At 42.0% G+C, this 273,359-nt stretch overlaps 3 protein-coding genes and 2 long non-coding RNA genes across 11 annotated transcripts in view; 1 reads left to right on the top strand and 4 right to left on the bottom strand.

Annotated features, from left to right (window-relative positions):
• Window positions 1-8,223: 8,223 nt before the first annotated feature.
• LOC125447077 (transcription factor Spi-B-like) lies at window positions 8,224-30,484 on the bottom strand. Of its 4 annotated transcripts, XM_048521172.2 has the most exons (7): window positions 30,282-30,484; window positions 27,206-27,349; window positions 19,636-19,660; window positions 15,922-16,015; window positions 14,153-14,349; window positions 12,264-12,429; window positions 8,224-10,494 (listed from the first exon to the last, which is right to left on the bottom strand). In XM_048521172.2, the coding sequence occupies exons 2-7, from the start codon at window positions 27,208-27,210 to the stop codon at window positions 10,175-10,177; spliced, it is 807 nt and encodes a 268-aa protein (XP_048377129.1). In that variant the 5' UTR covers window positions 27,211-27,349; window positions 30,282-30,484; the 3' UTR covers window positions 8,224-10,174. The 4 variants fall into 4 exon arrangements, with proteins under 4 accessions (XP_048377129.1, XP_048377130.1, XP_048377128.1 ...); XM_048521173.2 differs by lacking the exon at window positions 27,206-27,349 and having other exon boundaries at window positions 12,315-12,429; window positions 30,282-30,478; XM_048521171.2 differs by lacking the exon at window positions 27,206-27,349 and having other exon boundaries at window positions 12,264-12,426; window positions 30,282-30,478.
• A 31,356-nt stretch (window positions 30,485-61,840) lies between these two features.
• Window positions 61,841-202,352, bottom strand: pold1 (polymerase (DNA directed), delta 1, catalytic subunit). Of its 3 annotated transcripts, none has more exons than XM_048521169.2 (27): window positions 201,604-202,352; window positions 176,705-176,906; window positions 173,513-173,629; window positions 167,726-167,866; window positions 163,722-163,847; window positions 160,403-160,571; window positions 159,459-159,579; window positions 152,765-152,894; window positions 150,594-150,760; window positions 145,542-145,646; window positions 142,704-142,844; window positions 139,256-139,366; window positions 138,328-138,519; window positions 135,498-135,586; window positions 133,671-133,787; window positions 132,693-132,806; window positions 129,213-129,360; window positions 109,492-109,587; window positions 107,731-107,868; window positions 101,083-101,258; window positions 99,969-100,121; window positions 94,389-94,491; window positions 87,986-88,118; window positions 87,009-87,122; window positions 74,677-74,729; window positions 71,267-71,364; window positions 61,841-63,749 (listed from the first exon to the last, which is right to left on the bottom strand). In XM_048521169.2, the coding sequence occupies exons 2-27, from the start codon at window positions 176,904-176,906 to the stop codon at window positions 63,653-63,655; spliced, it is 3,351 nt and encodes a 1,116-aa protein (XP_048377126.1). In that variant the 5' UTR covers window positions 201,604-202,352; the 3' UTR covers window positions 61,841-63,652. The 3 variants fall into 3 exon arrangements, with proteins under 3 accessions (XP_048377126.1, XP_048377125.1, XP_048377124.1); XM_048521168.2 differs by lacking the exon at window positions 201,604-202,352 and adding an exon at window positions 181,699-181,789; XM_048521167.1 differs by lacking the exon at window positions 201,604-202,352 and adding an exon at window positions 181,424-181,468.
• An 11,427-nt stretch (window positions 202,353-213,779) lies between these two features.
• LOC125447120 (oxysterols receptor LXR-beta-like) lies at window positions 213,780-250,109 on the bottom strand. The gene is made up of 11 exons (XM_048521250.2): window positions 249,993-250,109; window positions 243,071-243,298; window positions 241,411-241,500; window positions 240,020-240,178; window positions 236,006-236,275; window positions 233,611-233,819; window positions 232,907-233,086; window positions 223,838-223,937; window positions 221,787-221,900; window positions 219,168-219,262; window positions 213,780-217,931 (listed from the first exon to the last, which is right to left on the bottom strand). Exons 3-11 carry the CDS (start codon window positions 241,448-241,450, stop codon window positions 217,785-217,787), a joined length of 1,314 nt encoding a protein of 437 aa, XP_048377207.1. The 5' UTR covers window positions 241,451-241,500; window positions 243,071-243,298; window positions 249,993-250,109; the 3' UTR covers window positions 213,780-217,784.
• Window positions 250,110-266,991: 16,882 nt separating this feature from the next.
• LOC125447130 (uncharacterized) lies at window positions 266,992-270,007 on the bottom strand. Its single transcript, XR_007246513.2, has 3 exons — window positions 269,526-270,007; window positions 268,457-268,498; window positions 266,992-267,307 (listed from the first exon to the last, which is right to left on the bottom strand). It is a non-coding gene; the product is annotated as an uncharacterized LOC125447130 (long non-coding RNA).
• An 86-nt stretch (window positions 270,008-270,093) lies between these two features.
• Window positions 270,094-273,359, top strand: part of LOC125447203 (uncharacterized) — a 3,527-nt gene continuing 261 nt past the window's right edge. The window contains exons 1-4 of one of the 2 annotated variants that reach the window (XR_007246519.1): window positions 270,094-270,274; window positions 270,785-270,958; window positions 271,455-271,582; window positions 272,869-273,359. The exon at window positions 272,869-273,359 is cut by the window's right edge and continues 261 nt beyond it. This is a non-coding gene — a long non-coding RNA (uncharacterized LOC125447203). Of the gene's footprint in view, window positions 270,275-270,784; window positions 271,583-272,868 lie in introns of both variants that reach the window. The other variant, XR_007246518.2, reaches the window with a different exon arrangement.

Raw genomic sequence — 273,359 nt, 5'->3', positions numbered from 1 at the left:
GAAGTCACAGGTTTGGAAGGCTCTGCCCCATGACCTTGGGTGAACTTCCACAGCATATCTTGCACATAGCTCACACTGCTGCTGCTGAGCATCGATGGTGGAGCCAGTTACAAACCTGTGTCGACCAAACAGGCTACTTTGTCCTGGGTGCTGTCGAGCTCCTCGAGTGCTGTTGGTGCTGCACTCATCCAGGCAAGTGGGGAACGTTCTATCACAGTTCCAACTTTGTAGATGGTGAAGAGGCTTCGGGGAGTTGAGAGGTGAGTTACCTGGAGCAGGGCTTCCACCTTCTGACCTGCTGTTGTAGCCAATATGTTTATATGGTGAGTCCAGTTTAGCTTCTGGTTAATGGTATGGTTTGATCAAGAATAGACTGATGGATAGTCCAGCTGTTTGAGATCTGTTCTGATTTTTTTTTCCAGAACGTGTGTGTAATAGTTCGTGTTGCTAGGTAGATACCAGTGCTGTAACTGTCTTGTTAGCTCAGAGCATGGCAAGTCCTGGAGCTCTGGTCTTCGGTACAATTTCAGGAAAGGTGGCAGGGAGGATTGTTGAATTAGGTACCACCATTCACAACAGAATGTGACAGGACTGCAGAGCCAGACCTGACCAATGTGTGTACACACGTGTTCATCCATGTAAAACTGAAAAAGCTGCAGAAGCTGTAAATCAGGAACAAAAACAGAAGTTGCTGGAAAAGCTGAGCAGGTCTGGCAGCATCCAGAAACGTTAACTCTGATTTTTCTTCACAGATGCTGCCAGACCTGCTGAGCTTTTCCAGCAACTTCTGCTTTTGTTGCCCATCCATGTACGTCACTGCATCTGAGGGCACGTCTGTCTGTGCGCGTGAGGGGGGGGGGGGGGCGGTGGGGATGGTATATGAGAGGGGTAGGGTTCACACAGGTGGGGAATGTCTCTTTTAGACAAAAGCAGCCCCAAGGTTTGTATCTCCATCACACTGACGGTGCTGCAGATGAGAACAAAAAAACAAACACTAGGCCCCTCAGCCCCTTAACTGAGGCCGTGAACAAACAGTCAAAATCCCTGAGTGTGCATATGCAAGCTCATGTTTGGAATTGTGTTAAATGTCTATGAGCTTGTGTATTTGTGTTTGTACGTGTAAACGTGTGAGTGGATGTTTATAAACCGTGTGTGTGTGTAAAGCTGTAGGTTAGGGTAACTCACCTGTGCAAGGCTATGGGGAAGAAAGCAGACAGTTGACACTAGGTAACGATGATCATTTGAAGAGCCAGTTCAGATACGATGGGCCTCTTTCTGCACTGGAACAATTCGGTGATTAAGTTCACACTAACATCAGGCCTTCACCAAGTCCTCAACACCTCTACAATGCCAAAGGCCTGGGTAATATTGCCCCCTGCTGGATAGCAACCTCAAATGACAGAGACAAAATCTGTCAAAAACCTTTTTCTGAAAATGCTTCCTCCCCAAGGGCGAAGATATTGTTTCAGTGAATCCCGATTTGGGAACAGTTGTTCAACTGAGATGTCTAAAGACATCCTCTGCCCTGAACTGAGCTGCCTCAGAACTTCAGCACATTGAAGGAAGTGAAAAACGGTCTTTCTGCACTGCTCAAGTTGATACTGCCAGCTCAGAAACACATTCCCTTCCATCTCACTATGTCACCCAGTCTCACCGCAGCCCTCCGTCATTAACCACAGCATGAATCCGAGGATGAGGAATATCAATACTATGGATATAGACTGGCAACACTGGGGCCTTGTTTTCTTGGGGAGGGTTGAGAGGAGATTTGAACAGGGTGTTCAAAATCATGGACAGTGTAGATAGGGAAATGCTGTTCCTGCTCGTGGAAGGATTGAGTAGAGCGCACAGACTGAATGTGACTGGCAAATGAAGAAATGTGCGAGAGTGGACAGGTGGAAGAATTTTGTTTTGTTAAGAGTAGCAAATCTTTGAAATTCTCCAGCCCGAAGGGCTGTGGAAGCTCAATCACTCAGCATGTTCAAGTCAGAAATCAATACATTTCTAGATACTCAAGTTATCGGGAATATGTGGATAGTGTGGGGAAAATAGCACAGGGATAGATGATGAGCTATAACCTAGAACGATGGAGCAGGCTTGAGGGGCCCAATAGCCTACTCCTGCTCCTAATTCCTATGTGACACAAGAGAAAAGCTTTCACACGGTGAGTGGTTAGGTTCTGGAATGCACTGCCCAAAAGTGTGGCACAATCAGCTTCAATCAAGGAATCCAAACAATTATCTAAGAGGAAGAATGTGCAGGTTTTGTTTATTTTTGAAAAGATTAGATTCCCTACAGTGTGGAAACAGGCCCTTTGGCCCAACAAGTCCACACAGCCCCTTGCAGCATCCCACCCAGGCCCATTCCCCTACAACCCACACACCCCTGAGCATTATGGGCGATTTAGCACGGCCAATCCACCTAGCCTGCACATCTTTGGACTGTAGGAGGAAACCGGAGTACCCGCACAAAACCCACACAGATGCAGGGAGAATGTGCAAATTCCGCACAAGTTGCCTGAGGCTGGAATTGAACCCAGGTCCCTGGTGCTGAGAGGCTGCAGTGCTAACCACTGAGCCACCGTGCCACCCACAATCTCACAGATTGGTTACAGGGAGAAAGCAGTGACTGGCACTAGGTGAATTGCTGGGAGAGTCAACGCAGGCTGTGCTGTAACAATTCAGTGATTCGGAGTGACCATTGCCAGGTACTCAACAATAAACCTCAATCTTACTTTAACTGTCCAATAATTAGCCCCCAAACCCCTATCATAACCTCAAATAAATTCCTTGATCCCAACAGAAATCCTAATAAACATCAGTGTCTTCCTGTAGCCTCTAATAAGTCCTTCATTCTGGGACAGATACCCTCTGCAGTGAAACTGTCATTGCACTAATTGTGGGTTCCATGCTGTTCAGAGACTGTCTCTCTCTGGTTTTCTTGAGCAACCTCTGTCCCAAATCCATTTCCCCTTTGCATGTAAAACTTTCCTGCTGACTTCGCTAATAAACCCCAACTTCCTCATTTTGAAACTTGTGATGCTTGGTTTCGGAGTCCTTGCATATCTTAAACCTATACGTTCCCATTGCCCCCACTGACTGCTTTCAACAAAACAAGATCCCTGGTGGGAAAGAGAGGGAGAGGAGGGAGACAGGAGGGAAGGGGAAAGAGGAGGAAATGGGAAAGTATGGGAAGAAATAGATAGGGAAGAGTGGGGAGGACTGGGGAAAGGCGGGGGGGAAGGATCAGATTGAGCTCTGATATTTGAAGGTCTGCAGAATTTATTAGATTAAACGCAGGGACAGCACATAAACCAAACTGCGCCTTGGTAAACAGACTCCAGCAAAAAATCAAAGATTAAAGATCATCTTCAGCCATCTTCCACGAGGGAGTTGAAGGCTGCAAACAAAATATGGAACTGTGACAGCGGCGTCGTGGTAATGTCACTGAGCACTGGGAGTGTGGGTTCAAATCCCACCAGGACAGATGGTGGACTTTAATTTCTTTAATAAAATCTGAAATATAAAAACTATCCTTATCCCACCTAGTCTGGCCGAAATGTATCTCCAGTCACATAGCAATGTGACTCCAAAATGGCCCAGTGTCCACTCAGTTCAAGTATTTACAAAGGGTCACCATGGGTCAGCTATGATCTCATCAAATGACAGTACAGTATCGAGGGGCCAAATACATTTCTGCTGCTCCTAATTCTTACATTTGCTAAACAAAGGAAGATTGATGTGCAGAGGAGCAAACAGTCTGTTTCATGTCTCCGAGTGACTTTCATTTGTAAGATAAAAGTTTACAAGATAACAGTGATCCTACCTTTGTGCGCTGAAAAGAATAACAAAGATCAGCTATGAAAATTTAGAGGAATTTTATTTTCCTTTTTAATTCTGTTCAACTGCCAAACGTCCCACAACATCTGGCCCTGATCTGTTCGTATCAACTAACTTTTCTTCTATTTACATTTATTTACATGAGGGGTTGTTGTGGGGATAACAGGTATGTGCAGTTGCTGGCACCCAGCACCACTGTAGCGCCAGGTGTCAATTAGCAGAACAGACTTGGACTGCAGACAGATATGCACACAATCGACACACATACCACACACATACCAACCACGTACACAACTCATGCACATGTACCACACAAACAGGTACTCATTCACAACTACCCCCCCACACACACACACCCACCCCCCCCTCCACCCACACACACACCCACACCCCTCCACCCACACCCACACCCCTCCACCACACCCCACACCCCTCCACCACACCCACACACACACACCCCTCCACCCCCCCACACACACACACCCACCCCCCCCTCCACCCACACACACACCCACACCCCTCCACCCACACCCACACCCCTCCACCCACACCCACACCCCTCCACCCACACCCACACCCCTCCACCCACACCCACACCCCTCCACCACAACCCACACACACACCCCTCCACCCCCCCACACACACACACCCACCCCCCCTCCACCCACACACACACCCACACCCCTCCACCCACACACACACCCACACCCCTCCACCCACACACACACCCACACCCCCTCCACCCACACACACACCCACACCCCACCACCCACACACACCCCTCCACCCACACACACACCCACACCCCTCCACCCACACACACACCCACACCCCTCCACCACACACACACCCACACCCCTCCACACACCCCCCCACCCACACACACCACCCCCCTCCACGCACACACCACACCCACACCCCTCCACGCACACACACCCACACCCCTCCACCCACACACACACCCACACCCCTCCACCCACACACACACCCACCCCCTCACCACACACACACCCACACCCCTCCACCCACACACACACCCACACCCCTCCACCACACACACACACACACACCCCTCCACCCACACACACACCCCTCCACCCACACACACACCCCTCCACCCACACACACCCCTCCACCCACACACACACCCCTCCACCCACACACACCCCTCCACCCACACACACCCCTCCACCCACACACACACCCCTCCACCCACACACACCCTCCACCCACACACACCCCTCCACCCACACACACACCCCTCCACCCACACACCCCGCCACCCACACACACACCACCTCCACCACACACACCCCTCCACCCACACACACACCCCTCCACCCACACACACACCCCTCCACCCACACACACACCCCTCCACACACCCCTCCACCCACACACACACCCCTCCACACACACACACACACACACACACCCCTCCACCCACCCACACACACACACACCCCCTCCACCCACCCACACACACACACACCCCTCCACCCACCCACACACACACACACCCCTCCACACACACACACACCCCTCCACACACACACACACCCCCTTCCACCCACACACACACCCCTCCACCCACACACACACCCCTCCACCCACACACACACACCCCTCCACCCCACACACACACCACCCCTCCACCCACACCACACACCCCCCTCCACCCACACACACACACACACACCCCTCCACCCACACACACACACACACCCCTCCACCCACACACACACACACACACCCCTCCACCCACACACACACACACCCCTCCACCCACACACACACACACACACACCCCTCCACCCACCCACACACACACACACCCCCCTCCACCCACCCACACACACACACACCCCTCCACACACACACACACCCCCTCCACACACACACACACCCCTCCACCCACACCCACACCCCTCCACCCACACACACACCCCTCCACCCACACACACACACCCCCCTCCACCCACACACACACACCCCCCTCCACCCACACACACACACACACACCCCTCCACCCACCACACACACACACACACCCCTCCACCCACACACACACACACACACCCTCCACCCACACACACACACACCCCTCCACCCACACACACACACACACACACCCCTCCACCCACCCACACACACACACACACCCCTCCACCCACACACACACACCCCTCCACCCACACACACACACCCCCCTCCACCCACACACACACACCCCCCTCCACCCACCACACACACACACCCCCCTCCACCCACACACACACACACACACCCCTCCACCCACACACACACACACACACCCCTCCACCCACACACACACACACCCCTCCACCCACACACACACACACACACACCCTCCACCCACCCACACACACACACACACCCCTCCACCCACCCACACACCCCTCCACCCACACACACACACACACCCCTCCACACACACACACACACACACCCCTCCACCACACACCACACACACACACACACACACACACACACACCCCTCCACACACACACACACACCCCTCCACACACACACCCACACACACACACACAACCCTCCACCCACACACACACACAACCTCCACCCACACACACACACCCCTCCACCCACACACACACACCCCCTCCACCCACACACACACAACCCTCCACCCACACACACCCACCCCTCCACCCACACACACACAACCCTCCACCCACACACACCCACACCCCTCCACCCACACACACCCACACCTCCCCCACCCACACACACCCACACCCCTCCACCCACACACACACACACACACCCACACCCCCCACCCACACACACACACACACACAACCCTCCACCCACACACACACACCCCTCCACCCACACACACACACACACACCCCTCCACCCACACACACACAACCCTCCACCCACCCACACACCCCTCCACCCACCCACACACCCCTCCACCCACACACACACACACACCCCTCCACACACCACACACACACACACACCCCTCCACACACACACACACACACACACACACACACACACCCCTCCACACACACACACACACCCCTCCACACACACACACACACCCCTCACACACACCCACCACACACACACACAACCCTCCACCCCCACACACACACAACCCTCCACCCACACACACACACCCCTCCACCCACACACACACACCCCCTCCACCCACACACACACACCCCTCCACCCACACACACCCACACCCCTCCACCCACACACACCCACACCCTCCACCCACACACACACACACACACCCACACCCCTCCACCCACACACACACACACACACAACCCTCCACCCACACACACACACCCCTCCACCCACACACACACACCCCTCCACCCACACACACACACCCCTCCACCCACACACACACAACCCTCCACCCACACACACACACAACCCTCCACCCACACACACCCACAACCCTCCACCCACACACACCCACACCCCTCCACCCACACACACCCACACCCCCTCCACCCACACACACCCACACCCTCACCCACACACACCCACACCCCTCCACCCACACACACCCACACCCCCCCCCTCCACCCACACACACACACACCCACACCCTCACCCACACCCCACACACACCCACCCCCCCCCCCCCCACACACACACACACACACCCACACCCCTCCACCCACACACACACACACCCCCTCCATCCCCACCCACACACCCCTCCACCCACACACACACCCACCCCTCCACCCACACACACACACACACCCACACACCCCTCCACCCACACCCACACCCCTCCACCCACACCCACACCCCTCCACCCACACCCACACCCCTCCACCCACACCCACACCCCTCCACCCACCCACACCCACACCCCTCCACCCACACCCACACCCCTCCACCCACACACACCACACCCCTCACCCACACACACCCACACCCCTCCACCCACACACACCCACCCCCTCACCCACACCCACACACACACACCCCTCCACCCACCCACCCCTCCACCCACACACACACACCCCTCCACCCACACACACACCCCTCCACCCCACACACACACACACCCTCCACCCCCACCCACACACCCCTCCCCCCCCACCCCCACACACCCCTCCACACACACACACACACCCCTCCCCACCCCACCGCCACCCCCCACACAGACATACCTCCTCTACCCCCCCCACCACACACCTCCACCTCCCCACACCTAGCATCTACCCCCGCCCCCCCCAAAAAACACACACACACACGCACTCTCTACAATGGCCACATCAGCCACACTGTCAGGCTGGACATCCCTGATGTCTGTAACAAAGTTTTCCAATTCATTGAATGGCGTTTAAAAAAGGAACAGACAAAAATACTTAGGCTTTATAACAACTCAATTCAGCACGCACAATCTTCACAAGATAAAACCCAAGGCCAGAAACGATGCAGGAATCTCCTCAGATTCTTTAGATTCTTCTCAAGCCCCACCGCGTTCCCCCCCGCAACCCTCTTACCAATTACAACCCGATCTTCCCTCCCTAACCCTCGCCTGCTTTGCTTTCAAAATATACACAGATACATCTCATTTTTTGAAATAAGGTGTTTAAAGAATTTAACCTTGCGTCCCCAAGTGCAGTAACCATTCCATTAATGCTTTCCCGTGGGGTGCAGCCTTTGATGTCACCATGGGAAAGAGAAATGCATCTTCTCACTGCAGCATGCAGGCACTAACCTGCTTCTTAATGACAAACAGTCTTTAACATAAAATTTACAATAAAAGCACGCTTTCGAAAATAAACAGAACACTGCAATGGGACAAAGCAGCCTCTACTTGTTTGTTACCCCACCTGCCAACTTAAACATCCACTCCCTGCACCACCAAAGCTTAGTAGCAGCAGTGCATACCCTCTACAAGGTGCACTGCAGTGACTCAGCAAAGCCCCTTTGGCAGCACCTTCCAAACACACAATCTCTACTATCTAAACAGACAAGGCAGCAGATTCACGGGAACCTGAGAGTACCCGACTTGGAATATCAAGATTGGCTGTTCATTCAGTGCTGTTGGGTCCAAATCCTGGAACTCCCTCTCTAATGGCACTGGGGCTGTAAATGAAACCAAATGAATTGCCACAGATCATGAAGGTGGCTCACCTCTACCTTCTCCAGGGCCATTAGAGATGGACAATAAATAAATGCTGGCCTGGCTAACAGTGCCATGTCCCATGAAAGAATAATTTAAAGAAAAGAACTTAGCAAAACCCTGGTAAGCTGTTTTTCCCCAAAAGTGCCGTGTGTTTGGGTCGTAGATACTCATTGCCTCCCCACCCATGACCTCCAGCCCTACAGCTCCAAGCAGCACTCAGTCACAACAGACTTGGACCAGGTCTGCAGATAGCACCTTCTATCAATGGGATACATAAAGCTCATGTCCTCCAACCTGAAGCAAGGGAAGTCTGAACACTTTAACTTGTCCAACAATGCCCTCAAAGCTCGAGCCCCATTCTGAAGTAGGGTTGATGCTGAGCACAGGCCAAAATACATTCAGCAAGATCATGGTGAATCTGTATCTGTAACTGCCTTGGCTCTGTATCTCATAATATCCTGAGTTAGCAAAACTCTGCCCATCTCTGATGAGGAGAGATAGTAAGAAGGGTCCAGGCCGTAACATCAGCCTTCCTGCTCCTCTGGTGCTGCTTGGCCTGCTGTGTTCATCCAGCTCTACACCTTGTTATCCCATCTCTGATGAACTGAGTTAGCATTGGCTGGTTTTGTATGAGAATAATTCGCATGGACATGATGCTGTTCCTAAATTCTGTCCTGGATGGCATAGTTCTGATCCTACTGATAAGTACCCCTGTCCTGGAAATTCCTCTCCCCAACCCAGCCCCAAACCCAAAGCAGTAGAAAAGGTTTCTCTCCAAAGTGTAGAGATTTTTAATGAACTCCCTTTTAAGAACTCCCATAAATGGCTAACCAGCCCTAGCCTAGTCGGGGGGGGGGGGGGAGCAGGGGCAAGTAAAGGGCATCTCCTTTTGACTAATCAATGGCCTTCAGAGGTTTTCTGGAGAAACCAAATGGGCTGCACAGCTCTATTCGAAAAACAGCAGGTAGCGTCCAGTTTGTGAGCCTCGGCATTTATCACATTGAGAAGCTATGGCATTGGCGACTTTCAACAGTGCTCTCGAAAACCAAGGCAGAAACACAACGCAAAATAAGGAAGTAAGTGCAGTGTCAAGACCAGCCTTCATGTCTTAATAAACATTGACAGTCCAAAACGGAAGAGTCCAAAACTAAAGTGAAAAGGGCCCCTCCTGTGACTTTATGGCAAATAGCTGGTTTTACATTCAGATTTCTTCTGAGACAACAGCATGCCATCAAATTGGTAGGTAAGTTTCTTCTTGATCTTGCGGATCTCACCAGTCTTGCCGTAGTTCCTCAGGGCCCGGGCCATCTTCTGGTAGGTCATCTTCTTGCGGTTGCCCTTCTGCATGCCCCAGCGATGGGCCAGCACCTCCTTGTGTTTGGAGGAGAACTGGAAAGTGCCCTTCTCACGGTCCACCCACCAGACGCAGTCCCGCATGTCCCCACTCTTCAGAAGCTCCAGCAGGAACTGGTAGAGACGCACCTTCTTCCGAACACCTGCACAAGTCAGTAAGTACATTAGTCACAGAAATTGCAACTCAAAAGGGCCTCCTGCATCCAGAGACAAATTAAGTAAATGCAGTCTGGGACTTAAGGGCGCATTCTGTAGCAAACAAGAGTCTTTCCTGCTCTTACCCGAACTGGAAGGGTGTATAAGTCATAATCTATCTGTTCGGTTGCACCAATGAACCCTCGTTGGCCAGCATGTCCTGGAGCGGGACTCAAAACATGAACTTTTAGTTCAGAGGCAAGGTTCATTACCCACTGTGCCACAGGACCTCCTTCGGGAGTAGTGAGGTGGCTTGACAGTCACAAGCTGAAGCATCAGCACAAAAGTGTCACATGTCCTGGTCCCTTGAGGAGGATCATGTAACAATGGCAAGAATATTGTGGGTGTGGGGGAAGGGAAGCTATTACCAACTGTGGTGACAGCATTAGGTTCAGCTGTGAGGTATCCCACTGCCAAACATCTTGGCCAAAAGGAATGGGCGAGGTGATGGTGCCATGATGGAAGGGAGGTAGTGAGATAAGAAGTTGAGCGTGGGTGGTTTGGCAAAGTAATGGCTAAGGGAAACTGGGGAAAGATCTTTGGAATCACAGTAACAGACTCAGCACCTTTAGGAACAATGGCTCCAGGCACAGTAACAAAGCCAGTAAAATCAATTATTTCCTTGAAAGCAAAAGGTGTTGGACTGCAGAAATGAATTTTCAAACAGCAGCACTGACCATTCATTTGTAAATAGCTTTCAATTAGTTGTGCTTCAATGGGAGACAGGGGAATAACGATAAAGTTACCCAGGTCAAGGCTAATGTCATGGGAACATAAGTTCAAATCCACCACAGCAGCTGGGAGAATTTAAATTCAATTAATAAAGCTACAGTTGGAAACTAGTTTCAGTAAAAGCCCAATGATCAATTGTTTCAAAAGCCCATTTGGATCATTAGGAAGGAAATCTGCTTCCTGACATAGTCTTGACTACTTGACTCCAGATCCATGCTAATGTGGATGACTCTTAAATGCCTTTGAAATGACTGATCAACCCACTCAGTTCAAGGGTAATTAGGAGATGGGCAACAAATGCTGACCTTGCTAAAGATGTTCACAAAGACCAAACCAATCCCACATTGGATTCCCACACTGACAAGAAGCTCAACTGGGCACAGACTCCCATTTTGACAAACCAACTAAATCTTCCTCACTCTGAGTCGAGCAAAGTCAACTCTGTCACTGCAGACTGCACCAAATGGTAAGAACTGTCAGTTTGCCTTTCCCAAAACCACCCCCAACCTCATCTCCTGGGCCAACCCAGCAAAACTGGCAGGAGCTGGATTTAACAATTTAGTTATCTGGGAGGTGGGGGGGGGGGGGGGGGGGGGGGGGGTGGTGGTGGTGGTGGTGGTCACGGACATGGAGACACACATCTTTGCAAGGAGACTGATGCCCAGCTCAGCGTGTGAACATTTTTGTCTGCAGCGTCCTACTTCATCACAGCATCATCACTCTCTTCCCTCCTCCGCACCCCCGTCTTTCCTTCTCTCTTCCCCTCCCCTCCTCCGCACCCCCGTCCTTCCTTCTCTCATCCCCTCCCCTCCCTGTCCTTCCTGCCTTCTCTCCTCTCCTCTCCTCCCCATCTTTCCTTCTCTCCTCCCTTCCCCCTCCTCTCTATACCGCTCCCCAGTCTCCCAGAAGTGAACACTAGACTCCATTCACTAACTAAGATCCTCTTAGATTTTCATGTCAATCTGTCATTGGGGCCTGCACTGACCTCCATCATGGGTGGATGACTCTCTGGGAGGGACATTCTCGTCAAACTCACTGTCAGAAACCTCCAGCACGGGGCTGCCCAGGTTATAGTCGTCATCTTCAGATATCGATGGGCTCGACAAATCAGTGGGCGTCTGGAAGGAAGGGTACAACATAGGGAAAACCTGCTGGGAGGGAAATGCAAAAGAAAATGGAAGAAATAAAATGCCTGTGCCAATAATTCTTTAGACAGTGCACTTTAAAAATTACAACTAATAGACATACAATATTAAAAAGCAAAAGACTGTGAAAGAGTTGAGAGAAAAGGTCAAAGAAAGAAAGAGAGAAAAGGAAAGTATTATTTATTTTAAATCACTGACAGCTTTAGAAATTTCTCACATCACTTATGCTTCTGTTGATTCCCAGTGGTGCAGGGTTTATCTCCCAACTACATCATTCCATTATAACAAAGTGTGGAGCTGGATAAACACAGCAGGCCAAGCATCTCAGGAGCACAAAAGCTGATGTTTTGGGCCTAGACCCTTCACCTGATGAAGGGTCTAGGCCCGAAACGTCAGCTTTTGTGCTCCTGAGATGCTGCTTGGCCTGCTGTGTTCATCCAGCTCCACACTTTGTTATCTTGGATTCTCCAGCATCTAAAGTTCCCATTATCTCTCCTACATCATTCCATTAGTCAGTCTGCAGTGGGAGCTTTCTCTGCAACACTGGGAGCAGAAATTGGTGTGAATGCTCTGGCAACTCCTTGAAAGATTTTTTACAGCTTCAGCTTAAACAAATATATTACATCATGGGGAAACAGGCATAAATGGTCCCTGCTGTCTCTCTCTCTCACACTCAAAACTTTTCTCTCTCTTGTAACACACTTTGCTGCCTTCTTTTCTCTTCCAAGGTGCTTGTTTCTTCAGTAAACTAAACCCCAAATCTAAAGATGAGACAATTATAGAGTTGGAAACAGATCCTCCCAACCAGTTCATGCCAACCATAAAGTCAAACTGAACTAGTTCTGTTCAAATTCCCTCCCAGCTTTCCCACTTTAACCAGCGAGAAACATGGTTCCTTTGCATGTGGATTGTCTCAAATCTGTCTTCCCTGTCCCCAAAAAGACAGAGGAAAACTAAAATAAAAGCTTGAGTTCTGAAACGAAAACAGAAATTGCCAGAGAAACTCAGCAGGGCTGATAGCATCTGCAGAGAGACAGAAACAGGGTTAGTGTTTCGAGTTAGATGTAATTCTTCTTCAGAACTGTGTCAGCAGCATTGTACATCCTTCAATTACGTAGAAGAATTGTATTGGACTCAAAACATCTTTGCTTCTTTATTCTCTAGCTGTCACCTATCCAGACCTTTTTAAGGTTCACCTTAGCAGCCCTGCATTTTTACTCAGTGCTCCTATTTATGATGCTCAAAATTCATTTGCTTTGCTAACCATTCTTTCACTATAGTATGTTGCCCTGCTCAGTTGACTGAGCTACTGGTTTGCAATGCAAAGTGACATCAACAGCACAGGTTCAATTCCTGCATCAGCTGAGGTTGCCACCTTCTCAACATCTCCCCTCAGCTGAGGTATGGTGACCCTCAGGTTAAACATATCAATTGCCTCTCACTCTCAAGGGTGATCCTACAGTGACTTTACACACCTGCCTTATGTTCTTTAAAGATCAATTGACAAGAATGCCCAGATCCTTCTTTCCCTCCAAACTCTTTAAAACTGTGCCATCGGTAGATATGGCCAGTCCCCTGTCCTTCTGTCAAAATGCATTAGTTAAACACCGTCTGCCACTTGTCTGCCCATCCTGCAGGCGTGTCTATGTCAATTTGCGGTCCAGTAGTAACATTGGCACTCTTTGCCACACAGCCAAGGTTGATACTATTGGCAGATTCTGAAATTTACCTGATTGTAGTCCTCCTCCAGTGGGCAGGTGGTATGGTTTGGCAGTGAGGGGTCTGGGGTGCTGACAACCTCCAGTGGGAACTGTGGGTACAAACTCTGCAGGTGGGAGACTGCCACATTCTGAAGCTGGGTGAACTGCCCACCATCAAAATGATCATAGCTCAGGCTGTGATGTTCAGAGCCCGTCCAGTAATGATCTAAACACAGAGAATCAGCTTGTTAGGAGTGACACCTTGAATATTTCCAGAACATTACTGTCCTTGGACCCTGTGCTTACTCTCTCCAGCTACCTCCAACATCAGTCAATAATTCAACATACAGGCTTCAATACAAACAGGATTAAACGGGGTATCTGAGAGGGTGAAGAAAACAGTGTATACACTTTGAAACAGAATTTGCAAGATATTATTTTTAATTTTTACAGGGTGTGGCCATCGCTGGCTAAGGTAGCATTTATTGCCCTTCCTAATTGCCCTCCAGAAGTTGGAGGACAGCTGCCTCCTTGAGCAGCTGCAGTCCATGTTGTTCAGTAACATTCTGTGTTCTGTTAAAAAAGGAGTGCCAGGATTCTGACCCAGTGAGAGTTAAAGAACAGTAATTTACTTTCAAGTCAGGGCGTTGGGTGACTTAGAGGGGAACTTGCAAATGGTGGCGTGCCCATGTGCCCTTCTCAATGGTAGTGGTCATCAGCTTGGAAGGAGAAGAAGGAGCCTTGGTGAGTTGCTGCAGTGTATCTTCTACACGTAACACACCACTACTACTGTGCATCGGTGGTGAAGGCATGAATGTCGAAGGTGGGGGATGGGATGACAATCAAGCAGGCTGCTTTGGCCTGGGTGGCATTGAGCTTGTGTGCTGTTGGAGCTGCAGTCATCCAGACAAGTGTATAGCACTCTGTCATCCTCCTAACCTGTGCCTTGTAGATGACAATCAGGCTTTGGGAAGTCTGGTAGTCAGTAACTTGCTGCAGAATACTCAGCCTCATCATCCTTCATGGCTATGTTATTTATGTGGCTGGTACGGGTAACTCTGATGGATCAAAAGGGTGCTGTGGGATATGGTGATGATAATGTTGTTGAAATACAATCTTCTTGAATATAGATATGGTGTAACTTGTTGCTTATAATGTGCAAAATATTGTTTCCCTGGATTATTAAACATTTAAATAAATAAGGAAGTCATATCAAATTTATAACAGAAACACAGGCCACTTGGATCAGGTCTGTGTCATTGTTCATGTCCAACTCAAGACTCGTCCCAGCCATCTTCATCTCACCCTATCAGTGAGCCTAGGACCTTAACTAGATAGATATGGGCAGCAGATTCTTAGGAACACGATCATTTGAAAGCTCCTTTCCAACTCACCATCCTTACTTGGCAGTATAACGTTACGCCATCCCTGTTACTGGGTTAAATTCCTGAAGCTCCCTCCATAACAACTCTGTGGATGTACTGAATCCATGGATTTCAGGGGCCCACCGCTACCTTCTCAAGGGACAGCTAGATACATGTAATATGTTAGATTTGGCAGTGATGCCCTAACTTCTGAAAATTGATTAAAAACAAGTAGCATTGAAGAGATCTTTGTGCTCCATTCATCAAGCATGCCATAACTGCAAAGTTTTGTATTAGTTCTGAGCTGGGCTGGGCTCTCAGTCCCAGTAATGAGACAGGAAGAGATGATGCTAGTGATTGGGAGAATCCAATCACTAACCATGAGATTTAAAAAGGGCCCTCCTTCAATATCTACCAACATCCAAATCACTGACCTGAGGGTTGTTCTGGTTCAGCAACATAGTAGGAGCAAAAAGGAGCTGGATGCTTGCTGTATGTATCTGTTTCATATGCCACTGCATCAGGATACTGCAGAGAAGAAAAGAACTGTCAGAATTATCCTAATTTTCATTTGATATTCCCATTCACTGCTTAGACTTCCTGTGACTTGCATCAACAGAGCACATTAACCTTTCCCACTCCAGAACCGACATGCAAATTGAAACATCATGTGTACCATCTCCATTTTCAGGGACTTCAAACAATGAGGTGTTTGCTGGACTACAGCGACTATCGCAATATGATCAATGGACAATTTGCTCACAGCCACCTCCCAGGGAGGTGATGGCCTCGTGGCATTATTGCTGGACCATTAAAACTCAGATTCTGGGGACCTGGGGTTGAATCCTGCCATGGCAGATGGTGAAATCTGAATTCCATAAAATATCTGGATTTAAAAATCTAATGATGACCATGAATGCACTGTCAATTTTTGGAAAAACCCATCTGGTTCACTAATATCCTTTAGGGAAGGTATCTGCTATCCTTACTGGTCTGGCCTCCTTGTGATTCCAGACCCACAGCAATGTGATTGACACTGAACTGCCCTCTGGGCAATCTGGGATAGGCAATAAATGCTACCTAGCCAGCGACACCTTCATCTGATTAATGAATAAAAATTAAATAACCAACTGAGGAATCTGTTTTCAATGACAAAAAAGCTTTGGGGAAAGCAAAGTGGATCTAGCAACATCCGGGGAGACAGAAATAGAGAACTGAATTTGAAGTAAAGTCCACCTGTAAAGTTTCTCCTTCTCTACAGATGCTGCAAGAGCTGCTGAGTTTCTCCAGTAATTTCTGTTGTGATTTCAGATCTCCAGCATCTGCACAGTTTTTGCTTTTATTTCTGTTTTTAGCTTTACGCTGGCCGAGGGGCTACTAGGAGGATATCCCCTGATCTCCATCACAATATTGGAGGTGGGACCCTTTGCATTGGGCTGAGAGAGCACACAAGGCATCCATCATTGTGTAATAACCCTAATAACACTGTGGGCAGCAGTAGCTCAAGGCAGCAGCTCACCACCACATACTCCAGTGTGATTAGGGATGGACGATAAATGCTGACCCAGCAGCAATGCTAATGTCCCATAAATGAATAATAAAAAATTATAATCTGACTGAAAGCTGCATTCACAGTGCTTTCAGTTCCACAGTGGGCCGTGTAAGCTAGTACCAAGGGCAATAACACACTGGCTTAGGAAAAAAAAAACAAATGAGGTGGATTTGCAAAACCTCAGCTCGTGTGTACAAGTATGCTATACAGTCAGCTTATTTGAATTTTTCCACAAGAGGTGTCAGCGTAATTTTTAATATGTCTGGAAAATCTTGGTTAATAAGTTAACTCAGGAGGCTGGCGGCCATGAGGGCTCAAGACCATAAGAAATAGCAGCAGTATGCTATTCGGCCCCTTGGGCCCACTCCACCATTCAATAAGATTGTGGCTAATTTGACACTTGTCACATCCACTTTTCTGCATTTTCTCCAAAACCCTTGATTCCCCGAACAATCAAGAATCTATCTATCTCAGCCTCAGTTCACTCATGCTCCCACCTGTTTCCTTTTTGTGTTCATGCATACAGCTCTTTAGACTGTTTATCTGTAACCCCAGGGACCCTCTGTACGGATGCACGTGGCCATGATGTGGAGGGAAAGGGGGTGGTTAATAACTGGAGTGTGTCAATGATTTGAATACAGAATTTAGCCTCACCGTTCAGTCTCTTGCCTCAATCCTGCACGTTTGCCAGTGGCCAGTTCACAGAAAGTTACAATTTACTCAACCATGTTTCGCACTCATTCCAGCAATGGCCTGAAGTGTGCTCAGCGGAGGCTAGCCTGGTAATTAGGTGGGACCCCAAGGTGAGAGTGTGTTGGTCGTGTTGCAGTGGAGGGTTCAAGGTTCAATCAATGTGATCTCATTCAAAACTCCCTGTGGTAACACTGCTGACTAAAAATTGGAGTGCACTCAGAACTGTAAAATAACACAGCACAGGAAGAGGCCATCCAGCCCATCACTCTGGTTGTTTGCACATGATTCTTTCAGGCAATGGAGCATATTCCAGTTTTGTATCTCTATATGCTCATAAGGAAATCAGGCAGACCAAAGAATCACAACAAAAACCAATGGAGCAATAGGCAGACCTTTGGAATGCACTGCTTAAAGTCAATTCAAAAGGAGCTTTCAAAAGGGACTTGCATCCATATTTGAAACAGCAATGGTTGCAGGGTTATGGGGAAACAGTCAGGAGGCTGGGCCTAACGTGGATAGCTCTTTTAAAGGGTCAGTGCTGCTATGATGGACTGATGGGTCTCCTCCAGCACTGTAGGGTCCTCGAGCATGTTCCAGGCTTCCTACAGCCTGACCAGAAGTAAGAAAGCAGGAGGGGGGGAGAAGGTGTCTGTTAAGATGTTTTTAAGATTGTGTATGGATTTTCATTAATTAAGTCCAAACAGCACTGCTGATAGTTCAGAGAGAAAGACTGGAGGAGGAGCTTCCCTCACTTGGTCTTAATTTGATAGTCCCTCTGTCTGTACTCACCCAAGGCATAACAGGATCAAAATTAACAAGAATAGGAGTGGTCAAGCTCCATGCTTTAAGAGGGTGCAGTGTTTAGCACAACTCGTTGTATTAACAGGGCATCTTCGGCGGATTGTTGAGAGTCAACAACATTGTTGTGGGTCTGAAGTCACATGTAGGCCAGGCTGGGTAAGAATGGCAGATTTCCTTCCCTATAGGAGTCTGTGAGTGAGCTAGAGGGTCCATTACTGGCACTAGCTCTCTATTCAGACTTATTTAGACTATCTTTCAGCAGCGTGTTCAGAGATGTTATGACGCAGTTCTGGGATTTGAACCTGGACCTCCTGCTTCAACGATAGGGTTACGATTGGTGCCCTACCATGACCACTGTGCCACAACAGCCCCGTTCAGACATATTTAATAAAGTAACAATATTAAAAGTGAGCATTATAAACCTTTTATGCTTTGCAGAATACGTAAAGAAATGACAGAGCTGAGCAGTTGCAGAGAGGTATATGAATTACAACAGTCAGTGCGCAGATCAAATCTCCAACCAGATGTTAGATAGTATATTAGTTTGTTTTCAGATCTAGCACATAATGAAACAGTGGCACAGAAGTAGTGACACCAGAATAGTAGTCAAGAGACCCAGGTTTTGGGTGTGGAACCTTGGGTTCAAATTCTACCACAGAGAGAGAGTGGGATTTAAATTTAATTAATAAATCTAGAAGTGAAAGGAAGTCATCACTGATTTAAAGAAAACTTGTCTGGTTCACTAATACCCTTCAGGGAAGAAAACCTTCTGTTCCTGCATGGTGTGGCCTACATGTGAGTCCAAACCCAGCAACATGTTTGCCTCTTAACTGCACTTTGAAATAGGCCTAGCAAGCCTCTCAGTTCAGAGGCAATTAGAGATAGGCAATAAATTGCCAATAATTGCCTATCTCTAAAAAAAAACAAAACAACAGTCAGATTTCTCAGACACTATCCAGTAGTTTATCTAACTCACATTTATTTTTGCTGAAATATGGCAATGTTGGCAAGTCTAAGCATATCAATTTAAGATAAAAATATGTAAACATTCAGTGGTTTGCAAAGAAAACACTTAAAACTTTTAAAGATGCATCATACTTACGAGAGAAATCTGTGACGGTTCAATCCTAGAGAGAAGGAATAAAATAAAAGACATTAAAATGTTAGCAAAAACAAGGATTCAGTACAGACCTATAGCTGGAATTAATGCCCAGTGATGTTTCAATTCCTTCAACAGCTTGTGGCAAAACTGCACTGTGACCTGCCACATGCCCCCAGAAAGAGTGGGAATGGGGTTTGAGGGGAAATCAGCAGGAAAGGTAGGTGGTGATGGTTGGAGGTGGGGTGGGGTGGGAAGTTTACGTATCCACAGCACATGATGCATTTCCCTATAATCTGGGAATCTGTGACATTCACATTTTGAACAATAACAATAACAAGGGATTTAGAAAAGTAAAGCAGCCCCCCTCACGCAACACTATGTATGTACGGAACGGCAAACAAATTGCATTTACATAAAAGCACGTGCCGACTCAGGACATTTTGAAGCACTTCTTGAAACGTAGTCAACTATTGTAGTGTAGGAAATATTGCCGTCAATTTGCTCAAAGCAAACTCCCAGGAGCAGCAGTGTGCTAAAAAGACCAGATAATATGATATGCAGTACTGTATGAATTGTAGTAAATATTGGCCAGGACATTTTGATAGTGGAGGAGTTCTGAAATAATGGCTGTGGAAACACCGATGTCTAAATGATGGGGAAAATTTAATACTTCTTCTGAAAATGGTTTGGTAGCAATGGTTTTTCAAAGCTAAGCTCGCTACAAACTCTATTGCACATAGGTAACTCAGGGGATAGTTTAATTTGGGAAGCCTAATGGAACACATGTACAGTCACCTGTTTTAATATATTCTGTCCCTAATGCCCCCGAAGAAAATAATTAGTTACGGTTTCCAGTTAATGCAACAATACATTGTCAATACAATTCCATTGAAGATTAGCAACAAATCTCCCAGAATGGTCCATAGCACATGGAAAACTTCCTCAGGCTCACCACTCTTCAGATGAAGAAGTTCTAAAGGGCCTAATTAGACCTTGTCACCTGCTCTTGCAATTCCCAGTCATCGGGAACATCCTTCAATTTGGATGCATATCTCACATTTTCTCCCCCTAACACTGTAAATGAATCTTTTTCACGTCAACACCCCTTCAAAGTGTTTTCACAGGTAATCCATTCCAGAGCCAAGTGAAACAAAAACTCTACCCATCTCCTTCTGCAATTACTTTAAATCTTGTACCTTGGTTACTGACCCACTTGCTAGAACAATATACCTTTCCTACTTGCTCAACTGGAACTCCTGGTAACCTTGAGCATTTCCATTAGGCCTCCCCATCAGATTCAATACCCACTTTACATTGCACTTGCTGGCCTAGGCCAGAATGATGGTAGGGATCACCATGCTCTCAAAGGCCAAAAAGCATCAATATTTAGTGCCCAGACTTGAAACAACAAGGCTGCCTTTGGCATCTGCTCATCAATGGCCATTCAGTCCATCGTTCCTGCATCCATTTTATTGCACAGCTACATTCTTTTTCTTGCTCCAACTCTAAGCCAGGAGACCTGGGTTCAAGTTACATTTGTCCTACTATCCATGAACAAGTCGATTAGAAAAGATCTATAACCAATTCTCTTTGGTAAATACATGTCTTCCTCTACAGTTTTTCTCTGGCAATGATGTTAAACCTGTATTCTCTGGTTGTTGATCCTCTTCTGTGTGAGAATCACTCCTCCATATTCGTGTGATCAGACCCTTTTGCGATTTTGTTTACCTTTACCACGACTTAGCCAATCTTAAAAAAAACCTCAGCTTCTCTACTCTCACCACATCAAATAAGAAGTCATTAGCTCATCAACTCAAAAGACAACGACTTTACGAATTAAAACCCTCACACAGACAGAATGTGTGAATGGGTCAAAACCATCTCCATTACTATTCGCGAGTCTCCTCCCTCCCAGTTGAAGAATGCTAGGTGAGGTTGGGAAGTGGGAAATATTTGATGGCACACATTTGTATATTACAGGCATTCCAGCCATTCCTCACCAGACTTGCTGGATTATTGGCAGCAAGATTGCAATAGCTCTCACCATTGAAATGGGACCCAACAGAGTAGCTCCTGCCTCAGAAAGTTCAAAGTATAGGAAGTGCGATTGGAATTGTGTACAATGAAAGGGATGGGATTAATCAACCTAATTAGGCATGATTTCCGATTAGCAGTTTTTAAAAGGGTTTCTTTAAACACGCTCATATTCAAACTAACAATTAGGAACACACTAACAGAAAAAGGGCATTCACACCTTAAAGCATATTCTGCCATTCATTTCAATCATCAATGATCTGCATTTTAATTTCAGCTACCTGCCTTGATCCTATAACCCTGACTTTACAAGTTTGGTGTCAGGATTCATACCTGTCAGGAATGATTGAACAGTCTCTCCAGACGACACAAGAGTGAGAAGCGACCCCCAATAGATAAAGATGGGATTCAACAAGGTCAGCAGCAGTGTATTTAATTGAACCATTTATCATGATAGCATTGAGAACGTGGGAATTGTTACAATGAACAGCATTGCAGCATTTACAGAAAGTTTAATAAGCATATGAGGAAGACTGAAATGAAAAGATATGCTGATAGGGTTAGTTGAAGAGGGGTGGGTGGAGCCTCTTGTGAAGCATTTACATGACAAGGAAACAGATTAGTAGAAATCCTAGTTCTGTAAATTTGACGAACAAATATAATCACTAACAAATGCAACAGGAAATTTAGGAGAAACCTAGAGAGTGGCAAGAATGTAAGACACACTTGCACTTGTTGAAATGGTGGCAGACCTTCTGGGCATCCTAAGCTCATGCAAGGCGCTATGTAAATGCCAGACTCCCATCCTTCCCTTATTTTAATAGGAAAACTTGTACATTTTTCCCTGCAATCCAAGCACACTTACTGTTTCTACTCCGGGAAGATTTAAAGGCAGAAAATCAGGTTGGAGGTCAGAGTCAAGAAACCCAAGCATCATGTGAACCTTTCCCTTGAGCCCCCACCCACTGTCCGAGAGATTTGTTGACTCACATACAGCAGAACTCTCAGATGATTAAGGTTCACATTGCAGATGTGCGCACGTGCGAAAATAACAGTCATACATTACAGAATGCCTCCACTTATAAGAAACCACAAAGATAAGTTCACATCACCTTAAAGATGAAAAAAAGCTGCAGGGGATGAGATTTTCGCTTTCTCTGTCTGCTGGCTTTCAGGATAATCTTGAGAAATGAAACTGGTCAGCTTGCAGGCTCCATTCCTGAGGGAAGCTGGCATCTGCCAGCTGAATTGTCCATCTCACTTAGGACTGTCCATGGGCAGAGTTGGGATGGGAAACAGGTAACTGCCAAACTGACAGGTGAGGCCCATCCACACTACAATTCTTGAGGTCACTAGTTTCAATGAGAGAAGGCGTGTTGTGTAGAAAAACACGTACAGTAATTGCCACTAGGATTAGCAATCATGGAAATTTCAACACAGCAGAATTTCACACAGAGGTTAGAGCAAACAAGGAAGCCACTTGGCTCATCATGTCAGCGCCAGTACTCGACATGAACAATTATAAGAATTTTTGTATAGGATGTGGGCATCGTTGTTGTTGCCAACATTTGTTGCCCATCCACTGTTTCCCTTGAATTAGGACAGTTAAGAGTCAACCACAGTTCTATAGGACTGGAGTCACTTGTAGACCAGACCACGTAAAGACAGCAGATATTGTTCCCTAAAAGAAATTAGTGAACTATTAAAACAATTGATGATAACAGCAATCAACAGTGGTTACATGATTGCCATTAGGCTAGCTTTGAATTCCAGACATTACAAATTCAAATTTCACTATCTGCCACAATGGGATTTGAACCATCTCCCCAGAACATTAGCCTGGACCTCTGTATCACTAGTCCATTGACATTACCACTATGTCACCAATTCACCCAATGCCATTCTTCCATCTTCTCCCTATAGCCCTGCACATTGTTCCTTTTCAGATATTAACCCATTTCCCTCATGAAAGCCTCAACTGAACCCGCCTCCATCACACTCTCAGGAACTGCATTCGAGACCCTAGCCACTTGCCACATGAAAAGGTTTCTCATGTCACGACTGCTTCTTTTTCCAATTACCATCAACCTATGTCTTCTTTATTCATCCTGATCTTTTCATGAGAGGCAGCTCTCTATCTACACTATTCAGAACCCTCATGACTTTGAAGACCTTTCTCTCAACCTTCTCTTCTTCAGTGAAACTGACCCAACTTCTTCAATCGATCTATTTAACTGAAGTAACTTAGTAATGCCCACTATGTTGGGCCAGAGTAGAGGAAGCCTACATTTTCAGTTTGAGCATCCAGAAGAGTTGGACAACAAAATAAAACTAATTACACTTGAATTCTACACAAAGCAAGTTGAACTCTTTCCATTGGCCTCTTGTATCCTGACTACACAGGCCCCTTTGAGAGTCTTGGCGTGGCCTAAAAATCAAAATGATCTGCTTTCACCTCCCCCAACTCCCTCTTCTTCCCTCAAAGACTTCAATCTCAAGCTCATTGCAATACTGAATTTGAGTGGTCAAGTTTGGTGCGCGAGCTCATGTAGCTGCTTATTCACAGCGAGAACACACTCTAGCTGACCCCCTTCCCTGCTGTCAACACTAATTACAATAGTCGCTAGTTAAGCGCTTCAAGGGCAGGAAGCCAGGCTGATTACGAGACACCAAAACCCAATTATAGCAACCTTACCAGTACTTCATGTGACCATATCAATTATTACCAAACCAGGCTCCCTATTGTTCTGAAAGTCAACACTGTAAACTCAGGGCTAAATTATGCTACTACAGCCCAGCTACAGCAAGGCCAAAATTCTAGCTATTCCTAATCTTAATTGCTAGTGTGCATTTTGATCTTGAAATTCCCATCCTTGTTTCAAATCCTCCCATGGCCTTTGCTCCTCCCTACCTATGATATCTCTTGTGCTTTTCCAATCATGAACATTTTACCATTGCCGGGCATTCGGCTGCCTAGACCAAAGCTCTTCCTTCCTTCCACGTACCTCTCTGCCTCCTTTAAGAGGCTTCTTAAAATTACCTCTTTGACTAAGCTTTTTGTCATCTGACCTAACATCTCCTTAGGAAGCTTGGTGTCAAATTTTGCTCTTAAGTCAAAAAGTCATGCATCACGGAATCAGACGCTTCAGTCCAACTACTCCATGCTGATCATAATCCCAAACCAAACTAGTCCCACCTGCCTGCTCCTAGTCCATATCCTTCCAAACCTTTCCTATTCATGGGATGTCGGACTCGCTGGCTGGCCAGCATTTATTGCTCATCTCTCAAGGTCTAAAGGACAGTTACAATTCAATCATATATGGGTCTGGAGTCACATGTAGGCCAGACTAGGTTAGGATGGCAGATCTTCTTCCTTAAAGGGCATTAGTGAATTATCAGATGGGTTTTTAACAATATTCACCTATGGTTACATGATCACCATTAGGCCAGCTCTATATTCCAGATATCTATTGAATTCATACCTCACCTTTAGGGACTGTCCAAAATGATAGCTTGCTGTTAGAACTTAGAACAGGCGCTTCGGCCCACCATCCCTGTGCCAACCACAATGCTATTCTAAACTAATCCTATATGCCTGTACATGCTCTGTATCCCTCCATACCCTGCCTGTTCATGTGTCTGTCTAAATGCCTCTTAAACGTAGCTAGCATCTGTTTCTACTGCCTCCCCAGGGAGTACATTCCGGACGTCACCTACCCTCTGTCTAAAAATGTGCCTCCTTTAAACTTTCCCCCTCTCACCTTAAACCTATGCCTCCTAGTATTTGAAATTTCCATCCTGGGAAAGAGTACCCAACTATCTACCTTAACCATGCTTCTTATGATTTTATATACTTCTATCGGGTCACATCTCAGCCTCCAAACCAGCTTCCAGCCTCTCTGGATTAGTAGTTATCTGACATTACCAATACACCACTTCTTCCCCATGAAGCACTTTGGACCATTTCATTTTATGCTAAGGATGCCGTACAAATCCAAGTTGTTGTTGTTTCTGATTTTTAGAAATGTCTTCTAGCCTGTTACGGGTAGCGACCTCCAAGACCATAAGAAAACAGCAGCCCACTGCACTATTAAAGATAGGGCAGGTATCAATGCCTCAGGTGCTGTGTCAGGAGGCTGCAGGGTCAAATATTTTCTCAGAGACTGCAGCAGATGCCTCCATTTAGCTAGATTAAGGTGCTAGGTTGAAACAGCAACGATCTTGTGGTCAACAGGGTATAGTACCGAGTATTTCCATGTCACACTCTGCCTCCACGATACACCCGCCTTATCAAACACCATCTCTCATACTCTCATTGTCTCTGGAACACTCCCTTTCAAATAGTGTCCCTCTCCTACACATTCCCTGTCAAATAATCTCTTTCACCTTCCCTAACAATAAGTGTGTTTTAACACAATTACATAGTGATTAATTTAGCTTTTCTCCCCATTGTTGTTTCATCCCAAATTATCCTTGAATAGGGATGGCTTGCTAGGGCCATTTCAGCAGACAGTTAAGGGTCAACCACATTGCCGTGGTCTGGAGTCACATGTAGGACATGAGTGAACCAGAGGGGTTTCAACAATTGTTGACAGTTGTCACAATTGCTGTTGCAGAGACTAGCTTCATATTCCAGATTTATTAATTCAATCTAAATTCCTTGTGGGGTGGGATTTGGACCACATCAGAGCATTAGCCTGCGTCTTTGGATTACAAGTCTGGTGACATTATGACTAACTCTCTCTCTTCCATTGCACTTTCCTCCAAACTACACAGTAAACCATCAAATTAAAAAAAAACAGAATGCTTTATCATTTTGGACAATGTAACCAAATTTATTTTAAGCTTCCAGGACTGTGACCAATTTTTTTTTTATTGGAAATTATTTTCTCCTGAGGGTTTGAATGTCACTAGTGGGGCCTGTCACTGCTCACCACTAGGTAGTGGCCTGAGGAGAGATAGTGATGGATTTTCTCTGAACCTCAGACAGGTCAACTCCCACAACATATAAGACATTAAAGACATAGGTGGGCTTTCATCCAGTTACCTGGAATTGCGTGTTATATTGGATAATACAGTGCGAAATGATACAGCTGTAGCAGGAGATCATAATATATATGGAGACATAACATGTTTTGTGGAGGCAGTTTTATACTGCTGCTGATGATGAATAATATTCAAAGCCCATTGCCACATTTGAGAAGTAATATTCTTGTCCAGCAGACCACAAAGACAGAGTGTGCAGTCATATGACAATTCCACCACTTCAGAAACTGCAATAAAGGGAAGTTTTACTAGTTGCAATATTCATTTGCACTTTCCAAATGGTGAATTTCCTGCTTGTTCAACCATCCTGGAGCCATGAGGAGTACCCCCATTCTCCCACCCAGTGGTAAACATTATCAATAGCAGGCCACATAAATAACTCAAAGACTAGAGCCAGTCAAGAACAATTTTATCCATCTCTATGAGCCAGTCCAAATGGCAATACACACAACACCATGAAACAGGAGAAAAGGAGGGCCATTACCACAACCTCATTTTAGTTTCCGAGTTCAGCAGCTCAAAGGCATGAAGCAAGGCCAAAAGTCTCCCTGAAATAGGAGTCACCCTTTAGTGCCTCCTGGTGGCGAGCTTGGTATGTTGTTGTTGGTCTGCAGGCCCTTTTGGCTGACCTACACTTGAAGGTGAGGAGGATCGAGAATTAGTTGAGGGTTCTTATACGTGACAACAAACAAATGCTTTGCACATTTCTTGAACTATCCTTCATAACATTCAGTTTTAGAATTGTCTGGAATAAAGTTAATTCGGTTGTGCAGTTAGCCAACTATTGTAACTGGGAGACGGACTGCAAATGAGAGATGTGGGGCTGCTTTTTATTCACACGTTTTCCCTTTCATTTTGTGACTGCAGATGGTCGGGGATGTTCAACGGATATAAACCAACAACTTGCAGTTTTACACACTGCCTTGGACATAGTAACATCTCTTCAGAGCAGTAATTATCAAAGAACACTCCACATCAAACCACATAAGGGGCAGGTTTCCATCAGCTTGACCAGAGATATTAAGCTGAATCTTAAAAGCGGGGAAGGATAGGTAGAGCAGGGAAAGAATGCCTCAGCTGGGGAAAGGGGGTGACACTGCCAATGGTGGAGTGATTAAAATCAGGGTAGCTCAAGACACTCAAATAAGAGGGGTGCAGGCTTCTCAGAGGATTGTGGGGCTGTAGACATTTGCAGAAGTATGGAGAGACACACAATTTGGTGACAAATCATGAAAGTATAATTCAAGGCAACTCCCAACATTCAACAACAAAATGAGATATATTTGATCTGTGAAAGATGCACAAAGCTATAACCAAAAGCATTGTTTTTACTGTCGAGAAAATACACTTGGATGGCACAGTGGCTCAGGGGTTAGCACTGCTGCCTCACAGTACCAGGGACCTGGGTTTGATTCCACCCTCGGGTGACTGTCTGTGTAGAGTTTGCACATTCTCCGCATGTCTGTGTGGGTTTCCTCTGGGTGCTTCAGTTTCCTCTGACAGTCCAAAGATGCGCAGGCTAGGTGGACTGGCCAAGGTAAATTGCCTGTAGTGTTCAGGGATGTGTAGATTAGGTGGGTTATGGGGGTTGGGTGTGGGTGGGATGTTCCAAGGGTCAGTGTAACTCGTTGGGCTGAAGGGCCTGCTTCCACACTGTAGAGATTCTATGAATTTACGACTGCTTTGAGCAGCTTGACTCATACCAAGCAACAGTGGAGTCAAAGCAGTAACATATGTACCTTTAGAACCTTACACAGCATGTCAGCGATCTGGTCATTATCCCATTGCTCTTCTGTGAGCTGAGTGTGGACAAACTGGCTGCTGACCTTCTTATACCACAACTATGGCTACACCTCAAAAGTCGTGCACTGGCTGTAAAGTGCTTTGGAATGTCTTGTAGTTGTCACAAATGCCACAAATAGTTCTCTCTTTGGAAACAACTGTCTTTGAGGGTCAATGGAGCATAGTGGCATCCTCATCCATTGTCCCTCTTCTCATGAGGGATTGCTGGATAGTGTGTGATTGGTGCCAACTGATTATGTACTGCGGCCAGGTACAACACCCCTAATTTGGCCCAGCTGAGGTTATGCCTTGAGCTAGAGACCTTGTCCGTAGAGCTCACTGGTCAATGCAGTTCCCAATTTACCCATGAGGTGGAGCTAGGAGAAAAACCCTCCCTCCACTGTTTTATGTTAATTCTGAATGTTTTTTGTCTTTTTTTAAAAACATTACAAAGCACTGTATAAAACAGAAACAAACCAGAAGTCCTGCTAAGTTGGATGGAAAAGCTGTACAACATATCTGTGACTGCAGAACAATCTTTTTGAGAAAGCAACTTCCACAAGAAACAAAAGCATATGCAAATACTTGTCTATTTATAATCACGAGCATTAATAATAAAACAAAACAGCTTATAAGAACACAATTCTCTCCCAACGATCCAGTTAGCATTTCCCCTTCAACAAACATCAGAAAGCAGATTAACAGGTCAACCTAGTTGCTATCTGTGGGAAGTTACTGGCAAAGAACAATTGTTATGTTTACTAACTTAAGTCCCTTTAATCCTCAAAATCATTAATTATTGTGAACATTTTGACACAGAACAATGTGTCAATTCGTAGGCTGTGTGAACAGATACTAACTTAATGTGTCTGTAGGTGACAGAAAACAGTCTTCTTGCCTTACACTGAACTTAACCTTCAGTCAGTTCTTGGCATAAACCCTGGCAGTCTAAGGAATGTGACTGCTCGTCACATTTGGTTATTTTCCTTCTCTTGCCGCCCCTTTAGTGCAAGAAAAGACATAGATTTTATTCAAATTGTACAGAATGGTGTTTCAGATGAGAATGTTTTCACCAATTTAAAACATGTTGAAAAATCAGCTTCTAACGTCCCAAAACTGCAGCTCCAGAACCAAAGCAGACAAATAGATCCTGTGACGCTGAGATAACAAACGTGAGTCGATTTATTTAGCCAGAACTCTTTCGGCCAAATTAACAACCATAGGCAACTCCGTACTGTACACATAAACACGCAGCTCAGGAGTGCAACTATCTAGAGCATCCTGTCAAAGGATCATAAACATTTTTTCCTTAACTCCTAATCGAATCAATTCGGTCTTCTAAGATCAAATGCGTTGGCTATCATTCTCTTGGCGCCCCACGAAACAAAACAGCAACTTCACTCTTGCTGAAACGCTATCAAATGATCCAATTGCAGTCATACTGACTGTAATCTGGGCACCCCAAGTCCATCTGCCAATAAAAAAAAGCCTTGCAGCGAGATTCCCCGCACCGATTAAAACTTTGCCATTCCAAAGAAAGTCTACAAATGTTTTTCGACTCTCCATGACAATTTTTGGGTGGAGGGAGGGATAAAATGTTTCAAAATCATCTCAGTTCAGTATTGGAGAAAAAAATTTAAAAGCAAGTCGTGAACTTTTATCTTTTAAAATGAGGTGTTTTGGGGTGTTTGGTTATCTTGGATAGGATAGTGAGTTGATGCAGTGTTTAGGGGGGAGGCGTTTTGAACAGATCTCAGCATTTCGGTGTGTTTACAAGTACTTACTGCGGTGTTTCCAGAGTGTGCATGTTGGACGGAGCGGCGCTTTACGAACACGATCTCTTATAGTCCCACTTCCTCTCTTGAGTCCAGGCTGGTGTCGCTACGTGCTTTTTAAATATCCATATGCAAGTGGGTGGAGCCTGCTGAGTTCATTGCAAAAATCCCCTTTTGCATTGCACAATCGACATTTCTGGGAGTTAAGAATCTTCTGTGTTTTGGAGAAAGAAAAACTAAAACAAAATTAAAGTGTGAATGTAAAAGCTCCCCGAGTCAGGAAGAGCAACAGAAAAGCTTACAATTGATTTAAAGTAGCGTAAAGTAGCCAGAATTGCAAACTAAGTCAAGGCTCGCAAATTGTATCGAAATCTGATTTCACTAGTTCCAAACGCATTGCTAACGGCTCCTGCACTTGTTTTTTCACCCTCGCCCAGATGTGAAAATTTTCCAGGGAATCCCTCTTGCAAATATTCAATACTGATACTACACCACACCCCCTCCCATACAAATAATGTCCCCGCCTCTCAGCATCCTCCCCCAACTCCCACCACCCCGTGCAAACCACACACTCACAGGAGCCTTCTGCCCATCCTAACTTTCAGTAGCTTCCATCATTGAAGTTTTTGTTCTTCACACACATAATGGGAGTGTGTTGTGACGCAGTGGCAGTGTCCCTACCTGAGAGTCTACGTTCGAATCCCACCTTGGGGCAAATATGCCACGGAGATCTGTCATAACACATCCAAATGGATTAGTTTAAAGAAGTATAAGGAACAGGAGTTGAATCCTCTGCTCTTGGAGCCTGGTCTACCTTTTGATAAGATGCTAACTGATTTGATTGTTCATTTTCCAGTCTGTACTTCTTGACCTCGTTCACTGCAGATTAAATACCTGTCAGAGGTTTTAGAGCTACACAGCACGGAAACCGACTCTTTGGTCCAACTCGTCCATGCCGACCAGGTACCCTGAACTTAACTGATCCCATTCGCAAGCATTTGGCCATACCACTATAAACCCTTCCTATTTTGTGTACCCATTCAAATGTCTTCTAACCAGTCTCCACCAATTCCTCTGGCAACACTCCCCAGGACTCTGCCATTAAATGTGTAAGTCCTGATTCACATCCAAATAATTTATATATAATTTATATATAAAGGTACTTAAGGGGCAAATTTTTAATGAAGAGGTTGATGTGTATGGAATGAGCTGCCAGAGGAATTGGTGGAGACTGGTTAGAAGACATTTGAATGGGTACACAAAATAGTACACCCAGCACAATCCTTGTGGCACACCAATGGTCACAGGCCTTCAATATGAAAAACAACCCTCCACCACCACCCTCTGTCCCACCTTTGAGCCAATTTTGTATCCAAATGGCTAGTTCTCCCTGGATTCTGTGTGATCTAACTTTGTTAACCAGCCTACCATGCAAAACCGTGTCATACAGCTTGCTAAAGTCCATATAGGCAATGTCTTCAATCTTCTTTGTTGCTTCTTCTAAAAACTCGACTGTGTTAGTGAGGCATGATTTTCCATGCATAAAGCCATGTTGACTATTGGTAATCAGTCCTTACCTTACCAAAGACATGTAGATCCTGTCTGTCAGAATTCTCTCCAACAACTTACTCACCAGTCTATAGTTCCCTGCCTTTTCTCTACCAGCTTTCTCGAATAATGGCACCACGCTACCCATCCTCCGGTCCTCCAGCACCTCATCTATGGCTATCAGTGGTAGAAATATCTCAGCAAGGGGCTCAGCAATCACTTCCCAGCTTCCCACAAAGTTCTGGGATACACTTAATCAGGTCTCTGGTATTTAACCACCTTTATACATTTTAAGACAACAAGCACCTCCTCCTCTGTAACATGAACACTTTTCAAAAAATCTGTTTATTTCTCCAAGTTCTGTAGCTTCCATATTCTGCTCCACAGTAAATATTGACACAAAATACTCACTTAGTATCTCATTGATCTCCTGCAGTTCCACACATAGACAGCTTTGTTGATCTTTAAAGGTACATATTCTCACCCTAGTTACTCTTTTATACTTAATGTATTTGTCGAATCTCTTTGAATTCTCCTTAACCCTATTGGCCAAAGCTATTTCATGTCCCCTTTTTGCATTCCTGACTTCCCTCGAATATACTCCTTCTGCCCTTATATTCCTCACAGGATTCACTTGATCCTAGCTGTCTATAACTATCATATGCCTCCTCCTTTTTCTTGATCAGTTTCTTTTTCATCTCACCCTTGATAATATTCAATGGTCCAGCCTTGGTTGCACTCTGCAATGGGAATTCCAAAGATTAACAACCCTCAGAAGAAATTTCCCCTCTGTCTTAACTGAGAGACCCCTAATTTTTAAACTGTGTCCCATAGACCATGTCTAGATCTTGCAACATCCTCTCAACATCTACACTGTAAAACTCTCAGGACCTAAAATATTTCAATAAGATCACCCCTCTTTCTTCTAAATTCCAGTAGTGTAGGCCCAATGTGTTAGACCTTTCCTCAGAAGACAAGTCCTTCATCCCAGTTTTCCAATGTACAGCAAAATTTGTCTTAACCAGCACCTTCTGACCTGGCACTCAATAAACTGGCAAAAATTATATATCTCAAATACCAGAGGTTGACTGTATTATCACAATCTTTGCAACATCTGAGTAGTCAGTTGAGGGTGCAAGTGAGAATGCTCTCTGCTGATAAGTTTTATTTAAGGCAAAATGATTTATGCTGTAATAAAATGTAACAGTGATGTGTATATCCCTGCATTACATTACTTTTACTTAGCATGTGTTTTTACACTGATTTTATAGACTTTTTGATAAACTGATATGTTTAATTAATCAGTACATCCCTGGTCCCATTGGTGCCAATTAACAAAAGGTTTGTTGGATTAAGAAGTCAACAAATTTGATACTCACATTTTGTTTAACTAGACCACAGTTATGAGAGGGCACCTTGTCTCACTGAAGTTCAGGAGTGACTGTTAGGCTTTTGCAACTACTTATAAGACCTGGCTCTGAGGACCAAACCCATATTTTAAGTGCTTTGCCAACAATCATTACATAGACACACATGCAAAGAATGGCCACTTAGAGAAAACTGATATTTCGGGGGTCATCCACAGAATCATACATCCACCCTAAAGGGTCAACAACTTCATAAAAGAAAGCATATAGCTTCTTTACAAAAAAAAAGGTATTGAATCCTGCTAAGTACTTCCAAGCAACAGAAAATGATTCGGACATAAAACCAAACTATTTGGCTTCAAGAACTAAACTATAATGTGTCAAAATTCGAATACCTTATCAGAGAAGATGATGAAATGTGTCAAGAGTCTATTAATTGGCAACTTTCTTATCATTCACTATCAGGCAAAAGAATTGTTGGAACAGGAAAAGGACCTTTAAGATAGCAACTGATGAACAAATGGAGAAACATCTTTACTCAGAGATGACAAGAATACAGAACTTGCTGCTGCATATAGTAGTTGATGTGAATGTGTGATGAGTGTGTATAAATGTATATTGTCCTTTTGAATTCTGATTTTGAAGTAGTAGGAAGTAGACTTTGGTTAGATCGGTGAACATTTTTTCCTTATAGGTCAGAAAATCAGTTTGGAACAGTGACTGGTATACATATTTTCTAACAAGGCATATGACTTCAGCCAACTTACGAGCACACTCTTGTGGTGTTCATGGATAAAGTATTTATGCCTTTGGGTTTTCAAAAGACAGTATAAACACATTAAGGCAATTGCTTTAATGTTGACTTCCAAACAGAAGCTTCAAAGCTTTAGCTTGGAAGAATCTGGACTTCAGTTCAGAAAGCAAAATAGTCTTTCCGATGGGGGAAACCAAGTTTTTTTTTATCCCCTGTTCAATTCAGTCACTTCAGCAGAAGTGGTTTCCATTCTTTGAAGCTTCCAAGCTGAAGAGTATGGAAGGAAATGTTCAAGTTATTAAAACTGAAAAGTTCTAGGCCTAAAAATTTGAGAGGTTCAGTAGACTTGGAAAATAATCCTCAAATTGTCTCTGTTGTTCAAGATAAAGGAATTAGGAAATGTTAATCAAGTAAAGATGTAAAACTTTGAAACAGGAATGATATTTCTTTGGGATTGAGTCTCTAATGGATGGTTAAAACCAGAAAGAATTGAGGATGCTGTAAATCAGAAGCAAAAACAGAAATCACTGGAAAAGATCAGTAGGTCTGGCAGCATCCGCGGAGAGAAATCAGAGTCAACATTTCAGGTCCAGTGATCCAAAACATTAACTCTGATTTCTCTCCACAGATGCTGACAGACCTAATGAGCTTTTCCAGCAATTTCTCTAATGGATGGTGTTGGCAAACAGGTTGAATCATCTATTTTGATATTTATACTAAGATCTTATTGTTTTTCATTTATATAGTATCCAGTCTTATCTATTTATTTCCTCATGTGTGTAACAAACTTATGTTTTGTTGTTAAAGCACGTCTGCAGCCTCATGTTCATATGTTTCTACGGCTAACCACTATTATGCTAAAAATTAAAATATGATTTTTAAATTTAAACATATGATTTATCAAGCCAAGTTTAATTATGGGATCTAACTTGTCAAATATTACCAAAAGCTGGGATAATAAAGTGGGGCCTCTTGAGGAGTGAGAATTCACTAAATCTAAGAGGCATCTGTGGCTCTTTTAAAAATAAAGGGTACTTGCAGGTACAGCACATAACACAGGAGTGTTGTAGTGAAGTTTATTGCATGGATTCAATTTTGAAAATGTTTTGAGTATTACTAAGATTCTTTTGGTAGTGAAAGACATACAATATTTGAAATCTTTGATAAAGACTAAACTGAGAGAGTTAGCAGATAAATTGACGATAGAAATAAAAGTGTGATCTCGTAAGGATTAGATGTCAAAAGTATTACCCAGCAATAAAATTAAATGGAAGGAAACCTGAACTCAATATGTATGGCTAAGAAATGGAATTACCCAAGTTTCAGCTGGAAATGATATAAAACTTGACTTAGAGATAGAAAGAGAAATTAAAAGGCTTGAATTGGAAGGAAAAGATAGAAAGCAATAATAATAAAAAAGAACAATAGAAAGGCTGTAGAAAGAAAATAACTGCAAATAAGGAAGGTTGAATTGAAATGTGAAAATAGAGAAAAGCAAAGCAAAGTGTATAGGAGAAAATCATCACAGAAACTGAATTTAAAAAGCTTAGGCTACAAAGAGATAAGGACAGCATGACGTAGCCAGAGAAGAGTTCAAAGTAAAGAGGAAAGAAAAGATAGTAGCCCAGATATTGATTCTGATTCCGTGAAGGATTTGATATAATTAGAAGTTTGTATTTCATGGCTAAATGTGCACATCATACTGTAGAAAGTCATTTTACTTTATTTGAGAAGGTAAAGTTGGCAAAAGACGTTTTTAACTTACGTTAGAGCATTTGACAATGTACAGCTATGAATATGTATGGCAGCTTGTCAAAAGAGCAATATGCAAATTATGAAATTGTTAAAAAGCAATAGTGAATGCATTTCAGCTTATCATACAGTCACAGAGTCATACAGCACGGAAACAGACCTTTTGATCCTACCAGACCATGCTTCCTATAATCCCAAACTAAACAAGTCGCACCTGCTTGAGCTTCATGTAATCATCTAAGTGTCTTTTAAACATTGCAACTGTACCTGCATCCACCACTTCCTCCAGACGTTCACTCCACACTTGAACCACTGTCTGTACAGAAAAAAAAACTGTTCCTCATTTTTTTAAAAAAAATCTTTCTCCTCTCACCTTAACAGTATGCCCTCTAGTCTTGGAATCCCCATCTGGGGAGAGGATACCCACTATTCACCTTATCTGTACCCTCATTACTTTATAAATCTCTATAAGGTTTCTAGCTAGGGCGGCATGGAGGATCAGTGGCTGGCACTGCTGCTTCACAGTGCCAGAAACCTGGACTCGATTCCACCCTTCGGCGATTACCTGTGTGGAGTTTGCAAATTCTTCCAGTGTCTGCATGGGTTTCTCTGGGTGCTCCAATTTGCTCCCACAGTCCAAAGATGTGCAGGTTAAGTGAATTGGCCATGCTAAATTGCCCATAGTGACCAGGGATGTGCAGACTAGGTGGATTAGTCACAGGAAATGCAGGGTGACAGGGATAGTGGGAGATGGGGGTGGTTGGGATGCTGGGTCAAAGTTGACTTAATGGACCGAATGGCCTGATTCTACAACTGTAGGGATTCTATGATTCTGTCCAGCTTCTCCTTATAATTGAAACCCTCCATTCTCAGCAATGTCCTTGTAAATTGCTTCTGAACACTCTCCGGCTTAATTACATCCTTCTTATAACAGAGCAACCAGAACTGGACAGAGTACTCCAGAAGAGGCCCCTTCGTCTGCCACTCTTCAGTCCATCAACTTAATTGATCAAGGTCCCTTTGTAATCTTAGATAACTTTCTTCACTGTCCATCACACTGATGTCATCCACAAACTTACTAACCAGGTCTTCCCTATACCCATCCAAATCATTTATAAATGGCAAAAAAAAGGGGACCCAGTACTGATCCCTGTGGGACACTGCTGGTCGCAAGCCTCCAGTCTGAAAAACAACACTCCACCATCATGCTGTGTCCTGCTGTTAAGCCAATTTAATATCCAGTTGGCAAGCTCACCCTGAATCCCAAGCAATCCAACTTTACTAATTAGTCTACCATGCAGAATCTTATCAAAGGCTTTACCAAATTCAAGAAAACAGCATCTATTGCTCTACCCTTATCAACCTTCTTGGTCATTTCCTCACAAAACTTAATCAAGTTTGTCAGACATGATTTTCCTCACACAAAACTGTGCTGACTATCCCAAATCGCTCCTTATCTCTCCAAAGGCATATAAATCCTACTTTTCAGAATCACCTCCAACACCTTACCCATCACCGAAGTCAGACTCACAGGATCCTCCTTGCATCTCTTTTTAAACAAAAGCACTCTCCAGTCATCTGGCACCTCACTCCTGAAGCCAAATAGTTTGGTTTTATGTACAAATATTTCTGCAAGTAGCTGTGCAATTTCCTCCCTAACTTCCCACAACCTCCTGGAATACACCTAATCAAGTCCCAGAGACTTATTCACTTTTATGTTTTTTAAGATCTCCAACACTTCCTCTTCTGTAATATGAACTGTTTTCAAAATATCAATATTTATTTCGAAGTTCTCTAGCCTCTATTTCTTTCTCCACCATAAAAACTGAAGCAAGTTATTCATTTAATATCTCTCCCATTTCTTGCTTTCAACACAAACTTTTTTGATCTTTAAGGGATCATACTCTTTTGCTCTTAAGTAAGAGTCATAGGGAAACATAGTACAGAAAGAGACCCTTTGGTCCAACTTTCCCGTGCCGACCAAATATTTCATGTAAATTTAGTCCCATTTGCCAGCATTTGGCTCATATGCCTCGAAACCCTTCAAATTCATGTACCCTTCCAGATGCCTTTTAAACGTTATAGTTGTACCAGCCTCTGCCCCTTCCTCTAGCAGCTCATTCCATATACGCACCATCTTCTGCATGAAAAAGTTGCTCCTTAGGTCCCTTTTATATCTTTCCCATCTCATCTTAAACCTATGCCCCTCTCGTTTTGGACTCCCCCCACCCCAGGGAAAAGATATTGTCCATTTACCCTATCCATGCCCCTCATGATTTTATAAACCTCTGTAAGGTCACCCCTTAGCTCCGACGCTTGTAGAATCTCTTGACCTTATTGGCCAAGGCCATCTCAGTTCTTCTTTGTCTTCCTTATCTCCCTCTTAAGAATGCCCCTACACTCGTTATACTGTTCAAAAGATTCATTTGAACCCAGTTGTCTATATGCTTTGATTCTTTTTTTAGTCTTCTCCAATCCTACCAGCCTTGTCTTGTACTAACAGGAACATAGTGACTCTGAACTCTAATTATGATACTTTTTGAAAGCCTCCCACTTATCAGAATCCCTTTGCCTGAGAACAGTCTACTCTAATCAACATTTAAAAGCTCTTGTCTCATATCATTAAAATTAGCCTTACTCCAATTAAAAACTTTTTTAATAGAAAGCTTATCATTTTCCATCACTACTTTAAAACCAATAGAATTATGATCACTAGACCCAAAGTGTTCCCCTACTATTACTTCAGTTAGTTGCCCTGCCTTATTACCCAAGAGAATGTCAACTTTTCCTCCTTCTCTGGTAGGAATATTTATATATTGATAAAGAAAATTTTCTTGAACACATTTAATGAATTCTTCACCATTCAAACCTTTAACACTATGGTAATCCCTGCCAATGTTTGGAAAATTAAAATCACTAACTATCACAATCTTATTATTCTGATATACATCTGACATCTCTCTACATATTTGGTTCTCAATTTCTCTCTGACAATTCCAGAGGGAGGGGTGTTATACTGTACAATCCCATCAAGATGATCATACTTTTCTAATTTCTAATTTCAACCCCTTTATTCTCACTTGACTAATTTTAAGAAATATCTTTTCTAGTTACAGCATTAATGTTTTCCTTAATCAAAAACACCATTCCCCCTCCTCTTTTGCCTCTCTTTCTATCCTTATTGCATTTACAACCTGGAATAGTGAGCTGCCAGTCCTATCCATCCCCCTGCCAGGTTTCTATAATGGTCATGATGTCACAATGATGCCCCAAGTTTATCATTATTACCTTGGAGACCCCTTGCATTGAAATAAATGCAGTTCAATTCTTCCATTACTTTGGTCTCTGAATTGCTTTTGTATGTCTTTTCTGATTTAACTTGTCCTTTTCAGATTCATAACCATCCTCTTCTATCCATTTACTCTGCTACTTAGGATCTCTCCACCTTGCTCTCTAATAGTTTACAGCCTCCGTTAATAGAATTAGCAAATCTTCCCACTAGGTTACTGGTTCCTTTCCAGCACACTACAAGTGAAACCTATTCTTTTTGGACAGGTCTTTTCTGCCCCAAAAATCCAAGAACCTGAATTCCTTAATATTATACCACCACGTCATCCACTGATTAATCTTCTTCATCCTTTGATTCTTTTCTTCATTCGAATTTCATCGCAGGAGTAAACCAGAGATTACTACTTTTGAAGTTCTGCTTTTTAATCTTCTACCTAACCTCTTGAATTCACTCTATAAAGCCTTAACCTTTTCCCTAACTATATCATTCCTACCGATGTGTAGGATAACGTTTCATTCCCTTTAACAATGTGTTTCAAACGTTTTGAGTTGTCTTTAATCCTGGTACCAGGAAAGCCACACACTACCCTAGATTTACACTCACTGCCGCAGAATCTCCTGTCTGTGTCCTTGACAGGACAGTCCCTTATAACGATTATTCTTTTAAATTTTATCAAACCCCACCTAACATAAGATTATCCCTGACGTTTTTCAATTAAAATGCATTACAAGAAAGAAACCTAATCCAACATTCATAGAATTTGAGAGACGGAAAGAGATGTTGTGGTATCAGTTATTTCGATCACTGAAGTTGGGGGGAAAAAAATTGAGAATACAGGGGGAGTCATGATTATGAACAGCTCAGAAGTAGCATTCCAGCAAACCTTAGGACTTAAATGACCATCAAATAGCAAAAATCTGAGAAGCAGTCGATTTAGCAAATACCTATGATATTTCAGACAGACAGTCACAGCTTGGGAGATGGTCATAGGGGCAACCACAAAGAAAATGAAGAAGAAGAAAAACTATGGAAGGAAGAGGTTTAAAAAAACACCAAGATAATACAGGAGCACGGCTAGAACCTCAAAGTGTTGTAAATAAAATAAATTGCTTCCATGGTCAGACGACTAAAAATACCGAAGCTAATTGCTGTAAATTAAATGGTAAGACTGATTACATTGTTAGGATTGTCCAAAGAATCCTCAGAAAATTGTACATCAGTAAAGAAGATGGGCACTAAAACTGGCTCTATGACAAAGGGAACATGTTTCTTAGAATCCATTGAAAGGGAAAATTGGTTCAGGACAATCAAGAAAATTCTTCCTCAACTATTGTTGAAGTGAATCCGACCAATTCAGAATCAGTTCTGAATATTGAATTCTAAAGGAGACGTGTTTCCTTCTTCATCAAATCAAATAGGTAAACCAATAAAGTTTTTAAGAGACATGAGCAAGTTAGTCTCTGATGCTGGCTGACAATAAAATTTGTCTAGAGGGGTTAATGAAGGAGTGACTTCAACCACAGGAGATGGGAGAGATATTAAATGAATATTCACATCAATTTTTAACTGCGGAGAAAGAAATGGAGGCTAGAAAACTTGGAAATAAATATTGATGTTTTGAAACAGTTCACATTACAGAAGAGGACGTGCTGGCGGTCTTAGAAAACATAAAAGTGGATAAATGTCCAGGACCTAATCAACTGTATCCCAGGACATTGAGAGAAGTTAGGGAGGAAATTGCAGGTCTTCTGGCAGAAATATTTGTATCGTCGAATAACCATGGGTGCAATACAGGAGGACTGGAGGGTGGCTAATGTGCCTTTATTTAAGAAAGGCTGTGAGGAAAAGCCTAGGAACTACAGTCCTGTGAACCTGACATTAGTGGTGGGTAAGTTATTAGAAATGATTCTAAAGAATAGGACTTGCACACATTTGGAGAGGCAAGGACTCATAAGAGATAGTCAACATGGATTTGTGTGAGGGAATTTGTGTCTCAGAAACTTGACTGAGTTTGTTTGAGGTAGTAACCAAAGGATTGATGAGGGTAGAGTGAAAGACATGGGTTTACTTGAATTCAGTAAACCCATTTGATAAGGTTCCACATGGTAGACTAATTAGCAAAGTTAGATTGCATGGGATTCAGGGACAGCTTGCCAACTGAATACAAAATTGGCTTGATGGTAGGAGGCAGAGGGTGGTGTGGAGGATTGTTGTTCAGACCTATAGGGATCACAGGGATCAGAACTGGGTCCAGTTTTGTTTGTTTTTAAATAAATAATTTGGATGGGAATATAGAAGGCATGGTTAGTAAGTTTGCGATGACACCTAAATTGGTGGTAGACTGGACAGTGAAAAAGATTGTCTAAGATAACAAAAGAATCTTGATCAATTGGGTCAATGAGCTGAGGAGCGGTAGATGGATTTTAACTTGGATAAATGTATGATATTGCATTTTGGTAAAACAATCAACAGCAGGACTAATAATTAATGGTATGGCCCTGGGAAGTGTTGTAGAACAGAGAGAGCTAGGAGTTCAGGTACATAATAATTGCCTGAAATCTGCATCACAGGCAGGCATGGTGGTTAAGGCGGCATTGAGCACATTTGCCTTCATTGCTCAGACCTTGGGTTTGGGAGTTGGGATGTCATGTTGAGGTCGTACAGAATGTTGGTGAGGCCTCTTCTGGAATATTGTGTGCCGTTCTGGTCACCCTGTTATCAGAAGGATTTTATTGAACTGGAGAGGATTCAGAACATATTTACTAAGATTTTTCTGGGAATGGAGGGTTTGAGTTATAAAAATAGGCTGGGATCTTTCTTCACTGGAGGGTAGGAGTTTGAGGGGAAATCTTAGAGGTTTATAAAATCATGTGGGGCACAGATAATGTGAATAGCAAAGGTCTTTTCCCTAGGGTAGGGGATTTCAAGATTAGGGAGCATATTTTTAAGGTGAGAGGTGCAAGATTTAAAAGGACATGAGAGGCAACTTTTTGTTTACAGAGTGGTTTGTGTGTGGAATGAACTACAAGTAGTGGTGGATGCAGGTACAGTTACAACATTTAAGAGGCATTTGGATAAATATATGAATAGGAAAGTTTGGAGGGGTATGGGCCAAACACAGGCAGGTGGGACTAGTTTACTTTGGGAACATGGTCAGTGTGGACTGATTCCACCTGTTCATATATATTGGTCTCACTGAGGTGCTTGGAAAAACCAGTAGAAACCAAAGTAACGGAAACAGAACAGGAGGGCCATCCTGAATCTTTTCCTAACTGTGTCATGATAGAGATAACAAAGTGTGGAGCTGGATGAACACAGCAGGCCAAGCAGCATCTCAGGAGCACAAAAGCTGACGTTTCGGGCCTAGACCCTTCATTAGAGATGAAGATCAGAGAGCATCCTCTCTGATGAAGGGTCTAGGCTCGAAACATCAGCTTTTGCGCTCCTGAGATGCTGCTTGGCCTGCTGTGCTCATCCAGCTCCACACTTTGTTATCTTGGATTCTCCAGCATCTGCAGTTCCCATTATCACTGTGTCATGATTAGACCTCGGGCCCATTGAATTAGATAGGACGAAGGGGAGTCAGTGGCAGTGGCAAAGGGAGATGATTTGGAAATTAAGTAAAAAGGATGAAAGAAAATGAGGCTAACATCTTTAGCCTGTCTTAAGTGCAACAAATGAATTCTGAACTGTATTAGTAATATCGAACAGCCTACTCAAAAACTGAATCAGAAGCAATACCTGAGTGTTATTATTTACAAGACAAAGTGTTAATGAGGAAATTGAGATCACCTCAATTACCGGATGAGGTGGTAGCCCTATCTCAATATTAAAATGAAATGTTAAGTCTGGCTCAAAGTTCCAATGGCTGGTTGCTTGGGTATTAGGAAATCACAGGCTTCAATTCGAAAACATCGCATGTGCGAATATTATATAAAAAATGGTTTTTTTTGCTAGATATACCATACATATGAGGTAGAAGAAACCCCAAACCTCAACTAAACCTTTACTGCAGTACCAGCTTCTAAAGGACTGTTCAAGAACTGTCTTCATGGAATGTGTAGAACCCCTCCAGACATGATATATCTTTTAACAATTATAGATGTGATAACAATATTTTCTGTAGCAGTTACCTTTGGGGAAATTTATAACAAAAAATGGTTGTGGGAAAGTCAGTTCAATTTTGGACAAGATATGGATTACCCCAAAAAATACAATTAGATCAAAGTTTTATGTTACAGTTATTCAAAGAACTATAGAAACAAAGCAATTTATGTCTTCAGCTTATCACCCAGATCACAAGGAACATTAAAAATATGGAATCAAATTCTGATGACCATGACTACAGCTTATTGTCAGGAATGTCCTAACAATTGAGATGAAATTACCATTTGCCATTAGTATGCCCCGAATGAGTCCAGAGGACTCTGTTCTTTTAAACTGATTAATATAACTGAACATAACATGAGAGGATCTCTTAAATTGATCAAACAGAATTTTATGAGCCAAAGCTCAGAGAAAAAACACTTCCTACTTACATTTAAAGTTTCAGACAGAAACTAAGCACAGTGTGAGAGTTATCAAAAAAGCATGCAAAAAGTACTTCAAAAACGGTGAAAACTAGTGCTGATAAAAAGGCCAAAGGTGGAAATTGTGTTGCTGGAATCAAGGAACTAGTGCTATTACCTGTTTGGGGAACTATTAAGAGCAAGATTCACTGCATTTTACCAATCAAAAATCAGAAATGAGGTGAATTATGTCGTGAGTAATCCAGACAAGAGGAAAGAATCAATGAGTGCGTCATGTTACTACGTTAAAGCGATATTATGGCAGGGAGGCAGAGAGCAATAAGCACACTTGTTCGGAGTGAAAGACATGGGGAATGATGATACCAGAACAACTGGACAATAAACCAAAAAAAATGCAGACTCAAACATGGAACATTCAATAAGCATACTGTTCTATAGAGGTGATTAGGAAGTTAGATGGAATATTATGCTAGCTTTTAGAAAATACTGAACAGATTTATAAAGTTACATTCTCATAAATCGTTTTTGGTGTTTAGGCCAAGAAAAAGATCTTTGGCTGTACAGCTATACATGATGTTAATGCTTGATGCAAAAAATCCTTCCAGACTCAATCGAAAGATGTTAGGGCAAGTGAGGGAAAACAGAAATTCATGATGGACAGTGATATTGTTGTAATTTGCACTGGGCCTCAACATAATCAGTCCTCTTGTTCCACCTCTGCTTCTGAAAAGTATACAAAAACCAACATTTTTCAGTTCTGAAGTGAGTCTTATCTGACTCAAAGCATTAACTCTATTTCTCCCTCTCCAAATGTTGTCAGACTCGAACTTCTCCAGCATTCTGTAATTGTTTCAGATTTTCAGTATTTGCAGTAGCTTGTTTTACTTATTAATCCAATTGTTGAACTGAATTATAGTTACTGGAGCTCACCTTTTGTGATGTCACCAAAACTAGATGGGTTGCAACAATTACATATTAACACAAAGTCAATTTGGGAACAAAAGCAGATCCTTACATGCTTTCACAATGTGCAGACTGCATTGAAAAAAATTGGCTACACGTGATTTGTCACCAAAATCAATTTGCAGAAAGCATATTCACAAGTTCCACTGAGTGGCACAGCCAAAGAAATACCAGCTTTTCCAATACTGGATGGACTTTATAAGTTTAAAATAGTGCCAATTAGAATGAAAAATGGACCAGCAACATTCCAAAAATTAATTAACAATGTCTTGAAGGATTGGGTAACTGCAATGTCTGTAATGATGACCTGCGTTCACTCAAATCTGGGAATAATGTTTACAACACATGAATGGAAGTGTTTTTTTCCAGTTATAAACAGCCAACTTGCTCATAATTTTGGCTAAAAATGGGTTTGCCAAAGTGAAAGTAACTTATTTGTACCACACTGTAGGACATGGCCTAGGGAAATGAAAATAAGAGCCATCTTGAATTCTCCTGTTCCTAAGATGAAATGTGAAATTCTGTGACATTGTTGCATGAACGGATTTTGATGGCAAGTTTAGTCTGATTTACAGCACTGTCGTGGCTCCTTTGACAACTTTACTGAAAGCAAGAAATTTTAATGGGCAAAAGAATGTCACAGTACCATTGACAATTCTAAAGTTTTGTTGACAGCAGCATTTAATTATGAGAAACTATTCAAACCAGTTGTTGATGCAAGTGACATTAGTGTGGGCACTGTTTTGCTACAAGATAATAAGATGTAGATCAATGGTCAGTCAGTTGCTTTTCTGAGAAACTGATCATTTGTTAACAAAATTATTCAATGGTAGAGAAACACTGAATCATGTGTTGAAATATAAAGAAATTTAATGTTTGTACATGCAATGACTCTGGAAAAATGATAATATAGCAGATGCTTCGTCAAGACCAAATTTCAATGAAATCATATACCATGATTAAAACAAGACTGTACAGAGAATGGTTATTAGACCCCATGCATATCTAATATAAATAGATTATTACAATTGAATCACCATGACTCTTAAAGATACATTTCAGTGTTTTTTGGGGGAGTTGTGGTGAAAGGTCTGTAATATGTTATAATTTTGGATTTGGATTTCAAAATTGTGGCAGATCGATTCTGATTAATTGCATAAAGTTTTCTTTTAATGATCAGAAAGTCATTTGAAACAGTAAGCTAAATACATCATGCCTAAGAAGAGATAACTTCAGCCAACTCCCTAATAGACGCCTGTGAGATTAATGTATAAAATGTTTAGACTGCTGGGTTTATGTCAGGCAGAATAAACATACGAAGGTAATTGTTTAGTTCTGACTTCAAACAGAATGTTCAAACTCTTAGCTCAAAAGATAGTTTTTTTTCAGGTATGGGAACCATGTATTTTCCAGTTCAGTTCAGGCTGATCAGTCACTCCAGCAGAAATAGTTTCTGATCTGTGAGGCTTCCAGGCCAAGAAAATTTAGATTAAAATTTTCAAGTTGTCAAAACAGAAAGATTTAGGCATCAAAACTGAGAGGTTTATGCTTGCAAACTTTGTAATGTATCATAAAATTGTCTCTACAATTCAAGATAAAGAAACTGGGAAGTGTCAATTTGGTAAAAGATTTAAAAAGCTAAAATAAGAGTGATCATTCTCCGGGATTGTGTCACTGTAATGGATGGTATTGGGGAACAGGTTAAAACAATATTTTGATGTTTGTATTCAGCATTTTAAAATTTGTCATGTACATATTGTGCTTACTTATTTTTGTGTTTGAGTAATCAACTGTTCTGCTGTTAAAAAAAACATGTTCAGCTTCATGTGAATAAGTTGTGTCTAACCACAGCATTGACCAACAGCAAAAGATTAAATATGTGATCGAACAAGCCAAGTTTCATTCTGGAATTTGATCAGTGTGGTGCTATCATTACAAATAGTATAGCTGATACTTGAGGGCAAACTGCATAAATAGATGAGAGGATAAAGGAAGAGGAGGAGAATAAAGGAGGAGGAGGATAAAAGGAGGAGGAGGATAAAAGGAGGAGGAGGATAAAAGGAGGAGGAGGATAAAAGGAGGAGGCGGCAGAGGAGTATTAGAAATAACACAGGCATCCCGTGCAGAATAAAACAAGCACAGGCTATTTAGAAAGAATTATGCAGAATTCACAGCAATATGAAAGATCATTATATATCAATGACATTCTCCAGTGATGCTCAAATCCCAAGCCCAATGCCTGTTTTAATGCTAGAACTTAGGTAACTCTATATTACAAAAGGTCATTGAAGTCTGTGCATTCTGGACTTATCACGTTTTTACATACATACCTCATTCATCATTTATAATATCTGACTTAATGATAAACATGTTCCTTAAGTCTATCATCTTTGGTTGAAATTTTTTCCCCGATTTGTAAAAATCATATCTTCTCGCATTTATTCTTGTCTTCTTATAGTTCTGGTTAGAGGCAATTTACTAGCTGTTTATTTGTTTACAGATAGTGGAGTCGAAACCTTTAGTGCATTTAACCAAAACAGGTTAATATCCCTGTTAAAATAGCAATGGACGGCATTTCAGGAGATTGTGTTAAATGTTCTTAACACTGGTCTTTCACAATGTAATTGACTAAATCAATTAGTCACACAATGGTTGCCTGTTAAGAACAAACTCCTTGTTTAATATATGAAAATTTAACAGAGTGAGTGCCCTTGGTTTTAATGCTTTGGCGTTTTCTGGTCCAATGTATCCAAATAATAATGCATATAAGTTATCTTCAACATCCTATTGTATAAACTGTCATGAACATTTAAAATGTGCCTTTCTTGCCTATGTCCTGTTCTGATGAGTGCACAATGGAAAAAGCTCAACATGTGTGAAACAACTGCTCCTCTGGATCCTTTGTATCTCTCCCCTCCCACTTCAAAACTATGCCCTCTATTTCTAGACTTCCCTACAATAGGGAAAAGGGGATCAAAGGTATGGGGAGAAAGTAGGAACTGGGTACAGAGTTGGATGATCAGCCATGATGATGCTGAATGGTGGAACAGACTGGAAGGGCTGAAGAGCCTATTCCTCCTCCCATTTTCTATGTTTCTATAAACAGCTGAGGTACATCAACCTGGTTACCTGGTAGATCAGGTAAATCAAATCGCGGAACTAGCTAGAAGATCTTCATCTTTTGTTCCTATTCATCACGGGCTTGGGGTAGGGCATGAAAACAGAGGGGGAACTTTTAACTGAAAGCTATCCTGAAAACTTTGCTAAAAATAATGTTGGGTGAGGATCAGGTTTGAACTCATAATAATGCCCTTCATGGTCAGATCGTTTGGCAACACACACTTAAAAAAACTGGTATCATTGGATTAGTCATCAAGGAAATGGGAAAAGAAAACTTACTTGTAACGTTTAGAATGTTCAATAATGCCCAAATAAGGAATTAAAGACTCTGTCACTGACATAGTGCATGATCGGAGCCCTGACACAATTGAAATAGCAAAGCTTATGGAGAAGTTGCTTACATTTGACTTCACCCCACATCCTGAGACTAAAGGAATAATTATGGCCAGTTCCTCTTTTCTCACCTGTACTCACTGAGAAGTAACTTGGGAGACTGGGGGCTTGGACAATCCCCAGTGACACATCTTTTGGCCCTTCCCATAGAATTTGGAAGCTTTTGACCTTCCGCGACACTTTCCCCAATCATTGATGGAGGTTTCTCCTCCCACATGTTCCTCTTAGAATTGTACTAAAGATATCCTACCACAATTGGGGTAATGATCTCACCATTTCTTAACAAATGTAAAACATTAGCTCATCTTAACAGAGATCTCCAACACCATGGATTATGATCAAACCACTGCAGATTCACTATCCACAGCTGCTTTATTCTAAATTAAGCAATACATATTAAGATCCATTTCTCAGGACATCACAAATCCTTAAAAGTGGGAAGAAAACAGGTAAATTCAGTGAGGTTGAATAAGTGATTAGAATTACTTACCCTCCAAGTTTGTCCTGCACTCTCCAGGCATCAGACATTAAGCTCTTGGACTTGGCTGTGATCAAGCCAAGTGGCAAAGTTATAGTGAGCATTAAAGATATATTCTCAGACTATTTTCATTTATTATCGAAATACTGAAGATGGATAGAGGAAAGGCTGCAATGCTCATTAATGGAATGCATTGCCTGGGAGGGTAGAAGAGGTGGGAAACTTTGCAGCCTTTATAAAATACGTGGATGAGCATTTCAACGTCAACATTCAGAGTTATGGGCTAAGTGCTCCATAGTGAGATTAGTATAGAGAAGTCAGTGCAGACTTAATGGCCAAAAGGTCCTTCCTGAGCTGTGTGACTCTATGACTCCAAATTAGAATAAGGTTTAATCATCACATAAATTCAAGTACAGGGATACAGTGAAAAGTGTACAATGTTGGCATTCGCTGCGCCATCTTAGGCACAAGGTATCTAGACATAAAATCTTAGGTTAAAAAGTAGAAAAATAAATAAATAATTTAAATGTTCAACATTACAGTTCTTCTCAGCGTAAAGAAGTTAATAAAAAGAAGTTTAAAAAGTTCCAAATTACAGTCTTCTTTAGCCATGGGTCTGCAGTCATGCTAAGCATAAAGTTATGTGCTAAAACATCTGGGAATAAAATGAAGGTTAGCATACTATAACCATGCTTGGAATTTTTTTGAAGGTTTTAGAAGGATTGACGGTGTGACAAAAAAAACTATGCTCTCCATAAAGAGAAAAATGAGAAGTTTTTTGGACAGAAAGAATAAACTGTCAGAAACTATCACAGAAACACAGGAGTGAAAGAATCCCTCAATATCAGCAAAATGAAGGAGCTGGTCAGCGACTTCAGGAAACAGATGGAGGAACACTCTTGTCTATATCAATGGTGCTGAGGTGGAGCTTCAAGTTCCAGGGCGTAAGTATCATCAATGATCTATCTTTGTCCATCCACATCAATGCTACAGTCAAGAAAATGCACGAATGTCTCTACTTCCTCAGAAGGCTAAGAAAGTTCAGCATGTCCACAATGACTATTAGCGATTTTTATAGATGCACCACAGCTTAGTAAGGCAACTACTCTACACAAGACTGCAATAAATTAGAGACAGTTCTGAATGCAGGCCAGTCCATTACGGGAACTAGCCTTCCTTCCATTGGCTCTTTCCATACTTGCCACTGCCTCAGAGATGTAACCGACATAGTCAAAGGCACCACCCACACCAGTTATACTCTCTTCCATCCACCTCCATCAGGCAGCAGATACACAAGTTTAAAAACATGTACCAACAGATTCAAGAACAGCTTCTTCTCTGCTGTTATCAGAGTTATAAATGAACCTCTCATATATTACAGTTGATCTTTCTCTGCACCTTCTCTGTATAACACTATATTCTACATTTTGTTCTATTACCCTGGTGTACTCACATAAGGTATGAATTGTCTGGCTAGCATGAAAAACAATATTTTTCATGGTAACTTGGTACGTGAGACAATAATAATAAAACAAATCAAAAAAAATGCAATGTTTAAATTTATGTAGTGACTCACAATATATATAAAACACTCCAGTTTTGATGCAAAAATAAAGGCAAATGAGTTTTGATTAGTCCTGTGAAGGTTTTGTTTTTAAACATGTCAAAACATCTTTTGGAACAGTGATGAAAGTTCAGGAATTGCCAGACTGCATTTCACTTCAGCCATCTGCCTAGCCTGCACCTGTGGTATTATTGGATGAAATGTTTATACTGTTGAGTTTATGGCAGATAGAGCAAACACATCAAGGTAATTAACGTAGCTTTAGCTTCAAAATCTAGACTGCAGTTCAGAAAGTAGAATGGTTTCTCCAACCATGGAAACCAGCTCAAGGGTTTTAGTGTGGAGCTTCCAAGTTAGGAGAGATGACATAGAAGTTTTATCTTCGAACTGAGAATGTTTGGGGAACACCTGGAATTTTGTGAAAGGTTCAAGTTATCATTTTCACAAAAGAATCAGAAAAAAGTCTCAAGCTGAGTCCAAGCATAATAAACTAGAAAATATCAGTTAAGAAAATACTTAAAAAGCTGAGTCAGAAGTACTATTTCCCTGGAACTAACTCTCTATAATACATGATGTTGGGGCAACAGGTTGAAACATTATTTTGATGTTTATGTTCAGATCATTCTAACAGTTTGCATATATATGATTGCTTATTCTTCTTTTATGTAATGAACTTATGTTTTGTTGTTGAAGAATATCCGTGGCTTTGTGTGAATAGCAGTGACCAACCATCACAGTAACCATCTATCAACTGCTATGAACCCAGCTTATGTTATGATTGGTTAAATCAGATCCCAGACTGAAATCTCATTCCACAGATCATGCGAAATAGAAGAAAAATAAATAAACCAAAGCAGTTACATGTAACATGAGTTTAAATATTTTAAAACATATAGTAAAAAAACAAACTATTAATCCCAACAGCACCCCTTTACAGTACCCAAACACCAAACAGAATTCCCTTCTGTCACAGAGCTGCTAGACAGAGGAGATGATGGTTTAGTGGCATTATTGCTAGACCATTAATCCAGAAACTCAGCTGATGTTCTGGGGACCTAGATTTATATCCCGCTATGGCAGGTGGTGGGATTTGAATTCAATAAGAGAGATCTGGAATTAAGAAGCTACCGATGACCATGAAATTATTGTCAATTGTCACTAATGTCCTTGAAGGAAGGAAACCTGCCATCTTCACCTGGTCTGATCTCCATGTAACTCCACACCCACTGCAATGTTGTTGACACTCAACTGCCCTCTGAAATGGTCTTGCAAGCCATTTAATTGTACCAATCTCTACAAAATCTCACAGAAATAAAACCATATGGATCACCTAGGCACCGAAAAGACAACAGTTAAAACAGTCACATTGACTCTGTAAAGTCCTCCTTACTAACATCTGGGGATGAGTGCCAACATTGGGAGAACTGGTACACAGACTGCTCAAGCAATGGCCTGAAACAGTCATGCTCATGGAATCATACTTTAAGACACTGTTATTGACACCACTGTCACCATCCCTAGATATGTCTTGTCCTACCAGCTGGACAAACCCAGCAAAAGTGGCGGCACAGTGGTATACAATATTGAGTCCTCAACACTGACTCCAGACCCCAAAAAGTCTCATGGCTTCAGGTTAAATATGGGGAAAGAAACCTCCCGCTTGCAGAAAGTACCAAGAATGGCATGGGCCAAAACGTACTCTGGGGGAGAAGGGGGTGGATTTCAAAATCCACCAAGAGTGACTTGGCAGCTGTACTACTGATCAAGCTGGTTGAGTCATAAAAGACATAGCTGCTAGACTGGATCTGCAGCAGGTGGTGGGGGAACCAAACATACTTAACCTCATCTTTATTAATGTACTGGCTGCAGATGCATCTGTCCATAACAGAATCATTAAGAGTGACCACTGTACAGACCATGTGGAGTCAAAATCAAAGTCAAATTACATCAAGAATAACCTCTGTCATGTTGTGTGGCACTATCAGCTTGCGAAATAGGACAGACTTCACACAGATCTAGCAACTCGAGACTAGACATCCACAATGGGCTGTGGGCCATCAACAGCTGCAGAATTGTACTCCAGGACAATCTGCAAAGTTATGGCCTGGTATATCCCCCACTCAACTATTACCATCAAGCCAGGGGATCAACCCTGGTTCAATGGAGAGAGCAGGAAGGCATGCCAGGGGCAGCACCAGGCACACCTGAAAATGAGGTATCAACCTGGTGAAGCCACCAGACAGGATTACTTGCACGCCAGACAATGTAAGCAGCAAGTGATAGACAGAGCTAAGTGATCCCACAAACCATGGATCAGATCTAAGCTCTGCAATCCTGCCACATCAGATCGCGAATGATAGTGGGCAATTAAACAACTCATTAGAGGAGGAAGCTTCACAGATATCCTCCTCAATGATGGTAGAACCCAATGTATCAGTGCAAAAGAGAAGGCTGAAGCATTTGCAGCAATCCTCAGCCAGAAGTGCTGAGTGGATGATTCAACTTGGCCTCCTCCAGGGTCCCCAGACAGATACCAGTCTTCAGCCAATTAGATTCACTCCAAGTGATAAAGAAATGGTTACAGACACCGGATACCAAAGAAGTTATAGGCCCGGACAACATTCTGACAAGCTCCAGAACTTGCCAATCCCCTTGCCAAGCTAGAGTACTGTTACAACCCTGGCACATACCTGACAATGTGGAAAATTGCCTGGGAATATCCCACACACAAAAAACAGGACAAATCCAACCCAGCCAATGATTGTCCCAGCAGTCTATTTGAGATCATCAGTAGTGATGGGTGGTGTCATCCATGGTGCTACCAAACAGCACCTGCTCAGCGATGCCCAGTTTGGGTACCGCCATTCAGCTCCTGTCCCCATTACAGCCTTGGTTCAAATATGGACAAAAGAGCTGAATTCCAGAGGTGAGGTGAAAGTGGCATCAAAGAGCCCTAGCAAAACTGAATGCGGGGGGGGGGGGGGGGGGGGGGACAAACTCTCTGCTAGCTGAAGTCATACCTGGCACGTAGGAAAATGGTTGGTTTGTTGGAGTCCAGTCATCTCAGCTCCAGTTCATCTCTGCAGGAGTTCCTCAGGGTAGTGTCCTGGGTCCAACCATATTCAGTTGCTTCATCAATGACCTGCTCTCCATTATTAGGTCAGATGTGGAGATATTCGCTAATGACTGCACAATGGTCAGCACCATTTGCAACTCCTCAGATACTGAAGCAGTCCACATTCAAATACATCAAGATCTGGATAGTATTCAGGCCTGGACAGATAAGCGGCAAGTAAAATTCACACTACATAAATGCCAGGCTATGTCAACCACCAACAAGCGACAATCTAATCACCATCCCCTGATATTCAATGATGTTACTATCACTGAATCTTCCACTACCAACATCCTAAAGGTTACCACAGACCAAAAACTCAACTGGAGTCGCCACATAAACACAGTGGCTACAAGAGTAGCTCAACATCTAGGAATACTGCCATGAGTAACTCACTCCCTGATTCCCCAAAACCTGCCCACCATCTACAAGGCACAAATCAGGAGCATAATGGAATTCTCCCCACTTATCTGGATGAGTGCAGCTCCAACTACACTCAAAGTTGGAAATACATCACCATTCCTTCAGTGTTGCTGGGTTAAAATCCTGGAATTCTCTCCCTAATTGCATGATGAGTCAACCGACAGGAACAGTTCAACTGCAACAGCTCAAAAAGGCAGCTCACCACCACCTTAAGGGCAACTAGGGATGGGCAATAAATGCTGGCTAGCCAGCAACACCATATCCTACAAATGAGTAAAACTTTGACTTAAGCCTCCATGCTCCATTCTCAACTGAACTTAGACCTTCTCAGGTTCAAACAACCCAATCAGGGTTTTAACCAAACACGTCTGGTCTGGAACTTTGAAAATATACTCTTTACAGCGAGTTAATCTTGAACTGTTAAATCTCAAATTATCTTCCTTCTTCAGAATAAGGAGTTTTATATATCCAGCTTGAACCAGGACTTCTGTAAGCTGAACTGAAGCTAAAAGTTTTTTTGAAGTTATGGGTATTTACACTGACCAAAGAAAGCACCATTCTGAATCCTTCTAACTGAAATCTAATGCACCACATGGTTTAGTTGTTCATGGGTAAAAATCTCTCGAAATAAAATCCCATTTGCTTCCAAGAATATTCTCTCCTTCTCTTTTGTTTTATACAAATTATGGCTTCAGAAAGCCTTAAAAGTTAATCAGTAAACCCATTCTTAGACACTGACCAAAGCTGAAATGCCATTTATTCAAAATCCAAACTGTAAAATAAATTATATTAAAATATGTATCAAACATAGGGTTTGTACCACACAAGCCAGGTTTAATTCTCAGACCTGACTTTGCCACCATTATCAGCTGAGACCATACCTCAAGATATTCAAAAGCCTTTTACACCTATGCAAATAGGGCTTGAGCCTACCAACTTGTTACTCAGATGTACAAATCCCATAAATCAAGCCATGGCAATGAATAGATATTAAATTACACTCCAGCTGCTTTCCTCTGCAATTCATAGGGGTATAGTTAAAGTGGCATCAGGAACCTGGTTTAAAAAACACTTGTATTTTTACAGTGTCATTCATAACCTCAGGGCATCCCAAAGCATTCAGCAGCCAATAGAATTCTTCTGAATTGATCACTGCTGGAATATCGGAAAAATGGTAGCCAGTGCATACATAGCAAGATCCTACTAACAGCAATTTGATAATGACTTGAGAGTTTGTATTTTTTTAGTGGTGTTAAAATAGAACTAAATATTGAACAAGGACAGAATTCCATTGTTGTTATTTGAAAAACAATATAATTTTTTTACATCAACTGTAAGGGAATTGAAGTAGTGACCCCAACACACACACACACACACACACACACACACACACACACACACACACACACACACACACACACACACACAGTAGCTAGTGGAATTTAAACATTATGATTAAATCTGGGATCTAAAATTCATCTGAGTCACAGAGACCATGACAAATATCAGCAATTGCTGTAAAAGCCCAATGTTTCATGAATGCCCTTTAGGGGGAAAGCAATTGGCCATCATTACCTGGTCTGACTTACGCGTGAATCCAGACTCTCAGCATTATGGCTGATTCTTAACTGCCCTCTGAATTAGCTCTAGCAAGCTGGACAATCAGGGATGAGCGACAAATGTTGGCCTTGTCAATAATGCAAGCATCCTATGAAAATTAGCAAGAAAGGGGAGACAGCATCTCAGTCTATTATCCTATCATTCTGTCAGTATTGCATTTGAGACCATCAACCTGGATTATATGCTCAAGCAATCTGACCCACAGTTGTCGCATGCAGTGCCACGATTACATTATAAGTGACAAAGGAAAATCCAACACAATCAAGAAATACAAGTAGGCCATTCAGCCAGTTAAGCCTGATCTGCTGACAATTAGATCACGCTCGATCATCCTCGTCATTGTCACTTCCTTGCACTACCCCACCCCTACCTTATCACTTGATGTTACTGGGGATGGGTCATACCAGTCATGCCCACATCCCATGAAAAAAATAATGAAAGAAAATGTTACTGATATGTACCTTTTAAGAGGTAAGTTAGTCACCTTTGAAAGTCTAGTTTCTGACTTGCTCTTGTTGCCACAGTATTTATATAGCTGAATGGCAACACCTCCAGGATGTTCACAGTAAGAGATTCAGCAATGGTTGAAACATTAAATGTCAAGAAGAATTGGTTAGACTAAGAATTTATTTTAAGATCCAGTAATGAAATGATTAAGTTAGTACAGGCCCTAAAAAAATTTTAGGAAAAGAATGTGGAGATATTCTGAAAGAAAATCTTGAAACAACACTGGACATTGCTCAGGCAGAGCAGGTTGATGGTGACATTTGTGTGTCATTGTCAGAGAAGGCTTCTAAGGATTATTTTGCAGCAACAAACCTATCCTGCGTGTGCACAGGTCAGGTACTGAAGCGTAGACAAAATTTTAGAAATTTCAAGGAACAAACTGGGCAAACTAATCTAAAATGTGCAACGGTAAAGCAAAATAATTTTGACAGGTAGACTGGGGAGTTAGCAATTAAGTACGACATATGAAGCTCTGAGAGAGGTAAGTCACTTCAAATTTCAAAAACATCTTACTAACTTTACCAATTGGAAGCCATGTTCAACACCAGAGGACTGCAATTACTGTAACATCAGCCGGGATGTTTTACAATTGTGGGCTGATTCAGAAAAATAAAGCTTTACGTTATCATCCCCTAAACTAGGGAAGGATACACAATAAGTGAAAGAAAGGTTGGTATTCAGGATAAAGAAGGGACATGTTGAAATACCCAAAGAATTATTTAAACTGGAAAGGAGGATAGAATCATACAATCCTTACAATGTGGAAGGAGGCCATTCAGCCCATCAACACCAACCCTCTGAAGTTCACCCCACCCTAACCCTGTAACCCTGCATTTCCCATGGCAAATCCACCTAGCCTGCACATTTTTGGACTGTGGGAGGAAACCACAGCACCCAGAAGAAACCCATGCAGACATGGGAAGAATGACCAAACTCCACACAGTGAAGTGCCCAAGGATGGAATTGAACCTGGGTCTCTGGCATTGTGAGGCAGCAGTACTAGCCACTGAGCCACCGTGCTGCCAGGCTATGGAAGGTGGAGGGTGAAAAATTGAAGGTGTTAACATCTCCAAAATGAAAAACAGGGGCACATTCATTCAGAGTAGTGTGGGAAATCCCGGGGACTTACTGGAATTCATAAGAATGAGCCTGAGAAAGGAACTCAAAACGAAAATATCGCAGACCAAATTACAGCTTCAACTACAACCTAGAACCTGAAGGTAAAATCTTCTAGCAGTGTCATTCCTGATAACATCTTTTCTTCTGCACAGATCTCTGAGGTCCATGTATAGCAGTGGCTTCAGGAATAAGCTATGAATGGCATCAGCATGCTGATTGTCATTTGCAGCCCCTTACAACGGTTGTTGATTAAGGCATATTATCACAAATTGATTAAGGCATATTATCACAAATACCCACAAAATTAGGTCAAAGGTTTAGATGTATGATATTTTTTGTTACCAGACATTCCCAAATTAATCTACCATACTTAGTCCCCTCAAACTGAGATATAGTCATGAGATAAAAGGTTCATTAAAACCGATTAAGGAAGAATTCTCAAGGCAACAAGACAAATCCTCAATCTTGGATTGAGTGTTCATATTTCTTGACAAACTCCCAGGAGCCAGTTGCAATGTCTTCTCTCTACCTCTTTTCTCTTTAGTATGCTCTCTCCTATTCTGTCAAGTGAAAGGAAGAACTGCATTCAGAGATACTGAAGGAAATATTCTAAAACAGAAAGGAAAAGACAAGACCCTGAGATCAACTGATCAGCCAATGAAACAAAAACTGTGCATCACTTTGCAGACAGCATTGTGTCAACATCAATACAGATGCAGAACAGATCCTACCCATAGCGTGTGTCAAGCTGTGTTATTTGTGAATGTGTGTGTATTTGAGTAAAAAAGCTTAAGTTTGATAGTAGCTGTTTAGTAATCAGTAATTTATAATCTATCTTCTTTGTAACTTCAAAGTACAAAGTACAAACTTCAAAGTGTTTTTATATCACAATAACATTTCCAGTTCATGAAGTCTGGTGTATGTTACTTTAGGGTTCTGACTTGAGATCAGTAATATTTGTGGTTTAATTAGCTTCAAATATGTCTGGCACAGCTTGTAAAGTAGTGGTACTCGATTATCAATGCACTGCCAGATCTGGAAACCATTGCTGAAATGAATCCCACAAAGTAACGGATGACCAAGAAGACCAAATTGACATACTGCTCAAAGGACACCTGGTATTAAAAACAAAATTCAAATCACAGTGAGAATGGAATTGAGGAAACAAAGCTGAAACCTTGGTCTTTGATTATAACCCACTTTGACGATAAATTGGAAGATCTCGCTTGAGATTACCAACTACCACATAATAATTAGAAAGAAGATTCACGAAGTAACATAACTAATCTACAACTTGAGGGCTTTTTACTTAAGGGAGAAATAGGTTGCTGACTACCAAGGCTGAAAAAAACTCAAGTGCAATTTGAGATCTTGGCTTCACGTGCATTATGGGCATCAGATTTGAAATGGTCACTACAAAATAAAGCTGCACATTTTTCAATTGTACACATAAGATGAATCAAAAGATGATAAGAGATTGCTTAAAAGATAAATTCACTACAGAGTTTGGTTGCAACCATCATCTATCACCTCTACAATCTGTGGTCCAAGCCATTCAGACCAGGGAGTTTGTTTTCTCTGCGGCCAGTGACTGAACTGAAATGAGTCATACAGACATTCAACACAGAAAAAAACCTTTTCATCCAACCAGATCAAATGGACCATAATCCCAAACTCAACAAGTCCCACCTACCTGCATTCACATTCACCACTTCCTCTGCAAGTTCATTCCACACATGAACCACACTGTAAAAAAGTTGTCCCTCACGTCTTTTTTAAAATCTTTCTCCTCCCACCTTTAAAATGTGCCCCCTAGAGTTGACACCCCTCACCCTAGGGGAAAAGACACCTGCCATTCACCTTATCTATACTTCCCATGATTTTGTAGGCTTCTAGTAGGTCACCCCCCAATCTCCTATGCTGCAGTGAAAAAAAGTCCCAGGCTTTCCTTACAACTTAAATCCTCCATTCTGGGCAACGTTCTGGTAAATCTTTTTTTGAACCCTCTCCAAATTAATAACATCCTTCCTGTAACAAAGCAGCCAGAAGAACCCTGAGCAACATCCTGTACAACCTCAACATGACGGTTCAACTGCTATACTCAAAGATCTGAGCAATGAACACAAGTGTGCCAAACACTTTTGTTAACAACCTTATCAACGTGATGCAAACATCAAAGAATTATGTACTATAACCTCTAGTTCTCTGTCTACAGCATTACTCACGATACTGCTTTTAATTGAATAAGTCCTGCCCCTATTCATTTTACCAACATTCACTACCTCGCATTTATTCTAATTAAACTCCTCAGCCTATTGACCCAACCTTCACTATCCACTACACAACTAATTTTGTTGTCATCTGCAAGCTTACTAACCATGCTGTCAGTATTCTCAACTAAATCATTTATATAAATGACAAAAATGGACACTGTCGATCACAGACCTCCAGACCAAAACCAACCCTCTACACCACTGAGATAGTAGGAACTTCCGATGCTGGAGAATCTGAGATAACACAGTGTGAAGCTGGATGAACACAGCAGGCCAAGCAGCATCAGAGGAGCAGAAAAGCTTGATGTTTCGGGTTGGGACCCTTCCTCCTCTACACCATACTTTGTCTCCTGCCATTAAGCCAATTTTGTATCCAGTTGGCACGCTCACCCTGAATCCTATATGATCTAACTTTGCCAATTAGTCTACCATGTGGAACCATGACAAAGGCTTTACGAAAAGTCCAGGTAAACAACATCCACCACTCTGTCCTCAATCTTCTTGGTTACTTCCTCCAAAATCTCAATCAGGTTTGTGAGACAATTTCCCTCGCACTAAACCATGCTTACTATCCCTAATCATTCCTTGCCTCTCCAAATGCACATAAATGAAGGACAGGCAGAAATTCCTAACATTTGATGGTATAAACCTACCCAATACCTCAAAGATCTGAGAGATGAGTTTTAGGTTAAGCAGATGAAGTCAGAGAATGGTTACAGCACAGATTAACCAGTTACTTATGTTAAACAGTGAAAACCCTTCAGCAGTTGTAGTTACAGCACATTAATACAGCAGAGTGCTTTGACATGAATTTTACTAGAAATCTATCACATGGAACAATAGACCTTATGGTATTTGCATTGAGACGTTCTTAAAACACTTCTAAAAGTCTTCTCAAGATGTGAACAATGCTGTGGAACTCACTTTTATGGCCTATCACCAACCATCCTGAAATGGTGTTGATAATCTCTTTAAATCTTTGTTGAGTTGTGGTGGTATGTTAGTTAGGAAATTCCACACTATTGATCCAGCAATGACAAAGTGAATTGGAGGGGGCAGGTTATATAACATAGCAGTGTAGCAAGCCACTTATAGGAGAACAGGGACATGTTGATACTCCCCTAACACTGCCCTGACCAGCTAATAACACCATGGGGCTGAAGTGGTGTCAAAGTTAAGCCTACTGAGTTTCTGCAGCATATACTGTAGATAGTATACTGTCATAGATTGCAGAGAGGATCTGGATATTGAATTAAATGGCAGTGGCAGGGCAAATTGCTTTACTTTGGAAAGTGTTAAGTTTCTTCACTATCACAACAGTCAGTAAGCTCTCTGTTTGTATTCCTGACTGGAGTCGTGTCGATGCTAGAGGTTAACTATCACATTGATCCTGGTTCTTGTCTTTCCAGTGGTCAGTTTTGATATGGTTTGCACTGTTAAAAGTCCAATTAATGCTGATATCTCTGGATGTTATTGGTGGAAGAATCACCTATACTAATGTCAACTATACCAAGGATGGCAGGAGGTGGCTGTTTAACACAAATGCTATACGCCTTTTTAAATCCCAAGTCTTGATGTTTCTTGTAGGCTGCCGCATTAATAGAGAACTCAAGATTGTGGTTATCAGAAGCAGTTTCATTCCTGTCATAATAAAAAACAATTGATGAAATAGCTTAAGATATTTTACCTGAGGATGCCAGCTGCTGCTGTGATACTCTAAACTACTGCAGTTGGTCTCCAACAATTATAACTGCCCTTCTGCAAATAATTTGTTTGCAGACATGGGACAATATTCATAGTAATTTCAGTTTTGTTTGGATTCCTTAGTGCCGTCCTCTGCTAAACGTTGCCTTGATTGTAGGAGTGATCACTGATTGCTCATGCATTTACTTTGTATTGTCTAGAATGTAGCGGTACCAGAGCAACTGGGATGGAGTACTTGCCTGTTGTTACTAAATGGTGCTTGATAACACTTGCCAAAACAGTCACATCACAAGCAGTCAGCTGGTGTTATGAGAATTGAATAAGTAGACAGTTTTAGTATGGAAAAGCTAAGTGTGTCAGCACAGGCTTGGAGAGCCAAAAGGCCTGTTCCTGTGTTGTACTGTTCTTTGTAAGGGATCAGGAGGTTGCTAGCAAGTGATTATGTCATCCCCCCCTCCACGAAGTGACAGAAAGCAAGGCAGAAATAGAATGCAGAACACAAATACATTGCCTATAGTTTCTTTTAGTTGGATTAACAGGTTTTGTTATGGATGTGATTCTCCACATTGTATAAGAATCCAATGGCACCCATGAATCAATTATTAGACCATCCCATAACCAATTGTACAATAGATCTCAAACATTTTAAGACTGTTGGTAAGAAATGCAGAGGGAATGGAGGAAGAACCCTTTTATGCAGTGAGTGGTAATGATGTGGATATTGCTGCCCACAGGATGGAAATAATGAATATAAAAGGGAGTTGGATAGGAATATGAAGAAAATAAACTTGCAGAGCACAGGAGTGGGACAATCGAGATTGTTTCCCAGGGTGCGGGCATTAAACTGAAATAACCATTAGATAGTAACTTTTCCATCAAGCACAGAGCTAGGAAAGGGATAAAAATAAATTGGTGCTGTTCAATGAAGCTTGATCAACACCATCCAGCTACATTTATAAAATGTGTCTAGGAAGGCAGATGTAATTCCATGGAAAACAGTCCTAGCACAAAAGACAGCTGGTAGTCACTAAAATAAACAAACATGACTGCTTTGTCACAAAGTTAGCACTTTTATTTCTCAAATACAAAAGTCATCACTCAAAATACATATGATTATATAAAAATGATTTGTACAAAGTCTTACTTGTGCTAAACTCTGATTAAATTCCACCTGTCAATGAATGAGAAAACAATCATCATTGAGCCTGGCACAAAGAACAATGCAACTGAAAACTCGCGATGAGGGTGAATGGTGGAATTTCACGTAGTATTCTTACAGCTCTGTAGGTAAATGCAGCAACTGATGTCCGTGCCAAACCAAATCGGACCAAAGAAGTCAGTTTTGATTTATTTTGTCAGCCGGTATCAGTGACACTAGAAATCAGAATAAGACTTCAGTAACGCAGGTCTAAGGAGGTTTCATTTACTCATCGTTACCTGTGGATAAACCCCTGTCACTGAAGTGGCAAAAAAGAGTCAAGTTTAACTGTAATGGTGGTCACTCTTGAACACCATCATGAATCACTGCACACAGAGGCTACTTGCCCTGGAGTGTTATCAGAATGATGATGACTGGAACTGTACCCCAAACCACGAGTTACAGAAAAAGTGACATCAGAAGAGCAATACATTTGATATTCTGCCCTCTCCCAATCCAGGAAGTGATCATAATTAAGCTCATTCTAAAGCCAACACAATACAAGCAGAAGGCAATGTGCAGCTCCAGACATTACTGTCCAGGTGTTAGCCACCCAATATTTTCAATCATTGAGAATTGACGTGCCCAATATCAGGGATAGAGAAATTCCACTTGCCAACTAGTCCAGGATTAGTTATGCTCTGGTTCAGCTGACAACACCGGCAAAAGATTCTTTAAAATCTGGTTGAATAGAACAGATTAAAATTTACAACTGGGAGCAAAAACATACCATCTGTGAAAGATTTTAAATTTACGTTTTAATCATATTCTTCTGCCCTACACGCATGTAACACATGATTCACAGGTACTTCCGGGAGAGTGGATGAGGGTTACTTTGATTGGTTGGAGAAAGTGCCTCAAACCATTCCCAATTTCAATTCCTAAAACTCCAATCAGCAAATATGGAAGAGATAGTCAGAAGGCAATATTGTTTTAAATGTCTGTGAACGGGTAAAAATCCTCCAGCTAATCAACAGATTCAAATGTCCTTGTAGTCACTGAACTTGGTATTGATGCAATAAGGATCAATGAAACCCAAGAAAACTTTTCCTAAGAATAACAAAATCCATAACCTCATTGACACTTAATTCATCCACTCATTCAGATCATGAGCACTTCAATCTAGCCAATGGTCGGATAATTCAACTACTAAAGTTGCTATAAAATATCGCTTCACCTTTTGAAACAGTGGATTTAGCATATTGGCAAACCAAATGTCTTCCATTAGTGTATAAAAGGAAGTATTTCAATGGCAGTGGCATTGCAAAACATCCAATGAATCTTTCAAATTCTGTATCTGTTATAATACGTCTGAAAGATCGGCACTCTCTTCATTTGAACCTTCCCTTTCTTTGCCAATTCGTTCCCAAAGATTAGGGCAATGGCATTCGGTAACTAAAAAAATTCCCACTTGCTGTTGATTTAGACATTCTTCAGATTCTGAGTTTGAGGCCAAGAACAAATACCTGCTCAGCTTGAAAGAGGTTTAAAATCAGAAAGCAAATCTGGAGCTTATAATATCTGATAGGCTTTTCTTCAAATTGCAACGTCATTGGTCAGAAACAATTAGTTTCTGTATCCTATGAAGTAACACTTCTAGTCATTTATTTTAAAATGTCTTTCTCTGCGCCACCCTAATATCGCCTGATCTTTTGCTCCTCTCATCACCAAGTCGCTGGTCCAAATCGCATCATTACTTTCTCCTGGTCACCAAGGTCCTTCTGCACTTTTTTCCGCATGTAGAATATAGGGCAATCCCGACTATTAAGAAAAGAGGAAGAAAACAAACATTTTACACAGAATTTATAGCACAGAGATAAACCATTTGGCCCACTGGTTTTGTGGCAGTGTTTGTATTTCACACAAGCCACTTCACACCCTGAATTCACCTAGTCCAATTAACATACTATTCTATGCCTTTCTCCCTCATGTACTTACCTAGCTTCCCCCTTTGATGCACCAAGGCTATCTACTTCAAATACCCTCCACGGTAGTTAGCTTCATAGTCTTAACATTGTCTAGGAAAGGAAACTACTCTGCGATTGAGCAGTGATTTATGTTGATGGTTCCCCAAGTTTCAGCTTCAGAACAAGTGAAAACAATCAGGTCTTTTGCTCAAGAGAGGCTGAACCAATCTGCTGGGATAACAAAAAACATAGCAGTGATCTTTAGAAACAAAGGAAGCAACTTGCTTGAGGTATTGCCTGACTGTCCACATTGGATTGATTGATTTTATTGTTGCAGGTACTGAAAAAGTGAAAAACTTTGTTTACAAACAGTACAGGCAGATCACAGCAAGCAAAAGATATACAGATCAAAAAGACGTAAAAGCATACAGGTTATACTGCAGGTTACATTATTTGAGGCTAGAGTCCATTCAACAGTCTGATAATGGCTGGAAAGCAGGTGTTCCTGAACCTGCTTGCGCATGTGTTCAGGCTTTTGTATCTTTTGCCCAATGGAAGATGTTGTAGGAGGACATGACCAGGCTGCGAGGGGTCTTTGAAGTTAGCTACCTTTCTGCACCAGTGAGCCATGTAAATAGACTCAACAGATGGTAAGTTGGCTTCCGTGGTGGTCAAGGCTGTGCACACCAGTTTCTGTAGTTTCTTATGATCCTGGGTAAGCAGTTGCCAATCCAGGCCGCTGTGCACCCAGATAGTATGCTTTCAATACTGCGTCTGTAGAAATTGGTGAGTGACCTTACCGACATGTCAAATTTCCTAAGCTGCCTGAGGAAGAAGAGGCGATGTTGTGCCTTCTTGACTGTCGCATTTAAGTAGGAAGTCCAGGACAAGTCGTCGGTTATCACCACTCCAAGAAACTTGATGCTCTTCACTCTCTCAACCTCAGTTCCATTGATGTAGATGGGGGTGTGTTATCCTCCTTTCTTTCTGGAGTCGATGATCAGTTCTTTAGTTCTGCCGACGTTGAGAGACAGATTGTTTTCATTGCACCATGTCACCAAGCCCACTATCTCCCTTCTGTATTGTTAGATATCCATCCCATTTCAGTGGTGTCATCAGCGAGCTTGTCGATGGTGTTCGTTTGGAATTTGGCTAAACACGTGTACACAGTACGGGGCTGAGGTCGCATCCTTGGGGGACTACAGTGTTACGTATTATTGTGGAGATGGTGCAGTTACCTTTTCTCACTGAGTGCAGCTGATGGGTTGAAAAGCGGAGGATCCAGTTGCAGAGGTCAGAGCCAAGACCAAGGTCATACAGTTTTGAGATCAGTTTGGAGGAGATAATGGTGTTGAAGGCAGAGCTGTAGTCAACGAGCAGGACTCTTTCAGATGTCTTTGTTGTCCAGATGCTGCAGGGATGAGTGCAAGGCTAGGGATATGGCATCCTCAGTGGATCTGTTAAATTGGTAGGCAAACTATAAAGGGATTGAGGCAGATTGGGAAACTGGAGTTGATGTGGGCCACGATCTGCCTCTCAAAGCACTTCATGATTACGGAAGTCAGAGCTCTTAGGTGATGGTCATTAAGGCATACTGCATTTTTTTTTGGGTACAGGGATGATGGTGGTCTTCTTGAAGTAGGTGGGGATGTCAGCTTATAGGAAGCAGAGGTTGAAGATGTTGGTGAATACTTCCACCAGTTGGTCCGCCCAAGGTACCAGCGCTCAGCTGGGGACACCATCCAAGCCCATCGCTTTCCTTCAGTTGACTCCCAGGAAGACTGATCTGATGTCCGAAGCTGTGACAGAGAGAACAGGTGGGTCTGGGGCTGCTGGGGCAGGCATCGTCACATTGGTGGTATTCTGCTCAGACCAAGGATAGAAAGCATTTAGCGTGACAGGGAGGGATGTGTCATTGCCCGATATCTCACACTGTTTGATTTTGTATCCCCTAATGTTGTTTAGGCCTTCCTGCAGATGGCGGATGTCTGTCTGTTTGGTAGGTCTGCGCCTACACAACGCAATCAGTGAAAACAACAACATCCAATTTTCACTGCTTCTCTTTTAATGTTAATGTTCCCATGGGTACCTAGAGCTCCAGTACCTTGCTAAAGAGGTCACTACTCCAATAACAAGTGCTTGCAAACTATGGACCTCTTTAACGTTGATGTTGATATCACACCTGCTGCGAAGGTGCAGAGAAACACTGTAACCTGCGCTGTTTTAGTACAATCTGCCTGAGATGGTCAATACAGTGTGGAGCTGGAAGAATACAGCAGGCCAGGCAGCATCAGAGGAACAGCAGAGTCCACATTTCAGGCCTAGACTTCATCAGGTGTTTGTCCAGCTCTACAATGTACTGACTCTGACTCCAGCATCTGCAGTTCTTGCTATCTCCAACACTTCTCACTGTATCTCGGTACGTGACAGTAATAAATCAAATCAAATTCGATCAGATAGAATGCCGTCCATGATTTATAATTAACATTCATGACTCAGATGAAGGAATCAAAAGAATGACTGTTAAAGTTGTGCTGACACAAAAGAAAGTTGTGAAAATGACAAAAGAGGCAATGAAATATAAAGGAGGTTAAATGAGTGGATAAAAATTTGGTAGATGGAACTTAAAGTTGGAAACTCTGAACCTGACCACTTTGGCAGAAATAGAAAAGTAGCATATTATTTAAACAAAGAGAGATTGAAGACCTCTAAGGCATAGAAGGATTTAGGCCTCCATGGTATGTGAATCAGAGTTCATATGCAGGTAGAGCAAGAGATTAGGATGACAAACAAAACGTTGTCATTTATTGCAAGGGGAATGGAATATGAAGTAAGGATATTTTGCCAGTCGTTCAGGACATTGATAAGAGCACCATGTACAGTTTTGGTGGTCTTAGTTAAGATGGGATATAACTGTACAAAGTGCAGTCCAGACAAGACTAACTGCTTCCTGGAAAGACAGGATTATTTTACAAGGAAAAGTTGGATATATTGGATCTGTATCCACTAGGGTTTAAGAAGTGATCTGTTGAGACATACGAGCACTTCAGAGGGCTTAACAGGATGACTGAACGCATACTTTCCCTTGTGTAACAGTTGAAAACTAGGGAACAGAATTTTTAAGATAGTGTTTTCAATTTAAGATGAAGACGTGACGAAACTTTCTCTCTCAGAGATGCAAGTCTTTGGACTTCTGCTCCAAAGATCAGTGGAGGCAGAGGCATTAAATGTTTTTAAGTCAAAAATGGACACACAGATTTATGACTACCAAGGGAGTCAACGGTTATGAGGCCGAAGCAGAGACTGAAAGCAGAGTTGACGCCACAATCTGGTCAGCCATGACCCTGGGACAGCAGCTTTGAAGGACTGAACTATCTACTCCTGTTCCTAACTCATATTTCTATGACTGAGGGAAACCATGTAAACAGTCTTAGTATAACTAGAAAATTTCCAGCACTGAGTTCCTTTTCCACTTCTTCACAATTAGCTTTCCCCCTGTTATTTCACATCTGATATTTCTTACAGCACCATGGGACATATGCCTTCAGCTGCCTCAGCCTCAATCACAAGAATTTCCTTCTGAAATTGTTCTGCCTCTCCCTCTATGATACCTTCCTTAAAATCTACTTCTCTGGCCAGTACTTGGATACGTACTTAAGTTATTAACCTACAAGACTACACAGCAAGAGCAGGAAAAGGAGATTAGGCTGGACGGTTCTTTTTCGGCCAGCAGAGATATGGAAGGGTTCACATGTTGGAAATTTTAATGATTCCATGAATAGGGAAAACCAACTGAAAAGTCAACATCAGCATTCTGATGTTAATTAAATCTAGAACACCAGTTTAAAGCAGGACTGCCCGCTTGTCTTTAGGAAGTGTGCATGCAGAATGAATAACAGGACAGGAAAGGGAAGGAAAAAATTTTATCCTCTCAGACAAAGCAAAATATAAATCCACATCTAAAACGTACTGGAGGTGACAAGTGGGAAAGAGGAGGTTGTGATGGTTTTGCAAACAAAAACTTGTAAATAAAGTCTAAATTTTACCACCACACTTTCACTTCCTCCTTTGGACAACAAAGCATTGTGGTGAGTGCTGCCTGGCTCCAACACGTCTGCATCAAACTCCTAGCCCCAAAAAAGGTGTGGGACAGAGCAGCTTTTCTTGAAAGAATATCACTGAACCTCTTTTTAAATTGGCAATGATTTATTCATCAATAAGTGCAATGAGAAAAGTCACATCATGCAAGTAAGTTCTCACTTACACAGGATCTATCACGACCTCAGGACATCTTGAAGCACTTTATAGCCAAAGATAATTTTGATGTATACTTCTACTGTAATACTTATTATACTTTATCAGTACATTATAAAGGACTGTGGGAAGTTTGAAGGTTGTGAAAGGAAAATACTTTATTCCAAAACTATCCTTTAAATCACTTCAATGTGATTTCAAAATAATTTTTACACGCCGAGATTGTGTCTAAGGAATTCTAGACCATAATATTCCATACTCTGAATTTAGGTGCTGGACATGGCTCACTGGCACCTTTTACCAGTCAGGTGGTTGCAAGTTCAAGCCCCAATCTAGAGACATAAACACAAAATCTAGGGTGATCCTCCAGTTTAGAATTGAGAGAGAAGTGCTCTGTTGGGAGGTGCAGTCCTTTGGATGAGATGCTTAACCAATATCTCACATCTTTTCATCAGGATTTAGAAGATTCCACTGAGCTATCGAAGAACAGCAGAAAGGTTTCTCCAACTTTCTAACATCTATCCCTACACCAAAATTGCTACTTACAATCTACTTACAAAATTGCAGATTAACAGCAAGTAGTAACAGCTGATGGAAGAATCAGCTTAAAATACTTCAGGATATCTTGCAAATATGAAAGGTGCTTTAATAAATACAAGTAATTTCCTTATTTTTAATTTAATTATTTTTGTGAAGCAAACTGGAGCACTCTATTGACAGTAAGCTCACAATAGCTCAGTGTCAATTCAAGATGCTCCTCTAGGAACAAATTACTGCAGATGCTAGAAGCTGTACTGAAAATAACAAATGCTGGCGAGATAACAGTGGGTCAAACAGCATCAATGGAAACAGAGCAAGCTAACGTTTTATGACAACTCTTCACTCGAAATGTGAGATGTTTCTGTCCTACATGACCATCTCTTCAGATGGCCCTTAGTCACTGCTGCACTGTTAGGATCATGGCTTACATTGTACAGCAGAAAGCAAAACATTCAATCACAAAACCCATTTGTCATTACCGTGAATCACTGTACACAAAGTTTTGTTCTTCACTTTGTCTCATGTTTTCATTTCAAATACAGTCAACAAATCTCACCCTTCCATTGAATGTTACTATGCTACAGAAAATTAAGCAGCGCTTTGATTTACAACCATCACAGAAACTTGTCTGGAAACATAAATCATGCCCATTGGCCATGAAGGCATCATAAATGACGATCTTAAGCCCGAGATTTCTCAACAAGCATGAATCTTTCTCAGGTACCCAATTACCTCAGAGTTGAGACAACCACTCTAAGTTTATGACAGCTCAACTTAATGAGAACATTAAAAGAGTAAGCAAGTTTGGAAGCTGGAAGTGGAGGGAAGGAAGAGTTACACGTAGAGGTGAGTACGGTATGTGGAGGAAAATGCAAAATTATTAGTCAAACTATTTAGTCTGACTCCATTATAAGATTGATCAACTCATCATATGTTATAATCCTTCATTATCAAAATTAAAACCCAATCGTTTTTGGTTTTAAGTTCCAATTTTAGCATTTTGATTTAGGTGTAAGAAAAGCTAGAAACCAAGAGAATTAAGAAATTTATGTTTCAAACATCACTAAAACACGCATTGATACCCTGTAAAATACATGTCTCAGTACTTCATGAGATACATCCACAACCAACTAAGCAACACAAACGTCGAAGCATCTCTCTACTAAATTTAGTACTGAAATGACTGTTCATTGTACTATGCCTCACCCATATAGCTCATAATATGTGTAACAACACCACATGTGATGTGCCCACATCTCTGGGCTAAATCTTCAGCGTAAAAAAAGTGGGGAATTCATGATTGTTCATATTAAAATTAGTGCAGGATGAATTTTAACCAATCCACTAATATCAAGTTTGGGAATATAATGAAAATTATTCAAAACTGCTTTAGTTAATCTAACCACATTTCTCTATCCACATGCCTTACAAATATTCAGTTGTTTCTCAAACCTTTTATTACATACTCCCTAAGCGTTTTCTCTGGTTTGATAAATCAACTATATATTGTCCATTTTTTAAATAGAGCATGGTGCTTCAGTTGACTTTATTGCTGCTGTTTGTAGCCACCATGTCTTGCACTATTTCCTCACATTCATCAGAGTTCGAATGAAACTTCTGTGATGTTCCTCAACCAAGCATGCTTAAATTATACCTTCTTTCTGCTGTCCTCCACTTGGCCGCCTAGAAGAGATTTCTGTTGCTTTTCAGATCGAATGGCAGAAATACGTAAATGTCATTTTCTGGATGTTACAATGTAAGAGACTTTTTTTCCTCTTGCAATTTCAAGCATCACTCATCTCATGGCTTGGTATTTTAAGCATATGACCCAGCATCCAGATAGTTCCCTCATATCTTAGGTCCCTACAGAGTGTGACACATATCCCAGCTGACCGACACAATAACTCAAAGATCATTCAAAGACTTTTCCAGTAATAGATTATATGATTTTGCATCATGGTTAGCTTCAGCTTCTGATACAATCTTGTACATCAACACTATATTCTCGGGGTTAAGGAGTTTTGTCAGAACTGTAGTAGATAAAGTTGCGATCAAGTTGGACCAACAACATGAGAAGGGCATGACTGGATACATTCTACTATGCTAAAAGTAACTGGAAACAGGCAGCCTAGCACCCATATCACAGCAAACCATTAGTGTAGGAGGGAGGAGAATTAATGCAAGCAGTGAAAAAGGGAAGTGCTTTAAAAATATAAATTATTTACCCAGAATTGTCATTCGTTGAAACACTGAATAAAAATACAAATTGAATACTAACATTTTCTAGACATTGGCCCTGGAGCTATGTGAAGTTAAAGGGATGAGAAATGAAAAAGGAGGAAATCATTGCATTGAAATGATTGAGAGGGAAGACAGAACGATGAAACATACAAAAAGAAGCCAAGCTTGGGATCTGAAAGCCTGCAGTTAGAGGACTGGAAGGAGAAGCAAGGTTTATAGGTTCTACAAGTCTAAGCCCCAATTAGGGACAAACTCAAAAGTCAGAACTGGAGTCAGTGAAGTAGCAGATTTGCAAGGAGGAAAACCATCAGGGGGAGCAGAAAACTGATCCCTTACCTGGTACAAAGCACGTCCTCATGCAAACTCCCCTGACATCGTTGGCATTGAGTCCACAAGCGTGAAAACTTCTCCTCCAATAGTTTCAGCTGAGATACCTGAAAATGAAAAAAATGGGTTTACAAGGAATAGAACAGATAACAGCAATACAGAGTGAAGTTATATCTAGATAAATCCAAGTTTTGCAGTTAAGCAGATTATTGCAGCTTTCTTTTCAGTGTTCAAACAGCATAATCTTATAAGGAGTAACAAGAGAAAAATCACAAATGGTAACTTTTTTTAAAAATACATTCATACACATAACTACACAGACAGGCACGCACACACACTAAAATCACACATTTGAGAACACTTCAAGTCAATGTGCTCACTGCAGTGCAACTGCTGGTGAGAGACCATAAATATTGATCAACACTTCTATTTATATGTACAGAAACAAGATCACAATACATGACATTAAATGGAAATTGAACTCCGGTACAATTACTCCCTTGTAAACACACTGCACCTAATCTTAAATGTGCGTTGCCTGCAAACAACTGGAATATTATAAAGTGTGCACAGGATACCCAGTTGTTGTCCATAAATTTTACTACTCCTTGTTATTTCATTACACCAATAAGCCAACCATTAAAGTTGCAATGTCAACATTTCCAATTCAATGTAATCCTGTTGGTTGCCACAATGATTGCAGGTTGCAGATTCTGGATGGTTGTCACATCCTCTCAACTCAATTACCTGTTTATTTGAAAAAACGAAGCAATACAAAATCAAGTAAAACATGAAACGGACATGACTCTTTATTAGAGTCTTATCTTTCAAATGGTAACTTGTCTACCATTCAATTCCCTATCCTACTCTTTTCTCATAGCAAATGAGAAACCATTACCAAAGCTACCACATATAAAACACTTAGTTTCATGAAGTGCTTCATGGCTGATGACCCCTTGTACAGTTAAGTCCAGCAAAAATTAGTCTCTCTGGAGAAAAATAACATGTCTGACCTCAACATAATTTTATTCAAAATAGGATTACTAGTTAAAAGGTCCGAGATTGTAGACAACAGACAATAGGTGCTGGAGTAGGCCTTCGGCCCTTCGAGCCAGCACCACCATTCATTATGATCATGGCTGATCATACACAATCAGTATCCTCTTCCTGCCTTATCCCCATAACCCTTAATTCCACTATCTTTAAGAGTTCTATCCATTCTCTTTCTTGAAAGTATCCAGAGAGTTGGCCTCCACTGTGTTCTGAGACACAGCATTCCATATATCCACCACTCTCTGGGTGAAGATGTTTTTCCTCAACTCTGTTCTAAATAGCCTACCCCTTATTTTTAAACTGTGTCCTCTGGTTCTGGACTCACCCATTAGCAGAAACATGCTTCCTGCCTCCAGTGTCCAATCCCTTATACACCTCAATCAGATCCCCTCTCATCTTTCTAAACTCAAGAGTATACAAGCCAAGTCGCTCCAATCTTTCAACATATGATAGTCCCATCATTCAGGGAATTGACCTTGTGAACCTACGCTGCACTCCCTCAATAGCAAGAATGTCCTTCCTCAAACTTGGGAGACCAAAACTGCACACAATACTCCAGGTGCGGTCTCATCAGAGCCCTGTACAGCTGCAGAAGGACCTCTTTGCTCCTATATTCAATTCCTCTTGTTATGAAGGCCAGCATGCCATTAGCTTTCTTCACTGCCTGCTATACCTGCATGCTTGCTTTCATTGACTGATGTACAAGAACACCTAGATCTCACTGTACTTCCTCTTTACCTAACTTGACTCCATTTAGATAGTAATCTGCCTTCCTGTTCTTGCCACCCAAGTGGATAACCACACACTTATCCACATTAAACTGCATCTGCCATGCATTGTCCACTCACCTCGCCTGTCCAAGTCACCCTGTATTCTCATAACATCCTGCTCACATTTCGCACTGCCACCCAGCTTTGTGTCATCAGCAAATTTGCTAATATTACTTTTAATGTCTTCGTCTATATCATTAATATATATTGTAAACAGATGCGGTCCCAGCACCGAACCTTGTGGTACCCCACTGGTCACCACCTGCCATTCCGAAAGGGACCCGTTTATCACTACGCTTTGCTTCCTGTCAGCCTGCCAATTTTCAATCCAAGTCAGTATTTTTTCCCCAATACCATGTGCCCTAATTTTGCTCACCAATCTCCTATGTGGGGCTTTATCAAAGGCTTTCTGAATGTCCAGATAAACTACATCCACTGGTTCTCCCTTGTCCATCTTCATAGATACATCCTCAAAAATTTCCAGAAGATTAGTTAAGCATGATTTCCCCTTCATAAATCCATGCTGACTGTGACCTATCCTGTTACTGCTTTCCAAATGAGTCGTAATTTCATCTTTTATAATTGACTCCAGCATCTTTCCCACCACTGACGTCAGGCTAACCAGTCTATAATTTCCTGTTTTCTCTCTCCATCCTTTGAAAAGTGGGACAACATTAATTTATTAATCTATTAAGTTAAAGCAAGAGTTCAACCTGGCAATTCACATGATAGGCACCCCCTTGTAAGGCTTGCTCTTCTTGTCTATAGTGTCACTTGAATCTTTCAAGTGGGCTACAGTGTTGCAAACTCTCAAATATTTGCATATGCTCCAAATCGCTAACTCACCATTCATTCTCCTGCTTTCAATATATCAATGAGAGAAAGCAATGTACCCACTCTGTACTCAAAGGCAAGTTTAAAGTCAGATTCCTTTGTTTCTTGACAATGGCCGGGTAATGTCACTGAAATAGCAAACTCGAACCCAAGGCTAATGCTCTGGTAATTTGGATTCATCCAACTGTGGCAGATGGCAAAAACGGAATTCTGCTAGAACTAGAAAATACAGACCACTACAAAAAGCCATCTGGTTCACTAATATCCTTTGGGGAAGCAGTCTGTTGTTCTTACCTGGACTGGACCACGTGACTCCAGAACCACACCGATGTGCTTGACTCTTAACTGACCTTCAGCGGCAGTCAATAAATGCTAACATCCATGAATAACTCTTTCAAAACACACGTTGAAGATAGAAACGAATGACCATGTTACAGACTAACACAGCACAGAAAGAGGTTATTCTGTGCACCAGATCACTCAAAGAGCTATCCAATTAGTCCTGATCTCCTACAAAAACAGAATTTGCAGGAGAAAAATCAGCAAGTCTGGCAGCATCTGTGGAGCAAAAGTAGGGTCACTGCTTTGGGTCCAGTGACCCTTCATTAGAACCTGAGTTTCTCCAGCAACTTCTGTATTTGTTTGATATTTCCAGTATTTGCAGCTCTTGGTTTTATTTAATTCTTTTTATCAATACTGGAGAATTAACAGAGGATATATTTTCAAAAATTATCACAAACTATGCAAATTAGAAAAAGTTACCTCCTTCTGGTACAACTCAGACTGACGACATTTGCAGTAACTGCATACAGCACCTGAAGAAAAGCAGGATAAGATTAAGTTAAATTTGTAGTCTCCTTCTAGTTTAGTGCAGAATTATAAAGAGAGATGCTATAAAGGCTTGAAAGTTGCACACAAACTGTGATTGGGACAGCTAATGATTTACAAACAACAGTGTAAACAGGAAGAGGGAAGACCATTCAACTCTTCACAGGAATTAAACAAGGTTGATCCATATCTCAATTCCTGTTCATTCTGCAATCCTTCATTTCTAGTGTCAAACAAAAATCTATCAAGTTTTGAAATTTATTTAAAATGCCATGCAGCCGCCAGATTAAACAAGGGAATAGTATATTCCAGATTTCAATTACCTTTTATATGAAGTAGACAACTAAACATAATTTTAAAATTCTGATGCAAGATCAGTGATCTGAAATGTTAGCTCTTTCTCTATCCACTGATGCTGCCTGATCTGCTCAGCATTCCTTGCACTTTTGCGTTTGATTTCATAATTTACAACAACTGTAGTATTTTAATGCTAACATTTATGCAATTAGAAAAGGAGACAGTGGACAGAGAAATGGGAGGAGATATTCATAGCTCAGTGCAGTTAATATACTTATTGACTTCCTTTTGTAGAGTAATATTTCTGACTCTAAAATCTTAACAGAAAAATGCTCAAACACATCTATCAACAAAGTGAGAACATCTAGGATGACTAGTTAATAATTCTCTCCAAATATTAAATTATTTTGACCCTTTTCAAGTAGCAATGCTTGTATTGAGCTCCATTTAATCCTTTGTGGGATCTGGAAAAGCCAGCATTCATTGCCTACTCCGAACTGTATCTTGTACCTCTGCAGTCCATATAGTACACTTCAGGTTGTTCAGCAGGGTATTCTAGGCTTTTGACCCAGCAATGAACAAACATCGATACATTCCCAAGTCAAAATAGTATAAAGCTTGGACAGGCAGTGGTGTTCCCTTGGGTTTGCTGTTCTTATCATTCCAGGTGATGGAGGTCACAGGTTTGGAACTGCTATTGAAGAAGCCTTGCCAAGTTACTGCATTTCATCTTTTGTGTGGTATGCACTGCAGCCAGAGTATGTTGCTGCTAAAATGAATATATGTTTAAAGTGGTGAATGGGGCGTCAATCAAGGGGCCACTTTGTCCTTTGTCAATTGTTCTGAGTGTTAAACTGCAATCATTCAGGCAAGTGGAACTTGTTACAGCATTATTCCGATTTGGTGCCTTGTAGACAATAGGGAATCAAGTCAGTCACTCACGACAGAATTTCCAGTCTTTGACCGCTGTTACAACTAACATGTTTAAGGGCTTAGATAATAAAACGTGAGGCTGGATGAACACAGCAGGCCCAGCAGCATCTCAGGAGCACAAAAGCTGACGTTTTGGGCCTAGACCCTTCATCAGAGAGGGGGATGGGGTGAGGGTTCTGGAATAAATAGGGAGAGAGGGGGAGGCGGACCGAAGATGGAGAGAAAAGATGATAGGTGGGGAGGAGAGTATAGGTGGGGAGGTAGGGAGGGGATAGGGTTGTAATCTCTTCAGCCTTGAACCTGGACTGACCTATCCCCTCCCTACCTCCCCACCTATCTTCTTTACTCTCCATCTTCGGTCCACCTCCCCCTCTCTCCCTATTTATTCCAGAACCCTCACCCCATCCCCCTCTCTGATGAAGGGTCTAGGCCCAAAACGTCAGCTTTTGTGCTCCTGAGATGCTGCTTGGCCTGCTGTGTTCATCCAGCCTCACATTTTATTAACCTGTAGGTGTACCCTTTTGTCAATGACCACACATTAATCAAAGGCATGCCCCCTGTTAATTATTCAATAGCCAGGTTTTCAACTGCCTAGAGCCAACTTACTCCACAGAACATTCTGTATCCTGCTTCTCTTTGAAGTTGCTCCTCAAAACTGACCTCTGGTGAAACGTTTTGTCACCAGCTCCAATATTCATGGCTCAGTGTCATATTTTGTCTGATTATATTGCTGAAAAGTGCCATGGGCATTTTTAGTCCTTAAAGGTGCTACATAAATGCCAATCATATCTACAATTATTTTGTGATTGGACTAATCTGGCAGTTTTCCCATACCTGAAGCAATAAACACCCCAATCTGAAAACTGAACCATTCCAAAAACAAGCTTCCTGTTGACTTGGACAATTATGTTCACAAACATATGTTCACAACTGAAGATAGTGGATTATATGATCCAATTTCATAGCTGAGAGTAAGTTACAATACAACAAATTCAGTGTTGCATCATTCAATTAAGAGTTTCTTTTAACCAACCAGCATTTCCAAGATTAACCACTAGTCCATCATAAGCATGGATATTATATGAGGGAAGGTGGTGGTGCCAACCAGGTCTAGGTAAACTGAAAGGTAAACTCAGGCAAGGTAAGGACAGAACCAGAGTCAGCAGACCCTTAAGAAACAATTGGGTAGAAAAAAGTGTGAAAAAATATAAGGAATAGGACAGAGCAAGCCAGAGGGATTCTTGAGCCTATACTACCATTTTAAGAATTTTCCAAATGATCTTTTACATCAACTACACATTCCAGTGCTATCCCCATACCCTTCAGCCCTAATACCCATATATCTTTCAGTCTAGAACATGCCCAATTACCAAGCACCACATGACTCTAATCCGGTGAATTTCAAATATCCGCAGTTCCCCAAATCAAAAAAAAGCCAAAGATATTCTCCTTATCTGGACTTGCATATCATAGCCTTTATACAGAGACAAAGATCCCTATTTTCTATCACTTCAGCCAGTAGAAACTGCCATAAGCATCTGCCCAATCCTGTCCTCTATTAGAGACAGAAAAACGAATCATGGATCTGCAGCATATTACAAACAATAATGGGCAGGAAATGGATTTACATTTACAAAGTAGGAGGCAGCAGTGGCACTGTGGTAATACTGCAAGACTAGTAATCCAGACAGTGCCAGATTAATGTTCTGGGTGCATGGTTGGAGAAATCAATCAAATCTGGAACTAAAAGCTAGTCTTATGATGAACATTATCAAAAATCCCATCTGGATTATCAATATCCTTCAAATAGGAAATCTGTCATTTTTACCTGGATACATGTGACTGTAGACCCACAATGTGGCTGCCTCTTAACATTCCTAAAAACAAATAGCCCAGCAAGCCACTCAGTTTTATCAAAACTACTACAAGATCTAAAGAAAAAAATTAAGTTAGATAGACCACCTTGCATTGACCTAGACAGTGGCAATGGCAACAAAAAGGAAAAAAAGCTCTCTCAATGCTGCAAAATCCTCCTTATAAAATCCAGGGACTGTGCCAAAATTGGGATAGCCATCCTCTGAAACCATTCAGCAACCGTGTGACAGGAGACAGCTTACTCACGGACCATACTTTAACCGACAATGACCCAAAATTCCCTATCACCATCACTGCTACATCCTGCTCCACCAGCAGGGCACACCCACCAGAATGACTGGAAAGTAATATACAACTGGGAAGGTGGTGCCCTTGGAGACCTCAACATCAAATCCAGATCCCATGATATCTCATGGCATCAGGTAATAAAAAGACAAAAAAACTCCTGATTACACCTATGGCCCACATCTCAGCTGGTGAATCAGTACTCTTACATGTTGGACACCATTTGGAAAAAAACACTGCTGGTGACAAGAACACAAAACATACTCTGGGTGGGGATTCTGGCTAAGTTTGCAGATGATACAAAAATAGATGGAGGGACAGGTGGTATTAAGCATGTGGGGAGACTGCAGGAAGATTTGGACAGGTTAGGGGAGTGGGCAAAGAAATGGCAGATGGAGTACAATGTGGAAAAGTGTGAGATTATGCGCTTTGGCAAGAAGAATAAAAGCATGGACAATTTTCTAAATGGGGAGAAAATTCAGAAGCCTGAAGTGCAGAGTTCTAGTCCAGGATTCTCTCAAGGTAAACTTGCAGGTTGAGTCAGTAGTCAGGAAGGCAAATGCAATGTTGGCATTTATTTTGACAGGACTTGAATATAAAAGCAGGGATGTACTACTGAGGCTTTAGTAGGCTCTGGTCAGACCACATTTGGAGTATTGTGTGCAGTTTTGGTCCCCATATCTCAGGAAGTATGTACTGGCCCTGGAGCGGGTTCAGAGAAGGCTCACGCGAATGGTCCCAGAAATGAAAAGTTTAACATATGAGGAATGTTCGAGAACTCTGGGACAATACTCATTGGAGTTTAAAAGGTTTGGGGGGGGGGGGGGATGGAATCTAATTGAAACTTACAGAAAACTGAAAGGCCTGGACACAGTGGATGTTGGGAAGATGTTTCCGTTTGTAGGGGAGACTAGGGCCCAAGGGCACAGCCTTACAGTAAAGGGGACATCTATTAGAACAGAAGTAAGGAGAAACTTCTTCAGCCAGAGGGTGGTGAATCTATGAAATTCAGTGTCACAGAAGGCTGTGGAAGCCAGGTCATTGAGTACATTTATGACTGAGATAGATAGGTTCTTGATTATCAAAGGGATCAAGGTTTATGGGGAGAATGCAGGAGAATGGGGTTGAGGAACTTATCAGCCATGCCCGAATGGCAGAGCAGACTCGATGGGCCAAATGGCCTAATTTCTGCTCCTATGTCTAATGGTCTTATGGGGGATTTCACCAAGACTGACTTAGCAGCACCATTATTGAGAGCCCTAAATGATACAGCTGTCACACTGAGGTCTGAACAAGGTGGAATAACATCTGACAGTGCCCTCAACAATCTACTTAACACAAATATGTATTGAATGGACTGACCACTGACAGTCATTACAGAAAATCTCATCTTCATATTAATGATAGTCTCTGTCACATTATGTGCACTACCAGAGTGCTAAATGGGACAGTCTTTGGACAGGCCTAACAACTTAAAACTGAATATCCATGAGGCACTGTGTAAGCAGCAGAGCTACAATCAACTCAAATGTGTAATTTCATGACATAGTATATACCCCAACCACTGAAGAACAGATTCAATAAGGACATGCCAGGTGCAGCACTAGGCATACCGAAAAACAAGGTGTCAATATAGACCAGTGTGCCAGCAGAGAGGGCTAAGTAATCCCATAATCAATGGATCAGATCTAAGTTCTGCAGCCCTGCCAAATCCAATCATTTATGGGCGGCATGGTGGCTCAGTGATTAGCACTGCTGCCTCACAGCACCAGGAACCCAGGTTTGATTCCACCCTCGGGCAACCGTCTGTGTGGAGTTTGCACATTCTCCCCATGTCTGCATGGGTTTCCTCCGGGGTGCTCCAGTTTCCTCCCACAGTCCAAAGATGTGCAGGCTAGGTGGACTGGCTATGCTAAACTTCCCATAGCGTTCAAGGATGTGTAGGTTGAGTGGGTTATAGGCAGATGGGTCTGGGTAGGATGCTCTAAGGGTTAGTGTGGACTTGTTGGGCCAAAGGGCCTGTTTCCACACTGTAGAGATTCTATGATCTATGAGTGGTGGAGAACAATAAATGACTAACCAGAGGAGATAACTGCACAATTATCATCATCCTCAACAACGTGAAGGTCCAGTACATTAGCGCAAAAGACAAAGATGCAGCCATCTTCTACCAGAAATGCTGAGTGGTTGTTCCATCGTGGCCTTTTTCTGAGGTACCCATCTTCTCACATGCCACTCTTCAGTCAACTTGATACACTATATGTGGTATCAAGAAATAGGTGAAGGCACTATATATTGCAAAGGCCATGGGCCCTGTCAAATATTTTAGCCATAGTGCTGAAGGCATGTGCTCTTGGACTAGTGCACCCCTAGACAAGCTGTTCCAGAATAAATACAACATTGACATCTATCTGAAATTGTGGGAAGTTTTCCAGGTATAATTGAACACAAAATAAAACGCAGGACAAAATTCAATCTGGCCAAATGCTGCCCTCAGTCTACCTTTGATAACTGAAGGGATTAACAATACTGCTACCAAGTGACACCTGTAACAGAATAACCTGCTCACTGACACTTAGTTTGGATTCCAGCTGGGCTCTCAGTTCCTGAACGCATTACAGCTTTAGTCCATATATGGACAAAAATGCCGAACTCCAAAGACGAGGTCGAATAAAGAAGGTTGGTGCTGCAAGTCAATCATCTCAGCTCCATGATTTCACTGCAAGAGTTCCAAATGATAGAGTCCTAAGCCCAAATATCTTCAGTTGTAACAATTATGACCTTCTTCCATCATGATATCAGAAATGAGGATGTTTGCTGATGTTTATGTAGAGCACCATTCATGACTCCTTAGCTACTAATGAAGTTGGTGCCCTCTTGAAGCAAAATGTGGACAACATCCAGAGTCTTGGGCTGAAGAATGGCAAGCAACAGTGGCACCACACATGTGCCCTTCTCCGACAAGTGAAGAGAGATAGCGGTGGATGCAGGCACAGTTGTAATGTTTAAAAGACATTTAGCTAAGTACATGAATAGGAAAGGTTTGGAGCAATATGGGCCAGCAGCAGGCAGGTGGGACTAGTTTAGATTGGGATTATCTTCAGCATGAATCAGTTGGACCAAAAGGATCTATTTCTGGGCTGTATGATTATGACTAACAAGCCACCCATTACGTTCACTGGTATTACCATCATTAAATCCCCCACTAGAGAGATCCTGGAGGCTCCAACTGACCAAAACTGAACTGGATCAGCCACATAAATACTGCATCTGCAAGAGGAGGCCAAAGGCCAAGAATTGTCTGGCATAAAACCCTCACCTCCCCAGTGCCTGACTAGGATCGGCAAGCCACTAGTCAGGAGTGTGATGGAATACTCTCTCTTTGCCTAGACAGGTGCAGCTCCAACAACACTCCAAGTGTTTGACATCATCCAGAACAAAAGAGCTAACTTAACTGGCATTCCATCCACCATCTTTGATTATCATTCCCTTCTCCATCAAAGCACACTAACTGCGATGTGCACCATTCACAAGATGCACTGCAGTAACTCCCCAAGTCTCCTTCAACACGTTCCAAACCTGTGCCCCTACCACCTAGAAGGACAAGAGCCTTGTAAGCCACAGATATCCTGACCTGGAATTACATTGCCTTACCCGTACTATCACTTCACAGTCATTCACAGGCCAGAATCTCAGAACTCCTTCAAGGAGTACTGTGGGTGAGCCCACAACCAAAGGTCTGCTGTCACTCATGAAGGTAGCTCACCTTCTCCAGGGCAATTAAGACTGAGCAATAAATGCTAGCCTCGCTGGTGACATTCACATCCTATGAACAAATTTTAAAAACCTACACAATGTGACTGTAGTCACATTATTTGGAGTAGATGCTCTTCTTGAAGAGATGGAGGTACCTTGAACGACAAGATAAAAACGATGGACGAGGAGAAAGAAACGATGGACGAGGAGAAAGAAACGATGGACGAGGAGAAAGAAACGATGGACGAGGAGAAAGAAACGATGGACGAGGAGAAAGAAACGATGGACGAGGAGAAAGAAACGATGGACGAGGAGAAAGAAACGATGGACGAGGAGAAAGAAACGATGGACGAGGAGAAAGAAACGATGGACGAGGAGAAAGAAACGATGGACGAGGAGAAAGAAACGATGGACGAGGAGAAAGAAACGATGGACGAGGAGAAAGAAACGATGGACGAGGAGAAAGAAACGATGGACGAGGAGAAAGAAACGATGGACGAGGAGAAAGAAACGATGGACGAGGAGAAAGAAACGATGGACGAGGAGAAAGAAACGATGGACGAGGAGAAAGAAACGATGGACGAGGAGAAAGAAACGATGGACGAGGAGAAAGAAACGATGGACGAGGAGAAAGAAACGATGGACGAGGAGAAAGAAACGATGGACGAGGAGAAAGAAACGATGGACGAGGAGAAAGAAACGATGGACGAGGAGAAAGAAACGATGGACGAGGAGAAAGAAACGATGGACGAGGAGAAAGAAACGATGGACGAGGAGAAAGAAACGATGGACGAGGAGAAAGAAACGATGGACGAGGAGAAAGAAACGATGGACGAGGAGAAAGAAACGATGGACGAGGAGAAAGAAACGATGGACGAGGAGAAAGAAAATACATCAGAAAAAGATCACAAAGATAGAAGACAACAGAAACGGAAGGGAGTACAGAAAAGAATACAAAGAAAAATATCAGGTGCAGATTCCTTTTGTTGTCTGGCAACCCCAATGGCATGCCATAAACACAGTTAAAATTAGGCTGCAATTAGTAAAACATCAGCAAAAACAGTAGTTCACAGAATCCCACGGAAAACACAATCACCATCGCTAACTTTTAAAAATAGAAAGCCCCCTCTGCTCAGACTCTCACCCCCTCCACTTATAATCCCATGATGTAGCGTCAGGAAGAGGCTGAGTGATACTGGAAAAGAATGAGGAACTGGTTAAGTCTCTGCTCTGACCACGGGAAATGAGAAGGAGACCGAAGGAGGCTTTGGGCTGTAAGCATTCTATTCTTGAATAAGGGAAACTCCAGGCTGACTGTTTGGGAGGCTTCACAGCTCTAGCAGGGGAGGCAAGTTTGGCAGTGGGGGTAAAGCGATTCTCATGAGAGTATGCCTCTCGCTATTTCATAGAATTTACAGTACAAAAGGCTATTCAACCAATCATGTCTGTTCCAACTCCTGAAACAATTACCCAGCTAGTCCAGTTGTCCAGCACTATTATTTTATTCTAAGCTTTATTCACTTATCCCTCTCCGTTTCTGAAGATAGTACAGTGACTAGTGGTAAGATTCAGGGATTAGTGCTGGGACCACAACTGTTTACAATTTACATAGATGATTCCGAGTTGGGGGCCACATGTAACGTGTCAAAGTTTGACGCACATGAAGACGAGTGGTTCAGAGAGCTCTGAAAGTGTGAAGAGGGATATAGATACTTTGAGAGCGCGAAGGTCTGGCAGATGGAATTAAATGTTGATAAATGTGAAGTGGTCCATTTTGGTAAGAATAACAGTAAAAGGGATTTTTACCTGAATGGTAAAAAAATTTCAGCATGCTGCTGTGCAGAAGGACCTTGGTGTCCTTGTGCATGAATTGAAGGAGGTTGGTTTGCAGGTACAAAAAGCAATTCAGAAGACAAATGGAATTTTGTCTTTCATTGCTAGGGGGATTGAGTTTAAAAGCAAACATGTTATGTTGCAGCTGAACAGGGTGCTGGTGAGGCCATACCTGGAGTACTCCATACGGTAATGGCTGGATTGCAGAGGAGATTCACTACGTTGAATTCAGAGATGAGAGGGTTGGCTTATAAGGAGAGGCTGAATAGACTGGGATTATATTCAATGGAATTTAGAAGAATGAGGGGGCAGTTTATAGAAACATATAAAATTATGAAGGGACTAGATAAGATAGGAGCAGGAGGTTGTTTCCACTGGCAGATGATATCAGAACCAGAGGGCATAGTCTCAAAATTACAGGGACCAGATTTAGGTCTGAATTGAGGAGGAACTTCTTCACCCAAAGGATTGTGAATCTGTGGAATTTCTTGCTCAGTGAAGTAATCGAAGCTTCCTCATAGAGTATTTTTAATGCTTAGATAATTCTTTGAAAAGTAAAGGAATTAAGGATTATGGTGAGAGAGTGGGTATGTGGAACTGAGGCCATGAAAAGATCAGCCATGATCTTGTTGAATGGTGAAGCAGACTCAAAAGGGCCAGATAGCCAACTTTTGCCCCTGGTTCTTATGTAGCACTGCTTGTTCCGGAAACAGTTCAAAGAACAGTGGCACATTCCGGTAACTCGTCCAAGTTGTATCCTATCATATACAAATTAATAAGGAATAATGGCTCAGCAGACTGCATAACCATGTTGGAGATAGGCAAACTTTGCAGCTCAGTTCAATCCTGCCCTCAATCAAACATATATCCATATACACCCTTTGCATTAGTATACCAGCTGAGTAATTAAAAGGGAGCCAAAATATGATCGCATTATTGGCTAATGTCACAAGTACCCGAACTTCACAGTACAATTGCACAGTACTCTGCAGAAGCAGCAAAATGCACTGATTGTCAATGCGTCAGGATGGATGGGCTGCTTGATGTGTGTATCTTTCAGAATGCAAAAATTTAGATTCAGGGAGCCATATTGAAGTATGATGTAATTTTCTTCATTGCACAAATTCACAATCAATTTATTTAGTCCAGGCAAGGAAGATCGTCAATGATCATGTACTGCATTTATCAGCTGCCTTAATGTAACATGTACTTGCCAAATGCATGAGATAGTGGTTAAGCGAACAACATCATGGTAACTGATTCTAGCAGCAATTATCAAAGTCAAAAAAATCATTCACCTGTCTTTTGTTTCCTCTCTGTGGTCCAGTTATTCCATTTCTTCTCTGACACCAATCATTTACCTTTGATTCTAATATTTCCAAAGCAACATCTGGCAGAGTCTCTGATTTCTCGAAGCAAAACAAAACGTCTCCAATTCTCAAACATATTGATTCCAGATTATCTTGAAATTAAACGTACTTAGGCGACATCCATTCTATGCTGGGATTCTGATGTAGTATTTTATTTTGGTCCAGAAAGAAATAAAAACTCAGGGACAGAGCATTTAAGATTAATTTCTCGCCACTTATTATGTGACACTAATAAACAGGGGTGTGGAGAGAGATCCGGGGGTTTTAACATTGCTGACTGTTGCTCTGTCATGGCTGTGGCCAATGAAGTCATCAAGCTGATGCAACAATGTCTGGTTGTCTCTAATTTCAACTCTGCGTTAAGTGCTTCTCACACTAGAACGAGGAGATTTTAAAAAAATACATTCAATGCATGTTGGCATCACTGGGTAAGCCTGCAAATACCGCCCATCCATAGCTGTCCTCACAAAGGTGACGATAGCCTCACAATGCTGTTAGGGAGAGAGTTTCAGGTTTTTGATCCAGTAACTGAAGGAACAGCAACGTATTTCCAAGTCACATGGGGAGTGGCTTGGAGGAGGACTGAGAGTGGTGGTACTCCCATGTGTCGGCGGCACTTATCCTTCTAAATGATCGTGGTTCTGGATTCAGAAGATATTGTCTAAGGACCCTTAGTGAATTTCTGCAGTGCATCTTGTAGATAGCATACACTGCTGCTCCTGACCATTGGCAGTGGAGGAAGCAGATGTTTGTGAATGCAAGACCAATCAAGTGAGCTGCTTTGTCCTGGATCGTGTCAAACTTCTTAAATGTTCTTGAAGCTGTACTCATTCAGGCAAGTGGGAAGTATTCCATCACACTTCTGATTTGTGCCTTATGGATGGTGGACAAGCTTCAGGGAGTCAGGTTGTGAGTTACTCACTGCAAGATTCATAGCCTCTGACCTGCTGTTGTAGCTACAGTTATTTATATGGATAGACGTTCATTTTGTGGTTACTGGCATCTCAGGATGTTGACAGTGGGGAATTCATCAATGGTAATGCCACTGAATGTCAGGAAGCAATGCTTAGATTGTCTCAGATTTTAATTTCCTGGCATTTGTGTGGCACTAATGTTACTTACTACTTATGAGCCCAAACCTGGAGAGACTGTCCAGGTGTTGCTACATTTGTACATGGACTAAATCCTGCAAGTTATGCAGAAAGGGGACATTGTTGATCCTTCACATGAAAAGGACTAAATTTCAACAAAACCTACAAAAACTAGAATTCCTCGGTTTTCACCGAAGATAAAATAAGATAACCCTTAATAGGCTACTAATAGAATGACTGTATGTGGAGGCTACCTGCCACTCAGCGCATTCTGGGAGTTGAATGCATCAAGACGTTACTCATCACATTGTCTCTTTGAAATAGATCATAAAATTCAATTCAACTGAAAACCTGTGGAAGTCTGGCTGATGACTCTTTCACTTCAAAACTTTGATTTTAGTATTGCCTCATTCAAAACCCACCTATAATTTTAAACTATTCTCTACTTCTTTAAAAGACTGCAGATGCTAACGTGCTAGTCTAAAACAGGATTTGACTTAGGCAGAAGACGGTAAACTTAATTAATGGATGAAGAACTTGGACTCCCTGCCTGCAGTATCACCCAAGTCCATATACACCCAGAGGTGGTCTCTTCTGGACGAAGGATCTTCATATTATACCAAAATATCAACTCACCATCTAAAAAGAACGATATTCATACCGTACTTTTAAACTTCTTTCTGATAGAGGGGACAACTTTCACATTATGTCATCCAAAACTCTCCAAGTGCAGAAAGACCATAAAGATAAGATTTAGCAGTCTCAAAAACACAAAACATCAAGTTCTTTCTCAGAAATCAGTTATCAGTCACTCATGTTCCCTTACCATTATCATCAAGCACGGCTTTGCATCCTATGCATGTGCTTCTTTTCTTTGCAAAGGCCATGAGCCCACCCACCTTTGACGTCAGCACAGTCTTGCATCTCGTGTGTTCTCCCCCTAGGAAAAAAAAAACGGCTGAAATCAACACCCTCAAAAACTTAGTAAGGAGTGCCTTCAGCTAGCTTCTCAAATGCAATCTTAATTTATGAACATCTCTCCTTAAAAGCTGCAGCTAAACACACAGCCTGGTCAGCGGTAAATCAGCTAGGTTAGCGGCAGGTGCTTCTTTACATCCAAGTATTTTTTTTTAAATTTGCCTTGATAAGTCAGAGTTCCTACTTTGACCAGTCTTCAAACTTTCAGATGAAGACAGATCAAGTTAGACTTCAACTCCTCAGATGAACAGCTTGCTAATCGACAGTATCTAAACTCAGAAATGAAGGGAACCACTTGAAATAGGTACAATATGTGCCATAAATCACACCAAACATCACTTAGTGCCTTTAGGGAAAAAAGAAGTGGGTTTTCTCGATTTGTCATTGAGCGTCATTCAAACAAAGCCAGTAGAAGAAAAAAAATTAAGGGCACAACTTTCTTAGAACTTTTGCAGAGGGTAGGGATTATAAGAGACAACAGGCTTAATCAATAATCAAAAGAAGAATGTATGCTTCAGACTTACACTAAACCATTGATGTTTGGTGACTCACTTCTAACGAAGAAGAAAACACTTGTCACCGAACTTAATAATTCTATGCCAGAAAGGTATGGTCAATAAGACTCTAAGGTTTTAGAGTAGATTTGTAGCTCGGATTATAGATGTTATGGTTGCCGAGCTGGTTCATTTCTTTTTCCGCAGACATTTCATTACTCAGCAGGGTAATGAAACATCTGCAGAAAAACAACAAACCAGCTCAATAAGAGTAATAATTCCACAACAGTCACTACATGAGATTAATGCTGCAAGGTTTAAGTTCACTCACTCAAGAGCACAGCTTCTGCCTTGGTCTCTCCCAAGATGGGCTCAAAGATTCGCAGAAGTGGTTTTGCAAGTTGTTGCTCCAGATAATACTGCGTATCAATTGGAATGTTGTTCTCCAGAACATAGATTGGATCCTTGAGGGAGAGAAATGAGAAGGCATAAATGATCATTATAAATCGGAAACAAAATTCTACAACAGAAAGCTTGAAACAAAACAAACCATTGCCTGATACTTTTGAGTATGAACTGTTCCTACAATTTTTTTTTTAAACAATGCACAGTCTCCACATTTTTGGTAGGAGTTCCAATCCAGGCTTCTTCAGAAACGTGGAAAGTACCTGGAATCCAACTATTCCCTTGTGATGCAGGATAGTCAAGGGAAAGCAAATAACCTCACTCTTTCATGCCAATAGCAGCCGTATTCTGTTTAAATGTCACAAAGCTGGACTTAATGTAACTTCCAGCTGTTTCACAGCAAAACATTTTCAAAAATAACAGCTACAATTACTTATTATTTCATGACCAGCATTTACTTGTTTACTGCTCAACCCCTTCACTCCACCACAAGTGCTCATCCTCACCCCCTTTAACACCCGATTCATCCCTCCTTCACACCGTGAGATATTCAGACCTTACTCTCTCAATCTAATGAAAAAGCTCAATCTGATCAGCCCCACAACAATGCTGATGACTGTTTTGACATTGGCTGAACGGACAATAGCCAGGAATTCCAAACGGCGTAGGAGGGTTGTGTGTATATCAGGTACATTTTTACAGTGGTGGTGTATTGGGCAGGGCAATTCAGGATCATTATGGGAACAGTGACCACTGCCTGGGGTTAAGAATAAGGGAGCAGGAACTGGTAGGGGAGATTAACTGGCTCTGGAATAGATTCAAAGCTACTTGTCCAAGATCCACAGAAATTCCCTCACTAACTGACTTGAACAAAAAGACTAGTGCAGAGGAGGAGATTCACAATGGCAGCAAATTTGCAGAGAGTTTTTGCGAGGAGCAATCCAAATGGTCAAGTACTTAGCAGTTAACTTAATCCTGCTCTCTCCAGGATCTCTCTGTCACATACAAGACTTCAGAACATTCATCATCACTTGCCGAGAAGGGTGTAATTTCAACAACAACACTCAAAGTTGGACGCCACACAGAATAAAACTGGATCAGTACAATGTTAATGACCTTAGTAATACACTTGGTTCACACTAGCACACCATGGCTGTTCCACTGTTACAATTCAGAAAGGATACCTCAATACTTCACCTGTTAGTTCTACCAATGAATCTGAATAATAACATCACCTCAAAATTCCCCATCAAGTTAAAAACCATGGATTCAGAAATGAATTGTTGTCCTTTAACATCCACCAGTTGCAGCAAATTTTTCTAATTCCCGACACCCCACTCTTGTGCAAACACCACCATGGAGCAGCTACAGCGGAAACAGTCTATTAAACAGAGAAGCACGCTCAAGGGTCCACACAGCCTAATCTTGTTCCTACTTCTTAAGGTCTTATCTTCAACTAATGCACACATTGCCCAGCAGAGGATGTCTGAAAGGGAATCCTAGAATGGAATCCCCAATCCCATCATGCCCAGAGGCCAATTCCTGCCCAAATGAAAACTGCTAGCGCTGCACAGATTGAGTCATAGAATCACACAGCATGGAAACAGACCCTTTGGTCCAACAGCTGGTAATGATCCAGGCCAGGTTTTTGATTTAGTGGTAGGTGAGCACTTTGGAGAGAGAGAGAGAGAGCGAGAGACCATAATTGGGTTACGTTTAGTTTAGCAATGGAAAGGGATAGGAACATGCCACAGGGCAAGAGTTATAGATGGGGGAAGGGCAATTATAATGCGATTAGGCAAGACTTAGGAGGCACAGAATGGGATAGCAAAATGCAAGGGGTGGGGACAATCGAAATGTGGAGCTGGTTTAAGGAACAGATATTGCGTGTCCTTGATAGGATGTCCCTGTCAGGCGGGGAGGAAGTGATAAAGTAAGGGAACCGTAGTTTACTAAAGAAATTGTATCTCTTGTTAAGCAGAAGAGGGAGGCTTGTGTGACGTTGAGGCAAGATGGTTCAGATGAGGCGATGGAGAGTTACTCTTTAAATCCTTCCTAGCTAATCTGTGAGTTAAGAGGAGCAAGGAGGGGACACGAACAGACATGAGCAGGTAGAATAAAGGAGAACCGTAAAGCTTTCTATAGGTATGTGAGGAATAAAAGGATGACTAGGGTAGGAATAGGGCCAGTCAAAGACAGAAGTGGGAAGTTGTGTGTGGACCCTGCAGAGATCGGAGAGATGCTAAACGAATATTTCTCATCTGTTTTCACTCAGGAAAAGGAGAATATTGTACAGAAGACTGAGTTATGGGCGACTACAATTGAAAGGATCGAGGTCAGTAAGGAGGAGGTGTTATCAATTCTACAAAGTGTGAAGGTAGATAAGTCCCCTGGGCCAGATGGGATTTTTCCAAGGATTCTCTGGGAAGCTAGGGAGGAGGTGGAGACTTTGGCCTTGATCTTTGAGTCATCATTGTCTATAGGTTTAGTACCAGAGGACTGGAGGATTGCAAATGTTGTACTCTTGTTCAAGAAGGGCAGTAGAGATGACCCAGGTAATTATAGACCAGTCAGCCTTACATCTAGGAAAAGTTTTGGAAAGGATTATAAAAGATAGGATTTATAATCATCTAGCCAGCAACAATTTGATTGGAGATAGTCAAAATGGATTCGTCAAAGGCAGGTCATGTCTCATAAGCCTCTGAGTTTTTTTGAGAAGGTGACCAAGCATGTGGCTGAGGATAGGGCAGTTGACGTGGGGTATATGGACTTCAGTAAAGCCTTTGATAAGGTTCCACATGGTAGGCTATTGGAGAAAATGCGGAGGGCATGGGATTGAGGGAGATTTAGCAGTGTGGATTAGAAACTGGCTTTCTGTAAGAAGGCAATGAGTGGTGGTTGATGGAAAATATTCAGCCTGGAGTCCAGTTACTAGCGGTGCGCCTCAAGGATCTGTTTTGGGATCACTGCTGTTTGTCATTTTTATAAATGACTTGGACGGATGCATAGGAGGATGGATTAGTAAGTTTGCAGATGACAATGAAGTTGGTGGAGTGGTAGACAGTGTGATAGAATGTTGCAGGTCACTGGGAAACTTGGGTAAACTGCAGAATTGGGTTGAAAGGTGGCAAATGGAGTTCAATGCAGAAAAATGTGAGGTGATTCACTTTGGAAAGAATAATAGGAAGGTAAAATACTGGGTCAATGGAAAGATTCTTGGTAGTGTGGATGTGCAGAGGGATCTTGGTGTCCGTGTACATGGATCCCTGAAAGTTGCCACCCAGGTTGATAGTGCTGTTAAGAAGGCATACGGAAGTTAGGTTTTATTGGTAGAGGGATTGAGTTCCAGAGACGTGATGTCATGCTGCAACTGTACAAAATGCTAGTGTGGCCTCACTTGGAATATTGCGTACAGTTCTGGTCGCCCCATGAAGGGAAGGATGTGGAAACATTGGAAAAGGCGCAGAGGAGATCTACCAGGATGTTGCCTAGTCTGGAGCGAAGGTCTTACGAGGAAACTAGTACTCAGGGACTCTGGTCTGTTCTCACTGGAGAGAAGGCGGCTAAGAGGGGATTTAATAGAGACATACAAGATGATCAGAGGATTAGATAGGGTGGACAGTGAGAGTCTTTTTCCTAGGATGATGATGTCGGCTTGTACGAGGGGGCATAGCTACAAATTGAGGGGTGATAGATTTAAGACTGATGTCAGAGGCAGGCTCTTTACTCAAAGTTGTAAGGGCGTGGAATGCCCTGCCTGCCAATGTAGTTAACTCAGCCACATTAGGGGCATTTAAACAGTTCGTGGATAAGCATATGGACGATGGTGGGATAGTGTAGGGGGATGGGCTTAGATTGCCTCAGAGGTCAGTGCAACATCGAGGGCCGACGGGCCTGCTCTGAGCTGTACTGTTCTATGTTCTAACCCGTCCATGCCAACCAAGCTCCCCAAACTAAATTAGTCCCACTTGTCAGCATTTGACATATATCACTCCAAACTCTCCTATTGATGTACTTATTCGAACGTCTTTTAAATATTGTAACTGTACCTGCATCCACCACTTCCTCTGGCAGTTCATTCTACACATGAAACACTCTGGGTAAAAATGTGCCCCTTATGCCCTTTCCAAAACTTTCTCCTCACACCTTAAAAATATGCCCTCGAGTTTTGAACTCTCCTCCCCTAGCTAGGAAAAGCCCCTAGCCAGTCTCCTCATCTATACTCATGATTTTATAAACTTCTGTATGGTCACTCCTCAACCTCCTGTGGTCCAGTGAAAAGAGTCCCAGACTACCCAGCCTCTCCTTCTAACTCAAACCCTCTATTCCCGGCAACATCCTGGTAAATCTTTTCTGGCCCTCTTCCCCCCTCCAGTTTAGTAATATCCTTCCCATAGCAGGGTGACCAGACATCTCTCAGTACTCGAAAACAGGCCTCAATGTCTTGTATAACCTTAGTATAATGACCCAACTTCTATACTCAGAGATCTGAGCAATGAAGCATGCTGAATGCCTTCTTAACAACCCTATTGTATTTTTATCTAGTTGTACTTATGATGATAGCATTTTTCACAACAACATTTATATTCCTTTTCTTTGATTCTTCATTCAGCAGGTTATGAAATTAAATCTTCAAAAATCCATCACGAAAATAATTGCGTTGCAAAAATGTGACGCTTTGCACCCCTGCAATTCTTCTGCACAAATCCTTAAGTATCTATTAAAACTATTTCATCTCATGAAAACTGGAAAGGTTTTGTGTGAAAATAATTGAGGAATTTCCACAGTTTCAATCCAGTTACCAACTGACACAGATCCTCAGCACCAGACTAACTGGCAAGCTCAGATGCCCGAATTGGGAAGTGAAAAGTTCCAGAGAAGGGGCATCCTTCTGAAAACAGAGCATGAGGATAAAATTGGGCAGAATAAACAGAAAGAAGTGTCCCGACCCAAAATGTCAACTTTCTGGCTCCTCTGACACTCTCTGCCTGCTGTTTTCCTCCAGCTCTAAACTGTTACTAACACAGTCTGTTACTAACTTACAAATGGCCCTTTTGTTTCACAGGTCCTAGCTTGCTGCAGTGGACTACAAAAAAACAGTTCCTTTGTGGTTTGCTTGCTAGGTGCAGAAATTTTGCCTTATTAGGTTCAATTGTTATGGGCATCCCCCTATACTACTGTAGGATGGGAAACACACCTGATACAACACAAACACCAAAACCACTGAACTTTCTCTTTCTGAGCTGAGGAAGTTAAGCGATCAATTAAAAGTGTTCAGAAAATAAGGAAATACTTTCACAAAACTGAAAAAAGAGAACAAGTGCTCAAAGGCTCACTTCCCCAAGCACTGCGTAGTTCATACCACAATGAGGAGGGTTCCCAAAAACACTCTCAGAAGGCACTGTCATTAATTTCAACTTCTCTAGCATGCACCCTAAATGCCAATGTGTTTCTTCTGGACAGGGTGGGTATTTGAAAACAGGATAAAACCTTAGACTACATGTATGGGTGATTGACTCCATTCTTTTGCACTCATGAGCAATATAGATGGAGCACTACAGGATGATCACATGAAAGAATTTTACTTAGCCTCTCTATTGCAAGGAAACTACTGCCGATAAAGTGAAATATCAGCAGGGAAGAGGAAAAATGAGGCAAATATCTGCCTGTCATCTGTCAACTTCTGATGAAAAATGTGGCATATATATCAACATGGACAAGTGAGAACCAGGCACTCTCTAATGTCTTCTACTGATAAGTGCCCACCAGCTGCTGAAGAACATACTGCTATACCCAAAAAGCCAACCTCTACGGGTGCATTTTATATAGTTTCTCCAATTGCCTGCTTTGCTTGCAGCTCCCTCTGAATTTCCCAACATCAAAAAGATGTGGAATTAGAAAGTGAAATTTAAAAAAGGGCAATAACAACCGTATAACATTCAGACTAAAAATAACCAAAACACCTTAAGGGTAAGAACAAGGCAGATGTCGGACATTCCAGGACAAACACCTCATTTGCTCATCACACAAAGCCTGCAATGCTCAAGAATGAGATGGCATACTTGCCCCTTGTCTGGAGAGGCACAGCTACAACACTTCCTGCGAGCGTAACACCATCTAGGACATAACCGTTTTGCTTATCAGTCCCAGGCCACAGAATCTATATCTACTCTTATACACTGCTATAACTGCAGAACGCCAAGCACCATTGAAACAGCATCAACTCATGTAGGTGAATATATCAGCGCCAATTAGCCTGCAATCTCTACCATCGAGGTAAAGTAGCAGCAACACGAAGCAAATTTTGAAACAAAATGAAACATTTGTACCTCAGACTTCATGTAGGCCGCTACACCTTTTGCAGCACTGATGATGACATAGGGCACTCGATCTCCAAGATTCGGTGCGCTGCCTGCATCTCGCTTTCGCATCCTGTATGACATTGATTGGAATGGATCAAAACACACTTGCAAAACAACTTTCCAGTCAATTGTACTCAATTATTTCAAGTATTATATCAATTGTGATTCTCTAATTAAACTCTGGGGACTTGTTAATTACTGGACCGTACAACACTCTGCTTATGGTGGAACAAACAGTGACCAGAGATAATACTTCGATCAATGTTACTACTTAAGAGAAAACATTTTCATTCCAAATTAAGGATAATGCTAACCACAAGAATGCCTTACAAATTATGCTGGCAAGTTGATAAAAATGAGTTTATATCTGCAAGACCAGTCTGGCAGACTCCAGTTTAACAGTTTGAGAGATAACTACAGACCAGGTGGTTGAGTATGACCTCCTCTCGCATAATCCAGTGCTGCAGAACATGGTGCAAAGATATAAATTCTATATTGAATGGCAGAATTGCATTTTGATAGTCAAGACGAGTACTTCAGGATTGTATTATTTGCATGGTATTAAATGGAAACTAAAGATATTTTCTTTTGTCACCAAATACCTCCTTGCTCCCACTGATTTAAAAGTGGAGATCTCACAAACACATGAGTATTAGTTGAAGACAGAACTGCATTTTGTACAATGATCAGTAATTGGATTCTCGGGACAGTGGACCAGAACTTGAGCGCCAGACACAATTGTTTATAATAAAGACTCTGAAAATGTTTGTACTGAGGATATAAGTAGCATCCCAGAAACAGGGATAAATCAGGAAATAAAAGGAGGGAGAAACATGAAAAAAAATCACAAGGAAATGGCAACAAGCATTTGATGCTCCACCATTTGATCATGGTTGACTTATTTCTCAAACCCATTCTCGCGCCTTCTCCCTGTAATTCTTGATCCCCTTGCTAATTAGATCCTACCTATCTCTGTCTTAAACGCACTCAATGACTTGACCACCACTGTGGCAGTGAGTTCCACAAAGTCACCATCCCCTGCTGGAAAAAATTCTTCATCTCACTTCTAAAAGGATCATCCCATCACTCTGATCTGTGCAGTCAGGTCCTAGTCTCCCTTACTCGTCGAAACTTCATCTTCACATTACTCTATTCGGGTCTCTCAGTATTCTGCAAGTTTCAATGAGCTCCCTACCTTCATCCTTCTAAACTCCAAAGAGTAGATCACCTCACCCCCACAACCGAGTCCTCAACTGCTCATCGTATGACAGCTCTTTGACCCCAGGACCATTCTTGTAAATCTCCCCCAATTCCCTCCAACACCAATACATCCTTCCTTAGATAATGGGACCAAAACTGCTCACAATATTCCAAATATGGTCTGACAAGAGCCTTAATAGCTTCAGCAGTACATTGGAATGAATGCCAAAATTACATTTGCCTTCCTAACTGCTAATGAACATGTATATTAACTCCAAGAGGATCCTGAAGTAGGGGTTCCAAGTCTCTTGGTACTTCATATTTCAAAACCTTTCCCCCTTTCAAAAATAGTCTCCACCTTTATGCTTCCTACCAAAGTGCATAATTTCATACTTTCCCGCACAGCACTACATCTGCCACTTCATTGTTCACTCTCCTTACCTGTCCAAATCCTTCTGCAGTCTCCCCACATTCTCAATACTACCTGTCCCTCCAACTATCTTTGTCATTTGCAAACTTAGCAACAATGCCCTCAGTTCTTTTGTTCAGACTGTTAATGTATAACGTGCTTGGTTGTGCTCCCAACACTGATTCCTGTGGAACTTGATTAGTTGCCATCTCAATTCTCTGCCTTCTGCCAGTCAGCCAATCTCCATCCATACCAGCATCGTACCCCTAACACCACGGGTTCATATTATTTAGCAGCCATGTGTGCAGCACCTTGTCAAAGACCTTCTGCTAATCCGACAGGACAGTTCCACTGGCTCTCCTTATTCTAATTTGCTTGTTAACCATCTCAAACAATTGATGCATTAGCTTTAATTTTCCAAAACTCCCTTGATTCAGAGACAAATCAATAGATTAGAAGATAGCAAATGGAACTCTCTTATGCAAAATGAAGGAAAACAAAAAGCAGAAAACTACATAGCAATAAATTTAATATAATTCCTCCATCCCATAGCACTCACTGGTTATGTATGAACTAAGGTAGCAAATACCAGGCTAATCAAATTTGGGAGGCATCATACATCAATCCATATATCTTTCCAACAGGAAGATTAACACTGTAACCACAAGCAGTAATTCTGGTTGCAGTTTCAAAAAAAAACAAAAAACTGCGGATGCTGGAAATCAGAAGAAACTCAGAAACTGCTGAGAAAAGTCAGCAGTTCTGACGGTATCTGCAGACAGAAAGCAGAGTTAATGTTTCAGGTCCAGTAACCCTTCTTCACAACATAGTCTTGGCTTGCACTAATAAAATTAAACTCCAAGTTAAACTGACCAGACGGTACCAGATTCAAATCAAAGTCTATACCAAGCAATATGGTTTCAGCTGCAGCGGTAACTAAGATGTCATGCTGAGGGAAATGGAGTTGGGAGTTAGAATACAGAGGAGACAAAAAAAAACTAGCCCAATTCTTAATGACAGAAAATGCACTTGGAATAGGAAATGAGAAACAGGATACATGTGACGTGACTTGCAACACAGTCTTTTTGAAGCACATTCTAACATAAGTCAGAATTTCAAGAGATTTGATTAGACACAAAGAAATTCAATGGGCACTCTAAAACAACGTCTTTGAGGTTTTAGAAAGACTTCCCTAAGTTAGTGGCTCATTCAAATACAGAGAGAGGGGATGGGTCCTAAATCTACTATGCAAGTCAGACTGAAGGGAATCTCATTCAAACTGAACTTCAAAATAAACCTTGTGATTATGTGAGAACAGAAGAGAAAAAAATTGAACAGTGTCAATGATGCTAAAAATAGACAAGTCTTGATTACAACGATCACCCACTACCCACAAAGAAGCCACAACTGTGTAAAGGAAAGTCCCATAATCCTTTGCGTGGGTCTGATTAATTCTAAAATAAGACGTTATTGCCCGAACACCTGCATCGGACATGAGCAGACAAGATCAAGGGTGTTGAGATTGGGCCAAGCTGTTAACGATGCGTGACCTCTGCACCTTTTTTTAAAAATTTTATAATCAACATAATCAGTGAACTGCATCCATGAGACCCCCTCTGCCTTTGGGAGTGAGGGTGAGGGCATGGCTCCAACCGATACGGACAGAATGCCAATGAGCAATTGCAAAATTCAATTATTTTCTTCACGAACATATGATCCGGTGCGCCTTTATCAATGGTATCATTTAGACCACTGAGCCAGCTGCCACTTTTGTCGATCCTAATTCCCTATTCTTTCCCCATTTTCTTACCATCCCAAGTTTATGATGTGGAGGTGCCAGTATCGGACTGGGATGGACAAAGTCCGAAGTTACACAACACCGGATTATAGTCTAACAAGTTTGTTTGGAATCACACAAGCTTTCGGTGCATGGCCCCTTTGTCAGGTGCAGTGAATGCGAGGGTTACACTCTAACAGCTTGCATGATTCCAAATAAACCTATTGGACTATAACCTAGTGCTGTGTGACCTTTGACTTTGTCCCAAATTGATCATCAGACAGGAAAGACACTGCAGTCCTTCCAACATGTCGTACACAACTGTTATACCTTGGGTGTCACAGTTTATGCACTCTACACACTAATTAGGAACTCTGCAATCTCAGGTACAGTTTCAGAATTTAAAGCCAGCAACGTTGAAAGAATGGCAATTCATGTCCAAGTTGGGACATTTGAAACTTGGACAACTTAAAGATGATGGCTCACCAATGCACATGCTGTCTTTGTATCTCCTGACGGCAGAAGTCACAGATTTTGGAAGAACATATGAAGAAGCCTTGCTCCAATGTACCTTCATAGATAGTACACACCATTATCATTGAGCACTGGTCATGGATAGGCCATCACTACTCTATGTGGCGTCTGACGATATTTAACTGGTCATCATGTTTGTCAATGCAATGTTTACTGAAATTTAAAGCAATACATTGTGAGTGATATACTTGGAAGTAGATTGGAGAGACGCATGAAGAAAACATGTAAGTCTTTCTTTTGAATATATTTTCCCGACAAATATAGGCACGGGTATTTCATTTTCTCCCTCCCTCTCCTCGTCGTCAAGCATGGCTTCAGATTAAAAAAATATTAAAGGTCGCTTTGTTCACAGGAAATCTGAGCAATTTTATCTCAAAGCAACATTTCTTTTGTATTTTGCGCAACGGCTTCTGGTCATGCAGCTGCTGTGTGGCCCAGCCTCAAGTTGCTATTTCTGCATTTCCTGCAAAACAGGTCAACGATTCTGGCTCCTCGTTGGAAACAAAACAAAACACATTTCCAAACACAGTATTCCCACTCTATACTGCAGTACTAACAAAATCTGCCTGAACTTTTCAAAAACCAAATTTTGATAACTTGGTAGGAGATTCAAAATCGAAAAGAAATTCATTCCAAAGCATCCATAGGCATTTCACACTCAACTCATTCAATTCCCCACATATATATATTCGACTACTCTTCAGACACAACTGGATTTCACAGCTATTTTTACTGTCACTTGGGAAATCTTCAAACCATTTCTTTCATGTGCAAAGGTAAGAAAATGCAGTCAGGAAATCAGGATCAATGCAAGCTCTTAAGTCACTTCAGGAGCTACAAGGAAAGAACTTTCGTACATATACATTCTACAACTTAAGAATATTCCAGAGCTCACTGCAGGCTTTTTTTAAAAAAGTGTAGTTGTTGTTGTAAGAGGAAGATTGTAGTCAATTTGTGTTGGACCAGGTTCCAAAATCAGTTGTGGTAATGATCTCAGTTTGACAGATAAGTTCCCTTGGTCTCTTTCAAATACTGCCATGGAATCTACTGGGTGCACAGGAGACAGTAGATGGAGATTCAGTTTGACTTCTCATCCAGAAGGTAGCATCATGCCCCCTACAATGCAATGAAATACTACTCTAGATTATGTGTTCTGCTCAAGTCCCTGGGGTGGGACTTGAAGCCACAACTATCTGACTCAGTGGCAAGAGGACCATTCACTGAGTCAGAACTGACAAACATACCAGGCACTGAGTTTTGAGCAGATGGTCAGTGTCAAATTTGCTGTTCTTGTGCAGGACAGTCAGTTTCACTCAAATCAGGGAGGAAAATAAAAGCATGACTCCTATGTCTTAAAATTTCCTGGTGAGAAAGATGTGCAGATTGATGTCATTATTGAGCTAAACTGGATTTGGCTGCATGCACAGGTCTGGTGGCAATCTCCATGTAGCCTCATACAATAATAAAGACTACTTCAGTGAGGTACCAGAGGACTGCCAACAGGCGTGAAACCAGGTCCCAGCAAGTCTTGAAATTTGCAAGGAAACTGTGAATAAAGGGGTAGGGGTAGAAGGTGGAGTGGGGCAAGATAGACAAGAATCTTAAGAGAATTCAGGCATCAAATTACCTTTCTGCTAGCTCCACGTGGGCCTGTTTCCCTGCATACTCATCAGCCATCCTTGTGAGTTCCTTTGTAATCACGAGCTGAGAGATGTCAATCCTATTACACAGCAAATCAGAGATAACTTCTTTTGCATGCTCGACTGCTCCTGCTGGATCCCTGTTATGGAGTATAAGTGTAGCCAATGAAACCCTGCAACATACTTCTTCCTTCATAATAAAATGATGAATTACAAACATATAAATTAGGATCAGGAGTAGGCAGTTTGTTCTTTGGTGTCTGTTCCATGTTGTGCATGCTGATCTCCATTCAGGTATCTCCTTCAGACAATATGGTGTCATGCTGAGTCATAAACACCTCTGGTAGTGCCTATCTCTTGGCTGGGGGCAAGACGAGAGTAGGAGGATGAAATCACACCAAGCTCTGCAGCGACAGATACACCTCAAGCAACAAAAGGCCTTCCAAATCTTTCTGAAATAGCACACTTGTTCACAGTTTTGGGACATTAAGTGCAGTTTCTGACGCTAAAAATCGCTTTCCACTTGACACTCTGAATGTCGAACACACAGCTAATTTCATGGTTCAGATTAATTTGGGTTTTCAGATCTAATCAAATTGTTTTACACCTAACTGCCAAGAGGTTTTTTACAAGGGCACTGAAGACTCATCAGACAAAAACTAGGAAAACATGTTTTATACTATCCAAGCCAATGCAACGTTCTGTGTGCCAACTTTGAAATTCAACCAAAGTGTCAGCATCTAGCTGAACGATGCACAGGTTTAAGTAATGAATTGGTGAAACCAGGATGAGCTCCAATTTCTTGGGAAAATATTTTTTAAAAAACAGTCTTGTTTGGAAGCTCTTGCGATTTCTAAAGATAAGTAATTTAATAATGGGTTAGGGTATCTCCATCCACCCTTTCTTCAGTGGATTCAATCATCAACTTAGGAGATAAAATGACAATGCATCTAGTGACCATCTTATCATTTTTCAATCGACCGTTTCTTCAGATCTCAAATTTCATCAGTGTATATACCCAGCATAACCATACGCACTGGAGAAGTTAATCTTCCAAACCAAAATTGAATGAAATAGAAAATAAAACAGATTCATAACTACCTGTCAATTAAAATCTTCTGAAGACAAGTATTGATCAGGTTGGCTACCAGTGGGCAATTATCCCTTCTCACCGTCTCTATACCCTTGCAATCCATCTTATCATGGGTATTCGGGTTGGAGGAAAAGTACAATCCAGCGTAGCGTTTTTTGTTGATCAGCAGATATGGGAAATACACCTAAAGCAGAGATTTGCAGAAATATTATCTGTCACCACCTGCCAAAGGTGAAGGGTTAGTCAATCTAATTTTTCTTATGGAGTAATCAAGATTATCTTTGACACACTTCAAAAACCAAATTCCCTGATACCAATTCCTCCTTCTCCTTTCCCAGACATTACTTTAGACTGAATCAGACGTTTTGTACTAGAGTCTTATGTCACAAGCAGGTTCACAGCTCTTATGAACAACAGCAATAACTGTATTTATGTTGCATCTTGAAATGTTCCATGGTGTTTTACAGGAGTATTAATGGTTACAATCCGACACCAAGCCACATATGTAACTTTACAAGGAGTGTAGATGATCAAAGGTTTGGTCATGAGAAGGGTTTTAATGGCAACTGTAAAACGGGAATGAAAGATCAAGAGATGGAAAGGTTTGGTAAACAAATTCTAAAACTAAGCAAAGGTGTGCTTGAGAAGCGAGTTAGGAACATGGAAATATCTAAAGACTGTAGGGCTGGAGAAGTTAGAAAGGTAGAGGCGCGCAAAGCCTTGGAAGGATGAGTGTTTTGAAACAAAGATGGTGCTTAAGTAGGAGCCAATATAGGTCAGCAAGTTGATTCACGACAAGTAAGGGCGTAGGCAACAGAGCTTCGGACGTTCTCAAGTTTACAGAGGGCCCAAAGTGGATGTGCAATGTTTCTGCTCAAGCAAAACCCTAATGGTCTTTTAACATCCAGATCTGACTACTCCAATCTTTCCCTTGCTGGTCCCTCTATACTACACCCCGCACATGTATCCAAAACTCTGAAGCACGCACCTTACCCCAAACAATATATTATAACTGCATTCCTGTTCTCCAGGATTAAAATCCTTCTTTGTAAATCCTTGAATGGCTTCATCTATTCATGCAATCGCTTCAACTGTATATGCTTACCCCATGACGCTTTACCTTAGAAGGGTTAATCTTTTGTGCAACCTCTCAATGTTACACCATATGTTGCTGAATCATCAGCTTCTTGGGCTCTCTCTGATTTCCTCTAGACATTCCTTCACCTCTTTATCTCTTTCATACTTCAGTTTCTCAAAATCCTTCTCTTCATTCAAGATTTCAGTCACTTCTTCCTAGTCTCTTGTTTCCTAATGAAGTGGATTGGAGTATTTATACTGCAAATCAAACTCTATACTAATGTATTTTATTGTTCAATAATGCACCTGACCTAAATGATAAGGCAGGGCAATTCAGCTTTTGAAAGATTTATACTTGCATTTCTTATTTACTTGCCTGTTCTGTTTGACTTTTTAGGTCATGTTTTGGAATGGGCTTTTCAGAGCATTAATAACAGACTACAGCAAGATCACAGAAACCGGAATGCAAGCTGTGTTTAGCCCTCAAGATTTCATGGCAGGATCTATTTGACCACGCAACTTTTAAGAAAATTTGTGCTTTTAGACAGTGCCTATCATGACCTTCAGACACCCCAAAGCCAATTAAACACTATGAAGTGCAATCGCTGTCATGGTGTCGGATATAGACAGCCAATTTGAATGCTGTAAAGTCACAGAGAATCTTTGGTCCAATGCTCCCATTTGCTCCATTTGACCCATAATGCCCTAACCCTTCCTACTCATGTACTCATCCAGATGCCTTTACAATGCTGTAATTGTACCAGCCTCCACTCCTTCCTCTGGCAGCTCATTCCATACACCCGTGACCCTCTGAGAAAAAGTTGCTCCTTAGGCCCCTATTAAATCTCTCCTCTCTCACTTTAAACCTATGCACTTCAGTCTTGGGACTCGCCCACCTCAGGGAATATACCCTGTCTATTTACCTTGTCCACACCCCTCACGATTTTATAAACCTTTACAAGGTATAGTTAGTAAGTTTTCAGATGACACCAAAATTGGAGGTGTAGTGGAGAGTGAAGAAGGTTACGTTAGAGTACAATGGGTTCTTGATCAGATGGGCTGAGGGTTAGCAGATGGAGTTTAATTTATGAAGTACTGCATGTTGGAAAGGCAGGTTTGCACAGTACTTGTACACTTTAATGGTAAGGCCTTCAATGCTCCAGGAAAAACAACCCATCTTTTCAGCTTCTCCCAGAGATAATGGGAACTGCAGATGCTGGAGATTCCAAGATAATAAAATGTGAGGCTGGATGAACACAGCAGGCCAAGCAGCATCTCAGGAGCACAAAAGCTGACGTTTCAGGCCTAGACCCTTCATCAGAGAGGGGGATGGGGGGAGGGAACTGGAATAAATAGGGAGAGAGGGGGAGGCGGACCGAAGATGGAGAGTAAAGAAGATAGGTGGAGAGAGTGTAGGTGGGGAGGTAGGGAGGGGATAGGTCAGTCCAGGGAAGACGGACAGGTCAAGGAGGTGGGATGAGGTTAGTAGGTAGCGGGGGGTGCGGCTTGGGGTGGGAGGAAGGGATGGGTGAGAGGAAGAACCGGTTAGGGAGGCAGAGACAGGTTGGACTGGTTTTGGGATGCAGTGGGTGGGGGGGAAGAGCTGGGCTGGTTGTGTGGTGCAGTGGGGGGAGGGGACGAACTGGGCTGGTTGAGGGATGCAGTAGGGGAAGGGGAGATTTTGAAACTGGTGAAGTCCACATTGATAGCATATGGCTGCAGGGTTCCCAGGCGGAATATGAGTTGCTGTTCCTGCAACCTTCGGGTGGCATCATTGTGGCAGTGCAGGAGGCCCATGATGGACATGTCATCAAGAGAATGGGAGGGGGAGTGGAAATGGTTTGCGACTGGGAGGTGCAGTTGTTTTTTGCGAACTGAGCGGAGGTGTTCTGCAAAGCGGTCCCCAAGCCTCCGCTTGGTTTCCCCAATGTAGAGGAAGCCGCACCGGGTACAGTGGATGCAGTATACCACATTGGCAGATGTGCAGGTGAACCTCTGCTTGATGTGGAATGTCATCTTGGGGCCTGGGATGGGGGTGAGGGAGGAGGTGTGGGGACAAGTGTCGCATTTCCTGCGGTTGCAGGGGAAGGTGCCGGGTGTGGTGGGGTTGGAGGGCAGTGTGGAGCGAACAAGGGAGTCACGGAGAGAGTGGTCTCTCCGGAAAGCAGACAGGGGAGGGGATGGAAAAATGTCTTGGGTGGTGGGGTCGGATTGTAAATGGCGGAAGTGTCGGAGGATAATGTGTTGTATCCGGAGGTTGGTAGGGTGGTGTGTGAGAACGAGGGGGATCCTCTTGGGGCGGTTGTGGCGGGGGCGGGGTGTGAGGGATGTGTCGCGGGAAATGCGGGAGACGCGGTCAAGGGCGTTTTATTTTATTTTCAGCTTCTCCCTCTAGCTTAAACCCTCGAATCCCGGCAATATCCTTCCAGATCTTTTCTGAACGCTTTCAAGTTTCACAACGTCTTTCCCATAGGAAGGAGAGCAGAATTGCAAACAATATTCAACAGCAGCCTAATCAATGTTTTTTTACAGTCACAACATGACCTCACAACTCCAATACTCAGTGCACTGGCCAATAAAAGTAAGCATTCCAAACATCGCCTTCATTATCCCACCTACCTGCGACTTGCTTTAGAGGAACTATGAACCTGCACTCTAAGATCTCTTTGTTCAGCAACACTCCTCAGAGCCTTACCATTAAAGTGTACAAGTAGTGTGAAAACCTGCTTTTCCAACATGCAGTACCTCAAATTAAACTCCATCTGCTAACCCTCAGCCCATCGGATCAAGATCCCGTTGTACTCTAACGTAACCTTCTTCGCTCTCCACTACACCTCCAATTATGGTGTCATCTGCAAACTTACTAACCATACCTTTGTTCACATCCAAATCATTTTATATAAAAATGACAAAAAGCAGTGGTCGCAAAACCGATCCTCATGTCACACCGCTGGTAACAGGCCTCCAGTCTGAAAGGCAACCCTCCACCATCACCCTGTCTTCTACCTTTCAGTCAAGTTCTGCATCCAAATAGCTAGTACTTCCACTATTCCGTGTGATCTAATCTTGCTAACTGGTCTGCCATGAGGAACCTTGTCGAACGCCTTACTGAAGTCCAAATAAAACATGTTCACTGCTCTGCCCTCATTAATTGATTTTTTTTTAAAGTAACAAAGAGAATCAAGTTTGTGGGAGCTGATTTCCACACACAAAGCCATGCTGATAATCTGTAATCAGTCCTTGCCTTTCCAAATATATGTAAAACCTGTCTCAGGATTCCCTCCAACAATTTGCCCAGCACCGACATCAATCTCACCAGTCTATAGCGCCTTGCCTTTTCCTTACCACCTTTCTTAAATAGCGGCACCACATTAGCCAACCTCCAGTCTTCCAGCACCTCATCTGTGGCTATCGATGATACAAATATCTCAGCAAGGGGCCCAGCAATCATTTCCCTAGCTTCCCACGAAATTCGAGGGCTCACCTGATCAGGTTCTGGGGATTTATCCATCTTTATAAGTTTTAACACATCCAGCATCACCTCTGTAATATGGACATTTTTTAAGATGTTGTTATTTATTTGCCCACATTCTGTATCTTCCACATTTTTCTCCGCAGTAAACACTGATGCAAAATACTCATTTAGCACCTCTTCATCTCCTGTGGTTCAACACATAGGTGGGCTTTGCTGATCTTTCAGGGGTTCTATTCTCTCCTAGTTACCCTTTTGTCCTTAACATACTTGTAGAATCCGTTTGGATTCTCCTTAACTCTATTTGCCAAAGCTTTCTCATGTTCCTTTTGTGCCCTCTTAATTTCCCTCTTAAATATACTCCTACTGCCTTTCTACTCTTTTTACAGAATCTCTAAACTTCTGCAGTCTATAACTGACTTATGCTTTCTTCTTATTCTTGACCAAAAAACTCAAATTCTGTAGTCATCCAGCATTCCCTACACCTATGAGCCTTGCCTTCACCCTAACAGGAACATACTGTCTCTGAACTCTCTATCTCATTTTTGAAGGCTTCCCATTTTCCAGCCATCTTTTCACCTACAAACATCCACCCCAATCAACACTTGAAAGGTCTTGCCTAATACTGTCAAAATTGGCCTTCTTAACATTTAGATCCAGTCAATCGTTTTCCATCACTATTTTAGTTATGGTCATTGGCCTCAAAGTGCTGTGCACATAAGTGGGAATGTTTTAATGTATGTCAATAAGGGATAAAGAGTGGCTAGGACATTAGAAAGAACTACAAATTCTTCTTCAAGAAGTGCCATGACATTCTTTGCATAAACAAATGGAAGAGAAGACAATTTAGCCCTTTCAAGTCCACTCCATCATTTAATGAGTTCATGGAAGATATTCTACTTCAACACCAGTCTTTTGTACTATCAGTCTCCCTTCACGTTGATGGAATCTCCCTTCTACTGATTTTGAAAATATTCAACAACTGAACCTCCAATGCTCCTGTGCAGAGATTTCCAAAGAATCACTACCTTTATTGAAGAAATTCTTCTCATCTAAGGCCTAATGGCCTGCCTTTATTCCAATAATGTGCCTACTGATTACAGACTAGGAAACGCCCCACACTCTATCTCTCCCCACCACCCCCAACCCAATCAGAGGAAATACGTTCTTGCATCTATCCTGTTGAGCTCTGAAAAAAATTGTGTTTCAATGAGATCATCTCACATTCTTAATACCAGCAAACAAAGGTCCAGTCTATTTCTTCTTTCCACATGGGATACTTACTCCTACAAACTCACCAAGTGCCCAGTAAGGCATTTGTTTAAAGGTTCTGCACTTTGGTTGAGACATTAAGAGTGTACATCTCCCTCTGTATCACACCAGGTATTAATCCAAGGTCTCTACAGGGGAATTTAAATCTACAAGCTTCTGACTCAAAGGAACTATGTTAACAATTGTGCCACATCTGACACAGTTGGTACACAGACATTCTGGTGTCGAGGGGTTCATAACCAACAAAGACTTTCTCTCCAAATTGTGACCAATAACGCGTGAGCTACAATTCAGATACAGTCCAAATCCAAAGAAACAAACTGTTGGTTACACAACAACGAAGCAAGAAAGTATGACTTCTGCAGGGGAAAAGAAAAATTAGGTTTTGAATTAAATTGCCATTAGTTTCATGCTTGAAATTCTTATTAAGCGGTCAATAAATGAAACTATTTCAAAATTAAAAGATTTTCATTAGTTTTACAAAACAATCTCATGATTGCTAAACAAGCGTGAATGTCTGCACCATTTTAAGCTGTAAATGTAAAACAGCTCAAGAGCCACATCTACAACTCTGAATTAGGTTTTATATTTGATTTGGTATCGAGTGCAACCAATTTTAACCTCTTAAAACAAAAAGGGATCCAGATTTGGTCACAAACTCTGAAAGAGAGGAAATAGAGGTTTAATACCCAAAGGACAAATCTCTGAGAATCTGCATTTATAGTATGGTACTGCAGACTCAACTGGGACCCAAATCCATGATATTCTCAGACTCCTCACTTCCATTTTTACCAAATCAAGCTCAACAAAAATTCATACTAGATTTTCCACTCACCTTTTCAAACTCCAGTTTAATTGGGGGAATGAAGTGACTTGAAACCCATTCAGCTGCCTCACGACCCAAAGCCATGCTTTCTTCCACGGTCTCAGTTCCCAGTTTACACATGACAGAATCTGTGTCGCCATAAATTACCTAATTAAAAACAAATTAGGAACTAGGATAAAAGAGGGGGAAAAATCCGTTTGACGATACACAGCAGATATATAAAATGATGCAACTGACTTGTCAATTGCTGTTTCCCACTTTCTCATTCTTCCTGCCCTTTACAGGGCTTTTGTTTCTCCTGTTTCTTCACCAACTCCCCCCCTTCTCCTTTGCTGCTCTTACACTTGCTGCATTCATACTTCCAGCTCCTTTCTGTGCTATTTTCATTCTATTGTTGGAGGTAGCAACCTAGTTACCTGAATGAGAACAAGTAGCACGATTGTTGAAAGCTCCTTAACATAATTCATGTAAGCTTAAAAACAAGAGAAAGTTTGTAATCTCCAAGCTCTCAAATCGTTTGCCTGGATAGGCGTCAAGTCCCACAATCTGAGAACTAAACACAGAGTTAGAATATACCCAACAGAAGACTGGTACTGTTACAAGGGCATTTTATATTTAACATTGCTTTGGGGACTGAAGTTTTGAACAACTGTAAAAAAAAGAATTTATTTCAAGTCCTATGGGAATATTTGGAGTAGCTCTTTTAGGGGAAGTCATTAAAACTTCATTGGGGACATTCGAGGAATGTTTTTGATATGCATTGCCTTGGAGAGATTCTTGCTTTATCTAGCTAGGTTGGAGCAAAGGCAGCCAAGAACCAATGAGTTGGACAGAAGCTTGCTATGAACAAGGTGTGCAGGTGATCCTTTCCATTTCGGAAAAGAATGCCCCCTTGATCAGCTCAGAGTGAAACAGAAATACAGTAAAGGAGCAGCCAGAATGAGAAAACAGGAAAAGTTATCGTTCAAGTCAACAGAAACGACAATCTAACACAGGGCCTTGTGGACGTTTTGACTTGGTGCTCTACCAAATAACATCTGTACTCTGTATCATCGAAGTGCTGTGTTATTTTAAAAGTAGGATTGAAAGAGCATCTCAATATTGTATTTCCTGGACAAGCTGTGTCTGTGTGGAACATACATGATCAGTGACTTGACGACACAAACCAGAACAACCTAAATCCTTCTGTCTTCAAGAATAACTCATCAGTCAAGTTTATTTCTCCTGAAAGCCAATCTTTGCAAAGAAATCTAATGTTTCCCTCCTTTGTTTGCATGCTTGTTTCATTTAGAGCAATAAGCATTTATATTTTAATATTATTAGAATAACTAGTTGGTGAGTAGGTTAACCAATTACTGCATGCTTAGTTAATAGGTTTTGATAATGAAACCCATAATTGTATTCATTGTAATAGGCAGACGTTTTTTAAAAAATCCATTATAGTTATCTAATTGGTCATCTAACTGGAAAACATATTTGCTTTTATTTTGCAACCAGCGTAGTAGCATTACAGCATTCTTCCAGCCTCTGCTGTAACAAGAAAGTAATGCAAAGGTTGGATGTATGGTAACTAGTACGTTTACACCACTTTGACAGATTGGGAAGACGGAGGTCCCTGGGGTAGTGATAAATTGAAAATATGCAAGTGCCTGAATGGACTAGATGGTTAGAGGTGGTCTTTTCCAAGACAATATCGTGCTCTCACAATAAAGTTCTTGATGTGCATATTAACATTGCATCTCTTCAGATGGAAAATGGACCAATTCCTACCTTAGCATCTGCTCTGTAGCCATTTGCAATGGTGTACTTCGATTCAACAAGTTGCTTTGTTTTGTCAATCATTTGCCGGCCAAACCCAGTAACACTCTGGAAAAAATGTTTGATTTTAAAGCTCAATTCTTCCACATTGTAAGCACAGAGAATTGCTCTGAGAAATGAGCAGTTAACAAAAGATAAACAGATGTAAAATCAGAGTTTTTTTTAAAATCATCAAGGTATAGGAAGTGCTGGAGAACATTATATCCTCCATTTCTGGTACCAAGCATTAATAATAAGCACTGATAACTTTGATGTTAAATGGAAAGCAAAGCTCCTCCTGCTGCTGTAGTACTATCCTCCCCAAATTTGCGCCTAATCAAAGGTAAATTATGCTGATTACATTTCAGTTACATTTTTAATCTATGCAGTTTGAAAATGACTAAAGAAGAGCTAGGCAGTACATATGACCTGTCGGAAATGTTTTGATTAGCTGTCTTGTGGAGGAAAAAAAAACTTTTCACCAAAATATATGAAAATACATACCAGGTAGTACAAGCAATCTAAAGGTGGCCACAAAACTGAAACTGAAGGTAAGAATTATGGAAAATTTCTCAGAGAGAAAATGGGAAGTGGTGTCCCACAATGATGTGTGTTGAAAAGACTGTTGTTTTATGTTTACCATAAATGATTTTGGCTCAGAAATTAGAGAAATGCTTTTTGAAATTCATAAATACGAAATTGGGAGGAAAGGTATACCTCATGTTGAAGACTTCACTAGATTACAGGAACTTATACAAATTCTTGAATTAGAAATAGGCCACTCAGCCCCTTGTGCCTGCGTTGCCAGTAAGGTCATGGGGATGAGAAGAGACAGAGCACGCATGCGCGAGAGAGACACAGAGAGGGACAAAGCGAGAGAGACAGAGACACAAAGCGAAGAGAGCGAGAGACAGACAGAGAGCAAGACGTACAGGTAGATGAACACAGCAGGCCAAGCAGCATCAGGGGAGCAGGAAAGCTAACATTTCAGGTCTGGAATCTTCTTCAGAAAACTTTTCTGAAGAAAGGTCCAGACCTGAAACGTCAGTTTTCCTGCTCCTCTGATGTTGCTCGGCTTGCTATGTTCATCCAGCTCTATACCTTGTTATCTCAGCATCTACCAGCTTTCCTAGTTGTTGTTGTACCTGCATTCTAACCTTTTACAATTTATGCATAAGGACATCCAAGGTCCCTTTGCAGCTTGGAGCTCCGCAATCTTTTCCTTTTTAGATAAAATGCTTCTTTTAACATTTTTCCTGCCAAAATCATCAATTTTGTATGTTCCCTATTATGCTTTATTTGCCACATCTTTGCCCACTCAATATATATTATCTTTCTATAACCTTGTGTCATCTTCACAACTTACTTCCTCATCTATCTTCATGCCATTTTCAAATTTGGCAACTGTAGCTTCCATCCCTTCATCCAAGTCATTTATATAAACTGTAAACAGTTGTGGACCCAGCACCAATCCCTGTGGCAAATCACTCACTATGTCTTGCTAACTTGAAAAAGACCCATTTACAAAGACATCTTATGTCCTGTTAGTCAGCCAAACCTCTTTCCATGTCAAAATGCTATCTCCTCCACCAAGAGTTTTTATTTTTCTTTGATGTAACCCTAACCCTAACCTTATCAAATGCCTTTTGGAAATCCAAATACAGCACGTCCATTGATTCCCCTTTATCCATTGAATATGTCAGTTGCACAAAAGACTCCCAACAGTTTAATTAAGCACAACTTCTCTTTTAGAAAAACATGTCAACTCTGCCTAGCTACTTCAAACTTATCTAAATTTGCTGATTTAATTACTTTAACGAAGCTTCTAACATTTCCCTCTGACAGATGTTAAGCTAACCAACCTGCTGTTTCCTGCTTTCGGTCTTCGCCCCTTTTTAAACGAAGTAGTGACATTTGCTATTTTCTAGACTAATAAGGTTGTCCTTGAATCAAGCCACATTTTTCAATACCCTTAGGATGAAGCCATCAAGACCCTAACAAAGCAGGAAGCTAGTAAATGGCACATTATTTAAGAAGAGAGTGAGAGAGAAAGCGGGGAACTAGTGGATCTGTTAGCCTCACATTACCAGAAGGGAGAAATCAATAAAAGGCAATTGAACCTGCATTGTTCGTGCAATTCTACATTATAAACCACCCATCTAAACAAACGAACTAACCTACCTGCTGCTGTGGACATAAACACCTTAGAACAGTAAAGATTCTAAACTTGATTTATTTTGAAATCTTCAAATCAATAAACTGAGGTAACTTTGATACTCAATCTGAGTTGGAATCAGATGGCCTTAAAAAATATTTTCTTTCCTAACCATCTCTCTTTAAAATCCAGGGAGAAAGTAGTAAATGAACAAAATCCTAGTGCAGAAGCCAGCACCATTTCACTGCTCAACCTGACTTACCCTGTTCTGCTAGCTTCCAGTCTGCACCACTGTATTGCATTGTGACCAAGAAAGAGAAGTCAACAGTTGTGAGTAGATATTCACATCCCACAGTGCAGTAGAAAATACTGCGAAGTTGTGCTGTTCTCCTCAAAATTCACTTGGAAAATACATTATTTTTTCTTTAAGATGAAAGAATAATTTGTTCCTCCCACAGCCTCAAAGTGGTAGAGAGAGGGGTTTAGGACTACATCAGTGGGCAGTCTTTCAGTTACTTGCTGCTAGAAAACTTCAGAGCACAGAGATCCTTTTTTTTCACAAATCAGTCTGCAAGGAGAATAACTAAATCAGAAAGAAGTCCAAGTCCAAGTCTGCAACTTACACTGTCTACAGCATGACCAAACAACTATTCCTGATTAAAGCTCATACGCCAATGCCATAGGCATCTCCTAACTCAGCACTGCTTTGTGCTGTAATTTCACTTTTGAATCAGGCAACTTGATGCTGACCTACCTCTTCGACCAACAGCTCCAATATCTCACAGGTGTCAGGTTTCAAAGTTTTGTATGATAACATTCCTGTGAAGTGCACGAGACATCTTAATGCAGCAGCAACTGTGCTTCTGTTTGTCCACATGAAAGCAAAACTAATTCTGGGAGAAACAGAACTATGTACACTATTGAAGATTGTTTCCATGACTTTATGGTGACTGGAAGGAGACTAATAGGGCAGTAATTGGCACTTTGCAAGTCATTCTTCTCATTAATTTGTCCACCGTGATTGAAGTATCTGTTAATTTCCTTCCTTCCTCTTTTCTCTAGTTTTCCCAACCTTACTAAAATCTTTTCTTATCAAGTAGTTTTAAGTTTTGATCAGGTACATGCATCCAAAATATTAAGATCTTCTCTGATAATGATGAACTTCTTACATATCATCAGCATTTCCAGTTTCTGCTTCACAATAGATGGAGACAAGTTATTTCCTAAAACATAATCAGGAACCAGATTTTCTGGAGCATCAGAAGAAACAAATGGGCAAAGCTAAGAAAGATCAATTCCCAACGATTATCAGAGTATTATCAGCCAATTACCTTTCAGGGGCAATGAGATATCCTAAAGCTTTTCACGTTAGGAACACACTTCAGCACTGACCAAAAACTAAGTTGGGCAAGTTTGACAGGGTGCAAACTGGACATTCGTTTGTTGAATTTGATCCTTTCAATTAGCAAACAACTTTTCTCTTTCCAATTTATTCCTCACAGATCCAGGAATGCATGTGTTGATTAGATACCACGGTTACAAGGACAGAGGTAAAATGCTACAGCTATTCCTAATTTTAAAAAAGTTATTTATCTGAAGGAAGATTTTGATAGAATGAATCAGGAAGGACACTTTCAGCATGAGTGGAAGAATCTGTATTAGGGAACAAAAGGTATTTTGTGCATAAAATGTTTAGCTACGAGGAAACTTTAAAATAGAAACCATTGAATCTATTGAAAAATGTGATAATCCCTAAACCAAAAGGTAGGTACAGGGCTAATGAGGAGGCAGTATATCAAAGATGCACTGCAGCAATTCACCAAGACTTCTTCAAAGGAACCTTCCAAACCCACAGTCACCACTACCCAGGAGAATAAAGACAACATGCAGAGGAGATCACCACCCTAAAAGTTACAAACCAACTTAAATTAGAACTGCTTTAGTCTCACGGATTAAAACCCTGGAACTACCGCATAATAGGTCTGTAGGTCTACACCACATGGTCTGCAGCAATTCAAGGAGGCAACTCAAAACCACCTCAGTCGGTGCAATTAGGGATGGTAAGAAATGCTGCTCTAGGCAGGGAGTTGCACAGCCTATAAACAAGTTTAAATAAGGTTTTGAGATAACGAAAAGTGTGAAGCTGGATGAACACAGCAGGCCAAGCAGCATCTCAGGAGCACAAAAGCTGACGTTTTGGGCCTAGACCCTTCAGAAAGGGGGATGGGGAGGGGGTTCTGAAATAAATAGGGAGAGAGGGGGAGGCAAACCGAAGAAGGGTACAGGAGAAGATAGGTGGAGAGGAGAGTATAGGTGGGGAGGGCCGAAACGTCAGCTTTTGTGCTCCTGAGATGCTGCTGGGCCTGCTATGTTCTTCCAGCTTCACACTTTGTTATTTTGGATTCTCCAGCATCTGCAGTTCCCATTATCCCTTAAATAAGATATTGGACTGGCCCAGCAAAAAAGCAAATGAAACAATGGACCCAAATTACTTCTTTTTGTGCTGTACAATTCCTAGATTCTCTGGGAGGAAAAACAATTAGTAATTTAGGTCTTAAGCAGAGAGAAAGCATCTTCAGCTCATTGAACTGGATAAATACAATCAACTAACTATTCTAATCTCACTTGGCCCGTGGAGTTATATGCTTTTGCATCACAAGTGTACACCCTTAAATACTTAACCTCCTGCCCCTTACCATAAATCTATGCTGCCAGTCAATGATCCCTCCGTCAAGGGGAAAGGTTTCTTCCTATCTCTGCCCCTCAATTTTATACCTCCACTACTACTCCTCTTCCTCCACTACTCTCAGCCCTGTTCCAAGGAAAAGAATCTCAATTCCAACCTCCCTTCATACTGAAACTCCAACCCAGGAACTATTCCATTAAGTCTCCTCTGCACCCTCTCCAGTGCAATCACATCTCTCTGACAGTGTGGATTCCAGAAATGCACTCAACACTTTAGTATAGCCAATGTTTTACACAGTTCTAGCATCACGTTCCTGCTCTAAAAATCTATGCCGCAGCTAATAAAAGCAAATATCTCATATGCCTTACCCACTTTATCTATGTGTCCAGCTACCTTGAGAAAAAAAGAACAGAAATTGCTGGAAAAGGTCAGAACCAGAGGAAGGGTCACTGGATCCAAAACATTTACTATGATTTCTCTCCACAAGTGCTGCCAGACCACCTGAGTTTTTCCAGAAATTTCTATTTTTGCTTCTGATTTCCAGCATTCACAGTTCTTTCAGTTTCAGCTACCTTGAGACTCTGGCAGGCATGCACACCAAGGCCCCTCTGATTCTGAATGCTTCCCAGGGTCCTACTGCTCATGTATTCCCTTGCCTTGTTTGTCCTACCCAAATGCATCTTATCTGGATTGAATTCCATTTGCAACTGATCAGTCCATGTACATCCTCCTAAGGTCTGAGGCTATCCTCCTCAATAATGACCAATCCATCGATTTTTGTATCATCCACAAACTGAAATGATCAGCCCTCTTACATTCAAGTCTAATTATTCTCCCAAGCTCATTCACTCTTAACACTGCATTCAAGTACTGAATTGGTACCTACTGAACAGAATAAGAGGCGCTGTTGAGTGTAAACTGACAAATTAGTCTGCAAATATCTTCCAAACCCTCATGAACAGATGGGGTCATGCAGAAAGACCCACATTCAATGACAAAAGATCCTAGACTACAGTGGAGAAGTCAGCCAGTGCACTCCAGGGACCACTGCTGTTGTGTACAATAGATTGAAATGGCACAGATGAGGACAGTGCCATTTGAATGACTATTTATACAAATACTGGCACCTTGGGATAAAACTCAGCTTCTGTTACAGTATCCAAAACAGGAGAGAAAAGAGAGAAGGCAGAATGAAATAGGCAATATGAAATTGGAACAATCCATTCAATCCAGAAAGTCAGAGTGCTGAGAGCTAAAGGGAGTTCCCAGTCCTACAGGTGTACTTCACAAAACTACCTATTATTTCATATGGGCTGGCCTTGAAGTGACAACCTCTTCAGAAAGGTTAACTGTTGTAAACAAACAATTTCATGCAAAAACTTCCAAGAAGTTTGTGATCTGATATTAAACTGCACACACCACCTGATTTAATCCCTAGTTAGTTTACTCCCATTCATTCAGCAGGGATATTTTCTCATCAACCCGGTAAGAGATGTTACTACACATCTCTTGAAGCCGCATCTCCTGACTCAGAGGCAGGGAAACTACCTCTGCACCACAAGAGCTATCATTCGTCCAGGATTTTTGGTAAAAGCAACCTATTCAGAGATGTTATTAGAAACCTCTTGAACAGATGGGTCCTCCTGGCTCAATTCATCCAGGACTGTCTCCCTGAAAACTTGCATCAGATGAAAGAAAGATCAGTTGGGTTTTCATGCTGCTCGGTGTTAATCTAACCATCTTTGTTGAACAGAGGCACGCACCCTGGATTGAATTCTGTTGTTTAAAGCTAACTTACTGACCATCCCTTACGACGATTCCAACATACTGTTGAAGACAACTGGCACATAAGCAATCCTGTTGTTTTAAGAGGAAAATAGGTCCAGCCTTACAGATTATACTGAACTAAGAATTTATTAAATACAGTATTTTGTCTTCTATTCCCATTGTTCTCAGGTTGTTCACAGATGTCCCACAAGGAACTTGGCTGAAGTGCGTGCAATGAAAGCACTTGTCTCGAAAATGGTAAAGTATTCGGTAAGCTCAGAAATACAATAAAGTCTAAATCAGGTGCACAATGCATCTATATATGGAAGTGCAGATAACTACATGGGAATGATATTGTGGTTGATCCCTGGTTTGGAAAGATTTTATGGAAGATTGAGTAGGTTATATCTGTACTCATTCAAGTTTAGGTGAAGGAGATGTGACCTTATTGAAATATAGAAGGTTCTCTGGGGGACTAACAGAGTAGGCACTGAAAGGTTGTTTCCCCTTGTGGGAGAGTTTAGGACCACAGGAGATAATCTCAGAGTGAGAGGGCAACCAGTCAGGTCAGAGACAAGGGAGGAATTTCTTCTTGCAGATTGTAATTCATCTGTGGAATTCTTTACCATCGAACACTGTAGAAGATGGGGGTACAAATATTCAAGGCTGAGATAAACAGATGCTTAATTATTAAGAGGAATAAAAGGCAGGAAAGTGTAGCTGAGAACAAATCAGGTCAGCTGTGATCTTATTGAATTGGGGGGCAGACTTGATAGGTTGAATAGACTACTTCTACTCTTATGTCTTATGAAAAGCCTTGCTAAATCACAAGGAAGCAACCTAAATGGGTTTTCTGAAGTTATGATGCTACAGCCTTAAATGGGGGAGACAGGACAGAGTGGACTAGTAACCTAAGGACATACGCTCAAATCCCAATGAGTAAAATTGGATAATAAACCCAGTTTCACTAATTATGACCATGAAGCTATCATTGATTGTTAGAAAACAGAGCAAAGTACCTTTAAAGTGATGAAACACCAATCAGGAGATTTTTGATCACTCAGGAAACTGAAGGATATGGGAATTAGGCAGAAAAGTGGAGCTGAAGTAGAAGATGAGTCTTGACATGAATGGTGGAGAAGGGTCGAAGGGCAGAACGATCTAACTCTACACATATTCCTTGTTTTTAATAGAAGCTCTACGTTGTAGAGGAGACAGAGGCTGAGTTAGTTGCTCTCAGAGAGATGGGAACTGGATGGTTCTGAGGGCTTATGATCAACATTTACACTGTAAGCAGTACACACATAATTTTCACAATATGTAATTACTGAGGAAGGTTCTCAACAACTCCATATCCTAGCTCTAGGACAGCCTGGGCACATCAACTCTGGAGAACTGGAGATTAAAATAATGTTTTAGATTTCACATTCATAGATTTAGTGGGGTAACAAACCTGAAAAGGAATTATAAAGACTTTTTTGCGTAAGTATTTTAAGTTATAGCTAAGACTAGATACACGGCCACTTTGCTACAATGCTTTGGCTTTTTAAAATGTACTTATACAAAGAGTATGTTTTTAAGAATTTATTTTCAGCAACATAAGCCAAATTTATGTGACTTAAAGAATGGTTATTTAATTTGGCATCCTTTTAACTGAATCTCAGCTTCTATCACCTTCAGGAGGAAGAGAAAACAAAGCAACAAATATAATTGTGACTTAAAACCATGACTGGAACAATGAATCCAGTGCATACTGACAAATGCCTACTGGTTAAAAGAAGTGCATGATATTGAGTTCCCAGAATTATGAGTGCATATCACAAAACCACTTATTTAATTTGAAATGAACTGGCTTTAAATTAACAACTTCTTTTATAACACCAAAAAAGGTTCACAGTAATTTCATATAAACATTTCCCAGAGGTTCAGTGAACAGTTTCAAAACGTATATACCATCTGTTGATCCTCAGACCGAGTTAGCTTTGTAAAGACTATATCTTTTTATTTTACATTATTTTTGATTGAGGACTAAAATAGGAAAAGGACAGCTATAAAAGCAAGACCTGTGGAAAGGATCACTGCGCTTTTTAAAAGCAAGTTACGTGACATTCATTGTGAGTGCTGTTTACACAGCAGTCTGTTTTGGAGGTGTGGGGAAGAGGAGGAGAAAGAGAGGGGCGGTCTAGTTGGAGCCAACACGTGTACGAATAATGTTGAAAACCAGTGGGGAGTGGTGACCCATTGTCAACTATAAACATCTTTTGCCTGTCACCAATTATGTGATTGGCTCCAGGTAGCTGAGCAGCTTGTGGATGAATGCCTAATGAAAAGCCATTAGACTTCTGAAAAATCCTGATCTTTATCGTAAAGACAGCAAATCATGCCTGAAGAAAACCATTTTATTTCCCCTCATTAGTTGCTGTAAGCTATGGCTCTTAACCAATAAATCACAGACATCCAATTGTCTCCTGGAAGCAAGTGAATGGACCAGGAGAAAAACCACTGAAAACAGTAGGGCCTAATACGCCAAAAGGATCATTTCACAAACACTGCGGACAGGGATTTTGAAATGCCTCCCCAATCTTGTCTTCCACTCATGAAACCCATAATTTCTTTTGTGCCTAAGTCAGTCCATGTGTGGACTGGGGGAATATTATGAAAGAGGTAATTTTTAAATGAGTAGTGTGATATGTCGGTGGTTCATAATTACTTATCTGTAGCTAGAGTCTATTTATTCATGATAAATAGTAATCATTGTTAAGTACAGAAACCTGGTTTGTGCTTTCTATTAAGCCGGGTCGAAAGGCAGGTATATTAAAGAATCTTCTTTACTTCTGTAAAATCTTCGACTTTTGTGATGACTTTGGTGAAGCAGGGTTTGATTTCCAGCATTTCCAATGCGATGAGGAATTTCCTTACTTACCAGTGAGGCATAACAGTTTAAGGATCTTACTTGCAATTACAATACAAAAGCTGACCTCCAAATTTCTGGCAGCTCCTGTGGAGAAAGAAAGTTAATGTTAAGTCCAATATGACTTCTTCAGAACAGATTGGACTGAAAACATTAACTCTGTTTCTCTCTCCAAAGAAACTATCAGACCTGATGAGTTTCTCCAGCATTGTTTTATTTTAGATTTCTAGCATCTGCAGTATTTTGATTTGACTCACTCAAAATTGCTACATCAGGGATTGAAAAAATTCAATTAGATTTTCAGACTGGTCTTTGTTGTACAGTCACCACTACTGAAAGAGTGTGTACAAAGAGCCTGGTGATTGCAAGTACAAGCTTGGTTTCAATAATGTCAGAGATTGACAATCATTCATCAAGGAAACCTTTCTGACAACTATACATGTGCAAACATCAAGTAACTGGAGAATCACCAATGCTCTCTGTGATCAAAAGCACTTAAACACACATAGAAGTTATCCACTTGGGGCAACTACCAAATGGCATTTGGGACATGGGTACATGCAACCAGCAAAGAGTCAGGTCAGGTGAATGCAGAGCTCACAACACAAAGGAAAATGATTTCAACTGAAATTCAATTTTGCAATCCATTTTGCAACAGCACAACAGAACCCCAAGCCCAATTGTGTAGCACAAATACCAGCAGCGTTGTATCAGGCAGGAAGCAAGACTTTACCACAGGAAAGCTGGAAACTGTCCATTTCCTGAGGCCTGTTTGTACTAAAACTAAGTTACACACTCATAGCAGCCACATTCCTTGCAGCATCCCTACCACAGCAGAGCCACCACCACCCCCCCAGCCGCTGCCATCTTGTACGTGAAAGGGCTTACAACATAACCTCATTAATCTGCTCCCAAATTGCATAAGTTTCTTTTTGTAACCTTGCCTTACATCAGCCATCTCTTTCCCAATCATCAAGCTGCAAGTTTGCGGTTAGAACTTGTTAAACCATCGATAATTGGAGTACAAAGCAACCTGTTCAAGATCGGAGTAGCCTCCATCTGGCTGTTGAGTTGCAGTAAAAATTATTCCCAAGAAACATTCATTGCTGTTGAAATGTGAATCACGTAGGGAAAAGTTAAACTTCCAAGTTACTTCAGAGACATGACCACACAAACAGGGAAAAATAGGAGACTGAGGTATGGAACTTAGAGTAATGTATATAATACCAGCTATCACACCACCAAAACAACAAAAGCTTGGGGAGGTGTAGTAAGACCATGGACTCATGGCAAGCTCTATAGGAATAAGGCCATACTTGAGAAAGGAGGTTGAAAGCGAACCTCAGGGCCAAGGAAGGACTCATATAAAAGTCAGATGGCTGTGGATTCAAGATTGTAATATATTTAACTATTATATATAGACCCAATACGTCAGTTCAGTATGAACAGAAAAGAACTAGTACTCTTTTTAATTGTAGATAGTGGTGTTTTGTACATAAACTAGCTACTCTATTATCAAAATAACAACAATCCCACTTCAACAGAAATTTATTGGCATATTTACTGAAGTGCTTTGGTCCAACCTGCAGAAGTGAAAGGTACATAACTTGTGTCAGAACAGGAGGCTACTGACATTCACTTTCATTGTATGCAGGATATTAGATCCATTGTTTTCTGATCTTCAATCAAGTTATAATCCCTGCAGCCACACTTCCTCCAATATAGCTCCTTTAAAGAATCTCCTACGTGCTACTTTATCAAAAATCTTTGAGAAATCCATTTAGCCTCCATTACAAGAAGTCACTGAGGTTGTTTAACAGCAGTCATCAGCCACAGTTTGATTAGTATTACTATTGTCACAGAGTCAGGTTGTACTTTCAAGTTCCACTTCAAGACTTGAACGCAGTAGAGTGTGCTGCACTCTCAGAGGAGCTATCCTTTGGGTTAGATGTTAAATCAAGCCACCCCACCACCCAAAACTATCTGGATGCTTATTCGAAATATAATAGGTATATATTGCTGCAGTATCCCAGCCAATACTTCTATACATCTTAGTATCTGAACACTGTCTCAAAATGTTTACGGCTAATTCACTGATGCTGGAAATTTGGAGAAAACAAATTGTGAGGACTATGTCTGCAAATGGATATCGCTACGTCAAGAGTGGGAAAAAATTGGCCGAAGTAGTATAATGTGAAAAAAGTGAAGTTTCCAGAAGAGGAGAAAAGCAGAATTTTATTTAAATAAGAGTCTGATTGTAGAATGCTTCGGTTCGGAGGAATGTGAGGGTTTCATACATGAACAAGTTAGAATATAGCTCAGCAATGGAATGCTTACCTTTATTGCAACGGGGATGGAATAATAGAAAGGAAGTCTTACAACACTGCAGAGGATACTTATGAGGCCACACCTAGAACATTGCTTATTGTGCTGATCTGCAATACGTGCACTGTAGGCAGTTTAGAAGAGGTTCACTAGATTGTTTATGGAAACGATCATCATATGGGGAAGGTTGAACATATGCTCATTAGCGATTAGCAGAACGAGAGGGAATCGTACTGAAACATCTAAGATTCTGAGGGGGCTTGACAGGTTAGATTTGGAGATGATTCCTCACGTGGGAAATCTAGAAGGGATACTGTTTCAGAATAAGCGGCTGCACATTTAAGATGCACGACGAGGAACTTCTTCACTGAGTGGGTCATTAATCTTAGAGGGAGTTGGTTAGCTCAGTTGGCTGGACTGCTGGTTTGCAATGCAATGAGATTCCAACTGTGTGGGTTCAACTCCCAAACAGGAGCAGGCTGCTATGATTTTCTACTCTGTACTTAACAACTAAAAAAACTTCTTCCTCACAACAGGAAGGTCTTCTCTGCAAAACTGTCCTTCGAGCTTCATTTTAAACTGCCCAAGACAAAATAAAACTACACCATTCCCCGAATTCAAAAAAACAGGGAATACCACTTACAATCTGTAATGAGAAAATTACAGCATTCACTTAAAATAAAACCAGCTTTCTGACAGCTCAGCTGTTTAATACAGTCAACAGATGAGCATCAAAGAGCAGGCAAGTCCCAGGCTCAATTGCCTCTCTGCACTATGTTAGCCAATCTGACAAAGAGGCAAGTAGGAAGTTGTAACTGGTGCCAACATCACAAGTGAGAAAAGGCTGGGAATATCTTTGTTCAATTTTTGATTTCTATCTTCTGGTCCTTATTGGAAAGGATAGTGCAATCACAAGTTGTGAAAAAGCCTGTGATACTCAATCTTCATTCAAATCATGAATAATGGTTGCATTTGCAAGAAGTCAGGGTCTCTCTCTCTCGTCTGTAGAATGATCTAGTGAATATCAGTGCATTCAAGAGATGAAGGGAGAAAACTCATGAGGAGAAAATAATGTTCACAACAACTAAAAAAGGATGTGGAGAAACAAAATTAAGCTCTAGTAAATTTTAAAATCTTTCTAGAAAAAAAGATCAAAAATGAGAAATGAAAATGATTTGTGCAAGCATGAAAGATTGCAAAATAAGTCTTGTAGAACAACTTGACAGCGCAGAAAGGAGCTTTAAAAAGCTGCTTATACATTTAGAACCATAGATTTCAAACCTGGTGAGTCTCAACATAGAATACACTTCACCCATCCCACCTGAGTGCAAATTATGGAGAGCAAGCCTTAAACAAAATCTTCAGTCACTTGATGGTTTCTTTCTCCATAGATGCTGCTAAAACTGAATATTTCCAGAACATGGTTTTCAATTTCATAATTCCAGTATCTGCATTACTGTGCATGAATACCTGGTTGGCTAGGTGAGTCAAGGTCAAAGGGGCAGATCACACTACAATATACTTCCTACAACGCTTAGAGGAAAAATGATGCCTGTGGAAGATGGGTGAAAAAAAATGTGCAGGGATTGATGAATATTCTGGAATTCAGAGTGAAGACCTTTAGACAATAAAATGTGAGGCTGGATGAACACAGCAGGCCCAGCAGCATCTCAGGAGCACAAAAGCTGACGTTTCGGGCCTAGACCCTTCATCAGAGAGGGGACGGGGTGAGGGTTCTGTAATAAATAGGGAGAGAGGGGGAGGCGGACCGAAGATGGAGAGAAAAGAAGATAGGTGGAGAGGAGAGTATAGGTGGGGAGGTAGGGAGGGGATAGGTCAGTCCAGGGAAGACTGACAGGTCAAGGAGGTGGGATGAGGTTAGTAGGTAGGAGATGGAGGTGCAGCTTGGGGTGGGAGGAAGGGATGGGTGAGAGGAAGAACAGGTTAGGGAAGCAGAGACAGGTTGGACTGGTTTTGGGATGCAGTGGGTGGAGGGGAAGAGCTGGGCTGGTTGTGTGGTGCAGTGGGGGGAGCGGACGAACTGGGCTGGTTTTGGGATGCGGTGGGGGAAGGGGAGATTTTGAAGCTGGTGAAGTCCACATTGACACCATTGGGCTGCAAGGTTCCCAAGCGGAATATGAGTTGCTGTTCCTGCATCATTGTGGCACTGCAGGAGGCCCATGATGGACATGTCATCTAAAGAATGGGAGGGGGAGTGGAAATGGTTTGCGACTGGGAGGTGCAGTTGTTTATTGCGAACTCTTCCCCTCCACCCACTGCATCCCAAAACCAGTCCAACCTGTCTCTGCTTCCCTAACCTGTTCTTCCTCTCACCCATCCCTTCCTCCCACCCCAAGCCGCACCTCCATCTCCTACCTACTAACCTCATCCCACCTCCTTGACCTGTCCGTCTTCCCTGGACTGACCTATCCCCTCCCTACCTCCCCACCTATACTCTCCTCTCCACCTATCTTCTTTTCTCTCCATCTTCGGTCCGCCTCCCCCTCTCTCCCTATTTATTCCAGAACCCTCACCCCATCCCCCTCTCTGATGAAGGGTCTAGGCCCGAAACGTCAGCTTTTGTGCTCCTGAGATGCTGCTGGGCCTGCTGTGTTCATCCAGCCTCACATTTTATTGTCTTGGATTCTCCAGCATCTGCAGTTCCCATTCTCACTGAAGACCTTTAAAGTTCAGTTGTACCTTTGCAGCAATTTCCCTTAGGAAATGAAATAGTTTGAGAATAATGCACAACCAGCGATCTACAGAAACAGAAGACTTGATAAATGCGTGACTATGATTAATATCTAGCATTCTTCCAACCTTTATGTGTACGGTAATCTCTGTCCCAGCCAGGATCAGGCTCATGTCTCTTGGAGCATACAGCAAATCTGCATTCACTGCACAAGCGTGTTTCATAGGTCAATGAACTGCCTGACAGCTAATCTAGTTCTACCCTTGCGCAATTTAAAGACATGGTTCTTGATGTTTTACAACTTACTGAAATGAAGTAATTAATCTATATTGGTCCCAATTAGTTCCTTCATTATGTTAAAATTTCTATTTGATTCTCCTGGAATCAATGGCTGGCTAAGGTACATTTGGATAGTTAAGATGTTTTCAAGCTGAGTGACATTCTTTTGACCCCCTGAAACTTTGTCAAAACTTCTATTTTGCTAATTGAGCAAAGGAACCAAAATTTAATTCAGGGTTCCTGTCAAAGTTTTAAACAAAGACCCAAAGAAGTGCTTTACTCATGTAATTCTAGTCATAATTGCATGGCACTGGTCATGATCCTTAAGTGAATTATGTATGCCAACACAAGTTTTTTGCAGCAGACTTTAGCCCTGTACCCTGGAGTGTGCTAGTATATAAAACATAGATTAAAAATGCATACTTATTCAGGACTCAAAGTAATCCTTCTATGCCTCAAACTATTAAAAAAGTTTAAACTAGAAGCTGTGTAGCAGTTGATGCACTTTCTGTGGCCTACAGACAGCAAAATCAACTGGCAGGTCCACTGGCAAATAGTACCTCAATGATTCCCACATTCCCAAACCTCTTCTTGACCGGAGTCCTTATCTGAAGCAACAAACACTTGAAAAGCCCAAGATGGCAATGAATTCAAAACTGGGTTTGCCCTTCGAGATAGAAGAAAAATCCTCTGGGGATTAGCCAAATCAGATCTCTGCTATCGGTTTTATCACACAAATCTTTAGGTAGGACCCTGGTCTTCATTATTTACCTGAAGTTCCAACCAACAGTCAGTAGTTTCAGAGTAGATAGTTTACATTGGACTCCATCACATAAATTATACTACCAGGTTCAGTAGTTGACTAAAAGAATGTTACCAAGCCACTAGACTTCATCCAACAGAGTTCATCAACAGTGAAGAGTTAAATCAACTAACACAAATGTCGAAATGTTATTTTGACAGTTATAAACCCACATATCTGTTATAAAAATCTCATATCGCATGGCTGCAGTTATCCACTGGGACAAGACTGGCCCTGTAAACATGCCCGTGGTTCATTCACTTCATATTCACAACGTTGGCTAATCAGTTAAATTATTTTGCAAGGAGGGTTCTGTCTTTAATTTCCTAATTCCATATAAAGCAAAATTGTACTGGATTTTCAAATCGTTTCAAACTAGGACATGAGGAAAACAGAAGTAATTGCGCCTACATCATGGCTATCCTGTCTGCTGATCAAAATCAATTATTTTTCAACCACTCATTGCAAGGCTACAGTCACTTATCAGAATATCACAATGAGATGTTTAAAAACAATATCTTGCACAATTAACAATGCTTAGCTGACAATGTGTTAGCTTCCTTTCCCCACCTTGTCCAAGACCTTACACAAGCCAGCCATGCCCACTAGGTAGCTGGCTGGATTCACAGCTGTATCACAACTGTTATGTAATTAAACGTTGGATAGGACAGGATTACAAACCACACTGAAACAACAATGGAAAGCTAGAAGATAGATGTGGAGAAACTTGCCACATTATTTATATATAAACAATGACATCACTAACACCTCTTTCATGACTTGTTAACAACCTGATGAGTACTTTTTATGCCCTCAACTTCCCTCTGCTCCATTGTCAATTATATTAAACTCAGGTTTTCTGGTCAGAGTCCCTCCCATCAGTAAAAAGTTTTTCTCTCTCTCCCCTTATGTGCTTACTGGACTGCGTGTATCTTGAAGGTATTTTCTTAACAACCTGTTCAACCTCTGGAGCAAGTGGGACGTAAACCCAAGCTGCCTGACTCAGAAATAGGGATAATACTATTGCACCACAACAGCCTTTGTACTCTGTAATTTTCTTAATCAACTTGTTCAGGGATGTTACAATACACCTCTGGTGCAAATGGGGCTGGAACTTGGGTCTCCTGGCCAAGAATTAGGGATACTCCCATTGCACAACAGCCTCACTTCCACTGTCAAAATCTTTCATTATTTGGAACACCTGCATTAAGTTTCAGATTAAACTTCTCTGCCCTAAGGAGGAGGATACCAGCTGTCTTTCCATTCTTTTGCACCCCTTTCTCCAGGAAATGAACCAGTCTGCAACCCTGGACAGGACACAATATTATCCATTGTTTTCCTTACCTCTCGGCTCAACAATTCCAATACTGCAATAGCCAACATCCCATTCTCCACCTTACATCAACTTAAACAAGTTCAAAGCCTTGCTGCCTGTATGCTAACTTGCACCAAGTCATACAACATGGAAGCAGACCCTTCAGTTCAACTCATGCATGTCGAAGGGATTTTGCAAACTAAACTAGCCCCATTTGGCAGAGTTTGGTCAATACCTCTTTCTTCTCCATGCACCTGTCCATATGTCTTTTAAATGCTGTAACTGTGCCTGCATCTACCAATTCCTCTGGGAGTTCATTCCACATATAGATTTAAGACTTAGAATCCCTACAGTGTGGAAACAGGCCCGTTGGCCCAATAAGTCAACACTGACTCTTTCAGCATCCCACCAAGACCCATTCCCCTTATAAACCAACTAATCTATACATCCCTGAACACTATGGGCAATTCAGCACGGCCAATCCACCTAGCTTGCGCTACTGTGGACATTGGGAGGAAACTGGGGCACCCAGAGGAAACCCACGCAGATATGGGGAGAATGCGCAAACGCCACACATGGAAAAAGTTGCCCCTTTTAAATCTTTCCCCCCACCTTAAACCTATGCCCTCTAGTTCCAAACTCACCCACCCTAAGGAAAAGATCTTTGATAGCCACCTCATCTATGCCACTCATAATTTTAGAAATGTAAGTTGTTATTGATTTTCTGATCCTTAACTGAACTGATGTCCCCTCACCCCAGTGTAAACATGGGCCAAACTTGCTCCCAGGCTTTACAGAGTTGATTCACCTTGGGGACAGGAGGTACTGGAATACTAAAACTGGTCTGAATACCGAGTTAAATCAGCCAATTCCCACTGCTGTATCACAAGCTTTCTTCAAAGTGTGCCCAGTGCTCAAGAACAGGATTGGGGCTCAGTTATGAATGAGTGCTACTGGCAGGAGCACTTGTGAAAACAGACCCAAAAAGGACTTTAAAGCTCTCAAACGCCACTGAATCAATAACCTCCTGTAGCACTACAACTGACCAGGATGTCACATCTACTCTAATTCTGCCTCCTGCGTATACCTGCTTTACTTTGTTCTACTGATAACCATGCCTCAGCTCCAGTCTACCGAATTCCCTTCCTAAACACGCACTCTGTTCCTTTAAAATGTTCCTGAAAATACATCTCTCTGACCAAAGCTTTAGTCATCCAGCTTTCATTTAACTCCATTCCCCCTTTTAATGGATTATGCTCTTGAAAAGTTTTGTTTTATTTTGTTAAAGACATAGTACCAATGTAAGATGATGTTACTATCTTCAAGTAAAGGACAGAAGATATGAAGTAACTCCAGCACCTCATATTTCTGAAGCACCAAGAGCAATCCGAGAGACACTTCTTGAGGAAAGCAGAGGAGGGTGAGCAAAGATGCTGCTGACAAACTGATTTACAACATCTTATCCTGCTCAACACAACTTCCTGTAAAGCTTAACCACAGTCTCCCTTCTGAGAACATAGTGACAAGACTCATCACAAAACTGAAGTCTTCTGACTACATACAGCTTGGTTGGCTGTACATATACAGACCAATATATGCATATACACCCATTTGTTTTATAACCATTTTAAAAAATCTGGAGTGTAGAATCCCTTCTTGGTGGGAAGCTGTTTTTAAGACATATTAATATTTGAACATGGTTCCCATTATTGTTACTGTATCAACAAAACAGAATAGTTCATTTTTCGTCCAAGAGTTCTACTCATCTATAATTCGGACAAATTCTTGGAAGAAAGTTCCAGTGTTATTTTAGTTCTATTTCACAATTATGTACAAAACCGAAATATTATGTTCCCACGCCTGTGCTCCTCTTCTCCTCACTTGAAGTCATGCAACTTTCAAGTAAAGAGAAAAATACTGGGCAACTTGTCTTAATATAGATCTGTCAAACTGTCCGATACCCGATTGAGATACATTATACAAGATTATTCCTCTGATTTATTTTCCCTTTTCCAAAAGTGTAGTTAACTACCTAACACCTCAGTATAATTTAGATTAAGAACTAATTGGCATGGGAAAAAGCTAGCTCAAATGCACACAACTCTGCAGCACAAATATAAGAGATATTGCTTTGGCTTTTAAACTTACTAAATGCAGTGATGATGCATTAGCAGTACTTCAATTATTCTTTTGATTTCTTTCCTAGGTTGTCACAATTCAGGTAAACCCCAGCCGCCATGAGGGGATAACAACGGGGTGACTCTTTAAAATATTAGGTTACAACTGAGCTGCATTTAGACTCAACACATTTGAAGGTTACTAGACTACTAGTTATGTTTTGATGCTAATCTAACAATGCATATGATTGTTTTTATGCAATTTTTGGACTTGATTTAGCTCAATTTTGCAAGTTATCAGGCATAATTTGAAACAGCTCACGATGCAGCTCTATAAGCATAATGCCCTCACTTATGATAAATAAGTTATGAGAATCCACCAATTCCTGGACATTTGGTATCTAAATTAACTTGAAACTTTTGATAACACAAAAATCATGAAAAGGCTTACCTACAAATAAAAGTAAAATCCATTTGTTTCTAGATCAAACAACCCAGCAGAAATTAATCTTACCTGATGTGCACATGTTAAGAAGCAAGAAAAAGTTGAAACTCGTCACTCTGCAGGCTTTTGTTTGGGAAGTTATGAAAGGCGGCAGGAGTGGGTGGTGACAGGCAGAACAAGAACAAAACAACAAAGCTCACCTGTGATATTTCCAGGCAAGGTAGCTTGCCGACCTGTGCTCCGGTGAAACCATACACCGAATTTGCGCTCACTTTCAGGGCAAGTTGACGACCATCAAGAACCTTTTGTTTGAATGGGTCCATCTCTTTCTTTAGTTCTGCCTTTGCCCTTAAATTAGGAAGGGACAGAATGACATTGGAAGCATTTTACTTCATTGGCCAGAGTAGAAATACCTTCTAACTCTGGCCCATCATTGAATCAAATCCCAGATCAGCAAGCTGTAAATGTTACCCATTTTACCCAGGTCATTCTACAATAAGGTACTATACGTCTCCAACACATCAAAATGTGCCATTTACAGGATAATTGAATGTCCTATAAAATCGCTCAAGGAGCAAGCAAGATGGCTGGCATGGTTAAAAAACTCAACCTTGTGTAAGGTATTGGTATAACAATTTCAGAGGAGCACAGATGCTGATTTGCCCCACATCAGACGTAGGCAATTCTTGACCCAAGCACTTGACATTCACGTCTGGTGCAAAATATACTAATTCTTTTCACAATAACTACTACTTCTTGAATTCTCTGCCTAAAGATGGATCAGACCCACAGCACTGTGACTTCCAAAACAGATGCAGGCAGGTTCCTAATCCACTATAGCCAGAATGGGGACTGAATGCTATTTTGTCAGCAACAATCTGATTCACACTGAGCCCCCAAAATACTCAAGCTGCCATGGCAAGCAGTTTGTAATCCTCAGTAGCGATACAGGCTTCAATTTTCTTTCCATCATGTGCTGATCAGGAGTCTCTCCCAGTCCTACCATATATGCATTGGCATGTGTTGGAAATATTCACATGCAAATACTGAGTCTATTTGGCCACAAATATGATGGCACTTCCTGGGGTGGGTCCTAACTGCGGACTTTCAGTTTCAGAGATGGGGTACTATCACCATCCCACAAATCCTTCACCTCAGTAACAAAGATAAAAATCTGCGACTAACGTAGGACAATGAGCAAGTCCTTCAGCTTGCCAAAGCTGTTCCATCAGCCAATGAAATCATGACTGATTTGTGAGCTCATAATGTAGATACATCTTTGTCCCATATCACTAACTTCCTTTGCCTAACAAAAATCTCTCAACCCTAATTTGAAAATGAGAAATTGATCTCACATCAACAGATTTTTGTCAAAAGGGTCTGAAACTTCTACCACGCTTAATGTAAAAAGTGTTTCATACTTCTACTCCCAAAAGAGCTGCCTCCGAAGTTTAGATAACGTCCCATAGTCCGAGACATCTAAAACTGCGGGAATACTTTCTGTATACCTCATCTATTACCCTTAACATTCTCAAAACTTGGATCAAATCACATCTTGACCTTCCAAATTCAAGGGAATGCAACTTTAGCTTGAGCAATCTCTCCACATAATTCATCCTTTAGAGTCTAGGAATCATTCTGATAAATCTGCATTTTGGTTTCTCCAAGATGAATATGTTGCAAGGTACATAACTGTTCACAATAATCTCTGTAGGATGGTCTAATCAGGGTTTTGTACATCTGAAGTGTGACTCCTACCACTTTCTATTCCAGCTGTTCACGTACTAAAGCAGATTCCATTAGGTTTTCCCCGTATCTATCCGTGACAATTTAATTTAGTTTGTTAATTTTTTCCCCACTTTATCTCAGCCCAACCAACTTTAATCTTGAGCAGTATTCCCTGCCTCGTGACCCAGAATAGGTACACTCCTCCCAAAACAAATTTATGCATAGCTGCTTGCCTCAAGTATTTACTAGTGCTAAATCAACTACCAGGACGGATATAAGATTAAATGTGATTCCAGCCAGGGAGATACACCATTCTAATGCACAAAAGGAGTGGCAGATATAACAACTTCGCACCAGCTCCTTCCCTATGCAAGAGTTTTAGCTATATTTAGATCAAAACCTAGGGTAAAATTAAGATTGGGCAAATGCAGGATAACGAAGAAAGCCAGCATGGATTAGCTAAGGTCAAACTGAGTCTAAACAACCTGGGAGTTTTTGTTTTAAAAAGCAAAGTGACAGAACGGGTTATGTGGGGTAACAATGTTGATGTAGTGTACGTGGATTTCCAAAAGGATTTGATAAAGTGTTGCACAACAGACTCATGAGAAAAGTTTGATCTCACTGAATAACAGGGAGAGTAGCAACATTGACATGAAACAGAGAAAACAGGTGGAGTAGGCTATTCAGCTCTTGGAGTCTGGTCTGCTATTCAATGGGATCATTTCTATGGTAGAGAATACCACAGGTTCACCACTCTCTGGATGAAGAAATGTATCCTCATTTCAGTCTCAAATGGCATTCCCCATATCCCTGACCTGTGACCACTGATTCCAGACTTTCCCATCATCTGAAACACCATTTATGCACTCAGCCTGTCTAATCCTGTGTATGGAGAGAAAGATAGAAGTGGCACTAGGTGAAATTATTCCTTCAGAGAACTAGTGCAGACATAATGGGCTGAATGGCCTCTTTGTGTTCTGTAATACTGAGAGAATACTGGCCATCCTAAACCATGTTTCACATTCTCACCATTCAAGGGACGGCATAATTAATAGATGCTTGAAACAAGTTTCCAAATTATAGCATCAGCAAGGAATGTTTTATGGAACATTAGAGATGGTTATGAAATAAAGCAGAATTGCAATTAAAATGAGGTTTGATGGAGTAAACCCAAATAATAAACTGCAGTTTTCATTTCCTGTCTATGGTGATTTTGTTTATTTAATTGCACTTATTTATTCATTTAGTCTCACTGCCATGCTCTTTCTCTAGGATGTTACAATTTCTCTCTTAATAATTACTCAAAGTTCTTAGGAAAATAAAAATAGAAGGAAGAATAATCTATAAACTTCTTGAACCTGATCCATCGTTTGATATAATCATAGCTGATCTTTCACATTAATTTCACTTTCCGGAGTATCCAGATATTCCTTAATTCTCTTCCCAACCAAAAATCTCTCTTGGTCTTGAACATGTTCAAAAGCTGAACATTCACAGCCTTCATGGATACATAATTCCAATTGAAAAAAATCTTTCAGAATTTTAATCTTAAATGGTTGGCCTCTTATCCCGACTCGGCAGCCAAGGCAAATACTGGCATTTCTGTCAAGCATTCTTAAAGCATTTTATTCAATGGGATCACTTCTCATTCCTCTAAACTTCAAGGTACAAAGGCCCATTCTATTCAACCTCTCCCATACTGATCCTTTCCTCCCAGGAATCAATCTTCTCTTTCAGGCAGCACATTCTAGATCGCAAGTCAACGTAAAAATCAAATCTGTGAACATGCCTCTATCTCTTTTGTCAATTGCCTAGGCCAATAAAAGTAAATTTTGACCAAGTTCATCATTTATTAACAGAATTTCCATCACTCCCAGTTACAACAAAGTTCAATAATTACAGCTGATGAATTGACAAATACTATTGCAACTAATTAACATCACTGTACTCACTTTTTTCTTGCAGATAGAAGATTTTCCAAGATTTCTGGAAGTAAACCTTTTCGCACTGAAGCTTTGACAAATTGGTCGCCTGTTGGAGTTTTAATGAATTGGTCTGAAGAAAAACTTGAAAGGGAGAAGGTAGAGGATTGAGGATAAAGCCAAAAATAAGAAGAAATGTCTTTCAGTAAGGAAAGTGAACACCTAATATTTGCTACAAATCCACGTACATTGGTTACACCAGCTAGGATTCCAAAGCTTCTAATATATTTATGACTTTGAGAACAAAAATACATAGCAAGTTGAATGTACTGCTCAGTGTTCCAATGTCTTACTAGAAGAATACATGACTTGCAGCGCAGCTGAAAAAGATACACTAGTTTTGAACTGGTCTTTGCCAAATCAGCCATTTTCAGAGAGCACAGCATAATGGGATACAGCAATCTAAGACTGTATATTCTGATATACCTTCCAGCCATCAAGGAAGAGTGTAGGCACGCAGGGGGCCAGCAGAAGTCGATCGGGTGATGGAGTGTGGGGAGAAAGGAAATGGAAGGGAATGGGTGGGTGGGGGGGCGGGGAGACAGAGAGAGAGAAGAAGGGAGTGAGATTTGACAGCGAGAGGGCTTGTAAGTGGGGGCAGGTGAGCTGGGGGTAGAGGCAAGAGACAGTCAAAGGGGAGCAGGCACATGTTGGGGGGCAGCATCATGGTGGAAGGAGGATGAGGGAGGGCGGGATGAGTAGCAGGTGAGAGAGAGGTAGCAGGGCAGGTGGGGGAGAGGGACATAGAGAGCAGAGGATGTGGAAGAGAGAGTGGGGCTAGAGAAAAGGAGAGACCACAAATTTCACCTGATTCTAATTAGGTTAGCAGACTAGATGGTTCAGCAGTAGTGTTTCTACACCAATTAAGATTCTAACTCGACCACTTGAACAATTATTACCTAAACATGAAATGCAATACACAAATTTTTGAAAAGCCACTTAACTCACTTGTACTTCTCCACAGCACCTGGTTTTAGCAGTGTTGTGTAACAGAGGTTATGCGCCATCATTACAGATGGATACAGTGAGGAAAAATCCAGAGTTGCAATGGGGACATCGTAGTACCTGTTGAGGTAGAAAACAAAAATGAATTTGTGAAATTCAGAATGGCATGAAATCTTTAAAACACAATGTTCCATAGTATAAAAGGGGAATAAGTGAGAAACACCCTGTTCAATATACTCTCCAGCAGAATACAAGTCAATGTATATGAGTTACAGAAAGAAAGAACACATAACTTTTATTTAATGCTTCAAAATGAAAAAAAATATTAAGGCATGCACAACATGAAAGATACAGTACTTTGAATCCATCCTTGACCTTATGAAGATCAGAGACATGAATTACAATGGTCAGCAAGAATTCACTTAACATCATCTATGTAATAGCATATTTAGAGCTCCCACCGTAGCTCAGTTGGTGATAGCTCAGACACGGTTCAGTATAGCTTCAATTCAACATTGGTTCAAGTATATTTACGGATAAGGTCAAGTGATGCAACTGGCCTAAATATGTGTCCCCAGCCCTCACTAAATTTCCTTTGATATTACCTTCCAAACATGCAACCTGCACCATCTAAAAAGGACAAACGAAGCAGATGCATATAAACACCACCACCTGCATATTCTGACTAGGAACAATATTGCAGTTTAGAGTCATGAAATGAAAACCCTCAGATTCACTTCCTAATAGCACAGTGAAAGCACCTACACCACATGGAACACAGCAAGTCAAGGTACAGCTCATCACCATCTTTTCAATTGCAATTATGCATGAGTAACAAATACTGGTCTAACCTCTCTCCCTATTTATTCCAGAACCCTCACCCCATCCCCCTCTCTGATGAAGGGTCTAGGCCCGAAACGTCAGCTTTTGTGCTCCTGAGATGCTGCTTGGCCTGCTGTGTTCATCCAGCTCCACACTTTGTTATCTTGGATTCTCCAGCATCTGCAGTTCCCATTATCTCTGGTCTAACCAGTGATGCTTCTATCCCATTAAAGAGTAAAAAGCAAGAAACTTCTTATCTTCATACAAAATGGCACACTGTAGTGGAGATCACTCTTTAACAACGCATGTAAGCAAGTGACGTAATTTTAAAATGCATGGTCCAAATGGGACAATGGCACAGGAGGCCGCATGGGTATGGGCACAAAAATTAAAATCATTGAGTAATTGAATTGTTAAGTTTCAGAAAAATTGAGCTTCCCTCAAATAAAATGAGCTCTATGGCAAATGTATACCATAATATGGCAGTCTTTAATTCCCAGTAGAGGCAAAAACCATCTATTAATATCAGTTAGTAACTAGAAAGCTCAAGTTTGTGCATATTCTTTCTGTTCTCTTTTTGCATTGAAGCTATTCTTTAAGAAAAAGATCACAGGAAGGCAGTTACACAGGAAGTGTATTTTCCTAGTCACATCATTTACTCAAAGTTCTTAACCCGAGGGGTAAAGAAGATTCTATCTGCACAGACAGCCAATTAAAGAGCTAGTGAGTGTTCTGTGCAGACAAACAATTAAAACATCATTAAAAAAAGAAGCTGCTGGAATTAAATGGAGAACAGTAGTTTAATTAAGAGATCATTCACCAACAATGAGGAGATGCCAAAACATGGCTTTAAAAGGTTGAAGACTACAAACAGAAAAGACTAAAGGAAGTCATTTTGGAAAAAATAGAGGTAAGTAGCTAAGTAATGTGCTGGGATTCCAATGCAGAATCACCCCATGTTCAATCAAGTGGCAGACTACTTCAAACATTGAATAACCTATCCTTTACCCTTTAACTGGCTCAATGACAGTGGCACCAGTGTAGTCCTCTCCACCCTCTGTTTTGACCACAGGCATCACCAGATCATGCTTCATTGCCTAGAAATAAAATTAAGATTAATACAATATCACATTTTGCAACTCTTTTTCAAACAGTTGCTGTATTCTTTAGCCTGAAAAATCATGAGACGAGTTCAGAGGAACCTGCATTATTTTTGCATCTTCATAACTTTGCACCTGATGAAACATCTAAATACATGATTTTTTTTTGCAACTTTATTTGCAAGCTGGTCATCTTAGCATTACTAAAACAGCTTGAAGGAATTAGCTCCTCAGCCTCTCCTGTCACCTGAAGGGTAGTGACGCTCAGGGTAAACCACCAACAGTTTTCTATGTCTAATGAGACCGCCTATGGTTTAGGAAGACAATGGCAACTTTACCTATTTTACAACTGCTCTTTTTATACAGTTTTTGTGACACCGTAGAACTTCCTCACTGATTTGATAGGCATTTTACCAGTCTAAGTTTAATAGTGAGTCACAGAGTTATCAGAATGGACACCAAAGTAAATTAAAGCAGTAAATTTTAAGCATCATAGAGGAGGAAAGACAGGGAGGGCATTCCGAATTTTGGGCCGAGGGAACTGTAGGCACATTCACAAATGATATATTGAATGAAAGCAGGGCTGTTCAAGAGACTTGAAGGAATGCAGTGATTTTGGAGGACTGTAGGAAATTATAGATAGAGTATTAAAGGCCATGGAGTGATTCGAAAACCAGGATGAGAAATTTAAAATTGAGGCATTGTCAAACTGAAAGTCAGTGTCATGAAGCAGAGGTCAACACTTCTCTGATCATTAAAACCAAAACCCGTGGAGAAGCTCGCCTCACCTCGTAATCTGTTAAAAGAAATGTGAAAAGTGGTAACAACCTGCCTCTCATCTCCCAATCTGTTACAAAGGAGAAGGGAGTTAAAATAAACTCCTGACAGTCACTCCACAATCAACAAATAACAATTTATTTATCTAACTCTAACAGTTAACAAATAACCTGAACTACTAACAACCCAAACAATTCCTCCCTTAACTACTAACTACTCCCGAATAAAACAAAATTCTAATGGTCTGCTGTTCCAATAAAAACAAGTCCCACTTATATAAACCAAAATTTAGTAGTAAATTAAAACTTAATCTCTTGAAATTATAGCCAGGATACATCCTCCAGAATGTTCTTTGCCTTCTCCACTGCCCTCCAGTCAGGAATGCCTTTCTCCATCGAATTCGTGCATCAGGAATACTAGCTAAGAATGCTGCTGTACTTTTAGTTTAGATAATGGTTTTTTGACAGCATTGAGATTTTTGTGAGAGCAAGTGAGTTTCTATACAGATGGAAGTTCACACTCACACCAATTTTCAAATGTCGTCTTCTTTTATAGCCTTGGTGACCTATTAATTTCATACAATAGGATTGGTTCTAGGTTGTCAAAACCATCAGATTTAAATTTAATTGGGTTTTAGTATGTAGGGCCGAGTTTAAATTAATTAGCTAAAATTCAAAAACCTGCTGTCTTGATAAAAATGCTGTTTGCCTGCTAACAGTAGCCTGCAGACATTTTTTTTAAACAAAACATCTTTTAAAGGGATCACACACTCTTTCGTCCAACCATTTTATAAACATCAAATACTCTAACATCCTGCCTTCAAATCCAAAAGTACTATACCCAATTTTGCAACATCAGCTGGCAATAGAGTTAATGGGCAAACAAGGATGAATGAGTTAGGACGAAAGCAGCAAAAGTTTAGATAAACTCATACTTTGTAGAATGAAAGATGGGAGGCTGGCAATAGCATTGCAATAGCCAAGTCTAGAGTTAACAAAGACACAGAGGTGGCTTCCACCAGCAGATGAAATGGGACAAGGCAGATTTGGGCAATCCTGCAAAACTGGAAATAAATGAACCTGGTGAAATAATGGATATATAGTTACAAGTTCAGCAATTTAATCAGTTGAAAATATTGCTCTTCCAAACCTAGATGTCAGTCAAATTGTGAGACAAGTTGGAGACAGTGGAAGGATCAAGAGAGATGGTGGTGTGGTCAATTTAGAAGTCATCAATACACATATCCATCCTGATTTTCTGTTTTGGAATAATATCACCAAAGGGCAGCAGGTAGATACCATTACAAAGGGGTGATGGGGCTCCAGGAAACAGCATAGAAGCAGAAAGAAAGGCCACGTCAGTTGATTAGCTGAGTTTGACAAAGTTTGTAAAGGAATGAAACATGGACAATCAAACTCAGCTAGACGACAGATGAAAAGAGTTCCGTGCCAGAGACTTTGGACAGCTTAAGAAGGATGAACAAACTCCTCTGTTTTAGTACGTCAGGGCTGCTAATGCTGAGTAATAGCACAGTTTTGCTCCTTGGTTCAGCATTAAACTAGTTGCCAATTACTGATTCCATAATTATATTTGAATAACCAATCTTATAAACCCGTATCCTACTGCACCAAATTGAATTTGTTTAAAGTCAAAAGGCAATGGGGTATTCTTTCACTAGTCTGGACTGATTTTATACTCTGACTTCAGAGATGGAAGTCACTGTCAACCAGCACCAAGCAGATTTTTTTTTAAACCATACCTACAATTGGAATACTTCACCATGTCAAAATAGCAGTTGCTATTGTTAACATTCTTCCCTCCGAGTATAAAAACAATTGTTCAATTACTGCTGGGAACTAGAAATTGGAGAAGTTGTGTGCCATGCAGAAGTTGTGTCATATTCACTGAACAATCTGCAGCTAACCAAAGACGATTTTTAAAAAAATCAACCTGGTTCTGACCTGTCGGAGCAACTGAGAGACCACTTTGATTTGCTGTCCTCTTGAGAGGAGATAGGATAGGGGTACTCCTGTCACTCTGGCCATTTCCATGTAGTTAATTACACACATCAATTTCTCCAACAGTCGCAGGGGCAGGTAAGCATCCTTTAGGCAGTAAACAGCTAATCGCCTTCGTGTTTGCTCATTACCATTCTAAAGCAAACAGAACAATGGTCAGAAGATGGGCATGATAGAGAACAAAAAGACAAAGGAAAAATGTTACGAAGAGAGAATGTGAGATTCATGCTGTACAGATGAGAGAATGATCTACACAGTAAATTTCACATTTTAGACAATTTAAAGTTGGTCCAGAATCACTTCAAGTATATTAGATTAAATTAGAATTAAGTATTCCTTCCAATTTAGCAAAAATCTGAAACGAAGCTGATTATTCAACTGAAAAATCAGCCTTCAATCAACAAAATAGATAAAAATGTTTTAGAAAGGTTCACAATTGCGTATCTACATGTTATGCAGAATGTTTCTCACTTATTGTAACACTTTTTCTCTGTTGCTTAACTGTGATTGCTATGTGATGCAAGACATCCAGGCATATACGGTTTGCGTGCAAGTTTTCATGTGACTGGAAGTAGGATACCACAAGCTTCTCTTCAGGCAAAATATTTAAAGGTTGGATCTCAACAAACCATAGGTGCCATTTATCTCTGAATAGTTTTCCAGTCGTGAGTCTATTACTAGCAGCTCAGTAAAGAAATAGCTTTAAAAAGTAATAAATCTATTGGTATGAATGCTGGAACATTTTTTATAAAGTCAGAACCTCCCAATATTGCAAGATTCAATAAATTCAAGAATCAAGTTAACCTACAAAGCAAGAAAGCACCACACCTTTTCCCCTACTCAGCAACATATACATCCAGCTACTGGATACCTGCAGGTCTGTGATGATTGAGTGCTGAACATCTTCCTTCTGCTCCTGCAGGAAATGGAAACTCACTGCATTCAGTGTGTATGATCGCAGTTTGTAATCTCGTAGCAACACCTAACCAAAACAAAAGCTACACAAGTTAATTCTAATACATAAAGAGATCATCAGTAATTCACAATTAGAAACAGCTTCTTTTGAAGTGTAGTTGCTGGTATTTTATAAGCAGCATCAGTAATGAGATGAATGTCAAGTTATTTGACTTATTTTTTGGTGATGTTTATAGAGGAATAGTGTTGGTTAGGACACTGGGATAATTCAATTATTGAACAGTGCCTTGGGGCCTTCTGAGGTCAGAACATACCTCAGCTTCATGTCTCATTTGAAAGATGCTACCTTCAACAATGCAGCACTGTCAACAGTGCACTGAAGTGTCTGTAGATTATAGGCCCTGTACTGCTTTTAAAAGCAGGGAACAGGCCATTCAGATTCTCAAGTCTGCTCTGGAATTAAAAGTGCCAGAGAAACTGCATCACAATTGCTCAATGGTCTTGTCTCAAGAGGAGATCATTGCCCTAAAAGGGAACAGCTCCCCTGCTGAATCTAGCAATTACTTTAAACTCCTTGAGTGGACCACCATATAATTGCCTGTATTCAAGGGTCGACATTTATGCTACGTGACCGCGATGTAATGTTTTTTAGACTAAGGCATAATTCTGGTGAAACTGTATTCGCCGCCTTTCCTATTTCTTGTCCCCAATTCCACACACAGGTAGAGTATAAGCCAAGGCTCTGAAGCATCAGTTCCTCACTTTTGAACTACAATTTCTTTGAAATAAAGGCCAACAATCCAACAACTATTGATTATTTTTGGAATCTGTCTCCTTTGTTTATTTCTCCAGAACTTCTAGTCTTGCACTATTAAGAAAATATTCCCATTTTTCTTGCTTAAAGACAAGTGGATGACCTTGTACTTCCCCGCATTGTACTACTTCTGTTACAGTTTGCCTATTCACTCTATCTTTGTCCCTTTCTAATTTCCTTCTCAAATCCACACATTTATCATACCTCAAATGATTAGAGTTATCTGCAAACTTGGGACATGTGATTATATATTCCTTCATCCTTGTCATTAGTATGGTGAAAAGCTTGTGGCACCAATACAGGTTTCTGGAGAACATGGCTTATCTCATGCTACCAATCAAAAAACATTTAACTGACACTCTATCTCCCAGCCCACAACCAACTATCAAATTCAGATCACATAGATGCCTTGAATTCAACGTTCTCTCAATGTTGTTCTGAAATGCTATTGTTGTCAAATCTTTTCTGGAAGTCCATGTAGAAGGAACTCACTTAGCACGCCAGTGATCTCCTTAGAAAAGTCCATTAAAGAGCAACAGCGGATAACTAAAAAGGCAATACACAGAGAAAAAATGAGCTATGAAGGAAAACTGGCCAAAAATATAAAGGAGGATAGTAAAAGCTTTTTTAGGTACGTGAAAAGAAAAAAAATGGTTACGACTAAAATTGGGCCCTTGAAGTCCGAAACGGGTGAATTTATTATGGGGAACAAGGAAATGGCAGATGAGTTGAATAGGTACTTTGGATCTGTCTTCACTAGGGAAGACACAAGCAATCTCACAGATGCAGTAGTGGCTAAAGGACCGAGAGTAATGGACGAACTGAAGGGTATTTATATTAGGCAGGAAATGGTGTTGGATAGACTGTTAGGTCTGAAGGCTGATAAGTCCCCGGGACCTGATGGTCTGCATCCCAGGGTACTTAAGGTGGCTCTAGAAATTGTGGACGCGTTGGTAATTATTTTCCAAGGTTCTATAGATTCAAGATCAGTTCCTGCAGATTGGAGGGTGGCTAATGTTGTCCCACTTTTCAAGAAAGTAGGGAGAGAGAAAACAGGAAATTACAGACCGGTTAGCCTGACGTCAGTGGTGGGAAAGATGCTGGAATCAATTATAAAAGATGAAATTACGACTCATTTGGATAGTAGTAACAGAATAGGTCAGAGTCAGCATAGATTTACGAAGGGGAAATCGTGCTTGACTAATCTTCCGGAATTTTTTGAGGATGTATCCATGAAGATGGATAAGGGAGAGCCAGTGGATGTAATGTACCTGGACTTTCAGAAAGCCTTTGATAAAGTCCCGCATAGGAGATTGGTGAACGAAATTAGGGCACATGGTATTGGGGGGAAAATACTGACTTGGATTGAAAATTGGCAGGCTGACAGGAAGCAAAGCGTAGCGATAAACGGGTCCCTTTCGGAATGGCAGGCGGTGACCAGTGGGGTACCACAAGGTTCGGTGCTGGGACCGCATCTGTTTACAATATATATTAATGATATAGACGAGGGCATTACAAGTAATATTAGCAAATTTGCTGATGACACAAAGCTGGGTGGCAGTGAAATGTGAGGAGGAGGTTATTAGAATACAGGGTGACTTGGACAGGCGAGGTGAGTGGACGGATGCATGGCAGATGCAGTTTAATGTGGATAAATGTGTGGTTATACACTTTGGTGGCAAGAACAGGAAGGCAGATTACTATCTCATTGGAGTCAAGTTAGGTAAAGGGGAAGCACAACGAGATCTAGGTGTTCTTGTACATCAGTCAATGAAAGCAAGCATGCAGGTACAGCAGGTAGTGAAGAAAGCTAATGGCATGCTGGCCTTCATATCAAGAGGAATTGAATATAGGAGCAAAGAGGTCCTTCTGCAGCTGTACAGGGCCCTGGTGAGACTGCACCTGGAGTATCGTGTGCAGTTTTGGTCTCCCAATTTGAGGAAGGACATTCTTGCTATTGAGGGAGTGCAGCATAGGTTCACAAGGTCAATTCCCGGAATGGCGGGACTATCATATGTTGAAAGATTGGAGCGACTCGGCTTGTATACTCTTGAGTTTAGAAGGATGAGAGGGGACCTGATTGAGACGTATAAGATTATTAAGGGATTGGACACTCTGGAGGCAGGAAGCATGTTTCCGCTGATGGGTGAGTCCAAGACCAGAGGACACAATTTAAAAATAAGGGGTAGGCCATTTAGAACAGAGTTGAGGAAAAACGTCTTCACCCAGAGCGTGGTGGATATACGGAATGCTCTGCCCCAGAAGGCAGTGGAGGCCAACTCCCTGGATGCTTTCAAGAAAGAGATAGGCAGAGCTCTTAAAGATAGTGGAGTCAAGGGTTATGGGGATAAGGCAGGAACAGGATACCGATTGTGTATGATCAGCCATGATCATAATGAATGGTGGTGCTGGCTCAAAGGGCCAAATGGCCTACTCCAGCACCTATTGTCTGTTGTCTATTGTCATGCTAAATCTAGTATCTCAACAGCAGGCAAACAAATAAATTATTAATAATCACAATTTATCGTGGAAGTGGATTTGTCACGATGATTAATGCTGCAAAATCCATTCACTTAGTAGTTTTACACACCTGCAGGAGATCAAACTGTACTCTTCCCTCAATATTGATCACTTTATGTTCTCTGCGGCCCATCTGCCGGGATTGAAATGAGGAATCCCGGATTACAGACTTAATGGTGGGAATACGACCCAGGAATGGAAAAGTCGTCACCTGAAAAATTATGTAAGTTAGTCTTATTGTTTCAAGATGGCTGTAATTCATAAAGGATAGACAAATGAACAGTATCGGTGCATTTGCATTCTTTACTGTGGGCAGTTAGAAACATAGAAAATAGTTGCAGGCCATTCAGCCCTTTGAGCCACCACTGAATATGATCATGGATGATCATGCAATCTCACTTTCTCTCCATACCCCTTGGATTCCTATAGCCAGTAGGGCCACGTCAAGCTACCGCTTGAAAATGTCTAATGAACCGACCCAACAGCTTCCTGTGGGGGAGAATTCCATCCCTGAATAGCCTACCTCTCGTTCTTAGGCTGTGATCCCAAAGTTCTGGACTTCCCCAACATCACAACATTCATTCCCATCAGGCATTTGTATGTTTCTATGAGATCCCTCCTCATTCTTCTAAATTCCAGCAAGTATAAGCCCAATCGATCCAGTCTTGCTTCATCTGTCAGCCCTGCCATCCCAGGAATCACTCTGGTGAACCTTCACTGGATTCCCTCATTAGCAAGAATGTCCCTCCTCAAACTAGGAAACCAAAACTGCACAGAATACCGAAGGTAAGGCCTGTATCACTGCAGCCAGACATCCTTTTTCTGAAAGCCAAATCTATTCAAATCCACATGAAGGCCAGCATACCATTGGTTTTCTTCAATGCCTGCTGTACCTGCATGCCTCCCTTCAGTGACTGTCCTACCATGACATCCAGGTAGTGTTGCACCTCTCCTTCTCCTAAACCTCACATTTCTCCACATTATATTGCATTTACCAAGTATTTGCCCACTCAGCCAATTTGACCAAGTCACTTTGCAGCCTCTAAGCATGCTCCTCACAGAACATGCTGGCAACCAGCTTAGTGCCATCTGCAAATCCGGATATATTACATTCACTTTTATTGCCCCAATCATTAATGTTAGATTTTAACCAATTGCCCAATGACTGAATCCTGTTATTCTAAGACTAAAAGTTTTGTTCTTCCAATTGCAATCAGACTGGCCTCAGAGACAGCAAGAAAACAATTTAGCATGCAACAGAAATGTTTCACCTCTTCACTTTCTTTCCTTACAAAATAAATTTTGGTGAAGGACATTGGAATGGCTTAACATAGCGGAACTATACAAGACCTGTGTAATTTCAATTCAGGGATACCATATTAGCAATACTACTTTTGAGGTCATCCTTAAAGATCAAAAGATCAAAAGATGAACTCTGCTCAGAATTAGCCATTTGGATTAGCCAGCAGCCTACTGATTCATTGCTGTCTAACCTACCTGGTGGCACATCCACTAAATTTCTAATCTTTATCTAAAAAGACATCAAAAATCCAGTCAAAAGACAAGATTCACCTGGTTGGACAGTCATTTCTATAGACTCACAGCATGATTCAACACAGAAAACTATGATTCAACCCAAAGTGCATGGCCAGCTCTTTAGTAAAGTGCTCTATCCGTATGATCCTGCAATTATTTTCACAAAATTTTATTGAATGCTCTTGTGAACGTGCTTCTAACATCCTTTCAGACAGTGCATTCCAGATCACACCAAGTAGCCAGGTACAAAAAGTTTGCTCACATTATTGGGTACTTTTGGAAGTAAGTATTTTTGTCTATTCCAGTTATCAAACCTACTGCTACTAGAAATGGCCTCTCCACATTTATTCTTTTTGAAACCCCTCAGGACTTGGAGCACTTCTTTCAAATCTCCTCTTAACTTCCTCTGTTCTAAGGAGAGCAATCCCAGCCTCTCCATTTTCTCCACCGTGGTACATTTCAGGAGATCGCACCCATAGTCTTCAAAGAATTGTTCGTAGTTTTTTTTTAAGAATAACAATGGCAGAGACTTAGGTGACTATCCTCTCTCAACCATCCAGAGGTTGGAGAAAGAAAACGGAGGCCTTCACGTTTACATGAAATATACCGCACAGAAGTGGTCACATAGCCCACCTGTTGCACACTGGTGTTTGCACTCCACTCTGTCCTTGTTACCTCCTCTAAGCCGATCAGTATACTTTCCTACACCTGTTTCCTTATGCGTTTATCCAGTTTATCCCTAAATTACTTATCTCAGAGCTCGTTTAATGCCTTGAGAAAGTGTCACTGGTCTAAGAAGATATAACTAACAAACAATGACTACTCCTAAACAGGTCTTCAACTTTCTTCCCATTTGATACCTTCATTACATTATGATTGGAAACAATTACAGAAAAAAATTCCACTATATACAAGCAATGTCAAGTTTACTGAGTAGCCTTAGAATCAAAGAACATCTCATTGCACTGTAACTCATCTAACAAATGTTAGCAAAGGTATACACCTTTTAAAGTTAAGCAAGGGAGAAGAACTTGCAGAGCAAGAAAACAGAACTTTCAACATTGTCAATCAGTAATCCCATGAACAACAGTGATCAATTCCAACTTTCAATATTGAAGTTATATCAAATATCATTTACATTTGTATTTATTTCAGCCAGGCTCCGAAAAGTCTATTTTCAATGGCTATATTCAACTCCCTTATCCAAGTGGCAGCACTGCAGAAGTATCGGATGTGAAACAACAATTGTTACAAAACCAAGAAAGCCTGACTTGCAAATGCAAAATCAAAACGTTTATATAAGATTCTCACTTGAAACCCCTACAAACAAACAAAAACAGTAAATTTGTCTATAATGGACTGTTATATTTACCTTGAGTGCTTGCGCCCGGTTAATCAGATAAGGTAAGTCAAAGTTTTGAATGTTGTATCCAGTAATTATGTCAGGGTCAGCCACTCTGATAAACTCTGACCAAGCCTAGAAAGATTGTTAATTTTAATAAGCTTTTGTAACATATACATAAATAACAATTATTCCAAACTGCAAAACCAACAGAGAATAATCAAACAGCAGAATACTACAGATGCTGTAAATATGAAATAAAAATAGAAAATCTTGGGAAAAACTCGGCACGTTGGCTAAGCATCTATGTGGAGAGAAGAGAATTTACATTTCAGGTCTATGACCTTTCACCAAAGCACTGTTTTTCTCTCTTCCCATACGCTACCTAAAATGTTGAGTTTTTTTTTCTTCCGTAATCTTCTGTAAAACAAAAGATTGTACATACTAGAATTTGTGAAACAAAAACAATGTATTCAAAATACCAAAAATCAAGCAGAACACATGTGGAGAAGAGAGAAACCAATTAATGTTTCAGGAAATGCTCAGGACTCTTCCCCAAAATGCTGTTAAGGTTGACTGGGTTGAGGGTGGCTGTTTGGATATTTCACAACTGAGATCAAGAGGTTTTTTGTTTAGTTATGAAAAGGATATGGAACTAAAATAGGTGAGTAGAATTTAGAAACAGATCAGTCACGATCTAATTCAGCTAAACAATGCTAAAGGCTCGAGGAGTTTAATGGTCCACTAATGTTCCTATTCTTGTTCAGTCTTTCTAGCATTTTCTGCCTTTGTTGTACATGACAACAACTCACTGAAGGTTGTGTTCTGCAGGCTACCACTGATAGCAAGGTTGAGGTCAACAACTAGTCCATGTCACAGCATGTATGTGACCCTTTCCATGCCAAATTGTACTGGATTATAGGTCAACTAGTCAAATATAGAGAAATACACATGACTGTTATTACAAAAGCATTCAGGAATTTGAGTCATTTGTGCTGCTTTATGAATGCAGTATGGTCTCTATTTAAAACTGTTATCTCAAATGACGAAAGGCACCAGATACACATCTGGACGGATCACTGCGGAGGCTGGTGATATTGAAAAGTCATTTCAAAAGTACGGTGCTATTTTGTGTTAGCACGTGGGTACAATTTTTTAAACAGGAGATTTCAATCAACAGGAAGGTCAGGGACAGACAGAGTCATCAAACCACCTGACTTGCACAGCACAGGTCTTCTTGCTGAACTGTTTCTCAGCTGGGGAAGAAGTGGTGTCCCTGGAGCCGAACAGAACTGAACAGAGAAAATAGCTCAAACCCACTAAAGCATGGTACTGTATAGTAACGCTAAAGTGACCTCACAGTGAAAATAACCTATCAGGTTAACAAATGAAAGACCATGAAGCAGGCAGTAATTATAAAACTTCTGGTTAAATTACGTTTTTTTAATATATTCTTGTTTTACATAGAATTTCACAAGTCAGAAACATGCCATGAAACCTAATGGTAACTGACTGGTCCATGTCAGTTTAGACTCCAAATAAACCAACTCCCACACTACTTGAACTCACCATAACAGCATTAACCTTCTTTTCTTATCTCCCAGTGTTTATCCCGCTTCCCCTTAAAGACAGCTATGCCATTCACCTCAATCACTCTATGTGGCAGCAAGTTCCACATTCTCAATTACCACAGTGCTGGCATTTGGATCCAGAGGAACCAACCAGCAACGTAGTAGCTTACTCCTGCAGAGAAGTCTGAACAAGGAACAGCAAGCTTCTAACCACAAAGGAGTTGCTAACGTTTGGGCGACACGGTGGCTCAGTGGCTAGCACTGCAGCCTCACAGCGCCAGGGACCTGGGTTGGATTCCTCGGGCGACTGTCTGTGTGGAGTTTGCACATTCTCCCAGCATCTGCATGGGTTTCCTCCCACAGTCCAAAGATGTGCAGGCTAGGTGGATTGGCCATGCTAGATTGCCCGTAGTGTTCAGGGGCATGTGGGTTTATAGGGGGAAATGGGTCTGGGTGGGATGCTTCAAGAGGCAATGTGGACTTATTGGACCGAAGGGCCTGTTTCCACACTGTAGGGAATCTAATCAAAAAAAAGATCAAATCTAAAGTTAACAACCCTGAGCATAACCTTTCACTCCGGCAGTAAAGTGTGGTAACTTCCAACAGATGCCAAAGGACAGTGAGCAGAAGTAGAAAGCCTCTTTATCTCCCCAACCCACCTGAATTCAAGCCAGGTGAAACTGGAACTTGTTTAGTTCTGCATCACACCAAATGATGTTCAGTAGTTAAGTCATTCGAGTAATTCTTGATTCAAATTTAAGTGGAAGAACAACACTTACATTGTAAACTTTACTTATTCTTAATTAGACCTCAAAGTCAGTTCTCGTCTCCATAGAAAAAGTAATGAGTTCACTAACCTGCCTTGCCTTTGGAATCAATATGAATTTCTACAATGTTAGAAGCTGTGCAGATTATTATGGAAACTGTAAGAAAACAAGTTGCTAGTGGTGAAGCCATAGCTTCAAAATTATTCTTCTCCATTTTGTGATTTTACACCTAAAGATAGCCAAAATGAGCAAGGTTACATTTTCTGAAGAAGGGTCTAGGCCTGAAACGTCAGCTTCCCTGCTCCTCTGATGCCGCTTGGCCTGCTGTGTTCATCCAGCTCTACACCTTGTTATCTATGGTTACATTTATTGCCTATACTTTACTAAAGTGTTTATGAGGCCAGTTCAGCAGTTGAGTGTGTAGATTAGATAGTGTCCATGTGCAGGTGAAACCCAACACGGATGGAAGATTTCCTTCCTTGAAGAAAATTCGTGAAGAATCCAACAACCTTCATGGTCACATTTTACTTGCAGTGATGGAACACAATTTACTCGATCTACTGAATTCAATTTCACTACTTGCCAGGGCGAGATTTGAATTCACATTCTCTGGATTGTTGGTCCACAGCTACAGCTACTATATTACCACATAGCCTGCCATTACACACCCCCTACAGCTAGTAACCAACAGTCCCCAGTCACAACTACTCACCCTCCCAGCCGAATCATTAGCAATTCCTTTGTCTGTCCAATTGTCTTTCACGTTCTTTGGCCTCTATCCTATCGTTTACTCCCTACCCCACTCACGACCCAATTTTCTGCATATAAACTGACGTTTTCCCACCTACTATCAGTTCTGAGGAAGGGTCATCAGACCTGAAACATTAACTCTGTTTTTTCCTTCACAGATGCTGCCAGACCTGCTGAGCATTTCCAGCAACATTGTTTTTGTTCCTGATTTACAGCATCCGCAGTTCTTTCAGTTGTTAATTATAGTAACATGCATTCTGAAGCAAGAAAAAGTCACAGAAACAAAAATATACTGACCACCAAGAAAGAGGCCAGTTTTTCCCCCCTCCCCCAAATGGAACAAAAGTGCCAAGGGTGAGGTTGTGTACACTCACTGAAGCATAGAACACCTCCCCCATCAAGTAATTATGACTGATTATCATACTGGCTGGTTAGATCTAAAAGTAGAGCAATTTGAGACACAAAACCGCAAAAATAAAAAAGTATTTTTACATAAATTTATCTCTTTGTTCAAGAATGCTCACCATTAAAATCTGTCTCTTGGGGGACTAATCTGTTCTCCATCATTACAATTTTAAAAAATAAGCGTTATCAAGAAAACTTTAAGTGCAAATCTCATACTGCAGGACAGTACAAAAGTTAAAAAGAGCAAAACGTGCGAGTCCCCACCATCCACTACCATCTCAAGGCTTTGAAGGTAAAGACATCACCAGCTACAGTATTAACACTCAAATACCAGGTTCAACACACAGCTTTTCTAGATTAGCTATAACTGCTCTGCTCTTTAGAGTGTCAGCGTGATAACTCATTCTTGTTACAGGCTTAAGGTTGTGGGTTTAAGTCTCAGTCCAATGACCTGAGCACAGAATTCAGGCGAACAGACCTGTCCAGTGTTGAGGACAGGCTGCATTGTTAGAGGTATGGCTTTCTGGATAATGGGCCAAATTGAAGCCACTGTCTGCTAGATGTAAAAGATTCCTCAGTATTCCAATAATATATCTCACTGTGTTCAAAGAAGAGCAGGGGACTTCTCCCCAGTGTTGCAAGATTTAAGTCTCAGTCACTTCACAAAACAAATCTGATAATTATCTCATTGCTGTCTATGGAAGCTGTTCTGCCCAGGGCACAGATGCAATAGATAAGAATAAACTTTTTCCATTCATAAAGCAAACAATGAATAGGATGCACAGACTGAAGGTAAAGGGAGGTGATTTAGAAATGATATAAGGAAGAAAGGTGGTGGGTTCCTGGAACCCAACAAATGAAGGGATGTTGGGACATTTAATAAGTAATTAGATGATCTCTTGAGGAGCCATGGCATACAAGGCTCCAGTCAAAGTGCTGGAAAATGGGACAAAAGTAGATAGGTCCTTGATGACTGATACAGGTACAGTGAACCAAAGGATCTCTTTCCACGCTGTAAAACTTTATGACTCTATGTTAGTTGCTGCAATTCAAAAGTTAATCACTTTGGAATATGATGAGGCACCATAATAATGCAAGTATCAATCTACTTATCCTTTCAGAGAAAATGCTGCTAGGAATTCATACTGCTAGCCAGTGACATCTGCTGGAAAGTCTACATGTGATCATAAGATGACGTGAGGTAGCTAAGTGGACTATGATAACTCGTAATAATAATGGCTGCTAGGACAGTACAGTTTAACTGATGCTTTGGAAACTGTGCTACAGTGAAAGTCAAGGCCTTTGCAGGAAAAGTGGAAATAATTAAACCAAAAAAGTGTGCCATTTGTTTATATACTTAAATTTACAGCAGTTCGGTGAGAGTTACTTCATGATTTCAGCAGTAATAGTTTGAAGCAAGCAGGAACTCAATCTTCAAGAGGGGAAACTCCATTTGGGGCCCGGCCCAAAAGAAACAAATGCATCACAGAAATGTAAAATCTGAACAAAACTCTTCAAAGACTGAGTTCTCCAATCCTGATGCTGCACAAGTACATAAGCCCCACATTCTTTCACCTCAGTACCAATACCTTTAGCAGCTCATTCTCCTTCTCAAAGCACAGGACCTGTGACCCTACAATGCTAGCACAAGGCCAAAGGGTGAAGACATTACGGATGAAGGGATCCTTTTCGCCCTGTCGCAGCATCATGTTAGCAATCTGTATTACAGGGTCTTTGTCAGCTTCTGGAAAAACACCTTAAAAAAACAAGCAAAAATTTAAACATGAACAACAATATTATTTCTTGTTTCTTATTAAATCCATAAAGAGAAACAGAGCAAGGAATTCAATCTGCAAGGCATGTATTTTCTTAATAGGTCCTTAAATTTTTCTTGGATTCTCACAAATTACCTGACTATGCGCTTCAAGAGATGGAACAGCAGTATAGTGATGGAGAGTGGTGCGATGGAGAGGCTATTTCTGCTTGTAGCTACAACTCTCAAAAGATTCACTGATAAGGTATGCACACTAGCCTGAACTGAATTACACTCTCGCATCCTCTGAGACCTGGCTGCCCAAAACCTGAGATATCTGTCATCCAACCATATCCAAGATCCTTCCGCTGTCTTCACCTTTCCTCCCGAGAAATGAAATAACTTTTCAGCTCAAATCAGATAGCTGAAACACGTTCCTTTCTGGACGTCACTTTTGAGGACTTTTTGCTCATGCAGAGATGCAACTGCATTACAAGAGTTGCAGATCATACGCCTTCTCAGGCCTGCTCCAACACTCAAGAGGCGATGCCAAAACTTTGATCTCAGCACTTTCCTATCATATCCCCACATCACAGTTATTCCCCTGACAGTCCAAATATAAATAAAAATCCTTCTACTATTATTGAAAGATTCTGCCTGATGGATAAGGGATCAGCCTTCAAGCAAGTTTACTCACACTGATTTGTCCAGTCAGTGCATCAATGCGCTGGCAAATGCTTGGGAGAAAATCAAATGATTTTCCCCATCAGCTATACTGTGGTCCACATCACACAGGGACCACAGAAAATTGAAAAAGGATCCATGGAAGAGATTGGAGATAAATTTTTTAAAGTGAGTGGAGGTAGATATAGGGGAGACATCACAGGAAGGTTCTTAACTCAGGGTGTGGTAGGGACGTGGAATGCATTGCCGGAAAGGGTAATAGAGTCAGCCTCATTAGGGGCATTTAAGTGGCTATTAGATAGGCATATGGATTACAGTATAAGGTAGGGGTGGAGGTTAGATAGGCTTTAGGATTAGGGTGAAAGTTTGGCACAACATCATGGGTCAAAGGGCCTGTACTGTGCTGCACTGTTCTATGTTCTATAACTCCAATTTTTTAAGCTTCCCACCTTTTACCTTTTATTTTGTCCCTTTCTAACACAAGAACCATTTTACACTTCTTTTAAATTAGGGAAAGTTGCACATAACAGAAGCAATCCATATGAACACAAAACAAACTTCTCAAGAGAGACAGACTCTCTTCATGCAAATTTTTTTTCTTCTTGCTGCATATCAAACAAAGTCTCTGTTCTACTCATAAAAGAGTATTTCTTGTTAAAGGCACAAACAGTTTATTCAGCCCAGTGTGTCTGTGCCAGTTCTTTGTTGTAGAAATTTTAAAAGTTACTGGGACAATGGGTTTAATTCCACCACCTGACCTTCTTTTTCTCTGTCATTCAAGTGTGTTTTTGAAAGTACTTAGTCAGACAGATCAGATTCTCTCAGGTTCAGACCAAGTATGCGCTGAGTGAGTGGATCTTGTCAGGATGGTGTTCACAGATAGGGATGAAGGACTACAACTGGTCACACTGGCACTAGATCTGGGCCAACTGGGAATGAAAAATCAGTTAAGACTCCCATTTCTCACCTATGCTGCAAACTGCACTTTAGTAAACATAAGGTGGGTATGGGCTTCAGAAAGCTTCCGACTCTCCCAACAATACAGTGCACCTTCCAGCATTCAATGCCTTGGTTTACACACAAAGGAAGGTCACATCAGCACTCGTGGACCACTGACACACAGGACAGTATGAAACAAGGGAAGGAAATTCAGGGGTAAAGCACATTTCAAGACATATGTATGGCATTTTTTTCACGAATAAGTTCATTTTAGCACGTGGACAAAATACACTGTTTTCACGCTGATCCCAATCTTGGAAATCATTTTAAATGAGCTTCTAAACAAAATTTTAAAAACTTTCTTGTACATTTTATTAAACGTACCCTTCCTGCCGGCACACTCTATGTCAAAACTCAACACCCGAAGTGGAGGGATTTTCTGCCATTCTCCTTCAGCGGGGTGACTGATGAAGTCCGTCCAGGCAACATCCACCTCAATCTGCGCCAGTGTTACCTATGTGGTATAGCAGAAATAAAAACTATTCAATTTATAAACATGATGCTCAATGTGCAATATTTCCTGAGAACTTAACTTCAGGATTCAGGAGTCACTGCCAAAGCCAGTATTGGCTACCCATGCTGAACTGCCACAAAGGTATTGAGAGGCTGATACCTTCTTTAAACAACTGCAGTCCACATGGTGATGTTTGGTCCAAAGTTCTAGCATTTGATTCAGTGACAGTGTAGGAACAGCAATACATTTGCAAGTTGGGGTAACATGTGCGTGGACAGAGCCTGATGAGAAACTTTGGAAGTGATGTTCCCATACACCTGCTGCTCTTGTGCATTGAGCCAATGATCACAGGTTTGATCTGATAACAAATTTACCTTACACATTCAGCAAATGCACACCACAGCCAACAAGCCTTCTAAACTACAGCCACATTACAGTAAGGATTTTTTAAAAATTCGTTCACACAAGGTGGGTATCACTGGCCAGGCCAGTGCAGTCTTAGATAACCTTCTTTGTTGCTCATCCTCAACCCGAATTCAGATTCAACCACATTGTTGTTGCTCTGGAGTCAAATGTAGGCAAAAACTAGGTAAAGATGGTAGTTTCCTAAATGATTTTACTGTACCAGATGGGTTTTTCACAATAATTGACAATGGTTTCATGGCCATCATTAGACACTTAATTCCAGATTTTAGTTATTGACTTCAAATTCTGCAGTGGTGGGTTTTGAACATTACCTGGCTCTCTACAGTACTAGTCTAGCAATAATACCATTACATCATCACATCCCCTCAATGTTCCACGCAGGTAACAAGTAGGTCATCCACCAATCTCATAAAGACCACACGATATGAGGAACAGGCTGTGAATAGCAAAAAGAAATTAGGAGGCACTAGCCTGGAAACAGACCCTACGGTTCAACTAATCTACACTGACCATGTTCCCAAACTAAACTAGATCCATTTACCTAAGTTTGGACCATATCCCTCCAAACCATTCCTATTCAAATGTCTTTTAAATGTTGTAATTATACTTGCATCCAACACTTTGCCTGGCAGTTTATTCCATACACACACACAGTGTAAAAACATTGTCTCTCATGTCCTTTTTAAAACTTTCTCCTCTCAACTTAAAAATATGACCACTAGTTTTGAATTCACCCACCATAGGGAATAGATCCTTGCTATTCACCTTATCTTTGCCCCTCAGGATTTCATAAGCCTCTGCAAGGTCATTTCCAATGCTCCAGTTAAAAAAGCCCCAGCCTGATCTTATAACTCAAACACCCCATTTCTGGTCACATCAGTAAATCTTCTCTAAACTGTGCTGAATTTGATAATATCCTTCCTATAGCAGGGCAACCAGAACTCCATACTACTCCAGAATAAAACCTCACCCCCATCCTATACAACCTCATCGTGACATCCCAACTCCCATACTCAAAGGTCTGAGCAAGATGGCAAGCGTGTCAAACACCTTCTTAACCACCCCACCTACCTGTGATGCAAATTTCAAAGAATTATGTACCTGAACCCTTCGATCTCTCTAATCTACAACAACACCCAGTGCCCTAACATTAATTGTACAAATCCTTCCCTTGTTTGTTTAACGAAAATGCAATACCTCACATTTACAAAAGTATGCTCCACCTACCACTCCTTGGCCCATTGACCCAACTGATCAAGATCTCCTTGTCATCTTAGACAACCCTCTTCACTGTCCACTATATCACCAATTTTGGTGTCATCTGCAAACTTACTAACCACGCTTCCTATATTCTCGTTCAAATCGTTCATATAAATGACAAACAAAAGTGGACCCAGTACCAATCCCTTGGAACACTGCTGGTCACAAGCCTCCATTCCAAAAAACAACTCTCCACAACCACCCTCTGCCTCCTACCGCAAAGCTAATTTTGTACCCAATTGGCAAACTCCCCCTGAATTCCATGTGATCTAAATTTATTAATTTGTCTACTATGCAGAACCTTGTCAAAGGCTTTACTAAAGTCCACATAAATAATGTCTACTGTTCTGTTGTCAACAATCTTTTTGGTTACTTCCTCAAAGAAAAACTCAGTTAAGTTTATGAGAAATGATTTCCCATACACGAAGCCATGCTGACTATCCTTCACCAGTCATTGCCTCTCAAAATGCATACAAATCCTGTTTACAGAATCATGTGCAATAACTTACCCACCACTGACATTAGACTCACAGGTCTATAGTTCCCAGGCTTCTCCTTACAGCTTTCCTCACAAAGGCACAACATTAGCCACTCTTCAATCATCCGGTATCACACCCGTGGTTACAGTTGATACAAAAGTTTCTGCCAGGGATATCGCAATTTCTTTCCTAACTTCCTACAACATTATAAGATACATGTTTTTCAGATCCTGGAGATTTGTCCACCTTTATGTTTTCCAAAACCTCCAGCATTTCCTCTCGAAAAAGTAACATCAACAATAGAGGTCAAGGATGGAGTTGGGAGTCTGGATCATTACTGATATGGGAAATGAACAACAGGGGCGAACAGAATGGGATTCTGTTTTTACATTCTATATAGTCAAAACAGTTTGCCATCAATGATATCTTTGATCCTCATGATTTCATAAACCTCTGTACGGTCACCTCATACGAACCAGTTAAAATTTGCAAGAGGCACAGGCTGGCTGATTCACTTATAAATGGTTTCTGATTTACCAATTAAAAGTCACAGCTTACAGCAACAGCTCACAGAAAGCTGAACTGGTTCTCCATGGTTAAAATGGGTTTGGACTGCAGAAAACAGACAGACTGCTCCTCTATTAGTGGAGATCGAACACTTCACCCTATCTTGTTTCCAGCACCAATTTATTCAGTTCCCGCACAAACAATTACTTGTCTGTTGGCAGGCAAATGACTTTTATCATCTGATTACTAGTCTATTGACCAATCAACTTCTTGTTGCACCAAAACTCCATCTAAACAGACAAGCCTTTGGCTCCAGTTCATCTAGTCATTCGAATAATAGCTTGTTCAAATAGCTCTTTACACAATGCTTGCAATGAAGGTCGGGTTACTTTTTTGTGACGGGACTGGCTGAAGGGTATCCTTCTCCACTACTAATCTTCTAAGGTGCCACGGTACAATGTAACCTGTAATTGTTGCCCCCATTTAACATTTCAATATTGAACATTCTGTCTTGGCAACATTATCAGTCTTAATCCATAACAAAGTCTGTTGGCTGAGGCTAAGGAATGACCTAATAGAGATTTATAAAATCATTAGGGGCATGGATAGGGTGAATAGCCAAGGTCTTTTTCCTAGGGTGGAGGAAACTAAAGGGCAAAAGTTTAAGGTGAGAAGGGAAAGATTCAAAAAGGATCTGGGGGACAACTTTCTCAGGCAGAAGATGGTGTGTGTGTAAGGAATGAGCTGCCAGAGGAAGTGGCAGAGGTTGGTACAATTACAATATTTAAAAGGCATCTGGATGGGTACATGAATAGGAAGGTTTTAGAGGGATATGGGCCAAATGCGGGCAAATGGAACTAGGTCAGATAGAGATATACAATTGATACAGACAAGTTGGACCAAAGGGTCTGTTTCCATGCTGTACAGCTCTATGATTGTTCATTACTCATGAATATGGTCAATCATTCATCAAGGTGAAGTTCCAGAGGAAAATTAGCACAAATGAGAATGAACATTTCTGCAAGGGGAAAAGTGGGAAAACAGCAAACAATGCAGCACTCTGTCAGCCACGCCTTGTTTTGCTAAATAAGATGATTTAAAAGTTTTGCAAGTTATAAGACAAAATAAAACAAGGTGCAAAGTGCAAAATACTTCAGGCGCTGGAAACCAAGTAATAAACAGAAAATTCTGCAGATGCTGATGTTGTACACCATTCATTGGAGGGTCGGTATTTTGGAATTGGCTTGCTGATTGACCTTGGTACTTTCTCTTTTTGATGAGAGAGAATGATATGGGCAGGTATCCCAGCATTTCCAGAAAACAACATACCTAGGGAATTAAAATAGAATTACACCTCTCTCAACCTTTTGTATAATATCATATAAAAACCAGTTATTCTTAAAATAAGTGATAATGGGATGAAGGGTCTAGGCCCGAAACATCAGCGTTTGTGCTCCTGAGATGCTGCTTGGCCTGCTGTGTTCATCCAGCTTCACACTTTGTATTCTTAAAATAAGTGACCATTGTAACATGACTTCATAACAAAGGCTTTGGTCCCGGTCACAAGATGAGGCTTGGATTTTAATAGGCGAATGAAACAAAATGTTGCGGAGAGCATCATTAAGCAACAATCGGTTTGAACTGCTGTCATAAATATGCAAAAACCTATTTTCAAGGACCGTAACTGAACCATTATCACACAACCAAACAGAACATGAGCAAGCGACAACACACAAGAAAAGGAAAGCAAATGTGGGACGGGAGCAACGTACTACAGCTTGGTTTATCCTCCTTGAATTATGAGAGTCTGTAAAGGACTGTTTGCACCAATGAAATGAACCAATTCTAAATCAGATCCATTAGCATCAAAGGGTTGAGGTTTATGCACATTAGAGAGAAGCTGGATTTGAGAGGTGGCATAAAAATGATGCAGACCTTCCAACGATGGAACAGTTCTATTAACAAAGGGCAGAAGTTTTGAGCTTTCTTCCCAAAACTGCAATTAATGCAAAGCCAATTTTTAATTTCAAATAGGAACTGAATATATCTTTGTTAATCAACTGATATGGGGCACAAGTGGGTATGTGGAGCTAGGTCTCCTCAGTGGCAGAACAGATTCAAGGGATATATGGTCTATTTTTAAAAAATTATACGTCCAAAGGATCATCAATTTCACTGGCTAGACCAATGTTCGATGCCGTATCTCATTGCATTTAGGAAGGTGATATCGCGTTGTCTCTTGAATTGCTATAGTTCATTGGGTATATGAACAACCACAATGCCATTAACAAGGGAGACTTAGGATTTTGATCCAGTAACGGTGAAAGAGCAATGATATAGCTCCAAGTCAAGATCATGACAGACTTGGATAGAAATTTGTGGATGGTGGTGTTTCCGTGGATCTGATGTCCTTGTTCTTTCAGGTGAGAGAGAGCACCAGTTTGGAAGATACTGTCAAACAAGCCTTGGAGAGTTGCTGCTGTGCATCACGTAGCTGGTACACACTATTGCCAAATGCTTTGTTGATGGAGGACAGGTGGTGAATTATTTGCTGCACAAGTCCTCACATCTGAGGCCAATCATACCACATCTATGACTTCGGGAATTACGATGAAAGACCATTTCACCAAGCCCCTGTCCACGTCCACATTATTAGTATCCAAAATATCAGATCTAACTGCAGCCTTAGACACGACAGCAACATCCTCACCTTTCACTTCAGGAGGTTGTAGCAGCAAGGTTCGCCACACAGAGCTGAACACTAAATATGAAGCTCCAATACAGAATTGAGTGGTGGTGCACTGTCTGAAGTGCCAATTTTCAGATAAGGTACTAAAGACTAATAGCTAGTCTGCTATTTCAAATTGGATATAAGATACCGCAAGGTACAATTGCAAAATCGGTCAATATAAATTTATCCTTTAACCAAAACAGAACATCTGATCAAGCACTTCATTGCTTTTTGTGGAATCTTGCTGCAGTGACGGGAGCTGCCACATTCCCAACCTAGCCAGGATGCTTATACGTAATTTATATATTTATCAGAATGCTGTATGCAGTTCTGGTCTCTCTGCTATAGAAGGGATGTTATGAAGCTTGAAAAGGTTCAGAAAAGATTTACAAGAATGTTGCCAAGATTAGAGGGTTTCAGCTATATGGAGGCTGAACAGACCAGAGCTATTTTCTCTGGAGCATCAGAGGCTGAAGAGTGACCTTATAGAAGTATATAAAATTATGAGAGACACGGATAGGGTAATCAGGGAAGATCTTCTCCCTGGCATGGGGACAGGTTTGATGTGACAGGGGTAAGACTGAAAAGGGGCCTAAGAGGCAAATTTTTCATACAGAGGGTGGTACGTGCATGGCCTGAGTGGCCAGAGAAAGCAATGGAGGCATCATGATCGGTATATGAATAGTATGGGTTTAGAGGGATATGGGCCAAATAATGCCAAACGTGCCTAGATATATTCAGGATATTTGGTCAGCATAGATGAGTTGGACCAAGAGGTCTGTTTCTGTGCTGTTTACCACTATGATTTAAGTACTTTGGGATGGCCAAAGCTGTTTTATAAATGCAAGTTCTTCCGAATATCATTATGCAGAAATATTTGGCCAGTTTAGCCTGATGCCAAATGGTAGGCAGATGCTTATTAAGTTACATTCAAAATATGCTGCATTTCTAAAATATTTACGATAGAAGATATACATTACTCATTGCTCCAAAAAGCTTAGGAAAATAATATTTCAGAAAAGAGTTCAGGTGGTGACAATCAAGCTCTGACCTTCCAGGAATTACTGCACCTTGTAGGAAAAACACAAGTTTTTGTAAAAGATTATTTTCATTCTACACTGCTCCAAGAATTCAAACTGACTACCCTTCGGCCAAACACACCTTTCTAGGACTGTCCCTTGTAGCTGTCAAGTTTCCGGTTGTTTGTTCTTCTCTTAACAAGTACTTTCCAGCTGGTAGTTCTATCCAGTTGCAGCCAACAACATCACTGTCCACCATGAATCTACAAAAATATCGCAGTGACAGAAGAAAAATGCAAGAGGTACTCAAAAATCATTCAATTTTTTAATCTTCTGCAAATCAGCACATACTGAGTGCAGAACCTGTCCAGTTCTGCCAAACACCATCATGCCTGTAGAACACTAAATACAGCCTCACTCAATTGTAGCAGATATGTTTGTCCTATGTCATTTGCCCACCAATGGTGGTAAAAACAAATGGCATTCATATTTCTTTCAAAAGAAGTGGAGTATAACAGGTATACCTCTTAGCAATACCTCTGAAAAACTGATAAATGAACAATTTCAGGTGATAAATGAACTGGTGACTATTCATTTCTTAGCCATTGTTCAATTGGTAACATTGTCACCTGAACAAGGTGTCTGCAGGTTCCAAGCACACTCCAGACAAATGAGCATATAATCTAGGCTGATGTTCATGTTGTTGTATTCGAGAGTACTATCCCTGCCTGAGGTAGTGTCTTTCAGTTGGGCCAATTAAGCAAAGCACACATGGCCTCTCAGGTAGACATAAAAGATTCAATTACACTACTCAAAAGAGAAATGAAGGTTTCCTTAGTGTCTTGGTCAATGTTTATTTTTCGGCTAATAATACCACCAAAAACAATTTATTTATTTTTACAGCTGTTTGGGAGAGGTTGTTATATGCAAATTGCCTGCCATGTTTCATAAATTACAACAAAGATTATATTTCAGAAGTGTTTCACTGGTATGCTCACTTTAGGATGTCTCATGGTTGTGAAAAAAGCTACATAAATCCCAGCCTTTCATTATACTATTGTTTCAACATAAAGGAACAGTAAATACCTGATTTCAAAGTCTATGTTGGCCTCATATGACTGATAATTACACATTGGAGTTGATCCAAAGCGGAATCCTTGCTCCAGCAGGCGCTTAGCAGGAGCGATTAAACGAGGTAGTGCCATCGTAATCTTCAGAAATGGTGTCTTCGTATTTCCTCCATAACCGTACATATCTGTAATTACACATCATTCACTTACTGAAAGCGTAACATTTGGAATCTGAAACAATGATTTTTCTCATTGCCTCTCCTTCATATAGATAGTCTTGCTTTGGAAATGGCAGGTGTCTTGTCAAAGTTGACTTCCTTCTTTGCAAATGTGGACAACACGACATAGCATAGCAGAGAAGAGTGGTCAGTTCTCTTGACACTCATAAGGGCACTCTTTCTCATAGCCTCATAATTGGGAATCAAAAACTTGTCCTTGTCTTATCCCAGGACTGTTCAATTCAATTGTGATGCTGTTATTGTAGCCCCAACATATATCAAACAAACAATAGAGAGGACTGAACCCAATTTCAGGGAACCAGGACACATAAGCAGTTTGAATAGTAATGATAAGTAATTAAGGCAAATCATTTGGCGGAGTGCCGTATAGACTCTGCAACTGTAACCAGATAGTAGGATGGGCAATCAAGTAAGCAATTTGGATCCTGACGGCAAGAAAAAATGATAATAATGGGGATTTTAATGTCCATTTAGGCTGAAAAAAAAATCAGATGAGCAAAAGAAGCTGAGATGAGGTGCTCACAGAATATTTTTGGAATAGTTTCTTGGAAAGTACGTTCTTCAGCCAACCAGAAAGCAAGTTATATTAGATTTGGTACTTTACAACGAGAGGATTAATTAACAACCTCAGTGAATGTGCCCTAAGGTAGTGATCATCATAGTGTAATTGAATTTTACATTTAGTTTGAGGAAGAGAAGACAGAATCCAAGAGGACTATTATAAATTTGAATAAGGGCAATTATAAGGACATGAAAGCAGAGCTAACAAAAGTAAATCAGCAAATTAGGTTAAGGGATAGAGCAACTCAGATATAATGGCAGGCAATTAAGGTGATATTTCAAAATGCACAGGACACACTTCAAGTGGAAAGAGAAATTCCAAGGGACAGCCCAAAATCCATTGTTAGCCAAAAAAATGAAATGTATCAAACTCATAATTATGCAAAGACAAATGGCGAGTCAGAAAACTGGACAGAATATAACAAACAGTTACGAATGGGGGAAAATTGAAGCCTGAGAAAATCAAAAAGAAATATAAAAACAGATCATGAGTTTTTACAGATATTTAAAGTAGAAAATAATTTAAAAAGTGAGTGTCAGTGCTATAAAATTAGTCAGGGGAAATAAGGAAATGGTAGATGAATTGAACAGGCATTTTGCTTTGGAATGAAGAAACATCCCAGGGAAAAAAAAACTGTAAATCTGGAAATGGAAGGGAGGGAGCTACAATATTAAAAATCACTAGAGAGATGGTGCTGAAACTGCAGGCATGTTGGGCTTCAGTCTTGGGTATTAAAAGTGACTAATAAGATAGTTGATGTGTATATTTTAATTTTCCAAAATTCCCTAGATTTAGAAAGGTTCCATTCAATTTAAAAGTAAAAAATATGACTGTTATTCAAAAAGGGATAACAACAAAACAGGAAACTACATCTATCATTGGGAAAACACCAGAAGGTATTAGGAAGACACTACAGTATGGCATTTAGAAAAAATGTACAGTAATCAGTCAGACTCAACATGGCTTTGTTTAATGTTTAACTAATTAATTGGAATTCTGAGGGAGTAATTATGCACTGTACCTCAATTTCCAGAAAGCATCTAATGAGGTGTCACATCAAAGGTTATTGCAGAAAAGCTCATGGTATAGCAGGTAATGTATTGGCCTTGTCAGAACCTTGTTTAGCTAAAAGGAAATTGAGTTGGCATACGTTGGCTATTTTCTGGTTGCAAAGATGCTATGAGTAGTGTGTAACAGGGATCAGTGTTGGAGCCTCAATTATTAGAACTTATATAAATGACTTAAAAGGAAGGACAGAAAGCACAGTTGCTCAATCTCCGGTAAGTACAAAGACAGGTGGGGAAGTAAGTTGTGAAGAGGGCATAAGGAGGCTGCAAATATATTAAATGTTTGGGTGAATATTTGGCAAATGCCACAATGTTGGAAAATCTGAAGTCTATTTGGCAGGAAGAATAAGAAAGAAGCAAATTATCTAAATGGTGACAGATTGCAGATGGATCTGAGTATCCTAGTGTGCAATTCACAAAAGGCTAGTATGCAAGTACAAGAGGTTAAGAAAGTGAAAACCATTACCACTTATTACAAGAAAAACTGAATACAAAAATAGAAGGTTATGCTTCAGTTATACAGGGCATGGATGAGATCATATCTGCAGCAGTGTACAATATTGACCTCCTTACTTAGTACTGAAAGTAGTGCAGGGAAGGTTTATAAAACTAAAACTTGGAATGAACAGGTTATCTCATGAGGGAAGGTTGGACAGGCTAGGCTTGTATTTGCTGGAGTTCAGAATAGTGTAAAACAACTTGATTAAAACAGACAAGGTCATGAGTGGTCTTTGACAGGATGCATATGGAATGGATGTTTCCTCATATGAGATAAACTCGAATAAAGGAGTTATTGTTCTAAAATAAGGTGTCAGCCATTAATGATAAGGAGAATCTTTTTCTCAGACAGTCCTTTAGTCATTGGAACACTCTTCCTGAAAAGAGGGTGGACGCACAGACTTTTGGAAATTTTTGAAGCATACATGAATATAATCTTGATCAATAGTGAGGTGAAAGATTATCAGGGGTATGCAGGAATATGGAATAATCAGATCAGCCAAGATATCACCGAACAGCAGACTTGAAGGTCTGAGTAGGCTATGACTGCTTCTAATTCATATATTCACATCTCCTGTTAGAATTCTCTTCTCCAGAAACTATAGTACCTTAACTACCTACTCGAGTAACAACTTACAGGCTCTTACAAGTTCTTGAAGACCTTTTGATTTGCCTCAATCTCTTCTACTACTTTCAACAATCATGAGCTGTCTTAATGTAAATTCAGCCTTTGCTCTGGTTGCCCTATCATTATATGGGAGAGAACTGCAGACAGCCACATTACTGAATTCTATTTAAAAAGAACGAAAGAACTGTGGATGCTGTAAGTCAGGAACAAGAACAGAAGTTGCTTGAAAAGCTCAGCAGGTCTGGCAACATCTGCGAAGAAAAAAGATGAGGGTTAACGTTTCTGGCCCGGTGACCCTTTCTCAGAACTTTTTTGCTTCTGTTACTGAATTCTATACTTACTCTCTTTCATACAGATATCAACAGCCAGAACTGCTTGCGAAATGTTGTCCTTGTTTGATCTCATGTCCTTAATCACAGTTGTGTTCAACTCCCGTTGAAAATCATGGAGGTGTTCTGAACCGAATCCTGTTAGACAAATTGTATTCCCTGGTTACCAAAACCAAACACATGTAGCCAGTGGGTCCACAGCATATCACCATAAGAAATGACCACAATCACTTTTAAACAAAAAGGCCGTGCAAATATTGTGTCAGGGTGAACTGCAATCTTCATAACTATGACTCCAAACAACACGTGTAGGTTCAATGAAAGACTTGAGTAAGGTTCAACCATGTCAATGTTCGAGTTCTTGTCACATAATTGGATCCAGCTTTCCCAATGGTTAACACAAATCACAGAGTCTTTCAATGCCTATGGAAGTTGTCTTGGAAGGTGCCACATTCTCAGGATAAATGGAGATTGACAATATTTGTGTCTTTATTAGCTTGATGAGAATGAGATGACAGAAACAGACTCTAACATTTTCAATAAATACTGGTATGGAAAATATGGTAGAAGCATGCAGAAAAAATGATGGCGTGCAACTTACGTAAGAACAAGGAATAGGAGTAGGCCATCTGGCCCCTTGAGCCTGCCCCGCCATTCAAGATGATCATGGCTGATCTTTTTGACACTCAGCTCCAATTACCTGCCCACTCACCATAACCCTTGATTCCATTACTGTTCAAAAATTTATCTAGCCTTGCCTTAAACACATTCAGCTAGGTAGCTTCAACCTCTTCACTGGGCAGGGAATTCCACAGATTCACAACCCTCTCAGTGAAGAAGTTCCTCCTGACTTCAGTCCTACATCTGCTTCCCTTTATTTTGAGGCTATGCCCCCTAGTTCTAGTTTCATCTGCTCATGGAAACAACCCCTCTGCCTCCACCTTATCTATTCCCTTCATAATCTTATATGTTTCTATAAGATTTCCCCTCATTCTTCTGAATTCCAATGAGTATAATCCCATCTTATTCAGTCACTCCTCATAATCCAACCCTCATAACTCTGGAATCAACCTAGTGAATCTCCTCTGCACCCCCTCCAGCACTAGTATATACCTTCTCAAGTAAGGAGACCAAAGCTGCACACAGGTGTTGGTCTCACCAGGACCCTATACAGCTGCAGCATAGACTTCCTGTTTTTAAACTACGTCCCTCGAGCAATGGTGGACAGAATTCCATTTGCCTTTTTAATTACCTGCTGCACCTGCAATCCTACCTTTTGCGATTCATGCACTAGGACACCCAACTCCCGCTGCACAGCAGTGTGCTGCAATTTTTTAACATTTAAAACAATAGTCCATTTTGCTGTTATTCCTACCAAAATGGATGACCTCACACTTATCAACATTGTACTCCATCTGCTAGACCTTTGCCCAATCACTTAGACTATCTATATCCCTCTGCAGACTTTCGGTGTCTTCTGCACACTTTGCTCTACTACTCATCTTGGCATTATCTGCAAATTTTGACACACCACACTTAGACCCCAACTCCAAATCATCTATGTAGATTATAAACAAGTGCAGTCCCAACACTGCACTACACGGGCCATCAGCTGCCAACCAGAAAAACACCCATTTACCCCTACTCTTTGCTTTCTAGTAGTCAACTCATCTTCTATCCATGTCAATACATTACCTGTAATACCGCGCAACATTATCTTATGTAGCAGCCTTTGATGTGGCACCTTATCAAATGCGTTCTGGAAATCCAGATACACTACATCCACAGGTTCCCCATTGTCCACCACGCAAGTAATGCCCTCAAAGAATTCCACCAAATTAGTTAAACATGACCTACCCTTCACGAACCCATGCTGGGTGTTCCCAACAGGAGAATTTATATCCAGATGTCTTGTTACTTCTTCCTTAATCATAGAGACAAGCATTTTCCCCACTACTGAAGTTAAGCTAACTGGCCTATAGTTACTTGCTTTTTGTCCACTTCCTTTGTTAAACAGTGGCGTCACATTGGCTGTTTTCCAATCTGCAGGAAGCACCCCACAGTCCACTGAATTTTGGTACATAATTACTAGTGCATTTGCTTTTTCCCCCCATAGCCTTTTTTAATACCCTGGGATACATTTCATCAGGGCCAGAAGACTTGTCTACCTTTAGCCCCATGAGCTAGCCCCGCACTGCCTCCTTAGTGATATGATCATTTCTAGGTCATCACCTGCTATAACCTTCTTGCCATCAGTTTTCAGCATGTTATCTGCATCTCCCACTGTGAACACCGACACAAAATAACTGTTTAACGCCTCGGCGATTTCCTCATTCCCAATTATTATTGGTCTTCTCATCCCCTTAAGCACCAATGTTTACCTTTGCCACACTTTTACAATTTACATACTTATAGAAAATTTTGCCACCTGTTTTTATATTTTAAGCTAGCTTACTCTCATAATCTGACTTTTCTTTATACCGTTTTTGTGACTTTCTGTCAGTCTTTAAAGATTTCCCAGTCTACTAGTTTCCCAGAAACCTTTGCTTTTTTGCGTGTGTTTTTTTTAATCTGATACTTTTCTTTATTTCCTTACACATCCATAACTGACTATCTTTTCCTACAGTTCTTCCTTATCACTGGAACATACTTTTGCTGAGCGCTGTGATGAATCACTTTGAAAGTCCTCCACTATTTCTCAATTGACCCACCATAAATATTTTGCTCCCATTTTACTTTACCTAACTCCTCCCTCATCCTATCATAGTCTCCTTTGTTTAAACACAGGACATTGGTACTGGATTTAACCTTCTCACGCTCCATCTGTACTTTAAATTGGACAATTCTGTGATCGCTCCTTCCGAGAGGATCCCTAACTGAGAGATCATTAGTTATTCCTGTCTCATTACACAGGACTAGATCTAGGAGAGCTTGCTCCCTCATGGGTTCCATTACATATTGTTCAAGGAAATTATCACAGATGCATTCTGTGAACCCCTCCCCAAGGCTGCCTTGACCGACCTGGTTTGACCAATCGATATGTAGATTAAAATTCCCCATGATAATTGCTGTACCATTTTTACTTATTAGCTATTAACTTGTCAGGGCTACTCTTCAAACATACTAATGCAGACTCAATTGGCCTCCTTTAAAGCTGTATTATTCCGTAAGTATTTTTAAGTCAACCTCCCAGGCCAACAGAATGCAACATGCTATGGAGTACAGAGATCCATACTGAAATAGTGAACAAAAGAAGACGCCAGAATTCTATTAAATTAACCTAGAACAGAAACGAGAAATGCTTGAGGGATTGTCGCAGCGTCACATTTTCACCAGCCCTAAGATAACGTTAGAATTTAGGAAGTGAGAGGCTTATTGAAAGATAAAATTCTTCAGAGGCTCAACAAGGTAAATGTTAAGAGGATATTTTCCTGGATGGAGAGTCTAGAATCAAAGGTCATAATCTCAGAATAAGAGGTCAATTAATTAGATCGAGATGAAGAGAAAGTTCTTCACTCGAAGGTCATGAACCTCTGTAATTTTCTACCAATACAGATCGATGGATTCTCGGCCACTGAGTACATTCAAGACAAAGATCAGATTTTTAAAAGCATCAAACAAAACAAAGGGTATCTGGATGATGAAATCTGGTCTTTAAACCAGAACTCAACCTCAAGGGATTGAAAAGCCAACTTTTGGCCCCATTTATGTTCTCATTAGAAGGTGAATAAAACAAAATCTGTAACAGAGAAGGAAAACAGGCAATCTCACTAAGTGAAACAAAAAGATTACTTAATTGGTAAATTCAATAAATTTATACTGGTAGCATTGAGCTTGGGGTTAAAACTGTATTGTAAGGATCATCACAGTGAACATTATACAGTAGCTCTCCTATCTGACTGGGCAGTACTTGATGTGGAAAAAAGTGTTAAGTAAAATGAACAAGTGCAGCGCTATCACCCATCCTGAAAAAATACAAATCATCCCCAGTATTTTAAGATTTTGCAAAATCTCACCAGGTGGTGCCTTAACATAGAAATAGGGCATGAATCCATGCACGTGGCAGCAGACACTGTTCCCTTCCATCGTAATTCCAAACATACGGGTAACAGGAACTGGCCCCTGTTTACTCCCAGGCATTCCAGCAACATGAGATCCTGCAAAAGACATGAAACTACAATTATTAACAGGTATTTGTTTCTTTATTCTTTCCTGGGACGTGGGTGTCACTGGCAAAGCCAGCATCTGTTGTCCTTCCCTAACTGCCTTTGCCTTGGGTGGCTTGCTGGCACATTTCAGACAGCAGCCAAGAGTCAACAACATTGCTGCAGGTCTGGAGTCATTTGTGGGACAGACCAGGTAAGGATGATCCATTAAAAGGACAAGAACAAACAGATGCATTTTTAGAACAACTGATGACAGTTTCTTGGTAACAAACAGTGGTGCCAGCCATTTTTTTTACTGAAATTGGATTTAAACTCCACAAACCACCATGGTGGGACTGAGATAACCACATATGGAGCTGGAGGAACACGCACGGCCAGGCAACAGAGGAACAGGAAAGCTAACGTTTCAAGTTGGGACCCTTCTTAACAAATGGGGAGGGAGAGGGGTGCTAAGAAATAAAGAGAGAGGGGAGGGGAGAGGCCAGGGAAGGTAGGTGGGATGGTGATAGGTGAATGCGTGTAGGCAATGGTTGGGATTGGTCAGTGAGGGGCGAGTTGCAGATAGGTGGGAGAGGAGATGGGCAGGTTGTCAGGTCAAGGAGGTAGGGACGAGAGGGGGGTTGGTCATTGGATGAGGCTGGGGGTAGGAAGGTTTTGAAACTGGTAAAATTCACATTTAGGCCAATCGGGCTGTAAGCTCCAAAGGCAGAATACAAGATGCTGATCCTCCAGTTTCTGGGTGGCATCATTGTGACACTGGTGGAAGCCCAGGACAGACATGTCACCCAGGGAGTGGGAGGGGGAGTTAAAATGGTTCATGACCAAAAGGTATTGATGTTTGTCCCATACAGAGTGTGGATGCTCTACAAAACGGGCTACAAGTCTCCACTTGGTCTTACCGACGTAGAAGAGTCCACATCGGGTGCAGCAGATGCAGCAGACCAAGTTGACAGATGTGCAGGTGAACCCATGTCTGATGTCAAAGATTTTTTTTTTGCCTTCAATGGAGAGGAGGTGTAGGAGGTAGGTGTAGGGGCAGGTGGAGCACTTCCTGCAGTTGCAGGGAAAGGTGCCGGGGTGGTGGGGTTAGAGGGGTAGGTGGGGAGTAGAAGAGGGAGTCAAGGAGAGAGCAGTCCCCACAAAAGGCAGATAGGGGTGGGGAGGGAAATATATCTTTGGTTGTGGGATCAGATTGTAGGTGGCGAAGCATGATACGTTGGATGCAGAAGTTGGTGGGGTACTATGCGAAGACAAGGGGGATTCTGTCTTTATTTTTGTTTTGTTGGTGGGAGGCGATGATTCAAAATGCCCTCAAAACACATCTCTTGCGTCTCCTATACCTCTGCCCTCACATCACCTCCCCCCCATCAAAAACGAGAGCCTGTAGCCTGATGGCCTAAACATATATTTTACCAGTTTCAAAATCTTCCCACTTCCAGCCTCATCCCACGACCAACCCTCCCTCTCACCCCTGCTTCTTTGACTTAACACAACCTATCCATCTCCTCTCCCACCTACCCACTACTCCGCCCTCACTGACCAATCCCAACCACTGCCTACATGCATTCACCTGTCACCATCCACCTACCTCACCCTCCCCATTTCTGAAGAAGGGTCCCGACCTGAAATGTCAGCTTTCCTGTTCCTCTAATGCTGCTTGGCCTGCCATGTTCCTCCAGCTCCATGCTGTGTTTTCTCTGATTCCAGCATCTGCAGTTCTTGCTATCACGATGGGATTTGAACACAGGTTCTTAGGGCATTAGTGGATCACTAGATTACTAGTCTGACAAATTACCATGCACCACATTCTCCCCCTAAATTCAGCTTATTTACTGCTTTGGGAAGCTTGTTGCTAAGAAATTGGCAGCTAGGTTTTGAGCATTATACAGTGAGAACACTCCAAAAAGATTTCATCAGCTACACAATGGTCACAAAAGGTACTATCAGAATTCAAGTTTTTTTTCCAATTCTCATACAAAATGTAAGGAAGAAAAGCAGAGTGGTTAAAACCCACAAGGGATGAAAGCATGAGTGTAGGAGTTGAGACATCATGCTCAGGTCATGACAGTTGGTGAGGCATCTTCTGGAGTATTGTGTGCAGCTCTAATCATGCTGTTATAAAATAGATATCAGTAAGCTAGACAGAGTTCAGAAAAGATTTATAACAGGGTGGCTGGGAATGGAGAGTTTCAGTTATAAGGAGAGGCTGGACACTCTGGGACTTTTGTCACTGGAGGTTAAGGGGTGACCTTATAGAGGCTTATAAAATCATGAGGAGTATAGACAACATGAATGACAGGTGTCTTTTCCCTAGGGTGGAGAATTTCAAGACTAGGAGACATATCTTCAAGGCAAATGGGGAAAGATTTTTAAAAAAAGACGAGAAGTTTTTTTCCCCCCACCAACACACAGAGGGGTTTGTATGTGGAATGCACTTCCAGAGAAAGTGACAGATGCAGGTACAGTTACATCATTTAAAAGACATTTAGGTAAGTACATGAATAAGAAACGTTTGTAGGGTTTTGGGCTATGCACAGGCAGGTTTAGTTTGGGATAATCATTGACATACACAGGTTGGACCAAAGGGTCTGTTTCTGTGCTTACGACTCTAAAATGCTGACAGACCCCAAGAAAAGTACCCAGCACAACCTGGCTTAGATCCTCAAGGAAACAAACATTTTCCTTCTGCAATATTCAACACAGACTTGAAGAGCTGAAAGACCTATTTTTGTGCTGCATTATTCCACAATTTTGTAGCAAAAAGCAGCTAAGAAAGGAAGCCAATTTATAATGAAAGACATTATTAGTAGTAAAATCAAAGCTACTGAAAAAGAAATGGTCAACTTAATATCCACTCCCCCAGGAAGGAAAATGATGGTTTACTGTCTCATCATCAAACATGCATATGTTTTGAGACCAATGAGTAGGTGGCTCTTCTGTTTAAAGAAAGGAAGACTTGCACATTCCTTAGCCAGATGGTCTGTGTCATAGAGTGTTGAAGGCAACACAACAGGGTGAGAGCCAAATTGGAGCAAGGACAGAGCTGGGAAAGATAGGCTGGAACCAAAGTTTGGTGGGAAAAACAGCAGCTCAACAATGAACTACCATGAAAGAGACAGTTAAAAGTATAAAAACCAAAAGAACTGCGGATGCTGTAAATTAAGAACAAAAACAAAGTTGCTGGAAAAGCTCAGCAGGTCTGGCAGCATCTGTGGAGGAGAAAACAGAGTTAACATTTCGGGACCGGTGACCTTTCCTCAGAACATTCTGAGGAAGGGTCTGAGTTCTGAGGAAGGATCACTGGACCCAAAACATTACCTCTGTTTTCTCCTCCACAGTTAAAAGTATATTCCCTCAAAAGGGAAAGTTGGGACAAACAAATCCTGAGCTGGCTACATGACAAAGCAGACAGAAATAAAGCTGAAGAAGAAAACGTGTGCTGGTTAGTAACCGCGATTAAGAACGAACCTGAATACAGAAAGAAGGTGAAAATGCAAATAAGAGAAGAGGGATTGTGAAAAATGACTGGCAACCAACAGCTACAGGGAAATCCCAAGCTATCGATAAACAAATCAATAGTAAAACGGTGGAAAAATGAGGGGTTAGGCTCTTCAAGGACCAAAAAGATGACTGCCAAATGGAGGTAAGCGCCATAGCCAAGATGTTAAATGAATGCATTGCATTTGTCTTTACCAATGAGACAGACACAACCCAGGTGATAGAAGGAAACTCGTCACTAGAAAAGTTTAAAATTGATAAATTGCAGTACGAATAACCTGTGGGTACTTAAAAGTTGGTAAGGCACTGGGACCCAATAAACTGGATCCAAGACTATTGAAGAAAGTGAATGTGGAAATTGCAGATACACTGTCAATAATTTTTCAATTTTCCCTAGATAAGAAGGTGGTGCTGAAGGACTACAAAACATTACACCTTTGTTCAAAAAATATTACAAGGATAGGCCCAGCAATTACAGACCAATCAGTTTAACTTAGAAGGCAGTGAAATGGCCAGAAACAATTATTCAGGAAAGACTAGCACTCTGATGAAAAATGTGGCATAATTTGGAACAGTCAACACAGGTATATTAGAAAGTGATATCTAATTAGCTCGCTGAGGATATTTGAAGAGGTAATAAAGAAATTTGGAAATACAGCACTGTTCCTTCCCTGTCACTGGGTCAAATTCCTGGAATTTCCTCCCTGACGGCATTGTGGGGCAACCCAGAGGAGGTTGACTGCAGTGGTTCAAGAAGGCTGCTCACCGCAACCTTGTCAATGGCAACTGAAGATGAGCAAAATGCTGGCCAGCCAGCAACACCCACATCCAACGAATGAATTTAAAAAACTGACACGACGTAGATGGTGTAGGTAGTTTCAATTGAAGCCTTCAAGAGAACGTTGTTTCTACTGAAATCATCATCCAGTGCACGGGGTTACAGTAAAAAGGCAGGAGTTTGGCAATAAACAATCATGCTTGAGAACCAGTACAAAAATGATGGGCCACAAGTCTCCTTGGGAACTGTGACAACTCTGTGATTCTGGAGATAAAGAAACAAGCAGCAAAACCTACAAGAGGATAAGAGTCATATTCAGAAGGAATGCATACAAAAATGCTAAGACTCAAAGAATGGCATGCAAAATCATTCCATAATAGGATGCGTTATACATAAAAATTACATTTTTGAAATGCTGTAATGGGAAAAAAAAAGCACAGCAGCGAATTTGCATACACCTATCACAAACACCATGAACAGATGATTTCCTAAATTATAGTATTAAACTGCACAGAGATGACAACTCCAGGACGTTGGTCTGCTACATTAATAAAAGAGAGTACAACTACACTCAAAAAAGTGTTCTTTAGACATCTGGTACATCATTACAAACATGCTGGGATTAAAGGGGTGATAGGAGAGCAGGTTGAACCTGGATGCTAAGTCAGTCAAGTTGAAATAGGAGAGGGATAAGCTTGATAGACCAAATGACCCTTTCTCCTCAACTTTTTATTAAGGGCAGCACGGTGGCTCAGTGGTTAGCACTGCTCCTTACAGCGCCAGGGACCGGGTTCAATTCCACCCTCTGGCAACTGCCTACGTTGAATCTGCACATTCTCCCCACGTATGCATGGGTTTCCTCCCACAGTTCAAAGATGAGCAGGTCAACTGGCCATGCTAAGTTGCCCATAGTGCTCAGGAACATGTAGATTAGGTGGGTTGTAGGAGGATGGGTCTGGGTGGGATGCTCCAAGGGTTGGTATGGACTTGTTGGGCCAAAGGGCCAGTTTCCACTCTGTAGGAATTCTACATAATTTTATATAACTATCTACGATTAAACTGGAGGCCACTCAGCCCATTGTACTTGGTCCATCACTCATTTAAATTGAATTTGATCTGCATCTCTGCTCCATCACCCCCTTGAACTTTCCCCAAAAATCAGCTTCTGTAACACGTAATAACCCTGTTTAACAATAATCCATCCATCTCAGTTTTAAAATGTTCACTTAATCACTCGGCCTCAAAAGCTTTTGGATGAAACTCTGATACTCTGTCACAAAGTCCATTAGTGGTGGTGGTGATGGCAGCAGCCAGAGAAAGCACATTCTCAATCCTCACCAATTCTTCGTCCCACCACTTACCCACATAGTACTCCAGCTCCACCTGCTGGAAGGCGATATTATCTACTTGTGGGTCAATTCTGGGTGCTGGTGGGCGCTGCCATTTGTTGTTTACAACCTTGGAAGTAAACAAGTTTCCTGAAAAAGGGGGGAAAAAAAGGAAACACCTTTAGCATGATACATGATCCACAATTAAACCATTTGTACTCAGCCACCAGAGAAGCAAAATGGCCAAGGTACAGGACACAGTTTAAAAGAAATTATCCATTTTATTCCCCCTCACGTTGTACAAATTTTATTGTAGAGTACTGACAACCAGCTCAAATTCATCTGTCACAATCTGTGACCTTGAATGGATTTTATTCTTTCAATTTTCTTCCCTCTTCTTCTGAAGGTACCACTACTCACTCAGGATCAAAGCTGCCTTTGACATTTTGCCGAGGTAATTATTTTTCAGATGTGAATGTTTATACCGAATAACATTGAACTAGCAGATCGCAAGGGTGAACATAATTAACACTGAATTCTCTCATCATACCACTCAGTGTCTGCCTTCAGCAACATTCAGTCGCAGAAAAACACGAAAAACCTGACCAATTTATTGTTACTTCTGAGGCAAAGAATGAACCAGCTGAATTCTGCAGTCTGTCCCACAGATCTGAATTCAAGTGCCATTGGAAGTTACCAGTGTTCAAGCACCTTCCTGTCAACCAGTCAAGAGGTCAACATGCCTGAAAGAGATTGAAGGCGCTTTTATCTTCTGGTTGCTGGAGATCGATACTAACTATGACAAAGACCACAATAAAATGAGTCATTGGTAAAACTGGAGTGAAAAATTATTTTAGTATTATATTTTTAGATTTACTTTGAAATAAGTAATTTGGAAAAGAATTACTTTTTGTCAGAGGAAACAGGGGGTGGCTTCTTTACGCAGAGCAAATTTACATGACTGCAATATATAAACTGAGGTTAAAGGTGCTTAAAAAGCTAATGCCTAGAGACTAAAGTTGTTTCACAAACATCAAAAAATAATTAAGTCATTTATTAGCTGAGCTTGTTAAATCGTAAACTTCAACCACTATTTTGGGAACTCTGATCTAGAATGCTAGGCAGGATTTTCTGTCAAAAATCCTTTCTTCTGGTTGCAAACTACATACAACAATAGAATAGAGTTGGGAAGTCACAATAGCAGTCACATTTTTGAGCTAAAAGCAGATGGTTCAGGCTTTTATCTAGGATCAGAAGATTTGGATACAGGAGAGTTTCATTTAAGTTGAACACAAGAATCCACAAGTCAAGGGTAGTGCAGCACACTTCCAACAAGTCTTGCAGTTTAAACTTTGCCAATCATAAGATCTGGACTTGGGGAAATTTGCCAATGATTTGGGTGTTCAATTCATTCACAATTCCTCTGATAACAAAGAAACTCACACCAGTCTGCTACAGGTTCTCTGACAATTTCCAGGCTTGGGCGGACAAGTGGCAGATAAAACCCAGACCACATTATCATTATCATGCACAGGAAACTGATCTTAAACTATACTAGCATGACTATTAAAGTCCTTCACCATCAACATTCAGAGGACCCTCAATAACTAAAACCTTAACGGCGGCTCAGTAGTTAGCAGTGCAGCCTCACAACGCCAGGGACCTAGGTTCGATTCCAGCCTCGGGTAACTGTCTGCGTGGAGTTTGCACATTCTCCCCGTGCCTGCATGGGTTTTCTCCGGTTTCCTCCCACAATCCAAAGATGTGCAGGCTAGGTGGATCGGCCATGCTAAATTGCCCATAGTGTTCGGGGGTGTATGGGTTACAGGGGAATGGGTCTGGGCGGGATGCTTCAAGGGGCGGTGTGGACTTGTTTGGCTGAAGGGCCTGTTTCCACACTTAATCGAACTAGAACTTCACACTGCAACAAGGACAGGACATTTCCCGACCACTCAAAGGCTCTGCACCGTCAACAAGTCACAAGTACAGATTGTGATGGAAAATTCACCACTCGTCTGAATATATTCAGCTACATTAATCAGAGAAAGAGATTCAACAACATCCGAGGTACAATAATTTTCTTGACTCCAGGGACTCTGTGTCCAGCTGCTCTGTCACCAGCTCAGCATGAGATCAGCACTAATGCTCTACTGGGTTAACTAAGTTAGGTAGTGGTCAACAAGTTAGGCAAAATGGAGAAGTACTGGACTAGTCAACTAGAGGTCTAGCATAGGTACATAGATTCAATTCCACCACAAATTTAAAATCAATTAATAAAGCCTTGTATATAAATCTAGTCTCAGTGACCATGAAACTATTACTGAGTGTCATAAAAACCGATCTGGTTAACTATTATCTGCCTTCCTTAATTTGGAATGACTCCACACCCACAGTCATGCAATTAACTCAACTGTTCCCTGAAATGGCGACAACTTTAGGGCAAATAGGGATGGACAAAAAGCGCCGGCTTGCCACCAATTTTAACATCCCTTGAAACAATAAAAAACAGACTACAGTTCAAATATAAAAAAGAGGCTTGGGATCTGTTGACCAGTGAATCAACAAGTCATCTGCAGTGGTCTCTGTTAAAAATCTAAGACTCCAAATCATGTAAAGGCCCCTATCCCAACATCTACTCTGTGATGTGGTACCTGATTTCAACAAAAGGAGCAATAAGACTTCTACAGTTAGACCCAGTGGTTAGCTCAGATAGCATTTCTATTGATGAATGTGCCTCTGTACCACCTGTAAGAAAACTTATGCTGCTTAGAGGACATCACCCACTCACATCTCACAATCAAATGACCTTGGATCCTTCAGTTTTGAAGCTTATACATCTAGAAGTCACTGGATGGGGGAAGATCTGACAATGCTCAGGAAACTGCATGTAGAAAAGTGTTGTGTTTTCAAGAGGGGTAGAAAATGAGAAGAAAAATATTTTAAGACAAATCAACATTCCACATTTGTAGGAGGGGTTGAATGTGAAAAAAAGGTCCATCTAGCTCAACTTCTACCACCCTGGTTATCACATGATACAGCAATAGTTATTGATTAATCATAGCAATCCATTTCTCATTTCCAGTAAGGCACTGGTGGTGCACTGATAGTTTCTCTAACCTTTGGGCCAGAAGGTCCGGGATCCAGTTCCCAGTTCCAGCTGCTCTGCAGGCCCGTCCCAACATATCAGACCCCGATCATTCACACCAAAAGCAATTTGCCACCTACCAAATGGAACCACATCATGTGGTGCTTGTTGTTCCTTGGCATCCATTACCATTTCCGCCTCCACTTCATCAAGATACGCGAGCTCCTCTTCAAACTGCGATGGGCCATCATCATCCCAATCTCCACGGAGCCTCTTCGCCTGTGGCCGATTTCCATCACCAGTGCCACCAGGTGCCTTATTTCTTGCAGACTGCATTGCCATCTGTTAAAATTAAATTACATTACTGGTCATCTAATTGGAAGCTATATAGCCATTGGGAGCATTAAAAAGACATTGTATTTATATATTTGCATTCATGACCAAAATGCCTTACAGCAAACAACGCTCAATGAAGTGAAGTGTAGTTGCTTTACCTTGATGTTCCAACCTCCATAAGCACAAAGGCTTTAAGTAACAAAAGGGGCACCAAAATGTCAAATTGCTGAAAAGAGGCATGATGCTGAAGCTCTTCAAATTGCAGTCCTCAGGACAAACGTGCTAACAAGAATGCTAACTTCAAACAATCACAACAATTTATATAAGTAGAGAAAAGTGTGCTGACTGGTTATATTTTTAAATGTTACAAATTTGCCCTGATCAGCAATCACATAATTAGAGCCCGAGCCATTTGATTACCTTGCAATCTTGACACGGGAATGCAGTATATCTCAGCTATCCTACAGAGCTACGACTTTCCTGATCAGCTTCTTTCACTGATTTAAATTCTTACATTTGTATTATTTTTCAGTTCTGCTGAAAGAGTCACTGTTGCAAAATTTTAAGCTGTTCTCTCCACAGATGCTGCCTACCAGCATATTTCAACTTTTAGTTCAGATTTCTAGCATTCACAGTTCTGCAGAATGCTGCCATCAGTCCAATACCATATACTGCAGGAAAGGTAGAGAGACAGATAGACATGAAATGCAAAGGCCCAGACCATTCTGGAAAGAAAAACAGAAATTGCTAAGAAAACTCAGCAGGTTTGACAGCATCTGTGGAGGGAAAGCAGAGTTAATGTTTTGAGTCCAGTGACCCTTCTTCAGAACTGTGGAGCTCTGGATTTTTTTTAAAATGCTGTTTAGATAGGAGCTCAAATTCCACCATAGCAACTAGTGAAATTTAAATTCAGTTAATTAATCCGGATTTAAGGCTTCACTCAGTAATAGTGACTATGAAATAGCCAGCAATTCTGTGAAAACTCATCCGGTCATTAATATTCCTGATGTCATTGATCAGTTTCACCTAAATCTACAACAACGTTGCTCACTCTGAAATGGCCCAGCATGCCACTAATTGCAAAGACAATTATGGATGCCTCATCAGCAACACACACATCCCAGACAGGAACAAAAACATCTGTTATTCAATGTGCTTCCAGGATAAAGCAACTTGCTGAATAATCCAGAGTGTGCCAATAGCCACACTAAGAACCAAGTTAAGGTTAGATGCAACATATCTATGGATTGGAACCATCCTTTGCAAAAACAAAAAAAAAGCAACAGTTCAAACCTAAGGGTTTGGGGTCTGTATAACTCCTGTTGCTCTCTACAGGGCAATGCCACAACAGATCAGAAATATACACTAACCAATGAATATTACATTATATTGGGACCCTTAAAACATCTTCGCTATTTTCACAGAAGAGCAAATACGATAATTGCCTGCATCTTTTCAGACATGAACATCTGGCAGTCTAGTATATTGTGATTGTTCTAATGGTGATTTCTGAAGGAAATGATTACATGGAGGAGCAGAGACTGATTATCACGGCTATTAAATCAGCATAGAAATATGCCTAAGGAAATATTTCCTAAACCAGCAACCCTAGTTGCACATGAATCCAAAGACTGAGACTGGGCTTTCCTAAATAATTAAAGCTTTGCTTCCAAGTCATCTCAGCTGACTTGCGATTGGATAAAGGTCTCCACTGATGATTTCACATGGGTTTCAGGGAGACGCCAATTATCTTACAAAATTGGCTTAATGGTAGGAGACAGAGTGTCATAGCAGAAGGTTGTTTTTCCGACTGAAGGCCAGTGACCAGCAATGATTCACAGGGATTAGTACTGGGTTCATTTTTGTTTGTCATTTATATAAACAATTTAGATGAGAATTTGGGATACATGGTTAATAGGTTTGTGGATGACACCAAAATTGGTGATATAATGGACTGCGAAGGTGATCTAAAATTACAAATACATATTGATCATTTGAGTCAATGGCCTGAGCGACAGATGGGAGTTTTATTTGGATAAATGTGAGGTATGCATTTTGGTAAAACAAAAAAGGGCAGGACTTAAAACAATTAATGGTAGGGCCCTGGGTAATGTTGCAGAACAGACAGACCTGGGATTTAGGTCACAATTCTTTGAAATTTACATCACAGGTACACAGGGTAGTTAAAAAGGCGTTTAGCACACTTGCCTCAATTGCTCAGATCTTCAAGTATCGGAAGCAATGTTGAGGTTGTACAGGATATTGGTGAGGCCTCTCCTGGATTACTATGTAATAGGTCACCCTGCTATAGGAAGGATATTAAATTGGAGAGGGTTCAGAAAAGGTTTACCAGAGTGTTGCCAGGAATAGAGGGTTTCAGTTAAGGATAGGCTAGGTCATTTTTCATTGCAGCATAGGAGGTTGAGGGGTGACCTAATAGAGTTTTGGGTCTATCCCCTAGGGTGGGTGAGTTCAAAACTCAGGGGCATACATTTAAGATGAAAGGAGAAAGATTTAAAAAGGACACATGAAGCAACCATTTTACACAGCGAGTGGCTTGTATGTGGAACTTTGAGGAAGTGGTGGATGCAGTTACAACATTTACAAGACAGTTAGATAAATACATGAATAAGAAAGCTTTGGAGGGATATGGGCCAAATGCAGGCAAGTGGAACTAGTTTGGTTTGGGAACATGGTCGGTGCGGACTAATTGGACAGAAGGGACTGTTTCCATGCTGACAGTAGACAAACCAACTATATTACAAAAACAATATGTTCTATTAGCATTGTTGTAAAGACTTCATGTCTCAAATTTACATTCACCACATTGTTGCAGAGTAACCACAGGCCATAAGAGGGCATGGTTCTTGCTTTCTGTTCCATTTTGCACTGATCAACTTTCAATCAACATCCACTGTGGTCTAGTGAGTAGTGCTCTTGCCCAAGTCATAATGTTGCAGTCTCAAGTTTCCTTTAGACAACATCCACTACCGTACAGAGGGACCGCCACATTGTCAGAGGTGCCTCTTTTAGATATTAAACAGAGGCACCAAAATAACATGCAAAATAGGTGCAGAAGTAGACCATTCTGTCCTTTGAACCTGCTCTACCATTCAATAAGATTAACTCTAATCTTTGTTTTGAATTCTAGATTGTCATCTACCTCTGATGACCTTGATTCCCTTGCCTAACAAGAATCTTTCCACCTGTCTTAAAAGTATTAATGAGGTAGCGATTTCTCAAGTTGCATACCTGTGGGGAAAAAAAACTTCTTCCCACCTGCCCTGAAAGAGGGACCCTGTAAAAGTGCCCCAGTTCTGATCTGACAAACAAAAGGAAACATTTGCATAGCACTATGTCACAGTCATTCAGGATCAGGTACACATCAATCAAGTTACCCCTCATTCTTCTAAACTCCAGTGGAAGCAAGCCCAGCCTCTCCAACCTATATTCAAGGCAATCATCTGAGAGACATACAACAGTGTTAATCAAAGTGTAGAGATCCCAGTGTCCTGGTCAACCCTCATGCTTCAGCTTACACCCAAAATAGATGAGCTAGAGATTTCTTGCTGTTTATAGGGTCTTAGCTGTCCACAAGTAGATGCCATAGTTACAACGGCAATTTCATTTCACAAGTACTGCAGTTCAAAGCACTGAGTCATCCTTACGTTACTATAATGCTATAGAGGTTTATTACTTTTGATCCTTAAAGAATCCATAGCATTATAGAGAAACAAGTTGTTTCTTTTGAATCTCAGTTTGTATTCCTTCCCCAATTAAAACTATCATGATATATAGCTCATGTATAGATGAGGAAATGGGAGGATTTGAAAACAAAGACTGAGAATTATCATATAACTGTGATTGGTAAGAACAGAAAGGGGGATTCAGAAGCCCTCGTGCTGCGATGGCAGTGTCGTGGCCTTTGGGCTAGAAGGTCCGGGCTCAAGTTCTACGGTCCAGAGAAATCATCACATCCCTGAACAGATTGAGTGGAAAGACTCTAGGAAGTGGGACGGGAGGAACGAGAGAGAGAGATAGACAGGGTCGGGGGGCATGGGCGGAGGCAGACAGGGCTAGCAGGGAGCGGGGGTGGGGCGAAGCGAGACAGGCGAGGGCAAATAGGCGGGTGAGCGTTCAGGCAGAGGATTACCTCAGGAAAGGGCTGATGGGTGCAGCTGACTGCCGGGGGAAGAGGCGCTGTGAGATCACCCGGGGTGGGGAGACACTGCACAGGCGCTGGGGGTTTTCGGGGGCTGCTCTGCAGCACCTCAGCCACGCTCATCAGAGCCCTGCATTGCAAGGCTCTGAACCCGGGATAAACTAACGGATCACCGCTACGGGTCCGTTCCCGAACGCGATGGGAAAGCTTTCCCTTTTGTGGGGTGGTGCAGGGAAGAACATTCACGGAGGAAGGGAGTTCGAATTCGCGCCGGCCTCCCCATTCCTAAATCGGCCGCTCGGAGATTGAACGAAGGCTGCGGTGAACCTACGAGCTAGGCCTCAGGCTCCTGCACCTTTACCTCAGACACTCGCTCGCGCCGCTTCTCCCCTCAATCTCCCGCCACCGACCACCCCCACAGGCCAGCCCCACCCACCCTGGTTACCGCGGCAACGGCAGCGCGGCTCAATGATTGGCTCGCATGAGCATGCGGGAGTCCATTGGCCGAGCTGTCAAATCGGATTGGCCAGGAAGGTCGTGTTGTGATTTGCTGCGAGTAGGCAAGGATGAATGACCTGATGGGGGGAGGGGACATGCCTCCCGATAGGGGGTCCCGATCTGAATCTGTTACCTGACCTGCTGTGTTCCTCCAGCTGCATATTTTATCTACTTTGACTTCCAGCATCTGCAGTTCTTGCTATCTCCTCGTATCACGTCCTCATTTGCTGAAACTAGGCACGCCAATGTTAGTCTCCCGCATTTCCCGCGACACATCCCTCACACCCCGCCCCCGCCACAACCGCCCAAAGAGGATCCCCCTCGTTCTCACACACCACCCTACCAACCTCCGGATACAACGCATCATCCTCCGACACTTCCGCCATTTACAATCCGACCCCACCACCCAAGACATTTTTCCATCCCCTCCCCTGTCTGCTTTCCGGAGAAACCACTCTCTCCGTGACTCCCTTGTTCGCTCCACACTGCCCTCCAACCCCACCACACCCGGCACCTTGCCCTGCAACCGCAGGAAATGCTACACTTGCCCCGACACCTCCTCCCTCACCCCTATCCCAGGCCCCAAGATGACATTCCACATCAAGCAGAGGTTCACCTGCACATCTGCCAATGTGGTATACTGCATCCACTGTACCCGGTGTGGCTTCCTCTACATTGGGGAAACCAAGCGGAGGCTTGGAGACCGCTTTGCAAAACACCTCTGCTCAGGTCGCAACAAACAACTGCACCTACCAGTCGCAAACCATTTCCACTCCCCCTCCCATTCTCTAGATGACATGTCCATCATGGGCCTCCTGCACTGCCACAATGATGCCACCCGAAGGTTGCAGGAACAGCAACTCATATTCTGCCTGGGAACCCTGCAGCCATATGGTATCAATGTGGACTTCACCAGTTTCAAAATCTCCCCTTCCCCTACTGCATCCCTAAACCAGCCCAGTTCGTCCCCTCCCCCCACTGCACCACACAACCAGCTCAGCTCTTCCCCACCACCCACTGCATCCCAAAACCAGTCCAACCTGTCTCTGCCTCCCTAACCGGTTCTTCCTCTCACCCATCCCTTCCTCCCACCCCAAGCCGCACCCCCATCTACCTACTAACCTCATCCCACCTCCTTGACCTGTCCGTCTTCCCTGGACTGACCTAACTCCCCACCTATACTCTCTCCACCTATCTTCTTTAGTCTCCATCTTCGGTCCACCTCCCCCTCTCTCCCTATTTATTCCAGTTCCCTCTCCCCATCCCCCTCTCTGATGAAGGGTCTAGGCCCGAAACGTCAGCTTTTGTGCTCCTGAGATGCTGCTTGGCCTGCTGTGTTCATCCAGCCTCATATTTTATTATCTTGGAATTCTCCAGCATCTGCAGTTCCCATTATCTCTCACGCCAATGTTACTGCCTGGCCTGCTGTGTTCCTCCAGCTCCACACTATTACCTGACTCCTGCATCTGCAGTTCTTGCTATTTCTGGCTGAAAGGAGCATTGCGCAGTATTCTCAGTGGTAGAGGTTAGGTGATACTGACTGGTTGACCGGAAATCCAGTGTTCGCTGGCTGCAACTACCAATTCACAGAGGCGCACCTGATTATAGAGGCCTGGCTTTGAAAGCTTGTGATTTCAAGTAAACCTGATGGACCATAACATGATGTTGGGTGATTCTTGACTTTGTCTAGCCCAGTCCAATACCACCACCTACACATCATAGAGCTGTACAGCACAGAAATAGTCCCTTCAATTCATCCATGCCAACTAGATATCCTAAATTAGTCTGGTCCAATTTGGCCCACATCCTTCTAAACCCTTCCTATTCATCTACCCATCCAGATGCCTTTTAAATGTTGTAACTGCACCAGCCTCCACCACTTCCTCTGGCAGCTCATTCCATACACACACCACCCTCTGCATAAAATCATTGTCCCTTAGGTCCCTTTTAAATCTTTCCCCTCTTGCTTTAAACCTACATCCTCTAGTTTTGGACTCTCCTACCATAGGGAAAATGACCGTGGATATTCACCTTATCTATGGCCCTAATAATTCTATAAATCTCTATAAGGTCACCTCTCAGCCTCCAAAGCTCCAGCAAAAATGGCCTCAGCCTGTCCCTATAGCTGAAACCCTCTAACCCAAGCAACATCCTTGTAAATATTTTCTCTGCACCCTTTCAAGTTTAACAACACCTTTTCTATAGCAGGGAGAACAGAATTGAAGACAGTCTTCCAAAACTTGCCAAACCAATGTCCTTTACAGCCAAAACATGACATCCCAACTCCTATACTCAATGCAATGACCAATAAAGGCAAGTATACCAAACAACTTCCAGGATGGGCTCACAAGAAAACTATACCTTCATTGGTTATAATTTGGATACAGTGACATCTATCAGTAAAGTAACAGTTTGCAGGAACCAAGGCATGATTGTACATAGACAAACCCTTGATGGTGGCCTTTGAAAAGGGGTTTGTCAAAAAGGCATACAGGATTTTTCCTGATGTGGTATCACAAAGCAGAGGAGTTATGCCAAACCTATACAAGATACCCGCTAGCAGTAAGGAAGCATTTCTGAACAGCACATAAGGCCCAATCTCAAGATATTGAGTGTGAATCTAGGATAGTATGTTGCTTTCCTGGTGCCAGGATTAAGGATGTCTCGAAATGTTTGAAGCATATTGTTAAAAGGGGTGTTAGAAATGAAGGTTATTGTACACATTGCTAAGAATTACATCATTCAGAAAAAGATTAGGGCTTTACAGAGAGAATATAATAGGTTAGGTAGAAGATTGAAAAAAAAACGGAACCTCAAAAGTAGCAATCTGTGGTTTACTCCCAGTGCTAAGCTCAAATGAGGGAAAGAATAAAAGGATAAAAAAGATGAATCAATGGTGGTGTTACGTTCAGGATTCAGATTCTTGGATCATTGTAGCAGAAAAGAAGGGTTTAGGCCCGAAACATCAGCTTTCCTGCTCCTCTGATGCTGCTTAGCCTGCTGTGCTCATCCAGCTCTACACCTTGTTATCCCTGTTCAAAAAGGATGGTTTTCACCTGCACTGGAAAAGGATCAATATCACAGTGGAAAGATTTGCTAATTCCATTCAGGGAGACTGTAAGCTATTCGAGTGTGTCTGTGTATGTGACCTTAAAGTGGCAGAGTTGATACATAGATAAGAATAGTTTTGAATCTGACAAGAACAAGTTATTCAGAAAAGATAGACGAGGGCAAGTCAGAGAATGAAGAAACACCGAAGAATTAAATTGCATTTATTTCAATGCAAAAAGGTCTCACAGGTAAGGCTGATGAAGTCAGGGCATATACGGGGTCGTGAGATTGAGACAACATGGCTGTTACAGAAACGTGGCTGAGGGATGGCCAGGACTGGCAGCTCAATGTTCTGGGCTTCAGCTGTTATAGGAAAGATAGAAAAAGAAGCAAGAAAGAAGAGGGAAAGCAGCATTTTTGATTAAGAAAAGCATTATTGTTGTAACCAGAAAGGATATTTCTGAAATCATCCAGTGAAAGTAAAAAGGTTGAAATTAGAAATAAAGAAAGGGATGATCAGCTTGATGAGATTGTAATATAGGCCCCCCTCAATAATCAGAGGGAAATTGAGGAACAAATATATTGAGAGATCTCAGACAGATGTAAAAATACATACTGTAGTAGTAGGTGACTTTAATTTCCCAAACATTGGCTAGTGTTAAAGGTTGCATGGTGAATAATTTGTTAAAAAAGTGTCCAAGAAATTTTTTAAATCAGTATGTAAAATGTTCCAACTGGAGGAGGAGCAAAACTTGACCTTTCATTGGGCAGTAAGACAAGGCAAGTGACTGAAGTGATAGTAGGGAACACTTCGGGTCTAGTGATCATAATTCTATTTGTATTAAAAGTGTATGCATTCCACAAAAATTAAAGTTCTTAATTAGACTAAGGCAAATTTTGATGGTCTAAGACAAGAACTTTCAATAATTGGTTGGCATTGACTGTTCGCAGGTAAAGAGTTGTCTAATAAGTAGGAGACTTTCAAAAGTATGACAACAAGAGTTCAGCGGCATTATGTTCCTGTTACAGTGAAAGGTAAGGCTGGTAAAATTAGATTACAATGGATGAATAAAGATAGAGTGTTCCAGTGAAGAATAAAAAAGAATCATATATTAGATATAGAAAGCTGGGTTCAAATGAATTTCTCGACTAGTATAAAGATTATAGGAGCATTCTTAAGACGGAGATCAGGAAGGCAAAGAGAGGAGACGAGATAGCTAGGCACTTCAGTTCATTCTAACGAGAGATAAAAGGGGTTAAAAATAGAAATATTCAGTAGATCAGGCAATGTCTGTAAAGAGTAAGTTAATGTTTCAAGTTGAGGACCTGACATGAGCCTGAGATACAGCATCTTATTTGTTCCAATCTTGTCACATTTGACCCACATCATATTTATACCATTACTAAGATCACCTATTTCTATCTCTGTAATATTGCCCTTTTTTTGTCTCATGCCTCAACTCACCTACAACTACCTCTAGATTTAACGAATCAAATATATTCCTGACTGGTCTCGCACGTTCTGCCCTCTGTAAGATGACAGTCATCTGGAATTCTCCAGCCCATGTCTTAAACTCACAGCAAGTCCCATTCCCCTGCACTCACACCTACATTGCTTCCCAGTCCAGCAACATCTTGCTTTTAAAATTTACATTTTACAATTTACATTCACTTTGCCTCTCTACTTTAGTTTTTTTTAAAGACCCTCCTTAAAATCCTACCTCTTTACCAAGCTTTTGGTCATCAGACACAAGATCCATTTCATGATTCATCATCATATTTTGTTTTATGGTATATCGTTTTATGCAATATCATTTTATGTTATAGCATAATGGTATATCATTTTAATGGCTCCACAAAATTTTGCGGTGTTCTTGTCACCTATAGTAATAAAAAAAAGTATACCTCAGGTCACCATATACTGACCTACCTTCAGTTTGTTTTTATCTCTCTGTCTCTCCTGGTTTGCAATGCTCTCTTCCCTATCCATCTTCGAATCTGGACAAATGCAAAATGATGCAATTTGGAAGTTCAAATTCAGATGTAAATAATACAATAAATGGCAGAATCCTTAGAAGCATTCAAATACAGAGAGATCTGGACATACAGGTCCACAGATCCCTGAAAGCGGCAACATGGGTGGATAAACAGGTCAAGAAGGCATACAGCATGCTTGCCTTCATTGGCCATGGCATCGAATTTAAAAGTTAGCAAGTTAGCTGTCTAAAATTTTATGTGCCAGAGGGACATGGATGCTTTGGAGACGGTGCAGAGAAGGTTTACCAGGATGTTGCCTGGTTTTAGGTTTGAGGGTTTTAGGTATGAGAAGAGATTACTTAAACTCTGATTGTTTTCACTGGAAAGATGAAGGCTGAGGGTGACCTGATAGAGGGCTACAAAATTATGAGAGCCATAGATAGGGTGGATGGTCAAAAAGGTTTTTTCACAGGGTGGAAAGGTCAACTACAAAAGGGCACACTTTCAAAGTAAGAGGGGGAACATTTAGGGGAAAAGAGCAGGGAAAACTTTACACACGGGGGTGGTGAGTACCTGCAAAGTACTGCCAGTGGAGGTGATGGTGAAAGCAGGCACGTTAGCAACATTTAAGGCTTTGCAGACACATGAACAGGAGGCAAACAGAGGGATCAAAACAGTGTATGGGCAATAAGCAGTGGGTCTAAATAAGGATTGGAATTGATGCAGGCTTGGTGGACCGAAGGGCCTGTTCTTGTGCTATATTGTTCTTTGTTCTTTTGGTGTTTGTCTCTTTTCTTACAGCATAAGACATAGGAGCAGAAGTAGGCCATTCAGCCCAATGAGATCATGGCTGATCCAATAATTCTCAATTCCGCTTTCCTGCCTTTCCTCATAACTCTTGATTGGGTGACTCCTTACTTTGAGATGATACCCTCTGGTCCTGGACTTTATCACAAGTGAAGCAGCCCCCCTGCATCTACCCTGTCAAGTCCCCTAAGAATCTTGTATGTCTCAATAAGGTCTCCTCATTTTTCGAAACTCAAATGAGGTCAGATCCAACCTACTCAGCCTCCCTTCATAAGACAGTCCCTCCACACCCAGGACCAAGGCAGTGAAGCTTCTCTGAGCTGTCTCCAATGTCAATATATCTTTCCTTTAATAAGGGAATGAAAACTGTTCATAGCATTCTAGTTGTGGTCTAACTATCGCTTCTGTAGTTTGAGAAAGACATCCCCCCTTTTTATAATCCAATCACTTTGAAATAAAACTCCATTTGCCTTTGTTATTACCTGCTGAATTTGTACGCTAACTTTTTTGTGATTCACAGTCGAGGACTTCCAACTTCCTCTTGCTGTAACTTTCTGCTGTATTTCTCCATTAAAATTTACTCATCCCCTCTATTATTCCTGCCAAAGTTTTACGCCACATTATATCCAATCTTTCAAGTTTTTGCCTTCTCAGGGGGCGGCATGGTGGCTCAGTGGTTAGCATTGCTGCCTCACAATGCCAGGGACCCAGGTTCAAAGTCACCCAAGGGTGGAAGTCTATGTGGAGTTTGCACATTCTCCCTGTGTCTATATGGTTTTCCACCGGGTGCTCTGGTTCCTTCTGCAGTGCAAAGATGTGCAGGTTTGGTGGATTGGCCACACTAAATTGCCCATTGTGCACATGAATGTGCAGGCTAGGTGGGCTAACCATGGGAAATATGGGGCTATGGGAATAGGGTATTGGGGTGGGTCTGGGTTGCATGTTCTTCAGAGGGTCAGCGTGGACTCGATGGACTGAATGGCCTCCTCCCACATTGTACCAATTCTAAAAGACATAACCTGTCTACATCCCTTGTGTCGTCTTCACCACTTGCCTTCCCTGTCATCTTGAATCTTGGCCATAGTGCGGTCACTGTGCTCATCCACATCATTAATGTATATTGTAAATGAGTGTGGCCCTGTGGCATTGCACTAGCTGCAGGTGGCCAGGTATAAAAGAGGGAGACCAGCAAACTGGACAATGCAGTTTGTTTGCCAGTTCCTGTGTAAGGTCAAAAATAAGGGTCATTCCTCCAGAAGTCACCAGCAGTAGCACCTTGAAAGACTGATTATTCTTGCCAGTGGACTAAACCCAAGAGAGGGATGATTGGGAATCCCAGAGGGGTTTTGACTGAACACCTCACGCAGTAGGTGGTATCCCTCAGAGCTTAGCACTTCCACCCCTGCACTGAGTAGATGGTAGCCGGAGATCTTCGGAGTGGGACTTAAACCCACAACCTTGTCACTGTGAGGCAAGAACATAACCACTGAACCACAACAGAAATTCGCCTCTCCATGGCAGAGCAGCTGGGAACTGCCATCAGTGCTGAAAATGAGACACACTTATACTCCAAGATAGCAGTGAAAGAAATGAGTTGTCTCACATGTCTCTGGGAGACTTTAGATGTGTATAAGTCAATGTTCATAAAACAGATCATGGCTGACGCAGTGCCAACATTACAGGGAGTTACCAATTTATCTTGTATATCTGACAATAATGAAATCCTGCCTGATTATATTACTAACCAGTATGACAGGTATAGGTGATACCTCAGAACTAACTCTCACATAACGTACCATTCGTAATCCAATGGTTTGAACAATGTGAATGGGATTAATGCAGCTTTCACCTCACTCAGTCGTCCCAGTGTGTTGCAGCAGGGAATCAGTATGGGAATCTGTAAATTGATGTCAGGAGATGGAGGGGTGCAAGTACTAATGACAGTGCAGTGCAAAAAGCACCTGGTCTTTGCTCAGTCCCTCCTCGGTGAGTGATTTAAGGCATAAAGAGTCCCCAGTGGGATACAAATAGGTAAGTGACCAGAAGATGCAGGAGCAGAACTAGGTCATTCAGCACATCAAGCCTCCTCCACTGTGCAACCATGGCTGATATGTTCCTCAATCGCATTCTCCTGCCTTCTCCCCATAACTTTTGATTTTCTTACCAATCAGGAACTGATCTATCTCTGTCTTAAAGACATTTAATGACTTGGCTTCCGCAACCCTGTGCAGCACTTAGTTCCACAGATTTGCCACCCTCTGGTTGAAGAAATTCCTCCCCATCTCAGTTCAAAAGGGTCATCCTTTCACTCTGAGGCTGTGAACTCAAACTTCTGGTCAAGATGGCAGTAGATTAGGACGCTCAAACCAGAAATCCTCCGCTCCTTCTGTTTATTTCTCTTCATTTCTCTTCGTCCCCACTTTGGTCTCTCTGCGGGTCTGAGCCTGGTCTCCCAGCAACTTGTGCTGGGTCCTGGCCTGGTCTCTCGGCATCTCGTGGTAAGCTCTCAGCCTGGTCTCTCGGCGGTATGTTAGCTGGTATCTCACGGCAGCGTCCTGGCTCAACGTATGAGTGGATCCAGCCCAGGCATGTTCCAGGGGAAATTGGAGAGGTGGCAGTTTCAGCAGCAGTGATGGTATCTGCATTGAGAACAGGCAGGCAGCGAAGCAAGGTAAGCAGAGGTCTCACCAAAGACTGTTGAACTTTTAACTTATTCCTTCGTTTTCCTACTTTAAACTACAAAAGACTTTAATGTCACTAATGCTTAACTTTTTAACAGCATCAGAGGAGCAGGAAAGTCTATATTCCTGCTCTTTTGGTGCTGTCTGATCTGCTGTGTTCCTCCAGCTTCACATTTTATTGATTCTGACTTCCAGCATCTGCAGTCCTTAGTATCTCCTTAACTTTTTAAACTCTCATTTCTCTTTCTGCCTTGTGCCTTATCTTTTTTTTGTACTTAGGTACCTTGGCACCTGAGATAGCACCACGTGTGGCAACATTATATACTTTTCACCTGTACTTCTGTACTTGAGTACACATGACAATAAAATCTAAAATTCAACTCTACATCTCCGAGTAGTGAAAATACTTTCTCCACATCCACTCTTCTCAGGCCTCTCAGCGTAGTGTAAGTTTCAATCAAATCCCCCTGATTCTTCTAAACGCCATAGTCTTCAGACCCAGAGTCCTCAACTGCTCCTCATATGTCAAGCCCTTCACCCCCACGATCATTCTTGTAAACATCCTCTGGAATCCCTCCAATACCAGCACATCCTTCTTCAGATATGGGGCCCAGAACTGCTTACAATATTCCAAATGTGGTCTGACCAGAGACTTATACAGGCACACATTCGGCAGGCGGAACATGATGTGGAAAACTGGGAGATCACCCACTTTGTTAGAGTAGAAAGCAAAATCTCATTTAAATGGATCAAGACTGCAGAATGTTGATGTACTGGGAGATCTAAGTGCTGTTGCACACAACATTCAAAAAGTTAGCTTGCAGAGCGCAGCAAGTAATTAGGAAGGCAAATGCATCATTGACTTTCATTTTGGGGAGCTGTGCTGCAAATGAGACTATTAGTGAGATCAATACCATGTCAAATTTTGGTCTTCTTATCTAAAGAGGCATTGGACACAGTTCGAAGAGGGTTCACAGTTTTGTGTCCTTGGATGAAGGCAAGGCCTTTTGACAAAAGGTTGAATAGGATGGTCCTATACTCATGGGAGTTTAGAATAACGACTGGGGACCTTATTGAAATATGATGGACTTGACAGGGTAGATGCTGGGAAGATGTTTCCCCTCATGAGAAAGAGTGAGCGGGGGGGGGGGAAGAGGCGGGGACAGATGGGGGAAGAGCAGGGATGGGGCGAGAGAAGAGACAGAGAGAGAGAAAAATGGGGGGGGGGGCGTGGGGAGAGAAGGAGAGGGAGGAGGACGACGACAGGCGGGAGAGAGAGCACCAGGGAGAAATGGGGAAGTGTGAGACAGTGGAGTGAGAGTGGAGTGAGAGTGGAGTGAGAGTGGAGTGAGAGTGGAGTGAGAGTGGAGTGAGAGTGGAGTGAGAGTGGAGTGAGAGTGGAGTGAGAGTGGAGTGAGAGTGGAGTGAGAGTGGAGTGAGAGTGGAGTGAGAGTGGAATAAAAGACAAGATGGATTACTAGGTTCCTGATTGGGCAGAGGGACCTACCTGCTGGGTTGAGGAAAGGGTGGTTGGGCCTCCACATTGCCCCAGTCTAGCAGCACAGATGGGGTCAAGTGCCAGAACCCTAACCCTAGGAAGATAAACATCATTCCCTCCTTGCCGTTGGAACACCAAAGAATATGCCTCATCCAATGGGCTTTGTTTATAAATAAGGGATCTCCCATTTAAGAGGGTGATGAGGATTGGGAGAGTCTTTGGAATTTGACTCCAGAGAGAATGATGATTTATTGAATTTGAGCGTGATGAACAGATTCTATATATGGAGGAGGAAACCATGGATTATCGAGGGCAGATATAAAATAGAGTTGAAGCAAAGATTAGATCTGCTGTAATTTTATTGAACAGTGGTGCAAGTTTAAAGGGGCCAAATGGCCTATTCTTGCACTTATTTATTCTTATACTTAACTCAGCAGGAAGTGGAGTCCCGATATCTATAAGCTCATGATTACGCAGTCACAGGTGGATTTTACATTACCCCTGGACACTCAGCTGGAGGCAATGAGCTGCCTTACCCATTACATGAAGCACACACATCCCTACGTTACATCCAAACCAACCACAAGGTGTGGAGCTGGATGAACACAGCAGGCCAAGCAGCATCAGAAGAGCAGGAAAGCTGACATTTCAGGTCTGGACCCTTCTTCAGAAAATTCATCCTTCTTTATCCTTTGTAGAGTTCCGAGTTCATTGACAAACTGTTCTTTTCAAAAGGTAACTTGATCTGAATACCTGAAGCTATTTCCCAGACAGTTCCCAGGTTGTGAATGGGTTCTATTCTGGGGTCCATTCACAGGCTAATTTGTTCGTAAGTCAGAACCCAATGCAAAACAATATAAAGTAGCTGGTCATAAGTGCAGGAAATATACATTAGTCAGGTCTTTAGAATCATACCACTGTATGGGATTGAGTTCATAATGATGGTTCATACGTTGGACCTTTGTAAGTCAGGAACTTTCTGTAGAATACAAAGAAGACCCGCAAAAAAGGAGAAAAACAGATTTAAATTTGGAGAGAGAGGTAGATTCGATTAGATTCCCTACAGTGTGGAAACAGGCCCTTCGGCCCAACAAGTCCACACTGCCCCTTGTAGCATCCCACCCAGACCCATCCCCCTATAACCCACACACCCCTGAACACTACGGGCAATTTAGCACAGCCAATCCACCTTGCCTGCACGTCTTTGGACTGTGGGAGGAAACCGGAGCACTCAGAGGAAACCCACGCAGACACAGGGAGGATGTGCAAACTCCACACAGACAGTCGCCCGAGGCTGGAATTGAACCCAGGTCCCTGGCGCTGTGAGGCTGCAGTGCTAACCACTGAGCCACTGTGCTGCCCAAATGTAGTACCAATGATGCTGGGCTTGCATGTCAGAGGCCCAGACTAATGCTGTGGGTTCAAATCCTATTGTAGCAGCTCATGGTGTTTAAATTCAATATTTTTTTTAGAAATCAGAATTGAAAGCTAGTCTTTGAAATGGTTACCATCAATTGTCATAAAAATCTATCTGATCCACTAATCCCCTTTAGGGAAGGAAATCTGGTGTCTTTACCCAGTCAGCCTACAAGTGAAAACTCCTGAACTACACCAAGATACTGAAATTCTGAAATGACCTAGCAAGCCACTCAGTTCGAAGGCAATGAAGGACGGGAAACTAAAGTTGGCCTTCCACAGGAAAGTAAAGAAATTAAAATGCAGAATAAAAACCAACGGAACTGCGATGTTGTAAATCAGCAAAAGAGAAGGGCTCAGTAGGTCTGGCAGCATCTGTGAAGACAGAGATACAGTCTGGTGACCCTTCCTCGTAAAAAATGCAGAATGTCCCAACTGACACCACTGTGAATAAATAACACTCTTTCTGAAGTACAGTTGGAAAAACCGAGATAAACCAAGATAGGTCTTCTCTGCCAAGTGATGGCACTGAAGATGCATTGACGGTAGGAAAGGTTAAAATCAGGAGGCCACAGAAGATGACCCCAAAGAATACTTAATGGGCATCTCAGCGATCACTGTCAAAACTAAAATAATTTGAACTGTGAATACTTGTTGCAAAGAGAAAACATGGTGCCTGTTTGTGCACAGTAAGCTCCCATAAACACTGCAAACACGACCTGATAAACTGCTTTATCAATGATGCTGATAGTGAGAAACAGATTTATAGACCTTGAGTAAAGGCCTGGTATGGCTCACTCTAGCCAGTTATCAAACACATGAAACAACGCTGTCACTAGTACTAAGTGTTTTTCATGCCATTGATGCTTGTCAGATCATTCCAGCAGGGAATCCTGCAGGGATTACTGGTGCATTTGTCACACAAACAAAACAATTTGCATTTGTACAGTGACTTTTTTTTTAGTGCAATAACCATCACACTGGGACCTATGGCTTAAATAGCTGAAGATACGTCTATCAGTGGTGGAGGGAAGTTAATGTGGGATGCACAAGAGGCCAGTCTCATCAATCGAAGTCCCGGAGGGCTAGAGAAGGTTACACAGCATGGAAGGGATTGAAAATGTCTCCACTCTAATGCCATACGAGAATACCAAAGTTCAGGCGTTACTAGACCAGGAAACAAACAGTCTAGTTCAACAAATTCAAAACTGGTCTAGGCCCGATACATCAGCTTTTGTGCTCCTGAGATGCTGCTTGGCCTGTTGTGTTCACCCAGCCCAACACTTTGTTATCTTGGATTCTCCAGCATCTGCACTTCCCATTGTCTCTGAGGACTGAGTCTACTGGTGTATTCACTGGAATTTAGAAGAATGAGGTGGCACCTCACAGTCCCTGATGGGACTGAACAGGCCAGATGCTGGAAGAATGTTCCTGATGTTGGGAATATAGAACATACGGCCCTCAATGTTGCGCCGACCTGTGAAACCAATCTGAAGCCCATCTACCCTACACTATTCCATTATCGTCCATATGTTTATCCAGTGACCATTTAAATATCCTTAAAGTTGTCGAGTCTACTACTGTTGCAGGCAGGGCATTCCACGCCCTTATTACTCTGAGTAAAGAATCTACCTCTGACATCTGTCCAATATCTATCAGCCCTCAATTTAAACCTATGTCTCCTCGCGCTAGCCATCACCATCCGAGGAAAAAGACTCTCACTGTCCACCCTATCTAATCCTCTGATCATCTTGTATGTCTCTATTAAATCCCCTCTTAACCTTCTAACAAAAACAGCCTCAAGTCCCTCAGCCTTTCCACATCAGACCAACCCTCCATACCAGGCAACATCCTGGTCAATGTCCTCTACACCCTTTCCAATGCTTCCACATCCTTCCTATAATGCGGTGACCAGAACTGCATGCAATACTCCGATGTGCGGCCGCACCAGAGTTTTGTACAGCTGCAACATGAACTCATGGCTCCGAAACTCAATGCCTCTACCAATAAAACCTGACACACCGTACACCTTCTTAACAGCGCTATCAACCTCGGTGGCAACTTTCAGGGATCTATGCACATGGACACCAAGATCCCTCTGCTCATCCACACTACCAAGAATCTTACCATTAGCACAGTACTCTGTATTCCTGTTATTCCTTCCAAAGTGAATCACCTCACACTTTTCTGCATTAAACTCCATTTGCCACCTCTCAGCCCAGCTCAGCAGCTTATCTATGCCCCTCCGTAACTTCACTATTGACAACTCCACCGACTTTAGTGTCATCTGCAAATTTACTAACCCATCCTTCTACACCCTCATCCAGGTCATTTATAAAAATGACAAACAGCAGTGGACCAGAAGTCCAGAACAAGGGGCCACACTCTAAGAATAAGGGGTGAGCCAATCAGGACTGAGATGAGGAAGAATGTCTTCACTCAGAGTTGTGAACCTGTGGAATTCTCACTCACAGAAAGCTTTTGGGGCCAGTTCATTAGATATATTCAAGAGGGAGTTGGACATGGCCCTCGTGGCTAAAAGGATCAGGGGTATGGGGAAGAGGGTGGGAATGGGATACTGTGCTTGCCTGATCAGCCATGATCATATTGAATTGTGGTGCAGACTCGAGGGGCTGAATGGCCTGCTTTTCTATATTTCTATGACTTGGATCCCTTCTCAGGGGTCCAAAGGAGAGTTATAAGACAGCCCACAGGATAAAGCAAGGGGAGCCTAGGGAAGATAAAGCTTGGCCAAGGTTGAGTTTTTTTTTGCTTCAGGTCACTTATTTCACAATTGTGACTGGAATCCTTGTTGAATACAAGTAGGTTGGGAACACGAGACTCGAGTTTCTGGAAAGTCCCCGTCACTCCCTGCTATTCAAATCCTAACCGTTGGAAATTTCTGAGTAACTGTAAACAAATTTCCCAGATGTTAGCGTGAAGCTTGAGGCTTCAAAGAAACAGCCAGACTGCTGACTGTGAATTCAGCTCAAGGAGGCCTGGAAAATGCAGCACTTTCAGATGGGCTTTAAGAAAGCTCCATCTTCTGGTCAAATACAGCCAAAGCAGGGCTGTGCTTTCCGCACGAGAAGAGGCTTCACAATAGATCATTTGTTCATCCTACTGACTAAGACAGTGTCCATTTTAACTTGAGGTCATCCAGAACTCTGCTATCTGTACCTGGCCCCAATCAAAGAGACAAACCATAATTTTGCAATAAGATACAGTGTGTGTCAACTCCAAATAGCCCAATCCCCTTCTTTACAAAACTCATAAATAACATTTAACTCAACCTGACAATTTATGATCAATGTAGGAGCCCTTTCATTTTTATTGTAAATTAAGATGTGCATTTTTGCAATGCACTTGTAATTATTTGTGCATTTAAATGTTCATAATTTTACAATTTTTAAAATTATTTTACACTACATTTTTGTTTTAATGATGGTCTAAAACTGTGTTGCGAACTGTGGCCACTTGCTCTACTTGTAACATGACATGTCAGTATCAGCCACCATGATGATATTTCTATAAATCAATGATCTAATCTAAATCCCACCTAACCTGCACTACACTGTCTCCCACAGTGGAAACGCCTCAATGTTAAAATCATCAACCTTGATTTCAAATCCCTCCCTGACCTCATCCCCTCCCGATCTCTGTAATCACCCTCAGTCCCAGAAGGATTATTAAACCAATAATCCAGCGGTCAAGGTTAATGGCTGGAGAGAATGGCTCAAATCCTACACCAGCAGCTGGTAGAATTTAGATTCAGTTTACGATGACTCTCACGGATTGTTGCAAAAACCTATCTGGTTCACTGACGCCCTTTAAAATTTGCCATCTTTACATGTGTCCCTATAGCTAATACTCTCAGTTCTTAACTGCCCCTGAACAGCTTGGCATGTTACTCAGCTAAAGAGCATTAGCAATTGGCAACGCCCTCATCCCATCAAAAAAATTTTGTTTTCAAAAAACCCTGAGAGTTCTCTGTGCTCCTCTGATTCCAGCCTCTTGCACATCCCCAATTTTAATCATCCCATCATTAACGGCCAGACCCTATTCCCTCTCTAAGCCTCTCTCCTTGTTTAAGATCCTCGTGTTACACATAAGCCAGCCAGGTAAGGACAGCAGATTTCCTTCCTTATAGGATGGAAAAGAATCAAAAGGGCTTTTACTGTGCTATTAGGCTAGCTTTTTTCACTGAATTCAAGTTTCACCATCAACCATGGTAGAGTTTAAACCCATGTCCCCAGAACCCTGGGGTTCTGGATGACTGATCCAGTAACATTACCACTACACCACTGCCTTCACTCTTCACAAACTTTGTTAAATCAGGGCTTTTAAAATAATTGTCTTTGCTCGAGAGCGGAAAGTCATTGTTTGAATTGGAGCTGGTCTTATGGTCACATGAGTGAAAACTCTCCCAATTAAGTAAAAACCCTGTAACTTTCTCTCCCACCAAAGGAAAAGCTGGGAATTATTGTAGTGTTTGCATTTGTGAAATCAAGAGTCTGAGTTCAGAGAATTAGCTGCAGAGAAGGAAGAGTTTCAGGGGCTGTCAGTGAGATCATAGAGAGGTCACTTTTTGTGGTTCAGCGAGTTGGGCTCTTGGCTGAGTTTCAACCCTCTTCCACAGTGGACACAATGGAAAATAAACCTAGGCTCTTTTACTAACAGTGCTGAGGAAGTGCTGCCTTGTCAGGCGTGCCTAATTTAAGTGTAATGCTGTACCGAGGGCACTTCTGCACTCATAGGTGGCTGTAAAACATTCCCACAGTGTGTATTTCAAAACCAGGCAGGGAATTCTCCCCAGTTCGCAACCAGCATTATCAAAGAAACAGGTTTTCTTTCTGTTACTGCTTTGTGGGAGCTTGCTGTGTGCAAATTAGCTGACAGGTTTCCTACATTACAACAGATAGGGTAGTGAAGAAGGCATTTGTTATGCCTGCCTTTATTGGTCAGTGCATTGAGTGCAGGAATTGGGGAGTCGTGTTGCGGCTGTACAGGACATTGGTTAGGTCACTTTTGGAATACTGCATTCAGTTCTGATCTCCATGCTATAAGAAAGATGTTGATAAACTTGAAAAGGTTCAGAAAAGATTTACAAGGCTGTTGCCAGGTTTGGAGGGTTTGTGCTATAGACAGAGGCAGAATAGGCTGGGGCTATTTTCCCGGGAGTGTCAGCGGCTTGAGGGTGACCTTTTATTAGTTTATAAATTCGCGAGGGACATAGATAGGGTGAATAGTGAAGGTCTATTCCCTAGGGTGGGAGAGTCCAAAACCAGAGGTTGGATGTTTAAGGTGAAAGGGGCAAGATTTAAAAGGGACCTACGGGGCAATTTTTTCATACAGAGGGTGGTGTATGTATGGAAATGAGCTGCCAGAGGAAATGGGGGAGGCTGGCACAATTATAATATTTAAAAGGCATTGGATGGGTACATGAATAGGAAGAATTTAGAAGAATACGGGCCAAATGCTGGCAAATGGGGTCAGATTTAGGATATCTGGTTGGCATGGATAAGTTGGACTGAAGGGTCTGTTTCCATGCTGTACAGCTCCATGTTTCAATGACTCTAATGAAGTCTTTTAGCTTGGAGCCAGCGAAAATGGAGAACAGTCATTCAGGATGGCACCGAATGCATCCAGAAGGTGAAGGGGCAAAGTCGAGGTGATAAAGCAAATAAACAAACCTCCAAACTAGCCAGCTACCTAACCCTTCAGGCACCATCTGCCCTGCAATGGCAGAATCTGCAGATCATGCATTGGGATTGTCAGCCATGGCAGAACCTGTTGAGCTGGAATGGGAGCAAATCAACCCCGATCCCACAAGACTGCCCAAGAGGAAGTTTCCCTTTCTTCCAACTGAGCATAGAATACAGGAAGATTAATGTTTTGAGCTCAGCACTTCCTCAAAATGAAATAATGAGCACATTTGTATGTAGGATAGAAGAAAAGAAAAAAAGTGGGAGTTGGAGTGGTTAGACAACTTTAATCTAAGAGAGGAGTTAATGAGTGGCCAACAGGTATAACAACATAGCACTCTGATACCAGACTAATACTCTGGAAGCAAAATCAGAAATTGCTAGGGAAAGTCAACAGGTCTGGCAGGATCTGCAGAGAGAAAGCAGAGTTAACTTTTGGTTAACAGTGTCGATAGAACTTAAGTAGATCACTGGACCCAAAATGTTAACTCTGCTTTCTCTCTGCAGATGCTACTAGACCTGCTGAGTTTTTCCAGCAATTTGTGATTTCCAGCACCTGCGGTCCTTTGGTTTTTAATAATCTGGAGGCCTGGGTGAAAGATCTCTCAACATTATTCAAATGTTATGGCAACTGAGGCATTTAACTTCAATTAAATACACAGTAATATTTGTAACGATGACCATAAAAATACGGACTGATGTAATAACTCACCTACTTCATAAATATTCTTTAGGGATGGCAACCTGCTGTCCTCATCTCTGGTCCTGTAAGTGCCTCTACACACAGCAATGTGTATGACTCTCAGGTGGTCTACTGAGACCTCCTGTTCCCAAAGCATCCAGGGACGGACAATAAGTGCTGCCTTTGTCGGTGATGCTCACACCCCAAGATCTGAATTTTGTTTAAAAGCAGAGGCACATTCCTGAAACGTTTTGACCTGTAGGAATCAGGACAAACACAACAGTGCCAAATTTCAAACAAAGAATCACAACAATTTACACTACAGGAGGAGAGAGTCAGCAAATCTCTGCTAGTAAGAGGAATATGTTCAAACCCTTTTTTGGGTGATACAGGAGCTTTGGGCACCTGAAGCTTCCCCTATTGCTTTCAGACAACATCTTGACGAAGTCCACTTTCCAATCAATCAGCACTAATTTTTCCAATAGAAAACATTGCTCTGGTGGTTTGAAATTTGGAATACTTGTATTTGTCCTGATCAGTGCCAAATGAAAAGCTCTGGGAACATTACTCTTTAGTGATATTCCAGTTCTGTACTACTGAGCAACTTTGTTTCACAAGAATCAATAACAAAACACTTAGCATTGTTATGTTTACTCCTCTTATAGAAGTGGCAGATGCTCTTTATGTTCCAGGCAGCTTCTGTTCTCTTCTTAGACTTTTACCTATCCTCCAACTTTTTTTTTTGCTTTTTTTTTGTGGGGTCCACTTCATCACTTTAATGATTTTAACCCTGACATCATCCAATTTTTCCCTATTTACGTGAGATAAGATATCTATTCAATAACGGTTATTTGGAGTTAAGGTGCAGATTAAACCAGTCTAACCGAATGGGAGGATAGGCTCAAGCAGTTAAAATGTCTCTCCCCAATCCCGTGTACCCAAAGCAGGTTGGAGAACCCGGGATTATTCTCCCCATGAAAGCAAAGATTAAGAGGAGACTTGGTAGAGCTGCTCAAAAATCATGAGGGTCCTGGAATACATTACCTAACAGCATGGTGCAGGGAGACTCAGTTGAGGCATTCAAAAGGGAAGTGGGTAATTATCTAATGAAGAGGAAAAGAATTTGGCAAGGGGGATGGGGAGGAAAAGCACAGTGTGGAACGAGTTGACTTGGTCAACAGAGTTAGCACATGCACAAATTGCCAAAAGCAATCATTCTAGGATAGCAGTTTGCAGGTGATTCTGTGTCAAAGCTTCCTTTTTGCGAGTGTAATGTCTCTTCCTCACAAACCTCAAGCACACCCCTTACCAGCCCTGATTTCTGTTGCTTGTTCCCCTCCGCTTAAAGGCATCTGTCTCACAATAACCCAACTCTTTCAGAATATGTTACCCAGCTTGACATGTAGTAAACCATCAAGAAAAATGCAGCAGTATTTGTTTTATATCATGTGTATGGCTTATTGGTTCAGTTCTTGGCTATCTTTCCTGCTGATTTGCCTTTATGTGGATAGTGTACTGAGCATGATGTAGATGACAAGCTAATTTTCTTCCAATCGAACTGAGAAACAATCTCACTTTTTAATCTATTCTGTTAATAAAGAGCCAAAAGCATTTGTCCTTCCAAATTTGCTGTGCACTGTTGCCCAACTGGCAACATTAATGGGGGAGGCAATATCCTAGTGGTATTATCTCTGGGCTGTTAATCTGGGGAAGGGTCACTGGACCCGAAACGTTAACTCTTGTCTTTCCTTCATAGATACTGCCAGACCTGCTGAGCGTTTCCAGCAACTTTGCTTTTGTTGTTGTTGTGGTTTTTAATCTGGGGACCCAGGTTCAAATCCTGTCAGGCCAGATGGTGGTGTTTGAATTCAACAAAAAAAAAACCTGGAATTAAAAGTCGAATGATGACCACAAATTCACTGCTGATGGGAGTTTTTTTCCCTACCAATCTGGTTTGCTAACACCTTATGGTGAAGGAAACGGTTATCCTAAACTGGTTTGGCCTATATGTGACTCCAGACCCACAGCTTTATTCTGAACTACCCTCTTGGATGGGTACTAAATGCTGGCGTAGCCAGCGACGACCTCATCCTATGAATGAATAACAAATAGTTTGCACTTTGGATATCTGAGGCAACAAAAGATATACACAATTAATCAACTCTACAAAGTAAATGTTGTCTATTAATAAACATTCCTGGAAATCTGAGAAAACCAGCTCCTTACCACCCTGCTGTGATTTGACCCACATTGGATTACTGGCGTTCTTTCCCTGCTTCCAGGATACTGTTCAATGTTTCAAACTGGAGAAGCCCCAAAAGTTCAGTCTAAACAAGCGAGGTCATGGCATCAAGTCCTAAGCACAGGGACTTGCCCAGATTCAAGGAGTTTCCATTCGACTTCTCATAACAAGTGACTTTAAGAAAATAAAACAGACAGCATAAACAGTCACGACCAAAATATATCAACACATTGAATATATTGTCTCTTGTAACTGAAGCCTAACTTGTTACACACAAGAAAAGGAGGCCGGGCAGGTGATGTGATTGAAGCTGTAGCACGTGGGAGTTGGTGGACACCAGTCTGTATTCTGCATTAATCACATCTGGAGTAATTGTCTACTCCTTGACAGTTGAGAGCTGGAGTCCCAGCTTCAGATACCGCGATATATCAGGGTGTGGAAAAGACACTTGGCCAATCTGTTGCAGGAAGGAGTCATACCACCTAAAGCTAGGTACTTCAGACTCTGAGACAGGATGGTGCAATTATGGGTGAGGCAGGTAGGGGAACCCAAAAAGGTGGCATGAATGGGCTCCAGTCCTCACATTTGGCCAAGCAAGATGCTTTAGCAAACTGTGTAGACATGAACGTGGAATGCAGGAAGGTTAAGCAAACTGACCACAGTGTCATGATGTAAGAAGGCACTGAAGTGGGGGTATGGGTAATGAATAACAATGTAGTTGTAGCAGGGAGAGATAGAGAGGGAGAGAGAGAAGGGACAAAGAGATGGCAGAACATCAGACAGGTCAGTCATTTGTGACTCCCTCCCTTTCCCTGGTAGTGGCCTTTCCTCTCCCCTTCGCCATTGGACACTTCCTCAAACTATAGAGAGAGCAAATCCTCTACCCCCCAAGCAGAGGATTTCAAATTTAATTTAATGATGGGAACAAATAAGACAGCACATCTGCCGTTGAATAAAAGGCAAATCAAATGCTAGCAAAAAGTTAAACCATCACTGGCAATGGGACACATTACTTCAGTAAAGATCCCAACGGTTACAGTGAGAGTCAATACCCACATACCTGGCCAAGGCTCCTACGTCCTACGGAAACTCCTCTGCTTTACAGTAAGTTCACACCCTTTCCTTGGCACTCTGCCCAAGCCTGGGAGAAACAAAGTTAACTCTTCACTGACACAACTTCACCCTGCACCTTGAGGACAAGTCCATTCCAGTAAGAACAGAGGAGTGCAAATGGTGGTGCAGAACTGCAAAACACGGTGGGTCAGTGGTTAGCATCATCGCCTCACAGCACCGGTGATCTAGGTTCATTTCCAGTCTTCTAGGTCTGTGTGGAGTTTGCACATTCTCCCCTTGCTTGCATGGGGTTTCCTCCAGGTGCTCCGGTTTGGCCCCACTGATGAAAGATGTGCAGGTTAGGTGGACTGGCCATGCTAAATTGCCTGTAATGTCCAGGGGTGTACAGGCAGGGTGGGTTAGACATGGCAAACACAGTGTTATAGGGTGGGATGTGATTCTGGATGGGAGGGTCTTTGGAGGGTTGGTGTGGACTCAACGGGCCAAATGGCCTGCTTCTGCACTGTAGGGACTAAAATGTTTTTAAAAATCAGGCCGAATCCCAACGTTGGTTAGGCCACAGCAACAATATTGAATGCAGTTCCAGAATTTACATTATTGGAGGGATATGATAGGACTGAACATGATGCAGAGGTGATTAAACGGAATGCTGCCTGGAGTGGCCAGTTTCAGTTACAAAAGGAGATTAGACAGGCTGGGCAAAAAAGAAACCTAATTAAAACGGCAAAAAACGTAAATGACCGCAGATGCTGGAAATCCAAAACAAAACCAGAAATTGCTGTAGAAATGCTAAGTGGACATCGAACCCTGAGAGAGAAAACTGATGGTAAACAAAAGGAAGCGGTCAAGGTCAGATTGGGTGAAATCAATGGCTGCTAGTGGGGTCCATTAGTGGCTGTCAATGGGTTGTTTGTGGTAACAGTCTATGTGATGACAAGGTCTGGTGTGTGGAAGTTGGGATAAGGACATGGGAGAAGGTGCTCAGGCCCTAATATGTTTAACCTTGTTTTTGAGTCTGGAAGGCTACAGGGCCTCAAAAGCGGAAAATGAGATGCTGTTCTTCCAGCTTGTGCTAAGCTTTGCTGAAGCCCTGCAGCCAGCCTGAAACAGAGATGTTGGCCAGGGAACGCAATGGTGTGTTGACACACTGGCAATTAAAATTTCAGCGTCATTTTTGTGGACAGAACATAGATGCTCTGCAAAGTGGTCAACAAATCTGTTTTTTGTCTCTACAGTTTAGAGGAAATCACATCTCAGTTTCCACTTGGAGACTCTACAATCTTCAGGACTCAATATCAGTTCAATAGTTTTAGTGTCTGAACATCTTCTCCCACGTCCTTACCCCATCCCCACACACCAGGCCTTGTCGTCATATGGGCTGCTGCCTCAACCAACTCATTGTCCTCATTAGCAGCTATTGATTACCCCAGGCTGAACTTTACCCATTCTCTTGTCTTCTCAGCTGTTGTTCTCTCTCTCTGCACTCCATCTCCACCTATCAATCACTCCTCCTCCTCCTCCTCCTCCCCACTCTATCATCAGCATATATACCAAATCTTTTCCTGGCTACATCTGAAGAAGTGTCACTGGATCTGAAACATGAATTTTGTTTCTCTATCCACAGTTGCTGCCAGACCTGCTGAGTTTCTCCAGCAATTTCTGTCTTTGTTTTGGTTAGACTGGGGCAGTTTTCCTTAGAAGTGAAGTGATTGAGAGGGAAAATGATTGTGATGTAAAAATTTATGAGGGGCATGGATAGGGTGGACATGAAGAAATGTTCCCATTGATGAAGCAATCGTTACAAGATGGCACCATCACAGAATGGTAGTGTTTTGGCTCATTGCAGCCCGTCTGCTCCAGGCTTGTAGCGAAGTTTTCTCATGTACTTTCTGCTTTCTTTCTTTCCCCTTCATCATCTTTGAGGCCAGAGTGCTGTTGGCTGGGCAATGGCTGCAGCGTCAGAGGTGTGGACTGGAACTCCCAGCAGCGGTAGACCAAGAGCCTGGAATCTTGGTGGCAGCAATACTTGGAACCTGGACCCCTGGCGGCAGTAGGCCCGCGGCCTGGACTTCCAGTGGCAGCGATGCACGGAGTGAAGACTCCTGGTTAGGGAAGGCCTGGAGCCTAGACTCTTGGCAGCAACAGTGCCCAGAGCCTGGGCTCCTGGCAGCGGTAGTCCTTGAGCCTAGACTCGTGGCGGTGCCTGGAGCAGGGAGACCTGGCAGCAAAACACCCTGAACCTGGATTCTTGGCAGCAGTGGTGAGGCGGCGGCAGAAGCGGAGCAGGGGTCTTCCGGGCATCAGCGTCATCATTGCCAATCACAAAGTGAGACTCCTTTATGACCAGGGGACCCTGTAAAGCCCTGAAGCCATGCTTGAGACAGAAACAAAAGGTGAACTCTTATTTAGGTAATTTCCTTCTATCCTTATTGTAACTCAAAATGGCACCGGACTGTGGCGACTAAACACTTTTCAATGTACCTCCAAGATATGTATGACAATAAATAAATCACTTATTCCTTCAATGACCAGGGTGAAGCGTGTCATGGCAAGGGGCAGACAGTTTAGAGGAGATGGGAGGAGAAACCTTTTCACACAGGTGGGAATCTGGAACACATTGCCTGTAAAGGTGGTTGAGGCAAAATCCCTCACAACATTGAAGAAGTATTTATATGTACATTTGCAATACCAAGGCTTACAAGCCTATGGTCCAAACGCTGGAAAACGGGATTAGAACAGTTAAGTGGTTGTCTTTGGCTGGCATGGACACAATGGGCTGAAGGGCCTTATTCTATACTGTAGATCTCTACGACTGCTTGGCCACATGCCGAACTCCTCATGCAATAGTTGGCTCCACTGAAGTCACGGTTTAGGTGGTCAGCATCGGGGGTTGGTGCAGTGGGAGAACTGTTGATTATCCAAGTCAAATTTCTATCCCTTAAATTTTCCCTTCTTGCGTCCCTGCTGCTTCCCTCCCCGCTTTGGGAAAGTGAGAGACAGGTCGTGGGTGGAGCTGGATTGAACACAGTCATGATGACATTGTAGTTTTGAGTTGCTGCAGCGGTTGGGAAATGGCACAGAGGGGAATCACGTCGTACCTGGAGCTGACACCCTGAACTGCAAAGTGCAAAAACAAATGTGTTCTGCCAATTCCCTCAGAGTGGCAGTGAAAGTTCAATGATCGCAATGGCTTCAGCTGTGACCCAGTGAGTAACCCTCTCACTTCTCACTCACCAGTTATGTCCCTGGCAAGGAATTTTGGCCCGAATAATCAAGACTGACCTCCAGTTCAGCACTGAGTGACTTCTTTTGGATAAGAAGTTAATTAAACCTACATGCCGTCTCAGACAGGTGTGAAAGGCCAAGGGACAATATTTTAAATATGCGTCCTCTTCACTAGCCTGGTCAACATTCATTGCTTAACCAAAACTGGAGAATAAGATTATCCGGGTTGTCATCAGCTCCTGATTTGTGGGATCCTGCTGTGCACAAATCAGCTGCCTTCTCTCCTATGACTTTTCAAGAATACATTATTGGTTATAAAGTGCACTGGAAAAGCTTAACATTGTTAAAGGTGCTGTGTGAAAGCAATGGTTACTTAAAGAATATGTCTTTGCAGTGAGCCAGAGGGGTTGGTGGGTTGGAGGGTTGGAGACACAAAGGGAGGGCAAAATTAACTAAAGAAATTTTGTTGCCAGAGAAGGTGACAGCTTCTCCTGTCAAGCACTTGTCTCTTGTTTACATTGACACAGCCTGCACCCAACTGGGGCACAGAATTCTCGAGCAAGCGTGGCTGTTTCTTAAAGCTGATATCTCTCATTACAAAACCCTTTGGATCAGTTCCCACAGGGAATTTCCCTTCTTCCAGTAATGCAACCACAATTTCTCCATTTGACATGCACAAAAAAATTCTGAATGGAATAACTGAAGGCAAACTCACCCCCGTTCTTCAGTTCTGAGAATTATATCTAGAAGAAACAATTACGTAAGGAGACAGAACAATTCTAGCCGTGATCTAATTTGTCTCGACCGCTTTACTAATGGCATAGAGTTAGATAGTCAAAAACAATTATATTATAGTCATCTAAAAACTAGTAATGACTGTCAACAATTGTGGCCATTCTCTGTTATTATACAAGAAGTGGATAGGTATATGAATTGGAAGGGTATGGATGGATATGGGCCACATGCTAGCAAGTGGGACTTGATTAATTTAGGGTTTCTGGTCGGCCTGGACAAATTGGTCTGTTTCCATGCTATACAGCTCTATGACTCTTAAGTGCCAGAGAACTGGAGGACGGATAATGTGAATCCACTTCTCAAGAAGGGTATTGGAGATGAACCTGGAAATCACAGACTGGTGAGGCTCATATCTAGTGCTACGGAAACTTTCAGAGAAAATGCTGAAGACGCAAATTAATACCTTCGTGAAAAGGTATGGGTTAAGTCAGGATAGTCAACATGACTTTGTCGGAGAGAGGTCACGCCTAACAAATTTGTTAGAAATTTTTGAAAATGGGATCAACTGTGCAGATGAGGGAAGTTCAATTGAAATAGTTTATATAGATTTTAGCACAAGGTCCCAGATGAGAGACGGATTGAGAAAGTTAAAGCACACTGAATTCACGGAAACTTGGTGAGACGGATCAGAAACGGGCTTAGTAATCGGACATAAAGGTTAGTGGGTAGAAGGCTGTTCGAGTGACTGGAGTCCAGTGTCCTGCAGTGTACCACAAGGATCAGTACCAGGACCCTTATTATTTATGTATATAATGAACAACATGGATGCAAATGTGGAGGGGAGGGCATGGTAAGCAATTTGCAGATGACACCAAGATTTGCAGAGTGGTTAATAGTGTAGAAGATGGTTGTAGGTTATGGGAAGATATAGATGGGCAGACCAGAGTCACGTGGCATTTAACTCTGATAAAAGGTAAGGTGATACACTTTGGAAGAAGAAACAAGACGAGGGATTATTTAATGGATGGCAGGACATGGGTAGCTCAGAGGAGCAAAGGGATTGTGGGTTAATTACTCACAAATCCCTGAAGTTGGCAAAGCACAGTAATAGGATAATTAAGAAGGCATGTGGGACACTCGCTTTCATCAATCGTGGCATAGGGTATAACAGTAAGAAGGTAACATTGTTGTTGTACAGACTGTTGGCCAGACCACAGCTTGTGTACTGTGTGCAATCTGTGATAGCACTAGAGGGGGTACAGAGGAGATTCACCAAGATTTTGCCTCGAATGAAGAAATTGAACTAAGGGCAGACTTGGATTGTTTTCTTTAGAGCAAAGAAAACCAAGGAGGGGACATGATTGAGACGTATCAGATTATGAGGGGTATGGACAGGGTGAATAGACAGCAGCTGTTCACCTTGATTGAGGGGTCAATCATGAGAAGCTATAGCTTGAGGGCAAGAGGTTCAGAGGGGATTTGGGAAAAATACTTTTTCATTCAGCAGGCGATGGTAATCTGGAATGCACTGCCTGGCAAGGTAGTGGCGGCCGAAAACCTTACAACCATTAAAAAATATTTGGATAAGCACTTCAAATATCATAATATTCAATGACATGGGACACGTGCCAGAAATTGGGATTAGCCCACCTTTACTAGTAGTTAAGTCACTGAAGACTTAATGGGCCAAAGGGCTGTATGAATCTATGGTCTAAATTCAAACAGAGACTGAACAATTTGATACTGAGTTCAGAATTCTTAGTCATCAGAAAGGCTCAAAGCTTTTGGAACATCTAAGCCTAGACTTTGAAATAATGGAGTTTTGACTGTTACAAACACAAAGAACATTTTGTGCAGCTCAAGAAGACACAAAATTTGATAAGAGGATGAAAACAAGGATCGCATCTGTATAAACTACAGAAGCTTAATGTGCCAGGAAACTTTTCATTTCTGCATAGCTGACAGCAAAAGAAGATGCAAATACAGATTGTAAAAGAGGCGTTTTTGCCTTTGAAAGGAGGAAGATGGGTTCCTGAGTGCAGAAGATATTTCCAATTATGGAACATGTGAAGGTCTGGGGTCAGTAAACATTGGTCAATGGTTGTGGTCAACATGATTCCTGGGATTTGCTGGGGGCTGGGAAGAAAATAAACTGGAAACTGCAAGTATCCAGTGGTTGACAGTCGTGATATACAAAGGCACCAACTTCTGGCTTCCATCTGCTAAATGTGGTTCTCATAAAACATCACTCAGACCAGATAAGGAGAAATTACTTCACCTAGAGTGAACTTGTGGAATTCTCTACCACAGAGAGCCAGTTGAGCTCAAAACATTGTATGATTTCAACGTACAGTTGGATACACCACTTGGGGCTGAAGGAATGAAAGGATATAGGGGGAGTGGAAACAGGAATTGGCTGACCATCCAACTCAAAGCCATGAGCCATAATGAATGATGGAGCAAGCTCAACAGCCAATGGCCTGCTCTTGCTCCTATTTTCTGTTTGAGTCATGCTGATCAAGGGCAGAGAGGCAGCCTGTGTTCTTTAGATGGAATACCTCGAGGATCTCTTCAATCAAGACATTTGAGTTGTAAAGTCTGAAAATTTCTATTTCATTAAAAATTACCAGGCAGGTACTTTAGTGGAATGAAATTTTTTAGCAGGTGTGACAGGAGATACAATATATGCCCTAGCTTTTAACTGCTCCCTAACATCCAAGGCTCTGAACAATCCTTCCAAGTAAAGCGATTTACTTGTACTTCCTTCAATTTTGCAGTACATTCACTGTACATGATGCACTATCTTTCATTAGGGAGGTCAGAGATCCGGTGAACACCTCCATTCAGTGTGTGTATAGCCTGTTATTTCAATTCGCCCCTGGCTCCTGTCTGCCATTTCCATGCTTGGCTGGCTGCGGTGCTCCAGGTGAGTTTACGCAACGTAAACTAAATCTGGTATCCTACACTGTAACACTGTTCACACTTCAAAAAGGTCTTAACTGGCTGTTGAAGTACTTTAGGATGTCCAGTAGTGGTGATAAGCGCTTTCTACTTACAAATTCATCCTTTCTAGATGGAAAGAACTGCTCACCTTTCTGGCTATTGTTTTGTCTCAGAGAGAAAGCAGTGAATGTTAGAAACTGTAGACTTAGTTCATTGGTATAAACCTACCTCCAGATTGATCAACCTCTCCATCCATGGAGATCATTTTCTTGTGATCGCTATGAACCAGTCTCACTTGGGGATCACTTTAAGGCATCTTCCTAAATAAATTTCAAATGACCACAAAATGTGGGACGTATGTTTCTTCCAATATCCACTTTCAATTCAGCACGTTAAAGCCTTCTGAGCTCAAGACTGAGTTCAACAGTTTTGGGTCACATGTTTTGCCCCCATTTTAACTGGGGTTTCTTTGCTGGTGTGTTTCTTCCCCACCCTCCCAGTTCTCTCCTATTTCTGGTACCGTGTTCAGACAGAAATCATGCTGCCACTCTAGCTCCCTTCTGTCTAAATACATCTTCTATTTATTTAGGTGTCCCATTAACAACCTGACTGTTTCTCTCACCATTGAGTCTTTTGAAATTTAATTTCTTCTGTTGTTATCTTATCACAAACCTTCCCTTTTGATTTTCTCCCCCACTCTCAGTTTGCCTGTTCAACAACTATTGTGTGTGTTATATCAGGGAAAGCGATAGCCAAGTGGTATTATCATAAGACTTTAATCCAGAGACCCCGAGTGATGTTCTGGAAACCTGACTTCCAATCCTGCCGTAGATGGTGTAGTGTGAATTCAATAAATATCTGGAATTAAGAGTCTAATGATAACCATGAAATGATTGGCAATTGTCCGGGGGAAAACCCCACCTGGTTTACTAATCCTTACCTGGTCTGGCCTACACGTGACTCCAGACTTGCAACAATGTGGTTGACTCTCAACTGCCCTCATCCTGTGAATGATTAAAAAAACTCTAACTTTGCCTAGATCTAATAAAAGATCATAGGTTTAAGAATGTTGGGACAAGATGCAGGAGTAGGCCATTTCCAACCAGCTTCAGTCAGCCAGATCATGTGATCTTCTACCTCAATGCTATTTTTTGCACCTACTATATAGCCCTTGATATCTTTTAATATCTAGAAATCCACTGACCTCAGTCTTGTGCGTACAAACGACTGAGCCTTCACAAGCCTGGAGATAAGAGAATTCCAAAGATTCACCGCCCTTGGAGTGAAAATGTCCCTCCTCATCTTAATCGTAACTGGCCTATCCTTTATTCTGAGACTGCGCCCCTCCCCCACTACTTCTGGATAGCTGTCCCACCCCACCCCAAACAAGGGCAAGCCTCAAATGAAATCATCTCTTACTTTTCTAAACTCTGGAAAGTAAACCTCCCCTCGTTGACAATTTAACCATCCCAGGGGATGATCTGGTAAACTTTCACTGTACTCCCTCTTTGGCAAGTATCCCCTTCTTTTGGATTATGTACAAACATGCAAACCAATGAACTAGGAACTTGAGCATTCCATTGGCAACTTTTCCAGCCTGCTCCACCATTCACTATCACCATGACTGTTCTGATTTTGGTCTCAACTCCTACATTTCCACATTTCCAATCCCCTTAGATTTTTGACTAACAAGGAATTCAATCTCAACTTAAAAAAAAATTTAACTGCCTCCAATCACTCCATGGGGAAAACAGTTCCAAAGTCTCATGGCTATCTGAGATAAAATAATTGCTCCTCATCGCCATCTTAAATGGAGAACCCCTTAACTTTTAAGCTTTGTCTTCGAATTATAGCCTTTTCTAAAAGGCAAAGTATCCTTGGAGCACCACCCTGTCAAGTCTCCTCAAGATCTTGTACGTCTCAATAAGACCACTTTTCATTTTTCTAAACTCTTGGAGAGGGGCTCAACCTTTTCTTACAAGATAATCCAACTCCCCGCCTTCCCAGATATCACTTGAGCGAATCATCTCTACCACTTGCAGCACATTTAACAAAAGGAGGAGACCAAAACTGTACACAGCCTGAAACATTAATTTTTTTCTCTCTCCACAGATGCCGCCTACTGATTGTTTTCTGTATTTTGCTACTGTAGTGATTTAAGCTTTGCAATATCTGCACTTTTGTTTTTTTACATAATTTAGCTGATAAGCATTCAATTGCAAGCTTCCTAGTTTGAACAAAATTATCCTCCAAGGAATTTATATTTCCTTCAAGCACAAATCACATATCAATAGTGATAACTTGTTTGACAGAGTCTTGAGCCCCATGGCTGTTTCGAAATGAATAATTTGACTGGTGATTCAGTCAACATAAAGCTGTGATAACACTCTTGCCAAATCTTGTTTTTTTTAAAAAAGTTCATTCATTGGAAGTGGACTGTTTTTAGGAGCCTAAAGGTCTACCAATAGAGAATATCTCAGCAAGTTTTGAGAAGATTTGTAGCTCAGGTTGAGGTTCTGGATGCGAGTTTGCTCACTGAGCTGCAAGGTTCGTTTTCAGACGTTTCATCACCATTCTAGGTAACATCATCAGTGAGCCTCTGGTGAAGCGCTGGTGTTATGTCCCGCTTTCTATTTATGTGTTTAAGTTTCCTGACATCACCAACCCAAGGAAACCAAAACATATAAATAGAAGGCGGGACATAACACCAGCGCTTCACCAGAAGCTCACTGATGATGTTACCTAGAATGGTGATGAAACGTCTGAAAACGAACCTTCCAGCTCAGCGAGCAAACTTACATACTGAATATCTCCTTGGGACTCGTCCTGTTTCACTGCATGGGTAAACGGACAGGGAAATCAAGAGTAGAGAATGCCCTTGGAGGAATTCCATCAAGGAGACACCAAACCAAAAGGAGAAGCAAGCGACAGATGATGTATAATGCAATTCCAGTACCAGATGGGTTCACATTAATATTTTAATTGCCAGCAAACAAGTACTGAGCAACATTTTTTAAACAGTTACTAATCCTGTAGAGAGCTCTCCAAATGAAAATGCCCACTCCCCACATTGCATCGGGCTGAATTTTATTAGCGTTACTGAACTCTAATAGATTAGGACAATGCATTGCTCGGCAATTAATTAGCACAGTGACGCCAATACCTCACATGGTGAATATCTCCCTTAAGCCTTTTAAAATTTACATTGTGCATGATATAGAACTCAAATTGCCAGCGCACCCTGTCCAGACTCACACGAAAAGGGGCTACTTCTTTGAGCTACAGCAGAGAAGCCAGTTTGAATTAGCTCCCACTGCCTCTACATTCACCTAGGAGTTACCCAACATAGATATTTTAACTTGGGGTGCAGAAATTAAAATCTCAAATTATCTGGGAAAATTGGATTCAGGAAGGATATGAATCCTCTGTATCATCCCATTTTATACCGATGCCCATCGACTGAAATGATTCCCAATGAGTTCTTGAGGTACAGCAAAGGGAGAAACGTACAAAATGTATGGTTAGCTTCGAAGTAATGTTGGCAGAGGCCCTTTGACAGAGCTCTCACTTATATGCCCAGTAGGAGAATAACTGCAAACCTGGAAATAAAACTCAAATCCAAAGGATTAAAATGAATTCAAGGCACTGAAAAGTGTTACTTCAGGTGGTACAGCATCATACAGACTTAGCTGAAAGCATGAGAAGAATGATAACTTGGGTCAGATACCAAGCAACCAACACCCACAATACCATGCCCAAGTGAGAGTCACTGCCTTTGAGTGAAGTTGTGAAAGAATCAGAGGTCCAAAGCCTAGGGAGTCATTCATGGTTATGACACAAGTCACACTCCTTCTGCTTATATTCCACCCCACACCTAGCATCCCTGCTCACTCTGTTTTATGGACAGAGTGTGTGGAAAAACCACTTCAGCCTTCCTTTGATAGGTTCTGGATGCTACAGGAGCTCCAAACATCCTTGACCTTTGTAGTTAACCTTTGAGGTGCATTGTTGAGGAACACAGTAGGAGAAGATTTACAACACTGTCATCTGCTCTCTGCAAATTTACCTGTGACTACTCAGCATTGGATTCATATCCTTCCTGAATCCAATTTTCCCAGATAATTTGAGATTTTAATTTCTGCACCCCAAGTTAAAATATCTATGTTGGGTAACTCCTAGGTGAATGTAGAGGCAGTGGGAGCTAATTCAAACTGGCTTCTCTGCTGTAGCTGAACGGAATTCCCTTCTTTTTGGGCACTACACCACTTGGAAGGAAAATTTGTCTGGGCAATGTCAACACATCACAGGACAAATCTGGATTATTTTGGGAGAAACGGGGAGAGTGCAGAAGTGCCAGATTTCCAATATAAATTGTCACTGGGCTTGATTATCAAGGAATACAGAGTATGCAGTGGGATCAAGGAGAATATTTATTTTAGTTACATTAAAAACACTATGGACATTTAGGCAAGGGTTAGGGTTATGGTTAGGGTCCCTTTCAAATCATGGCTGAGGTGCATTGTTGAGGAACACAGTAGGAGAAGCTTTACAACACTGTCATCTGCCCTCTGCAAATTTACCTGTGACTACTCAGCATTGGCACTGTGGCTTTCAAGTTGCAAGTGCAGAGGTTCCGGTCTCAAAAAAATAAGCTTTTTAAAAAAATATCCTGTGCAATAACGTCCCTGCTTTTGGGATTACAATTCCGATAGCGCAGATGTACAAAGGTAGGGAGTGTTCGCTCCAATCCTCATGCAGCACATAGCAGTGTGCTTCAGTTCAATGCATACACAGGTAATGAAAAGAAGCACAACGTAAAATTTCAGCTGTTTCTCCACCATCTTCATCCTTTCTCAGATCTAAAACACAGGAACACCAACAGAAAATGTTCAAACAAACTGCAGATGGGGCAAACACAAAATTCTCTCAAACTCCGGTCAATTCATTGGTCAGTAAGAGATTAAATGGAGAAGAAATCAAGGGCAGGAGTTTTTAAAAATTATTTTTAATCAACCTGTTCGGAAGTGAGGCTTGAACCCAGATCTTCCAACTCAGAGGTAGGGACGCTACCACTACACCACAAGAGCCCTCAGGCTGGGAGTTTAAGCTGCGAGCCCATGTGCAAACAATTAACAAGACTGTGCAAATGAGATGCAAGCTTTCCAGTGGATGTGACACCAACGTGGCACTTTTCCTAATTACAAGGGTTCAAAACAAAGAGCATGCTTAAGAAAATCTCCAGGGGAGAAAGCCCTCAACAGTACAAAAGATCTGAATGGTAATTTTTGTGCATTAGAGGTGTGTGATGCAAGAATTCCATACAAGACTAAAAGTAAAAAGGTACCAGAAATGTCAAGGGAGTAAGAAAAAGCAAGGGTTAAAACTTCACGATGCTTTTATTCATTCTAAAGTGCTTTCCCAGATCATAAGTTTTTTCCATTCACTGGTGGGGCAACTGATCTATTTACAAGTCTAATGTTGTGAAAGGTCTAGGAGCAGGTAAGCCTGCCTGCTCTCTTAGGCCCAACATTGCTGAACTGACCCCAAAACTCTCATTAATCAAAATACGATTAATTTTGAAAAAGTCTGAAATACAATTACTTCAGTGTGGAAATTAATTGGACCCCTAAGTTCCTCAGAACAAATCAATACGTAACTGAGCTGTGAAAACTGAAGCAAAAGTACTACAGATGCTAGAAATCTGAAATAAAAGCAGATAGTCCTGGAGCTGCAAAAACTGTTTCAGTGCTGTTAAGTACAGCCTTTGGCAGTGCAGGTGGACACAGACATTCAAGCAATGTGGGATTTAGAGGCATTGGAGTTAAGGATAGAAGCCCAGTGGCAAGGGGTTTGACTCCCAGCCTATGTTGCAGGTACCTGAGCTTGAGTTGGAGTCACTAAAATGAATCTCAGGGCTCTCTGACCGGACAGTTAAGGAATAAATCTCCACTTTGCACTGGAACATGCAAGTGTTGGTCAGGAATGTGATTTGAGCTCCACCCGTTGAAAGATGAAAAACATCATTTGGGAATATCATGCAAGGTCATTTAGCAAGGAGACCAGATAGTGCCCAGAACCCTCAAAGTCTGACTGCCAGAAGCATATCTCATTGCCTTCAAAAATGGAGGAATTGAGAGCGGAAGAGACAGGAGGACGCCATTCAGCTCCTGATCTGTACCTTAGCTCCATTTATGAGTTTAGACACCCAGGGGAGTGGAACCCCATGTAATATATAACGAACAAAGTGATGGAGGCATCTCTCAGTAGGGTCTGCATGTGCAAATATTGAAAGGAAATGGGATGGGTCAACAATCAGCACAAGACAGTTTTTGTTTTTTGCTTGCACAACTCTTTTGGGCACAGGTACCGGTTAGTGGAGTGATTCAACTGACTGTCCGGCGACTGCTGAAGGTGCAGCATCTCACCACGCTTGAAAAAAAAGTGAGCTACAGAGGTAGGACTGCTTTCATAGGCTTCAAAGCAAGAACGTGTAACACAGCTGCTTCAAACAGTCCACCCGTAATCGAATATCTAAATCAAATTCATTTTGGCTTTGGGGCTCATACTTTTGTCCTTGCATATATTTCTACTTTTTTTTTTCAATTTTCCCTTTTTTGTACAAAACGTCCTTTTTGTTCACCTTTTGCGTTCCAGCTGCTTTTTTGCCCTCTTACACACACATATGAACATCAAGAAATTGGATATCAAAATCAGATTGATACTTGTGAATCGTATTTGATGTCCACGACTATGCGATGAAGTTATAAAGATATACATATATATACACACACACACACTAACAATACACAGAAAGAAAATGAGACAGACATATAATGAATAAAATACACATTCTAAAAAGCCTGTCAGAGATAAAGTGCAGAGCACGAGAGGATGCACATGTGGCTAGAGTGGGAGATACTGGACAGACATATGTAGAATGAGATAAAAAGAGACAAAGAGACTAGTGCATTCAATACAGGAAGGAAAACAACCCATGTTTCAACTAAGGCCATCAGTGATGTTCAAAGGCAATCTCCTCCCCTCTCTAAGACTGGCTGGCAGAATTCAACCAGCTTCTCTCCTCACTCAGTCACTGACTGACTCAATTGAGGAGTGGAAATCTGGTGTCCTTCACTAACCAGCCTACCAAGACACCAGTGCCACACAAAAAGGTGATTGAGTCTTAACTCTGCAATGATTCAGTTGGCTGCTCGGTTATAGTGAAGGAGGCAGCTCACCATCATCTTCCTAAAGGGCAACTAAGAATGGGCAACAAATGCTGACCTTGCTGCAGCATCCACATCCTATGAATGAAAGATTTGAAAACCTCGTCGTCGTTCAAACATTACATGTGGGAAGAAACCCATCTGTGCAACTTATATCAATCGATCCCTGAATACTATGATCCCTTCGAAAAAAAGAACTTTGATGCCTTCCCAATCACAAATCCAATAGTTAACAGAATTACAAGATAATTATCAGAAACTGCAATTAGTCATAGCAATGACCAACAATTAATTGCTTCAGAGATCAAGGAAACAAGCAATGGGGTGTAGTGCTTATGTTTGTTAAAAAAATTAAACTTTTTTTTCTCTCTGCGTAACATTGCCTATTTGGCATCAACACCCAACTCCCTTCATTTGGAACATGACTAAAACTCTCATGAAAACACACATGCACACAAATATAGTCTTTGCAACAACTGCTTTCCAATACCAGATTGAATTTGATCTATCTTTCTGAAAATGCGCTCAATAAAAAAAATAATTAAACTTCATATATTATTGAGCAAAAGAAATCACGTTAAAATTTTTTTGGGGTTGGTAAACAATGGATGTTAAACAAAGAACAAAGGAGATAAGGTGAGCAGTGGCAACAGTACCACTGCATTAAGAACAAGTGGAGACTCAAGTCTCTGAGTCCAGTAAGTGCAGTGATGGATGTCTCTTCAACATCCGGACATCCAAGTCCCACATCCACAAAAAAGTTTAATGTTTGTCTCTTTTTTTTTTAAAATCCTCCCTCTCACATACATTGGTCAGAACCTCTTGTATCATTGTTTCCTTTGAGTCTTCGTTTTTAAAAAAATGAGACAGATTTTTTTCTCCTACATGCTCTTTCAGTTTTCTTTTGTAAAAAAAATGTGAACACCACCCCGCTCCTCTCCTGCTTACGGCTTTTCGCTCGTTCACTCGTGAACGTCCCATATTTCAGAGAGCAGGGGTGGCAGCTTCTTGTCCTGAAGCCTGAGGGCAAAGACCTGTTCTGAATGGACACTGCTCAGGGTCCGGAGACTGACCAGCTTCATCAGCATACGAGGAAACATCAGGTGGTCCTGCAACACGGAAAGAAACAGCACTTACTGAATTTCTCCAGCATGTAAAGAGGCTGCACATCTCACTGAAATCCAATTAGCCCTTTTCTCCTACTTTGTCCCTGTGGCTCAACCAATTTTTTGGTTAACATTACACATCCAATTCCCTTTTGAATGTAACAATTGAATTTGCTTCTACTTCTCTTTATGGCATCATATTCAAAATCAGAACAATTCACCGTGCAAAACATCCCCATTTTGCTTTTTCTGTTAATTAACATAAAAACTTTGATCACTTATTACCATCTCTCCTGCCAGTGCGAACTTTTTTTTTTCTCTACGGTGTTAAAAATTTATAGATGGTCACAACACAGGTCATCAGTCTATCATACCTATGCTGTCTCTTTGTCACAGCAATCTAATTATTCTTATTTCTCTGTAGGTCTGCAAGTCATTTCCTTTTTAATTATCTATCCAATTACCTCTTGAACATTATTATTATTGTTAATCTGCCTCTATTGCGTTTGCAGTCAGCACGTTCTAGATCGTAATAATTCGTTATGTAAATAACCTGTTGTCATGTACCTGGATTCTTTTTTCTAATAATTTTCGCAGATCTGTCTCTTTTGCTATTGACTCTCCTGCTTATGGAAACAGTCCCTCTGCCTACACCAACAAAATCATGTATAATGTTGAAGATACTATTCAAATGTTTTCAACAATAAGTTACTTTTTATTTTAAAATCATTCAGCCCCTCTCTAATTTTGATGGGGAATACTTGCAGTGGAAATAGGATAGTTTCTTAATCCAAGCACCAAGAATCAGCATCTAGTACACTCAGGATTGGAACCATTATTGTGTCAACCCTAACTCAAAGCTGTATTCTTGTCACTGAGTGAGAAGTCCATCTGCAGAGACTGGGGAATACAAATCAAGGCTGATACTTCAATGCAGTACCCAGGGAGGGGTAGACTGTCAGAGATAACCGAGGTTCCACAAAATAAGCACACAGCTCTCTCTCTCTCTCTCTCTCTCTGAAGAGTGAGGAAATCCTCCCTGGTGTCCTTATCCCTGAAACAACATTATCTTATTGACAGTCGTGGGATCTTGCTGCATGAACTCTGGTGTCCTCTGTCACAGCAGTGATTATATTTCTAAATTTCTGCTTATGCTGTAAAGAATTTTGGGACAGCCCAAGGTTGAGAGAGTTGTCACACAAGTGCAGGCCCTGCTCCTTTCTGTGTTGTTGAGCCTACCTTTGGTCTCTTGATGCGCAAGTACGAATGAAGTGCTTCCACATATGGCTGCTGGAGCCTCTCCACTAACGCGTGGTCTTGAACATTAGGTCGGTCTACAAAGTCAAAAATCCCAAAGTCATTTGCAAGAAAACAAATGTGGATGCTATATAGCATTTGTAGAAAGTAGGGAGAAGTTGGGATTGCTCACGACTAGGAAAGGTGCGAGTTTCTCACGTTTTAAGATCTAGGCCTTATGAGAAGTGAAGTCACTTCCTCCAGCTAAAGAAACAGGAGAAGTAGACCATTTGGCCCATTGAACCTGCTGCCTAGTCAACATGATCATGGCAGGATTGGGAGTGAACTTCACTTTCCCTCCTGATTTCCATATCCCTTGATTCTTGGTGAAAGGCCAAACACCTGTCTAACCCAGCCTACAATATTTTCTATGATGGACTATCAGCGACCTATTTAAGGACAGGGAAATACATTGGAGGCAATTCAGAGAAACACTCAAGACTAGTACCTGGAATGAGAGTGTTTTTTTCCTAAGGAAAGGTTGGATAGGCTAGACTTGTATCCACTGGAGCTTAGAAGAGCAAGGTGACATGATTAAAACATACAAGATCCCAACGACTTTTGACAGGGGAGATGTAGAAAGGATGTCTCCCTCTTATGGGAGAATTTAGAACTGTTTAAAACAGATTAAGCATATTAAAGGCTATTAACGACAAAGACTTGGCAAATTTTCTTCTTTCAAAGGGTCATGAGTCTTGCAGTCATTGAGTCATACAGCACAGAAGCAATCCTTTGGTCCAACCAGTCAATGCTGAACATAATCCCAAATTAGGCTAGTCCCACCTGCCTGCTCCTGGCCCATCTCTCTCCAAACCTTTCCCATTCATGTGCTAATCGAAGCATCTTTTAAATATTGTAACTTTGCCCACATCCAAATCTTTGGATTATTCTCCCTGGAAAGATTATAGAAGAAGATCCCTTGAATATTTTCAAGGTCAAGATAGATTCTTGGTATGCAAAGGGGTGATCAATGTAGGTGGAAATTTAGATTGTAACTTCCAATCAGATCAGATCTTACTGAATGGTGGAGCAAACCCAAGGGGTTGAATGGCCTACTCCTGCTCTTTACTAATACCGTGTATACATGTAACTCTCTAGACAAAGAAGTCCAAAAACAAAGACAATGCTATGAGTGAAGAAATTCCTCTTCATCTCAGTATTAAATGATTAACCGTTACTTAAGATCATGTCCTTGATTCCTCAGCCAGAGGAAATAATTCTCAGTGTCTAACCTGTCAAGCCTCTACAGTATCTTGTATGTTTCAATGAGATCACCTTTTATTCTGATAATCTCTGGGGAATATGGACCCAATTTATTGAGTCTCTCATCAGAGGGCAATTCTCTCAACCTCAGGAACAATCTAATGAACCTTTGTTGTTGCGGGCTCCACAGCACGTGTTTCATTTCTTCAAAACAGAAACTAAATCAGGACACAATTTTCTAGGGTGTGGCCTCACCCAAGCCCTGCACAGCTATAGCAATAAAACTTTATCCATGCACTCAAATCTCTTTTCAACGAAAGCCAACTTGACATTTGTTTTCCTAATTGCAGTAAAGTCACTGGCTATGCACAACATTGGCAGTCATGCTGAAAATTAGTCCATGTGGGAGGAGATAAATTGTCACACTGGTGTAGAGAGGAGGCTGGGCCCGATGAACAAACTCAAGCAGATTACAGGAAGTTTTAATTAGAATATAACACAAGCAGTAAACCATTCATACAGCACTGAAAAACCCCTTCAGTCCAAACAGTCATGCCAACCATAAACCCAAACCAGACTAGTCCCACCTGCCCACGCTTGGCTCATATCCCTCCAAACATTTCTTATTCGTGTATTTATCGAAATGTCTTTTAAATGTTGTAATTGTACCCGCACCTACCACTTCCGCTGGAAGTTCATTCCACACATGAGCCACTGTGTGTAAAACAAAAACTGCTCCTCATGTTTTGAAAATCTTTCTCCTCTCACCTTAAAGATATGTCCCCTCATCTTGAAATCCCCCACCCTCAGGAAAAGACAACTGCCATTCACCTTATCTAAACATCTACTGATTTTATAAACTTCTATAAAGGTCACCCCTCAACACCCATGTTCCAATGAGAAAACAGGACCCAGCCTGTTCAGCCTCTCCTTACAACTCAAACCCTCCATTCAGCCCCAATAAGATCACGGCTGACCCACAACTTCAACTCCCATTTTACCTTTGTCCCCTGGTTCCGTCAATTCAGAAAAACCTTTCAATCTCTGTCTCAAATATACACAATTATTTAGCAGGTAAAACCGTGCATCATGAAGGCCAGAGATACTAAACTCTAGAGTGAAGACATTTCCCCTCACCTCAGTCCCTAAGGTGGCTGACCCCTTAACATGAGACCACGAGCCCTGGTCTAAAGTGTCCAGTCAGTGGACACATCCACTTAACATTCAGTTGCACATCAAGTGATTTGAAGTATTTGACGTTGATGCTGGCTGCCTTGAAATGAATAACATTTCATCCTGCATATCCATGCTGAGCACAGGATAATTTATTTTATAAATAAAAATAAAATGAAGAGAAACCTGCTGAGAAGATGTTGATGGCTATGAGCAGGGCATACTCGGCGTCATCTAATTGCAGCTTCCTCATACCTTTCGAAAACTCAAAGATTGGGTTTATGAATTCAACCTGCAACCCTAAGTCAGAGAGAATGAGACAGACAGGAACACATTAAAGATAACATGAGAATGTCCACTTGCTCGAACTCTAGAACTTTGTGCCATTAATAACTGACAAGCTGGTGACAGATGAAGAGTTAAGTACAGGGGTGACAGAGTTCTTACAGCGTAGGAGGCCATTTGTTCCATCCTGTCCGTGATAGCTCTTTGAATGAGCAATCCTTTTTGTGCTTTTCTCCTGCAACCTTGCATATTCTTCTTTCTCAGATAATAGGCCCCTTTCAAAAGGGAATGAGACTTCAAAGCAAAAATCTTACTGGACTCCAAACGTTAACTCTGTTTCTCTATTCACAGTTGCTGCAAGAATTGCTCACTGTCTCCAAACCTTTTGGGATTTTTCTTTTGCCTTAGAATTACCAATTCAGTAACATTATCACTACCATTTGGGTTGAATTGCACTGTTTAAAAAAAAAATAGCCACCAAGTAGTGGGAGACAACAGCCTTGTGGTATTATAGCTGGACTATTAATCCAGAGACACGGGTAATGTTCTGGGAGCCTGGGTTTGGATCCTGACATGGCAGATAGTGGAATTTCTCATCGATGAAAATCTAGAATTAAGAGTCTAATTATGACCATGAATCGATTGTCGGAAAAACCCATCCGGTTCACTAACGTCCTTTAGGTCAGAAAACTACCATCCTGAACTGGTCTGGCTTACATGTGACTCCAGACCCATAAAAAGGTGGTCATTTCCTAACAGCAGTCTGGGCAATTAGGGATGGGCAATAAATGCTGGCCTATCAGTGAAGTCCTCAACCTTTGAATGAATAAAACAAAAGCAGCAAGTACAGACTTAATTTTTAGCAGATTGAAACTGGGTTCAAAGTTAGGCTAGCATGATGCACTGCAGTTTTCATTCCGGTTCTGACAGCAGACATGAATTCATGTCTGACATTCTCAATTGAGCTGCTCTGGGCATGAGCCCTCAGCATAAACCATCCATCACTGGCCGCTTCAATCAAGGGCTGTGGGAAATAGAACCACAATCTACAAGACTAAATAAACAGTAACACTGAAAAGTGGTTATTAGTGGTGTAATGTGTGGCAGGGGATATAGCCACAGTCCTCAAACCACATAACACCAAATAATGAGACAAAAAGATAGTGTGCTCTGCTCCTCCACTGGAACCTCAACTGTAGAAAGGGGGTCAGGTATGAATTGAAAGATAGAAAGAAGGAATCTTTTCTGGCAGCAACAATTCTCACCACCAATCATTTCTTTTCACAGTATGCTACATCTGTCTCTACATTCAATTTTAAACAACTGGCTCCCCCAAGTGGCCAACTTAGTAGCAACTCCAAAGGGGCTGTTAATCAGCCATTCACATCAGAAAGCCTCTGACACAATTCCGGATCGAAGTCTCTGCCTGGAACAGTGAATGGTCAAGGTTAGGGAGTTGGGGGTGAGAAAGGTGTGGGTGGAGGGGACCCCAAGTACGACCCAAAGAATACTGGAATGGAAATAAGGTGTGACGACTGCTGAGGTCGAATAGGGTCACAGGTGCTGAAGAATGCTGCTCAATTTAAGCACTAGAGGGTCTTTGTGTCTAGAGAGCTCTGATTTAGCTCCTCTGAGAAGACAAGTGGGCACCATCAACTAAAAATTGGCAAGAAAATAGACAGTGGCAGGAACCAGGAGAGGAATCAGAAATAATGAGAGTGTGCTGGAGAAACTCAGCTGGTCTAGCATCATCTGAGAATCAGGGTTAATGTTTTGAGTCCAGCATGATTCCATTTTGAAGGAGAATACTGGACTTGAACTCTTAACTGTCTTACTCCACAGATGCTGCCAGACATGCCGAGTTTCCCCAGTAGTGTTTTTTTTAGTTAAAATCTCCAGCCTCTGTAGTATTTTGCTTTTATGACACGTATCAGAAACATAGCTTCACTGACCAGCCCGTGCAAAGTCATCTTTGCTGTATGTGAAATCTTTGAGGAAAGTGATGCATTCTGTCTCATGGTTATATCGCCGTGCTGTCTCCAGCAACATAATCTGCAAAAATAATACAGGAGAATAAAAAATGCTGTGAGTTAGACTTTTGCTTCAGAATGTCAAGGCCACAAAGTTGCAAACGATGGCAACTGCTTCACCTTTGCCTCACCTCAAGTGCCCCCAAGCCACAGAGACAACCAACACAACTGATCAAAGTGCATGATTCATATTAAAACTGATTTGGAGCTCATGATCTATAGGCTAACAACCCCTGTGCAGCACTGAGAGTTTGCAGCATTGTCAGAAGTGTCATAGAGTCATAGTCACAGAGACATACTGCATGGGAACAGACCCTTCAGTTCAACCAGACTATAATCCTAAATTAGTCTCAACTGCCTGCACTTAACCAAATGTCTTTTAAATATTCTAACTACCCACATCCACCACGTCCTCTGGAGGTTTATGGGCAGAGGTGAGGTGGGGGGGGGGTTCTCCCCAGCTTTCCCATGTTCTGGCTGATATTTATCCCTTGACCAATATGTAAAACAACAGATTATCTGACCACAGATGTATCTGGGGTCTACACATGAACAAAGTGACCACCATGTTTCACATATTGGATTTGTGATTTCACCTCTTCAGTCCCTCGGTGAGCGTCACCCCACGATTGTCAAAGGGTCGATATAAATGTTATGGTCATTCTCCAGAATAAGGGTGCAGTCTCAGGGTCAATGCTAATTGCTTTATCACTAACTGGGAGGAACTACACATCGAAATAAATCGTTTAAGAGAAACGGAATCTTGCTATGGTATCTAAAGTAGGTGGAGGACAGCAAACTCGCTTTCAGGGACTAGATCAGCTTGAGGCTTGATACAGAAGTTTTAAAACAAAAATCAATACAGACAGAATAAAACTGCTTGAGATTTAAGTTGAATGGCAAGAGAATCAGTGGTGACATGGAGAAATTGTTTTAAACAGCAAATGGTTAGGATTTGGACTGAATGTGTGTTGCAGAAAGATTTAATCATAGTTTTCCCAAGGGACTGTAACATGCACCTGAAAAGAAAAAGGTGGGTGATTCAGTGAGATTAGTTGAGGTGTGTTTGCAGACAGCCAGCAAGATCATAATGGGTAAACAATCTCCAATGATTCTTTACTGGAGTGTAAAACAAACTAGATAAATCAAAGCACATGTCTAGCCATATTTAATTCTGAAGGGTTTCAAACACATTGTGGTTATATTTCTGGACTAGCAAGCCAATGAATAAATAAACAAGTTGTTTTAAAAAAGTCCCATGTCAGTATGAACATTTAAATTCAGTTTTTAAAAATCTGGAAATTATAAGAAAAACTAGGGTCAGTCAACATGACCATACCAAAAAAACTCAACCAGTTCGACTGAAGAAAGCCCAGTGTTCACAGGATGAGATAAGCCCTGCAAAGGGCGTGCTATGGGGAAAGACTTGGGTAGCGTAGATGCAGAGAAAGTGTTTACACTTGAGGCTATTCAAGACTAGATATCATAAATACAAGACAGTCACTGATAAATCTAAGAGGAAGTTTAGTTAGAAACTTGTTTACCCAAAGAAATGCAAAGAAGTGACGGTGATTAACAATGTTTACGTGATAAGTAGAAGCCAGATAAACACACGAAGGTGAAAAGATCCACATGCTAAATGGAAAGGAAGGGAGAAGTGGGGTGGAACATACAAGTACGGGGTTTAAAAGGCCAGCACTAGGCTTCAAAAATAGGGGGTTCTCCAAATTAAGATGGAGATGTGGAGAAACTTCTTCTTTTAGAGTGTCATCAATGTTTAAAATTCTCTTCCCCAGACAGCAGTGGAGGCTGGATTATTGAATATATTCAAGACTGAGTTAGACAAATTGTTGATTGACAAAAGGAGTCAAGTGTAATGGACACAGCAGTAAAGTGGAAATACAACAACAACCAGAGCAGCTACAAACTTACAGATGGGCTGAATGGCCTGCTCCTGATGCTAATGTTCTCACCTTCAAGGAAAGGCTCATAAAAGGCTGCAATTGAGGTACTCTGCATATAATTTTGGGCACCCCATTCTAGGGAGCAAGAAAATGCATTCTAAAGTCCCTTACACGAGATTCGATAACTGGTTTTTAAACAGGAACCTCTTAAGGTTAACGCTGACCTGATAAATGATCATAAGTTTATGAAAGGTTATTATCGGTTAAATAGTGACAGATTCGTTCCAAAGGTCACTGAGGCAGCAATGAGAGCGTACACAATCGGAACAAGAAAGTGAAAGGGAGGTTAGAAAAGTTCCTTTACAGTGTGTGGTTGGAATTGTATTTGGAATTGCTGGATGGCATTGTTGAACCAGAACCCATACGTTTTCATGAAGAGGAATGAGCGAAACCTTCACAGAGAAGTAGTTTGGAGGGAGCAGGTTTCTTTGCTGCAGCACCCAAGAACCTCTGCATCCTCACTGTCAGGATCAAGACTCATTATTTGAACATCTCTGAATCCAACTCATTTTCTCACCAATCCCTCAAAACTATGGCAGTCTCTAAAGGGCCTAATTTTTGTCTAACAATCTTCAATTTAAAACACTGAATATACTCAAGACCGGAGTTAGGCAAAGTTTTGATCGACAGTGGAGTCAAAGGTAATCGAAACAGTATGAAAGTGGAAATACAACAATAACCAGAGCAGCAACAAACTTACAAATGGGAGAACCTCCTATTTTAAAGACATTTCCTCTAGTTCTTGATTCCCACAAGGAGAAGCATCCTCTCCACATCTCTACCAAGCCCCCATTAAACTCTAAAATTCTTTATTGTACAGGAGGCGGGCTAGACCAGACAGCCTCACGCTATAGAAAATCATGCTACAGAAAATTCATGTTATAGGGAAATTGCTATACTGGATGGTAAAATGTTTGCGTCATCCAAACAGAGTCCACTATTCAGAGATAACAAGGTGTGGAGCTGGATGAACACAGCAGGCCAAGCAGCATCTCAGGATCAGGAAGGCTGACGTTTCGGGCCTGGACCCTTCTTCAGAGAGGGGGATGGGGTGAGGGTTCTGGAATAAATAGGGAGAGAGGGGGAGGCGGACCGAAGATGGAAAGAAAAGAAGATAGGTGGAGAGGAGAGTATAGGTGGGGGGGGTAGGGAGGAGATAGGTCAGTCCAGGGAAGATGGGTAAGTCAAGGAGGTGGGATGAGGTTAGTAGGTAGGGAATGGAGGTGCGGCTTGGGGTGGGAGGAAGGGATGGATGAGGGGAAGAACAGGTTAGGGAGGCAGAGACAGGCTGGGCTGGCTTTGGGATGCAGTGGGAGGAGGGGAAGAGCTGGGCTGGTTGTGTGATGCAGTGGGGGGAGGGGACGAACTGGGCTGGTTTTGGGATGCGGTGGGGGAAGGGGAGATTTTGAAGCTGGTGAAGTCCACATTGATACCATTGGGATGCAGGGTTCCCAAGCGGAATAGGAGTTGCTGTTCCTGCAACCTTCGGGTGGCATCATTGTGGCACTGCAGGAGGCCCATGATGGACATGTCATCTAAAGAATGGGAGGGGGAGTTGAAATGGTTCGCGACTGGGAGGTGCAGTTTGTTGCGAACTGAGCGGAGGTGTTCTGCAAAACGGTCCCCAAGCCTCTGCTTGGTTTCCCCAATGTAGAGGAGGCCACACCGGGTACAATGGATACAGTATATCACACGGGCAGATGTGCAGGTGAACCTCTGCTTAATATGGAAAGTCATCTTGGGGCCTGGGATAGAGGTGAGGGAGGAGGTGTGGGGGCAAGTGTAGCACTTCCAGCGGTTGCAGGGGAAGGTGCCGGGTGTGGTGGGGTTGGAGGGCAGTGTGGAGCGAACAGTTAACAGGTTTATTCGCCAAAACACTCAGATTCCCACTTAAAACAATGACAAGGAGAAATTTTCTCCGAGTGGTTTTAGGAAAGACACTGAACATCTTTTAAAGGAAGAGTCAGATAATTTTTAACTCCCTTATTATTGTGGGAATCCAGAACTAGAGGAAATGGCTTCAAAAATAGGGGGTTCTCCTATTTAAGATGGAGATGAGGAGAAATTTCTTCGAGTGTCATCAACGTTTAGAATTTTCTTCCCCAGAGAGCAGTGGAGAGTGGACTTTTGAATATATTCAAGACTGAGTTAGACAAATTTTTGATTGACTAAAGGAGTCAAGCATAATGGACGCAGCAGGAAAGTGGAAATAATTATTTTAAGTTGAGAAGTGGAATGGAGGCCACAATCAGATCAGTCATGACTTTATTAAATAGTAAAGCAGACCTCGGGGTCAAATGTCCTATACATCCTTCTAATTAATATGTTAGTATTACAACGTATTTTGTGTTTTATTCACTCATGGGACATGGGTATCAGTGACTGGCCAGCATGTATTCCCCATCCCTAATTGCCCTTGGTGGAGATCCACTTTCTTGAACTGCCACAGTCCACCTGATCTAACTTGTCTCAAGCATCCACTCCCTCCATCACCAACACTCAGTAGCAGCAGTGTGTATCACCTGCAAGATGCACTGCAGAAATTCACCAAAGATCCTTCGCATTTTCCAAACGCATGACCATATCCATCCAGAAGGTCAAGGGTAGCAGGTATATGGGAACACCACCTTCTTCAAATTCCCCATCCAAGCCACTCAACAACCTGATTTGGAAATATATCACTCTTCCTTCACAGTTGCTGGGTCAAATGCTTGCAATTCCCTCACTAAAGGCATTGTGGTCAACGAAGAGCAGGTGGGCTGCAGCAGCTCAAGAGAGCAGCCACCACCTTCTCAAGGGCAACCAGGGACAGGCAATAAATGCTGGCCAGCCACGAATGAATTTAAAAACTCTGTCTATGCGATGACTTGGACTGGGGCTTACCATGTCAAATTAAAACAAACACAAAACTATTAGAACAAGCCCAAGAGATTACCTGCAATTTTTACCCAGCCTCTCTGCAATGCCTAACTGAGTTTTATGAATGAGAAACTTTGTTCAAAGCGAAATATTGATTAAATCTGGAACTCAATTATTAACAGGGACATGGGAGTTTGGCCTGAATAAAGGTCAATCAGTATTATCAAAACAACTGATACCTGGCCATTCGTTTTTCTGCTATTTGTAGTGGCTTGTTTACAGGCAACTGACTGTTGTGTTGCATTAAGCAGTATACTGATAATAACATGGAACAACATCCTGAAAATGTGTTTATAGTGTGGGGTAGTTCATGTCTCCTCCCAAATTTAAAAAAGAGAACCTGACATGAATGGCAAACACACCTTTATGGTATATTTATTCAAATACATATGAAAATAGCAATTGTACTTGCACATTTCTACAGTTGGAATAAATATCCATTCCGTAAAGTGATATTTAAATATTTTCCCTGGTATCCTCTAAACTTTGGTGGAATAGCTACAGAAGCTGAGAGAAATACTGCAGCAAAAATTATGTTATACAATTTCTACAGAATTTCCAGGAATCTTCTGTCTTCAGTATGGCAGACAACTGAAGCAGACACAGGGAGGTGGAATGAACACTACTTCAACATGCACAAGCTGCCATTTGTTTCAGCCAGCCAGCCCAGCTCAACACAAAAGTGAGGAACTGCCTTATCTTGCTGAAAGTAGATACTTTTCTCCTATTAGAAAATTGCTTCAATCCCACAAAGTTACTTGATTTTAAAAGGTAATCTTGTGAGCCTGTTCAAAACAGTTGTGTTACTTAATTTGAGATTGAGAGTCCCTAGTGCAAGACACTGAATGACAGAGCAGCTTCAAGAAGCCAAATGGCCTGCACTTGTTACTATTTCTTACATAAATCCGATGCTTGGTGTCAATAGAAATTTTTGGTACTTTTGCATCAGATTTTTATTGGATAAGGGTCTGAAGAGATATGAAACAATGTCAGGAAAATGAATTTGAGATGCGAATTAGTCAGGGACTTATTGAATAGTAAAGCAGGCTCAAGAGGCTAAAAAGCTTTTGCTTCTTTCTATGTTCTATATTTTCATTCATGCCTCTCAATCATGATTCCAGAATAAAGCATGTAGTTGTTCAGGTTATTCAAAATATTTTTACACCCCTCTTCCCCCAGTTAGACATCACTTTGTTGGCATTTTAAGTAGTTAACAAGACTTAGGTTCTCAAATTGTATTGTGCATAAGCTTAGTGATGAAAAGTCTAAAATTTGCATGCATTATTGGGATGTTGTTATGGAAGACTTTAAGTTAGCATCTCTTTAAGTACCCAATGCTGGGATGTAACTTTAGTTTAAAAAAAATACACAGGAGTGAAGAGAGGTTAAAGTAGAGACATATTTTGCAGATTTGGGCTCCAGTGAGTCTAATGTAAGGAGTAAATAAAAACCATGACTGCAATACCGATCGGCTAATAGAATGGTCAGAAGGTGAATCTCAAAACTACAAGTTAATTATAGATTGTTGTGAGCAAGCCGGAATTGTGCTTCCTCCTGGTCAAGGATTCCAAATACTTATAATTAGAAGTAGTTGTCATTTTGTGTTGACACATGCGCATATACTTGGGTTAGATGTTGGAAAAGCTGCTTGTGATGAAAGGTGTGATTTTTTATGTATATAAATACTTTAATAATATTTTTATAGTTTATTTTGGATTCTTAACTAGTGGCATGTGAGTTTGGTCTATTTGAATGAAACAGTTGTTTGTAATTAACTAGGTAATTCCTTTCACAATGAAGATTTCAAACCAGTATGTGTTAGATAGCAGATGACTGAAGCTAGGCGGCTTCCTGGATGTCAATGGAAGTGTCTTTATATTGTAGATTTTTATAACAGGAGGAGCAAAAGACATCACACCATTGGCTCAGCGGAACCTAGGATGAGCTTTCTAAAAATGTAGTTACAAGCATTTTGGAGGAGACCTGGCTGTAGTTAGATGCAATAATAGTTTCTCTTAGAAGACAGTTTGTTGAGAGCAGTTGAGGAAATAAGTTATGTCAGTTTAAGTCCAGAGGTCCACGGATTTATGGGAAGACAGACTATCACTTGTTGAACTTGTATATCATGCCATGCCTCAATTAGTGGAATGTTGAGCATTCATCCTCACTGACCAACAGACCTTTCAATTCTTAACTAGTTTAACATTTTTGCCAAAAAAATTATTCCTTGACTAAAATTTTCTTACTCTGGAGTTTAATATAGAGCCCAAATCCATACACTCCTGTATATTCAAACTGAAAAGTGATAGAATTCCAAAGATGCATGGCTTGGATGCCTCATTATCCAAGGCTGGATCTCTTGCACATACCAATTCAAACCCCACGGTCTTCATCAGAGGAAGGTCGAAGATACTTAGCTAAGATAACTTGTTCTTAGTAACCCATTTTTACAGCACCTTTCACATAATAAAACATCCCAACGCACTTACAAAGCACTTCAAGAAATGCCATCTTGAAGACTTTAAAATTTGACACCGGGTCACCCATGGAGATATCAAAGTAGATGTAGAAAAGCTTGGGCTTAGAGAGAGCATTTCATGGGAGAAGGGAAACAGAGAGCTAGCAGAGAGGTTTAGGGACACAATTCCAGATATTGGCAGCTGAAGGTATGGCCACCAACCATGGAACATCAGGGACGTTCAAGAGGCTGGAACTGGAGGAATGCAATGACCTTGGAGGGTGGAGGAGTTGGGAAAAAATTTAGGAAATAACAGAACTCTGATTGTGTGACTGACAACAAGCCAATTATATCAATTACACTAGCATAAAACATGGGAAGATCAGCTAATGCGTAGCCTTACCTCAAGAGTATGGGGATGATGTTGACTACTCAAGATTATTTTAATCTGGCCTCTACCTTTGAGGCCACTAGATCTATTGGATTTCTGTACTTTGGAAGCTGCCTGTGAAGCTCTATCTCCAGATTAACTGATTTAAAGACCAGGTTATTAATGACAGAATAGTGAGCACAGAGTAATTTCCCTTCTCTTCTTATTTTAAGACGCTTGGGACACTTGTACTTGATCCAATAGGCAGCTTGTAAATACTGTCAAATGGAAATCAGTAACAAGAGCTAAACAATGCTGGAAAAACTCAGCAGGCAGGGCAGCGTCTGCAGGCACAACCAGAGGCTCAGGTTCATTAGAGCTGAAGATGGATAGAAAAAGTTTTTTTTAAGCCAGCAAAAGCACGGACAAAGCAGAAGAACAAAGGTGGTGGTGTTAGGCAGGGTGGAAGCCAGGGGAGATTAAACAATCAAAACTTTCATGATGCCATAGCCCAGGAGAGGATACAGGAAAGAAACAAAGATTATGTCCAAATTAGATGCAAATGGTTCCATTTAAAACGTCCGGAGTGCGGCAGAAAGGAATAAAGGAGGAAACAAGACAAGACTAAGCCAAAACAAAAACAAAACTATGACAATACAAAAATAGACATTACAATCCAAAATTGTTGAATTCTGTACTCAGTTTGGAAGAGACTAGTGAAAAGCAAACTGCTATTCCTCGAGCTTGTGTTAAAGTTCCCCGGAACCTTATCCTAACCATGGGCAGAAAAGGTCAACATGGAAGCAAGTTGAAGAATTAAAAACACAGGCAACTGGAAGCTTGGGGACATGATTCGGGGAGGGGGAGGGAGGGGCCCTGCGGCTAAGAAGTAAGATTGTGGACTGGTACTCCCAAGAGGTCCAAAGTCATGTTCTTGAGACACAGATTCACACCCTATAACAGCAACTGCCGGAATTTACATTCAATGAATAATTGTGGAATTGAAAGCTAGTCTCAGTAACAGTGAGTGATAACTCTGATCAATTGTTGCTGAAACCCATCAGGTTCACTAACATCTTATAGAGAATAAAATCTGCCATTCTTACCACATCTGACCTGCGTATGACTCCAGATCGACAGCAACGTGGTTGACTCTCAAATGTCCTCTAGAATGGCTTAGCAAGCAATCCAGTTCAAGGGCAGTGAAGAATGGGTAACAAATACTGGCCTTGCCAGCAATGCCCATGTCTCCCAAAAGAACTGAAACGGTAGCCTCTCACCTCAATAGTGGATGCCTTCAACAGTGCAATCTGGTCCTCCCGTGAGAGGTCAAGGAAGCCCGGAATCTGCTTGGCAAAGTCGACGATCTCTTGCACGGAGATGATTGCCAACTCTGTGAAGTGGGCAAAGCGTTGCTGTCGTGTCTCCCGGTTGTGGGGGTCATTACTTTGTGGCCAGGGCTGAGGATGAAGGAAGTAAAGAATGAACCATGATCCACATCCGAGATTATTCTTGATATTGATCTTAAACCAGTCACAACAACAAACTCCCATTCAGAAACAGCATGTTGGTCTCTAGGCTCTACCCTATATCTCACATTCCTTACAAATTTATCCTTCATTAAAGCAACGCCAAACCATCTTTGGCAGAATTTGAGAGGCTGTTAATTTAGTTCAGGTTTCAGATTGAGACCAAATATGAAACAAAAGTCCTTTGGTTGACTACCTTATTTCATTGGCTATGAAATGCTGTGGGGTGACCCAAGTACATGAACAGCATTATATAAATGCAAACTTCTTTCTTTCTGCCAGGTGGCTGCCTGACACACATGGAGCTATACCCCAAAAGGACCTGGTCCTTGCAGGACAGCAGGGACTTTGTGTCTGTGTGAGGCAGGATGTGCATTCAATGTGTGGATCACAGGCTGGATGGAGAAGAAAGGAGGCAAAACAAGGTACGATGGCCCCTGTTTTGGTAAACCCACCGTTACTTTCGGCTGGTCACTGAAAGATCGCTTATTACACTGTTGCTGTGCGGCCACCAGCTGCTGGATCATCTCTTCCTGTTCCACCGTGAGCCTGGCGATGTCCACTGCCACCGGTGAGTCCTCTGCTGTCACCACTAACGTCTGAGCCACGTCATCCTCCCGCTTCTTCTGCTTCTTGTTGCGGATCTGCTCTTCCGACAGAACACCTAGGGACGGCAGCAAACAACACGATCACTCCACGATTATGGACCAAAACAATCTCTCCATTTAGGTTTGTTACATCTGAATAGTTACATCGTCTGCTTAGTCTCCTCCATAACACATTTTAAAATAATGTCTGCAGTATTATTGGAAACTGATAAGTACTCAGGTTGACAGTGAAGTAGAAATTTCTCCTTCCACTTTTTCAAAACAAAATGCTTCCACCTATCCAGTTTCCAACCACTTCAATGCTTATCAACCTAAAATTTGTCAAGATCTTCATCTTTTCTTAAGAATCACAACCCAAACACAATTTTTCAAAATTTCCATTAATTCTATCTTAATTTTAAAAATCCCAACCTTTGCACCCTTTCCACCTCATGTCCTATCACTCAATTCAGCTTTCTGAAAGGTCTTCAAAAACATCATTTTGCTCTATTCCTTTCACTTCAAACAAATTTAGTCTGGTTCCCACTTCAACCTCATCATGAAGCCTATCCTGGTCAAAATCAAAGTCATCAACAAGATTCTGCGCTTGGGACAAATTATCTATTCTTTATTTCCTCAGTGGCTCCATGCTTCTTCAAAATACTCAATCCATCCTCTTCTACCAGCTCTTCTCTGATCCATCTCCACACAATTGCCCAATTAGGATTCCAATCCTACCCTTTTTTGGAAATTCATTCAGAGGATGTAGCTAACATTTATGGTTCATTCCTAACTGCCCTTGAGAAGGTGAACTGTTTTCTTGGCAACAGTGTTTTCTGTCTTTTCGCCAAACATTAATCTTTGCCTGTAGATTACCTTGTATACCATGTTCTTTAATTTTGGTAATCAACCTCCTGTGGGTGCCCTTACCAAAAGCCTCTGCAAATCAAAATGCACTGCATCTATCAATTTCCCACTATCAATTTTGTTTGTAACTTCCAAGTTTCCACCAAATTTGTCAGACATGATTTCCCCATTCGCAAATCCATGCTGACTCGGTCCAATAAGATCACTGTTATTCAAGTGTCCATTTATCACTTCCTACAGATTCTACATTTTCCATACCACTGATGCAAGGCTAGTGGGTCTGCTCTTTCCTGCTTTTTCTCTTACTTCTTCCTTGAATAGTAGGGTGACACGTGCAAGCTTCCAATTTGCAGAAATCATTCCAGAATCTATGGCATTTGGATGATAATTACCAATGTGAAAACTATCTCTACAGCCATCTTCTTCAATGCGCTGTGATGTGAAGGAGAGGTGATGGCCAAGTGGTATTAATCGGAATGTTAATCCAGAGACCCAGGTAATGTTCTGGGGACCCAGATTTAATCCCACCACAGCTGATGAAGGAATCTGAATTCAATAAAAGTTTGGAATTAATAGTCTAACAAATGACCATGCCAAATATCAGGAAAAGTTCATCTGTTTCACTAAAGTCCTTTAGAGAAGGAAACTGTCATCCTTACCTGGTCTGGCCTGCACGCGCCTCCAGACCTGCAGCAACATGTGCTCTTATCTGCTCTCTGGGCAATTTGGGATGGGCAATTAATGTTAGCCAAGCCAACGATGTCCATATCCCACGAATGAGTAAATTAAATAAAAAAACCATCAACTTTCAGACCCATTCATTTCTTTGCACAATCTTCCTACTGATACAAATGTCCTTCAACTTCCGATTCTTCTTCGGATCTCTAGTTCTGCGAGATTTCTTGTATCTTCTTCAGTGAAAGCAGACACAAATTAATTATTTATCTTCTCTGCCATTCCTCTGTTCCCAATTGTAAATTCTCCTTACTCTGATTTTAATGGACGCACCTTTGTCTTCACCAAATATTTCCTTTTTATGGACATTTTCTGTGCAGTTTTGTAAACATTTTTCATGGCTGCCACCCAAACCCGACACTGCATAAAACTACAACTCTTCAACGACATTGCAGCTCGAAGCAATTCTCAGACATGAATGGCCCTTGTCTTCACCAGCCTCCACAGCATCAGTGCAATTATCTCCAAATCCTAGAATGGCTTTCCAAAATCTCCACAACTATTCCCAGTACAAAAAGTGTCCTACCTGGGGTAGCCTCACACTGAGTAACCAGAACTGTCACTTGTGTTGCTCAGCGTAGCCAAATAAATACCATAAGCCAATTCTATATCACAATACCACCAAATTCAAAGGGACGCAAATGGCTTAAAACTCGCTTACAATGTTCTCTCATTCCTGCCTCGCGACATTTTCGCAGCCGGCACTCCTGGCATTTCCTGCGCATGTACATGTCCATTTCACACTTGCCACTGTTCTTGCAGGCGTATTGTGCATTCTTGATGACACTGCGACGGAAGAAGCCTTTACAGCCCTCACAGCTCAGCACGTTGTAGTGAAAGCCTGATGCCTTGTCCCCACAGACGCTGCAAACCTCATTCCCCAACATCTTCGGGGCTGGGCCCTTCTTGCGCTTTACCATTGGCTCATCCCCTGAAAGGCAGGGTAAAACAATGAGGTATAACTCCTGGCAAACAAACTTTTAAAAACAGGGTCAGTGAGCAAATTAAATCAAAACAAAGTGTATTTATATCAGAGATAATGGGAACTGCAGATGCTGGAGATTCCAAGATAATAAAATGTGAGGCTGGATGAACACAGCAGGCCAAGCAGCATCTCAGGAGCACAAAAGCTGACGTTTCGGGCCTAGACCCTTCATCAGAGAGGGGGATGGGGGGAGGGAACTGGAATAAATAGGGAGAGAGGGGGAGGCGGACCGAAGATGGAGAGTAAAGAAGATAGGTGGAGAAGGTGTGGGTGGGGAGGTAGGGAGGGGATAGGTCAGTCCAGGGAAGACGGACAGGTCAAGGAGGTGGGATGAGGTTAGTAGGTAGCTGGGGGTGCGGCTTGGGGTGGGAGGAAGGGATGGGTGAGAGGAAGAACCGGTTAGGGAGGCAGAGACAGGTTGGACTGGTTTTGGGATGCAGTGGGTGGGGGGGAAGAGCTGGGCTGGTTGTGTGGTGCAGTGGGGGGAGGGGATGAACTGGGCTGGTTTAGGGATGCAGTGGGGGAAGGGGAGATTTTGAAACTGGTGAAGTCCACATTGATACCATATGGCTGCAGGGTTCCCAGGCGGAATATGAGTTGCTGTTCCTGCAACCTTCGGGTGGCATCATTGTGGCAGTGCAGGAGGCCCATGATGGACATGTCATCAAGAGAATGGGAGGGGGAGTGGAAATGGTTTGCGACTGGGAGGTGCAGTTGTTTGTTGCGAACTGAGCGGAGGTGTTCTGCAAAGCGGTCCCCAAGCCTCCGCTTGGTTTCCCCAATGTAGAGAAAGCCGCACCGGGTACAGTGGATGCAGTATACCACATTGGCAGATGTGCAGGTGAACCTCTGCTTAATGTGGAATGTCATCTTGGGGCCTGGGATGGGGGTGAGGGAGGAGGTGTGGGGACAAGTGTAGCATTTCCTGCGGTTGCAGGGGAAGGTGCCGGGTGTGGTGGGGTTGGAGGGCAGTGTGGAGCGAACAAGGGAGTCACGGAGAGAGTGGTCTCTCCGGAAAGCAGACAGGGGTGGGGATGGAAAAATGTCTTGGGTGGTGGGGTCGGATTGTAAATGGCGGAAGTGTCGGAGGATAATGCGTTGTATCCGGAGGTTGGTAGGGTGGTGTGTGAGAACGAGGGGGATCCTCTTGGGGCGGTTGTGGCGGGGGCGGGGTGTGAGGGATGTGTCGCGGGAAATGCGGGAGACGCGGTCAAGGGCGTTGTATTTATATAGCAGCTTCAATGGAATGAGATGCCCCAAGGTGCTGAAGCAAAATATAACATCAAGTCTTATATGGAGATATTAAATCTGATGACCAAAGGATTTGTCAAGGACACCAGTGTTGAGGAGTGCATTAATGGAGGACAGCCAGGTAAGAGAGGGGAAGAGATGTATCAAAGAAATTTGAAAGATTATGGCCTAAGCAAGTGAAACCAAAACCACTAATAGGAGATGGATTAAATTTGGGAATATGCAAGTGGCCAGAATTAAAGGAAGGCAGTTATCATATCAATTTGTGGGGCTGGTGAATTTTACAGAAGCAGGTGGGGTGAGAGCATGCAATGATTTCAAAAGCATGAATGTAAATTTTAAAATCAAGAATTTGCTCTATCGGGAGGCACGGGCAGCAGAGTTTTGGCTGACCTCAGATTTAGAAAGGGTACAGTGTGAAACGTCAGAGGGGCACTGGAAATATTCAAGGCTAGAGGAAATGAAGGACAGGATGAGGGTTTAGCTGAAATGGGGAAAAAAAATTTGGCTGGTGGTATGAGGATGGAAATGGCTACTCTTAGTGATGAAACATACATGAGACGAGAAACTCATCTTGAATCAAATAGGGCACCAAAATCAACAGCAGCATTGAACATGTTTAAAAGATTGCATTCGTCTGTCTGCCTGAGCTTGGTGTTTGGGTTGCACGCTTTATTAAAGCTGTCAAGGCCGTAGAGAAAGAGCTTTGATTTATTGAAGTGAACGCAGGAATTATGAGAATCAATGACTTTCTTCAATGGCACTGAAGGATTATGAAGAAATCCAATAGAATGTTTACTTTACTCTTAGAATGAGGAACTCGCTACCATCTGAGAAGTGGAGGCATATGCATTAAACCATCCGTAGGAAGCTACATAAACGTGTGAGAGAAATGAATCAAATATGGGTATGTTCATGAAGTTGGATGACCTAAATGTTAATGGTTTGTTGATCATGTCATTAAAACACACTGGCGGTGGGGGGAGGCTCTAGGCCCGAAACGTCAGCTTTTGTGCTCCTAAGATGCTCCTTGGCCTGCTGTGTTCATCCAGCCCCACACTTTGTTATCTTGGGTTCTCCAGTATCTGCAGTTCCCATTATCTCTGGTGATGGGGATTGTTTGATTTAAGTCTGGGATTACATATAAAAGAGAGATGGGCTTTTTGACAATGGTAGTGCACCCACCTCTGGGCCAGAAGGTCTGGGTTCAAGCCCCACCTCAGAATGTGATGGCCACAGAACAGCATCATAGTATATGAAAGGATTATTCTTTTAAAAATGCAAAGGAAGATAGCTTTGTGGAAGAGCAGTGATATCTTTACCTCTGCAACAAGTCCTAGTTAAAACCCATCTCTATTGCAGAAGTCCAAATAATTTCAGAATCTCTACGGTGTGGATACAAGCTATTCAGCCCATTAAATCCACACTGACCCTCCCATCACCCCTACCCTATCCTTGTAATCCCGTATTTCCCGTTGCTAATCCACCTAGTCTGCACATCCCTAGCCACTACGAGCAATTTAGCATGACCAATCCACCTAAGCTGTGCGCCTTTGGGCAGTGGGAGGAAACTGGAGCACCCAGCAGAAACACAGGGAGAATGTGCAGTCTCCACACAGACAGTCAGCCGAGACTGGAATTGAACCCGGGTCCCTGGCACTGTGAGGCAACACTGCTAACCACCGAGCCGCAATAGGTTGATTTGAAATAATTCATAAAGAGAGATTGGTCTTGTGGCTCAGTGGTACTATCCCTATTTCTAGGCCAGGGGGTCCAGGTTCATATCCCACCTGTCCTGGACATGTGTAAAGTAAGACAGTAGGGAAACTGGGTAATAGTTAGGAAGTAGATATTTCTAAGTGTGCATCCAATGAATAAACCTACTAACAAGGAAAAAAATGATCTTGTTCATACTTCATCATTTAGCTTTGATTCAATTAATAGGGATCAGGTTCATATATAAAAATCTATTGGATCAATGGGCCTTGATCTGAATTTTACAGCGAACAGTACAATGTGAAACCATGGGGGATGATAGTGATAAATAAAACATGTTATTGAAGCTTCCATCTTGCACCACATCAAGACAAATGCAAGAATGTCAAATCTTAAATGATTACAACAATGTATTCCATATAAAAAGTACAAATTGTTGTGGTTGTTTGAATTTTGGCATTTTTGGCTTTGTTCCAATGAACTCTGGCAGCATCTCTCCTTTTTCTCAGCAATGCTCAAATAGAAAATTCTTAAACTCTGACGGATATATATTTAACCTCTGTGCACCAATCTCCTTACACTCTGTTTCTAATCAAACACCTTATATACCAGTTCCTGTGTAGATCAAGTGACTTCTGATCCAACAGTTCAAAGTAGGAATGATGAATTTTACCAAAAGATCTTTTGAAGTAACAGTTCCTTTCACTTTGAATAAAGTCTTACCACAGATACTTAGGGAAAATTCTGGCTCGGCGGAGAATGTACCATTATGGAGAGTGGTGACACAGTCACCACTCTCCTCCACCTCCTCTTCCTTCACATGATGCTGTGCGCTGTCTGCACTGTCCTCAGTGACAGGCTCTGTGACGCTTTTGTCACCTTCTGAAAATATAGATGCAGAAAATGAAGTGAAATAAAACTGCCCAAAGTTAATCAAACTGAGTTATATGTTTGGATAATTGTGACTCATTATGAAAACAAAATCTTAGGAGCAACACAGAATAGTTATGATACAACTGGAGGCCATTCAGCCAGTAGAATCTGTACTGGCTTTACATAACGGTAATGTACCTAGTACCGTTATCCAAACATCTAGCTGTAAGTTACACATTCTACTTTTTCAGATAATTGCCCAATTCCCTTTGGAATATTTTTATCAAACCTGCTTCCACCAGACCTTTAGGAAGTGCATTCTAGATTCTAACAATGCTCTGCAAGAAAATGTTTCTCCTTGTGTTTCCTTTCCCATTGCTTTAAATCTGTGCCCTCTTGCTGTTAAAACTTCCACAAGTGGAATTCTTCCCCTCTTGAATGGAGAAGATAGAGGAGAGATTTACCAGGAGATATTCAAAATTAGGAAGCGTTTTGACAAATTGGTATTTGACTGTGGATTTGATTAGCAATCGGGAGACAAGATTGAAGTTCATTGGTAAGAGTCAGAAAGGAGATGAGAACTTTTTCTAACTTAACAAATTATGATGATCTGGAATGCAAAGTCTGAAAAGGCAGTGGTGGAAACGCCAACAGTAACTTTCAAAAGGGAATTTTATAAGTTAGGTCGCAGCAAATATATAAGCTCAGCATATCAGACAACACAACTTTTCAGACTCAAAAAACCATGTTTCAGAAAATACTTGCTGAATTAAGCTCAATTCCTTCTCCAACCATGACATGCTATTTTTGGTTAGTAGTTCCTCTCAATTTTTTACCCCACAAACATTTTTTGTACAAAATGCTACCTTATAAATGAGGACAAGGGATCAAAACGGCAATAGAGGCTGCGCTGCATTAATGCGTGGGAGTTTAAAACATGCCAAAACAGAGCAGAGCCTACGTGGAAATTGGTAAAATGGTTGCTCACATACACCAGCGGGTCTCTTTTATATGAGTATAACTGAAACCCCACCCCCATTTAATTGGAGTGTGTTTTTGAGGCGTCAAAAATCAGCTTATGTACTAAAAGCAACCAAATACATAGTTTAAAAGGAAAAATCTGCAGTCCTCTGGGTAAACAGCAAAGAGAGTGGATTGGATAGCTCTAATAAAGAGCTAGCACAGACATGTTGGGCAGAATAGCCTCCCTTTGTGCTGGATAATTCTATAAAAGGGCCTACCGTGGCCAGCATCCAAGCCATTTACAGCTGGGAAGGACATCTTCCATCATGTGTGCCACTGCATTCTGAAAATACAATCCCAGTGGGAAGCTGAGAAAAAGAAGAAAAAGAATTATAGATTGATTGTTAATACTGCAGTTTGATTTTTAATTTCATTCTTTCACTTCTTTACCTGCAAGTACTGGATTTCAGCTTCTACTCTACTTATGATGCAACTGCCCAGTGGCCATTTTTCATAGCTACATTCAGACAATGAGACTTGATAGACTAGTGAGCATTAAGTTGGGAGTTCTGTTAGCAGGGTTAGCCATAGAGCTTAAATATTACTAAAAGGGGAGAAATGTCACTGAAGCTTTTTGTCTTGCACTCATCAGGACAAATCCAAGGATGCCAAATTGCAAACAGCCACATAAATTTAGGGGAGGAAAGGGCTAATTTGTTGCCCTGACCAAGTCATGACCATGGAGAATGCTGAAGGGAAACTAAAGGCTACTCAAACTCCTGCATTGCTCAAAAATGCATAAGGCTTGAGCATATTCCTTTTGATTGAAAAGAATGGGTCCACATTCTTTCCTAACAGAAAACTGAACAGCAGTAACTGAGCAATCCTGAGTGCATTTATAGATACACCAACAACAAGCTTTGGTTAATCAGTTGAGCCTGTGATATGGCTCACCATTGATATGCAGCAACATGTTCTCTGCAAAGGGAAGGAATATTACTCAGGATGAAGATGTGCAGGTTAGGTGGATTGGCCATGCTAAATTGCCCATTGTGACTAGGGATGTGCAGGGTAGTTGGATTAGCCATGGGAAACGCAGGGTTACAGGGATAAGATGCTCTTCGGAAGGTCGGTGCAGACTCAATGGACCGAATGGCCTCTTTCTGCACTGTAGAGATTCTACGATTCTATAACATTGGGGTTTTGTCACTGCCATCTCCAGTAGCAATGCCTCAGTGAGTCAGAACCAACGTGCCAAGTAATCAGCATGTTTTTTCCCTCTCTAACATAAATTCTTGAGAATACTTGAAATTTGCATTTGTCCTGATCAGTGACAGCAAGGCAAAAACTTCAGCACACTTCTCATTTCAGCAAGCACTCAAGATTTTTGGACAATCGTCAGGCAAACTGTTTGACGGGAAACCAGAGGCAAACTAAGTTAATTCTGCCCTCTTCCCCTTCCCTTCCCCCATCTCAAGAGAGAAGACATGACTAATGCCGTGCATTCGACTTCCTGCATGCAAATTGAAACAGAAATTCCAGTCACAGAAGTCCTCTCTTTCAGTTTAGAAACCAAAACATCAGAACTGCAGCGTCATATCTTTGAAGGTAGGCTTGAACCCACACGTTCTGACTTTGTGATGAGGATGCTACCAACTCAGCTGCAGCTAACACCATGAAATCTAGCCATTGCTGGGAACGGAGGGTTTGAGTTATAAGGAGAGGTGAGATAGGTTGGGACCTTTTATCACTGGAGTGTAGGAGGTTGAGGAGTGACCTTAAGGCATTTTACGAAGTAATGAAGGGTATAGAAACAGTGAAGGGCAAATGCCTTTTCCATAGGGTGGGGGCTTTCAAGGCTAGAGGACATACTTTTTGAGATGAGAATCTACTCATAACCAGTAATTATTCCATATCTGGGGCAAACACAGGGCATACCTGCATCAGCACACGTTGCCTCCACTGGGCTGCCAGGGCACACAGCTTCACAACATTGCTCCTGCTCCACACTTTCCAGTCAGCAAAATCTTGTGGGATTTGCCCACTCTTGTTCTTCCTTTGCCTCTCGTGCTTGAGAGATGTTGCCCCGGGTTTGGGTCACGTTGGAGAGCTGTCCACCTTGAACAACACGAGGTCAGTGGGTGAAACAACTCGCCTGAAAGGAACCTGCAAAACCACAACATGTGTGTCAGAAAAATAAGTGGAGGGTTGGCTTTAAGTGAAGTCTTATTAAAATGATCCCAGAAACACAGAAAACAACCTTACAAAACTTAAAGAAGAATTACATTGATAACCACACATTTTCAAAATCCAAAAATGAAATTTGTAGGGCAACAGGAGTAGCAGGAGTGTGGGACTGATTTGATATTATTTTTAACAGCTGACACTACAAGATAGTATTTAACTAATTTAATCCTGGAGAGGGTTCAGAAGAGATTTGCTGGGAATGGAGGGTTTGAGTTATAAGGAGAGGCGAGATAGTCTGGGACTTTTATCACTGGAGTGTAGGAGGTTGAGGAGTGACCTTAAGGCGTTTTACGAAGTAATGAAGGGTATAGAAACAGTGAAGTGCAAATGCCTTTTCCATAGGGTGGGGGCTTTCAAGGCTAGAGGACATACTTTTTGAGATGAGAAGACAAAGATTTTAACAAGACAATTTTTTTTAAAAAACAGTGTGGTTTGTACGTGGAATGAAATTTGAGCCAAAGTGGTGGATGTGGGTACGTTTACAACAGTTAGATGACATTTGGAGAAGCACATGAACAAGAAATGTTTGGAGGGATCTGGGTCAAGTATGGGCAAGTGACACTAGCTTAGTTTGGGATTATGGTCGGGAAGGACTGGTTAGACCGAAGGGCCCATTTCCATGCTGAATGACTCTATAATTAGGATGATCGATCAGTCATATCCCTAAGTAATTTGCAGTCAGAGGTCATCCAAGGTGTTATACAAATACGAATTCCTTCTTTCTGTACACACAAAAAAGGATGATGAAATTCAAAGCTTATCAGAGTTAGACTAAAATGACTTTGATTTGCAAAGTTGCTAGGAGTGGGGAATGGAACCACACAAACCCAACATCCTCCAAGATCCGTTTCCCTATTTGTGTTCACCTTACTTGAGATATCACCTTGGCCCTGCTGAAAGTTCTGTTGCTCTAGTCAGAAGGTAGAGTGTTTGAAATCACACAAGGTTTCGGAAACAATAGCCATTTTTTAAAAAATCCGTACCACTGTGACAGACAGAACAGTGCACTGTCAGAGACACTATCCTTCAGCTAAACCATGGTCCCACCTAAACGTGGCATCGGCTGAGAGATGAGCAAATAACTCTCCATTGATCTCATCTGTTATTTGTGGGCTCTTGCTACGTACAAGACAGATGCCATAGTGGCCTATAAAACAATAGTGGCTATATTCTAAAAAGCAGTAATTCATTGACAGTCGAGAACTTTGGCCATGGGAGGTTTGATATAAATACTCAGTAATAAAGTCTGGGTCATCCCATGAGTCAGGAACAGGGAGCAAAATGAATTATTTCCTGCTCCTCAGGTCAAATCCAATTACTTTTTGAACTTTTCCCAGTCCCGATAAAAGTTCATTGACCTGGAATGTTAACTCTGCTCCGTGTCTCTCCATACACACTGGCAGATCTGCTGAGCACTTGCAGCATCTTCTCTTTCATTTCAGGCTCAGCTGTGATGCCTTTCCCAGTTCAATAGCCCAACAACACATTTATCTAGGCTCATGTAGAATTGCAGAAGCAAGAATCTAGGAGGCCAGCAGGTGAACATGGACGTAACTGCACAAGGCGCCATGCTCCGGAATCAATTGTTTTTTTGCAAAATGCCAAGAATCTTGTTGCAGTTTAAATATTTTTGAGAAATATAGCAGCATTTCTAAAAACTATGGATAAAAAGATGAGAAATCAGTACGAACTTAATTTCTGACTATTCCAAACAAACAATCCTCACATGTAATTATTGACAAAGACTGACATTGCAAACTATTTGGTCACCAAACAATACACATACTCTGCTTTTGGGAGTCACTGACCACAATCAGAAGCAATTTTTACCCTCTTGATTCAAGGGTTTCTCAGCCAAAATGTAGCATACCTCCATCCTCTCTCCAGATTACAGAGGTATCACTTCATCCTCTGGTACAGTTATCATGTGGTACCAATTGCCTCACAGTGCAAGGAACACAGCCTCTGTAAAAGAATAATACACTTCTCATTCCCTACACACACACAAAGGGGAAACAATAATGTCTTGTCTTCATTCAGCTTCAACGTAATAAAGTATCCCAAGCTGCTGCACAGACATATATTACAGACAGAATCATAGAATAGTTACAGCATAGGAGGCCATTTGACCCATTGTGTCTGTATCAGCTCCTTGCAAGAGCACCTCACTTAGTCTCATTTCCACTGTCGCTCTCACTGGAGCCTGTAACTTTTTTCACTCCACGTCGTTATCCAATTTTACCTGCGAAGTCACAGTTGAATCTTCCTCTACCAAACTCTCAGGAAGAGCATTCCATATCCTAATCATTTCGCTGGCATAAAGACAGTTTTGCAAACATAGCCTTCAGTTCTTTTGCTCTAAGTCTGTGTCTTCTGGCTCTTTACCATCCTGTGAACGGGAACGGCTTTTTCTGCATTCAATCAACTTTCTTTGCCCAGTGAGTTGCAGGCTAAGTGAATTAGCCATGGGAAATGTGGAATATAGGGATAGGATGAGGTACTGGGTCTGGTTGGGTTGCACTTCTGAGGATCGGTGCACACTTGATGGGTCGAATAGCCTCTTTCTGCACAACTGTAAGTCTATGATTCTAAGACAAGCCTCTTGCTCCTGAGTGCCTAGTAACAAGTATCCTGGTATCTTATCCTCATAAATTTCAGTGTGACTATCAACACCATTCTTTGAGACTTGGGAGCAAAATGATGATACGAATGTATGAATTAATGGAAGAGAAGCAGGCCATTCAGTCTGTCACTTTCAGCCACTTTGACTCTCTTCACAATTGCGAATCTAGCTCAAACCTTAAAAATATTCAAAGAGTACTCCTCTCTGGGAAGCAATTCCACTGACTAACAATCCTTAGAAAAAAATTTTCATCTCCAATTTAAATGGGAACCCTTTATTTTTGAGTTGTGTCTCCTGAGTCTGGACCCCTCCCTACAAGAGGAATCATGCTTTCAGTATCTATCCTGTCAAGTCCCCTGCTGATGTTATTGAAACATATAAGATCATGCATGATTCATCCAAATATCAATGGATATAGCCCCAACATGCACATCATTTATTTGAAAGATAACTCCCTCATCTCAGGAAACAGTCAAATGATCCTCTATAAAATTATGTCACCATTTGAAAATATTTGGGACAGGAAACTTTGGACTCTGACCAGAAGCAAAACATGTTGATTTGACCTGAAGGGAAATCGGATGGGCACCTGAAGGCACTAAACTGGCAGGGCTGTGGGGCTAGACAAGAGAAATGGGACGGCTCTGTAGAGAGCCAGCATGGGCTTGATGGGCCAAATGGGCCAAATGGATTCCTTCTGTGCCATAAAGATTACGGTCAGAAATACAACGTTGAGTGCAAATTACAGCACATTCTGGCGACCAAGAAAAAGGTTCTACTTTCCCATTCTCAGAAACTCTGTTTAATAAACTGTTCTCAAATTGAAGCAGCAAGGAGAAAATGCTAATCCTATCACTGTGAGCCTGATTGAAAATCAGATGCCAGAGCAGATGAAAGGTCAGTCCCCAGCCTGAAACAGTTCAAGAATTAATTTCTTGAAATGAGTACCATCAAGATTCAATTGTAAATATTCAATACAACACTAACTCTCCTTCCCTTCCCCTTGGTCCCCAACTTGCTGAAATATGTTTCAAATACAGACAACTCTCCGAGTGATGGTCCTTCCCAAGTTGGCCTGGATTGCATGCATATAATTGGACAATGGGTGGCAACAGACAACAGCCCAATTCAGTTGTGCCCAACATTCCAACAAGTACACTTTCTAGGAATCAAAGCTGAAGGTCCAGCACAGTACCGAGGGGCTGCTAAGGAGGAGACATTAAACTATAACCCATTCTCTTTCTCAGGTGTATGTGCAAGATCCCACAACAGTATTTGGAAGAAAAGCAGGGGGAATTATATTCTCTGTTGTGCTGTGGAGTGGCACTGAGACATATACAGCAGGACAGTTTGAGATTTGATCTCTGCTCAGCTCATGTGAATCAAAGTAGCAACAGAACAGAACAACCACTCTTCTTAAGAGCAGGAGGGTGGTGGATTAGTCAAGCTTCCTGCTTTATATTGTTAACTTCACGATGCAAAAACATGGACCTAGACAACCTACACTAGACATATTAAGCAATTGAACGAGATGTATTTGGAACATCATGGGCATCAATGGAAGGACAAAATGAGGTGGTGGTACTTTGATAATGTGGTTGGGTCAGTAATTCAGAACCCCAGGCTAATGTTCTAGGGAGGTGGGTTCAAGTCTCACCATAGCAGCAAGTAAAATACGGAATTAAAAACAATCCATTGTTGTAAAAACCCATCTGGTTCCCTGATGTCCTCCTTTAGGGAAGGTAATCTGCTGTCATTACACTGTACAGCCTACACAGGACTCCAGACTCACAGCAATGTGGTTGACTCTTAACTGCTCTCTAGGCAATTGAGGGTGGGCAGTTAATGCTGGCCTAGGTAGCAAGGGTCAGGTTTCACAAATAAATTTTTAAGAAGTACCCAACGCAATAGTATTTCAAAGAGTGGGAATCCCTGAAATTGGAGCACTCATCAAACCCCAGCTCTGATATAGCAGACATGCAAAATGTATGACTGATGTTAAATCCCCAACACCGTCATGTATTCACAGCTTCAACTCAGATACATTTGTGAGGTCTGCCAAGATGAAGGTTCATGGACTGCTTGAAGGCAAGCCTCAGGAAATGTGGTCTATCTACCACAGACAGGGACTAAAATGCGCAAGAAAGAACAACCTGGGAAGTAGTCTCAAGTAGTGGCATCGCATCCTTCAAACAGGTAGTTAAGGACACATGGCAAGTGAGAAAGACTAGGCACAGCAAACAAGAAGAAAATCAAACAATTCATCCATGCTCTGCAGCCACATTAGAATGAACGACAAATCAGGAGCAGTAACATTTAGCCCTTCCAGCTTGCACCATGATTCATCAAGATCATCTGTTTGTGTTCTGAATTCTATAGTCCCATCTACCTCTGATAATCTTAGATTCTTGTTAGGCATGGGAACCAACCTGCTCCTTAAAAATATTCCAATGATTCCTCTTCCACTGTCTTCTGAGGAAGAATGTTCCAAAAATCACAAAATCCTTTTAGACCAAAAAAATCCCTCATCTTGGCCATAAAAGCACGATCCCTAATTTTAACAGTCCGCCTAGGTCTGGATGCCCCCTTAAATGCAAATATCCTTTCCATGTTCACTTTATTAAGACCATTCAGGAATCTGATAAACTTTGATCAGATCATTGCTGCCCTGAAGTCAAATGAAATGAAGGTTAGCCTGTTCAATCTTTAGTCATAAGGCAACGCACCATAAAGGATTCTATGTGGGCACAAAAATCATGTAAGCAACATAATTATGAAAATAATTTACAATTCTCATGTTATTTTGGTTTTAATTTCAAAAAAAACAAGTACAAACATAACAAATTCAAGCCCCCAGGGCTATTACGGCACTCATTTAAAACACCATGCACATCCCCCTCCCCACTCCATACAGTGCTAGTCTACACTGACTGGTTTTTAGAAGAGTGGGTGAGTATGTGTGCACATCCATCATGCCACTCACTTTCTTAAGTGAAAAACAAGATAGATTACCAATTAACTGCTCTACATCCACCAGTGTCAATCCTAAAGTGGCACTAGAAAAGACCAATGACAATTGCTCTCCTGCTCCATCTCTCCCCCTTGTATGGCGAAGTGTTTTCGGTACACTAAAAATTCCTCCACGACAGCATTGCTAAGTCCCAGCAAGTGACAAGCACGTTCCCACATCCCACCACAACCCTGAGAGTGCTAGCTGTCACAGAAATAAAACATGAAGGTGATTTATTTTTCTGCAAATCTCAATCTTACTTTCTCAGGGTCTGTCCAAATTACACCACAATGCACCACACCAGACACAGAAAACAGATCAAGAACTATTTAGAATGCAGATTGCTCTGTATCATTGCCTCTCGTAAGATGTTTCGCGCAAATTTAAGCACGCAGCACAGTATTCTCCTTCACCGCATTTTCTTGAATCCAAGTCATGGGTTTGAACTAACGATGCAAGTTAAGCAACATCCAAACATTGAGAAAGGATAGAAACACCGAGCCAGTTAGCCAGCAAAAGGTCAGATTAACAGTCACTCAGAAAGAGACCGTGATGGCAGAGGCTCAAACAAAACGTATCAGTTTTCAAACTACTTTTTAAAAAAGAACATCCAGCAACTTCTTAAAACAAACGCAGCAGTCAAATCATTGCCACAAAACAGTGATTTGAAGCAATTTTACAGCCAGCCTGCTGATGAGCATGATCTGAGCCCAGCCAGTGATTTGAGGGAAAATTTGAGATCTCAAAGCTCCCCCCTTCCCCCGAAAGGTGTGGTGTAGACAGACAGAGTCCACTCTGGGCCTGGATACAGGCAGGAGGCCTTTCCAACCCCCTGTTCAACTCAACCCCCTCTCCAGCTCACCCAGAATAATAATGCAGCATTTAAACAGGAATAACAAGCAACAGATCTAAACGCTCTCCCCTCCACTGGAATCATCACACACCAGAACTCATCAATATCACAATCCCCATGTCCTTACCGGCCTGCCTGGGGTTTTAAGTACAGCGACTATTTTTCCGTCCAACCCCTGGGAACTTTCCCCTTTCTCCTGTAGTTTCTCTCTGTCTCTCCCCTCCCCCTCCTTTGACAACTTCAGGGAAACCCAGGCGCAACCTAACCTGACCGTTCCCGCGGGTCCCGCCTATCTCCAACAATCATTGGACAACCGCGTGCCCACTCCTTGGTGTTATTGGTGAACTTCCACGTCCATCACCACCGCCGTCAAGCTTGTCTGACGCACGGCGTAGATGCCACATCCGGCGGAAGCCGCTGCAGCGTTATATCATTCCTTTCCTACAGGTTTTTCCTTTCCAGATTTGAAAACAATGGCGGCGCTTTGCTAGGCAAAAAGATTTATTCAATATCTGAACTTTTTTATTTATATTAAAATCGAATCCCGTTGAGTGTTGCCCCTCTGACTGTTGCGTCATTGGGGCGCCATCTTTGTTCGGGGGAGAAGTGGATGGTTCTCCTGTAGCGGCCTCTGGCTTATCCCAATAACTGGCCATTGCTTTTCAGTGGCATGCACTTAGCCCCTTTGCTCAATATGACAGTGCATTCTCACACCAAAGAGAATGATGCTGTTGCCACAATAAAAACAATGCTGGAAATCTGAAAATAAGAACAGAAATTGCTGGAGAAACTCAGCAGGTCTGGCAGTATGTGTGGAGAGAGAAACAGAATTGACGTTTCGAGTCCAGGAATCCTTCCAGTTCTGGAGTGGAGTCATACTGAACTCAAAACGTTAACTCTGCTTCTTGCTGCATAGGTGCTACCAGATCTGCTGAGTTTCTCCAGCACTTTTTGTGTTTGTTTCAGATTCATAAAAACCAAAAGAATTGTGGATGCTGTGAATCAGGAACAAAAACAAAATTGCCAGAAAAGTTCAGTAGGTCTGGCAGCATCTGTGAAGTAGAAAACAAAGTTAACGTTTTGGGTCCAGTGACCCTCAGAACCAAAGACCCTTCTGAGGAAGGGTCGCCGGACCCAAAATGCCAACTCTGTTTTCTCCTTCACAGATGCTGCCAGATCTGCTGAGCTTTTCTAGCAACTTTGTTCTTGATCCACAGTTCTTTGTTTCATTTGAGTGCTGAAGAAACTCAGCATGTCTGGCAGCATCTGTGGAGAGAAAGAAAAGTCCATAGTTAAGAGATAGTCATGAGGTGTATAAATTTCTCAGGCGCACAGATAGAAACTTTTCTGCTTTGTTGAAAGGGCACACTTTTAAGGTAAGGATCAGGAGGTTTAGAGGCAATTTGAGGGAAAACTTTCACTCAGAATGAAGTGGATATCTAGAACTCTCTATCTTAAAGAGTAGTAAAGGCAAGAAACCTGTAACACATTTAGAAAGTAATTAGATGAGCACTTGAAATGTCATTGCAAACATATATCATTATTATGGGTAGTGCTGGAAAATGTGATTAGAGTAGATGGGTGCTTACTGATAGGCATAAACATGATGGGCCAAAGGGTTGCTTTCCATACTGTAAAATCTGTATGACTCATTGCATTGGAAACATTATCTCCATTTATTTCTTGATAGATGCTCCCAGATCTAATGACTTTTGCCAACGTTTTCTGTTTTTGCCTCCTTTAATAATAATTTTGCCAAAGCTGCATTGCAAACCTCTGCTGGTGATGGATGCATGCAAACAAATAGAAGAATGAGGACGAGAAGTAGGCCATTTTGGCCCCTCTAGTTTGTTCTGCCATTCAGCAAGGTGGTGGCCTCAACTCCATTTTCCAAACTGACCCCAATAAGCATTGACTCCTGATACATATCAATGCATATTTTTAAGTCGTTCAAACTCAAGGAAAGCCTCTGAGTCACCCATTAATTTGGATATGCCTTGAGCCGTTGCCTCTTAGAGTTGTGCAGATCAATAGCACAAACAAAGGGCCTTTGGCCCATTGAGTCTGCACCATTCAGAAAACACTGCTTGTCCCTGAACAAAACAAGAGAGAGGGAGAATTTTGTTCTCCCATTCTAAGCCCTGTAAATTGTCTTCAGTTGGATATCTTATACAACTTCAGAATCAGGCACTTTCTGTACTCAACATCCAAGTTTAACGAAAACAGAAATCGCTGAAAAAGCTCAGCAGGTCTATGCAGAGTGAATGTTTCAGATTTAGCGTGACCTCTTCAGTGATGGTAGCTAGGAAAAGGTTGATTTTGTGCAAATGGTAGGGTGGGGGGAGGGTTAAGGAGTAAGTGATAGGTGGGGATAGAGGACGAACAGAGAGCAGAGCAGATGGGCAGAGAAAGGAGTGGATAACGGTCAGCCTGGGAGAATGAATAGCCGCTAATGGAACTAAGTTTAATAATTTCACAATTGCTGGTTTTCCAAACAGCAGTCATTGCTAGTGATTTTGCTGTCTTATCTCAATTAGATCAATTCTTGGTATCTTTATTTGTCTTATTCCCACCACTGTTTACTCTGGGTTATCTGCCTTTGTGCTCTTTAATTTCTCCCGCATTTGCCTGCTTAACTATCCCATTCTTTATCTCCACCACATCCCTGTCTTGTACTTCAGACGTCTTACACGGCTAATGTTTTCCAGTTCTGGCAAAAGGCCACCAACACGAAACATTATCTTGTTTCTCTCCTCAGATGCTGCCTGAGCAAGTGTATTTCCAACGCGTTCTGCTTACTTCTCAGGGATTGGTTTGTGAAACTAACAGCTATGGGTTCAATTCCCATCACCAGCTGAGGACACCAGGAAGGACACTGCTTCTCAACCTCTCCCCTCACCTAAGATATGGTGGCCCCAAGGTTGAATCACCACCAGTCATCTGTCTCAAAAGAAAGAGGAGCCATGTGGTCTGGTAAGACTATGGCAACCTGATGACCTGTTTACCTGTTGAATCATATGGCTCCTGTATTTGGGACATTCCACTATGTTGCTGTCAGAGTTTATGCAAAAAATATATTAAATATGTTACTATTTTTGATGCAACATTTGGAAAATAAAGGCAGTTCTTTTTTTTTAACCATAGCCTTTTTGGAATGCTGGCAAGAGCAGCATTTGTTACCCATCCCTAATTTCTTTGGTTTGGAGGCATCATCTGAAGAAGGGTTAGGCCCGAAATGTCAGCTTTCCTGCTCCTCTGATGCTGCTTGGCCTGCTGTGTTCATCCAGCTCCACACCTTGTTAACTCCGTATTCCATCTAGGTTTGTCCAGTGCTCCAAAGGAGAATGAAACATGCATGTGGAGAGGCAGCGGGAACTGCAGATGCTGGAGAATCTGAGATAACAAGGTGTAGAGCTGGATGAACACAGCAGGCCAAGCAGCATCCGAGGAGCAGGAAAGCTGACTTTTCAGGCCTGGACGTTTCTTCAGAAAATGGGGGGGGGAAGGGGGCTCTGAAATAAATAGGGAGAGATGGGGAGGTGGATAGAGGAGAAGATGGGAGAGAGCAGACAGACAAGTCAAAGAGGCGGGGATGCAGCCAGTAAAGGTGAGTGGAGGTGGGGAGTTAGGGAGGGGATAGGTCAGTCCAGGGCGGACGGACACAGGTCAAGGGGGTGGGATGAGGTGAGTAGGTAGGAGATGGGGGTGGGGCTTGAGGTGGGAGGAGGGGATAGGTGGGAGGAAGGACAGGTTAGGGAAGCGGGGTTGAGCTGGGCTGGTTTTGGGATGCAGTGGGGGAGGGGAGATTTTCAAGCTTGTGCAGTCCACATTGATACCATTGGGCTGCAGGGTTCCCAAGGAGAATATGAGTTGCTGTTTCTGCAACCTACCGGTGGCATCATTGTGGCACTGCAGGAGGCCCAGGATGGACATAATATTTGAGGAATGGGAAGGGGAGTTCAAATGGTTTGCGACTGGGAGGTGCAGTTGTTTAGTGCGAACCGAGCCGAGGTGTTCTGCAAAGCGGTCCCCAAGTCTCCGCCTGGTTTCCCCGATGTAGAGGAGGCCACAACAGGTTCAGCGGTTACAGTATACCACATTAGCAGATGTGCAGGTGAACATCTGCTTGATGTGGAAGATCTTCTTAGGGCCTGGGATGGGGGTGAGGGTGAGGTGTAGGGTCAGGTGTAACACTTCCTGCGGTTGCAGGGAGAATTGCCAGGTGTGGTGGGCTGTAGGGGAGTGTGGAGCGGACAAGGGAGTCATGGAGAGAGTGGTCCCTCCAGAAAGCAGATAATGGTGGGAAGGGGAAAACGTCTTTGGTGGTGGGGTCGGATTGCAGATGGCGGAAGTGTCGGAGGATGATACATTGGATCTGGAAATTGGTGGGATGGTATGTGAGGACAAGGGGGATTCTGTTTTGGTTGTTATTACGGGGAGGGGGTGTGAGGGACGAGTTGCAGGAAATATGGGAGACACAGTCGAAGGTGTTCTCGGCCACTGAGTGGGGAAAGTTGCGGGTCTTGAAAAAACGTGGAGATGTTTCTTCAGATGTGTGTTTATTTCAGAGGATTTTCCGCCCAAGCTTCACGGCTGTTGAGCAAGTTTAGTTCATGTCCATGGCGTGTGTTTGAAAAGCCATGTGGGAGTTTGGAAGATAACAAAGTGTGTAGCTGGATGAACACAGCAGGCCAAGCAGCATCTCAGGAGCACAAACACTGACGTTTCGGGCCTAGACCCTTCATCAGGTCTAGGCCCGAAACGTCAGCTTTTGTGCTCCTGAGACGCTGCTTGGCCTGCTGTGTTCATCCAGCTACACACTTAGTTATCTTGGATTCTCCAGCATCTGCAGTTCCCATTATCTCTGGGAGTTTGGAAGGATGGCTTCTTTTATAGTGTCATACAGCACAGAAACAGACCCTTCATTTGAACTTGTCTGCGCTGACCAGACAACCTAATCTGACCAAGTCTGCCTTCACCAGCATTTGGCCCATTTCCCTCTTAACACATCCTATTCATACTCATCAGATGCTTTTCAGATACTGTAATTGTACCAGTCTCAACCACCTCCACTGGCAGCTCATTTCATACCCACACCACCCTCTGCATGAAAAACTTACCTCTTGGGTTCCTTTTACGTCCTTCCTCTCTTTCCTTAAACCTATAAACTTTAGTTTTGAACTCCCTACCCTGGCTATTTACCCTATCCATTCCCCTCATGATTTTATAAGCCTCTGTAAGGTCACCGCTCATCCTCCAATGCTCCAACGACAAAAGCTCCAATCTATTCAGCCTCTTCCTAAAGGTCAAACCCCGGCAACATCCTTGTAAGTCTTTTCTGAACCCTTTCAAGTTTAACAACATCCTTTCTAAAGAAGGGTGACCAAAACGCAGTATTTCAAAAGGGACCTATCCAACGTCCTGTACAGCCGCAACATGACAATCTAACTCCTTTATGTCATTCGAGAATCAATGATTTTAGGAGGGATGGTGCATCAGCTGAGCTTTGCTATTTTACTCCATGTTGCATTTGGTGTGATGGCTTGAAGCCCAGAGTATGCTGTGGAGGGCAGAGGAGCAACAGAGATATGGAGGATGAGTTTTTGAATCCCAGTGAGCTTGCAAATTGTGTTAATTTATGGTAGAAGACAGAGGATGATGGTGGAGGGTTGTTTTTCAGACTGGAGGCTGGTGACCAGCTGTGCGCCGCAAGGATTAAAGCTGGGTCCACTGCTTTTTGTCATTTTTATAAATGATTTGGATGTGAACATTGGAGGCATTATTCGTAAGTTTGCAGATGACACCAAAATTAGAGGTGTCGTGAAGAAGGTTACCTCAGAGTACAATGAGCTGTTGTTCAGATGGGCCAATGGGCAGAAGAGTTTAATTTACATAAATGTGAGGTACTGCGTTTTGGAAAGGCAAATCAGGGCAGGAATTATACACTTAATGGTAGGGTCCTGGGGAGTGTTGCTGAGCATAGAGACCCTGATGTCCAGTTTCATAGTTCATTGAAAGTAGGGGTCACAGGTGGATAGGATTGTGAAGAAGTTATTTGGCACACTTGCCTTTATTGGTCGGTGCATTGAATACAGGAGATGGGGTGTCATGTTGCATCTGTAGAGGACATTGGTTTGGCCACTTTTGGAATACTGTGTGCAATTCTGGTCTCCCTGCTATAGGAAGGATGTTATGAAACTTGAAAGGGTTCAGAAAGAATTTGCAAGGATGTTTCCAGGGTTGGGAGAGGCTATACGGGCTGGGGCTATTTTCCCTGCAGCATTGGAGGCTGAGGGGTGACCTTCTAGAGGTTTACAAAATCATGAGAGTCATGGATAGCGTAAATAGTCAAGGTCTTTTTCCCAGGGTGTGGGAGTCAACCGAGTAGAGGGCACAAGTTTAAGGTGAGAGGGGAAAGATTTAAAGGGAGCAACTTTTTCACACAAAGAGTGGCACGTGTATGGAATGAGCTGCCACAGGAAGTGGTGTAGGTTCAAACACCTACAATATTTAAAAGACATCTGGATGGGTATATGATTTGGACGGGTTTAGAGGGAAATGGGCCATTTGCTAGCAAATGGGTGTAGATATATCTTGGATATCTGGTTGACATGGATGAGTTGGACTGAAGGGTCAGTTTCTATGCTGTACATCTCGATGATTCTATAACTGGTTTTTTTTCATAGTCCTTTGGAGGTGGTAACGGTAGATTAGGGAGTGGTGAAGGGTCACTCTAAGGTCAAGGATAGTCAGGTAGCTTTTCCCCACAATAAGGAAAGACATTTCAGCTTCTGATTTTGGAGGCAGATTTCGGAGACAACAGACTGGGCTGGGTTTGGTTACAGGGTTCACTTGAAAGAAATGTTCAGCTTTTTTGACAGGTCAGAATCGATATGGCTTCCATGTCCTGGAAAGATTTTCCCGGAGGTGTCTAGGTGATATCACTGGCAGAAGTAAACGTTTGTACTCATGTGGTTGGTATGATTACCTCTGCCCTGTGGGAGAGTGCTACCAAATATCTTTTGGAATGCTGGAATCTTTTGCCTTGAAGGTACATCTTCATCATCCTGTTGCTCAGCGATTCCCATGTGACAGCAGTATGGACAGGTTGAGCTTCAGCTTGAGTAGACGGTGACAGATTTCTCGTGATCCATTCTTTCAAGTGGATTAGTGAACTTTCAAATCTGTAACTAATGTTATCAAAAAGGTGGCTAAAAACCACGCATCCCGGGATTCCTGGCGAATGGAGCAAAACTGAAAATAAAAGCTTTTGAACTGAGTGGCTTGATCTGCCATTTCAGAGTCACCGCTATGCTGGCTAAGGGCAGCAGATTTCCTTCATTAGAGTCATACAGCATGGAAAACAGACCCTTCAATTCAACTTATCTGACCAGGTTTTCCATCTAAACTAGCCCCACTTGCTGTGTGTGGCCCATATCCCTCTAAACCTTTCCTATTCATGTACCTGTCCAAATGTCTTTTAATTGTTGTAACTGTACCCACATCTACCACCTCCTCTGGCAGTTCATTTCTCTGTGTGAAAAAGTTGCCCCTTGGGTCTCTTTTACCTCACCTTAAAATTATGCCCTTTAGGTTTGAACTCACCTTCCCTGGGGAAAAGACCTTTGCTTTCACCTTACCTATGCCCCACATAATTTTATAACCCTCCGTAAAGTCACCCCTAAACCCTCCTACACTCCAGGGGAAAAAGTCCCAGCCTATCCAGCCTCTTTTTATAACTAAAACCCTCCAATTCCAACAACTTCCTCGTAAATCTTCTCTGAACCCTTTCCAATTTATTAATATCCTACCTATTGCAGGGCGACCAGAACAGTACACAGTAGTTCAAAAGTGGCCTCACCAAAGTCCTGTACAGCGGCAACATGATGTCCCAACTCTTGGGTGCCAAACACCTTCTTCACCACCCAGTCTACATATGATGACATTTTTAAAGAACGATGTACCTGAACGCCTAGTTCTCTCTGCTCGACAACACTTCCCAGGGCCTTAACTTTGTAAGTGCTGCTCTGGTTTGTTTCACCAAAATGCAACACCTCACATTTATCTAAATTAAACTTCATCTGCCACTCCTTGGCCCATTTGATCAAGACCTCATTGTACTCTTGGATAACTTTTTTCACTATCCACCATACCATCAATTTTGGTGTCATCCACAAACTTATTAACCATGCTTCCTATATTCTCATCCAAATTGTTTATATAAGCGACAAACAACAGTGGACCTGGAACCAGTCCCAGCAGGACACCACTGGTCACAGGTGTCCAGTTCAAAAACCATCCTTCTGTCACCACCTTCTGTCTCCAACCTTCAAGCCAATGTGGTATCCAATTGGCAAGCTGTCCCTGGATCCCATATGATCTAACCTTAGTAACCAGTCTATCATGCAAAACCTTGTCAAAGGCCTTTCTAAAGTCCACGAAAGGACATTAATGAACCACATGGGGTTTGCAACAATCAATGATATCGAGAATAGAATTCCAGATTTACTTGCTGAATTTGAATGACACCAACAGCCACATATCACATGTCCCCAGAGCATTCGTTTGGACATGTGACTATTACCACAATGGCATTATTACAACAACAACCCCTTAAGTAGCTTATCAGAGGGGAACAAGTTGTACTGAGTTACACGGATATAGTTAAACTGCTGGAATTTATATAGACGTATGAATTAGAGCAGCAGTAAGCCACTCAACGCACAGTCCCTGCTCTGCATCTCAGTAACATTGTGGCTGATGTGATCATGCCATATTCCTGCTTACCCCCAGCCTCCACTGTTGCCTCAGGCAGCTTGTTCCGTACATGCACCTCCTCGCTGTGAAAAAGTTCCCCCTCACATCCATTTTAAATCTTTCCCCTCTCACTTCCCCATCCTCCACCCAGTGCTTATCAAGAATCTAATTACTTCTACCTTAAAATCATCAATGACTCTGCTTCCACTGCTTTTGAGGAAGAGAGTTCCATTCAAGTCTCTGAGGGAAAATAATTCTCATCTCTGCCTTTAATGGTCGACACCTTTTTAAAAGGAAACAACCTCTCAACATGCATCTGCAAAGTACACTCAGGATCTTATGTTTCAATTAAGTCACCTCTTACTCTTGTGACCTCCATGTCGGATACAAGCCAAGTGTGTCCAATCTTTCCTGATAGTAGAACTCACCCGTTCCACGTATTAGTCCGATAGCATCACAGAGATGTACAGCACTAAACCAGGCCCTTTGATCCAACTCCTCCGTGCAGGCCAGGTATCCTAAACTAATCTAGTCCCATTTTCCAGCATTTGGCCAATATCCCTCTAAACCCTTCCTATCCAGATGCCTTTTAAATGTTGTAATTGCACCAGCCTCCACCATTTCTCTGGCAGCTCATTCCACATACACACCAACCTCTACATGAAAAAGATGCCACTTAGGTCCCTTCTAAATCATTCCCCTCTAATCTTAAACCTATGCTTTCTAGTTTTGGACTCCCTGACACTGAGGGAAACATCTTTGTTATTCATTCTATTCATGTCCCTCTTGATTCTATAAACCTTGATTAGGTCACACATAATTCTTCTGACACTCCAGGGAAAATATTCAGTCCCTTTCTATAGCTCAAACCGTCCAATCCCAAATACTTGTAAATCTTTTCTGAACCCTTTCAAGTTTCACAACATCCTTCCTTTTGCAAGGAGATCAGTATTCCAAAAGTGGCTTAACCAATGTCCTGTGCAGCCACAACATGAACCTCCCAACTCCTAAACTCAATGCACTGACCAATAAAGACAAGCATACCAAATGCCTTCTTCACTACCCTTCTTTGATCTGTTTCCAATGTTCTACATCCTTCCTTAAATAAAGAAACTAATACTACACACAGTAATTCGGCTTTGATTTGTCCAATGCGCTCTATAACTTATGAGTAATGTCCCTCCTTCTGTATTCCATTGCCCTTCCAATAAGTGATAACTATTTAGAAGGTAAAGCAATAATCTTGTTGAAGTTTTTAAATAACTAAAGAGAACAGACAGAATGGGATTCTCACGGGAGTCTCCTCTTGATAAAGAGAGGTTGAAATGATGAAACATCCAAAAAAAAATCATCTCCGACCCAGCTTTCAACTAAAACAAAATTCAGGTCCAGGATCACCAGGACGTTCTGAAGACGAGTCACCAGACCCGAAGCGTAACTCTAATTTTTTTTTCTCTCACAGATGCTGCCAGACCTGCTGAGCTTTTCCAGCAGTTTTGTTTTTGTTCTTCAACCTGAGAATTAGGGTTTCCAAGCAGCAATGTCTCCTTTTTAAATTCATTATTTCTGAGTGACACTGCTAGAGCCAGCACTTGTTGTCCAATCCTAGTGGCCCTTAAACTGAGTGACTTAGTGGGCTGTTTCAGAGGCAACCACATTGCTGTGGGTCTGGAGTCACATGTAGGCCAGACCATGTAAGGATGGCAGATTTCCTTCCCTAAAAAGACATTAATGAAGCAGATATTTTTCTTAACAATTTATGGTCATCATCAGACTTTTAATTCCATGTTTTTATGCAAATTCCACCATCTGCCAAGGGGTTTGAACCAGAGACCCAGGCCTCAGGATTAGTAGTTGAGCAATGATACTGGCATGGCCAGTACCTCCCTCTTGTGTCCTTATATAAAGTTTTGACAAAGACCTATAGCTGGGGTTGTGGATGAGCCAGCCAGTTCAGCAAGCAGGTCAAAAACCTGTGTCCTGACATGCTTTAAGGACTTGAGCCTTCAACAACAGGCACCTCAAAGCACCACCCCCAATGCCTTTGCAAGATCCTCTCAAATCCGTGACAAGAAAGATATTCCATCAGCTACATCCCATCCCGAGCCAACATGCCCAAAATCAAAGCACTAATCACTGAAAACCAGTCTGGCAAGCAGGACTTGTCATCTGTGTGTGACACCAGACTCCAGGAGGGACTCAAGCAGTCCCTGCTGGATTCTGGTGTCACACAGGTGGCAGGTGAGTAACTCGCAGGAGGGCAGCAAAAATCCTTTACAAGTGTCTTCAAAACATCCCCTGCCAGCTCTGGGTTGTGACCGACACTCATTTGGGAAGACATCAAGTGGATTGCGAGACTTACACAAGGAGGTTGGAGAGATGAAATTGGGGCATCAGAGATGACACACGAATCTCTGTACTACCAATCCAGCCAACTCCCGTTGTCCGACATGTGAGAGTCTGCAGATCATGCAATTGAACTCATCAGCTAACTCTAAACCCATCAAACCCAAGTAGAAACAAGCCCCCCTTGAAATCCAAGGGATTGAACAAAGCAAACTATTTCTGTTGGCTGGGAAATTTCAGAATAAGGACTTAGTCTAGAAATTAAATTCAGGTGTAGGCTATTTAGCCCCTTGAGCCGGTTCCACCATTCAATGAGATCATGTCTGATCTGTGGCTTCATTCCAAATACCTGCCTATGGCCCATATTCCTTTAATGCCTTGGCTTAACAAAAAAATGATCTACCTCAGATTTAAAATTAACAACTGATCCTGCATCTAATGCCGCACCCCCCCCCCCCCCCCCCACCCCCACCCCCAATCATGTTTCGCATGTTGAAGTGCTTCTTAACATCTCTCCTGAATGGCCTGGCCCTAATTCGCAGACTATGTCTCCTAGTTCTGGAGTTGGAATGAAATAGGGAGATATTTGGAATTATCTTCCACTAACAGCAATTGATGCTAGGTTGTGTAAATGTTATCCAAAGATACAAGTATTCAAGGACAGAGGTGCAAATATGGAGCTGGTTAGTAGATCAGGCAATATCTCTAAATAGGACAGGTTCAATGGCCTCCTGTTCCAAAGAACAAGAATTGACCTAGCAGGGAAAGTTTAGACAGGACAGGACAGTTCTGTAAATAAACAGATTCTACAACTGGCCTCTATAATCTGAGGCAAAACCTCAGCCAGAGTTTCCATTCATTATCATTAGAACTTGTTGCTCAAATATCGAGTGTAAACATTGCATCAGCTACCAGAACAGCTCTGCTGAAATAGAGGCGGTCGGCTCAGTTGAACAGCTGATTTGAGAGAAAGTGACACTACCCATACGAGTTAACCTCAGTGAGTACAGGAAATTATCACAAAAGGTCCTGTTTTCTCAATCTCTCCTCTCACCTGAGGCACAGTGACCCCCAGGTTAAACTCACTACTTGTTTTCTCTAATGAGAAAGCAGTCCTTTGGTCCTCTGGGACTATGGCAACTTTACTTACCTGCTAAGTTGCTACAGGGTTAACTCCTGCTCTGCAGGTTTATACAGCTACAGGCTGTCAGGCTAATCTGCCTAAGGATGCAATCATTTGTTGAAGAGGGAAGAATGGAGACTAATAGGGCAACAGTAGCACAAAGTGTAAATTAAAATCAGTGCCTCCCCAAATTTTGAATCTATTGTAGCATGTTCTAAGGAAATCGAGGACTCAAGACAGAATGCACAGTTCCTGTAACTCAGGGGGACTGAGAACATGAATCTTGAAATTATCTTCAACACATGGCAAGGCCAGGTGAGACTGAAAACTGTGGAACAGTTTTCAATGCAGCTGAGTGAGAACCAGTGTAAATCTGCATCAGGCAAACTGACCAATTTTGATCTTGGCTGTAATCTTACAACCTCATATTTTAAACGAGGCATTCAAAGTTGACCCCGAGACAACCTCCCAGTGGTTTATGTGGATATCACAGCAACATTTAAAACCAAAACGGAAATCTCATTAAAAATTTATCCATAACCAAGGCCAACAGCAAAAAAAGTGTAACTGGTCTCCATCCAATAGTGTTTTATTTAAAAAAAAAGAGAATCTTGCTGTGATTAAAGCCACCATTATGTAATAACAGACACTGCTCAAATTTAAAGATATGTACAATATAGGTTTATGGCAGACATAAATAAACATCCTCTTGGTGCAAGAGAAAGAGCTCAATTTAGGCAGAAGTGCACATACGGTTCCACATTGGATGAACACAGCAGGCCAAGCAGCATCTTAGGAGAACAAAAGCTGACGTTTCGGGCATCTGCAGTTCCCATTATCTCGGTTCCACATTAGATTTGGTTTGCATTACCAAACCGCGTGAATTAGTCACTTAATATAGGAAACAGTGATTGAACTGCAGATGCTGGAGAATCCAAGATAACAAAGTGTGAAGCTGGATGGACACAGCAGGCCAAGCAGCATCCCAGGAGCACAAAAGCTGACGTTTCGGGCCTAGGCCCTTCATCAGAGAGCCAGCTCCACACTTTGTTAAACCTGAAACATGCCTACTTTACTCATTTTAGATGGAAGCCGGACAAACCTTCAAGTCTGATCTACCTCAACCTCACTTTCCTTTTACGAAAGGCAGACCAGGCAACTTGCAGAACACCTACCTTCTGTCCGCAAAGATAACCAAGCATCCAGCTACCTGCCACGGTGCTCCATGGTCAACATTTATTTCATATCTGAATAAGGCTGTGCGCAATCTGAAAGAACATCTCATTCCCCATGTCTGGACCCTGCAACCTTCAGGAATCCACGTGGACTTTGCTAACTTTAGAGTTTGAACTCCTTAATGGTCACGTCCTTTACCCCTCCACACACACCTGGCCCTGTAATGACGGGCTGCTTTTAGCACAGCCCAACCCATTTTCATCTACTTATGGTCACCTGGCATACTTGGGTCCCAAACTATGAAGCAACAATGGTTGCAGTGTTCCGACCCAGTTTTTACAGCTACGCTCCCTTCAAAAAAAACTTGCACTCTCAGCTTTCAACTTCTTGCAACTTTCACTAAGAGGTTACGCTGTTCTAAAGATTTATAGCCTTTAAATAAAAGCATTTCTCCTTACCTCAGTCATGAGTCTACCCTTTACTAAAGGTACGACCTTCAGCCAGCAGAAAGTCTCTATCTCCCTTGTCAGAAGTTATCTAAGAATCCTAACATCCAGCCCTGAAACAAGTTGCTAATACTCCTATCCAAAACCAAAAGTTTATTTCTCCACAGCTTTCTCTCCCAACTTGCACCAGTGTCATTACAGCAACACTATTCTGATCCTGAAAAATGGCTTGATATTTATTGCAATTTGGCTGCTATGGTCAGGGGCTAAACATTTTCACGTGGCTGCCAAGACTTTTAAAGCAGACAGATTTTCTGAAGATAATAAAATGAGGCTGGATGAACACAGCAGGCCCAGCAGCATCTCAGTAGCACAAAAGCTGACGTTTCAGGCCGAGACCCTTCTTCAGAGAAGGGGATGGGGTGAGGGTTCTGGAATAAATAGGGAGAGAGGGGGAGGCGGACCGAAGATGGAGAGAAAAGAAGATAGGTGGAGAGTATAGGTGGGGAGGTAGGGAGGGGATAGGTCAGTCCAGGGAAGACGGACAGGTCAAGGAGGTGGGATGAGGTTAGTAGGTAGGAGATGGAGGTGCGGCTTGGGGTGGGTGGAAGGGATGGGTGAGAGGAAGAACAGGTTAGGGAGGCAGAGACAGGCTGGACTGGTTTTTTGGGATGCAGTGGGTGGAGGGGAAGAGCTGGGCTGGTTGTGTGGTGCAGTTGGGGGAGGGGACAAACTAGGTTGGTTTTGGGATGTGGTGGGGGAAGGGGAGATTTTGAAGCTGGTGAAGTCCACATTGATACCATTGGGATGCAGGGTTCCCAAGCGGAATAGGAGTTGCTGTTCCTGCAACCTTCAGGTGGCATCATTGTGGCACTGCAGGAGGCCCATGATGGACATGTCATCTAAAGAGTGGGAGGGGGGAAGTTGAAATGGTTTGCGACTGGGAGGTGCAGTCGTTTATTGCGAACCGAACGGAGGTGTTCTGCAAAGCTGTCCCCAAGCTTCCGCTTGGTTTCCCCCATGTAGAGGGAGCCACACCGGGTACAATGGTTACAGTATACCACATTGGCAGATGTGCAGGTGAACCTCTGCTTAATATGGAAAGTCATCTTGGGGCCTGTGATAGGGGTGAAGGGCTGAAGAAGGGTCCAGACCCAAAACATCAGCGTTCTTGCTCAGCCTGCTGTGTTCATCCAGCTCTACCCATTGTTATTTCTATTTTTAAAACACCCAGTTATACAAAAGGAATTTTAAAAAAAATTACGAGGACTAGTTGAAATGGATGATTACAAACTTACTCTGAAAATATTCTCTCAGATGCTCAAACCTCAGACCACTTTGAAATTTCTTGTTTAATTGGCATGGTTCTTTGTCAAACCCTATCTGCAAGGTGGTCATTGCCTTTAAGAGAGTTTGAATCTTTGATTATTTGTAATAAAGATCATTTCAGCTGGGTTTTTTGTACAGCATAAAACTTTTCCTCATTTTGAAAATTTCTTTTTCATAACAGCCTTGTACAAACGAGAAGCAGCCGACAACGATCTCTCAGCAAGTGACACTGGCTCCTTGGCTTCAAGTCATCAGCGGCAGCACAAGTGACCATTTTGCATTACATCCCCACTGTGTGTATAAAGTGTGAACCCCAATAAAAGCTTTGTCATTTTAATTGGCAACTTTGCTCCCACTCTCATCTATGTCCTTGGCCTGCTATAGTGTTCTAATGACATGCAAGAACACCATCTTTTGCCTGGGCAAATTACACAATGTCATGATTCATCACAACCTGCCCACCATCATTTCCTTGCTGGTTTGGTTCATTTCTACTTTTTCCTCAACTTGAGGTTAGATAGTGTGGTATTCACAGCTCCTGTAGAATCCATTTACTGATCACATGCCTAATCAAAATGACTTTTTAAAAACCATTGCATAATCTCTGCAGCACCCCTCCCCCTTCACTTGGTTAAAACCTGTTACGTTTCTAATATTCCAAGTTCCAATTAAACTTGAAGTCTGCTCTCTCCATATGCTACCACACCTATTGTTGAACCAGCATCTTGATTTTACATTTTCAACACTACTGTATTTGTATTTAGATTAGTGACAGCATTCTCATCTCCAAAAATCCATAGGGAGGTGCTGGAGTTGGACTAGAGTGAACAAGGGTCAAAAACCACATGACACCAGGTTATAGTCCAACAGGTTTATTTGAAATTATCATCTTTCAGAATCTTTAAGGTGCTCATGGTCAAGCACCTGAGGGAGACTGAAAGCTTATTTTCAAATAAGCCCATTGGGCTTTAGCCTGTTTTTTTTTGGCCAAAAAGACCCCAGTCAGCAAGTCTTGACTGCAGTACGTTTACAGTATGGAAAGGTCAACCCATTAGCATTTACATTCAAACCAACTTAGCCTGTTATCTAATTTCCCTTTAAAAGAATGTGCTATTCACCTCAACAAAATCTTGTTTAAAGGTCCCTATTGTAAGTTTTGAAAACCCATTTCTTGTTAAACATACCAATTCCTAGTTTCATTTCACCCACTGGATCTTAGGGCAGAAACAGTTTGTTCAAATGATTCCTAATGAAGGTTAGTTATCTGCTTTTGAGGGTGAGTTTAAACTCCAGCTTTTATTAGCTTGCAGTACAAGAGCCAGAGAAGTCTTGAAATGTTCTTCCTGTCAAGGAAGCAGCACAGAATCCTTTCATATGTATAAAGGCAGAATTGAAATAAGAGATTCTGGGTAAGCAAAAGCAAGGTTTAGGGGAAGGCAAAAAAACATGAGGTTACAATCCAGTCAGTCAGTCATGGCTTTATTGACTAACAGAGTTGGCATTCAGGACTGAATGGTCACTTAAAATAAAGTAAAAGAACAGCAGATGCTGTAAATCAGGAACAAAAACAAAGTTGCTGGAGAAGCTGAGCAGGTCTGGCAGCATCTGTGAAAGGGAGGGAAAAAAAAATTAACCTTTCAGGTCCTGGGACCTTTCCTGAGTTCTGAGGAAGGGTCACTTTCCATTCTGACACAGTTAAGCATGTGAACTGTTACTTTCCCAATATCCAAATAGTCAGCAAATTTAGGCAGGATACTTGAGCAGAGGTGTACAGCTTCTACTTTCAGAGTAGCTGCATGGGCAGACTGGCCTCATGTCAGAAACATTCATTTGTAAGACTACAGTTGACAGACTGCAAACATCCCTCACAGCTCAGCATAAATATTAATAGATATTCAGGTCACTACTAATTACCAGTAAAAAGAAAAAAGAGACACCATGCTTGAAACTAAATTTTTAAAAGAGTTACTTTTATTGAGACAGAATTGCAATTGTGAACCAGACCAATTAAAAAAGGACAGTGATTACCTCGGCGAGAGACTTGGAAGAAGAGGGCTCATCCCAGTTTGTAGAGAACAGACCAATGGCATAATACAAGCACCTTCCATTCACTGGAGATTGCAACAACCAAAATGCAGATGCCAGGACTGAAAATTCTGACTAGAAGTTAGTTTTTAAAACCCACTCCATGAAGAAACCCACGCACGTGATGAAATGTCCACTTCCGTTTGAGAACAGTTCCAGATGTTTGGGTTGAAGACACACCTAGCGATAAGAAAACCAGTTAAGTGACTGATTGCATTTAATAATCCAGCTACTCACGGCAAAAACTGACTACAGATTTCTGCCTGTAACTGACTCATGTGTCAACTCATGAGGAGCCTCCCAAGCTTTCCCTCAGTTCTGCTGATAATGTCAACTCAGCAGATGCACTTCTGAATCAGCTGCATTCATAGCCCAGTGCTAAGCATCATTGGTAAAAGCTAGGAGCGTCCCCTCAAAAGCCCAAGGAAGTGAGTATCAGCACCTGGCATATTTATATAGTTTTAAAGAACAAGCCTGTTTGTCAATACAGAAAAATTAAATCCAGCACTGCATTAGAAATCACCAATAACCACAATTCCCAATAGCACGATTTGAAAAAAGACAACTGCTTGAATGTGACACTTAAATGAGACTTCTAGTGTTTGTGGCAATGGCCCCTCTGCCCCAAAAGCCAACAGCAATTTTCAAATTACTGCCTACAACCCTGAACCAAAAACACCACCAATAGTGATCCCGCTCACTATGTTCTATATTCCCATAAAGGAACAGGAAAAGAAGGCAGCAGTGTAGTGGTCTTGTCACTGGACTATTAAACCAGAAGCCCTGGCTGACACTACAGGGACACGGAGGCAGGGGGTCCCTCAAATCTCATCACAACAGCCAAGGTAATTTTAAATGCAGTTAATACTTTTGGAAAAAGGGAATCACAGCAACTATCACTACTTTTTAAAGCCAGATGGGCTTTTGGACCAATATCCTTTGAAAGAAAATTGCCACTCTTATCCAGCCTGGCCTGAATGTGACACCAGACTCCAAAAGTGGCTCAGCGTCACATGGCTGGAAATGCCACTCAGTTTAAGAGCAATTAAGAACAGGCAACAAAGACTGGCCTTGCCGACAAAGGCCTAATCTCATGAAATAAAAACTCACTCCATTCGGGATCAGAAGTTTTATTGCAGTTTGATTAACACTACGAATAATCATGACACTTTCTCACCCCAGTCATTGTCAAGGAATGTTTAATTACATGTTTAAATTTGAAGAGGCCTTTTGGCCCACTCAAAGCTAAACTCAGATGCAGACGCGTGCCGTGGGAAGGAACTAGCACAAGAAAAAGTTAGGCAGATGTTAGGAAATTCTAACACTTACAATTAATGAGCATCACCAAATCTCAATTCACGATCAATTCAGCTGGAAAAAACAAATAGAATCAGTGATTTATTTAGCACAATATAGAGAACGTGTGTATTACATATGCCTTAAAAACATTACACTACATTGACAAGAGTTCTGAGATATCTGAGCTCCAAAGAGTGAGAACTTTAACTTGCACAGGCTGCTGGTACAGAAAGGGTCCTGTTTCAGGTGTGCAAGATGATCTCCTACTGTTAAACAACAGACATACAGCTTTGAAGTTGGACCCCACCCCTTACTTAAATTAGTTGCTTGTTTAAATATTTCAATCCAGTCAGTGTTAATCCTTACTTTGAATTAATACTTATATATAGAAGTGAAAGGCACAATTTCCCCTTTTTGTACACTGCACAGTGCTTCTGGTAGCAGAGAGAGCACTAGGAATGAGGGATAACCTACTTAGAAAGCTGAGATGACAAAGTGTGGAGCTGGATGAACACAGCAGGCCAAGCAGCATCTCAGGAGCACAAAAGCTGACGTTTCGAGCCTAGACCCTTCATCAGAGCCCGACATTTCAGGCCTAGACCCTTCTTCAGAAATAAGGGCATCATATTAAGCCAGGCTGATCAAAAGTGACTAGTGAAGCACTTTATAACAAGTAAGTCAAACCTAGAACATTTTCCAAAAAGTCAAATTGGTATTACACCTAAAAAACAAACAAATACTAGGAAGTCAGTTACTGCTGGGAACAGAGTGGCACAAGAGGCTCAAAGGCCTCTTCGTCCAATTAAACAAACTCATCTTTAGGTTAGGTAATCCTAGGAGACTTCATATAAAGTACGCATTTTAAAAATATTAAAAAGTAGCTAGACAAATCTCCAAGCAGGTTGGTCACTCAATATCAAAATCAGAGTAGCACGTGGTATCCCTCCCTGGCAGGAGGGAGGGATCCCACTGTTAACGTTGCAGTCCGGTCGTGGCTGGGAGGTCTGACCTGCCCCAGAGGAGCTTCCTGTTACCGAGTAGATTTAAATTTAATCTCCCAATTCAAACATCAAATGCATGCACAGCCTCGGCCACTTACCCCCACAGAGAAAACTGCCTTCCGGAACATTCAATTTTTTGCTGCCAACTTAGTCTCTCTCAAACGATAGCCACATGGCTTATACAGCATTCCTGGGGCCTAGTAAAGCCCATTACCCCAAACCAGAAACCCAGCAACGTGGCCAGACTACGTCTCTCTGTCCTCAGACAGAACTGATCAACTCTCTGAACACAGCCACATACCCAATATATTTAACATGTACAGCCCTATCCTTTTTTTTCCCCCCCTCTGAAAGGACACCATCCCGCTTCTTTCTAAGATACCCTCACAAGTGTGCGGTATCTTTACGCCCCACGTTCTAAGATAGAACTGTGCAACATTGTTGCAGTTTCACCGGCAACTGTATCCGGGAGGGGTGGGGGTTTCCATCGGGGATTTCCCACTGCCCAAATCCCGGTGCCATGCCTCGCCACACAGTCACCTCCCCAGACGCAAAGAGGCAGAACGCTCCTTCTGCAATCCTTTTATAACTCCAGCCTCCAGGTCCCATTATTAGGCAGTTAAAAATACGCCTGCTCTAATAATTCCATTAGTGGAGCATGTTTTATAGCGTTTGAGTTCGTCTTATGTTCGTTGTTTGACTTTTAAAAATGCCTCTCGTCTGAATTTGCTAAATTAAATAAGAAATTAGAATGTGTTCGAAGGCATTGCATTAGTCATCTATTCTCCTTACGGTTTGGGGCTGCCGCGAAATTTGCGTCTTCAAAAGATGGCAACAATGTGCAAACGTGAGCGTTTAACGTGCAGGCAATGCGAACGCGGGTTTCCTCCCTGGTCGGCTGAAGTTGCTCATTTAAAGGCACGGTTTGGCAATGCTCTCCGTATAGCACTTTCCACATTAACCTCAGACCATCCCAACGCGGTTCACAACAAATAATGTAGTGCATTTCAAAATGTAATATAATTTGCGCACAGCAAGATCCCACAAACAGCAATGCGATAGTGACCAGATAACTTGAAGCGAAACTATGCACAGGCATTCGATTTGCCTCCACTTCGTTACTCAGGCTCTTTACACAGTTGCGGTCACCTTACAACAGACTCAATTGATTCTCTGATACAATTTTAACCCCACTGCGAAGCCCCAATTGATTCTGCTTTTGGAGCAGGAAGGACTGCAGATTCTGGAAGCTAGACTCAATAAATGTGCATCTGGAAAAGCACAGCAAGCCAGACAACCAGGGAAGTCAACGTTTTGGGCCAAGACTTTGAAGGTCTGACAGTTATTTGTATTCTAGGGCGGAATGAGCTAGCTGCGTAGACTGGCACAGAAGAAGGAGACGTGGCTGTACTACCCAGATTGCTGTAGAATGTGGTTGAAGAACTTTGGGGCAGAGGAGAAAATCGATGGTTTGTAGTGGGAGAGAGACTTGCGGAGCTCTCTTCAGAGAAAGGAGGAAAACTGCTTCAAGGTGGGCATGCTTAGAGACTTCACAGTGTTGGTTTTTAGTGACCTGGAGACAATGAGGACTGCAGATACTGAAAGCATCCTGCCGAATGGTTTCAACTTGAAACACTGACTTCCCTAATCCTCAGATGCTGTCTGACCTGCTGTGCTTGTCCAGCTCCACGTTTACCAATTCCGTAGTTCCCTTCAAGGATCATTGCTGAACCCACTTCACTGCTTTTATAAAAAAAACAGAAATGGGTGGGAAAACTCCAGTAGGTCTGGCAGCTGCTCTTGTTTCTGATTTCCAGCATCCCGCAGTTTTTTTTCAGTTTTCCATTTCATTGCTTCCCACCCACAGATAAATCTCATAGGGTCGACCAGCTAGGCAACTCAAAGCAAGTAGGTGAATTAAGATGTGAAATGATAAGATTTAAGAATGGTCCAACACCATATCTCACCTGCCCAATTAATAAGCTCTAATCAGTCTTAAGTTTTGAATGTTTATCATGTCATTACAGGTAATAGGGCATCCTGCTTTGCACTGGCATAATGCCTGCCTGGAGGCCTGCGTTCAAGTCCAACCTTCTCCAGATGTGTGTCATTACATGCTTGAACAGGTTGATTACCAATAACAAGAACATAACAGGTGAAGTGTTATAGGGCAGCACAGTGGCTCAGTGGTTAGCACTGCAGCCTCACAGCACTAAGGACCTGGGTTTGATCCCACCCTTGGGTGACTGGCTGTGTGGAGTTTGCATATTCTCCCCATGTCTGCATGGGTTTCTTCCAGGTGCTCTGATTTCCTCCCACAGTCCAAAGATACACAGGCTAGGTGGATTGGCTATGCGAAATTGCCTGTAGTATTCAGGGATGTGTAGATTAAGGGGATGGGTCTGAGTGGGATGCTCCAAGGGTCAGTGTGGATTTATTGGGCTGAAGGGCCTGTTTCCACATTGTAGGGATTCTACGATTGTTCTTTTGCTGTGTTCTATTAGATTTGGAAAAAAATTGGCTTCTTCCTCCTGGGATATTGACATTGTTTGCAAAGGTGGCATTTGTGTTGTATCCCTAATTGCCCATGAATTGAGTGGTTTGCTAGTCCATTTCAGAGGCCAGTGAAGAATGACACACACTGCTGTGTGTCTAGAGTCACATATGGGTCAGGCCAGGTAAAGGTGGCAGATTTTCTTCTTTGAAGAATTTATAGAGTTGTACAACACGGGAAACAGACCCTTCGGTCCAACTCGTCCATGCCAATCAGATATCTTAAATTAATCTCGTGCCATTTGCCAGATTTTGGCCCTTATCCCTCTAAACCCTTCCTATGCAATATACCCATCCAGATGCCTTTTAAATGTTGTAATCGTATCTGAGTGAACAAGTGGGATTTTACAACAATTGACATACATGGTCACATATGACTGAGTCTGGCTTCCAATTCCAGAGTTATTATTTCCATTTGCCTGGACCTCAGATGACTAGTCCAGTGACATTAACATGATGCCACATCTTCTTTTGAGATAAAACTTACCTCAATTCAGTCCTTACGCGTGACTGAAGTTGATTTTTAAATAAAGAAAATGTTATGCACCTGCATGAGGGGAATTAACAGTGAAATCTCTGCTCCTGGAAGGGTCCATAACCCAGCCAGTTTTTCCAATAAGGAGGTGAACCAGAGAGAAATCTTTGGCTTCATCCCCAATCTGCACTTACAACCCACCTCAGGATCACTCAATTTGGGAAAGTCAATATCAACCAGGTTTCTCACTCCTGATCACATTACAAGATGGCGACAGTGGGGTCGGCAGTATTTGACTCTGAGTGCCAGGCCTGGTCACTGGTGGCTCACGAAGTGGGTTCTGCCACATCCACACGGCTTCATCACTGTTGTTTCAGTTTAGTAATGTTTGTTTTTTGTTTTGGTTAACCTAGGGCTGCCTGCTGATGTCCTCCCAGGACCTCCATCCCTGCTCCATCTCAGGTGGTGGCAACAGAATATGACCCACGACCCTGTCAGTCAATGTCCAATGTCAGGGGAGGCTGTAGGACCCGTGCGGTGTGACCATCTCCAACTCGGAGGCAGTGTATGTGGAAGTAATGGTGGCAGCAAAGGAGCACATCACCAGGACCCTGGGGGACAATGTCGGATGACGGCAACTGGAAGAGCAGAGAGGGAAAGATGAATGTTTGAAGCTCTTTCAGTTTTAGTAATATCAACTTAATATTAATTTATTCGGTTTTCTTTATTACCATTTACACAACATATTCAGCCATTTATTCTGTTATCCAAGATGGTGCTAGAACGGGGGACATTATCCACTTTTCACTGTACCTAGATACTAGCGATAATATGTGGAATAAATAACATTCCATTGTGCCCTCAGCTAGAAGTGTGCTCCTGCAGGCTTCTAAGAACACAAAGA

Source organism: Stegostoma tigrinum, chromosome 38 (genome assembly GCF_030684315.1).
Source record: "Stegostoma tigrinum isolate sSteTig4 chromosome 38, sSteTig4.hap1, whole genome shotgun sequence".
Classification (NCBI taxonomy): domain Eukaryota; kingdom Metazoa; phylum Chordata; class Chondrichthyes; order Orectolobiformes; family Stegostomatidae; genus Stegostoma; species Stegostoma tigrinum.
Note: the sequence above shows the minus strand (reverse complement) of the source record. Positions and strands in the feature narration are given on the sequence as shown.

Coding starts and splice junctions, on each gene's coding strand:
- LOC125447077 (XM_048521170.2), bottom strand. CDS start 30,304: ATGCACACTCTGGAAACACCGCA. Junction 14,350..15,921: donor TGAACCAGAACAACCCTCAG/GTCAGTGATTTG, acceptor CTCTGTGTTTAG/ATCATTACTGGACGGGCTCT. Junction 12,430..14,152: donor TGGAGGAGGACTACAATCAG/GTAAATTTCAGA, acceptor TTTCCCTCCCAG/CAGGTTTTCCCTATGTTGTA.
- pold1 (XM_048521169.2), bottom strand. CDS start 176,906: ATGGCAATGCAGTCTGCAAGAAATAAGGCACCTGGTGGCACTGGTGAT. Junction 135,587..138,327: donor TCTCTCAGTTGCTCCGACAG/GTCAGAACCAGG, acceptor TTTTATTTCTAG/GCAATGAAGCATGATCTGGT. Junction 87,123..87,985: donor GGCAGAAGCTGTGCTCTTGA/GTGAGTGAACTT, acceptor TTTTTTTCCTAG/GGGGAGAACACACGAGATGC.
- LOC125447120 (XM_048521250.2), bottom strand. CDS start 241,450: ATGTCCTTCCCAGCTGTAAATGGCTTGGATGCTGGCCACG. Junction 236,276..240,019: donor ATTTTCCCTAAGTATCTGTG/GTAAGACTTTAT, acceptor CCTGCCTTTCAG/GGGATGAGCCAATGGTAAAG. Junction 219,263..221,786: donor CATCAACATCTTCTCAGCAG/GTTTCTCTTCAT, acceptor TTGACTTTGTAG/ACCGACCTAATGTTCAAGAC.